This window comes from Struthio camelus, chromosome 27 (genome assembly GCF_040807025.1).
Source record: "Struthio camelus isolate bStrCam1 chromosome 27, bStrCam1.hap1, whole genome shotgun sequence".
Classification (NCBI taxonomy): Eukaryota; Metazoa; Chordata; class Aves; order Struthioniformes; family Struthionidae; genus Struthio; species Struthio camelus.
Genome location: NC_090968.1, coordinates 5,191,759 through 5,461,749, shown reverse-complemented (window position 1 = coordinate 5,461,749; position 269,991 = coordinate 5,191,759). Strand labels below are relative to the sequence as shown.

Below are 269,991 nucleotides of genomic sequence, written 5' to 3'. Positions count from 1 at the left end.
CCCAGCCTGGGGGCCGGCTAGGAGAGCATCCCTCTTGCCCTGGCTGAGGCGTCTTCTCCCCCGCAGCCAGTTGATCTGAAGTCTCAGAGGAGGACGGATGGGGAGGAGATCAGCATAACCGTTCAGATGACCAAGGTCCTGGAGCCCAGTTCGGACCTGTGCCTCCCATTTTACAATGTGGTTTTCAGGAGGTGAGGGAAGGCACAGGCCCCCTTCGAGCTCTGCTTTAGCCTTTCTCCCCTGGGAGCCCTGAAGTGATCCTGGTTTCTCTTTTCTAGAGTGATGAGAATTTTAGATATGAAACTTGTTGGGAGAAATTTTTTCGACCCTACCAGGGCTGCCGTGCTGCAGCATTACAGGTGGGTGCTGGAGACGATCGCCTCCTGCGTGCTTACGGTTGCTGCCGCTCAGGTGTGCCGATGCTGAGTGCGATGGGGAGGTGGCTGGCCTTCAGCGAGTCTGTCTAGGGCCAGGCTGCAAGGCCAGGGGTCTCCTGAGGAGCATCCCTGAGGCTTAGCTGCAGCAGGCGCAATAAATTTCTCTCTCGGGCCATGTGACAGAGCAGGGCTGTCCTGCGTGGCTCCTTGTTCGTGCGGACGGCTCTGTCGCCGTCGCAGCTCAGTCACTCGGGGCTGGAAACTCGGAAGTCTTTGCTTGGTTAGCTCTCGCCCTGCTGCTGGCCAGCTCTGGTTAGCATGACCTTAGAGTACCTATTTTCTGCAATGCAGTTCAGGGGTTATTAGCTGAAAGCTGGCAGCCAGCTGAGAAATAAGTTCTGTATGTTTTGAGTGCTCTCTGGCTAGCAGGACGGCTGCCCTGCTCGTCTGGCACAGCCGCGCAGACAGCTCTGGTGTTAACGTGAACTCTGTTGTGGTTCTTCCCCTTGGCGAAGGCTGCAGGTTTGGCCAGGGTACTCCGTCAGCATCCGGAAGAGGGACGGAGGACTCTTCCTCTCGGTAGATGTTATCCACAAAGTCATCCGGAGTGACTCTGTCCTGAATTTCATGTAAGAGGAGAAAAACCCGGACTGCAGGGCTCTGAGGACCAGGGCTGGTGCTTCGGGGAGCTGCCTTCCGGCGTCTGGGACCGGCTCTCAGCAAGGGCAGTGCTGCGTGCTTTCCCCGAGGCCTCCGGTGTCTCTGGGGGAATAGCCAGTGCTAGCGACTGTTGTGGCTTCTGCAATGAGACCGCTGGGTCGGAGGCCATCGGTTTGGGTAGCGAGAGCAGGGCTGTGAGCACCTCCTGTCCAAGGAGGAAGCTGAAATCCAGCTCGCCTTTCTCCCCGCCGCAGGCACGCGATCTACCAGCAGAACATAAGCAGCTTCCAGGATGAATGCACCAAGCAGCTGGTCGGCAGCGTGGTCATCACCCGCTACAACAACCACACGTACCAGATCGACGATATCGACTGGAGCAAGACCCCCAAGGATAGCTTCACCCTGGCCAGTGGCGAGGAGATCACCTTTGTGGACTACTACAGGTAGCATCACTGCTTCGTTAGCTTTGCGAATGACCTGACACCCAGCTCGGATGCTGAACAGCCTTTTCCGAGGCTGACGAGCTGCATGCTTTAGTGCAGGAGCAGGAAACCGACTTGTAGTTTCCTCTCCGTACGGTTTTTCCAGCAAAACCTATGGGATCACGGTCCGAGAGCTGGACCAGCCGCTGCTGATTCACAGGCCCAAGGAGAGGCTGACGCCGGAGGGGAAGGTGAGTGTCTGCTGCAGAGGAACTCCGACAGAGCCCTGTGCGTCCCGGCCCGTCTGTGATCTCTGCTCTAGGAGCCCAGCTCTGCCGAGGCTGAGACAGGAATGGGGCTGGCGGCTCCCCAGACCGGACGGGGAGGTCAAACCCGCGGTCTTTCCTCCCTCAGCTCCTCCAGCCCGCGTCTTACCCGTCCCTGGGAGAGCAGGGGCTTGCGGTGCCCTTTCCGCGCGCAGCAGCATGCTAACAGGGCCTGGCCTCTCGTTCCCTGCAGCATCAGCTCAACATGATACTGCTCGTGCCAGAGCTCTCTTTTATGACCGGGATTCCTGAGAAGATGAGGAAGGACAATCGAGCGATGAAGGTCAGAGCGTGCTTGTGTCAGACAATCCCCACGTGCGTGAGCCTGCATCCTGGGAGAGGGCCTGGTGCTTGGCAGGCCGTTTCCCAGGACAGGACTCTCGCCACGCCTGACTCTGCTGGGCTCTCCTAAACCTTGGCCCTCGTGTTCGCCTGGCGGGAGGTGCAGCCCAGCCAGCGGCTAGTTTGGAGAGCTGGGACCCAGCCAGCTGTTGCCTCCCCCTCCCGGGGAACCAGCACCGGAGATCTGACTGTGTTTTTACGCAGGTTTTTGGATGCGGTGCAGGGTGGGGGATACAGGGCTGTGGTTCCCAAACGTGTCTCCTCCCCCATGTGTCTGGCACAGGATCTGATGTACGAGATGTCGCACAGCCCCAAGCAGCACTACACGCGCCTGAGCAGCCTCCTGCACAGGATCGAGGAGAACCCGGACGCCTCGCAGGAGCTGATGCGCTGGGGCCTCCGCCTGGACAAGGACATCTGCAGGGTAAGGGCTGCTGCCCCAGCGCGGCAGCAGGGGCTATCGCTGGCGCTGAGCAGGCGCCGGGAGGTTGGGGCGCTGCTGCTGCCCTCCTCGGAGCCGATGTCTCTGCGTCGCTGAGCTGTGCCATCCCCGCTCGGCCTGTGCGCAGGGTGGAGAGGCCTTCAGCAGGAATCTCTCTTGCAGCAACACGAGTACGTGTGCTCGGGGATGGCGAAAGACCCCCTTGGACAGCTTCTGTGCCAGGCTGGAAACAGCAAAACCAGCATTAACAAAATGCTTATTTGGTGCCTCCTGTGCCCCGTCGAGCCCTTATCTATTAAATGATAACTTTCCCCCTGTCTCCTCGCCCGCGGTCCTGCTTGCAGCTCCTGGATTTTCAGTGCAAGAAAAAGGCATTCGGGCTCAGCAACTGTCTAAGCTGTGCTCAGATCACACAGCCCGGTGGCCGTCGGTTGCACGGTCTTACTGGGGGAGCGAAGGCGGCAGGTTCTTGCCCCCTTGCCTTGGCGCCAGCAGCTGGCCAGTGGGTTGCACCATCTAGACTTGGAGCGCGGGGCTCGTGGACTGGACAGCAGAGCTGAGGTGGCCGGGGGAGCGGCATTGCAGCCAGAATCACTTTCAGTTTCGGCTCTGTTCAGACCCAGGGCCGAATCCTGCCCATGGAAAGGATCAACTTGAGGCACAGCACCTTTTCACCCTCCGAAGACCTGAACTGGAACAAAGAAGTGATACGGGAAGTCTGCATCTCCACGGTGAGCTGTTGCTGCAGCAGAAGCTGCCTTTTGGAGCAGGCAGCGCTTTCAGCTCGGTTGTTAAAACAATATCGCTTTGTTTTGAAATTGGGATGGGTTTTCTTAGTGCTGGAATCCAGACTGCTCCATTCCTGTCTGGACACGGAGCTGTGTTTTAACTAAAACCCTCAATTTATTTACATTGGCCTTATGTTTTGTCCTGTCCTTCCTAAGGAGGTTAGAGGTACGTGGCCATGGTGTCTGCTTTTTCACCTCCTCCTGAAGTCGCTGTAGGTTGGCCTGAAGGAGCTGAATATTCCTGTATGGCCAGGTGGTTCCTTGGGTTGCTTTCCCTGTCCCAAATTTCCCTTCTCCGCTGCATGGAGAGAGGCAGGGCTGCTGGGCTGGGAGCTGAGTGCTGCGCGCGGGCATCCACGCGCTCCTCCTGTACCATGTGCCTGGGCCTCTGGCTTGCTCTTTGCTTCTGGGGGAGCCGCTTAGATGTCTCCATTTCTTTGTTTTCTTCTGTGTGAAATCGCGGTGTGAGGGCTGGGAGGCTGCAGGGTTGGGGAAAGGAGACAGTGCTGGGCACGCTGCCCCGTCCTCCCCAGCAGAACGTGGCTGCGGCTGGGTGCGACGGGCTCGTAGCGGGACCGCTTGCCGGGGAACGCAGCAGTTTGGGAGCCACGGTCCTAACACGAGGGCCTGTCCTCGCCTCCCTCCTAGATTGCCATGAATTACTGGGTGCTGGTTTACCCGAAGCGTGTGCAGGACCTAGCAAAAGAGCTGGTGAGCACGATGGAGAAGGTGTGCGGCCCGATTGGCATGCAGGTGAACTCGCCTGCCTGGGTGGAGCTGAAGGACGACCGGATCGAGACCTACGCCAAGACTATCAGATGCGTACTGGCTAGCGAGGTGATGGAGGGGCTCGGGCCCAAGTGGGTATCTGCAGGGGGGCTGCGCTTCAAACCCTGCGGGGGCCCTCGTCTCCGAAGGCCTTCAGCAATGAGAGGGGAAGAATTACCACTCTGCCTTAGATGAATAGCCTAACGCATGCCAGACTGGGGTTTCCCTGTGGCCCGAGGGACTTGCCTGGGCCAGCTTGTGTTGGTTATGGGTGGGACAGGCAGCCCCGCAGAGGCAGGGCAATGCGCTGCTGCCACAGGGTCTTGCAATAGGCAGGTCCTCGGTGCTCGTTATTGCCATTAAACGAGGCTAGCCCGTAACTGCACTCGCTAAGGCCCAGAGGCTGGATTGGGAGCCCAGCGAGGATGGAGGGGAGGCTTGCCAGGCTGCGGTTTGCGGGTCGTCTCGGGCTGGGGCTGGGTTGTCCCGTGGCCAGTGAGTGGGCTGTGCAAAGGCCAGCTCTGCATGTTTCCTCCTCCCCGGCTTCGCTTCCTTGCAGCAAAAGGTGCAGATGGTGCTCTGCATTACCACTGGTAACAGGGAGGACTTGTACGGAGCCATCAAGAAGCTGTGCTGTGTGCAGTCCCCAGTGCCGTCGCAGGTGAGCGCTGCGCTTTGCAAGGCCCTCCAAGCATGGAGCTCTCCCCTCCGAAAGCAGCAGCCTGCAAAGCAGGGGAGGGTGCAGGGAGGTCAAGTGCACTCCTCTGGCCTCGCTTTCCTCTTCTCCCATTACCGCAGGTCATCAACGCACAGACCCTCATGGGCCAGGCCAGCAAGATGAGGAGCGTAGCCCAGAAGGTCCTACTGCAGATGAACTGCAAGCTGGGCGGGGAGCTCTGGGGAATCGACATCCCCTTGGTAAGGCGTGCAAAACCTCCTGGCCGTGGGAGCCTCTGCATGCACGTGTGTTTGTGTGCACACGTGTGCAATGAGTTTGCAAGCCGTGGGCTGTAAACTGACTTTGCATTTCTCTCTCCTGCTTGGCACGCGCTTGCACAGACACTTGGTTGTTCCCTGACTCTGCTAGGGAAAAGCTTGCTGAATGAAAGGGGCATTCAGTCTCTCCCTGAAACCTCCCCTTCAGTCTCTGGCAGGGGAATGTCCCTGCTGTTCCCTTGCAGGGCTGTGAGCGCGAGGAAGGGAGGGTGCAGTGATTAGCATGCTAGCCAGGGTGTCGGGGGAACGTCCTGCTTCCCTGTAAGGCTGCTCTGTGCTGGCAGGGCTGAATCCAGTCGTTAAGCACTAGATTTTTCTGGTGGCTGCAAGAGCAGTTACTTGCCTTGAATGATGCAGTGTCATGATCACAGGCTTCCCTTGGGGAATGCAGATAAACCATCTGCAAAATTGGGGTATGGCAGCTCTGTTTTGTGCATGCAGCTAGAGAGAAGAGGGGCAGGGCAGGCCACAGGCCCTCAGACTTATTCCTCAAGTGTTCAGACATGGCTCGTGGCGAAACGGGGAGTTGTGTTTGTGCCTAACTCCATCTCTGTGTTCCCGCCTCCCTTGTGCCTTCGCAGAAACTTCTGATGGTCATCGGCATGGACGTGTACCACAACCACAGCAGGGCAACGCGCTCCGTGATCGGCTTCGTCGCCAGCACAAATCAGTACGTTGCTCCCATGGGGGAGCACCCTCCTTCTTCCGTGCCTCTGCCGCGTCCTGCCGGCTCTGCCCGGCCGCCAGCCTTTGCTGCCGCCCCGCCAGCCCCCGGGGTGCCGGGGGCAGTCGCGCAGCCTGGCTGCGCTCCCGCTGCGAGCACCCGCAGGCAGCTGAGCTCCAGCGTTTCGCGCGTCCCTGTTTGCGTTTCTTTTCCCCTGTGCTAATGCCGCCGCGTCCCTGCATGGTGCTGCCTCGCCTTTCCTAGAAAGGGGAGAAGCTAGCGACTTCCCCTTGACTGCTGCGCTCAGCAAGGTCTGCACACGTGCTTGTGTTTTTAGCCGTTAGCACCAAGTGTCGTCTTTGATGCACCCTTTGTGCCGTATTGCTGGGAAAGACGGCTGTAAAGGCTGAGCTGGAATTTATTTCAGTTTGCACAACTGCTCTGGACTTTGGTTCCTGAGTGCGGGTGCCTAACGTTCGGCTCTCTCTGCCTCGAGGATCCTCACAAAGTGGTACTCGAGGGTCGTGTTCCAGATGCCGCACCAGGAGATCGCCGACAGCCTGCGGCTCTGCCTGGCCGATGCCCTGCAGCGCTTCCACGAGGTGAGGCCGCGGGAGCAGGCAGCCGCAGAGCCCGGAGCGTGCCACGTGTTGGCTGTCCGAAAGCCCTCTGGGCTGAGGGGGTTCAGTAGTTCTTTTTAAAAAAAAAAAAAAAAAAAAAAAAGTAGTCAGCCTAAATTCATGCAAGTGAGTAAATAGACTCTGCAGACTTTGGACTGGATGCAAAATCTGAAATGACCCAAGCATGACCCAGGAGGCTCACTCTTATCTCAGGAACGTGCTAACCTGCCTTGAGGATTAGTTTGCACTGGGGCAAGTGCCACTTTACTCCTTTGCTCGTATTGCCACTTGAGCCACTAAGCCTTGTTCTGTTGTCCCACATCCCCAGCGTGAGAAAAGCAGTGCAAGGGTCTGTGCGACAGGGCAGGGGCCGTCGGCGTGCGGCTCGCGCCGGCCCGGCCGTTTATGCGGGACCCGTCAGCAGCAGGGCTCTGCTCGGCCTCCGCCCGCTCACAGACTCGGACACTTGCAATTTTCCCTATTCCTGTGCAAATGCTAGGGAAGTGCCCTGGAAAATGGAAGTTTGCTACGATTGTCCCCCATGGGCAGGATTAGAGCAAACACTTCTCTCTGTGCTGCCAAAGTCTCTGAAACCTGCTTTGAAATGTGTTTGTCGAGACTGAATATTGCCAGAAATGTTCGGCACCCCTGAGGCCAGCCGTTGTTTGCGATCCAGCAGTGATCAGGGCCCTGGCTGGGTTTGCATCCCAGGCAAAATACGCCAGAGTTGAGCCAGAAAGTGTTGGCGCAGCCGTTTCGTGCCCGCTCTGCCATTGCCAGCGCAATAGGGAGCGAATCTGTGCCCTGCCAGCCAGTCCTCTTGGGTGTGCAGAAAAACACCAGTGACCACCTCATGCTTGTGCTTCCCCAGATGAATCACTGCTTGCCCAGGAAGATAGTGATTTACAGAGACGGCGTGTCCGACACCCAGCTCGACACGGTGGTGAAGTACGAGATCCCGCAGCTGCAGAAGTGCTTCGAAACCTTCGAAAACTACAAGCCCAGCATGGTGGTCATCGTGGTGCAGAAGCAAATCGGCACCAACTTCTACTCGACCATGGCGGAGAATTTAGTGTCCCCTCCACCGGGGACGGTCATCGACCACACGGTCACCAGCTCGGAGTGGTGAGTGGGAATGCCGGGTGCTTTCGGGAGAGGCTGCGAGCTGCGCTCTCGGCCGGCTTGCGCCAACCTTTTCCTTTCATCCCTCTCAGGGAGGATTTCTTTTTGTTGGCCCATTGCTCCCGCCAGGGCTGCAGCCTCCCCACGCGCTACATCTGTGTGCTGAACACGGCCAACCTGAGCTCCGAGCACCTGCAGAGGTAAGAGCAGGCTTTCGCAGCATCCCACGCCAGCGGGGGGGTACCCAGCCCTCCCTGACGTTCTGCAGCGCCGCGGCCCTGAGGCTGAAGCCTGGTTTTATTGCAAAACGGTTCCCTAGAAAGCTAGCTGGGAGGGCAGCAGTTCCCATGCGAGTGCAAGGCTTTCTGCTGCTATTATGGGGTTAGCTTCAGCTGGGAGGACTTGACAGGAGATGAGAGAGAGGAGGTGGATTGCATCCCTCTTACTCATCCCTGGGCAAGAAATAGCTGCAAGTCTGGTAAACAAAAATCTGCATCACCCGGTGCTGGCCTGGCCTGGGTGTCACTGCAGGAGAGCTGCTGCGGGCGCAGGAGCGGCTCGGGCAGTGCCTGTGCGCTTGCTGCAGTCGGGCACCGTCAGCGCCCAGGCAGAACCCGAGATTTAACTCGTGCAATCGGGAAGAAAATACCCGTGCGAGCAGGTTTAGCCTGCAGGCTTTGCAGACCTTTCCCTGTGGCTGCTGGGGCCAGGCACGGGCAGAGCCAGCACCGACCTGTCGGCGCACGGCCTTGCCCTCGGGAGAAGGCAAGAGCCAAGAAGCGTTTTTGCCAGCTTTTAGACATGACAGCACGGGCGAGAGAGCGCGGCTCCCCCGCGGGGAGGTGGGAGCACTAACACCCTCTGCTTTTGCTGTTTCCAGGTTGACTTTCAAGCTCTGCCACTTGTACTGGAACTGGCCGGGCACGATCCGGTCGCCCGCACCGTGCAAGTACGCTCACAAGCTGGCCTTCCTCTCGGGGCAGGTCCTGCACCACGAGCCCGCCATCCAGCTCTGCGACAAGCTCTTCTTCCTATAGCCGGGAGGCGCTGGGGCCAGGCGCTCCTGCGAGCAGGCACGGCCAGGGGGCTGTCCTGGGCAGGGGGCACCCCGAGCCAGTCCTGTTAAGTCTCCTGCAAGGGGAATGTTTTTCCTTAAGTTTGTTTTTATGAATGTATACATATGGTTTCTTCAGTTCCCTTTCCCTGTTGCTTTAAAAGGGCACTCCGAAGTGCTAGCTGACTTGGAAAAAAGTTCTCAAGTGGCGCTCGGCTCGGGGCGGAGGGAGGTGCTTTGCCTCCTGCCTCTTGGTTCTTGTCTCTGCTCCATGCATGGAAACAAAAGCAGCCCCTGTACTCTGCAGCACGGTTCAAATCCACCTTCTCCGTTGCCAAATCCAACGCCCTGCCGGCAGCGCAAAGCGGACGCAGCAGCAGGAAGCTCTCTGCTGACCGCCGCTCTCCCGTCGCTGCTGGGGCCCCCGGGGTGCCCTCCCTGTCCCCCGCCGCGCGGCGGAGGACGTGTCACGGAGAAAGGGATGTTCCTGGAGGGGTCGCCAAGGGCAAACGTGGCCCCGGGGCTGTTCTGCTCGGAGATCTCTCTGGCACGTGCAGGCAGAAGCTGGCCGCCCCAGCAGCGTTGGCGGCGGCAGAGGGTCTCGGCGCCGTCGCTGCCCGCCCCGGGACGCGCGGGGCTGCCGGACTCCCTCAGCGCCTCTGCCTGGTACGGATTAACCCCCAATCACGCCGCGTGCGGACCGCGGGTCGCCATCCTCCGGGCGCCGAGCCACCTCCGAAGGCACCGTCCCCTGTGTCCTGTCCTCCCTGTGCTCCTCGAACTTCCCCGTACTGGTGCTGAACACAGAAACCAAACGTTTCCACGTTTCTCCCCAATCTCTTGCTTTGCCTTCAGGACAGCTGCAGGTTTCAGATTTTAGTTTGTTTTCTCCAGCTCCTGTTTTACAAAGCCAGGTCCGGCTTGGTTCTTCGTCACGTGCTTAAAAAGTGGCTAGTTCTGTAAGGAGAAGTCTCTTTCTTTTTTATTCTTTCAGCTGTCAGACTGCTAGGAGAGCACATAAACCTCCCAAGGGGAAAATCATCTCTCTGAATGTTTCAGCTCTTTTGCGTGCCGTTGCCTTGGTCTGGGGTAGGAGAGAAGTGTAAGAACTTGGAGTTTAAAACTGTCGGGGAGCAAACGTGAGCTGCTGGCTGAGGTGTGCTGCGAGCATCCCGAACCCGGCTGGCGCGCGGGCAGGGCTTAGGGGACAGCCGGGAGCCTGCCCCGCCGGCCCTGGTCTCGCAGCCTCGCCGCTCGCGTTTAGAGCAAAACGCTTGAGAAACACTTTTTTTTTTTTTTTTGGTGTAACCGCAGACGCTCGTTCACTTCAATAAACCAGTTCCCGGCAGCTTCTCGGTCTCTCCCTTCTCCGAGGCTGGTTTGGAGGCTCGGGGGCCAGGCTGGGAGACGGGGCCGTTCCCCATCCGCGGCAGGGTTAGCCCCGTACCGAGAGCGAGCCCTCTCCAAAGACCCGCAAGCGTTTGCGCAGCGGGCCGCGGCCGTGCCGGGCTGCGAGCGCGGCGCGGGGGGGGATTTCGGCGCTTCGCCCCTCGCACGCGGGGTTTTTTCCTCCCGGGTTAATCATTGCCCGCGTGCCAACGCTGCGCCCCGGGTCTGCCAGCGCCCGAGAGCCGCTTGGATTTCGTTGTATTTGCGAGCCTGACCGCGGCCCCCGTGGACTTTGGCAGCCCGCGCCGAGCCCGGTTAGGCGGAGGCGGCCGCAGCCCGGAGCTGAGCGCCCCCGGGGCTTTGCCGCGGTCGGGAACGGGCCGCGGCCGAGGGCAGAGCGAGCCCCCGGGCCGGCCGGACCCCCCCCCCCGGCTCCTTCCCGCGCCCGGCTGCACAAGCGCCTGTAATTATCCCGGCTCCCAAGGCTCCCGGCCTAATAACAGCCGGCTTTTTATAAAGCACCGTGACCGCTGCCGGGGGGAGGAGGGCCCGCTTGTCCTCCGCCGCTCCTTGGGAGCCCGCGGCGGTGGGAGCGGGCGATGCGGCGGGCTCGGGGCACGCCGGCCGAGACGCCCCCGCTGCTCCTGAGCGCGGGCCCGGCGGGTCGACCCCACGGCGCGGACGGCGGCCCCGCTCTGTAATTTGCCGCAGACGGGAATAATTGGGGCAGCGGGACGGGCGCTGCCTGGCGCCGCTCCGGCAGCTACAAAAGCCGCCGCCGAAGCCGGGCTCGGCACCGCGCGCCGGCCGAGGTGCCCGAGGTTTCGCCGCGTCTCCTCCAGGCTGGTGAGGGCCTGGGGTGCTCTGTGCCCCCGAGGGGTGTGGGGGCAGCAGTGCGGGGTCTGGGGGTGCCCCGTCCCCCGTCCGGTGCTTGGGGGGGTCAGTGTAGGGGCTGCGGATGCCCTGTCCCCCCGTCGGGTGCCTGGGGGGGGGACAGTGCGGGGTCTGGGGGTGTCCCGTCCCCCCCCCCGGGTGCCTGGGGGCTCAGTGCAGGGTCGGGAGGTGCCCCGTCCCCCCGTCAGGTGCCTGGGGACTCAGTGTGGGGTCCGTGGGGTGCCTGGGGGGGTCAGTGCGGGGTCTGGGAGTGCCCTGTCCCCCTCCGTCAGGTGCCTGGGGGCTCAGTGCAGGGTCTGGGGGTGTCCCGTTCCCCCGTCAGGTGCCTGGGGGCTCAGTGAGGGGTCTGGGGGTGCCCCGTCCCCCCCCATCAGTTGCCTGGGGGCTCAGTGCGGGGTCTGTGGGGTGCCTGGGGGGGTCAGTGCAGGGTCTGGGGGTGTCCCGTTCCCCCGTCAGGTGCCTGGGGGCTCAGTGCAGGGTCTGGGGGTGCCCTGTCCCCCCGTCAGGTGCCTGGGGGCTCAGTGAGGGGTCTGGGGGGTGCCTGGGGGGGTCAGTGTGGGGTCTGGGGGTGCCCCATCCCCCCCGTCAGGTGCCTGGGGGCTCCGTGTGGGGTCTGGGGGTGCCCCGTCCCCCCGTCAGGTGCCTGAGGGCTCAGTGCGGGGTCTGGGGGTGCCCCATCCCCCCGTCAGGTGCCTGGGGGCTCAGTGTGGGGTCCGTGGGGTGCCTGGGGGGCTCAGTGCGGGGTCTGGGGGTGCCCCGTCCCCCCGTCAGGTGCCTGGGGGCTCAGTGCGGGGTCTGGGGGTGTCCCATCCCCCCCGCCGGGTGCCTGGGGGGGCTCAGTGCGGGGTCCGTGGGGTGCCTGGGGGGCCCGGGGCTCCGTGCGGGGCCGGGGCTGGCCGGGCCCCGGGGGGGGGGGGGGGGGGGTTCGTGCCCGCCCGGCGCCACGTGCTCGGCGCCGCGTGCTCGGCGCTGCACAGCCCCGCGGGGGCGGGGCGGGGGCGGGGCGCGGCGGTGACGCGGACCAATGGGAGCGCGCTCCGTGCCGCCGGCGGAGCATGCGCGCTGGCGCGGCCGAGCGGCGGCGGGCGCAGGGCTGGGAGCGGCGGCGGCGGCGGCAGGTACGGCCCGGAGCGGGGCCCGGAGCCCGGAGCGGGGCCCCGAGCGGCGGCGGCGGCAGGTACGACCCGGAGCGGAGTGGGGCCGGGGTGCGGCGCGGGATGGAGGCAGCGGCCGTGGGGCCGCTCGCGGTAAAGGATGGAGGAGCCGGGCCCGCGCGTGGGGTCGGGAACTGGCGCGGGGCTGCGGCCGGGGGGCTGGCTATAGGGGACTGGCTGTGGAGCCTGGGACCGAGACTGGGGTGGGCTCTGGGACCCGCTATGGCATGGGCCATAGGGGCTGGGGCCAGCTGTGGGACTAACTATAGGGGCTGGGGCCAGCTATGGGATGGGCTATAAGGGCTGGGACTAGCTATAGGGGACTGGCTATGGAGCCTGGGACCAGCTGTGGGACTGAGTCTGAGATCAGGACGGGGATGGGCTCTGGGACCAGCTGAGGAGCTGGGATGGGCTCTGGGACGAGTGGTGGGACCGGGTCTGGGACCAGCTGAGGAGCTGGGATGGGCTCTGGGACGAGTGGTGGGACCGGGTCTGGGACCAGCTGAGGAGCTGGGATGGGCTCTGGGACGAGTGGTGGGACCGGGTCTGGGACCAGCTGAGGAGCTGGGATGGGGTCTGGGACCAGCTGTGGGGATGGGTCTGGGACCAGTTGTGGAGCTGGGATGGGGTCTGGGACGAGTGGTGGGACTGGCTCTGGGACCAGCTGTGGAGCTGGGATGGGGTCTGGGACCAGCTGTGGGGATGGGTCTGGGACCAGCTGAAGAGCTGGGATGGGCTCTGGGACGAGTGGTGGGACTGGGTCTGGGACCAGCTGTGGAGCTGGGATGGGGTCTGGGACCAGCTGTGGGGATGGGTCTGGGACCAGCTGTGGAGCTGGGATGGGGTCTGGGACCAGCTGTGGGGATGGGTCTGGGACCAGCTGTGGAGCTGGGATGGGGTCTGGGACCAGCTGTGGGGATGGGCCATGGGGTCTGGGCCCAGACGAGGCCCAGGTAGGGGCTGGCCTATGGGTTGGAGGACTCAGAGCATGGGTTGGGGGGCTGGTAGAGGCTTGGGGAGCAAACCAGGCTTCAGGCAGGGATGGGGGGTGGGCTCTGGGACCAGGCAGCGGGGCAGGTGGACTCTGGTATTGGGGAAGGATGGGCTTGGGGACGGGGACGTGGCGCTGGGACAGGGCTGCCCTAGGGCTCTGCCCAGCAGCAGCTGCCAGCTCCGGCTGCCAGCGGGGCTCGGGGCTTGGTGATGAGCCGTGGGGCCGGCTGTTGGGGTCGCTGTGAGGGGCACTGCGTCGTCCGCACCACGCAAAGCTATAGGTCTCCTGTGTTCTCTCCCCGGCTTCGCCAGCGGCCCCGCTTTGGGCTCGCTATCTGGGCGCTTCCCTCCGTAAAGCCGGGCCGGAGAGCCGTGGAGCAGAAGTTGGCAGGCAGGAGGGGCCGCCACGTGCTAGCAGGAGCGTTGCCGCTGCGCCGTGTCCTTTGGCTGCGCTCGGAGGCTTCCCGGCAGCCCGGGCTGGGGACCTGGTGCTGGGAAAGTGGCCGGCGGAGGGGCTGATTCCCCCCCGCCCCTGCTGCCGCGGGCAGAAACGCGGGTGCAGCCCGAGCAGGGTAAACGCCGGTGCCCGATCCCGCAGCGTCGGCCCCGTGCGCCGCGGCGTGGGGTTGGGACGTGCCGTTACGGGTGCGGGGAGCTCCTGGGCTGTGTGGTTTTTTTTTTTTTTTTTTTTTTTTTTTTTAACCGCTGTCAGCCCTGCGTTTCGTCTGCGGGTTGCTGGGAGATTTCCAGATGAAAATCGCTATACAAGGCAGTGGTCTGCTCGTCTCTGGCCTGGTCTTGCGAGGCTGCCAAGGAGAGGGGTAGCAATGCCACCAGCCATCAGTTTGGCTGTCTGGACACCTGCCTGCTAGGGACTGGACCAACGCCTGCTAGAGATTTTTAGGGAAAACTACAGGAAAAGAAACGTAACGTTGGCCAGATGACGCCTGGGGGAATAAAGAGGCGGTGGCAGCTGTTGGCTGAGCTGCGGCGCGAGCGTGGCACGCTGCCGCGGAGGAAGGGAGCGGACGTGCCGAGGGCATGGAAAACCTGCCCGCCGGCAGACAGGTCCGGGGCCATTCGCCGCTGGGGGGGCGGTTTTTCTGTCTCTGCTCCGGAAGGAGGCTGGGACCGCGAACAGCAAACAGCTTTGGCCAAAGAGGAGGGGAAGGGAACTGCAGGGCAGGCTCAGCCCAAGCTTTTCTGAGCTGCTGGTGGTGAAAGCAGCTGCAAACGGCCGCTCTGCCTGCGGGAGGAAACGTGGGGCAGGAGGAGGGATGCCGGACCAACCGTGTCCACCAGCTGACGGTAAGACGGGCAGCGATGGGGGGAAAGCACGCAATGCTTCTGGCACGGCAGGCCCTCGGCGCTGTGGTCTGCCCGGGCTCAAAGCAAACAACTCTCGGACCCGATGGGAATTGTTCCCTGACGTCATCGGCTCTTCCAGGTGTGAAGGCGCAGATTGCACATCTGGCCGCAGCTCCCACGCGCGCCGCTTCGCTGGCGATCCCGCTGTTGCGCAGCGGGGCATGAGAGCGTGCTGCTGGCGCCGCTGGCGCCGCTTCCCCCAGGGGCTCGTTGCCCCCCCCCCCCCCCCGGGTGTTGCACCATTTGCGACAGTGAGCGAGTTTTACGTGGGATTTCGGGAAGCGTCTGGTGAGGGAAGCGTCGGTTGCTGTGCTTATTTGCTGGTGTTTTTTCTTTGCACAAGTTGTTCCTGACATTCCCTTCCCGGTTGGGAGGGTTTTGCAATCGGAATCGATAGCTCTCGGGAAGCATGGGGGGGTGGGGGTGAAGTTAATTTAGGGAAATGAGCTGTGAATCCGTGACTGAGGCTCTGGCTCTTCCTCCTTTGCGCTTTCATCACCCTGCGTCTCCCTAGGGCATCGATCCCCCGCGTCCGACAGCAGCGAGGCCGAAGCGCGCTTGCGGGCTGCGAGGCGCTCCGGGGTGAGGGCAGGTTTTCTTTGCCCCGTCCCGCCGCTGCGGGGCCGCCGGGAAGGCGAGCGAGCGATAAAGTAGGTCAAACACCGAGCCGCACTCGGCAGCACTGCTCCCAGGTGCTGGGGTCCGGCCAAGCCAAGGGTGCCCGGAGCTGGTCCCGCCTGGGACGCGGGCGTCCTCCCTCCTCCTCCTCCTCTGTGGGCCCCCCAGCAAGTCAGGAAACGCTGCAGACTGCCTTTGAGCTGGAGCCGAGCGGGCTGCGGCGCTCTCGGAGAACCGGGCGAAGGGCCCTGCGACCCGTGCAGGCGGCGAGGGGACGCCCTTGAAGGTCAGACGCGGCGGGGAGCGGAGGGGATGCCGGCCAGCCCGGGGGGCTACGCCAGTTGGCAGTGGCGGCGAGAGATCGCGGCGAGGCCGCAGCAGGGTTTTGTCTCCCCGGCGCGTTGGCTAGCCTCCTCCGTGCCCCTCTCTGCTGCGCTCCTCCTTGGGAGGAAGCAGCCGGCGCTTGGATGCGCTTTACACCCTCCCTGCCTTGCCATGGCCTCCACCATGTTCGGGGGGGTCTGAGACTCCCAGCCCTGTCCGTGCCACCCCCCTTGCGCTCTCCTTCCTGAGGAGCGGCTCTTCCACCTCATCTCTTCTTCAAAATACAAGGGGCTGAGCCAGGAGTCGGTGAAACTGAAAATCCCTGCGGGACACTCCCTGCCTTTTGTTTGGCAGCTGGGTAAAAGTTGAAGTCCGGCTTTGCACCACGTATTCTGGATGTGCCCGTCTTGGGGGTGGTTTTGGGAGCAGGTTCGGTGACGTGGCCGGCGCTGGGGAGGGCTTTGCGGTGTGGGAACGCTGCGTGCTGTGGCGCTGGTGATAAGGCGGGCGCTCCGGGCGCGATTAGCTCCCACGGAGCGGGGAACCGTGCGCAGGTTGCTCGGAGGTGGCACGGGGCCGAGCGAGCCTCGGGGCGAGATGTGGAAAAAGCACTGCGTGTCCCGGCCCAGTGACGTTCAGCGCCGCGTCCCGAGGGCTCCTGACCTTGGTGCCTCTCAAGGCCTTGGAAAGGGAGGATTTGGCTTTACAGGGAGCCTGAAGGAGTTCTGGAGGCCGAGGAGGGTGTTTGGCTTTCACTGGGGCATGCGGCGGAGGCGGCAGAGGTTTCTCGGGTACCTGCGCAGAGCTGGTGGTCGCGGTCACCAAGGCGAGGGTGCAAGTCCAAGTGCACCAGGCTGGCCTGCACGTGCTGCCAGAGAGAGGAGCTTATTCCCCTCTTTTGGGAGGAGAGGGGTTAAGTCAAAGCATCTGGGCTAAGCCCTTGCGGGAGGAGGCTGAAACCTCCCAGGCTGGTGCTCTCCTAGAGAACAAAGCTCGCAAAGTGGCAGTAAGCTCTTAAAACCTGCGGGAATGTGGGCCCTTCCGAAGGGGCAGGCAGCGGTTGCTGCGGAGGGAGCCAGCCCCGGCCCGGAGGGGGTCGGGGCCGCCGCACGCCCGCGGCCCTGCTGCCGTGTGCGCGGGGCACGGAGGAGCCCTGCCGGGCTCGGCCTCGCCGCCTCGGGCAGGACTCTGCCTCCAACCAGCCAAGTCTATTTTCAGAACAATTGGTTGGCCGGCATTCAAAAATGTCTCGGGTCTGTTTTTGGAGGAGACCGAAATCTGCAACCCGTTAGCACAGGCCGCTTGTTAGCGCGGCGGGGTGCTGACGCGGCCGGCCGCAGGGCCGGAGCCCGGATTTACCCAGCGCCGGAGGCAGGGCTGGTCCCACGGAGCCGTGCAATCGGCACTGAACGCAGAGCACCCCCCCCCCGGGTATCCCCCACAAACCGCTTCCCCTGAGGAGCCCCCCGGGCCGCCGAGGGGAAGCCACAAGGCAGTGTGCGTCCTGGCACCCGCGTCCTTCGGTGGGGGGAAGCAGCGGGCCTGGAGCGTGGCCCAGCCGGTAACCCTTTGTGGTACCTGAGCATCCCTCCTCCTCCTCGGTGCTTTGACCCCTGCCACCGGTGAGGATCGGCCCGTTTTGTCTCCAAAGGCTCTGCCCCAGAGCGGAGGCTCGAACCCTGTCTCCTGCAGCCCGGGAAGCACTGTTTCAGCTCTGATTCCTCTGCAAGGAGGAAGAAGTCCTGGCCCCTGGGGACCGGTGTCTGGTTTGCTTGGGTGTTGCTTGCAGAAATGCCCCAGGGGTGGGAGGAGAGACGACTGGAGGCGCAAGATGTGCTGCCTCCCAGGTCAAAACTTACTTTGGACTCTGGCTAAACACATGCCCAAAGGGTGCAGCTGACCTTCCCAGGGAGATGGATACGTTTCCTGGCACGCTGGGTTTGCTCTGATAAGGCCTCGTAGCAATGTTTTCGCCAGACCAGAGCTGTAACCTTTCCCTCCTATGGAAAACCTCCAAGTCCACGGTGTCCAGGTGGTTTGCGAGCTGTGCTGCTGTCCTAGAACTCGTCACACGTCCAGTGCTTTGGTGGTGGCTTGCTCCATGCGCTGTGACCCCAGTGAGCAGCAGAGGGTTGGCGAGGATCCCGTCTGCCTGGGCAACGTGTATGCGGGGCGTTTTCCACCCCAGCCACGCCACGAGAGGCCTGTGCCCTCTCCGCTTGGCCGATGCTGTTCCTGCTCGTTGCAGCAGCGTGACGCGTGGGAGGTGTGCGGACCCCCAGGGCCTTCCGCCGGGAGCGCACCGCTGTTCCTCGGTGTCGGCTGGGAGCAGCCCCGCTGGCAGGCGCGCGGAGGCAGCGGGTTAGCCAAGTGCAGCTGCGGAGCGCGGAGGGCAGAGTTGTTTTTCTGCGCGGCAGGCGGTGTGTCCTTGTGAATCCCAAATCTGCTGTTCACCTTCCAGTAAAGTTTTTCCAGGAAGGCAAGGCTGGGCACAGCTCCAGTGTCTCGGGTGGACGTGTCGGACGTGTGCAGCCTCCTGTGTTTTCTCCCGGGGCCTTTCTTTGCACCCGGCGCGTTGGTGGGTGCACCCCGGCACTCACCCCAGAGCTCTGCTGCTTCACTTTTATTGATCTCCGGCATACATGAAAGGAGCAGAGAGGGCAAGGATTGATTCTAGACAAATATTATAAAGGCATCTACTGTCCCGCCCGGGAAGGACACGGTTCATTGTAATTAGCATAGTTAAAATATAACCTAATGAGCATGCCACCTCTGGCCTCTGGGCTCCTGCGTCCTCCACGCGGGTAGGCACATCTCTCCCTCTGCCTTCACGAGGGCCTGTGCCGAGGTGCGTGCGTCCCTGTCCAGCTGGCACAAGTGGTGCCCCGGCTGGGGTGTCTGTGCGTGACGTGGCCGGTTTGGTGGGCACCACCAGGACCCAGCTTGCAGAGGAGCTGCACTGCAGCTGGGTTGGTGCTCCTGGCATCGTACCTGCCTCACTGCTTGCTCCTGCCTGCTTTCCCACCGCCAGCCTCTCTCTTCCAGGGACTCTGACTTGCTGCGGCGCCGGAGAGCCCCCGGGAGCTGTGTCCGAGCAGCTCTCCACGCCTCGGCACGTGGCTGTGGTGAGTGCCCTGCGGCGAGGAAGGGGAGCAGGGGTGCTCGGGGAAGTGGTGCCTAGAGTTTGGCTTGGGCGGAAGAGAAGTGGTGGATATCTGTGGGCTGGCCAAGCTGCTCCCAGGGCTATGTCATGCTTTACATGTCTTTTCCAGCCAGCGCTGGTAGGCTATGGCTCCCGTTCGCTGCAGCAGCTGTGGCATCCAGCTTGAAAGTTGGTCTGGCCCTGTCTGCCCTGCTGGGATCAAAAGATGCAGCAGCACGCTCCTCTTGGAGAGGCTGATCTGAAGCATCTGGTGCCTTGTTCTTTCTCCGCAGGGTCAGAGCTGCCCCGGGGAGTGCACAGCTTTAGGCATGTCACGGTGCTCCTCTCGGCTGCCTTCCTCACTCTGCCCAGGGCGGCTGACACTCTCACCCCATTTGCTGCAGAGACCCTGCTTTCAGCTCGGTATCTGCCAGCCGACAACTTCCCTGCATCGAAGGCAGGCGAAGCAGCTCCTTTGGGCTTGACCCATCATGCAGAGCAAAAACCAGCTGTCCAGTCCCTCCTTGGGGCTGGGGTGCTTTGGGCCTTGACTGTGGGAAGCTTTCCCCTCTCTGGACTGGGGCTTCCTGGCAAAGAAATCTGCTGTCCTCTGCTGCCATCTCCTGATGGAGCCACAGGGCGGAAGAGCCCTGCCACCCTCCCTTCTGGGCGCATGGCCCTCAGCATTAGGAAACCCGTCCCGGGCAAGGGGAGAAGCACAGGGCCAGGGCTTTGCTGCAGGAGCCCTTAGATCGCGCAGTGATTGGAGCTGCTGAGGATGCTAAGGCTCACCGCAACACGTGTCTTCTCTTGCAGCATCCCTGAGACACCATGATGTCAAACACAGGCCTCCGGGGCTGCTGCCTGCTGGTGCTGCTCTGCCTCCTCCCGTCCCCACAGGTATGGGCTGGCAGGGATGCTGCAAGCCCACCAGCGCTCTCCGCAGCCTCCTTCCTGCAGGACCTCCTGCAGCGGTACGGCGAGAACGAAGCCCTAAGCCTGAAGCAGCTCAAGGCCCTGCTGAACCGCCTCGACGTGGGAGTGGGACATGCCAACGTCTCCCAGTTGCCACAGCAGCGTGCAAACCTCTCTCGGGTAAAGCTTGGTGGTAGCTTGTGGGCTGGTGCCGAGTGGCTGTCCTCTGCTGCCTGGGAATCTCAAGGCATGTGTCTCTTCCCTCTCCAGTGCTTCAGCTCCGTGGAGCTTTTTGCCATCCACAACCTGAGTGAGGGCTCCACAGTGGGGCACAGTGAGTTCAAGGAGTTTTGCCCCACCATCCTGCAGCAGCTGGAGTCGGGGGCGTGTGCCTCGGAGAACCTGGAAAACGAGGAGAACGAGCAGACAGAGGAGAGCAGGCCCAGCTCGGCTGAAGGTGAGTGGTGAGCTGGGGTGCGTGAGTGCTGCCCAGCTCTGGACATGCTGCTTAAGGATTTGAAATGCCGTGGGACCTGCAGGACATCTGGGCCCCATTCCAGGCGCTGGGGCACAGGCCAAGTCTGAAGGAGACGAGAGCTATTGAGGCTACTGCAAGAGGAGGGCAGCTTTCTGACAGCAGCTGGGAGTCCCTATGGGTTTCCCTCAGTTTATGTCACAGGCTCCAGCGAGGTGCTGTTGGCTCAGGACTTCTAGCTCTGGAGCTTGGTTTGTCCCCTGATTGCATATGCCCAAGGTCAGAGCTGTTCCTGTAGCACGGCTCGCTGGGATAGCTGCATATCAGGGGCTTACTGCAAGCCCTGCTGGATGGGCGGGGGTGGTTGGGCATGTTTTGGAGCCTGCTGGGCAAATTGGGCCCTATCCCACCAGCCTCTGGCCACCAGCTGATGCTAAATGAGCTTCCATGCGTCCAGGCAGGCCCTGATGCTGCCCAAGGTCTTGAATCAGCTGCCATGAGCATGGCATCTGCTTTTCCACCCCCTGAGGCTGGGGTGGGCTCAAGAAAGCCTTTTTCAAGCAACTCGGAGGCAGACAGCCTGTTCAGAGGACTTGTTTCCTCCCCTCTCCCCGCCCCTGCACCAAAAACGATGGTTTATGTCACAGTTGAAGCGTCCGGAGCAAAGGGAGAGATGCTCTGGTGCAGCGTGGCCAGCCCCGCGGTAGGGGCATAGTCCTGGAGTGAGCCTTTTCCGCCTGCCTGGATCCAGGGCAGGGCCGTGCCGGCGGTCTCCAGAGCGGCTGGTGCTGGGCCCTCCTGCCTTCCCCTCACCGAGAGCCTCGGTAATGTCTGGCCCTCGTTTCTTCTCGTTCCGCAGTGTGGGGCTTTGGTTTTCTCAGTGTGTCGATGATTAACGTAGCCTCCCTGCTCGGAGTCTTCATCGTACCGTGTACCGAGAAGGCCTTTTTCAGCCGGGTCCTCACGTTTTTCATCGCGCTGTCCATCGGCACGCTGCTCTCTAACGCACTCTTCCAGCTCATCCCAGAGGTGCGGTAGAACGTCCCTGCCTCTCTCCTGTCCCAAGGGCGGCTCTCCGGGCGCCTTCTCTGCCTCCACCCTGCCGAATTGAATCGCTCTCTCCGGGACCTGAGGCTGAGGGGATGTCTCTCTCCACGCTGGCTCCCTGCGCAGGGGCTCCACAGGGCTTTCGTGCCCCTCTGAGCACCAGGAAACGCTCTTGAGTGTGCAGGCAGCGCTGGAGAAGCCGTGCCATCCATCTCTCTCAGGGAGCAAAGGTGGCCCCAGGTAGCCACAAGGCTGCTGACAGGGTCCGAGGTGCGTGAAGGTGCTAGGAGAAGCTGTTAGCTCCCTCCCGTGGGCTGTGTCTGGTGGCCCTGCTTCAAAAAGGAGCTTCTCCCTTTCCCTGTCCTCCCTCCAAGGGATGTGTTATGCTCTGCTTCATGCAGAGAGCTGCCCAGCGCCTGGCCGCTGAGACGCAGTGGCGCTAGTGGTATGAACAGCGTGGAAAGGCCTATGTGAAAGAGGAAGAATCAGAGTGTAAAAGCACACAGAACATCCTGGAGAAACACCAGCTTCCTCCTGAATCAGCAGGCTTTTCTAAGATTTTTACTTGCTTTTTCAATTTTTTTTGCTGATTTGCAAGACTGATGTTCCCAGAAGGACTTGTGCTTACGTGAGGTTTCCTGGTGCTCTGATGGGTCTGACAGATACGTTGCAAATTAATTGTGTTGTAATTGTACAGTTCTGGAGTTGAATAAATATATCCACGTGCTCTCAGATTGGGTGCCTTAGAAATGCATGTGCTTCCCAGCCTCCGGTTCAGGTGGCCAAGCAGAGCCCTTTTGGCTCCTGTGGACAGAGGAGCTGACCGGATCCATGTTCCCGAGCAGCCAACCTCAAATCCGTGCGCGTAAGATGCAATCTTCACCTCTGAGCAGAGTGTCCTTCGCTGGGTTCTGCCCCGCTGCGTTACCTGCCACGAGCCTTGCTCTCGGGCAGAGCCTCTTGCCTCTTCTGGCCACCTGCCTGCCAGACAAGAGGATGTTTTTCAAGGCTCCTTTTCAACTCCAGAACTGCAACTTTTATTCACTGAGCATAAAAACCAAGTGCCTGTATTTCCTGGTCTGCCAGGAACTGAAATGACTCATGTACGCTCCACCCTGGTGACAAAATGCTTTGAACCGGAGTGCCCCGGCATGGCTCGCAGAGCCGCGTGGCCCAGTTGGCTCCGCATGGGCTGTCCATGGATTTCTCCTCCTCCGGGTTCTGCTGGGGGACGAGGATGGAGTGTGCAGGATGCTTGGGGGACCTTGGGGCTCTGTGGCACTGGAACAGCAACCCGATGCCCCTCAGGGCAGCTGCTGCTGGGGAGGTTGGGGGCTCGGGGAGCAGGGCCGGCATGCCAGCTTTGAAATGGCCTGGCTGCCAAAACTTGGCTCTGGACTGGGCGCTTAAAGAGAGTGTCTTGCTTAAAGGAAGAGCTCCCTCCCATTTGTTTGGTAGGAGCTAGACAGTGGGGTTTCCCCTCGGACCTTTCCCAAAGGGCTGAAGAGTTCGTTCCAGAGCCACTTTGCACCAGGTTCGCCCCTCTTGAACCAATTCCAGATGAATGAGCAATCACTAATGAATGTCCTCTTCTCTCTCCCCTCTCCCTCCCTCCTCTCTCTTTCCTTTTGGCATGGACACATTTCTTCCCCTCCCACCCCTTCCCTACATTGATCTTTTTTTTTTCCACTCTGACAACTTCCCTCGTCCGATTTCCCGGGGTGGGTTTGGCATGCACACCACAGTCTGGGGTTACGGTTTCCTCTGCGTGACCGTCATCTCCCTCTGCTCCCTGGTGGGGGCCAGCGTGGTGCCCTTCATGAAGAAGACCTTTTACAAGCGGCTGCTCCTCTACTTCATAGCTCTGGCGATTGGAACTCTCTACTCCAACGCCCTCTTCCAGCTCATTCCCGAGGTATGGTGAGGACCTTCGGGTCGGTCCTTTTCTCTCTCTGGGGCTGTTTCTCTCTCTGGGCCCCCGCTGGCTGGAGAAGGGGGAGCCAGTGGAGTCAGAGGGGAACTGCAAGCGAGAGTTGCGTGGAGAGTGAGGTACGGTGGCTGGAAGCCCCTCAGGACCGTGATCGGAGCTGGAATTTCGCAGCCCTTAAGCCCCACTTCCAAAGCGAATCACTCCCCTTGTGCCAGGGAGACCTCAGGTCTACTTCAAGCACAAAAGTCCTATTTTATTGCTGTGTCTAGCCCTGCAGGCAGGTAGCCTTTGTGTTAAGACAGTAGAGGCTTTTTAAGCCCGTTTTTAGCATCCCTGCCCTGTTACGGATCGATGGATCTGAGGCCTTGGGGCACAGGCTGCTTGCCTGGGAGAGTATGGAAGATTAGGTGCATGAAGGTACTTTCTGCACCTTCTCCTGAAGCAGCCGCTGCTTAGAGGGAGGTCAGAAAGCAGCAGCAGTATCGCCCCAGAGGTGCCACAGCAAAGGGAGATGAAGATGCTGCTGGAGTCCATTTCTCAAGCCTGTCACTTGGCCTCTTTGTCTGCAGGCCTTTGGATTCAACCCTCAAGAAGACTATTATGTTTCCAAATCTGCTGTGGTGTTTGGGGGTTTCTACCTGTTCTTTTTCACAGAGAAGATCCTGAAGATGCTCCTGAAACAGAAGGACCAGGTGAGGCTGAGGTTGCTTGGGCCACTGTATCAATGTCCTGCTCCGTTGTGCCGGGAACCAAGGTGGCAGTATGCAAAGATAGGTCTTTGCCTGCCGAGCAGCTTTTACTTAGATTTGGGAAGGGGTGGTCATGCTTTTTTAATAGCATGCTCTCATGTCCTGACTAGTGTGTTTCAGCCTAACTTAGTTAAATCAACGTGCCTTAGGCATGTGAGTGGGAAACTGCAATAACATGGCTGACCCTGTGAGCCCCCTGTCCCTGCAGCATCACCACGGGCACAGCCACTACAGCCCCGAGGCCCTGCCTTCCAAGAAGGACCAGGAGGAGGGCATCACCGAGAAGCTGCAGAACGGGGACTTGGACCACATGATCCCTCACATAACCGGCGAGCTAGAGTGCAAGACCCCCTCTGGGGACGAGAAGGTTGTCGTAGGCTCCCTGTCTGTCCAGGTTAGTGTGTAGCCCTGTGGGGTTGCGGGCGGGAGATCTCTGTGGCCACCCGCAGCCAAGCAAATGGAAAAAACTGCCCATGAGTGAGCAACAGTGATTTAAACTCTATTGCATCTGCCTGACAAACACCACCTCGGGCAGTGCAAATCATGTCCAGTTGGTTCAGCAAGACCCTCAGTTCAAGCCTAGCGCGGATTTAATCCAACAAGGCATATGTTTTCAGCAAAGGCGTGTGTCCAACAGCTCTCTGCTTCCTCATCCAGGTGCCCCAGGGCCTTGAAGCTTTTTGGCAGAGCTAGGGAGGACAGGTGAAGCCGTAGCTGTTCTGGGGTGGGTGCCGAGTGATGGTCCTCATTGGACTGGTTTGTTGCTGAGCTCCCATCGCCTGCGTGTCTGGGTGTCTTGGCAGGACTTGCAGGCCTCCCAAAGCGCGTGCTACTGGCTCAAGGAGGTGCGGTACTCTGACATCGGCACGCTGGCGTGGATGATCACCTTGAGCGATGGCCTCCACAACTTCATTGATGGACTGGCAATCGGGGCATCCTTCACCGTCTCTGTCTTCCAAGGGATCAGCACCTCCGTGGCCATCCTCTGTGAGGAGTTCCCTCATGAACTGGGTATGTGAGGCTTCAAGGTGCCCTTGGTGCTACGAGGGTTCTCAGTCCTACCCTTCTCAACACTAACTCTGCCGCTTTCCTTGTCTAACGGGGTATCAAAGGTTGACGCTTACCCGTTGTTTCTCGAGAGGAAGAGGAACGTGGGATGGAATAAACACAGTACTGGTGAGGGGAAGGCGAGGCAGTAAACTACACTGAGTAATCACAGCTCTAAAAATAACGAAGTAATATGATGTCTGAGATTTAAATTTAGATTGAGACATCTAAAAAAAAAATCTTGTCTGCTTGGGTGGGGGGAGGTGGGCGGTGGTCTGAGTTTGAATGCCAAGGGTGGTGCACAAGCACAGCCAGCAGTTTGCTGGCAGGCAGCAGTGCTCTTGGCGCGGTCAACGCTTGGCACTACTGGCCAGGTGACCCCGTGCTCAATGGCCTGTCATCTCCTCTGTGGATGAGCAGGGCTGGAGAACAGGGAATCCTCTTCCTTCCTTAGGACCCTAGATTTTTGAGGCAGGCTCTTTAAAACAAGAGCAGACATGCCAACCTTCTTAAAGTGCTTGCCAAGCTAAATGGGGAAGGTAGCACGTACAAGACAGGTTTCCAGGAAAACTCAGGGCAATTTGATCTCAGGCAGAAGCAAGTGCTGAATATGACCGCCTCAGTGCTGTCCTGAAGCGTCTGTCAGCATTTGCTGCCAACCCCCTGCATGCCTGGTGACTGTGCCCTCCTTCCTCATCTTCGCTGTCCTCTTCTCACCCGTGCAGGGGACTTTGTCATCCTGCTCAATGCTGGGATGACCATCCGCCAGGCACTCTTCTTCAACTTCATCTCGGCCTGCTGTTGCTACGTGGGGCTGGCCTTCGGGATTGTGGCCGGCAGCCACTTCTCTGCCAACTGGATCTTTGCTCTGGCTGGAGGAATGTTTCTGTACATTGCACTGGCTGATATGGTAAATGCCAAACGTGGGAGCTGCTGGGCGTGTGGTGAGGGCCTTGCCATATTGGTCTTTTGTGTCTTGAGGAAGGGCTGAACGGCCTCAGTGCTTTGCCTTCTGGACTGGGAGTGCAGTGATTTGGGGCTGAGAACCCTGGGCTAGTTGGTGGATGTCCACCTAGACTGTGGCACTAGGTGGGAAGCAGTGTGCAGGGGGTGGAAGCAGGCGGGAGGTTGGAGGCTGCTCCTGCCACTGAACCCTGCCATCACTCTCTTCCCCCAGTTCCCCGAAATGAATGAGGTCAGCCGGGAGGACGAGCAGAATGGCAGCACGTTGATCACCTTCGCCATCCAGAATGCAGGGCTGCTGACGGGGTTCACCATCATGGTACTGCTCACCATGTACTCTGGCCAGATCCAGATAGGGTAGGACCAGCCCATCTCGGAGACCTGTATCAGTTTTTCGTTTGGGGGGGAGGGAGGGAAGGGGGAATTTTCTTTTTTTCTTTTCCTGCTGCAAGCATACGACGGTACCTGTGCAGGCACTGACAGCACAAAGCACTACAGAAGAAGAGGCATTGCTTTTAAAACTATTCCATAGACTTCATATTATTTTGATTCAAGGGTGAGGGGAGGCTTAATCCCCTTTGCCCTAGGACCGAACTGACAAGAGGATCTCTTTCCAGTGTCATATCCTTTCCCTCCTCTCCTCACATCTCCTGGGAAGGATGGAGTTGGGATATAGGAGCTCCTCTAGCCATGTTGCTCTCCTTATTTTTGGAGTGGTCTGATGGGACATGATGTTCTCCCAGCCCCTTTGCAGAGGGTGAGGAGGACGAGGGCTGCGGGATACAGGGCTAGCGCTGGACGCGAGCTGCCTCTGCCTGCTCATCTACCAGGGAATGGATGCACGGGGCATGAAAAGTACCACTGCAAAGAAGGGGAATGGAGAGCCGCCGTGTTCCCAGGCATCGCACAGGGAGTTGGTGTTTCTCTCCTGCGTGGGGAGGTGGTAGCGTTCCTTCGGGAGCACAGAGACCAGGACAGGGTCTCCTTCCTCTCGGAGAGTTATGTACCAGCCAGGTCCTCAGAGCTCCGCTCAAAGAACAGATGGCCCAGGGCAAGAGGAGCCGACGGAGGCTCGGGGAAGATGGCTCGTGATTTGAGCATCATCCTTGCTGTCTTCAGAAACAAGTCTCCAGAGCTGCAGCAGTTACTGCCCTGGTTCTGCCCTGCTCTTTCCTGCCCTGGCAGCCTGGATGATACCCTGGGAGAACTGGGCCAAGAGTTTTTGAGCATGTTCTGGGTAGCAACGCTTGGAGCAGAGGAGACCAAACTGTATCCCATGCAGGTCGGACTGACGGATGCAGGCAGCCGCCAGGAGAAGGCTAGCAGGATGTTGTTACCTCCCTTGGGCTCCCTGCTGCTGTAAGGAAAAAAATCCTTCCTCTCCTTCTGCAGTGGGAAGCCGTGCAGCGATACTGCAGAGAAGAGAGCAGCGCTAGGCAAGGGCAGAGCTGGGACGGCGAGCCCTGGCCACAGGCTTCCTAGCTAGGGAAGCGGTCCTTACACTGTGACCAAGTTCACGATGAGACCTGTGATCAGACATCTGTTTTTAAACACTGATGCTGCTGAGTTGCAGAGGTTCAGGGTGGGGAGGGGGGTGGGGGGTTTTTTGTTTGTTTGTTTTAAAAAGAGACTGTGAACCTCTTTAGGTTGTGTGTTTCCAGCCTTAGGGAGTAGCTAGAGAAGGGTGTAACAGGCACTTCACAGTTCTGCTTCTGGGCTGGCTTCCCCCAGATTCACTAGGTGAATTGACTTATTATCATATTGATAATGTCCATCCCACCCGTGTCACTTGAGGTTCCCTTGCACCCCTTTGTCCCCTCTGCCTGTCCCAAACCCTATCCTGCATCCAGCAGTGGCGAGTTTGCGGCCGCGTTGACAAACAGGAGCTGATTTAGGCAGCTTAACCTAGTGGGTATAGCGCCAGATTAGGATGAAGGAATGGTGCTGGCCTTGCTTTGAAAAGCACTCTGAGCTCTGCAGATCAGAGCTACTGACGCGTCCAGAGTGGCTTGTCGCTGAGCGTCATCCTTCGTTTCCTGCCTGCGCAGGTGGCCGCGAGGTGCATGTGATGGGCTTACCGCTGTCCTGCCACCTCGGCTCTGCGCTGCCCTGCCCTGGGAGCAGGGGCTCAGGCCCTCCACACCTTCCTTTCCACCCTTGTTGGAAGGCAAAATGGAAGGTGTGCCAGTGTATCCGCAGAGCTTTCACTCCCCTTCCTACCCATCTAAAGAGATAAGCCACCTCAGCCTTTAGGGCTGCAGGCATATCAGCACCATCCAGCAGCATCATAAGGTAGTTTGATCACTGGCTGCTGGTGCCTGGTTGTAGTTCCCAATTTGCCTTAGGTAAAAGCTGGATTGTATTCCTCTTATGCTCCTAACAGTCGTCACTGAGTCCCTAGGTCGAAGTGTGGCACTACCAGTATCCTTGTAGTACCCTTGGAGTCCAGAGGGGATCAGCTGGAAAGAGGTGGCAGAGGATGCAGTTGGCCTGATTCCCTCCCCTTGCCCTCCCGTGGCTGCCGTGGCACCTTCGAGGAGAGATGCACTCTGCTTTATCCCATGCAGCAGTGCCTCTTGTTCAGGTGGACAGTTGTTGTAAGTCACTCTTCTCTCTGTGCGGCTGGTCCGCTTCAAAGCAGCGTGGTCTGTTCCGGCAGGGCACCCCGGCCACGTCTGCAGCACCTCGTGGTCATTGCCCACACTTTAGGTGGCTGCTGTGCTGTTTTCCTCAGTAGTCAGGAGGAAATCCTCTACCTTGGGCCCCTCCTGGGGTATCTTTGCTGTGTCCAGGCTCGAACCTAAATAATTGTGATCATTGTCTGATGGCGTCTCTTGAATGACTGCTAAGTATCTCGAGGTGTTGCAGGCCTGTGGTGCTCTGAGACATGCAGGCAAGGCAGCAATCAAGAAGAGCTGTGTCCTTTGCCACAGCTTCCCAGGACAAGTTCTGGGTTGAAGTTAAGAGATGACAAGCCTCCTATACTGGTGTTTGAAGGGAGAGCTGCTACCTTTCCCTGCTGAGAGCTACAGCCCTGTCTAAGTTGATGTGGAAAAATTAAATCCTTTGAAGGGTGGCATATGTGTTGCCTGTTCTCTCTCAAGGAAGTATTTGGAAAGCACCATATCATTGGCAGCTTTCCACAGGGCAGAGGGCAGCTTTAGCCCTGCCAGGGCTAAGTCATGCCTGGCAGGAGCAGTTCAGTGGTGTGCACAGATGGGAAGGCCTTTGCACTGGAGGCGAGGAGGGAAATCTTTTGACATTGTCCCCTGGGGACTACCTCACAGTTGCAGACTATGGCTGGGAGGTCATCTGTGTTTCAGAGAGCTGAAAACGTGGTAAGAACTGATGCCTAGCTTCCTCAGAGCTGGTACAGGCCCCTCGATACGCCATGGAGATCATGAGTCTGTGTTCTTCTCGTTTCAATTTTAACCCTGTTTCTTGCCAACTGAGTCAACTGTGAGAAGTTTGCAACCCAGAGATTCAGGAGGTGCAATGTCCCTTGGAGAAACAAGGCTCCTTGCCGAGAGGTACCTAAAAGCTCTCGGAAGGGATTCTCCCAGCTGCTAGGGGAGTTTTGTGGGACAGGGGACCCTTCTGCCACCGAAGGGCTGTGCGGGAGAAAGTGCCTGTCTCTAGCCTGGGCAGGCCAGTACCAACCCTTGGGGAAGGAATGGAGCAGGCGGGAGAATGAGAAGGGAAGGTGACAGCAATTGAGCTTGTATGGGGTTTTTATCTGTGTTTCCCTTTTCCATGTCTGGTTAGAAGCTCAAGTTCCATCTCAGTATTTTAATAACTCAGGTGTTGTAAGAAATACTTGTTGAAACAAAGAACATAACTTATGTCATGTGAGTTGTAAAGTTATTTGTAAAATTCCATAAATAAAATATATTCTGTAACGACCGAGGATTATAAGCGTGCTCTGTGTGCTATGCGATCTGAAAGGTGAGCGCGAACACGATAGCGGAGGAAAACATCCCTGTGGCAAGAGCTATTCCGGTTGCGGAGCAGCCTCCCTGGGGAAGGGGTGGCAGCTCTGTTATTTCAGATTTTTTCCAAGTCGACGGAGTGGAGTCGAGCCAATCCGGCTGGGGTGATGCAATAGGGCCTTTCCAGCGGCTCCGGGCGCGCTGTGCAGTGCGGCGCGCCGATCGGGAGATGGCACTGAGGCCCGCTGCCGCGTCCCTCCTGCCCGGCCGGGCGCCTTCGGCCCCGCCGCTCCTGCCCGCCTCACGGCCTGTGCTTCACGCGGCGGCCTTCAGAGTCGAAAAGCCCTTTTCCAAGCGTTATTGATGTATCGGGGCGGCCGCCCGCGATGGTTTCGGCGTGTGGGCTGCGGGCTGCGCGGTGTATTCCCCTCTCGCTCGCACGAGGGAGCCTGACTCGCAGCGGCTGCGTCCTCGCTTCCCCTTCATCCGAACAGAAGCACGGTTCGCCGCGGTCTGCTTCGCGCTCTCCCGGCCTTTTTATACGCTCAGCCCGAAGGCGCCCGATCCCAGCGGCAAATACGGTTTTAGGAAGCCTGTTTCCGCTAAAGCAAACGAGGCTTGAAATGCTGTGGTGGTTTCGAAAATGAATAGTGCCTGCCTCAGCAAGAAAAGTTACGGTATAAATGTGACCCCGTCCTGTTGGAGAGGGCTGTAAAGGGCTCTGGGCACGCTGTCGTGCAGGAGCTCTGGGTTCCCATCCTGCTCCCCTCTACTTCAGACGAGACAGGGCGTTTGTGCCGTGCTTTTTTTTGCTGCAAAATCCTCTTGTTTTTCATGAGCGTATGTGACCTTAACCTTTCTGCTGAGATGGGTAACTGAATCCCGCGATCGTGGCTTGTTTCTGACAAAACTTATCCCTTAGGCAAAGTGAGAGTTTTGTGCTATTTCAAGTATGCGCGTAGCGGTTTTTTTATTTAGTCGCACATATGCCGAGGAGCGTTGCAAGCTGTTAGGTGCAGCGGGGCCCGGCGCGCTCTGTACTCCGAGTACTTGATTTCCCAATCTGCGGTGCTTGAGGGGTGTGGTGGCGTTTTATTTTTACCCTCTGTTTCCTCCACCACCCCCAGCAGCGGGGACGCAGCCTTTAAATAGGCCGGGCGGCAGCGGGAGCTGGCGCTACCGTTTCCGCGGCCCTCGCCTCCAGGGCGCCGGGGGTTTGGGGGGCCAGCGCAGGCCACGTTGGCGAGGGGACCCCCTGCCTAGGGGTAGCCGCAGTCCTGCACCGCCTGGGGCTGTGTCCAAGCGAGGGCAGGGGCGGCTCGGGGAGTGAAGGGGGCATCGCTCCCCTCCATCCTCAGGCCTTTCCCCGGGGCTGCGGCCCCCGAGGCCTCCGGCCTGCAGGCCTGGCGCCCGTCGCCTAGCAACGGCGCCCCTTCCCCTTCCAAGATGGCGGCAGGAAAGGGGCGGGGACGGCGCCGCCGCTCGCCCACGTGACGGCGCGACGCCGGCGCCGGCGTTGCCACCGCCCGCTCCTTCCCGCGCACGCGCGGAGCCGCCCCGCCTCCCGCGGCTGGCGGAGCCCGGGAGGGAGGGGGGGGCGGCGCCGGGGCTAGGCGCGCAGGCGCGTGGGGAAGGGGCGGCGCGGGAGGGTGCGGCGCCTGCGCAGTAGCGCGCCGGGGGGGGGGGGGAGGAGGAGGAGGAGGAGGGCGGTGTGGCGGTGGGGGGCGGGGGGAGCCGCGGAGCCGCCGCCGCCGCCGTCACCGCCTGGGCACCGAGCGGGTCGCTCAGCCGCCGCCGGGGCCCGCTCAGCCGCCGGCAGCATCCCGGGGCGCCCCCTCCTTTCGTAGCGAGGGGAGGGGGGAGGCCGAGGCCGGCTCTTGTGGTGGGGTGGGGGGGGGACAGGCGGCACCACCACCACCACCACCACCATGTCCGGGCGCGGCCACAACAAGCTGCCGACCACCGAGCGCATCGTCAAGGGTGAGGGGCCGGGGCGCGGCGAGGGCGCCCCCTGTCTGCGCGGGGGGCGCGCAGCGCGGGAGGGGGGCGCCCGGGGGGGGGGGTCCTGCTCCGGAGGAGTATCGGGGAGGGGGCAGCCGGAGGGGGCACCCCGCTCCAGGGCGGGAAGCCCTGGGGATCACCCCTTGTGGGGAGGGGGAGCCGGTTTTGGGGGGGGGCATCGAGGGGCAGCCCTAGGGATCACCCTTGGGGGGGGCAGCCGGTTTTGGGGGGGCATCGAGGGGCAGCTGTGAGGATCACGCCTGGGGGGGGGCAGCCGGTTTTGGGGAGGGCATCGAGGGGCAGCCCTAGGGATCACCCCTGGGGGGGCAGCCTGTTTGTGGGGGGGCATTGAGGGGCAGCCGTGGGAACCACTCTTATAGGGGGCAGCCTGTTTTGGGGGGGCATCGAGGGGCAGCCCTAGGGATCATCCTTGGGGGGGGCAGCCTGTTTTGGGGGAGCATCGAGGGACAGCCGTGGGGATCACCCTTGTGAGGGGCAGCCTGTTTTAGGGGGGGGGAATCACCCTGAGGGAAGGCAGCTGTGGGGATCACCCCGGGGGGGGGCAACCTATTTTGGGGGGGGGGCATCGAGGGACAGCCCTTGGGACCGTCCCTGGGGGGGACACCACTGGCTAAGGTGGGTCTGATGTGTGTGTGGGGCACCCCCGGTCAGGGGGAGCCCGATGGGGGGGGGATATCTGTGTTTTGGGGGGGGGGGGTCTGGTGTGTGGGGGGGAACACCTCTGGTCTGGGGAAGCTGGGGGAGGAGCATTGTGGTCAGGGAGGAGCCTGATGTGGGGGGGGGGGGACACCTCTGGTCTGGGGGAGCCTGGTGGGGGGGGCATTGCTATTCTGGGGGGGGGTGCACCCTTGCTCTGGGGGAGGGGGAGATAAGCTATGCAGGGGGGAAGCTGGCGCCCAGATCCACCTCTGGTGCAGTGCGGGGGGCGGGGGGGTGCAGATCCCCTGCAGGGGCGATGTGTCAGGGACCCCCTGCCCCACGCGTGTGAGGTGGGGGGGACGGGACACCCCCTTCCCCGGGGGCTGCGCTCGACACGGGGGTGCGGGAGGTCCCCTCCTGGCGGGCGCCGGGGTGGGAAGCCAGCGAGGAGGGAGGTCGGGCTTCCCTGTCTCGCGGGAGGGTTGGGGGGGGCCTCACGCGGCGTTGGGGGGAGACCTGGGGAGGGGGCGAAGGGGAGCGACGCTGCCCCGGGGAGGGGGGGGGGTGTCCTCCCCGCGGGGTCTCGGGCAGGGAGGCCGAGGAAGGCGCGTGCCTCTCCGTGCGCGTGGGGTCCTGGCTCCCGGACGCGGAGTGCTGAGGCCCTGCTCCAGGGGGAGGCTTCGGACCGTGCCCCCCCCCCCCCCCCGCCCGGGAGGGGGAGGGGGAGGACCGGTCCTGCCCTAATTCTGGCAGCTCTGCGCCTGTTTGCTTGTGTCTTGCCTCCCCTGAAGCTGCATTAGCTGTTTTGATGCCCTGAGGTGGATGCCAGCTGGCCCCCTCTTCAGGACCGGTTATAGTAGGTACTATTTTTGAAAGAGCAGAAGACACCGAAGCAGTTAATGAGGAGAGAAGTATGTTAGCTGAGAAACTCCTGGATTAGGGGGAGGCTTGTATGATGTACATTTAGCTGCCCTAATTGATCTGGTGCCATCTATCATACCCACGCATTGGGGAACATCCACTATACACGTTCACTTGCTTAAACTTTTGCTCAGCACCCACCACTGTAGCCAAGAGGCACCCAGCTGTTAGAGTTATACAACTGCACAGTTACTAAGGCTGCTCGCTTGGACAGCTTGAATTGTTGCAGGCAGTCGCGCTGCCTTAAGCCTGCTGATTAAAGGAGCTGCTTCCCAAGAAGGGTTATGATATATGGGTACGGAGGTGTGCCCACCCGATAGATGTCATCTCTACCTTCTACTCTGAACTGGTCCAAGTGATTTTTTTAGCCTGTCATGTGGCTGGTCACATGTTTAGATGTTAATAACTGTGGCCTCAAATGAAGGGAAAGTGGAATAGGATGGCAGCCTGGACTTTGAGGCTCCCAGGGCTTGGTTAGCTCAGTGCTGCCTGGGGGCTTTTTCTGGGCTGGTTTAAGCTTGCTGCGAGAAATAAGGCTGAAATTCTGATATGTTTGCAGGATCTGGGGTCTCCTCCAGAGCTGTGTGTGGCTTTATGATTTATTGGTCTTCGGGCAGTCTGAGTGGCCAGTGCAAACTGTAAATCTCCTGCTAAATCCCAGGCAGCTGCGTGTGTTTAGGTTGGCCTCGTTCGGGGAAGGTAATGTCAATGCAGCCATTATGATTCAGCCGAGTCGCCTCTGCTGCCACGCTATCCCGGCACGCCTGGTAGTTGAGCTTTCAGATTCATTTCTGTGAAATCGTATGAACGACCGCGTGGACGGTGCCGAGGCTGCGCGCGTTCTGCACAGAGGGCCCGGCGGCCGCGCCGTACCCAGACGGCCCGAGCGAGCTGAGAGCGGCCTTCGCTAATTAGTCCGGAGCCAGGTGGGGTTGAGACGTGCAGCGTTCGCTGGGGCTTGCGTGGAGACAGCCTGCTCCGCTCGCTGGGCGCACAAATGCACGCTGGCAATCTCGCGCGGCACGGAGGCCGGCCGCGGCAGGCTGCCTCCGCCGCTGGCGGTGCCGCACGCGTGCCGTGCGAGCTTCTCAAGGAGAGCGCTTGATTTCCCCCAGGTACGCTTGGGACGCTAATTTGAGTGACTCTGGAAATCCGGGGAGGAATATCTTCTTCCTTAGCTGTGATTATTGTTTAGAGGTGGTGACATTGTTCCACAGTTGTTAATAATTTAAACCTGAAGGTAAAAGCTAATTTCATTCAATTGAAAATGCCTACAGTCAAGTAGGATGTAGAATTTTAACTATGTTTAACCTATATATTTACGTCTCCAGAGCCCTGCAGAAAAGTTAATTATAATTATGTTTAATCAGAAGAAATACAATGTTTCCATTTGCTCCAGTTTTATGCTTAAACTTGTACTCAGGTAACTTCATGTTCGTTGCTAAAATCTCTTAATTTTTGGATACGTCAAGAGTTGCTTTTAGATAGCCCAGTCTACTGGCAGACTGTTTGCTGTTGTTAATAGAGATCATTATTTTTCAAACTTGGTGTCCTGGTGAGAGCACTTGTGGTGGTTATGCTGGAAATTGGAGTGATTTTTTGCATAGCTAGGTCTACATTTGCATAGCTACTTACCTGAGTTGCCAAAAAGGCTTGACTTAGCATCCACAGCTGATGAAATGCTATACAAATTTGCAGGCAGGTGTGTGTGATGCTTTGGGCTGCCACAGAGGCCCTGAAGCGGAGCTTCGAGTGAAACCAGTGCTCGAGCAGTGCTCGGATGCTCGGATGGAGACTGGACACACCGTGGGGCAGGCTTCCTCTCTCACGCCCAGGCTGGGCTCTCGGGGTCAGGACTTGGCATGGTGGGGGACTTGGTAAACAGGGCCTTGTAAAAACAAGCTATCGGAGACTTTTCCTATAGTAATTCTGCTTTGTTCCACCTGCAGCGAATCATGCCGGCAACATGTAACTTTCACTGGGGAGTAATGGTGGTTGTAAGCGTAGCTGTCTGCTGCGATTCACTCTTCCAAAGATACGTGAGCGTGGCTGAAGTGTAGAAGGCAATCCAATTTACTGTGTTTGCAATTGCATTCATATGAAAAATGCTTTAAAAAACCAGGATATCGGTTATTCAGACATTTGGCCAAGTCAAAGCAAAGGATCTGGAGCACCTTCTAGATCTGTGAGTTCATAAGGTGTCTGTCACTGTAGCTAGTGAACGAGGAACAGCTCAAATCTGGTGCTCTCTTTTTGGCAGCCTTTGCCATTGCATGTTTCTCAGTAATCAGTATGACATGCCTAATGCATATACTGTTTCGTGCTTATGCTAATTTGCACCCTTTTATGAAGAAGTGTTGCATTATGGCTGTTCTGTAGAGGGGTGAAACTGAGCCATTGACAGTACTTTGACACTGAGGAGTTGTACCCAGTTGAGGTACAACTGGGACTGGTGCTGCACGGTTCCTGGGTTGCTGGAGGCCGTGTAGCTAAAGGGGTCCTGTAAAACAAGTGGCCTGCTACCTTTCCCAGTTTGCACTTTGCTCTCCTTTCGTAAGCACATTGGCTTTTCCAGGCTCCTTTCTGCATGTCTAGTTCAGGTCTAGATGTTCAGCTCAGGTGAAGCCACGCTTGAATAGAAAATGCATGAGGAACAGCTCATCTTGTTCTTTCTGCGTAGCATGTGCATGCCTTTGTAGTGTGATGGAGACGCTGTTAAAAGCACGGAGTTTAATCCCATAGCGTTCACTCGGGGAAGCTCTGGGTGAATTCAGAAAAGCTTTTCCTCTGGGGAGCCAAAAACCAGTGTCAAATCAATATATGCTGTCTTCTGGGCTTTGAAGAACTTCCCTCGAGTTGCTACCAAGTGGATAGAGTTCGGAGAATGTGCTAGTTTATCTTGCTGCCTGAAGACATTCACTTTATGAAAAATATTTAGCTCTCTTTCTACCTTGTTTTCGGTATAAACTGTCATTCCTGAAAGGCAGTTGAATGGTTAAGCGTTAGGCTTTCTACAGATGAGGAGGACTTGGGAGCTATACAGACTTTTGGAACAAAACACACTGACATAAAAGTCAAAGTAGCTTTGTAAATGCATGCGAAGCAAATAAAGGCTCAGGCAAGGCTTAAATATAAGGGAAATTGTGGTTATTGAGAAGAAGAAATATGTAGGATGATCACTGTAATGGCTGTTCATTTAATGTTTGTCTTCTGTAACGCCTTAATTGGTTTGTTTTGTCTAATGTAGCCATTTTATAGCTTATAAGCAGTACTTGGGAAAATAAGAGCTGCTAAATGGCTAAAAATGGAGATAAAGGCCAAGGTGCATGCTCTCAGGCCTTGGGCTCACCAGAGTAAAAGTGCGAATGCCAACTGAGTCAAGATGCAGTGGTGGGATCTCTAAAAAGGAAGCTATGTCATAGTATAGCAACTCGTCTGGGCAAAGCTCAAGAAGGTCTTGAGCGTAATTAGCCCTTAATAGCGTGAGCCCTGTAGGGATCTCTCAGAGTACTTCTTAATTGGGAATCCACTGTTTGGGGGTCTTTCTTGCATGAAAGATGCTTCATTTTTTAAAATGTGATGTGCTAGGGAAAGAAACAGTTTTCTGCCTGGGCTTAGACTGGCTGTTGCGGAATTAGTGCTGATCTCGTCAGATCATGTGGCACTTCATCCAAAAATGAATCAGAAGTCAAATACAGTGCAAAGTGGCACTTCCTCAAATATCACAGGGTAATGCAAGCGACTCAGCTATAATATGCTTCATGTATCTCTCTCCTATCTGCTCTGAACAAAGCCAGTGGTGCCATTGTCTCGTGTATGAAACTTCCCAGAGTTGGGTCTCTTTATAGCTTGTAATGTAAATGTTCAGTTGCTGTGCTAATTAACCGAAACGTCACCGCTGGTGACAAAACCTGAAGTCTAATGCTAGCCTTGGTTCGTGAAACTGCCTAGAAAACTTTGATAAGGCGTCAGGGAAATAAGATTGGGTTGTCTTTTCGTTTCTTCTGAGAACAATACCAGCTGTTTGAGCGTGGTGCTGGCGCTCGGGAAGGGGGATGAGGGAAGGTGCGTGCTCGTGTCTGCAGCGCTGTCGTTTTGCGAGCCCTCCGTGTGTAATATGGTTTTTCCGCCTTCCTGCTCTCTGGATATCAGCCTCTGAAAGGTTAATTCCATTCCCCACATTAAAGGCTGTGCCTGCTGCTCAGAGGCCCCGTCCAATAGCAATTAGAACAAATGAGCTCGGATTAGCTAGGTGTCGTGCCGAAATAGTATTTTTCATTTAATAAAAGAGGGCTGAGTGGAGAGGAATTTCTCTTCTGGCTGTAATTTCTGGTGTTTGGTTGTTTTTTCTGGGTAGGAGAGGAAGGCAGTCTGTTACTTAGGAATCGAGACTGTAGGAAGTAGGGCAGAGTGCTGGCTTAAAATAGTAATGAACGCTGGGCTGTTGGTGATGAACGGAGCTATTTAGGTAAATTCTGGGGTCCTGGTGAGGGCAGAGCCGAGTGCTAATCTAAAGACATTACTCGAGGCGCTATAGGCAGGATTCTTTGTGGCCTGTGTGGTTTTCCAGGTGTTCCCCACTCAATCCCGTGCACCTCTCTGAAGATGGCATTGGGATGCTGGGTGTATTTACTAGCTCTACAGTGTGTTAATGTCTTGGATGGTAATGGAATTAGACATCATTAAGCAGCGGGAGCGAGGAAACAGACTACGTAAAGGCATCAGCATTATCCTATAATGCAAGACTTGGCTCCGAACGGCCAGGCTGGTGCGGCTGTACAGAACAGCCTATGCGAGTGACACTTGAGACCCGCGTCAGGTGTGCTGTGAACACCCTTCGGGGCAAGGAGGGGCTCTTAGCTTGGTACCGGTGGTGGAGGAGAGGGCACAGCTCGGCCCGGAGAATGGTCTCTAGCTGGGGACTTCTCGGGTGGGTGCTGTGGACTGGAGGAGGAGGTTTGAGATGAAGGGTGGTAGGTGCACCTGAACGCAGAGGGTGCTCAAAAAAGGTAGGAAATTAAAATCTTGTTCTGCAGTTTTTAAAGGTTTCACTGGCAGGGAGGAGGATTGTTACGCTCTCTGGGCTGCGCTCTGACTCCAAACCTCCAGCCTCCAAAGCAAAATCTCACTGGTTTCTCTAACTGCAGCGTCTCCAGCTATGAAGCCATAATAGGATCTCGCTGTGTTTCCATTAGCAGCAGAGGTGGATGTGAGTGTATTGAGTAATGTGACCTCCTCCAGCTGGGAGCCTGGGTATGCTGCTTATATAGGGCTTGTTGGTTTTATCTATTTGGAAATCTAAATCAATCTCTTGACTTCTGAGTGCTTCTCCCCCTTCAGTAAATACCTTTGCGGTGGTGATGGCTTTAAGATGTAAATTTAAAGCACTTTACCCCAAGCCAAACATGGCGAGAGAGCACAGAGAGAGCACAGTGATCTCCCCTCGTGTAAGACAAGTGGTTCAGGATGAATTTCCTATAATCTTGAATATTCCCTTCTCCCAGCAGCAGGGAGAAATAATGTCGACAGTGCTCCCAGAGCAACTCCACTAAGAGTGCTCAGTTCCCTAGCCTGCTTTAGAAAACGTTCCCTCTTATAAGTTGATGAGAGATAGTGAGCATGGTAAAAATGGTTTTTCAAACAATATTATCCCAAAGTTGATGTAACACAAAGGTTTCCTGGAGGAAGGCCTTAGCAGAAGTGCAGAGAGGACTGTTTTCCAGTGCAGCAATAGCTGGGGGCTCAAGCCATTGAACTCTAACCCTGTTGCACAAAGGTCCACCGCAAAGATTGAATTTGTTTTTTGAGACTTTTTAAATGGCATAGGGCAGACTTTCACTTTAAAATGAATGGATTATGCATACGTTGGCCCAGGTCAGGTATAACCTCTGTGCAAGCGTTGCTAGGACTTGAAGAAGCCCATTCACCAGGCTACTTACACATTTATTTGCAAGAAAACTCCTGCTGATCTGCGATGTGGCCACTGGGAAGACTTTAATTAGCTCATAGCACCCTTCACGTAGGCCGCATCTCTGTATGGTGGTTACAAGGCGATGTGCAGGTATAAATGTCAAACATTGGAGCATGCACATCGCAAGGTATTTTAGAAATGCTTTAACCAGCACTGTTTCCAGTGTGAATGCAGCTCAGGTTGAAGCCTTAAAGCGTGAGGTGGGGAGAAAAGAGAAACCGAGACCCCAGTTGTGATTTTACTGTGTGTGAACTGGGTTTTTTTTCCCTGCAGTGGTGATTGCAAGTACTTGAATTCTTTCTTATTGATGATGTGGCCCCCTCTTACTGGATCCAGTGAAACAATCACTCCATCAAAGGCTGGGCTCTGCGCCTTCCCTCCCCATGGTTGGGCTCCAGCGTGAGTGTTTCTGGATGTTGCTTTGTTTAGTTTTCCATATGGAGCAGGCCATTTTATGCCACAACCTTGTCCTGAGTGAGATTTTGAAAGTACAAAACGCGCAAAATCATGTCCACCTAAAGTAGCTTTAAAATCGGCGCCAGCACCCACACCCCTCTTCTGCACACGGTTGGTAGGGTCAGATTTACATTTACCAGCAGGTGGGGAATTTGCCTTTGACACAAAGACCCTACTGTTCTTATATTAACGATCTATTAGTGGACTAGCTGTCAGCTTGCAAACCTTGTGAAAACAGGTGGTGAATTTCCCTGCCTGCTGACATCTAGGAATCCCCTCTCGTCTCCTTTGGTGAGCTCACTTTTTTAAGTAGCTGCAGCTGTTTACTGTGGACCTCGGTCTTTTTCTTTTTCTTTTTTTTTTTTTAATTCAAGCTTAGCAGTGACCCTCTCGAGTCAGCTGAGGAGAACGTCCCATCGATGGAACAGGTGAAGGGAAGATGACAGGTCTGCTGTGGGTTGGTGTGCTGCTGAGCGATCGTTTCATAGGCATACACGTTTTTGACTGCTGGAAAGTCTATGGACGTGGAGTATCTCAGAAGAGGTTTTTATTCAGGCTAGTCTTCAGGGCTTAGGTGCTCTCCTTCACGGTAGCTGATGAATTGACACTCAGCGGTGTAAGGAGCCTATGTCACCTGCATAGTACTTGGCTCTGGACAGGTTGTCTCAATGACAATCCCAGGCAAATCCGCATCAGCACCGGTCATTAAGAGATGGACCTATGCATAGCAGTGCAGACACTGTAAACTTAATGGGACCCTTGCAAGCAAGTACAATGTAGGTGTCTATCGTTCCTGAGGAGGCTGGGGAAAGAGGTTCGATGCCTGCCAAATGCGTTTTTGAGCCACCTTCCTTAAGCTGCAGTCAGAATGCTTTGGCGAGTATGAGACTGGCGTTGCTGGCCTTCCTGGAAGACGTGCAGTCTGAATCTGGGTCTCAGCTGCAGCTGAAGTTCAGCTTCGTTCGTGGGGAAATCCCAGCGGCAGGGGAAGAATCCATGCGTGAAGAGTTAATTTACATAGTGAAAGGTTTGTGGATGGCTCTCCTAGCTAAGAGCTGTGCGGCTGATGCGCAGTGACAGCCTTAAGTCGCCTCTGTTCTAATTAAATACTCCTGGTTTTAATCTCACCCAGCTCTTTGAGGAGGTCCATAGTGCACGAAGAAAGAGAGCACAGTGCCACGTCCCTGCGTGTACGCCCGGCTCCACCTAGCAATTCAGCAGCCTCTGAGAGCGAGCGGCCGTCTTCAGCTGTCTCCTGGCTTGCCTACCTTGGGAAATCTTGGCTCGCAGAGCCGTATCAGTAAAACCTCCTTGAGTAGCCTCGGTTTACTTTGGCAAAAGCGCCTCTTTTTCTTCTAGTCTGATAACACTATTTTACTGTCTGTGCTAGATGTTTTGCCAGCAGAAAAATAGTTTAAGGATAATTACACTCTATCCTGATTAAAGTTTTTAAAGAGTTCACGAGCCCAGTTCAGCGTAGTAGCTATTAGGTTTTAGAAGCTGTATGGCTTCCAGAATGCCCCCGTGGACTCAATTTAGGCATCTTTTATTATTTTCTAGCCTCTTGGCTTTACTCTTGGTAGTTCTGCAGGGCCAGAGGAGCTTTAAGCATGGTCTGGACTATGCTCTTTTGGCTCACGTTATGTTTATATTCAGGTTTTGATGCGGAGGACTGTCACTTGCTTTTTTTGGAATTAAATGCACCTGGCTTCTGAATGGACTGTGTGTGCCAGATTCTAGTAACTGAGAGGAAATGTGGCCTCAGAATTTGGGTGGTACTCCCTGAATTACCAAGAGGTAGCTGATAAGGTAAAGAGACTTGCTGATGGGATTGGCTCAATTGATTGGTCTTTCTCAGTTTCGAGTCTAGTATCGTGATAACTGTTACTGTGTCTCTCCCCCTTCGAAGAAATCATTCAGCTTGGAAGAATTCTAAGTACCTTACACAGTTTTGATTTTTTTTTTTTAGGGTTTATTGTGAGGAGATATTCTAGTTGTCCTACAAAAGAGGATCTGGCTCAAGGTGAGGAGCAGAGCGAGCTTTCTGAATCAATCAGTTGCATATGAAGAGGCTGGCCTCAGTTCCAGCAGCACAGCTCTGCCTAGTTTTGAATTGAACTGGGGAGCTGTGACCTCTTGCATTTAATGCTCCTGTATATTTGAAGTAGTTACCAATTAGTAGGAACTCAGACTTGCAAAATTGATGAGAAGGATACCCAAAGTCTTGTACTGGATGTTAATGAGGATAGAGGAAATGACAGTTTCAACGGGTGGTTGACACTGAACGCAGGAGGTGCGTGAAGGGCTGTGGCCCTCCAGGCTGCTGGAGCCCCCATAGCAAAGACTGTAGGTATAAAGTTGTTTCAAGGGTGGGATTTGTAAATGCTTAAAGCCTCCGAAATCCACAGTCTCTTATTCATAATGAAAAAGAAAAATTGCTGCCTTCAGAAGAGTAGAAGGAACATGCAAAAGTTTGGAGGAGGGCAAGCAGGAACTGTAATAATAATTGTTTCTGGCTCTTGCAGAATGTGTGCAAGGAAGGTGTTTGCTTTACTCGGTGACTCTTATGAGATATGAATATTATTTATTATATAGCTAGCACAATTCAGTGTCAAAGGGATAAGTTGCTTATTTTCTCAGGTGGTAGGAGGTTGGAGGAGCAATATATTTGCTCTACTTCATGATGATTTTGTTTCCACGTTGCTTCTGTAGCTGGAGAGCAATAGTACCCTGACATAGCAGTATCGGGACTTCTGTGCCAGCACTGCTTCAGACTGAAAAATGACACAGATTATTTGTCAGGGCTTGGTCCAGGCTTTGAAAAATCGGTATCAAGAACACATCTGTTTTTGCAGACGACTCTCGTGTAAACTTACCCTGAGGCACTCTAGGGGAGAGAAAACTTCATGCAAACGAGCACAGGGATTCTTAAAGCAAAGAGATCTTGGGGTTTTTATGACCAGAAACTTGTATGGATGTAATTTCAAGAAGTAAAGATTATTCCATGGAAAAATGGGTAGTTCCTAATAAATATTAGGACCAACAGCAAGTTTGAATTTGACAAGTTTGCTTTAGCTGCAGAGGTTCAACCCATAGTCTAAGTGTAAGAGCCTCTGCATCCTTTCCCGTTGCTTTGCTTGGCTTTCTGAATATTCCAGCAGGCCATTATGTGGCATTAGTGCTTGACATTTTGATCATAGTAAAAAGTTGATTGCTAGGACTTTTTCCCTTGAGGCTCTTCTTGAAGCGTGTTTTTTTTTTAAATTTTGTTTTGTTTTGCTTTGTTTTTTGCTCTCATCTCTTTAAATCTGTGTGGTGGACTCTGTCAGAACTTGTGCTTTAGTTAGGTTTCGTCACTGTTTGGACAGATGACCTTGGCGAGGCAGGGAAGGGCTGCCTGATTCGGAATAGCCTCAGAGCACTGGTGTGTTGTTACGGCCTCTGAGCTGCTGGAGCAGTTACTGGATGAAACGGGTTCCTGCAAAATTTTAACAGTGGCCCAAGGGGCCGGCCTGTTGCAGGAGGAGTGGTTGTGTTCTGCCTGCCTGCGAGGCTCCTCGTCTGAAATTGGAGGCGGTAGTCATTACGTATGCTTACTTCCCAGCTCACACATGTTCTTCATTGTAACCGTTTCCAAAGTATTCTGAGGTTAAAAGAGAAGTGCTGTAGGAGCTAGATCAATGGGTTCTGCATATTTGGGTGAGGGAGGCATGCCATGTGGTCTTGGACCATCGGAAGATGTTGTCATGGGACCCTGCAATAGAGAAATACTGGAGCAGATTGGCTAGTGCGTTGCTGTAGCTGTGATAAAGATGTCATCCATCACTTGCCTTCCAAGTGTTTGTTCCCTGTTAATTACTGTTACAGCTTTGCACTTTGCTGAAACTTAAGCCTTCTGTGAACACAAAATGGCATTGCTGTTACCTTTCATCACTGAACCAGGTGGACTTCTCCAGATTATTGCTTCTTAGTCAGTTGGCTCAGTTTGAGCCCTAATAGTCTTTGCTCAACTCTGAATAAAAGAATGTAGGTTACACGTGAATGGGAATAGAGAAGATGTCTGATAAAAATAACATTAGACTATTTGGAAATTGAAAAAAAAACCACTGAGCTGCCGCTCATGCTATCCATAGTTCAACACAGGAGGTAGTTTTTTCTTAGCCTTTCAAAGGTGATACAGATGCCTCCCATGCAGACTTTTTACTGTGGATGTTTCTGCCTTTGGCAGCTGGGTCTGACTTTCTCAACAGTTAGATCTCCACTGCGGCAGAGGGACATATGTCATCCCGAATTGTCAAATTTTTAGCGGAATGTCAGTCTAATATTTTAGATGCCTTCTAGCACGAGTGGAGAGGGTTCAGTAGTTGGAAGCTATTAGTACCTTACGTTGTGTTTCTGAGCATAGAAATGATGGCTTTGACTTTGCTTAGTTTTGCCTGAGCTGTACTGGCTGTTTCAGGACGCCTGAAATGTGCGCTAAAGGAGGCGATTGCATTAAACGCCCTTCAGGCGCACCCCCATATGGGTGTCGGGAATTGCAGTGCAATCTCTCTCGAGTTTGTTACAAAGCATTTTTAATCCTGGGTGACTTTTGTGGACTTCAAGCCCAACTCACCCCGGTGCGAGAGGACACCTCCTTTTCATTAGAAGCCCCAGCTGGTCAGGGTCCCAATTAAGCCTTGCTGTAGTTGTCACTTTAAGCAAATACTACTTGCTCCTTTTTCAGTAATGAACGCTGCTTGTTGCTTTGTACAGTCATCCAAGTGACTCTTAAATATATAAACATAATACGAGAATCACTTTGTTTTCTCTTCCGTAGCATTGGCCTCGTCTTTCTGGAGGTGTGGATCAGTCAGCCCTGTTTTTTCTGGGAAACTATCCTTGTTTAACCTCCACTGCTGCCACATTCTCCAGTGCGGGGATGATAGGATCCTTGTTTTGTTTTAAACCCCTCTGTTATGAAAATCAGTGATAGATTACGTGATTTGACCTTATCTGTGTTGGAAGAGCCATGATTAAGTTTAACGGGGGCACAGCTTAAACATGGACGTAACAGTATGGCACAGGCTTTCCTCCTGGAGGAATACAGTCTTTTGGCAGTGGCGGAGGGACAAATGAATGAGCTCGTTTGCCAATGGACTCTCAGCTCTGATTTTGCAGAATGCATGGCAGAAAAGCATCTTTTTGCCAAATTCTTCAGTCTTTAACTATCCATAGCCTCCTTTTTAGTTGGCAGGCTGAGAATATGCACATGCCCCTGGACTGGCAAATCTGCACTAATTTTTCTGCCAATCAATCTTCCACTGTAGTCTAGCAAAGATACTGCTATCCTTTCACTGCAGTCCTTGAGGCACGGCTGACCACATCCGTTTTACCCCTCGAAGTTCACTTGCAGTTGTGTTCTTTTGCTTGTGGTTTGGGGTGCAATGTACGTCCTACTAGCAGAGTGGGAACTGAGGTGTTTTCTCAGCCATCTATAGCCTGTATGTTGATGCCCTTGCAAAATCATAAGCCCCCGACCTAAAGATTTCATTATGTAAATTGGCCTGGGTACAACGTATGATGTTGTAAGCAAAGGGAAGATCGCGTGAGGATCACAGCAGTAGATGTTCACAAGAAGCTTAATGTTGTGAATGCTTTAAACTTCATTTTTGCTAACTTATTTGTGGGCAGTGCACGAAAGGAGCTGGCTGCGAGGATGAGTTCAACGCTCTGTCTCTTCATGGTGCTTTGGCAGTCTGTCAGTAGCCATGAAGTTTCTTTTTGTGAGATGAGGACATCTTTCCCCATTCTGCAGATGGGAACAGGAAGTGAACAGGACACGGCTCTCCCCTTGCCTCAGGGTGTGAGGTTTTAGCCCCTGGGCCAGGCGTCAATCTGATGGCTTAATCTTTTCCTCTAAGCACTGTGCCACCACTGCTTCCACTTTCTGCAAGCAAAGGCTAGCTCCAGTGAGGACAGTCTTCCTCTGCACCTTCTTACAGTATTGGTCACTTCAATGGCACTGAGTATTAACGAGGATAACGTTCAGATCTTTTAAAATATATATTAGTGTGTCAGATAACTGCTTGCACCGAGTTGATTAAAGCCTTTATACAAGTTATACCGGCTAACAGGATTACTTGCTTTGACAACCCTAATTACTTAAGTACTTGTCCTCCTCACTTGCTGCATGCAGGAAACATAATCATTGGTGGTTTTCGGTTTTGCTAATGCTTCAGCTCAAGTGCATAGTTTCGGATGACTTGCTGGTGTGCAAAGGACTTTTTCCTGCAGCCCTCACAAACTTGTGAAGAGCTTGGCAATTCTCTTGGTGTATCACAGCACAAATATCTGCTGTTGCAGTGCTGCACCGCTGGCTTGGGGAATCGAAAGCCCTTTCTTAGGGTGGGATAGCAGGAAGCATATCGAGTAGGAAATAGGCAATATGGAGTAATCCCTTGTCTACTAGGAGATCTTTGCTGTGTGCATATGTCCCCAGAACGATCCTCGTCTCTCTTGCTTCTCTGGAGCAGATTTCTCTCCGCGAATCTCGCAGCCACGCTCCACGTTCGCTGGAGTTTGGCTCACAGACTGGCAGAGCAGAGACAGAGCCGATTCCTTATCGTGCCCAGCTCCTTGTGGGAGTTGAGTTGTATGAAGCCAGCAGTGAAAACTTACATAAAAGTTCTTGGCTGCTCGCATCAGCATATCCTCATATTTTATCTTGCATAACTCTGCTCACTGGGGCTACCAAGAAAAGGCAAAGCAGACCATGCCAGCAGCTTTCCATGGATCTTTTTTGAATTGCGCGATGGGCATTACTGCTCCTGTGATCACGTACCATTCTCATTAAACTCTCTAGCCAAACTTCTGTGGGCTTTTTTCTTAGCTATCACTGTAAACTCAAGTTGGCTCCGGGTTTAGTGGCCATTTTTGACAGCCTGGAAGTGCAACGGTGTGCAATATTGTGCTGAAAAGTTCCTGCTTCTCTTGAATCTTCTTTTCTCTTCCTTACAAATTGTTTGACCTTCAAACGCTCTCTTGCTTCCTTTGGAGTCTGATGGCAAGTGCTAGGACAACTGCCCAGTTGTTTACCAGCCACTCACTGCAGTGTGTCCGAAGCCTGCTACCCGCAGTTGAGTCCTTTGCACGTTTGCACAGAAACCTTTCTGACTTTCATTGTTCCATTTGAACCCATTTATATGTCAGACCTGGAGCTTCTCTCTGCCTGTATCTGCAGTGCAAATGGTACTGTCATTACGCAAATCCAGAGAACGTGGAGAAAAAAATGTTGAATTCTGCAAAATGTAGAGTTTTTCATCGGTAACCAGAGAAGTCACCCTTTTTTCTTAGGCAATAGAGATGAGCAATACATGCAATAAAAAATACTGTGTCCAGCCTGTCTTGGTACACGCAGGGGTCTTGCTTAAACTTCTTTAATTGGAGGCTCCTTGGGGAAAGCACTGCATGTGTCCCGAACCATTTAAGGCAACGTTGGGCACTTAGCAAGTGCACAACCGGTAGAGCAAAACTTTCAAAGGGGTAGATGAAAGAGGGCCACCTTATTGCAGGTGCTGGGTCCCCTTTCATTATATCTGCTCTTGTTCTCCTCTGTCCTACATTTCGCGTTATTTGAAAATTGATGTTCAGCTGCAAAGAATCTCTTGAGCTGTCTTTCTCCTTTTCTCTCTGCCCCCTGGGTTTCTAAACTAAGTAGCTATGCTATTATTTGCATTTAAAAGAACTCGTTGCATTACTGTTAGTTACTGTATTATTGACCAGCACTGTTGCTATGCCTGTTAAATTCGACATGGTTTGGCACGCGGGGTGTCTTTCGTGGATGACTGCTAAGAACGTCAGCTTCATTTGCATATCAGTGATATTTTTCTCCTCTAGCTGGATTACAGTTAAGCGCAAATCTGTCTTTCACCGCACGGCACGATCATATCACAGAAGCGGGAGATGTGGAAGAGGTGGTACATTATCTAGTGAGTGGGTACAGTCACAGGCGGTGTGTGCTGGAGGTGCTGCGTCCTCAGCAGCAGGCTGGCAGGAGAATGATTAAAATGGCTGTAAAGCCCCCGATTTGCCTGCGCGATTCGGAGTAGCCTGGAGGTTGCCCAGCAAGGCTAGGGGGTCTGGCCCGCGGTCTCACGGGCCTTGCACCCAGGAGTCCTCTCCCAGCTGGATAAGAGGCTTTTCTCCTCGCTCTGTGTGCGGCAGCAGCGTGCGTTTCCCCAGGGAGGCCCGAGGAGCAACACCTACCCTAAAATCTCTTCCCCTTCCATGCACCCTGCAGAATTACTCCCTCAATAGAGCTTTGTCCTAATCTGTTTGGTTCTGCTGTGACGGGGATGTTGAAAGGGCTGAACTAGATGACTGAGGAGATACTGCTTATTTCAGTTGTTTTGAGAAGGAAATGGACTCCAGGACCTCAGATGATCTCTGTGCTGCATCTCAGTGATAAGATGCAAATTGCTGAGTGGTGCGATGGAGCTGCCATTAGCTGGAACAGTGCACTTTCGCATCTGCTTGATGGGATTTTACTTCCAGTTTTTCTCCTTGTTTCCCAAACATCCAGGCCTTCTTCCTGGAATGTATTTTGAATTAAGACACTGTGTAGCCTTTCAGTAATATGCAAGGGTCACATGTTTGTCTTTTTTTTTTTTTTTTTTTTTTTTGTTAATTAACCTGGCCTAGGAGAAGGTAGATGAGTAAGTCAGATGGTTCTGACTCGTAACTATTATTTCTATGTTATATATGGTTCCTTTCTGCTAGAGGTCACCTTCTCACAAATAAGAGTTACCTGGCATGAAAATAATAATGGTTTTTGACGTTGTTTTGTATCTAGATTTAAAAATTAGGTAATGTGTTGCAAATAGATGAGCGCTGTAGAAATGCTTGCCTTTAACATGGGATGACATCGAGATTAAACAATTACTAAGCTTGAGGTTAAGCTTTTTGAAGTCATACTGAAAATGGCCTGTACTGAGATGTGAGGTTGGTGTGTGGTGAAGGTAGCTTCTGCTTTACGAGTATGTGCAATTTCCTGATAAGCTAGAATTGTAAACGTTGGTCCTCCTACCTTAAATTGCTAGTTTCTGGGAAACAATACGTTTTTCTCCTTGCTTTTCCTGATATTTGCATGCAGTCCTGTTACAATGCAACATTATGATGGCAGCTAAGCTCACTGAATTCGGAGATAGCTTTATTGCCTGCGTTTTCTGTGGATGCATATGGCATTTTGTCTGCATACGACAGCTTCTTAAACATGCTGAGGGGTGTAGCTTCAGTTGCTCTGACAGCATAGCTTTTCTTCTTTTGGTATTTGAGAGCATAATTTTAGTGAAAGTGTATTTCTGAATGTATGCTCATCTTTAAGCTTGGAACGAACGTCTCCTGCTGAAAAGACTGTGATTCTTTCCTCCGAAAGAGACATGTTGCTAACTTCTTCACTTCCATTTCCAGCTGTCCCATTTCCTCCCACGCAGCGGCTCACTCTGAAGGAGGTGTTTGAGGATGGGAAGCCTCGGCTTGACGTCTTGAAGAGCCACTTGGTAAAGGAAGGGCGCCTGGAAGAGGATGCGGCGTTGAAGATAATCAATGATGGGGCTGCCATTCTTAGGCATGAGAAGACAATGATCGAAGTGGAGGCTCCAATCACAGGTCAGAGAGCTTTCTGCGGCTGCACTCCTAAATAAGGCCCATCTAGGAAACAATCTGCTACTTTGAGCAGCTTGCTTCTGCTGTGTTCCTTCCACTAGTGTTGAGGCAGTAAGGTTTTTAAATTGCCTTCACTCTCAGAAGAGAGGATTTTGCTAGTGTAGATTGAGTACATCTTTTCAGAAGCTGGATATAAAGCGGGGTGGCTTAGGTCAGAGCGAAGCCATACTATGCTCCCTGTTGCTGTCATGACCTTTCTTTTCTTGGCATGTAATTCTGTCCCTCTTTTGTGCTGTTCTTCCTCTCCTAGTGTGCGGTGACATTCATGGGCAGTTTTTTGACCTGATGAAGTTATTTGAAGTTGGAGGATCACCCAGTAACACCCGCTACCTCTTCCTGGGAGACTATGTGGACAGAGGCTACTTCAGTATAGAGGTGACAAATAAACTTGAGCCTGCTGATGATAATACTAGAAGTGTTGAAATAAACTAGCAAATACAGCTCTCTCTTATACTGGATTTTATCCTTTTGTATCCTTTTGCATATGATGAAAATCACATGGTAGGTAACTTACCTGCAGTACAATTATGGTGAAAAAGCGTTGCCCAAATGTGACATTAGTTACAGTTGAGAATTGTGTCCTCATACAGTGAGAGAGCTAAACAGCAGCAGTAGGGTTAATATCTGAACTCTGGCTTCTGAATTCTAGTTTTAATATTACTTGCAGCTGTCAGTCAGTGGAATAAGAGGGAGAGTTGACTGTGTATTACAGGCAACAGGATCCTGCAAGGCAGTGGGAAGCAAATGTTTAAAAACTTGCAGGATTCAGCTTAGTGGTGACAAGAAAGCACTACACTACTGAGTCATTGCTTCCCTACTGTCCCCCTGAAAGCATCAACCTTGCATTGCTGTAGACGGGGTCAGGAGAAAGGAGCACTGTATCACCTGGGATGTTGTGTATCTCACTGTGACCCACAAGCGTAGTGCTGAGGCCTTTAATTGTGTACCCAGCCATGCTGTGCCTATGTGACAATCTGCCTTGTCACAATAATGCTGTCACATTTCAGACATCCGTGGAACATCCGGCGTCGTGTTAGGATTTTGCAGCTCTGTGGGTTGCCGCTGACCGAGTACTGGGTAAGGCTGTGAGTTGTTGGCCTTAAAGGGCAAAGTAATCGATGGGTACCCATGGCTGCTTCTGACTCATTGAAGACTTGCAAGTGACAAAGCAAGCAGCATGGGAGAGCTATTAGCAAATGCCGCAGACCCCAAGGGATTGCAGTCTTTTCATTTCGCAGAGGCAGAGTTGAGTAGAAAAGGAATGCTTATTCCAGGTGAAGGCAAAGTGACAGGTGACATTTTAGAAACTGGGGGCATAAAAGATGGCAAAGCCAGGGATGGTGGGGCCTGGAAGTAACAAAATAAGTGTTAGGAAATCATTTCGGCTTCTCACTGGAATGGCACGTGCCACAGTTAAGGAACAGCTGCGCTGTTGGGTCTGCAAAGAAATTTTTCTGTACAGAAGTCAGTTAAATATTGGGGAGGAACTCTCAAGTCAAGTGAAGGAAGTTAGTGTGAGTGTTGCTTTGAAGGATTCTGCAGAGAATTTAGGAGGGCACCACATACAGCTTGTGCTTTAACAACTTTCTGGCTTATTTCCACCTTTATACTTCCAGTGTTCCTAAATATTGGCGGTAAGCCGAGGTGTGACAGTGAGCAGTTTCTGGGATAGTGGACACACTGATGCTCAAAGGTGGTGTTGTGTGTGGCTGTTGGATTTCTGGTGGTGCTGGCAGGAGTAACCCTGAAACCTCCCTGGGGCGGAAGGGGAAGAACAGGCATATGATTGTTTAAATTGTTTGGTTTGTGCAAAATGAGTTTGTGGTTTAAGTATATTTACCTGGAAAAGAGATTGTGCTATTGCATAGCAACTCTTTCTGAGATAGGAAGGTTTGGGGGAGGGTATTAACTAAAAAACTTTCAAATGCGATTGTTGTACCCTGGGTCTACACGTGAATTTTATGGATCCCGGGTGGTCAAGTGCTTTTCCCATCCTATGCTCTTACCCTGTGATTGTTCTAACTTGGGGATTTTACTGCTAGATCTTCAGAAGTGAGTGTCTACATTTGAGATCCGTGCCGTGGCCTCTGCATATTGTGATAGTATTGAAGAATTCCTAGATGATGGCTGAGCCTGTCTTGGAGAACAGAGTTGATGGGAAGAGGAGTTGTATTTGTTTTTTGTGTTCTTCCTCCTCAGGAGGAAGGCCTGAAAGCTGTAGTAAGTGAAATTCTTCACCATCAGGTCTTGGCTGAGGCCTGACACTCTAGCACAGGGGCCTGTACGGAGCAGCCCAGGGTTTTAGGGCTTGAGAGCCCTGGGGGTAGTTGGTCTTCGTGAGCTCTCAGCATGAAGCTTTTCATGCTGTTCTTGACCCTTCTCTTTCCCCTTTCCCCTTCAGTCTGCAGTAGGGGGGAGAAAGCCACCAACCACTCTCTTACCCCACAGAACTAGCATTGATCTTTCACGAATCAGGGTGGGCTTTGATTAGTACATGCGGGGGCTGATCCAAATGTCACTGATAAAGCAGAATCTAGAAGGCTTGATTCTTGATTCCCTTGTTCTTATTGATGTGTGCCTTTTCTTTCCTCCTACTGCAAAGTGCAGCCTATGTGTTTTAAGAGATTCCCACTTGGGTATGCAGCAACCTCAGCAGCGCTGGTTTCTATAGTGAAATGGCAGCAGTTTAGCAGCTGACTTGGAGGATAGCTATAAGCAAAGAGTTAAAAGCACCTAACGCGTGCCTGTGTTTTTTGGAAGACTTCTGGTTTATAAGATGCAAATGTTCCTGGCAGCTGTAGCAACTGGCCTCCTAATTGCAGAGATCAATATTTGAAATATTTTAGCTTTGCAGTTGTGACCACTTTATCACAGAGGTTCAGGTGACTGAAAGGCCTCCAGATTTGGCTGTGCTTTCACTGTAGCAAAGGTGAAGAACGGCAGCATCATCAGGCTTTCATGAGTCACAGCACAAACTTGTGCATCCATATGCTGGGGCTGGGTGGGGATATTACCGAGTGCCTGCCCAGAGCAGCTGATAATCATGACCTTTTAACTGAATGAAATAGGAGGTAATTGCATAATTGCATCCTGATGTGGGCAATCAGGAAACAAGATGCAAAACTGGGGGCCAAGGAGGTGTTAAGGCAAACTGGGTTGCTTGTTAACAGCCCACATAACCCTTGTAAGGTTTCCCTATTGCTGTGAATATTTGATTGTCAAGGTAAAAGCAGCAGTTTATAGTTCAGACAGAACCTTGAAAAAGCCCCAAAGCCTCTGTTCATCAGCTCAGCTGGATATCTTCAGTAAATTATTTCTGGGCCTCTGGCTTAGGGAAATTCTCATTTAAAAACATTCATTCCCAGTAAGTATAACGAGGCCACAAAGAGTGTTTTAAAAAAAAAAGAAAGAAAAAGTGGGGGAGAGGGAAGGGAAGCAACTGTGTGAAAGCTGAGACTGCTGATGCCTGATGGAAGAGGACTGTGCAAAGTGTTTGCTTTCAGTCCATGTTGCAAAGCCCACTGCAACAGCCGGGCTAACCGGCGTGCAAACGGCCCCAGTGGGAAAGGCCTGGACCGGATGGACGGAGAGGCAGAACTCGTTCCCCTCCCATGCACACATCTCTCTGTGCTTGCACCACAGTTTGTAAAGGAAGCTGGCAACATCGCTATGTCTCTTCTTGCACCTATTTGGGGGCCACGCAGAGGCATGGTGGGTCTCCCCACAGACTTGGTGGGAACATCTGCTTTTGCCCTTGCGTGCAGAGATAAGGGACTGTGCAAAGCCTTGCGGTTCTGTTCTGCAAGCTCTGACTCGTTTTCCTGGACTGGTCTGTTTTATATATGAAAAACTAAAAAAGAAATTGTTCCATGAACTGTGATATTAACGAAGCCAGGTAGGGTATGGATTATCCCTTTGCTGCTCTGCTGTCGTAACCACAGCCTCACTGGACAAGAGAGCTGTAGCTTGTCTGGAGTTAGGCATTTGCTCTTTTTCGTCAGTTGGTTTCTTCACCTGTCCCTCAGGGAAGACGTTTTCCTCTTTCTGCAATTCAGTTACTTCTTGTTGTTGTTCGTGGGGGTGTTTTGTTGTTTTTTTGTTTTTAACCAGATTTTTAATTGCTTTTGAGATAGTTGTCAAATTTGTTTGGACTTAGTCCGTGGACTCAAATGTTGTAGGAAAGGGACTGACAAGCAGCAAGGAAATCAGGCTAAACATCTCCATTTCGAGATGTTGATGAGACAGCATCCTCATGAAGGATTCTCTCATCAGTCTGCAAGAGGGAAAGATGCTTCCTGCAAAGCGCTTGCAAATACAAGCTTAATTAATGCACACCTCTTGACCCTTAACACAGGAGAGGTCTGTCCACATGTTACTCAGCGATGGACCCTTCTGATTGGTGATGCCAGGAACTGCCGTAATACAATGAATAAATGATTTAATTATAAAATGAAACAATTATTATAACCACAAGGAGAATCTATGGAAAGAGGATATTCATCAGTAAAGATAGAGCGATAATGGTGTACACCTTTGCCACACTAGTTTTTTGAATTCAATTACAATGGGACATATTATCATTGTCTAATTAGAGAATTAAACGTACAGTAATTTTGCCAGACTAGAATGTACTGTTTTATCTGGAATAATTAAATATTAAAAAAAGATCCAGTCAATGTTGTAAACCTAAAATTAGCCTCAGCTGCTTTGTTTGCCTTGTATGCGTGTGCAGAGACGCACACGTTTTCGGTGTTACTGAAAGGGAGCAGCAGAGAAACGCGAGGGAGGAATATCGCCCAGAAGGAGCACTGGGCTGTAGAGCGCGCAGTCCGTACAGCAAGCCCTGGCCTCTCCCTGCTGCAGATCTGTCTCTGGGAGGCAGATGTGCATTTCCAGTGGAAAGAGGAAATCCATCAAATACTGTCTTTTAGCTTGGTGTTGGGCTGTGCAAAGTGAGTTGGCTTCACTCTCCTTGCAGTTTCCATTTAGTGCCTTTAATATCATACTTTTCTGTAACAATCTTCAACTGTTGTGTCCCTTTGCAGCTCTCTGCCACGTCCAACTGAAAGGTAACTGCTAAGGTAGATTCCTGGCTGCACCCAGGACCCGGCTGCAGGAATTCTCGCATGCTGGTTCTTCTGTGCCTACTTCAAAGCGTGCTGGCAGGCTCAATGCTTATAACCTTCTCTCAAATGCTGGGTTTTATAAATTGTACGTGAGATTACATTGTGGCTTGTTGCAGGCAGGTTTGGCAGCAATCCCTCTTGCGTTTGCACTGGATCGCAGGTAGCAGTTCCTCTTGCAGTTCACCCTCTGCGACATGCTGAGCTTTCCTCTGGCCAGAGCCTTTTGAGTGAAAGTTGTATCAAGCAGGGGCACATGCCTGACTGCTTGGCCTTGGGCTTCAAGCTGATAGGCGGAATGAGAAGAGGAGTATTTAAGTCTAGTAATCCATAATTGTCTCAAGCTGCTACTGGGCTATTGTAAACATACAGTAATCAATTCCTGGGCACAGCGCCTTGAAAATCTGGGAAAAGGATCTGTACAAAGTACCAGGAAACATCTGATGCATGTGAATGTAGAAATCCGCTTTGTTTTTTGTTCCAGCCCCGCCAGAGCTAGCAAGGACTGTTGAATGTTCTTTACTCGTCACTAACCCACTGGTACCTTTCTGTCGGTCGGCCCCCGATTTTTGTAGTTGCTTATGAAATAGCTACAAACCATGTGGAACTCCAGCCTTGCAAAAGAAGTTTGCTCCAGACTGCAGCCTTGCAAAAGAAGTTTGCTCCAGACTGGTGTGGTTTGGCTGGTGTATTTCCAGGAAGAATTGTGGTGCTGAGTAACTCTGTTCCCTCCCGTTCCATTTTAAAATGCTTTTAATGTATTTTTAAATATCCCTTCTCCACCTTGCTAGCCTTCTAAATATCATTAATGCTAGAACAGCTTCAGATCCTAACATCCCCCTCTTTATTGAGGGCGTATCTTTACGTTGGTGCTTTGCTTTGAAACAGAGAAGCCAGGGTTGGTTGCTTTCCCCAGTCCTTAGCAAGTCCTTTGTTTTGTTTTTAGTGACTTTCATTGTGCAGTTCTCATGCTAGCCCAGCAACGTAGCACTTGGGATGCAAGTACAGCAGGTTAAAGCTTTAAAACACAGCATAATTATAAACGTTTTTGTTGGGAACGTTCCTCCTGTTAATAGATATAATAAAACATTGCTTTTGCTAGTCCTAACCACAGCTTAAATCACCCAACGCTATCTCTGGCCCTGCTTCTGTTCAATTTTAAAATTCTGTATTTGTAATCCAGTTTTTTCTCTGCAGTTTGAATTTTGAATTAGCTAGAAACGAGCGCTTCACAGCTCCTTGGGATTCAAGGGATCCTGCATGTAGCTAGAATGACTAATGTAAGGCTTACCTTAGAGGTTCAGTGTTCAAATACCGTGATATCTAAGGTATCTGTACTGGAAACTAGCTTGAGGTTGGTTTATTTTGGTCGCGGAGGCCGTTTCCATGCCACAGCAGCTGGTTCCTGGAGTTGTGTGCACCAGATCAGCAGTGTTTTTAAGTGTAAAACTGTTGACAGACTCCATAGTTCCCATTCTGAAAGAGTGTGCTGTTTCTGTAGCATGTCAGCCTAAAGGGTAAGCTCTTATTAGAAACTTTAATCCAGATCTTAAAGCTTGTTGTCGTTATGGGTTGTCCTTCCAGCGCTCGAAATCAACAAGGGGAATGTGGTAACGTTTCCCCACACTTTAGATATCAGCTGATTTAGCTGTCAGCTTGGCAACCCAGAGCGCAGAAAGGTAAGTGTGCTTGCTCCCCAGCACTCCCCTTCCTCCTTTCGCCTCTTCAGGAAAGCATCATGAAGTATTTCTGGGGCCCTGCTAAAATGATTGTTTCAATTTGACTTTGGTCTGTGCCTCATCAAAGATAATCTTTTTACAGGTGTTGCTGCTCAGATAGGGGATGTGGAAAGCCCTTTTCAAAGTCGGAAGGCTTTACTAAGCTCTTTTTCTGGCTAGGGTTTTCCTGTTTTGAACTTGAACTTCACATGACTATAGTGTAAGCAGAAAAACAGAAGGGGAGAAAAAAACTCGGTGAAGAAGATCAAGTTTAATCTTTCTGATGTTTAATGCACTTGATAAAATGGTTAGTAAGATAGTTAAGTCTGTTATGCTTGAGGGTCTCTGGTTCACATTGCAACAGGACATCTGGATTGCACATCTTACTGCGCATCTGGTTTTGCTTTGCTGCTCTGAAAATGGGTGCTTTTTTCTTTGGTTTCTGCTGGAAGGAAAAACTGCCCCCACCCAGCCCAGCCCAGAGTCAGTTTCAGTTGAATGCGATCTCATTTGTCACTTCTCCAACTCAGGCCTAATATAGAGAAATGCGCAGTGTGGCTTTCCCCCACTGGTGGAGTTGGCCAAGATAAGATCTACTGCCGATTATGGAGCTGGGTTTCTATCAGGGTTCCACTTCGAAATCAGCTTGTTGGGTGTCTTCCCAGAAACACTTAGTGAAGTCTGTGGATGATTAGTACCCTATAAAAGATTTTTATTACATGCCATCTTCTCCTTCCCTCTCTTGCAGTGTGTGCTGTATTTATGGAGTTTAAAGATAAATCATCCCAAAACACTGTTCCTCCTTCGAGGGAACCATGAATGCAGGCACCTCACAGAATACTTCACCTTTAAGCAGGAATGTAAGTATGTCCAGATCTCAGCAGTGTAAGTATTTAAATATGTTAACTTTGTTGTAGCCAGGCGAGGCTCTTAATTTTTGTGCCTGCCATGAGTGATGTTGGCTAGCTCTCAAAAATGGAGCTGTACCAACCTATTGTCTTTTTCCCTGCATGCATAGCTTTTCTCCTAGCAAGTTGCTTCAGCGCCCACTAAAAAAAAAAGCAACGTTAAGTCCTGTGAAGTACTGAGTGCATGTTGATGTGGCCTTCTGGTAGCAAAGAACGAATGTGGATGGCAGAAATGCGAGCACATCTCCTTGTCTTGCTGACAAGCCAGTTGCAGGCACCCCCCCCCCACTCCCCTCCCCCGACTTTCAGGCCCAGCAACATATAATTACTGCCAAATGACTTTCAGCTCCAGATTGTGCAGCTGGGATCAGTGATTACAATTGGAAGCAAATAAAGGATTTGTTCCTCAGTGTTTGCACTAGGGAGAATCATTACCTTTAAGATCGTTTTAGATTAGTTAAAGATAGTTTCATGCAGCATTTACATATTTCTAAACTGATGCTGATGAAGGTTGGAGAATGACCCCTCTCCCCTGAGAATGACAGACTTTCCTCCAAGCAATAAAAAAGGTATACACCAGCAACGTGCTGTTCTCTACTAGGGAATAGTTACTCAAGGACCTGACCTCAAGGAATAGTTATTGGCAAGGCACAAGTCCAGTCTTTAGCCCTTCAGCTCTGGATGCTGCTGGACAGGGTAAGGCTGATAAGTATTGAGATAATGGCATCTGTTTACTCAGAAATGGGTTGAAAAACATCAGCCAGCTCTCTGCTGGATACTGTAGTCATCAGATGGTGGTAGATGAGCTCCTGTTGAGCTGGACTGTTTGAACCAGAGAGCCATAGGTGATAGTTTTTCCTCATTGGAAAAACAGAAGATACTGCCTTTCCCCTTCCTGTGTGGTAGCATGTAGCTGAAGAAACCTTTTAGTATCTCTGAAATAAAGGTGGAAGAAAGGTGAACTTCCCATGCATGTGCTTTTTCTTACAAGCAGAGACATGTGTTTATAGTACTCACAAGGCTTTCTCAACGATCTGGTTATGATAACATCCTGCTGCCCTGTGCAGGGGTTGCAGAGACCTCGGGATGCACTTGAGGTGGAGTGATCTCGGATCCTGCTGTCTGTTTTAACAGGGAGCGCAGAGACGCATCCTGAACATACTTGGAGGCTTGTTGTAAAAGCTAAGCTGCTTTTGGGAAGGCCACGTTATCTGTTCAATTTATTGGAACATCTTCACCTCTGTTAAAATGAGGCGTCCAGCTGAGATTGTGATCGCTTGTAGCCCTGAAAGATCCTGTGTAAAGGTTCATTTAACTGTAGGCATCTTGGTCGAATTCTAGCCGACTCAAAGCACTTCTGTCCAGCTGAAAAGGCAATTCCTATCTTACATGATTGTGTAATATTGCTGTGCCAAATTAAACAGCTGCTGCATTTCCCAGTGTATAATCTGCATAGCAGCTGAGGTTGGTAAAATTCTGTGAATCTAAAGGTGCAGTATGAACGTAGAAAAGCGATACGATTTTATTTGTATCCCAAGGTTTTTGTTACAGTCGCAAGCGTTTAGCCTCTGTTCTGTGTTGATCTCAGTACAGGTGTACTAGAAAATAGCTTGGGGTGAGATTGATATTCCTGACAGCGTCAAGATTACTGTGAAACCTTTTTATCTTATGTCCAATAAGTGTTTTTAAGGCAGTATTTTCACTAATGCATAGGTGCAAAGTTCAACTTAGTAGGTCATAGGAATAGAATTTCCTTGTAACCTTAGGTGTTAGGATCCTGGAACTTACTTGTCGATGCTGCAGCTGGTCAAAGCTTTGCTTAATGGCTCTTATACCATGAGCGTTGGGATGCATGAATGACTCCTCCCCACCGCCCCCTAAAAAGAAATTTAAAAAAAAAAAAAGCTCTTTCAGAGCGAGCAGTCTTTGTTGTGTAAATGAATTCAGTTCTTCCTTCTCTTCCTTCCCCCATCCCTCACCTTTTCAGGTCGAATCAAGTATTCAGAGCGAGTGTATGATGCATGTATGGATACATTTGACTGTCTTCCTCTTGCTGCTCTCCTAAACCAGCAATTTCTGTGTGTTCATGGAGGACTGTCTCCAGAAATCACATGTCTAGATGACATTAGGAAAGTAAGTAATCTCTGTGGTCCTTTCACGCTTCAGGGTACGTGTGCAGTTGGTACTGGAATGCAGTTCCTTTGTGTACCTGCTTTGTCAGCCCTGGTTTGCAGATGCAGTAAAGCACTGGCTTTTCCTGGAGTAGTTAAGAGGGAGCATCGTTTACAATTAATAGCATAAACTAGTTAACGGCAACTGCCTAATAGCATTCCCCAGCTCCAAGTATGCCAAGTTGAGTAAATGCTTGGAGGAGAGGCACTTTTCCTGATTGATGCAGGGAGTTGCAGGTTGTGCCTCATGTGTTCTGCATGCCCACGCTGTGGGTCTCTTCTGAAGACTTGGAGAGTGAAGCAAAAAGGGAAGGGGAGAAGACTCCACTGTCATGATAGTGAGACTGGGAGGATTACTCCTTCTTGGGGAAAAATAACCACAGCTCTAATCTCCCATTTAAAATAGCCCATCTCCAAAATGTGGGGTTACAAGCTTATGTGTTACTAAGCCATTGCAGCTTTTACCAGCCTTGTCCTGATTTTGTGTACGTTTTTCAGTTAGACAGGTTTAAGGAGCCTCCAGCCTTTGGTCCAATGTGTGACCTACTCTGGTCTGATCCATCAGAGGATTATGGTAACGAGAAGACGCTGGAGCATTTCACCCACAACACTGTTCGAGGCTGCTCCTATTTCTACAGGTGCGCTTTGTTCTAGGGGGCTCCAAAGGACCGGAGCTTTATGTCTTGCCTTACCCTGAGGTGTGTGGGGAGACGAAGTGCTGATCAGATTGACCACTCTGTGGGACTTTACAGTGTGCCTATCTGTTCAGTAGTCTTCAGTTGGCTCAAATGCACAAAATCTTTTTTGTTTTCTTCTCCTATACTATTGATCTCTCTTTGGATATGTTGTTTTATGAAATTGTGATATTGGACAGCAGAGAGACTTCCGGTAGCTGGCAGAGTGCCTTTTGAGAGGTTTTTCAGGCATTGGACAATGCCAGGAGCTCTAGGAAACAATCTTTTCCTGTCCAAAAGAGAAGCATTTGTGCTGACAGACCACTTGTAGCCTGGCTGATAGGGAGGATTTGGCACCAGGGGTCTGGTTAACAGAATGCTTTGCAATTAATTTTTGAATGATGTAGTGCATACTGGCCTTGTTTAGGGATGCTGGACAGAAACCGAATGGATGCAGCAAGTTTCTGAAACCAAGACCATGGGTGCTAGCTGTTCTCTTTTGCTGCAAGCTAATGTATGTTTGATTTTTTTTTTTGTTTTTGTTTTCCAGTTATCCTGCAGTTTGTGAATTTTTGCAGAACAATAGTTTGTTATCTGTAATCCGAGCTCACGAAGCCCAGGATGCTGGGTAAGTGCTGCAGTCTGACAGCTGAGCAGGCTCCTTCTGCGTTCACGCTATCCTTAGCAAGACTAGTATGTTAATACTTGACCTGCTTTTCAGGTACCGAATGTACAGGAAGAGCCAGACAACAGGCTTTCCGTCATTAATCACAATCTTCTCTGCACCAAATTATCTAGATGTCTATAACAACAAGGGTAAGGCTGGCAAGGCCAGGTCTCTGCTGTTGTTTGGGTGTCAGTACTGTCTTGACGCTCTTAGGAAATCCCTCTGTTTTCCCTTGCCTTGCCCACCCTGCCCTCTCCTCTAGTTGCATTCTTATATAAAGCTCTTTTTCATTTCATGCATGCTAAACTGATAGCAGCTGGGGAGCTAGAAGTGACTGGGTTCTCTGACTCAAAGACTTAATGTATTACTGTTGCAATTAGCTGTCAAGTTATAAAGCCTAGAATAATGCTTTCATTTCCAGGCCACATGACAACTGAGCACTACTGATAAATGCTGCCATAAAAGAGAAGCTGTGTGCTCACGTGCACGCTCTCGCTCTCTTGCGCGCGCTCGCGCGCTCTCTCTCTCTCTCTCTCTTTTTTCTTCTCTCTTTTTTTTAAGCAAGCTTTTAACTTGACTCTGTCCCTTCACTCTGCCCCTAATGCCAAATGTGTACTATGAGGACCTTTCCTCAAATGTTTTCTTCCCTGCACTTTGGATCTTGGCTCTGTGTTCATCACTTCTGATTTGCACAGGTTTTAATAGCTTTGTTAAATTGACCTTCGTTGTTATGATGAGCTTTTGTGAAGCAATGTAATGGATAAACAGAAAAATTTTGCTTAAGCCGTCTAGTTTTGGAGAACTGGAAGTTTGATCCTACACGAGTGCGAACTTGTCGCTATCGATTAATGAAATTGCGTTAATGCAGGTTCGACTCCCTGGAATTGACAGTGCCCACGGACATGTGTTCTCTTTCCTTGTTCTCTCCTAGCTGCTGTACTGAAATATGAAAACAATGTCATGAACATCAGGCAGTTCAATTGTTCCCCTCATCCGTACTGGCTTCCAAACTTCATGGATGTCTTCACATGGTCTTTGCCTTTTGTAGGGGAAAAGGGTAAGAGATGTTTGGATTTTTATTTTGAGTTGCCCAGTGACTGGTCATAGTACACTGAGTGTTTAAAAACCTATCCCGCAGGCTATTAAATGTTTGTAAACCTAAAGTCTGGTGTTAGGAGACAGTGTTTTAACTCACTCATATCAAATAGCCCTGGAAAGCAGTTCAGATTCAAGGAGATCTGCTGCAAATTGCTGCAGAAAGTTCCTATGAAAATAACTGTTGATACTTGTTTTAGAAAGCGTTTATCTTTACCAGCAAAACTCCCTTTTTGCTACTTCTCCATCGCTCATGGAGCACACTTGGTAGCGTAGCCTCAGCTCAGAACTTGATGACACTTCCCTTGCTCCTGGTGTACAACAGAGAAATTAAAGTCTGATATTGGCTTGTAACCCATCAAAAAGAAAGCATTTGCTTCAATGTAGAGGCAGGCTTTGGTTTGAAGAAGGTGAGGCTGCTTAAAATACGATCAAGACTTTGCCTCAATTTTCAACAAAAGGGTTTTTACATCTCGTGGTGTGTTTTAAGTTGGATGTTTTGAAGATGGCTTGAAAGTCTAGAGGGCTTAGACGTTGTGGAAGCCAAGGTTGAATTCCCTACAGATTTGACATTCTTGAAGCCAGATGGCATGTTGTGCAGGTTTGGGGTGAGGAGGGTAGGACCTTCGGTGAGGCCAGGCTGTTCTGCAAGAATATTGGCACTCTGCTCCCCCCGTCTGTTTCATCTGCGATGTGCTTGGACAGCATCCACCTCCTTGGCAGAAGGTGTAAAGTATGTAGCCTGCTCTGGGTACTGCTGCGAGGTAGCAGCAGTGCACAGCTATAAAGTATCTTTGGGTTTCCACTTCCAGAGTATAAATGACCTTGAAATCGTTTGCCTGTCCAGCTCGTCCTCCAAATACCTCTGTTTGCCAAGCGTGCGCACCAGGCCTCTCTAATCTTCCTGTCTATACTTCTTGCAGTCACAGAAATGCTCGTTAACATCCTCAACATATGCTCCGATGATGAGTTGATTTCAGATGGTGATGAGACATTGGAAGGTAACGAATGCTATTACAACTGAGCTGGTAACAGCGGGGGCTGAAGGTGGGGAAAGGTGTATGATGCTAGTTCAAGAGTGAGCAGCCTCTGATTTATAGCTGGATGCCCAGCCAGGGTCACTAGTTCCTTTTTGGCTATCGCTCGTGTAGTTACGGGTAGGATATTATTTTTGTTTTCGTTTTTTTCCACCCTTGCTATTCAGTCACAGTGAAATTCAGTTATATTCACTGCGACAGCCGCTTCTTGCCGGCTGCTCTGGAGAATGGTTTCTTGCTACTTACAGAGACTGCTCCCCAAGTTGTTTTTTTTTCCCTGCTCAAAAATATTTGCACCAAAATGTTTACCCAGTCTTCTCTGTTGCTCTGCAGTGTTGAGCCTAAGCTGCAACATCTGAGCACTGAACTCCTCTGTTAGGTGGCTTCTCGTGTTGTCCTGAAAAATAGAATGCAATTTTTTGGCCCTGACTTGTAAGCTATGCATAAGGAGACAAAACGGTTATGATGTTGATCTGCAGCTCTGATACCAGAAGGGAATCGCTTGTGGTTGATTGACCCTCTGCCTGAATTGCCACTAGGTCAGCACCTTGCTTTTCAAGTGAGCATACTTTCAAAATGAGGTGGTGGCCTAGTGGCAGTTCAGGCACAGAAGTGGGGCTTGCAGCTTTAAGTGGGAATGTGAGCACGAGTGCGCAGGCACGGGGGGCATCACGGGGATCCTGGGGGAACTGCTGATACAGATCCTTATAGAATGGAGTAAAATATGTCCAACACAGAAGCAGAACACCGTTGTGGTATAACAAGGTGCCGCTTCGATCAACAGGTTGAGACTTTAACCCGCTTTTCCCATTGCATTTCGTTTTTTTTTTCCCCCCCTCCTTTCTCCCTCCCATGAAAATTAAATTTGTTTCTTCTATCTCTGTCTTCATCTACTTGTTTCTTGGTGTCTCCTCTCCCTGAAGATCACTACATTTCAAGCTATCAGAAAGGTACCCAGCTAGACTTTGCTACAAGCTTAATTTTCACTGCCTGTGCCACCAGATTCCTTGGAGTGGATTTGAATAGCTGACTAGTTGGGCAATCTCTTCATCCCCTTTCAGTTTTAACATAAGCGCCGTGTGTTTTTAACCCTTCTGCGTTCCTCCAGGAACTCGAGAAACGGGGTCACGTTTCTATCTGACTTCTGAATGCAGCCACCTAGTGCATGGCTGAGCCATCGGTGCATGTTAGACCTCCGGTTTGGCTTGTACTGTTCTAATGTGTAGTTGGGCCATCTGAAGAATCTCAGCTGAGAGGAGATGTATTTGTTACCTCTTTTACTTTATTTTGTTTGTTTTCAGTTACCCTCCATGCTTTTTGTTCAATTTGGTTTATATAGTAGAAGGGGAGTTCACGTGACTCACTATGTGTTTGTGTGGGGTCAAAGCAGAGTTGCAAGGCTCCAGCCAGCTGTTCACTGCGCGTGTTGGATGCCAAAGCTGATGCTTGTGTGACACTCTTCCCCGCGGCGAGCACAGCCCGGTGTTCTGCGGTGTTCATCAGCAGTCAGATTCGTCAGTGTTCTGCCTTGCAAAACTGTGTCTACATGGCTGAGTCATTTGTGTTACATCCTGTGTAGTGTGATCAAACCTGGTGAGCTTCAAACGAGAACTATCCGATCTGTTTCCTTTGGTGGTTCTACTCTCCTTAGACTTTTAAATCCGTGTGTCATCTTGTTGGTGTTGCCCTTCTCACTGCCATCCTGACCGTCATTCTCTCAGCACTGTTCTCTCAAGAGCGTAGCTGTGAATCTGTAAACCATGACTTCTTTCCTGGAGTCAGACAGGTGTTTCATACTGACATTACCTGTGCCTTGAAAGCATGACAGAAAACCTTTCACATGCTGGTATTTTTTTTTTTCTCCCTAAGGTGGGACAACAGTCCGTAAGGAGATCATCAGGAATAAGATTAGAGCCATTGGGAAGATGGCACGTGTCTTCTCAGTCCTTCGGTAAGGAAGCAGCTTGTGATTCGGTCCAGGTTTCGTTTGCGTTCTGGGTAACGGGACCTTTGTCAGCTGCTCTCATGGGCCTATGAAAGCACCAGGCAGGCAGCGTCATGCTGGAGAAATTCTTACGAGAGTGTTTCTTCCGAGTGGATGGTAAAGGCTTGAGGTAGTTATTTCTATGCAACGTGGCTCCATGTTGCAGGTGGTCTGGCTTGTTCTCTCCGAAACCTTTGTCTCTTCAGTGCTGGCACCTTTACCAGCAGAAACACTGCCGATATTTAGCCCTGAACCTTCTCTTTCCGGATTGGATGCATCTGCTGTGCCATAGCTCTGATGTGTGTTAGCTTAGCAAGTAGAGCTCCTGAATTTTTGAGGCAGGATTCTGCTTGGCATCCAACAGGTCAGAGGTGGATTATCTGTCCCAGAGCAGACTGCAGTTTTCATGCTACTCATCACTGGTAGTCTTGTAGGGACCTGTCTGAGCATTGCACTAATCTCACAGTAACTGAATGCATTGCCTCTCCTTTGCAGGGAGGAGAGCGAGAGTGTGCTGACTCTCAAAGGCCTGACTCCCACAGGTACACTGCCCCTGGGAGTGCTCTCAGGGGGGAGGCAGACCCTGCAGACTGGTGAGTATGAAAGATCCTCCTCTCTGCAGCACCCCTTTTGCAGTTTTATATCTGGCCCTCAGCTGCCCCCGTAAACCACTAGGTCAGTGCTGATAGGCCTGCTTCAAAGTGCCAGGGGACCTGAGAGAGAGGGTGCTGGCCCATGGGGAAGAAGGACTGAGAAGTAGAAAAGAGCAGAAAACCTAGGTGGGGATGTGGGGAGCGTCCCAAGATGTCCCTGTATGCCCTCCAAGAGGGGAATACAGGGAAGAACAGAGAATGGACAACACTCAGCCTAAAGCATGTGTATTGCTTTATTTTCTGTTTCTGTGATAATTTTTATGATTTATCTCCCTTCTAACCTTGCATCAGAGGATGCTCAGCTCTCTGCTGCTGTGGTGTGATAATGTATATACAAATGTAATAGTAAACATGCCTGTTTTTGTTTGTTCTTCATTAAACTAAATCCCTCTGATTTTGACCCTATGAAGTTGTGAATCCCAAACAGAGGAAGTCTAGATTTAGTTGAAGCAACAAGATTCTTCTTCCAGGCCTGTATGTTTCATGTTAAGGCTTCTGTAGGCCCCATGGTTTTGATCTATTTTTGAAGGTTTCTTCCCTGTGCTTTTTGGCAGATACTTTGCTCCCTCCTTCACCAGTCAACTGATCTGTCTTATTAGTGGGCTGAGAGCAGGACTGAGCTAGTGATCTGCGTGCTTCAAACTCACAGGGCAGGGAGATTGGCTGATGGTCAGGGAATGAGTTATCACAGTAACATGTGTCCCCAGAGGGAATCCTGTAATCTAGTGTTTTAATCCTTTCCTGCCGCCAGCCTTTGAATGCTGGCATCTGACCAGCCTGCTTCCCCTTCCTATCAGCGCTGGGTAATTTCCTGAGGGCTCAGAAGAGGGCTTGTTCTGGGATTGTCTCGCCTTGATTAAATAGTTCAGAAGTGAGAAATATGTAAATATTGTTAGGTGTTCCTGGGAGCGGGGTGGATGTGGTATCACTCCCAAACTCATAGGTTTCTTTGCCCGCAGAGGAGTATGGTTTTTTTTTTCTTTTTTTTTAAAATATAGCAGCCATGATGATTTCTCTTGCCCCAGTTCTGCTGCAGGCAGAGAACAGAGTCTGAGTGGGAAGCTGGGTGCTGCAGTTCGGCTCGAGGCACTGAGCTTGGTCTCAGCACCACAGCTTTGCTGCTTAGCTGTAGCGTAGGGAGCTGGTCGTGCTTTTGACACGCTCCTGCACCTTCCCCTCTCGGGGGATTCCTCAGCACCGTCTGAAAGGGTAGGAGGCAGCTTCACCTGAGGCAAAGGAAGCTGAGATTTGCGTGTCTCCCATAGACAGGACAAACAAGCCGGACCTTTGCTGCTTTACCAGATCCTGCCTCCCACCCACCCACCCACCCTCCCTCCTCCAGGGGCTGCAGACCTCCCAGCTCCCGCTGCTCCCGGCACCCAGTCCTCCCCTGTACAGCACCCTGCTTTTGTGCCCTTCTCACGCTCCTTTCCTGATCGTACCTCGTTCTCTCACCCTTCCCGTTTCGCACATCCCTTCACACCCCGCCGGGTGCTTGGAACAGCCTCCCGATTAACATACGTGCTCTCCTTCAGCAGCCGTGCTGCAAGCCCGTCTGTTCAGTGCCGCGCGCTCGGGAGGAGGGGGCTGCCCCTCTCTGCGGGCGTCCGTGCGAGGTTTGGAGAGGCAGAGCTCGCAGAGCGTCCGTGTGGAGGGACGGGGCCGCGTCAAGACCCCCTTCTCTCTCTGCCAACCTTTCGTAGCGCAGCTTGGCAAAATGAACTGAATAACGTTACCAAATCCGGAGCAAAGATGTTCACCCGCGACTCTCTTCTTCGCCCTCGTCCTCTCAGGGACCGCGCGGCCTTTGTGTGGTGCCCAAAGCAGAAACTGCGGCGTTCTGAGGCTAAAAGCGGGGGGACCGGTGCTTCTAGTGCCGGGCCTCCCTCAGAGAAGTGGCAGCGTCCAGATGTTGAGGCAGGGGCTCCCACAACTTCGACAGCCACTGCAGGAGTTTTAGAAAGGGGGATGCTGCTTAGCTTGTTGCTTGGTAACACTTTTAAGGGGCGGAGTGGAAGCCAAAGTGGATCTGAAGCATCAGCTTGTTTTTTGTTATAATTCAAGTCGTCAGGAGCGGAGCAGCCGGGTAGCTCTGTGTTCTCCCCTAGAGAACAAGCTGCCCCCTGTTTTCCCCTGCTCCAAAACGTCAGCCTGTCACTGGAGGTCTCTTTCTTTACGTGACCCTGGAAGTTGGCCGCAGGCAGGATTTTGCTCTGCGGTGCCCCCAGCAGTGAATTCCACATGATTTACCTTCGGAGACAGCCAGGCATCCCAGGGCCAGCAAACTGACGGCAGTGGGAGAGAGCGTGAAACGTGGGCTGTAAACACTGATGGAAACCCATCGCCCGTAGTTTAACACCTTCCTTGTCAGTGGACACGTGCGCACCCAGGCCCTCAAGCGCGTGCAGCGGAAGGCCAGCTCTGTGCTTTTGTGTTTCTTTCCATTGGATTTGTCTGTGTGACAAGTACAGCAAACCTGAAAGAAGGAGACTCTCCAGTGTTGGTGCTCAGCAGACACTCAAAACTGAGCGAGTCCCCTTTCAGCCTGTGTCTCAAGCTCCTGTCACCTTTTCCTCTGCCAGTCGGTTTTGATCGTAGTCCTCACTGGGGTTGGGAGGCTGCGGGCTCTGTGTTAGCAGCAATGATGTTAGATCACTCACTGTCACCCTTTTTTTTCTGTCTTCATTTTTGCATGCCACTGTTCTTCTGTATTACAGCCACAGTAGAAGCAGTAGAGGCACGGGAAGGTATGGCTAGAATCCTGCGAGAGACTCGAATCATCTCTGTGTGTGTGTGTGTGCGCGCGCGCGCTAATTTTAAAGAGCTTTATCAGCCTTATGGAAGCTTTTTACTCTTGCATCACCAGAAGTGGGGGAGGACGGGCCCCTGCTGGGAAGCAAAAAAATACACAGTGGGCTGATTCAAGCCTATTTTAGCCTTAATGTGAATGTGGGGGTGCCAGCTTGCAATAACTTTGTTTGGAGGCTGCCCTGCCTCCAGAGCAGTCTGTGTTCTGGTGTCTCGAGTCCTTAGAGTTCAGGTCCTGCGATCCGATCTTGGATGCCTCGTTGCTGAGTTCATCCCCTGCATAACTTGGTCCTGCGAAGGCTGCCGGAACACTTGAGTCAAAGTCATCTAGGAAACAGTTGACTCTGTCTCTGATGTAGTCTTTGCCTTCCCCGCAGGTGGGCCAAGATGGTCGCAGTACAGAGAAGCCGTGTTCTCCCTGCAGTTCATGTAGAAATACCAGAAATACCATAAAGTTACTGTCTGGGGAGTTTTTCTCCTGGATAACACCATTCAACTGCTGATGAATGGGACCATACATTTGCTTATAGAGATTTTTCGATTGCCAAAGGAAGTTTGTTCATAAAACAACCAAGTCCTTGTAAAAAGACTTGGAGCAAAACCTTTTTTCTTAAATTATCTGTAACACCAGAGTTAAACACTTGGCCCATGTTATCTCTGCAAGGACTTTGTACTCAGCCTCATAGCAATGAAACAGATGTACACGCCCTTGGTGGGATTTCATCGCTTGTGAAGCTTCCTGTGCATCTCCTGGTCATGCAAGATGAAGTTGCGTTTGTGATCCAAGGACTAGCTGTTTCTCTCTTGTGATGTTGCAGTGTGTGGCTTGTGTTGAAGTTAATGCCTTGTGGTGGTATCTTCACTGTTTTTTTGTTTTTTGTTTTTCTTTTAGTATCATGTTTTTCAGCTTTGAAAGTTTCCCAAGATTTCACTGTTTGGGGACGTTGAGCACTTGTCTGGCCTTCAAGTTCTTCCTACTTAATGGCATTAAAAGAGAAACCATTAGGGAGCAGAGCAAGTAATTGCTGACTCACTAGGGATGCTGGCGAACCAGTCTGGATCCTAGACGTTGCCGCTGTAAACTACCGCAGTTCAGCTTCCCAACTGCACTGTGATAGCCGCATAAGCTGGTGATGGCGAAAATCACCCGTGGACCCATCTCTTGGCTCCCTTAGCCAGACACGTGCTTTTTGTTGCCCTGACTTTGTTCTGTAAATGTCTGGCCTGTGCTAACGGGCTCCTGTTTGGGAGTCGGTGGCTCAGACTAACTCTTCTTTCTTGGCCCTTCTTTTTGTAGCCATTCGTGGATTTTCACCGCAGCACAAGATCCGCAGCTTCGAAGAAGCCAGAGGGCTAGACCGCATTAACGAACGCATGCCGCCACGCAAGGATTCAATGCACTCAGACGGGCCGGTAAACTTGGTAACCTCAACAAACTCTGCGGACAAGAATGGCACAGGGAAGAAAGCCCAGTAACGGTCCGCACGCCCAATCTGCACCACTAAAGGATCCAAAACTTAATGAATTTTATTTATTTATTATTGGGGTGGGGTGGGGGCAGGGGAGAAACCAACTTCACCTGGAGGCACGTTCATAATCCAGTTTGCATCCATTCTGTAAGAAAGGTGACCATTTTGTAATTTTTTATTTATGTTCAATATATAAAAAGTCCATCTTTTTTTAATTTAGAAACCAATCTAACTGCTAGTGCATATATGAAGTGTTGTGCTGTACAGCTGACCTCTCCTCCACGAGAGGCAAACCTCTGTGGGGGGATTAAAAGAAACGAAAACAGTCCCAGGCAACTTGGGTCGTTGACTTTGGTACAATTCTAAGTTAGCCTGTGCTTTCAAAAGCAGGTTCTTTCATTTTAAAATAGGGTTGGTTTTTTGTTTTTTTGTTTTTTTCCACAACTGTCCTCTTCCCAGAGTTTGCTGTTGTTTTCTTCAACTTCTTGCCTACCTGCATCTGCTGCTTTAGCAACTGATTCTATGGAAGGCGCGTTGCAAGGTGCAGCTGGCCCAGACCTCTACTTCAAAGGTGACATCAAAATGCACAGTTCTGGATTAGCTCTAAAGGACTCCAGTGTGTTATCCTAATCAGAGTAGCTTTTTCTTCAGTAAGTCAGTTTTAGTCCAGTGGAGCCAAAAAAAAAAAAAAAAAAAAAGCCCTCTTAAAAACGGAAAGGCAGGTGGGAAAGGCATTTTCCTTTGTTGCAACTCTTTCTAAAGCTTCAGTCTTTCAGAATCCGTGCAGCTGGCTGTACGCAGAACTTGGTCAGTCCAGGCTGCCCGTGCAGCAGAAATCCCTCTGGGAATCCCTCTGATTCACAGCAGAGGAATTATCTCTAGTCTCTAGTGATCAACTGATCTTTGGGAAATTTGCACGGCCTAAATTTAACAGGAAGGAGGAGGGGATTTATAGCTTGTGGGCCGAAAGCCCCCCTACGCTACCACCACCGCATACAGCAAGGCGCGCGTCCCTGTGCCGTGGCTCTCGAGTCAGCCCTCGCTGATCAGTGCGTGAGTGGCGGGCGTACGTCGTGGTCTCCCCTCGGCCAAGATCACATCCCAGTCACCCAGCGTGAGCCTTTCTTTTGGGCGTCCTTCACCTTCTGTCACTGGGGGCAACTTGGGCTTGGGGCATCCTGTTGGCAGCTACCTTGTTAGCCAGTGGCTATTCCTGTGACTCCGAAGGAGTGCTGGCATTTATCAGCCTTTCCCTGACAGCCGGAGGGGGCTTGGCAGGTTGTGCGATGCCAGCGTTTCTGCCCATGCTTGCGGCGCGTCTGCTGGGCAGGCTGCGGTTCCTTGGAGGAGCTGACAGATCTCCTGCATGCTTCCCTGGAGGGTTTGGGCTTTGCGGCCTGAGCTCTCTGCAAGTGGGTGCACTCCATGTTTACCTGCTTCGTTTTGCTGCGGCCAGGCAGGACTGTGGCCCGTCTGCTGTATCTGCTGGTAGCTCTTGCTCCCTGCTGGCGTGGGAGATAGGGGAAGAGATTTAGGCCAGTAAATCCCTGGTGCGGATGAGGCCTCTGCTCTGGAGGCAACAGTGCACTGAGGAGAGGCAGCAACAGCAGGAGTCGGTGGAAGTTAGGCCTCCTTTGGATGACGAGCAGCGCCACAACCCTTGGGAAGCGGTAGAGATGCGGGGAAGGATCGGTGACAGTGCTGCTCGTTTCTGGAGAGATGTGGCTTGTTGACTAATGGCCAGCGTCGAGACGGCTTTGCAAAAAGCCCCTGGTTTCGGGAGCGTTCCCTCCCTTGGCTGCAGTGGAGGGAGGATGTTTTTAGCGTAGGTGAGCAGGTGGAAGTACCCAGTGGATCTGGGTAGGTTTGGGAAGGCTGTTTGTGCAGCGCCGGTGAGGGAGGGGGAGCCTCTTGGTGGAAGGTGGGTTTCAGGAGAGTGTCCCCTTTGCATTGTAAAGGATTTTGAAGCTTGAAGCTGTACGCGGAGCCTCGTTCTTTCACTTAAACTTTGACCCGAAATGAGTGTTGGAAAAGGATTTTGTACGATTCCCGTTTGGTCGTTTCCTTTCCCTGCATGTCATTTGACTTTCATCCTCTTCTGCCTGTAATTGCGCTGAATCAAAGCAGCAGCTTTCGGAAGCAAATCCCTTGCCAGCTTTCACTTCTTTTCCAACTTAACTGTTACACTTTCCGTAAGCAAGGGCAGCAGGTGAGCAGGCTTAGCCTCTAATAAGGGACATTTGCCAACCCCTTCTCTGGATTTTGCTGTCTCCCTTTGTGCTCTGGCCCTAAGCTGCGACTCCAGCTGCAGAGGAAAACAGCAACTTTGCAGGAAGCTTTCAAATTGTCTTATAATCGTATGTCACTTAATTCCATGCCAGCTATTTAGGAAACTGTATCTGTGAGCAGACCACTGGGTTTTCACAAGAGACTTTGAGTGGCATGCCTCCACCTTTTTTTTTTTTTTTTTTAAAAAAAAAACACCCACTGCTTTGCAAAAAGTGCAAGATGTTTTGAGCAAGCTTCTCTAACCCCATATGAGGCATGGGGCCAATTGCCTTTGTCTGTGAGTATTTCTTCTGTTTTTTATGGCATCCTTTCTGAAACACAGTGAGCCGATGTGTGGTATCTTCCTCTGAGAGCGCAAACCGTGCAAAGGTGCTGCCCTTGCATGTTAGGGCATGTTGTTGTGACCCAGGCTGGGATCTCGCCCAAGCAGCAGTTTTGGTCAAGAGTTTTGGGACAGGTGCTGCAGGGAGGTAGGTGTTCCTCCCCACGCCGGACGGGCGGCGAGCGTGGGGCTCAGCAGGGATCGTCCCTTAGCAGAGGAGGACGCTGCTGTGATTTGCTCCGCACGCAGCTCGTCGCCCGTCGGGAACTGCGTGCCCAAAGCGGTTCCTGTCCCCCGTACCCTGCCCCAGGGAACGGCACTTCTGCTCGCGTACTTCGGGCCGCTGGCATTGGCTTTTCAGGAAAGAGAGGGCGCTTCGTGCTGAGACCTCTCCTCGTAAACGGGCCCTGGGGCCGGCTCGGCCCGAGCGAGCCGTGCTTTGGCCTTGCCGGCTCCCGCTGGAGTCTGCTCGGCCCCGGCGCTTCGCGGCTAGCGAGGGGGCTCGTCGCCCTGCCCCGAGCCCGGCTCCCCCCGTCGCTGGGGCTGCGCGCTGCCGAGCCTCCCGCGGGCTCCGCGCTCCTTCGGGAAGCCGCTTAGTTGTCGGGCGTTCGTTCCCGGGCTCCCGCGGCCGCCGGGGGGGCCAGCCCGGCCGCGGCCCCCGCCTTTCCCTGCCGGCGGCCGGCTCCCTGGGCCCCGAGCCGCCTTCTCGAGGGGCGAGGAGCAGCGCGGATCGGGGAGGGAGTTAGTTCCCCCCCGTGATTGACTAATGCTCATCCCTGTCACCCTCTCCGCACCGGCATCCCCGCTTCTCCCGCAGAGCGGAGCAGGCCTTTGCCCGCTGCGGTTGGCGAGGGCCCTCTTCCAGCGGAGCCGCGGGAGGGCAGGGCTTCCCCTCCCCGGCACCGAGCGCCGAAAGCCCCCGTCCTCGCCAGCTTTTGGGGAGGAGGGAGGCAACGGCGCGGAGCTCCGTGGGTCAGTCCCAGCGGAGCGCCGCTCCGCGCCCTGGTCCGGTCCCCTCTGGTATACCGGGAGGAGGCGCTGGCCTTCGGCAGTGCAGCCTCCGAGCAGCCCTGCTCGACAGGCCGGCTTGAAATATTCCCACCGAGGCAAAGCAAAAAAAAAAAAAAAATGCTAGGGAGACGCAATTTTTTTCCCCCCCCTCCTCTTCCTTTTCCCAGAGCGCCAGCACCTCGGAGCTATGCACATCGAAAGCCACCTCATCTCAGAGCTCCTGCCCGTCCCTTTCCCTCCCTGGTTGCCATCCAAAAGCTTGACAAACAAGACTTTGCAAAAAAAAATATATAAAAATTAAAAAATAAAAAAAAAAAGCAAATCCAAGCCAAGGAGTACGAGCGGTCAGTGGAAGTCCAGGCCGGGCAGGGCGGTGCGCGCCGCGCTCCTCCGCCGCCGGCTGGCCTCGCAGCCTGGGTTTTTTGCATGTTATAGCAAGGTGCATGTAACAAGGAGGGGAGTCAGCAATGGGTTGGGTGGTGGTTTTATTTCAAGCTTTGGGATCAAAGGTGCGTTCACCTTGTGTGGGGAGAACCTCTACTGTGATGCCATCCCCCCCCCCTCTTAGCGAGGGCCCGTCGCGGCGCTCGGACAAAACTCGACCTAGCTAGAGGCTGCGGCAGAGCAGCTCCGAGGCTGCCCTGCCGCCGACGGGGCACCGTACCGCCCCGCAGCGCGCGTGGTGGGGGCCGCGGTGGTGACTTTAGGTTCTCGGTGCTGAAGGATCATACGCCCGTTGCCTGGAGACTGCCTCCTCTTTTTTTTTTTTCTTGCTTTTTTTTTTTTTAGTTATGTTTAAAGAAAAAAAAAATGGTGAAAATGTTATTTATTGGCAGAAATTATTTAATATAATTTCTTTTTTTTTTGTGAACAAGGAATGAATTTGTTAGAACTGTCTTAATGTAAATTGGAAGTCATCTTTAAGGAGAAAAAAAAAAAAAAAAAGTTCAAAATTGCCACAGCGGCCTGGCTCCGGCGTGGTTTCTGGGTGGCGCGGCGGCGGGCGGGCAGGCGGGCGGTGATGCCGGCGGAGAAATCCCGCAGCCGCTGCTTGGCTTTCGCGAGGGCACGCGGAAAGTTCGGGAGCTGCGAGGCGGCCGGCCCCAGCATCCCCCTTCCGAGGATGAACCGGCCTCCTCCTGCCGCCCTCGCTGGTGCCGGGAGGAAGAGGAGGTCGCGTGCGAGCCGCAGGCTCTCGGCCCGTCCCCGCTCTTTGCTCTCGCAGGGGCAGCCTGCGCCCGAGGCGGAGAGCGGGGCCCCCGATGTGCCCCAACATCCGGCTCCCTCCTGGCCTCGCTGGCTCTCTCGCTGCAGCGCGGCAGGCCGGGAGCCGGGCTGCACCGCACCGCGCTGCACCCCGGCCGCCCTCAGCTGCCGCTGCCGAAAGCGCCCAGGCTGCAACCAGGCAAAGGAACTTCCCCAGCCCTTTCCTGGGCGTTTCCGAGGAGCGGGGCAGCTCCCCAGGGCCCTCCTTGCTCTCCCCCTTGCGCCCGCCGCCCCCTTTCCCGCGGCGGGCTCGGCCCGGGGCAGCGGCGGCCGCTTTGCAGCGAGGGGCCCGGGCAGCAGCCCGTCGCCCGGCCCTGGCCGCGGCCTCTGCCCGCTGCGAGGGCATCGCCGGCCGGCCGGCCGCGCGCTCCCGCCGGCATGGCCGCGCTGAGCAAACAGGAAACACTCGCCCTTTGTTAATTCTGTCCTCGGCTGCGCATTAAATATTTATCTGCGAGCGGAGGCTGGTGGCGGCAGCCCGGCGGCGGGAGGCCGGGCCGGGGACAGGGACGGTGCCGGGCGGCGGGGGCTGCGGCGGTGAGTCCGGCCAAGGGAGCCGGAGCCGCGTCGCGGTCGCCGGGGAGGGCGAGGGGCTGCTCTTGGGGGGCCGTGCCCTGTGCCCCTCGCCGGGGGCGCAGCGGGACGGGGCAGCGGGCGGCCGGCCTGCCCCGGCGCTTGGCGCCCGCGGAGGAGAGGCTGCCGGGGGGCTGGAGCGCGTGGCAGGGAGGAAGGGCCGGGGCCGCCCCGTTTCGGGGGGCGGCGGAGCCTGCAGGGGGAAGCGCCCCGTGGGCCAGCGCGGCCGAGGCTGGGGACGCGGGCGCTGGCCGGGGGACGAGTTGGAGGGACGAGGTGGGCGGGCGGCGACGGGGGTCCCCGGAGCCCGGCTCGCCTCCCGACGGCGCTCCGGCCCCGTGCCGAGCGCTTTCCTCTCCCTCCTTCCCCGAAAAGCAGCCCAGCGGGCGAAGTGGGGTGGGGCGGCCGGGGGGGCTCCCCAGGGCGCGGGGGGAGCGGCGGCAGGATGAGTTCAGCCTCTTGGCTCGGCTCCCTGGATCCCGGCCCTGGAAATGTCACTGGAAACTCTGAATGGGCCGGCCCCGCGCCGGGGGGGGGGGGGGCAAGGGCGCCCTGGGGGGGCACGGGCACGCCAGCACCCGCCAGGGACCACTGGCCTCGCCGCCGGCCGGGGATGCTGCTGGGGGGCGCGGGCAGGTGCTGGCACCGCCCGGGGGCCGCTGCCCGCCGCCCGCCGGCGGCCCCGGCGAGCCTCCCCGGGCCCGGCCGCCCTTCCCTTGCCAAAGTTTGCTCGTTTTCTCCTTGCTATTTTTTTTTTTCCCCTCTCTCTCTCTCCTCTTTCTCCACCCCGCTTGCATTTCCTTGCTCCCCCTGCAGCGCGCAGCCCGCCGCGTGCCGTGCCGAGCCGTGCCGGACCGGGGGGCTCGGCCGGGCCCCGCTTGCCAGCACCCCCGGGAGGTAAGAGCAGGCTCCCGCCAGGGGCCGGGGGGCTCTGCCGGCGCCGGGGGGCTCGGGAGCGTCGTGCCGCCTCGGGAGGGGACGCGGGGGCCGGAGGCGTTTCGCCACGGCAGCACTAAGGGCTGCGCAGGCATCGCTTTTCCCGGGAGCGGGCAGAGCCGGGGGGGTCCCCAGGCCGCTCCGCCCCGGGCACCGGGGCCCGCTCCGCTCGTTCGGCCGGGGGGCTGCGCGCTGCCGCGGCGGCGAGACCCTGCAGCGAGGGCTCCCGCCGGCGAACGGCACGCCGCGGCACCCGGGCCCGCGCCGGGGCCTGGGAGCTCCCGGGACGAGCGGGACCCCCGTGTCCCCAGCGCTGCAGCCGGCCGAGGATGCCGCTGCCACCGCTTCTGCCCCCGCCGCGAGCCGTCCCCCCTGGGCGCTTTGTCCCCACGGGAACGAGGGCAGCTCGCGGGGGCCGCGTCTCCCTGCTCCGGCCCCGCTGCAAGGAGACGGCTCCCGGAGGCTGCTGAGACCCGACACGCTCATGCCGCTGCAGAACAACAGCATCTCCCCACGCCACCGCCAAGGCGTCCCGCCCCGTTTCAGGCTGCCAGGAGGCGGCGGATCCAGGCGTCCTGAGCAGCCGGGAAGGGAGCCCGGAGCCGTGGCCGCCGCTCCGACCCCCCGGTGCCGGCCGGCGCTCCAGCACCGGCGCCCGCCGCCCCGCGCGGGGGCCCTGCCCGGCCCCGGGCCCGTTCCCGGCGGTGACTCAGCCGATTAACCTCTTCGCCGGGGAGCGTTTCCCTCCCCGGCAGGCTCGCGCTCTGCTCGGACACGCTGTTCCCGCTGCCTCCCGCCGGACCCGCCGCCTCTCGCCTCCTCCTCCTCCTCCTCCTCCCTGTTTGCACTGCAGGGCGTGGAAATACTTGAGCGTTTTTTGGCAGCCCCCGGCCTCGCTCCCGCCTGGCAGCTCTCCCGGCCGGGGCCGGGGCGGGTGGGCGAGCGGGGCCGGGGGCCGGCGGGCGCGCGGGAGCGAGAGGGGCCGCTCGGCCGCCGCTGTTCTCGCAGAACGGGCTGGCGGCGCTGCCCGCCTGGCCGGGATTTTCGGAGGGTTGGCCAAGCCCCCGGCAAAAGCTCGGCCAAGGCGCGCGGGGCTGCACGCAGGGCTTGGGAAGAGGGAGCGGCGGGACGGGGGGCTGTGTCCCTGCGGGCTCGCCAGGCCCCGTGCTGCGCGCTGGCTCCGGCCGCTCCGGGGTTAACGGCGCCCGGATAACGCGCGGGCTGGCAGCGGGTGCCCGGAGAGCCGCGTCTCTCTTGGCGGCGGCGCCTGGGAACGGCCGCTTCCCGCCCGACGTCGCCCGGCTCCCCGGGCAAGAGCGTGCCTGCCGGGCCGCCCGTGGCCCGCGCGCTCGCCCGCCGCCCCTTCTCCTGCCAAAAAACAGGAAACGCTCCGCGGCGGCGGCGGCGACAGGGCTGGGCCCGGCCGCCGGCTCCCCGGGGACCGCCGAGCCCGCCAGCAAACCCAGCTGGAGGAAGGCGCCCGGGGGAGCGATCCTCCGCCGGCGCAGACCCCGTCGTGAGCGCCGCCTCTCCCCCTCGGCAGGGCACGGGCAGCCCCCCGCCGCCGGAGCCCCCCGCCGGAGCCCCGTCCGTGGCCATGGAGGGCGGCTTCCCGGCCCCCGCCACCAGCCTGGCGCTCGGCTTGGAGGATGCTCCCTGCTTCCAGCCGGGGCCGTGGGAGCCCCCGCAGCACCCGGCGATGCGGGTGAGTGGGGCCGGGGTGCGAGGCAGGATGCTCCGGGGATGCACCGGGCAGCTGCTGGGTGCCCCCGGGCAGGATGCTCCGGGGATGCACCGGGCGGCTGCTGGGTGCCCCCGGGCAGGATGCTCCGGGGATGCACCGGGCGGCTGCTGGGTGCCCCCGGGCAGGATGCTCCGGGGATGCACCGGGCGGCTGCTGGGTGCCCCCGGGCAGGATGCTCCGGGGATGCACCGGGCGGCTGCTGGGTGCCCCCGGGCAGGATGCTCCAAGGATGCACCGGGCGGCTGCTGGGTGCCCCCGGATGCAGCCACCCGGGGAAGGGGGTCCCCTCTCCACCCCCTCTCCACATCCTTGTGCCACAGCTGCCTGTGATCCGCCACCGCGGCTCCAACACACTGAACTTTGACTTCCACGGGCCAGCGGCCCCCCGGAGCACAGGTACCGGCAGGTCCCTCAGGGTCACCATCCCGCTGGCCGGGCGGTGGGCTGCTCCGCGCAACGCCGCACGGAGCAGCGGGGGCAGCTCGGCCTCGGGTGCCGCAGCAGCCCCCGTCTGCCCCTCGCCCGCAGCCGGCGAGTGGTACCAGACCTGGCCGGCCAAGGAGGCGAAGGCACCCGCGGCGGCGGCAGGGTGCACGCGGGACCCCGGGTCGGCCGCCTGGAGCGAGGCCGGCACGCGGAAGGGGGAGAAGCGCTGGGTGAAGTACGACGGCATCGGGCCGGTGGACGAGACGGGCATGCCCATCGCCTCGCGGTCGGTGAGTCGGGGGCCGCGGGGCTGGGCGCCGACCCCCCCCGCCCAGCCGGCGCCCCGCTGAGCGCCCCGCTGTGCCCCCGGCAGAGCGTGGACCGGCCCCGCGACTGGTACCGCAGCATGTTCCAGCAGATCCACCGCAAGCTGCCGGGTGAGCCGGGTGCCCCGTGCCCGCCGGCGGCCCCGTCGCGGGGGCCCCGCTCACCCCGTCTCCTCCCCGCAGAGCCGCCGCTGGACTGGGACCTCCCGCGCCGCCCGGCCGGTGAGCGCTGCGCGGGGCGGCCGCGGGCACGGGGACCCCCCCCCCCGGCGCCCCTCGCCCACCCCTTTGCCTCCGTCTTCCCCCAGAGCCGCGGAGGAAAGGGCCGTCGTCGCCCGCCGGCCCCGGCGGCCTGCCCAACGGGCTGGACTGGTGAGCGGGGCCGGGGGCCGGCTGCCCCTGCCGAAGCTTTGCGCCGGCGAGGCGGCCGCCGGGGCCCTGGCCGGGGCTGAGCTGCTGCGGGCTCCCCGCAGGGCCGGCTGGGGTGCCGCCGGCGCCGAGCCCCGCAGCATTTTTGACTACGAGCCGGGGAAGTGCTCGGTGCTGGAGCGAGCCGGGCAGGTAGGGAGGCTCTGGAGGCCGCCCCGGGAGGACGCTCCCGCGGCCTGCGCCCCTCTCCCCGGCCGCCGCACGCGTCCCCCCAGCTTTGCGCCCCGCGCCGCCGAGGACGCCTCCGGAGGAGCAGCCCATTCCCTCCGGCCGCCCGCGCCCCTCCGTCCCCCTTGCGCCCCGTACTGCATCGCAGCCCCTCCAACCCCCCCCCCCGCCTGCTTGCCGCAGCCCCCCCGGACGCGTGGGCGCTCGGTGCCCGTCGCGTCCCTAACGTCCCCTCGCCCCCGCAGCCCCCGGAGCGCCCCGCAGCCGTGCCCCCGGCCCGGGCCCAGCCCATCGAGGTAAGCGCCGGGCACTGCCGGCTCCCTCGGCGGCCCGAGCCGCCAGCCCACGCTGCGATCGGCGTGCGGGCAGTGCCGGCCTCGCCGGGCGCCGGCACGAGCCGCCGGCCGCAGCCGCTCCTGCCGCGCAGGTGCTGCTGCAGAGGGAGCTGGAGCAGCTCGGCGAGGAGCTCGACAAGGACATGAAGGCCATGGAGAGCCGGCAGCACCCCCGCGAGGTACCCGGCTCTGCCCGCCCCGGCACTGCCGCCGGTGACACCCTGTCCTGTGTCCTGTGTCCTGTGTCCCTCCCCGGGGCTGAGCAGCCCCGAATGGGCGGCTGGATGTGTGAACAGCTGGGTGTGTGCACAGCTGAGTGTGTGCACGACTGGAAGCATGCAAGGCTGGATGTGACCCCGGCTGGATGTGACCCCGGCTGGATGTGTGCACAGCTGGATGTTGCCCTGGCTGGATGTGCACACAGCTGGATGTGCACACAGCTGGATGTGTGCACAGCTGGATGTGTGCACAGCTGGATGTGACTCTGGCTGCATGTGTGCAAGGCTGGATGTGTGCAAGACTGGATGTGCACACAGCTGGCTGTGTGCATGGCTGGATGTGACCCTGGCTGGATGCATGCAAGGCTGGATGCATGCATGGCGGGATGTGTGCATGGCTGGATGTGACCCTGGCTGGATGTGTGCAAGGCTGGATGTGACCCTGGCAGGATGTGTGCAAGGCTGGTTGTGACCCTGGCTGGCTGTGTGCACAGCTGCACGTCAGCGTGGCCGCATGCGAGCGTGGCCGGATTTGTGCCCGGCGGGATGCGCCTGCGGCGTGCCGTGCATGGCTGGACGCGTGCGTGGCAGGACGTGCGTGCCGCCAGATGTGCGTGCGGCCGGCGGCGCGCACAGCTGGACGCGAGCAGGGCGGGAGGCGGGCGCCGGCGGAGGAGCGCGCAGCCGGCTTGGCAAGCGTCGGCCCGCGGCGGGCGGCACGTGGCCGTGGCCGCGGCCCGGCGTGGCGGCGGCGCGGCCGTGGGACGCTAGGACCCTGCCTCGTCCCGTCCCGCCGTCCGGCTCTCCCGGCGGGCGGTTATTGGCTCTGCCTTGCCGGGAGCTGGACTCCCTCGCTTCCCGCCGAGGCTCGGCCTCTTGGATGATTAATTTTTCTCTTCCACCCGCCTCTCCCGCTCCTCCGGCGCGCTCGGCAGAGCCCGGCCGCTGCTCCCGCCGCCCGCTCCCCCGCTCCGGCCTCCCCGGCGGCCCGGTGAGTAGAGCCCGGCGGACGATCCCCGCGCCCCGAGCCACGGCGGGGGGCCCAGGCGTCCGGCCGCAGCCCTGGCCGGGGCCGGCAGCGGGCTGCGCCGGGGCTGCCCGCGGCCTGGGGCTCGGCCCCCTCGGCGCTGCCTTTGCAGCGCCGCTTCCGGCGGGATCGCTGCCGCCGGCGCCGGGAGCCCCCCCGGCCGCCCCCCCCCCCACCCCGAGCCGGGGCATTTTGGGTGCTTTCGGCACCGGCGGCCCCAGGGTTATCCATTAGCCGGACAGCCCTCCCGGCCGCCTCCGGCTGCTCCGCGCTTCCTACTCGGCGGCAGCAGGCGCCGGGAGAGCCAGCAAACTTTGGACCTGTGCCGCCTGGCTGCCCCCGAGCCGAGACCCCTGGGCGCGTGAAGCGGGCCCAGGCGTCCGGGCGCTCGCCCGCGCACCCCTGCTCCGCCAGGAGCGCCGCGGGGAGCGGCGGGGGGCGCAGGCTCTGTGCCCCGTACCCCGAGCCGCCGTCGCCCCGCAGGAGCCCGCTGTCGCCCCGCCGCCCGCCGAGCCCCGCCGCCCGCCCGCCCGCCGGCATGCAGCGAGCCGGCCCGCCGCTGGCCACCGACCGGAGCCGGGTGGCCACCGGCGGAGGTGAGGTGCCGCAGCGCAGGGTGCCCCGCGCGCCCCCCCACCGCCGCCTGACCCCCCCACCCCAACCCGGCTCTTTGCAGACACGCTCCGGCCGGGGACCCTGCCCAGCCTGCCGGACCTCGGGCAGCCGGCGGAGGCGGCGAGGAGGGAGGAGAAGAAGGTGAGGCCGGGGCTGCCGTCCCCCGCCAGGGGCGGCGGGGTCCCCCCTGACCGCTGCTCTCCCCCCCCCCTCCACCCCCAGATGAAAGCGGCTCGCCTCAAGTTTGACTTCCAAGCCGAGTCGCCCAAGTGAGTGACGGGCTGGCTGCTGGGGCGCCGTTCTCGGTCGGCGCCCACGGGTGCTGCTAGCTGCTGCCACCGCCGGCCGGCCCCGCTGGCAGGGGTCCCCGGCCGGCGCTGAGTGCCGCCGCTCGCAGGGAGCTGACGCTGCGCAAGGGAGACATCGTCTACATCCACAAGGAGGTGGACCGCAACTGGCTGGAGGGCGAGCACCACGGCCGCGTGGGCATCTTCCCCTCCAACTACGTGGAGGTAGGGACGGGGCGACGCGGGGGATGCCGGCTGGCCGCCGACGCGCTCTCCGGGCTCACCGGCCGCCCGGGCCGCCCGGCAGGTCCTGCCCCCCACCGAGGTGCCCAAGCCCATCAAGGCGCCCACCATCCAGGTGCTGGAGTACGGCGAGGCCCTGGCCCTCTACAACTTCCGCGGCGAGCTGCCCGTGGAGCTCTCCTTCCGCAAGGTACCGGCGGCGCGCCGCCGGGGACGGGTGCCACCGGCCGCCCGCCGCTCACCCGGCCTCTCCTCCGCCTCGGCAGGGCGAGCGCGTCTGCCTGGTGCGCCGGGTGGACGAGAACTGGTACGAGGGGCGCATCTCCGGCACCAGCCGGCAGGGCATCTTCCCGGCCACCTACGTGCAGGTGCTGAAGGAGCCGCGGGTGAAAGCCAGCGCCGAGGAGTTCCCGCCGTCGCCCGCCGCCTCCAGCCCCCGCCTCGGCTCGCCCTGCCCGCAGCTCCCCGCCGGGCTCCCCTCCTCGCCCCGCCGCCCCCTCGGCTCCCCCGAGCTGCCCCGCGCCGGCGCCCGGGCCCAGAGCCCCCCGCCGCTGGCCGCCGCGGCCGCCCGGCCCCGCCAGCCCCGGTGCCCGGCGCAGCCCCCCGAGCAGGTGAGTCGGCCCCCCGCCGCGGCCCCGGCACCGCCGCCGGCTGCCCCTCCTGCCCCGTAACGCCGCCCCGCTCCTCTCCCTCGCCAGCCCCCGGCCGCCCCCTCCCACAACGGCTCCGAAATCCAGTGGACCCCGTAAGTAGGGCTGGGAGGGCGCAGCGGAGGGGTGGGCCGCCCCGTGCAGCCGGGGTTTGGCCGGATGGCCCCCTCGCCGGGGCTCTCGGGGCACGCCGTGTCTGGCAGGTACCGCGCGCTGTACCAGTACCGGCCCCAAAACGCCGACGAGCTGGAGCTGCTGGAGGGCGACCGGGTGGACGTCATGCAGCAGTGCGACGACGGCTGGTTCGTGGGTGCGTAGCCGCCGGGGGCGGCGGGGGGGACGCCCGGCCCGGCCCCTCACCCCCGCCTCGCTTTGCCTTTCTCCCCTCCCAGGCGTGTCCAGGAGGACGCAGAAATTCGGCACTTTCCCCGGCAATTACGTGGCGCCGGTGTGACCCGCGCCGTTGCCAAGAGGAGCCCGGCGGGGAGGCGGCCCGGGCCCAGGGGCTCCCGCCGCGGCCCGGCGCTGGTGGCAGCCGGCCTCCGTCCTCGCCGCGTCCTCGCCAGCCCCAGGCCGGCCTCCCCCGGGGCAAAGGGCCCCCAGCTCCCGCCCGCCTCGGTGGGGCTGCCTCTAGCAGGGACCGATGCCCCCCGTGCCCGGGGCGTCCTCCAGCGCGGTGCCTGAATCCCACCCCCCCGTCTCCTCCGCCAGGTGCCTTATCGCCCGCCGTCCCGGCTGGCCCTGCCTGTCCTTGCCCGCTCCGGTGCCGGTGCCGGGCCGTGAGCGCCGCGACTCGAGACGCCGGTGCGGCGCCGTGCCACGCGCTCGGCCCTCCTCTTTGCTTCTTGTCCCTCATTAAAGCTCAGCCTCAGCCCCAGCCAAGGCCCTGCTGGTGGTACCGGGGACGGGGCGGGAGCGCTGGCTGCCCGGGCTCTCGGGGTGCCCTGCGCGGCCCCGGATGGGGCCGGGGGCCGCGAGACGTCGCGCGGGGCGGCGACGCTGCGTGGGGCGGCGGCGATGCTGCGGGAGCCCGCGGCGCCGCGCGGGGATGCGACGCTGCCCGGCGTGGGGGCCGCGACGGCGCGCGGGGCTGCACGGCCTGGTCCGCGCCCCGCGGACGGGACCCACGGGTGTCCGCTGGCCCCTGCGCGCCGGGCTCGGGGCCTCCTGCTGCCCGCAGCCGCCCTGCGGCCGCGCCGCGCCGTGCGCCCCGTCGGGGCCGGCGGTGCCCGCAGACGGCGCTGCGGAGCCGCCGCCCGGCCCGGCTCGGCTCGGCCCGGCCCCGCCGGGCTCCGCCGGCCCCTTCCGAGGGGGCGGCGCCGCCGCCGGGGCCGCGCTCGGCTCCGCCGCCCCGCGGGGCCGCCCGGCTCCGCCGCCCGCCGGTGAGTGCGCCCGCCGCCGCCGCCGCCGCCGCTCCCGGACGCCGGGGTCCCCCGAGGAAGGCAGGGCGGCGAGGGGGAGCGGCCGGACGCCTGGGTCCCCGGGCCGAGGGAGGGCGGCTGCGGGGGGCTCTCGCTTGCTCCGGGATGCTGCCGGGCGGAGGGAGGGCGGCCGTCGGGGGGATGCTTGCCTCGGGGGGCTGCCGGACGCCTGGGTCCCCGGGCGGAGGGAGGGCGGCCGTCGGGGGGATGCGTGCCCCGGGGGGCTGCCGGACGCCTGGGTCCCCGGGCGGAGGGAGGGCGGCCGTCGGGGGGATGCTTGCCCCGGGGGGCTGCCGGACGCCTGGGTCCCCGGGCGGAGGGAGGGCGGCCGTCGGGGGGATGCGTGCCCCGGGGGGCTGCCGGACGCCTGGGTCCCCGGGCGGAGGGAGGGCGGCCGTCGGGGGATGCGTGCCCCGGGGGGCTGCCGGACGCCTGGGTCCCCGGGCGGAGGGAGGGCGGTCGTCGGGGGGATGCTTGCCCCGGGGGGCTGCCGGACGCCTGGGTCCCCGGGCGAAGGGAGGGCAGCCGTCGGGGGGATGCTTGCCTCGGGGGGCTGCCGGACGCCTGGGTCCCCGGGCGGAGGGAGGGCGGCCGTCGGGGGGATGCTTGCCTCGGGGGGCTGCCGGACGCCTGGGTCCCCGGGCGGAGGGAGGGCGGCCGTCGGGGGGATGCTTGCCTCGGGGGGCTGCCGGACGCCTGGGTCCCCGGGCGGAGGGAGGGCGGCCGTCGGGGGGATGCTTGCCTCGGGGGGCTGCCGGACGCCTGGGTCCCCGGGCGGAGGGAGGGCGGCCGTCGGGGGGATGCGTGCCCCGGGGGGCTGCCGGACGCCTGGGTCCCCGGGCGGAGGGAGGGCGGCCGTCGGGGGGATGCTTGCCTCGGGGGGCTGCCGGACGCCTGGGTCCCCGGGCAGAGGGAGGGAGGCTGCAGGGGGCCGAGCCTCCTTGGGGCTGCCTGGCCAGGTGGGCTGCAGCAGCCGGGGCCCCAGGGAGGCTGCCGGCATCAGGGGGCCACAGGGAGCTGGGTCCGCAGGTGTGCGCCTCTGTCCCCCGCGTCCCCTCCGCCGCCTGGCATCGCCTGTCGCCCTGCTGTCACGCCTGTCCTCGGTGCCAAGAGCCGGCTGCCACAAAAGCATCGCTGTGCGGTGGCGCTGGGCGCAGGGGTGGACGTGGGGCACGACGGTGGCCCGATGCAGAGCACAGGGGGGCACTCAGGCGGGTGACGGTGCCCCCCCAGGCGGCGCTGGGCTCATGGGGGCAAAGCTCCCAGCACAGGGATGCTGCACTGGGCACCGGTGTGTGGGGAGGGGGCTACGGGTTTCCTCCTGGTGCTGCAAAGCCCAGCCCAGGAAATTCTTCCAGGCAGGCTCTCAAGCCCCTCTTTGTGCGCCTGGGATTTTTAAAATGCCTTCCCCGGCGGTTTCGGACCGGGTGCCCAGCTCCGGCGCTGGGCGGTGGCCCCGCGGCTGCCCGGGGCCGCGGGACGTGGCGGAGGCAGGGGCAGGACGGCTTCGCCCGCAGCTGGCGCAGGCAGCTGGGGCTGGGAACAGGGTCTGGAAGGAGCTCCCAGACCTGAAATTTAGGGGGCTCCCCATGCCCGTCGCAGCGGCATCCCATCCAAAGCCGAGGGCTGCGTTGCTTCCGAGGGGAGGGCTCCTCCGCCGTGCCACCCCTGGGATCTCAGCCGACGGGATTAGCATCCTTACCAGCATCTGCCGAACCGCAGGGCGAGGGACTGAGAGTGGCGGCGCTTGCAGACCTCGGCGCCCGGACCCCCCCGCCTCGGCCGGGTAAGAAGCAGGAGCCGCCGGGGCCGGGCTGCGGGCTGCCCTCGGAGCCGCTCCGCGCCGCGTCCTCCCCCGGAGCCCCGCCGCCTTGGCCCGGGCGTGCTGCGTTATAAGAGCCGGCCTCGCTGCCAATGCACCAATTTCCTGCATTGCAAAAGGCCCCTGGGGCGTGCGGAGGGGGCGGCTGCGCGGCAGCGCGACCTCGCCTGCCCCCAGTCGCACCAGTTGCCCCAGCAGGAGACTGGTACGGGCTCCCGCCCTAAGGGCTCAGCCGGCCGCGGGCAGGGGAGGAAGCCGCCAGCCCCGGTGCAGGGAGTGAGAGGAAGCCGCGGCTGCTCCCGGCACCCCGCGACGGCGCGAAGACGCGGCTGCCCTCCCCGGAAGGAAGGTGCTGCCGGCCGCCCGCCCGCCTCGCTGGGCCCTGCTGCAGGGCGGCCACGCCGGGGACCTCGGGGTGCGCCGGCCGGCGCGGGGCTGGGGGCAGCGGGGCCTCCCGCCGGGCGGTTTTCCGGGTGCTGCCTGGCGGAGGCAGGGGAGGGCTCGGCTCTGCCTCGTGCTCGCGGCCGAGCTTTCCTGATGCGGCGGCTCGCTGCCCGCGCAGAGCCGCCCGCTGCCATGTCGGTGACGGTGACCCTGGCCGGACCGGCGCCCTGGGGCTTCCGCATCACCGGCGGAAGGGACTTTGGGAAGCCCATCACCGTGTCCAAGGTAGGAGCCCTGCCGCGCGCCCCCCTCGCCCCGGGGTCCCTGGCCGTGCCCGCCGCGTCCCTGCCTGGCTCGCAGGGCCGCCGGGGCTGGGGGGGACACGCGCCCGGAGCCTCCTCCTCGCCGGCGGGCGCCCTGCCAGGCCGAGCCGAGGAGCGGATCCTGTTTACTGTCCTTGAGGACTCCTGCGCCGTGGGAACGGGCTCGGGGGCCCCGCGGCGGACAAAGGCGCCGGGGCCTCGTGCCGCCCCGGGGCTGGGCAGGGCTCGGCTGCGGCGGCGGAGGAGTTTCCCGTGGCCTTGGTCCCCCTCTCCGGCTCGGCTTTGCCAGGACCCCGGCGGGTCGGAGCATCCTGGCCGGGGGGTGGATGCGGGGAGCGCCTCCGCGCCGCGGTGCCCTCGGGACCGAGCGGCGCCAGGGCTGCGCCCCTGCGGCACGGCGAGCCCGCGGGCATGCTGCAATTAGCGGCTGCCTTCGTTTGGTGCGAGCGGGCTTGAGCGAGCGCAGCTTCCCCCGGCAGCCCGAAGCGGGGGGAGCTGGGCGGGGGGAACCGCTCCGGGATGACGCCGGGGCGTCCCCTTCTCTGCGGAGGTGGCGGAGCGTGGGAAGGCGGCCGCGGGCGACCTGCGGCCCGGCGACGTCATCGTCTCCATCAACGGCGAGAGCGCGGCCGAGATGCTCAACGTGGAGGCGCAGAACAAGATCAAGCAGAGCCCCGGGCAGCTCCAGCTGCAGGTGGAAAGGTGGGTGCTGCGGGACCCGGGCACCCGCGGGACGGGCGGCCGGCCGCCCGGACACCTGGGCCCTCACCTTGGGGAGCGTCGTCCCCACGCTGTGCCTCAGTTTCCCAGCTGGGGTGGGCTGGTGCTCCCCAGCCCCGTGTGTCGGGTTGTTTTTCCCCTCCGGCTGCCCTTGGGGCCGTGCCGCCCCCTCGGGAGCCTTCCCCGGCTCTGTAATTAGAGCGTCACGCAGCAACGAGGCCGGTGGCCCTGGCAGCCGTTACCTGGCCGCCAGGTCCGACCGGTTGCAGCGGGAGATGTTGGTGGGTGGTGGGTCCTGGTGGGGGGGTCCCGGTCCGGCTGCAGCCTGGGGACGGGGCCCTTGGGGTGCCCCCTGCCCCGCGGCCGCGGGTCGGAGGTGCTCAGGGCGCAGCGGCGGCCGGGGGGGACGAGGCTTGCCGGGATCCGGCGGGCTCTCGGAGCCGCGCTGAGTCAGGACGTGCCTCGGAGGCTTTCAGGAAACTCCCGGCGCTGCCTCTCGCCTCCTCCCGGGACCTCCGGCACCTGCGCTGCCGGCCGGCCCTCCTCGCCCTGCCCTCGGCCCCTGGCCGCCCCGCGCAGGGTGGGACGCGCCGCCGGCTTTGGAAGCGGCCCAAAGGCCACAAGCCCGGCGGCATTCCTCCCATACCGCCTGGCTCGGCCTCGCCGGCCGGTCCCTCGGGGCGGCCGCGGCGCGATGCCGCAGCCGGGTCGGCGGCGCCGTGGCCCGAGCACCCGGCGGCGCAGGGGTTAAGCCCCTCCGCGGCACGCTCCCGCCGGCCGGCCAGACCCCAGCGCGCTCCCTTCCCCGCTCCGTCCCCCTTAATGAATCCCAGCTCCCGGCGACATCAAAGCCCCAGCTGGGTTTCTCCGAGGAAGCCGAGGCCGGACAGAAACCAGCGCTGCATCCTCACTGCCAGCCCGGGGCCCGGCCATGTGCGGAGCAGCCGGGGCCGGCGGGCGGCTCGTGCGGGTCCGGCGATGCCGTGGGGCCCCGGGACCCCCTCACTCTCGTCCTGCCCTCCAGGTCCCCGGCGCCATCTCCCGGCCACACCAACGGGGAGAGCTCTCCGGAGAGGCTGGCTGCCCGCTTCCAGGTGAGCCCGGGCAGGGATGCTCCCGGCCCCCCGCGCGCCTCGGCCCCTGACGGCCTCTCCCTTTCCCTCCGCAGGACGTGGTGAGGACGCGGGAGGAGAGCCGGGGCCCCCTGAGATCCTCCTGCTCCAGCCCGGCCTCCCTCAGCCCGCGGCCCGGCAGCCCCGGCTCCCCCGGCCCCGGGGCCGCTAACGGCCGGGGGGAGCCGGTAAGGTAAGGCAGGACCCGGCGGCGCGCGGGCACCCTGGGGCCGGCGGGGTCTCTCCTGACGGCTCCGTGCTCTCCCCCCAGCTCCCTGCCCGGTGCTCCTGAGGATCTCTCCGGCCTCGGCCCCCCCCAGGTGAGCGGGAAGGCGGCTGGACCCGCACCCGTGCACCCCACGCTTTGCAGCCCCGCTGCTGCATTGGTGTCCCCGGGCCGAACCCCTGCAGACCGCGGGCGCCGGCGCGCCCGGGCAGCGATGTTTTGCTGCCTCCTTCCTGGCACCTCTTGGCAACGGCTCCGGGCTGGGGAGGCCAAACCAGTTTGGGGAGACCGAGCCTGGCAGGGCAGGCTCCGGCGCCCACAGCCCCCTCGGAGCCCCCGGCAGCGCCCGCCTGCCCCCGTTGCAGCGGCCGCCCGGGGGGCAGGATGCAGCCAGGCTCCCCCAGCACTCGGACCGGTCCCCAGCCCTCCCTGCCGCGGTTTTGGGAGGCTCTGGCTGCTCTCCCTCGCCGGGCAGCCGCTGGCTCCGGGACCCGGCCTCTCCCACTTCCCCTCCCTCTTCTCGCTCTTCCCGGGGCCGGGGATGTTTTTCAAGCCCAAATTGGGAAGCGCAGTGGCCCCGAGCGCGACCCGTTCCAGCTGCATTTGGCCCCGGCCCCGGCCGACCCTTGGCTTCTGCAGCCCGGCTGCTCCTTCTCTCCTCCCCAGCATGTTATTTGCTTTGGTGTTGGCCCCGGCGCGTCCCTCCCTGCCCCGGAGCCGGGGGCTGCGCGGTGGCCGGGGAGATGCCGTCCCCCCACCGTGCCGGGGGCTGCCCCACTCCTGCGGCTCCCCTGCCCCAAGCAACAGAGAGGGGAAAAACTGCCCTTGAACTGCGCTTTTCATTGCACCCCGGGCCGGAGTTGGTGCCAGGCTCCGGGGACGAGGCCAAGGCGCCCAGCTCCACTCGTGCCTTCGGCGTGACGTCGCTGCTGAATTTTAGCTTGACCCATGCCTGCTCGAGGTGCCATGGGTGCCCTCTCTGCTGGGTGCCCAGCGCCCCGTCTGCGGGAGCAGGGTCGGGTGCACCCTGATGTGTGCGTGGGCTCCCCGGCCCCGGGCTGAGCTGCCCGGCGCTCGGCTCCTGCTGGGGTTTCCATCCGCCTCCCGGCTGCTCCCGGGAACATCAGCTTCCACTTATCCGAGGTTTCGCCTTTCCTGCCTCGCTGGGACTGCTAAGCAGGAGCAGATGCCGCAGGAGGGAACAATGCAGGCATAGGGTTACTGGCACGGGAGAGCCAGGGGATGCGGTCCCCAGCCTGGTGCCTCAGCTACGGCCAGCGTGGCTCTGGGGAGCAACACGGAGCATCCTCCGTCTGTCCTGGGGAGCAGCGCGGAGCATCCTCCGTCTGTCCTGGGGAGCAGCGCGGAGCATCCTCTGTCTGTCCTGGGGAGCAGCGCGGAGCATCCTCTGTCCTGGGGAGAAGCATGGAGCATCCTCTGTCTGTCCTGGGGAGAAGCACAGAGCATCCTCTGTCCTGGGGAGAAGCACAGAGCATCCTCTGTCCTGGGGAGAAGCATGGAGCATCCTCTGTCTGTCCTGGGGAGAAGCACGGAGCATCCTCCATCCCTCCCAGCAGGCAGCATGGAGCATCCTCCATCCCTCCCAGGAAGCAGTGCAGAGCATCCCCGCTCCAGGGAGCAGCTCCCAGCCCTGTCCCCATGCCAGGCCCCAGGGTGCCCTGTGCCGATCACAGCCCCCAGGCCAGGCTCAAGGTCCCTTGGGGTGCCCGGGTGGAGAGGGACGGTCCGTAGGCGCCCTCTCGTGCGCTCTGCCCGTGGTGCAGCGGAAAGGGCCGTGCTCAGCCCTGGCTGTGGGCACGCGGGTCCCGGTGCCCGGCGAGCCTCCCCCAGCCCCTCTTTTTCCTTCGGCAGGAGCGAGGCAGCCAGAGCCGCCGGAGCAGCTTGCCGGGGCTGGTCCTGCCTCCTTCCAACCGCCCGCCGTCACCGGGGCTCTGGGCCCCCCCGAGCCCCTGGACGATGCCTGGCCGGGCTTCACCCTCTCGGGGCCACCGCGACAGGTAGGGACGCGGCTCGGGGCGCGCCAGCCCCGCGCGCCCGGCACGGGGGCCCTGCAAGGAGTTAACTCCCCTGCGGGGCAGGTAGGCGCGTGGGAGGGCCGGGCAGGCTGGGACAGGGCAGGCGCAGCGCGGGGAGGGGACCCAGGCGTCCTGGCGCGGGGTGCTCTGCCCGGGGTGCCGTCCCGCAGCCTGGGCTCGGAGCCGGCCATGCGGCGCTTCGAGGAGGACTCGGAGGTGTACAAGATGCTGCAGGAGAACCGGGAGCTGCGGGCCGCCCCGCGGCAGTCCAACACCTTCCGCCTGCTGCAGGAGGCCCTGGAGGAGGGCGGCGCAGGTGAGGGGGGCGCGGGGGGCCGGGGCCGGGCCGGCGCGGGGGCCGCGGCGGCAGCAGCCTGACGGCCACCCCGTCTCCCGGCAGAAGGTCCCGCCGCCCCCTTCCCCAGCCGGCTCTCGCCCAGCGCCCGCAAGCCCGCCGCCGGCGCCGCGGCCGGGCTGCCGAAGCTGCACGCCTGCGAGAAGTGCGGCAGCCCCATCGCGTGAGTGGGGCTCCCCGGGCAGGGTGCGGGGAGCCGGGGGTGCCCGCGGGGTCGGCCCGGGGACCCCCCCACCCCCGGCCGCTGACGGCATCCCCTCGCCTCCCCGCAGCACGCAGGCGGTGAGGATCCAGGACGGCCGCTACCGGCACCCGTCCTGCTACGCCTGCTCCGACTGCGGCCTCAACCTGAAGATGCGGGGCCACTTCTGGGTGGGCGACGAGCTGTACTGCGAGAAGCACGCCCGCCTGCGCTACCGCGGCCCCCCGGCGGGGCCCGCCGCCCCGCCGTCCCCCCCGTCCTGAGCCGCCGGGCAGCGGGGCAGGGGGCGGCTCGCTGGGGGGGCCGAGGGCACCCCGCCGGGGGTCGGGAAGAGCTCGGCTGGGAGCCCAGATGCAGCGCCTCGCCTTCGCTCTCTCCGAGCTGGCTGGTGCGATGAGCTGGGTCGGTCCTCAGCCTCGGCAGCATCATGGTCACTGCCAGCAGCCGCATGCACCCGGGGGCGTGGGGGGGGGGGGGACACAGGGACGCTTGAGCACTTAGGTACCGGAGAGGGGGGGCTGGCACCGCTTAGTACACTGCCTTCAAAGGGCTTCTCCGAGGTATTAAACCAGATCTCTATATAAATATAATATATATTTGCTCCACAGCCGTGCGTGGTCTGTAAGAGAGGCGGGGGGGAGCAGCGTGCGGCTCCGGCCACGCGCGCGGTCGGCACCGCCTGGCCTTGCCCCGCTGCCGGGGGAGGTCAGGGCTCCCCCCGGGTGCTCTGGGCGACGCTGGGAGGTGTCGCGCTTTATTGCGGGCTGTTAGCCGGGGCCTTTGTCCTGCGGAGGCCCAGGTGGGCTCCTTATCGCCGCTCTCCGCCCCCCGTGCCGGGGTGCACGGAGCCGGGCTGCGCGGGGGCTTTGCTCTTAGCAAAAGACGTGGCTCCCCTGGGCTCAGCTGAGCTCTCACCTTTTAGGCACTTAATTACTGCTGCCCACCCCAGGAAGGATTAGCCCAGGGCCCGTTGTCATCCCTGCGGTCCCCTGCCAGCAGGGACATGCCGTGCACGTGCATGCGCGGAGGGGACCCGCGTGCAGGGCTGTCCCCGGGTCCGGCTGTCCCGGCCCAAAGGGAGCGGGGAAGGCAGCTCCGGCAGGGCGAACCCGGGTGGTCCGGCCTCGCTGTCCTTGTCCTCGCTCAACCCCAGCCTGGCCGCCCGGGTCCCGCGCAGGTGGGGACGGCCGCCGGCTCCTGGGAGCAGCCTGGCCGTGCCCTGCCGCCTCTTCCCCGCGCCCGTCCCAGGCCTGCAGCGCGTGGTGCTGTTGCAGCGCGCCGGCTTTAATTAAGCTTCCCCGGGACTGCCCCGGCAAGGCAAAGGAAAAAGACGTTGCTGCTCGTCTTTCCTGTCCTCGCCTGGCGGCTCATCCTGCCAGGCAGCGTTAGCAGGGCCTTTGCGTGCAAGGGGGAGGAAAAAAAACCAAGCATCAAACGCTTCTGCCTTGGCTCCGACTGAAACACCGGGCGGTGGGGAGCAGCAGCCAGCTCTCGCCGGGAGGCAGTGGCAGGACGCCGCCTGCCCCCGGCCGTATCGGAGCAGGGGGGCTCCAGGAGGATGGTTTCCCCGTGGGGGCCCCCAGACCCCTGCCTGCTCCAGCTGCCTTGGGGGGGCCAGGAGGTGTGAGTCTCCCCTGGATGCGCTGGCAGCCTGGAGCAGGGACCTGCCCGGCAGCCCCCCGCCTTTGAAGGCACCTGGAAACATCTGGCCACGGTGTAGGAGAAAGGGTTCCTCACCGGTGCAACGAGCTGCGCCCAGCCTCAGGGTGCTGCGGGGGCAACGGGGGCTGTGTCCCTGGAGAAAAGGGATTTCTCATTACTGCAATGAGCTGCACCCAGCCTCAGGCGCTGCGGGGGCAGCGGGGGCCGTGTCCCCGGAGAAAAGGGGTTCCTCACTGCTGCAACGAGTTGCACCCAGCCTCAGGGCGCTGCAGGGGCTGCGGGGGCCTCATCCCCGGTCGGAGGGCCGGCGCAGCCCTCCCAGGTAACCCCCGCCGCAGGCGGCCGCCCGGGCCGGGCTGCCCGGGAGGGGGCTGCCCCCGCCCCGCCCCGGGGCCGAGCCGGCCCGCAGCCCTCCCCATAAAGCGGCGGGGCGGTGCGGGGGCTGCTCCCGGTCCCGATCCTGCTCCCGGTCCCGGTGGTGTCCGCAGCGCCCTGCCCGGGGATGCTGCGCCGCCGCGGAGCCTTCAGCGTGGAGCCGGTGCGCGGCCGCGGTGAGTCGGGGGTGCCCGGGCCCCGGGGTGGGGGGAGCCCGGCCCGGCCCCCAGGTCCCGCAGCAGCCGCTGCTGGGGGGGGATCCCGGCGGTCTGGGCTGGGGGAGGCTTCCCCGGGGTCCCTCATCTCTGGGGCTTGGGCAGGAGGAGGGTCCCCAAGTCCTGCTGAAGGAGGGTCCCAGCAGGTCCCTGGTGCCCCCCTCCCCCGGGGGTTGTGCTGGCCCTATGGGATGGGGGCCCCAGGGTGCTGGGTGCTCACACCTTCATGCATGCGTGCCTTGGGCTGGAGGAACAGCACCTGCACGGGGGTCGAGCCCCCCGGGACTGTGCATGCTGCAAGCGGGGCCGGCAGCACGGGGGGGCTAGCCTGTCTCTGCATGCCTCCCCCGCTTGGGCTGTGCGGGGGGCTTGAGGGCAGCCCCGGGGGGGGCTGCAGCTCCCCGCTGGGGGCAGTCAGTGCAGGGAGACCCCCGCATCGCGCTGCACCCCTCCACCTCGGTGAGGATCCAAACCCTTTGGGCACACGGCGTGCCTCCCGTGGCGCGGGAGGGAAGGTGCTGGGCGCCGGGGCTGGGAAGGAGGAAGGAAGGAGCCCTTGAGCGCGGGGGGCTGTTGCATGCGGCGCCGCTGAGCACCGCGGGCGCTTGGTGCTGGGAGAAAGGCTGCTCTCCCAGCCGGCGCTGGCTCGCGTGCCGGGGGCGGAGGTGGCCGCCCCGCCGGATTGCTGGGATTCATGCGGCTGCGCGAGGCCCTTCGGGGGCTGCTGAATCGCGGGATTGTCCGAATCGGCGGCTGGCTGCGAGCCCCACCGCCGTCCCCTCGTCGCCCGCCCGTTCCACGTGCCGGCTGCGTATCGGCCGCTCTTGCCCGGGACCCGTCCGCGGCCGGGGGATCGCGGGGCCGAGGCAGAGCGGGAGCCTGGCGGGGCTTCCCTCAAGCACCTGGTGCCGACGGAGCCGGCCGTGGGATTCGCCCGGCACCGGGGAGTCTGCCTGCAGCCTTGGGTGCCCGAATAACCATCCTGCCTGCGATGGGAACGGAGCCCTTAGCCACCGGCCCAACCAGTATCGTCTATCCTTAAATGCTAAGGAAAACCAGTTGGGAACCAGTCCGGCAATGAGATGCCTCTGGATACGGCGCCGGCTGCGGTGGCATAAAAAAGGGAGTGCTGGGACGCGCGCCCGGCAGTCGGATTCGGCTTTGGGCGATGTGGGGTGGCTCCCGCGCCCTCTGGAAGAGGAGGGGAGCGACCGGCGGCTGTGAGTGACGGGGCGCGGGTCCCGTCCCGCCGGCCGGGGCCGCAGCACCGAGCCCCCGGCGCAGCCTCGCGGGAGACGCGGGATTCGGGGCGGACGGCTGCGGGGCCCCGCGCCCCGGTTCGGCCACCCTGATTCAGAAGCGGCGCTCCCCCAGCCCGCGGCCGTGCCTGCGGCCCCTCCGAATCGGAGCTGAGCGCGAGGGGCCGCCCCGGCTGAGGCCGGCGCTGAGCTGGGAGCGGGGCGATGCGGCCAGAGCGGCAGTTTCGGCCGCGCAGCCGGGTCGGCGCCGAGGAAGGCGGCTCGGCCCCGGTGCCAGCAGCCGGGAGCCGCTGCCGAGGCACCGCAGCGACGCGGCTCAGGAAGACGGAGGCGCCGGGCCCGGGGGCATGTTTTTGGGGAGCTGTGACACGACGCTGCTGTTGCGCTGATCTCCCCGATGCCTTGGAGAGGCCGGTGGGACCCCTCCGGAGGGGTCCCCCAGGGCAGGGGGCTGCACAGTGGGCTGTGCTCGGCGGCACCCTGCAAGGGGGCAGCGGGCGGGAGGCTGCTCCCAGCCGCTGGGGCCGGGCCGGACCGGCGTGGAGGTGCTGAGCAACCTGCCCTCGTCCCCGGAGCATGCCGGGGGGGTGGGAGCAGGTCCGCGCCAGTGCCGGGGAGGGAGGGAAGAGCTCTGCTGGGCCTCGTCCTGTCCGATGCCGTCCGACGGGGGCCCCCCTCGCTCTGCAGATGGCTCCTGGGAGACGGCGGAGAGCTGCGTGGTGCGGACGGCCGCCAGCGTGTACCGCAGGCTGCAGGAGAGCCCCGAGGCGCGGGGGCCGCCGGAGCCCGGCTCCCCCGGCAGCCCCCCGGCGAGCGGGCGGCTCCTCAAGTCAGAGTCGGAGGACTCCGGGGTGGAGATGGCCAGCAGCGAGAACTCGCCCTCCACCCCGCTGGGCTCCGAGAGCAGCTTCTCCCTCGACGGCGCCCTGGAGAAGAGCCGCCTCGGCCCGGAGCCGGCGCCCCGCCAGCGGCCTCCCCGCGGCCTCTCGGCCAGCAAGAAGCTAGCCCAGGGCACGCAGCGCTGGCGGAGGCCGCGGGCGCCTGGGGGCTCCCCGCGGCCGCTGGACCGGCGCAGCGCCAGCGCGGCTGACCTGCAGGCGCTGGCTCGGCGGGGGGCAGAGCCCGGGGGCGACCCCGTCCCGTCCTGGGAGCTGCGGGAGCTGAGCGTGGAGCCCCCCGAGGGTGATGTGAGTGTGGACGGGGTGGTGGGGGGGGGTCTGGTGGGCCCCGAGGGGGGTTTGGGTGGTGGTGGTGGGGGGTGGGTGCCCCCCAACTGCTTGCGATGGCCGGGGTAGGGCACCGGCGCTGCCGCCCGCTCCCGGCAGGGCCGGTCGGCGAGGCCGTGAGCCGCCGTGCCCCTCGCCCCCAGGGCCGGCCCGACGCCTGGCCGCCCGCGCCGGGCCGGGGGCTGCGCTACTTGGAGCACGTCTGCCAGCGGCTGGAGAGGATCGCCCGGCTGCAGCAGGCCCGCCGGCAGCGCCGCCGACCGCCTCCTGGCCCCCAGCCCGCCCGGGAGGAGCGGCGGAGGAGCGAGGCCTTGCGGGCCCGCTCGTCCTCGGAGAGCCGGGCCGCGGCGGAGATGGCGCCCAGCCCAGGTGGGTGGCGAGGGGCGGGTGGGGGGGGGTGTCGGTGCAGGCCGAGGCTGAGGGCCGCCGCTCTCTGCCCGCAGCGCCGCCCCGCAGAGCGCCGGGGCGCTCGGCCAGCTCGCCCAGCCTGCTGGAGGAGCCGCCGCCGCCGCCGCCGTCCGAGGAGGCCGAGGGGCGCTGGGGCCGCGTCAGGGCGCTGGTGGCGCGCGTCGCCCGCTGCGGGGCCGCGCCGGGGGGGCGCCCAGCGCCCTCCGGCCCCCGCGCTGGAGCCGCCTGAGCCGCCGCTGCTTCCTTCCCCCCCCCCCCCCCCCCCACGGTGGAGAATAAATGGGTGTTTGACACGGGTGTTGGTGTGTTCGGCCGTGACGTCACGGCCGCCGCGGTGACGCCATTGGCGGCGCGCCGCCGGGCCGCGCGTCGCGTCGGGCTGCTGCGCGTCACTTCCGGCGGGGCGCGGCGCCCTCAGCGGCCCGGGCGGCGGCACGTGCGCGCGGCGGGTTCCGGGCCGCGCCCCCCCCCCCAGCCCCCCCGCCGCCGCCCCCGCCGTGTCCGCGCCATGGCCCAGTTCAAGCGGCAGCCGCCGCCGCCGCGGGCCGCCGCCGCCTTCCCAGGTCGGCCCGGCGGGGGGGGGGGGTCACAGCGTCCGGTACCGTCGGGTCGGGGGGGGGGGGACTACAGTCCGGTACCGGCGGTCTTTGGGGGGGAGGGGGGTGGAGTCCCCGGTACCGGCAGGGCTGGGGGCGGGGGGGTAGGTAGAGCCTCTGATAACGGCAGTCTTTGGGGGGGGGTTACAGTTCCCCGGTCCCACCGGTACCGGGGTGGGGGTAGAGCCTCCGGTACCGGCAGGGCCGGGTGGGGGGGTGTGTGGGTCACAGCCCCCGGTACCGGCAGGGCCGGGGTGGGGGGGTGTGGGTCACAGCCCCCGGTACCGGCAGGGCCGGGGTGGGGGGGTGTGGGTCACAGCCCCCGGTACCGGCAGGGCCGGGGTGGGGGGGTGTGGGTCACAGCCCCCGGTACCGGCAGGGCCGGGGTGGGGGGGTGTGGGTCACAGCCCCCGGTACCGGCAGGGCCGGGGTGGGGGGGTGTGGGTCACAGCCCCCGGTACCGGCAGGGCCGGGGTGGGGGGGTGTGGGTCACAGCCCCCGGTACCGGCAGGGCCGGGGTGGGGGGGTGTGGGTCACAGCCCCCGGTACCGGCAGGGCCGGGGGGGGTGTGTGGGTCACAGCCCCCGGTACCGGCAGGGCTGGGGGGGGGGGGGAATGTCACAGCCCCCGGTACCGGCAGGGCCAGGGGGGGGATGTCACAGCCCCCGGTACCGGCAGGGCCGGGAGGTCACAGCCCCTGGCCCCGGCGCTGCTGGGGGAACCGGCTCCCGGTAGCAGCAGTGCCCGGGGGGGTCCCGGCCCCGGTGCCGGCGCTGCCCCACGCGCCGGTCGCCGGCCCCGGCGCAGCCCCGACTGCCCTCCGCCGGAGGAGCGCGGCCGGCGGCCGTTCGGAGGGCGCCTTTGGCCTCTTGGCGGTGGTGGGTTCCCCCCCCCCCCAGGGATTCAGACTTGTCCCCCTTCCCTTCCAGGGACGCCCCAGACCTCGCTGCTGGGACCCCCGCCCGGCTTGTTGAACCCTCCGGTCTCGGCGGAGCTTCTCCAGACGGCGCGGCACCTGCAGGTACGCGGGGGCGATGGCTCCGGGGAGGCGAGGCGGCTGCTCGGGGCTGTTCCCAGGCTCTCCGGGGAGAAGCCTCCTCGCCGGTTAAGCCTGTGGCTGGCGGAGCACTTCCTTCTGAGGTTCTGCCAGGGCTCCCGCAAGAGCCGGCTCCTTTTTGAGCTGGAGCAAAGAGCGCCTGGGGCGGAAGCGCAGGGCAGCTGGGAAGCAGCTCACCCCTCACCCCTTTGCTTTGCAGGTGGGCGAGAAGCAACGAGTCTTCACAGGCATCGTCACCAGCCTTCACGATTACTTCGGGGTGGTGGACGAGGAGGTCTTTTTCCAGCTCAGGTGAGGAGAGGGCTGCCGTGTGGGTGCGGGGCGCCGCGTGCATCCCAGAGAGGTGAAGCTCCGACAGAGCCGAGGCCCTGGACCCGCCGCTGCGCTCTGGAAGGGGCCTACGCTGGACTGGGAACGCTAACGGAGGGCCCCCGTTGTTGTGTGTTTCGGGTCAGCGTTGTGAAGGGCCGGATACCGCAGATCGGGGAGAAGGTGCTGGTGAAAGCTGTCTACAACCCAAGCCAGGCGGTACCCTGGAACGCGCTGAAAGTCCAGACGCTCTCCAACCAGGTACTGAGCCCCCGTGAAGACTGCCTCGGGCACGTTCTTATCTCCTCTGTCCTCGCCCTTCCCCTCCACCCAGCCTGCTTCCCGGCTGAGAGCTAGCCTGGCAGGCTGGGAAATGATTTACTGCCTTGACTTCCTCCGTGCCTTTATTCTGCAGCCTCTCCTGAAGGCCCCAGCACCTCTTCTGCACATGGCGTCCCTGGGACAGAAACAGGGAATCCTTGGCGCCCAGCCTCAGCTGCTGTTCCAGCCTCACCGCATCCCGCCGCTCTTTCCCCAGAAACGTGAGTACTCACAGTTGACGTGGGAGACGGCTTTGGGGGGGCCCTGTGTACTGAAGTGCTGCAGGCAGTCTCTGGCAATAGATTCTTGACTCCTGGTGGTGAAAATAGTGATGTTTCCCTTAGAAATGACCCCCAAGAAGGCAGGCTGGCTGGCTGCGAGCACAGACTGTCAGCGTGAGGGGGGATGCTGTAGGTGTTCAGGTTTTCCGGGGCAGAATCGGAGTCAGGCAGTACCGGTCGGTCTTATTATTCTTGTTTTCTCCAGCAGTGAACCTCTTCCCATCTCCCCCATCCATTCACCTGGGACACCTGGGGAGATACCCAGGGCGAGGACCAAAGGGCCGGAACGACCCAGGCAGATGGTAAGGACTGGGGTGCTTGTCCCGTGTGGGGTGGGCAGCCCCCTTCCCTTGGTATCCTGCACTTTGTCCTGTGGCCTTTGGACATGGGGCCATTCCCTACTTAGAGCTCTGGCCTTTTAGTGGTTTCTGGGAGATCCGTGGTGAGGAGGGATCCTCCTCATTTCTGAGAGTCGCAGCACTGCCAGGTTTGTGCTCCCGCCCAGCAGTGCTGTGTGCAGTGAGCCACGCGCACGGTGCTTTCGGGTGCTTGGCGAGTTCGTATTGGCGTTCCTTCAACACGTGCTGTGTTGGTCACAGGGACGATTTTGAGTCGAAGAAGCGGAAACAGAAAGGTGGTGAGCTGTGGGGAGCGAAAAAGCCTCGCCACGACCTGCCTCAGTATCGGGTTCACTTTGCCCGCTACGCTGTGGACAGGTGAGTGTGCCTGCTTCCCTAGCAGCGGAGAGCACCTTAGCTCGCCTCCATCCAGGGCGTCTTTCTGTGCAGGCCCAGGGCTTTGTGCTCAGCCGAACGGATGTCTTAGCCTGGATCCCTGGCTGGATCAGGGCTACCAAAAGGTTAACAGAAAAACAGCAAACAGAAATCCCTTAGTTAGGCTCCCAGAGCAGTTGGTAGTGGAAGGGATGCTCAGTAGCTCAGCAGAGGGCTGCAGGGACTTGGCCGTTATTTACCCAGAGCTCAGATTAACATGTAAGTCTGAAAAGCGCTACAGAAACGTTGCCCTGTCCCCAGTTGTCTTCTATGCGCTGGGCTCTGTGCAGAGTAGCCCTACAGGCTGCCAAGGGGCGTCAAAGCCAGGGAAGGGGTCCCAGTTCAGGCCTCCAACTTAGACTGAGGTATCTGAGACTTCCTACGAGCGGGAGGAGCCTCCATGCTAGAGACTGCTGCTTTGTGTTTGACTGATCCCCATCTGTGTGCTCAGCCTTGGAGACCTGTCTCTCTGGAGCCACACAGAGTAGCATTGCCCTCTTGTTATGGCACTGTGGCAGGTGAAATAAGTTTGTTGGGTCTCTTTCCACTTATGGCTACCTCGGGAGAGGAGTCGGAGTCTGAGGGCTGGGCAGGGGGTGCTGCTGTGGTGGAGACGCTCTGCGGGGAGAGGGCTGGGAGGGAGGAAGCATACGCGGGGTTTTCTGTGCGGGGCTGTGCTCCTGGCAGCCATACGAGGGAACTCAGATGCCCGAGCAGCTTTTGAGACTGTTTCTGGGCACGGAGAGTTTTGATGTCCCCTCTCTCTGCCTCCAGCCCCTTCTGTGACGCCATGGAGATCCTGCGGCGCTACTGCAGCATCCAGCTGCCCCGGGGCTTCTACGACGTCCGCCTGTGCTGGCTGGACACGTTCCCCCTCACCCAGCCCCTGAGCCTGAGGCACCCCAGCCGCATCCTGGTGGCTGACCCGGAGGAGGTACCAGAGCCGGAGGAGGAGGCTGAGCCAGACACCGCTCCAGGTGACGTGGATTCCGCTTTCAGCGCCAAGGTGAGGCTGGTTTACAGCTGGCGTGCGCACCCAAGAGGAGGGATATGCTGTTGGCCTTGGCTCAGGCGGCTTTGGCTCCCTCATCCAGCTCTGGCTTACGAGATGATGGCCTTGTGCCCTCCCTGCCTTCCTGATGGATGAGGCATTGCCTCTGCCAGTCTGACCAGGCAGCATGCTCTGCCCTCAGGTGCTGCTGCTGTCCTCTCCGGGCCTCGAGGAGTTTTATCGTACCTGTTTGTTATACATCGATGATTCCAGTGAGCAAAGGGAGGCTCCTGAGCACCCCACAAAGCAAATGAAGGTGAGGACATCGAGAACAGCGCTGAGAGTGTGTGGTGTATGCAGAACTCTGTGGCTTTGCTTAATTCCCCCTGTTTTGGGGGAAAGTGCTCAGGAGAGGAGGTTTGGCTGCATGTTGCCACCTGCATTTATTGCTGGAATGACTCTGGAGTGGCATCTGCCAAACGCAGCCGTGTCTCTGGGGGACCGTGTCCCCTGAGGAGGAAGGGGGCTTTGGGGACGCAGGGAGAGACAGTCAGGATGCTGTGATGTGACCAGGCTCGCCGCCTGTCTCTCCCTAGTTTCTGCTGGGGAGGAAAGAGGATGAGGCTGTGCTGATCGGCGGGGAATGGTCCCCATCTCTGGACGGCCCTGATCCTGATGCGGACCCGATGGTCCTGGTTCGCACAGCCATTCGCTGCACCAAGGCACAGGCCGGGCTGGACCTGAGCAACTGCACAAAGTGGTGAGTGGCGTGGGCTGGCGTGGGCATCTCGGAGCGGTAGCGCCCCTGCCTGACCAGGAAAGCGTCCACCTCGGGATGTCAGAGTGCTGTGAAGCACTTCATTTAATAGTGTTTTACTGTTAGCAGAAATTGAGGGCAAGAGAGAGCAACACATTGTAGAGTTAATTTTCCCTTTCTGCGAGCGCTGCGTATTAACGCTGGGATCTTGTGGGTGGTGCGAGAAACCAGTAATTATCCACTTTTACTATGCAAAATGGAGCCCTCCCCGGCTTGGTGCACAGAGCGTGTAGCCACGGAGAACACGCAGCATCACTGTGTGTATCCCCGCAGGTGTGCAAGCCCAGCCCTGGCAAATGGCTGCTGGCAGGTTTGCTCTTTATTTAGGAGCAGGTTTCCTGTGTGTGGCCAGACAAGACCAGAATTTCCACTGCCAGGAACAGTCAGATTTAGTTTCCTTCAGGTTAAGTCTCTCTCTTAAGCAAAGGGACAGCAGGAGGAGCTGATGGCACAGACAAGGGACTGATCTTTGCGAGGCAGCTGCAGGGCACAGAGACTGGTGGCTGCCCTGCCAGGCCTGGATAGACGAGAGGTGCGTCGCTGGGGATTAGGTGACAAGGGAGGGCTGGCAGCCTCGCACGTTGTGAGATAGTGCTGTAGAAGAGGGGCCATGGGGGCAGGAAGACCAGAAGTAAGGAGGGTTTTAGGAACTGGAAGAGCCCAGGTGGCTTTTGATCTGCAGGTGGTGAGGAGCGCAGCACCTCCAGGCTTGCCTGCGCTCGTGCCGCGGAGCGGCAGGCTGAGAAGCAGCAGTGGGCTACTGCCTGCTTGGGGCACTTGAGAGCACCCTTAGGGGGCTGTCAGGAACCTTTGCTCATGCCGGAGTCCATGCAGGGCCTGCTTGGGATCATCTCCCAAACCGTCACCCATAGGAAAGCACGGCCCTCACTTGGGTGCATTGACTCGGCTCATTACATCGTAGTTATATATAGCATTCCTGCTCTGGGTAACCGTGGCAACTGATTTTATTTTGCTTAAACCTGGCCCGGCATGTGATGCGGTTGGGAAGGAACAGCTGAGGGGAGATGGAAGTTCTCGGCGTTCAGTGCTGGGGGAGGAGGTTTGGCTCAATCCCAGCAGTAATTGTAAGAGATCTGGGTTGGAAGCATGGTACAGGCTGGGCTGGGACTGCTCTAGGACCTGGGCCTTGCTCTTGCATCCCTGTGAACAGCCTCATCGCAGCCATTCTGGGAACAGGGACCAACCTTTGTGTGACCTCCTGTCACAGCTCTGGGCCTGTCTTTGTGGCCTGCCTGCCAGCAGCACGAAGGGTTTTACAGGGTGGCTCCTGCTGAGAAAGGCAGCCTCTCGATTCTGAGCAGCCGCCTGTTTCTGCTGAGCATCCGCGGGGACGAGCAGGCCGGGGGTGGGGGGGCCTCGGTGTCTCTGACTGCTGCTCCCCTCGGTGCTGCAGGGTCCGATTTGCCGAGTTCAGGTACCTGCGCGAGGGAGACCCGTCCCAGAGGGAGGTGGTGGTGGTTTTCTTGCCGGACGTCTGGGGCTGCATGCCGTCCCTGGAGGAGTGGGAAGCCTCGTGCCAGCCGAAGGCAGAGAAGGTGCCCTCGCCACCTCCATCGCCAGGGGACAAGGCTGCGATGGTGAGGCTGGACTTCGCCCCGGGGCAGGGAGCCGAGGGCTGTGCGCGGTGATGCTGGAGGCCTGCAGGAGCGGCTCTGGCTGTCGGCGGGCAGGGACAGGGCTTAGCCAGGGCCGTGCTAGTTCAGAAGTCCCGAGAGGTGGTTTCATTTCTGTGGGTGGTCAGACCAGGCTGTGTTTTGGAGGAGGCGAGATGCTGGTCTGGGCACCAGCCTTGGGGTTGGACTGCCGCTGTTGCAGCTCCCAGCACCCTCTCTTTCTGCTCCCACCTAAACAGGGCGTTTCTAAGCAGGAGATGGAGGCCCCCAAGCCAGCCTCTGAGCAGGATGCTGCTGCGGACGCCACCGAACTAGCTTTGGAGCCCGCTCCCAAACCAGCGGCCCCCGAATCCGAAGCCCCTGCTGCCCCCATGGAGCCAGCTGTTGTGGCCCACCCCCACCCAGGCGGGCAGGACGGGCAGGCGGCCTGCTCCAACATCTCCCTCTACACCCTGCTGGAGTACAGGAGACGGAGAGAGAAGCTCTCCTTCGAGGTAGGCTCTGCAGGGCCAGGCCGCTCCCCTGCTCGCGTGCATGGGCTCTCTGGGAGCTGCGTGGGCAGGTCTCTCCATGCCTCTCTCCTATCCCAAGGTGGCTGTGGTGGCTGAGCTCTTCCAGGAGATGCTGCAGCGAGATTTTGGCTACAAGCTGTACAAGGCGCTGTTGGCCTTGCCAGAGAAGGAAGAGCCGCTGGAGGCCAAGAACCCGGAGCCGGAAAGGGCTCCTGAGCCTGCAAAGGAGGTGCCTCCGGAGGCTGCTGGGGCCGAGGAGGAGGCTGAGCAGGTGGGTTCCCCGCTGACCCCTCGTGGCCCAATGCCCTATCCCCTTCGCAGCCCCAGCTCTGACCATATCCCACCCCTGCTCAGCCTCCTCCCAAAGCTGAGCCTGGGAACACAGAGGCAGAGAGGCCGGCAGGCAGCGTGGCAGCCACGGCAGGCGGAGAGCAGGAGAGGACTAAAAGTGAGTGCAAAGCAGATCCCAAAGACTCTCCTGATGAACTGTGCGTGCTCAGCTTGGAGGACGGCCTGCTGCTGCTCCGGGAGGAGGAAGAGGAGGAGTTCGGTATGTTGCTGGTGCAGAGAGGAGAGCACAGCCCTTCTCCGGGGGCTGCTGGTTCAGGAGCTGAGCACAGGGGCCTTACTCCTGACTATCCCTCAGGTACCAAGCTGGAAGATGCTGAAGTGAGATCTATTGCGTCCAACCAGTCGGAGACGGAGTTCTCCTCCCTCCATGACGTGGTGAGCATGCCATGCCCCCAGCCGCGGGAGCCTGGAGGTCCCCTTTCGCCCTCCAGCTTAGCCAAGTGCTTAAGTTACGGAGCGGATAAATGCAGCTGGCGGCTCTGGTGGCCGTCTGGCTCGTGGTACCTCTGAACGGGGATCCCAGGGGAGGAGCCTGAGTCACTGGTTCAATCCCACTCGTCCTGGGCTCTGTTTTAGTAAACCGGCAACAGCCCACATCCCGCTCTGCAATGCAGAACACGCCCTGGACATGGCGCAGAGGAGAGAAAAGTGCAAGCCGAGGCACCTGCCACCTCCCAGTGCTGTGCAGGTGCTGCAGACAGGCTGGCACTTCTGGGGATTGCAGCTTCTCCCATCACTAAGGCATGTCTGTGTTTTAGCAGCCCAAGGAGCTGGATCCGAGTGCTGTGCTACCGCTGGATGCTCTCCTAGCCTTCGTGTACTTCGATTTGAATTTCTGTGGCTACCTACACCGAAGGGACCTGGAGAAGATCCTCCTGACGCTGGGGCTGCATCTCTGCAAAGAGCAGGTGAGAGCTTGGGGGCTGCCCCTCTGATCCGAGCAGTGGTGCTGGCTCGTGGCTGTCTCGGGCCCTGACCTGTGCACGCTGTGTTGTGGTGGCAGGTGAAGTGCCTGGTGAATCGGGTCGTGACTCAGTACGTGTGCCAGTATCGAAACCTTCAGTACAGCCGGCAGGAGGGCTCGGAGCCAGGCAGCGCTGACCGCATCCCAGAGGAGGAGCTCTTTGGTAGGTGCAGGGAGGACAGGGGTATTCCTTCAGGCTCTGCCAGGGAGGGATTCTCTCTCAGACCAGGCTCAGCAGTCCCACGAATCCTGCTTCACCTGGTGTTGTTAGAGGTCTCATGGTGGGTGACTGGTTGTTCTTGTTCCAGGCAACCTTCCTCTGCTGCCTCCTGCCCGGCCCCCAGCCGAGGTCTCCCTGCCGCCTAAGGCGGGTACGGAGCAGGGAGGCCTGGTCTCCCACAACGGCACGGTGCTCAACGTGGGGAAGCTGCTGGAGAAGGCGGAGCAGACGGAGAGCAGCCGGCTCTACCTGGAGAGCAAAATCCACGCGCTGGAGGTCAAGCTGGGTAAGCTGGTGCAAGGGGCAGGGAGGTGGGCTGGTTCCCTTTCCAGTTTGTCCGAGACATGGGTTCCCTGTCCCTGAGTTGCTTGTGCTCCTCTGGCAAAGCTGCCCTCGGCCCTGCTCTGTCCTGCATGGGCTGGTTTGCAATGGAGGGAGGGGGCCGACCAGCTTTCTGCTTACAGAGGAGAGCCAGACCCGGGTTTCGGGAATGGAGTCGACCAACAGAACGCTCACAGCCGAGCTGCGGGAGCTCCAGAGGCGCCTGGCCGAGGTGGAAGAGCAGGCAAAGGCGGCCGAGAGGCAGAAACTGCAATTCCAGCGACTCTTGCAGGAGAACAGAAAGCGCCTGGCCCCCGTACAGCTGGAGATTCAGACCATCATTGAGAAGGTGCTGGGGAGGGAGCCATAGTTCTTGCCAGCTCTGTGGCAGTGGATGGGTGGGAGGTCGCTTAGGCTGTCCTCACTTGCTGCCTCTCTCCTCTTCTAGACTAATAACTGCTTAGAAAAGGAACCAGCCTCCTCCAACTGATGTCTGCTGCCCTTGCTGATGCAGTCTACCAGGAGGGAGTGAAGTCTGCACCCGTCTGGACTTCACGCGCTAGGGTTGTGGATCGTGGGCAAGATCCTCATGACCTTTTGCTGTCTGGACCTTCTCACTGCAGAGACAGGCTGGAGCTGGTTCCCATCCCAGGCTTGTGGAGCCAGAGGAGCCATAGGGATGCGCAGGATTTGCTCTGACCACTCATTCTCGTTTAATGGAAACCTCTTAGGTAGGAAATCTTGCAGCCTAGTGTGTACGTGTGTGTAATGGAGACAGGGCTTGGGCTGTCTTGATGCTCTATAGTTGGCCTCATGACTGGGGACAGAGACAGGCTTGTTTTAATAGGACAGAGGACCTGAATGAGACTCTCTGGGGCTGGCTCTTTCTGTGTCGCAGGCCACCCAGCAGCTCTTGGTTACGGTCTCTGTTGATGCCGCAATGCCCTTAGAGGGTTTGTTGAGTGCAGCGGGTCTCAGCTCCGCACATCACGCAAGCCATGTAACTAGCTTTCTACAGGCTGGCCAACCCGGCTGCTCCCTCGGTGGCCTTGGCTGGCCGGCCTGGGGAGCGCAGGGCGGTGCGGGAGGCCCCACCGCTGCGGCTCCCTCGGAGGTTAGGCGAGGGATTGAGCAGCGGTGGAGTGTCCGTGGACGTAGGACCACCGTTGGTCTGCTGGAGGCAAGGGACAGCTAGGCCCGCGCAGAGCAGCGCCTTTAGGGTGGAGGGCAGCAGCGAGGGCTCCGTGCAGCTTCTCCACCCCGTCCGTACGCTGAAGAAGGGCACCAGTGGTGTAAAGACAAGGCCGCCAGCTCGGGCTAGTTCTAATTTGTTGTTTTAGACTGTAAAAGTGGTAACACCTTGTATTTAACTGAAGACATCTTTTCAAATCTCTTCAGTTCTGTGGCTGTTCTGGTCCCTGCTTTCTTTTCCCCACCCTCTCCACAAAGATCAGCTCTGGTCAGGCCTTGTATACCTTTCTTAAAAATACAACTCGAAATAAATAGTCGTGTGCTATGGGGGAGGTGGGGGGGTTTGGGCAGTGCTAGCACCCCTCTGGCCGATGAGGCGCCCTGCGAGCCTGGGGGCTCACCCCTGCTCTTCAGGACGTCTCCTTGGTGTCCCTGTCCCCGTCCCTGCGTGGGGCACCCCGGGGTGCCGGAGAGCGGCAGTAGCTGGCTGGCGGCGGCAGAGGGCGGCAGCGCCTTGGCTTTGGCGCTCGACGCGCGGCACCGCGTGCCACCGCTCAACACAAACCCCCGACCCGGCGCTTGCTCTGGGAAAAAACTTTTATTGGAACGAAACGGCCTGGTCTTCGCCCGCTGCGTTACAGCGGCGTGCAGCGAGGCCAGCGGGGATAGGCTTCCCCTCCCAAAGGCACGGGCATCCCTACGGGCTACAGAGCCAGCGAGGGGCTCGCTCTAATCCCGACTGGCCCCGCCGCACGGTGCCCCTTTTCCCTGGCTTTGCTCCTACCTGCTTCTCACTATGAGCTCGAATTTCCTTTTTACAGCCCTGGGCGTACTCGGCACCCCTTCCTTGGGCCGCGCTCTCAGCTCACCCATCCCGGCTCGGGGGGACCGCCTCCCCCTCTCCCCCGTCCGGCGTGGGCCACCACGGGCCTCCCCACGTGTAGGGCAAACCTCTAAGGTTAGCAGGCCCGGAGAGGAGGGATTCCAGCCTGGGGCGGCCGTTCTGGTCTGCTCGTCCTCTTTAAGAACGGTTGGAGCTGGGCCCCTCCTAGCCGAGGCCTTGACAGAGGCGCTTTGTCCCGTTTCTGCTTGAAACGGGTCTGCAAAGAGCGCGGCATCTTTCGATGCTCTGTGCGGGAAGCGCAGCCCTTTAACGGCCCTTTCTCGCCACCTCCAAACTGCATCACGCAGAGGAAGTTGAATGCTTTTACCCTCCCTGCTGTTGTTACTGGACTCCGAAGGCACAAAACAAAGCGCGTAGTCGGCAGTGACCCCTTTCTCCTGCCAGAAAGGGCCGGAGGCCGGGCCGGCTCCCGGGCCGCGGGCCAGCGGCAGCGTGCGAAGGTGCTACGCGCAGGGCGCAGCCGCTGCCTTTCCTCCGCTGGGCTGCACGGCTTGTTTCCCTGCTCCGCAACACGCTGCTGTAAAGAAACTGCAGCATGTAGAAAAGCAGGGAGGGCAGAACAGGCTGAAGTGGGATCGGGAAACTGCTTTTATGAGATGGCCAGCCGTTTCCCGAAGAGCTGCGCCCCGGCGGCGCAGGGAAAGGAGAAAGCAGCAAGAGGTTAAAAACCCAGAGGCGGTCCGGGCGTCCCGGGAGGGAGCCGGCAGGAAGCGGCGGGCGGCGGGGAGAAGGGGATTTCCAGCCCCTGCCTCGTCACCGTCTCCCGCCCCCGGCGGTCAGTCGTCGGCCACGATGGACAAGGCCCGCAGCTCGCTCAGCTTGGCTTCGTTCTCCCGCTCCCGCTGCTCGTCGCTCAGGCCCGGCTCGTCAATCTGCGCCGTCAAGTCGCCGAAGATCTTGTGCATCTCCGTGTAGTAGACGACCTGGCGGGAGAGAGCGGGGTGGAGGGCGGCTGCTGGCGCGCTCCCCGCCTCGACCCTCCGGCCGGGGCCGCCGTGCTCCCGCCCTGCCGCGGGAGCCGAGAGGTGCAGCGCTGCCCGAGAGAGCCCGGCGGCTTAACGTTTCTGTTTCGAAAATAGCTTCCTCCCATGTGTTAATACCACCCCCTTAGATTATTACAACTCAACACGTTTTAATAACACGCTGCCCTTCCCTGCTCGCTCCCATCTGGGCGCTGCGAGCGCGGCGTTGCCCAGCGGGCCCTGCAGCGCCGTGCCGCCGGCCCCGCGTTGCAGCTGGGCTGTCCCCTACCTGGCCGAGGTGGCACCGGAGCCGGGCAGAGGCGCCTTGCCCACGCAACCCCGCTCGGTAACAGGTCTCTGCTCCGCGGCGGCGGGCACGGGAACATCACGAGCATCTCACATTGCAATGTGATACCGCGCGAGAGGCAGGGGGAGGGGTGCCTTAATAATGTGCTAATTAGCACAACCAATTAACTTAGCCAGCGTGCAGCGCTTGCACGAGTCGGAGCCCGTGGGTCAGCGCAGGCAGATGGCCCTGGGCAGCCTGCTCAGGCGCGGGCCCTCGCCGAGGGAGAGCCGCGGGTCCCGCCGGTGAACGGGGCCGGCGGCAGCGCCCGGCGCCGCGGGGAGGCCAGCAGCAGGGCAGAAGAGGGGCGCGCGTCGGCCCTGCCCGCGCACGCGCTGTGGCTCGCACGGCTGCCGCAAACACGGCAGGAGGATGCGCTGGCTGCCAGCGGGCAGAGCAGCTGGGAGAGGGCTCTGCGTTGGCCCGGGCATCACCCAATTAACACCAGCAGGCTGGCTTTACTGGGAGGATGGGGTGGGAGGGAGCGGTAAAACCCACCATTAAAAAAAAAAACACCCTACCATCGTCTCCATCACCTGCCCGGACCTTGGCAGAGACGGGCCGGGCTTCCTCGGCTCTGCGGCTCGCGGGCGAGAGCAGCGTGCCGCACAGAGCCCGGCTTCGCCCCGTCCCCCCCGGGAGCCTCGCGGGGCCGCCGAGCTCCTGCGCGGCTCGGCGGCGGGTGCAAACGCCGGCTAATCCTCTCGGCACCCCGCCGGGCCGCTCTCCTTAGCCCCGTTTGCGAGGCGGGCGCAGGCCCGGCTCGGTGGGTGCGCGGGGCTCGGCGCCGCGGCCCCCGGCAGCTCCCGGCACGGCGCGGGGCTCCGGTGCGGATACCCGCGTGGTCTCCATGGAGACCGTCTCCCCGCCGCCAAAGCGATGCTTATTTTGGGCAGGGACGAGGGGAGCTGCTGGGGACGCGCACGTCTCTGCCAACCATCCCGAGCCCCCTCCCCTGGTGCCGCGGTGAGCCGGGGGCACGGGGCCGGTGCCGCGTCGGGTGATTCAGCAGCAATGCTCGTTTACACAGTGACTAATGAAAGCAGCTCTGCCGCGGCAGGGCCAAGCGGGCAGAGCCGGAGGCTGCCTGGGACGAGCCCCGCTGGGATGCAGGGAGCCGCACGGCTCCTCCTCCTCCTCCCCGGCGGAGTAAAAGCATCCTCGGGTCTCGCGGAGTAAAAGCATCCTCGGGTCTCGCCCGCTCTGGAGCAATCCCGCGGGAGCAAGGTGCATCGGTGGCGTCCGTCCGCAAGCAGCACGGCAAGGAGATGGGTGCCCGCAGGGCATCGCTGCCTCGGGCGAGAGGCCACCGCTGCTCAGCGCCCCTCCTCGTCTTGGGGTGCGCACAGAGACGCGCCGAGCAGCCGACCGGCATCGAGCCGAAGCTCTTTCCAGCAGTTTCCATGATGCCTTTTGGCCAGGCGCCGATTACACTTTTCGCGCTCACGCAAGAGGCCGCCGGCCTCGGGCAGCGCCCGCGCCGCCGCCGGTCCTCGGTGCCAGCCCGGGCTGCCCGCGCCGGCCGGCTCTGCCGCGCGGCATGTTTTGCAAGGGGCAGAGCGGTGCCCTAATTGCGCTGTGGCTCCTGACGGCCACCTCTCCCCGCCCCGGCGGGGCTGGCACAGCTCCGAGCGCCCTAACGCCGCGGGTCCCGCGGTCCGGGTCGGGCCCGCGCCGCCTTAGGGTGCAAGCGGCGGCAGGGGCAGCGCTGCCTCTGCACCCCGGGGTGCCCACCCAGAGCGCCGCTCCGGGGCCAAGAGCCGCCGCGCTGGGCTCTCCGGGGGCCGGGGCCGCTAGAGGGTGCCAGGCCCTTGGGAGAGCGGGGCGACTGCCCGCCGGGGGCTACAGCCGCGCTGCAATAAACCCGGCTGCGCTGCAATAAACCCAGCTGCGGCTCAGCGAGCGTCCCCGCCGCCGGTTTGCTCCCATCCTCCCTCCTCGCGGGCTGTAACTCACGCTGCCCCGCGGCTCCTGCTCGGCCCGCCGGCGGGGGGAACGGCCGCTGGGCAGCCCCTCTCCCAGGAGGCAGCCGGGTCCCCGGGACCCCCGCTCTCCGGCGAGCCGCAGGCGGCGGGGGCAGTGATGCTCTTCCACCTGCCATGGTAGGAGCCAGGGCGTTAGCTCGCGTCGCCATCCCCACCGTCTCCCGTGCTTTATCAGCGAGAGCCCAGAGACGCGTTTATCCCCTCCCGCTGCTTTTTTTTTTTTTTTTTTCCCTTGTTGAAATATGGGTGAAAACTGTCACTGCCAAATGGCAGTTTGGGAAGCGAGGGAGAGGAATTCCCAGCTGGTTCGGGGAGGGACGGGAGCTGCCTGCTTAGGAGCCCTCGTTTGGGGGCCTTCAAAGCCTTCCTCCTAAAGGGGTCCCCGGCAAGGGGGGGGGGGGGCGGTGCCCAAGGCAGCCCGCGCTGAAGGCGGCGGCGCTGGGCGCCAGCCGGGACCGTGCCGGCGGGTACGGGATGCGCAGCCCCGACGCCGTTTGGCTTTAGCATCCGTCGCGCACGAGTAAGGGCCGCCTGGCCCCCCCGCTCCCGCCGCAGCCCGCGGCCCCGGCCAGGTGCTGCTCGCTCCGGCAGCCGGCGCGTAACCCGCCGGCACCTGCGGCCGCCAGCGCGGTGTTTTTCCAGCTATGGATACCATATGCTCTGTCGCTACCCCGTCGAAGCCTATCTCCAGCTAACGTTTGAGCCCGAGCCAAAGGCCCCCCAGTCCACCTGTCTTGAACTAATTCTGTTTCAGGACACCGCGTTCTCCCGATTTTCTATAGATCGTAGTTATAATGCCGCAGCCGAGCAGCGGCTCCTATTTACGCAAGTCCTGCACCGCTCAGACGTTTTGGGGGGGGGGTCCTGCCGCTGGCCGGCCTGCGGTGGTAACCCAGACCCGTAATGCTGACCCACAGACAAGCCTGCCTTAAAAGCCCCGTTTAATTTCCAACTTCAGTATAAACCCAGAAGAGTATCATGTTTTCTAGCTGGAAAATAAAGTACAAGGGAAGGAAGTGTTCACAAGCTCCCACTAACAATGAAGCATAAACTCTCCCCCTTTCATCTTAATGTGGCCACTTCAAAGTGCCCAGCCAGGGAAATATTTGTCTCCATTGGCTTAGCCCGGGCATGTGGGTGGAGAGAAATATTTGGTGCGAGAATGTTACGGCCTCTGTTCACTCGGGGCATGTCACGCTGTCAGCAGACACCCGGCACCGCGGCCCGAGTCCAAGCTGTGCCATGGGAACCCAAATGCCTGGCACGAAGGCCTGAGAGGGTCTAGTTAGGTCACAACCATAAAGCCACTTTTCTGGAGCTGTTTTGAAGCTCGGGTCCGTCCCCGGCCCATGGCGTGGCTTGTTCCAACGGAGGCTTAGCGGCAAGTCCCTGTTTACAGCTTATTGTCATCTGCCCTGCCACTTGTCACCGGCTTAGCTAACTTTAGACCCTTTTTCTCCGGGGCCAAAAAAAAGGAAAACCGCGCCGTTTTACGCCGCAGGTTGCCTTCGAGCGGCAGGTTCGACTCGGGGCCGAGGGCTCCCGGCGTGACGGAGCCGACCCGCGCGCGCAGCCCAGGCCACGTCCCGCCGGGGCTCTCCGGCTCGCCCCCGACGCCGAGTCCCCGGCCGCCCCTTTCCTTGAGCGAGGCCCCGGTCCCCGGCTGGGCGGCCCCGGGGGGGGGGGGGGGCCGCGCTCCCTCGAACGATCGCTACTAGAGATACATGTAGATGAGGCTGAAAATAGAAATTCCACTGAGTAACGCGAAACCCCCGAGAAGCTAAATAAGCTCAATGAGGCATGGAGGGAGAGATAACCCGGAAAGCGCGGCGGCGGCGGCGGGATGAATGGGCCAGCCGGGGGCGGCGGCACAGCCCGCCACCATTCACATGCCGCCCAGCGCCGGCTCGCACCCATTCAGCCGGGCCACGGGGCCGTTCCTGCCGCGGGCCGGGAGCGGAGCCGTCAGCCCCGGAGCCCCCCGGCTGCCTCCCCCTGCCCGGGGGTCCCCGCAGGTGAGCAGTCACCGCGGTGAGTCAGGACTCCTGGGTGCTATTCCTGGCTCGCCACTGACTCATTAAGTTACCTTGGGCAAGTCACTTCCCTTTTTCTTGCTTGTCTTTTTTTTCTTTTTTTCTGAGCCATCTGCAGAAGGGGAAACGCCGTGCAGCCCCCCCCCTCCCCAGGCATGCAGGCAAGCGCTCCGAACGGGGCTGGGGGGGGGGGCACGAGCAGGGCCGAGCCTCAGCACAAATGGTCGGTCGCGGGGCCGAGTCACTAGTGGAGGGCTGCCTCAGCCAGAGAGGTTGCAGCGGGGCCGCGGGCAGCTCCCGCCGTCCGCCCCCCGCTCCCGGCGCCGCCTGGTCCTCTGCAGCCCTGCCGCGGGGTGGAGGGATGCAGCCCGCTTACCTTCCCGTGCAGGAGGGAGAGCGGGTGACATGCTTTAGTATTCACCGGGGACTAGCTTGAGTCTAGCCTACGGGAGATGCATCGGCTTCGTTACGGCACTGCCTCTTGGGGCTTAAACGAGAGATCTCTCTCCTTTCCCAAGAAGGATCCTCACCTGAAGAGAGACCGAGCAGGTGACTGCGTGTGGCCAGGAAGCAAAGCGGAGGATCCCCAAGGAAATCAGAGGGTTTGAAGGGGGGAGTGCTGCAAAGGGCACTGGCAACAGGCAAGCCGCAGTGACCCGGCAGGGACCAGCCCCGTGTCGGGAGCAGCGAAACTACTGCAGCGGGCCCTTCCAGCTGCCTGCCCGCGCTGCAAACGCTGCGGCGCCCCGCTCCCGTCTCCCGAAGGGAAGGAACAGCCCGCTCCGTGCTTGCGGCCGAGGGACCCCCGGCGCCCGTGCGCTGCCTCCCGCCGAGCGGCTGGCTGGCACCCGGCACGCCAGCGGGAAGGGAGATTTTGGCCAAGGGCAGAGGGGCAAGGCCACTCGCCAAGGAAACTGCCAGCGGATCACAAATGCCCAGATAGGGCAGACAGACAGCATTCGGGTTTCAAGGTCCCATCCAAAAGACCCACCCACAGCCAGCGGCCGGAGCCTGTTTGTGTAGCTTGGAAGGGGGAAGGGCCAGCGAAACTTTGCCATGGCTCCAGGGAGTCTAGTTATTTCAGCTGCGATGGCTGGAACACAGAGCCCTGCGCTCCCGATTGCTAAGGGAACAGCCAGAACAGCATCCCCAGCATCTAACCAGGCGGCGGCAGGGTGAATCGACACCATCTGGTAGGTGAATCAGCCTGCAGACAACTCGCTGGCAGCTCTGCAGAGAGGCCCCAAGTCGGAGGTGAGATGAAACACGTGCTCGCTGCACCTCCTTGCAGCCATCCTGCTGCACCTGTGTCACTGCAGCAGCTCCCTTAAAAATACCGTGCGAAGACGCCCACGCAAACAGCAACACGCGGTTTCGTCCCCCTCCTGCGCTTGACCCACCGGCTGCACCCAGCGATCCAGGGCACAACACTTGCCTGGGACGCCAGAAGTTCAGATCTTCAGAAAGCAACTGCAGCTGAGGAAAAGGGGCTAAAAGGGCCCCAAATCCCGCTGGTGTGGATGAGATTCTGCTCTGTGCTAAGGAGAGCTGGATTAGCTCACGATAATGTTCCTCTCCAGCCTTAACAATTTAAGGGAGAGAGGAGAGGAAGGAGCAGCAGCAGCAAATCACAGAAGGAAGTTGGAAGATGGAAATTAAAGCAGGCTGTGTTTTACTTAAGCCACCCCTTCCTGCAAAGCCTTGGTGTGTAGACGGCACAGCAGCCTCCTCTGTCTTTGTCAGCATATCCCAGCCCTGGTTATCCATATCCAGAAACAGTCCAGCCCTGAGCACCTCATAATCTTAAACGAGATCCAATTCTGACCTCAGGACTGCAAATGCAAAGGGAGAACATATTCAAATGAATAAGCCACCAAATTCCGGTGTTTAATTTATAACCAGGGCTCGAACTGCATTATGCAAACAAGCCTTGTGGCACAGGACGTTACACTTGTACCAGGAATGTCCCTGATATGAGGCAGACCTAGGCCGAGGTGTACAATGCAGTGAAAGGTCACTTCCTGCTGCCCTTTCTCTCTGGCATCCGGCCAGCACCACATCACTACAGGTACCAGCAGAAGCCAGCCTGATCTTCTGCCAGGAAGCAGAAGCAGTTGAGCAGTTATCATCTGCCCGGTGTCCCACCCGCCTCTACACCTGGATCAACACTGCTCCCTTCACCCTTGCTCAGACACCACAGCTTGGCAGCAAAATTGCTGAAGGTATGGCTTTTTGGCCGAGCAGTCAAAGAGGAATGCTACGTATTCCTCTGTGAATTACATCCATCTCAAGACGGTGCCTCGTTCCAAGAGCAATGCAAACCCTAGCGGCGCCTCAGATGCTCCACAGTGAGGAAGGCAGGAGAAACACCACCAGCAAGGACATTCAAGCGCATCTCACCTGTGCACGGACCAGCGACTCAAAGCTGGGTTTGAAGTAATCAATGCGGCTGCTATAGAACTTGGGCATTTCCTCCAGGAGCTGCTTGTTTTTGGCTTCAAAGTCCTCCTTCACTGGCCTTAGCTCTTCCCGGGCCTGGGAAACGAGACAGGAGGAGGAATCAGATGCCTGGGAAATCCCCTTCCCAGAGCAGCCCTGCAGGAGGATGGCCAGGGGCTGCCCCAGGCCCATGGACCACTATGCTTTGACCTGAGGACAACCAGTGACTGCCTAACAGGGTAGCTCCGGCCTTGGGCGACGGAGAAGGCCGCAGGATGCCTAGAGACGCCGCTGCAGAGGAGATCCTGAACCAGCTGGGTTTTCCCCTTTAGAAGAACAGGGACAAAACTGACCCAGAGCTCAGCCAGGCTGGAGAACATCCCCAGTGGGGCTGGCCGTGCGGGTGCTGAGCCTCCGCGGTCCTCGGGACCGTGCCCCTTCCCCAGGCCCTGCGATTCCCAAGAATATCACCAGGGGAGTCTGCCCCCACCTTCAGCGCTGCCTGTGACCTTCAGCTTAGCGAGTCCAACTGGCTTCTTTAAACAGAAGCGTGGGGAGAAAGGGAAATGTCTCTGAGATGGTGTGGAAAAGGGCAGGAGGGGGTGGGCTGTGAAATATTAGACAGGTTCAAGTCTGCCACTTAATCCTGGTGCAATTCCAACGGGCGGGGGGGGGCCGCGGGCCAGCGCCGGGAGGGGAGAAAGCCTGCGAGCCGCCCCGCGCTGAGCGCAGCCGTCGAGCCTCGCTCTCGGGGCGCGCGCCGGAGGGATGGCACAGACACAGCTCCGCGCCTGGAAAGCCTGAAATCATCTCAGGCTTAAGTAGGACTGAGAGGAAAATGAGCAAATTCATTGTCTGACACAAAACAAGCTACTCCGAGCTGGAGAGCGTTTAAACTCACGGGGTGGAGTTAATGTGGGACGCGTCCAGCAACGAACAGCAGAAGACTTTGAGCAAACAGCTCTAAAGGGAAAATACATATTTACAGTTCGATAGAAATACCTTGATGAGATTACACTATTTCCCATCAAATAGGTGGACCTCTCAGATTTCCCAGGTTCAGGATTTCTTAAGAGCAGCTCTGGCTCTAGCAAGTGTTTAAGCTCACATTTTGGTTAGTTAAGATCTTTGTTAGAGGCGGGGGGAAGAATTAGATCACACTGAAGTTCATTAGGGGAAAAAAAATAAATAACTAAAACCTGCTTAATCACCAGGACAAAAGAATTCACATTTTCCAGCCACAGCTTTAGTCACTGAGGCTAAGCAAAGTAAGCTGCTTACTATTAAATCTGAATTCTCTTTTGTTAACGCTGATAGTGCTATTCTTTAACACAATACTTAATTCTGTGAAGACAGTGATCAGAAAATACATGTTCTTTGACTCTGAGGAAGTCAACTGCTCCTTCGAGGATCAAGCAAACATTCTGCAGGAGCGACAGATTTTGGGAGGAATGCTAGTGAGGATTTAATTAAAAAAGTAATCATGATTTTGTTAAAATTTTGGAAAGAAAAAAGAATTTGGCAAAGCTTCCTGTTAACCAATTACTGCAATTTTCCAAGACTAATTTTTGTAACAGGTGGCAAATATAAAGAATTGAAATGCTCTGATCTTTTTCTTTTTATACACAGCTGTTTGGTCAGACGCTGAGGTCAAGGGGAATTCCACACTCGCTGACTTCAGAGCTAGCAGCTCTTACAGGGGTTTTCAGTTCCTGGGGGCTTTATTTTGGAAAGCAAAAGTTCAGCTTGCTTCTGTCCCTCTGCTGAGTGCTGCAATTTAACTTCATTTTTATCGAGCCCTGTACGTGTTAATTTTATATCGAAAAACGCACCCTTTCACAAGGTCAAGCGTGCCAACTAGGATTTCACGGGGTCTCAGCGCAGATACCAAACACGGGAGGACAAAAGCTCTTCCCGGGTACGGCCCGCAGGAGCGCAGGCCGCCGCTGGGCACTGCCAGCACATCCCCCTTGCTCCGCTGAAACGCCCCAAGCCCTGGCACACGCTTCCAGGATTTCGTTTGTGGCCCCTTCGGGGAATTTCCCCGTGTTTTCAGTCCCTGCAACAGCTCTGTACCTGGTGTAGCTTAGCGAGGACAGGGCCGGTTTTCTCCTTCTCTTCGTACTTCTCCACTTTGGACTGCAGGCGTTTGTAGTCTTGCAGAGTCTGCTCGCGTCTCTTCACCGCCATGTTCAGGCTGGGGAACACACTGCTAAATCTGCCGGGGTTGAAAGCACAGAAGGGCCTTGAGCAGGACAGCCCGGCCGGATGCAACGTTAAAGACGCGCCTGCTTGGGCAATGCCCTGCCTGAAAGCTCAATAATGCGGAAAGGTGATGGGCAGAGCCTCACGGCACCTCCTGGAGCAGAGCTTGGTAGAGCTGCTGCTACCGCTACAGGACAGTCAGAGCTGGGGAAAAGTGCCACCGTCCCAGCGCAGGTGCCACTGGATTTGAAGCGCGTCAGGCGCCATCGAGCCTACGTTACAAGGCACTACAGGGCTCCTGCAGCCTCTGACAGCTGCGCCGCGCGCTTGCACGCGCAACCGCCAAGGGCCAGGCGATGCAAACAGAGAGAGGAGCGCGGGGAGATGCTGGGCGCAGCCGGTGGCGCAGGAGGAGCCCCAGCGTCGCAAAAGCGATCCCCCCCACCCCGACCCTTTCCGAACGCGCCAGGGCTGCTGTGCCGCTCCCTCGCGTGGGCACCCCAGGTCTCACCTCCACCGCGTCCGGCCCCGCGCCGGCGGGTGATGCAAGCCCTGCTCTGCTCTCCGCCTCCCACCCCCGGGCCCTTTCCCGGGGCGAGCGCTGGCTCCACCGCCCTGTCCCCGCTTCCCTTTCGGAGAGGCACAAGTCAGCTCCGCGTAGGGCCAGAATTCAGAACATGATTAATAAAATCACCCAGGGGTTTAAGCGAAAGCTATTCCAACCACAAACGCTTTCATTACATTCTTCCAGGACGCTGGAAGAAGGGATTAAGTGATACTTGTAAGATGCCTTAAGTCCTAGCCAAGGTACAGTGTTTGAAAGGAGAGCTAGAAGTACAGGCTTGGATTTTTTTCTTAAGGTCAATTCATGTGTTTAAGGGTGTGTTTTTAAATAAAAAAATTTTAAAAAGTACTTAAAATCTAGGCAATTTTGCAACATCTGGTAAAAGTACTTTGAAGGTCTCAACCTGCTTTGAGCTCTCCTGCCAACCCGTCTGGTTTTACAATTAGCTTTTTATTTTTAACAGTTTTCCCCTTGTCTTCCAGCTGCTGTATTAAAGATTCACATACGAACGTGGAAAGCTGCCTTATCTGGACCGGGGACGGAAGCTGCCCTGGAGAACAATGCTATTAACTTGACTGAGTAAGCAAACTGAAGAGAGAAAAAAAGTGCACTTTCCCCCCCATCTCCTTGTCCATATATAGTTATCTAAAGCGATTTTTTACTAATACCTTGCTTCAAAAGGAAATGTGCAGGCACAGGAGTTTTCAATAAATGGGCGCCCTTTGCACGCTTTCCTGTGCTCGGCTGCAGAGCCATGCAAGCGAGTGCCTTGGCACTTCGCGGTGACAAAGCGAAAGTGCCTTGCTATGAACTCAGCTGGTTTCACTGCCTCCTCCTCAGGAGATGTGAAATGCAAGGAAACAGCATCACTGTCAGGAAGGAAATTGGACAGCAAGTGTTTTCCTGGACTAAAAGTCCACCAGCGCTATCACTCAGAGCCGGTATTTCTGCACTGCCGTGCCGTTTCCCTGCCCTGTGTCTCCTCACCGCTGGGTCCCAGTTTGTATCCGGAGCTCCGGGGCCGGCAGGCCAACGCAATGCCCTGCCGCCGCTCCCGGGCAGGGAGCCCCGAGCCGCACGACCCTGGCTTTCCTTTGGGCAGCTGGAGGCGCAGCGTCCGCGAACCGCGGTGCTGGAGAGGGCTCTGCTCAACCGGAGCTGCCTTTTCCTACCCAGATGCTGACGTCTCAACCTTTCTCTAACCCGCTTGCTTCGGCCGTGTTGTTCCCTCTGGCCAGACCAAGCCCCTGGGCGCATCTCTGCTACCTTGCAGGGCAAATTCATGCTTTTGTCTGCAGGAGGTCCCTGCCAATGGCTCTGACCTCTTCTTCTGCTAGCCTTCTTCCACCTCCGGTTTGCTACCGACGCCAGCACCAACGCGGACCCTGAAACCTCCTCTCGCGTCCAGCTCATCCCCTCCTCCAAGCTCCCCCTTCTGCTGGCACGCTCGCCCAAACCCCCTCTTCCGTGCCATTTAAATCCCCGCGCGCGCGCCGATGCCTGCCCCTAGTTCTGCCCGCCGGCTCCCGAAGCCGCGCGGTCTAATATCGCCGACCCCAGCTCAGCTCCTTCCCCGCAGGGCTGGGAGTCCGCTCCGCGGCTCGGAGGAGCCCTGGGGCATCTCCTTCCTCCTGCCGCTGTCACCGGGGGCAGCAGGAAGGTGCCCCAGCACCTGGGCGCAGAGCCGTGGCTCTCTCCCCTGCGAGCCCAAGCGCCAAAAATCCCACTCACGCGATGAGAAACAAAAGCAAACACCTGCACATGTGACGACGGGGCTTTGCGCTTCCCCTGAGCTTTGTAAAGCCACCCCAAGGTGAAGAGCACTATATAAATATTAACTACAATAACTGCCGGTCCCGTTTCCCCGCTCCGGCAATCTCTGCTCTCCATAATCTCCAGCCCAAGTCTCCCATACCGTAAGTCTGGCAAACAGCACAGCTGAAGAAGAGCTCTGTACCCCAAACAGAAGGATTAACAGCAGCCAACAATTACCCAGGCTTATGGGGAGATTCATATTATTAAAATGTGTTACACATTGAGGAAACATGAACATCTGACTGCGAAGACAAGAGAGAATATTTTTGAATGTGACAGAAGAGACAGCCAGCTAACCCAGGAGAGTGAGGAAAAGCAGCAATGGGGCACGTTAGTTCTGTCTACAGAGCTAAAACGCAACGTGTGGTGAAAACCATACCGCTGTGGACAGCTCTGGTTCCTGTGTCTGGCCGCCTGCTAGGCGATGGGTTCGTATGGCACGGGTCACTCTACCTCCGGACTCGCTTATTTGAGCTCCATAAACCATACGGTCACTTCAAGAGGCCCAAATCAGGAGCCTTTCATGAAAATATGTCTAAACAGCCTTGCAACAATTTTTATTTCTGAAGGGCAAGCGGAGGCAAACAGGTTTCTGCTCTCCTTAAAGCGAATCCAGACCGAGGAGCACATCAGCAAGCAGCAAAACACAAATCCCACCCTGTGACTGTAATTTGCTTTAGATGTAATCAGATGCATGGTTAATGCAGGGACATTTTGATTCAAACAAAACCACGGGCTTTTGCAGCACCGCGCAGCAAGTCCAACGCATATTAATACTTCATTTTCCTACGCTGTGCTCACGCCGAAGGGTGCTAATGTGCCGTACCGTCGAGCACGGAGACGAAGCCTTTATCCCAAAGCCCTAACCGTTTACAGAGGGCAAGCGCCAGAAGAGTGGGGGAAGGGGAAACGTTAGTGTTTAATCACGCCTCGTTTAGAGGGCGAAATAGAGATATGTTCTTGCAGTCCTGATCACGGAGGATAACTGGGCCGGTCAGTGCCCGGAGAGCGAGTCTTTCACATGTTACGATGTGCTCCCTTGATAATATCCTCACTCCGACCAAGGCTCTTGCAAAGCGCCGTCACCGTGGAGCTGCTATTCTACCGCTCACAAATACCCATGATATCACCACCAACTCCCTGTACCATCAGGACAACAATTAATCAGGGCAACAGTCTCCAGAGACCACCCAGAAGGACAGATCCCTGTCCTGGAGCTGCAAACACCATGAACAACTGCGCCTTCTATGTCTGACCCTTTGGCTCCACCAACCCTTTCCATCATTATGGGGACGCAGCTGGGGCCACAGCGCTAAGAGCTTAATATTGCCCTGCGCAACCTGAAAAAGTCATCAGGGAGCACACTTTCCGAGCGTCACCCTGCCATCCAGCTGGCCGCGCGCGTATCAGATGCTGCTACCCTGACATTGCTTTTTATGGTATGTTTCTCACACACGCTTGCCATTATATTTAAATGCCGCGGCAGCTAGCAGTGACTCCCACTGGTCCTGGCTGCGCAGGACTCCCGAAAACAGATTCACCATCTTACGGGCTACGGGGCTACTAATAAAATACGTCCTCCCTCTACACATGTCCAAAAATACGCCATGAAAGGGCTAGGGAAACAGCAGCATGGATAGGCAGTAAAAGACCCCCCAGAAGAAGGCAGTGGGGTGCGCAAGCTTAGAGGTCTACACGGTATAAAAGGACACACACATTCTTTGCCAACAGCACGAATTAACGTCAGCAGCTTGCTCTTGCAACTTCTGCAGAAATCTCCCACAAATATTAAAGAGCTCGGGACAAAAATGAATAATACAATCAGTTCAGCAGCCCTTTAATTTTCTATCGCAGTCCTGATGGGGGGAGGCTTGGTAGCAGGGCACCGAACCTCTCATCTCGGGCGGCCTCTGCAAAACGAGCTGAGCAGAGCCCCAACGACGCCGACCACAGTGCCGCGCCAGGGAAACGTCGGAGGCCACGGCGGGACGGGACGGGCCCGGGGGGGAAACGCTCCCTTTGCTGGCTTGCAGGACGGCAGTGCACCAAACACCGAGCAGGGGCTGCGATCGCCGGGGCTGTCAAGCTACATCTTGCCTTGGATGTGGCTGCCGTTGCCTTCAGACCCTCAGCGCCCTGAAATGCCCATCCTGGCCCGGGATATCTGAGCGCTGGCGTGGTGTAAATACCACTGCTGATCTGGGTAGCATCTGTCTCTCAATTTTTCATCCACAAACTACCTCGCAGCCTCGAATCTGGAAAGTGCATAGCAGGAAGATGCCTTGAAAATGCAAGCACTATGTCAGTGCTACATGCTAGCTTTTAAATAGCCTTTTTCTGATAGCCCATCTTTGGAGCACTTTCTCTAGCACAGTCTATCATACTTGGTACTTCCACAGCGCTCGTGCATTAACAGAGCCCCCGAGAACACCAGAGAATTAGCACGTAGCCATTTGCATCCTACAAACTCGCTACCGCAGGGGGAAGAGAGAACCCTTTAGCTCAGAAATGCAGCAAGACTGCAGCAGAGGATCGGCGACATAGTTTCCATTCACTTTGAAGTCAAACCTGGTTTTCAAACAAAAAGGCTTCACGTTTTTCCCTTTCTGTTCTTAGTACGAACTCGGCGTGATTTCGCAGCCCATAATGGAAGGACACTGTACTCCGGCAGTGCTTTAAAAAAAAAATAGCTACAGTGCTGAATCTGAAGAGGCTGTTACTGTGTAGGCACAGCAACTACCGTCTCACAAGGACTTTTAATGCATAGATTATACGCTGCATTTCAGCGCGAGGGGGGGAGGCTCAGCTCCGCAAGCTGCCATTAACACAACGCACCGTGCCAGCTCCCAGCCTCTGCCGACGAGCTGCAGCCTGGAGCGCCCCAAGCCGGAGCGCGGCGCTCCGCGTCCCCGCGGCGCGGGCGGCTCGGCTGTCCAAGGCACGGCCGCTCGCGCGCCGGCGCTCCTCGATGCCCCAGCCCGGCGCTGGAAACCTCAGCCTTAACTCTCGGGGTGCCGAGGGATGCGTGCGAGGCTCCCACAACTATACAGCCAGTTCGTTAAAGGCTGCGAGCCTCCGACCGCGGAGCAACAAAGTTGAAACCCGCTTAGAGAAAGACTTGAGGGTGGTTTTTTTTTTTTCCCTACCAGCGCGTGCGCAGTCACCGCCAAACACATGAGCGGAATGGGGATTTCCGTAATTCGCTTTAAATCACTGCGTGGCAGCTAAGCCTGTCTCAGTGAGGTGTTCCTTCACAGCTGGCATGAGCAGGAGAAGACTGGGCCATCCTCGGCTTCTCCAGGCACCACCAGCTTGCAGAAATAGCTCTTTCTGTGCTGAAGATCCTCGCAGGAGGTTAGTGAGTCACCTGGTTTAATTTTCATGCAGGAATAGAGCAGCTCAAGCAGGGAAGCATGTTCCTTCATGGGATTGATCTGGATTGAGCTGAGGGTATGTTTCTGCCTCTGGCTCTTGAAGGAATTACTCCGTGTGAATTCTTTATTAACCAAGGAGCTCTGAACATTTCCCTCAAGTTCAGAGAGAAGTAGGTTTCTTCCCCATTTAGAAAGGGAAAGAAATCTTTCACATGAGGGAGCTGTGTACAGAAATACGATCTCAAGCCAAGTGCCATGGGTGGTAAACACAAGTGAAGGGTGATAGGAAGATACGGCTCCCACAACTGCCAAGTTATTCTGATGACTTAATAAATTGCTGCATTTCACATGTCACACAAGTGTCTTCACAAACATCTCGTGCATGTTATTTACAAACGCTCCTAGTGGAAAGTCTGGCACCAAGGCTGTCTGCAGAGCCTCCAAAAGCTTCTTCCATCTTCAAACACACCTCAGGCCTGTAGCTAGCGCTGTCCCCCAGGGGTCAATACTGGGCCCAATGTTCAACTTATTCATCAGTGACCTGGAGGAAGGGACAGAGTGCACCCTCAGCAAGTTTGCTGATGATACTAAACTAGGAGGAATGGCTGATACCCCAGAGGGCTGTGGTGCCATTCAGAGGGACCTGGACAGGCTGGAGAGCTGGGCGGAGAGGAACCTCATGAAGTTCAACAAAGGCAAGGGCAGAGTCCAGCACCTAGGGAGGAATAACCCCATGCACCAGGACAGGTTGGGGGTTGACCTGCTAGTGAGCAGCTCTGCGGAGAAGGACCTGGGGGTCCTGGTGGACAAGTTGACCATGAGCCAGCAATGTGCCCTTGTGGCCAAGAAGGCCAAGGGGATCCTGGGGTGCATTAGGCAGAGTGTGGCCAGCAGGTCGAGGGAGGTGATCCTGCCCCTCTCCTCAGCCCTGGGGAGGCCTCACCTGGAGTACTGTGTCCAGTTCTGGGCTCCCCAGGACAAGAGAGACATGGCACTACTGGAGAGAGTCCAGCAGAGGGCTACAAAGATGATGAGGGGACTGGAGCATCTCTCCTATGAAGAAAGACTGCAAGAGCTGGGCCTGTTCAGCCCGGAGAAGAGAAGACTGAGAGGCGATCTCATCAACGTGTTCAAGTATCTGAAGGGGGGGGGGGTGTCAAGAGGATGGGGCCAGACTCTTCTTCGTGGTGCCCAGTGACAGGACAAGAAGCAACGGGCACAAACTGAACCACAGGAAGTTCTGCTTCTTCACTGTGAGGGTGACAGAGTGCTGGAACAGGTTGCCCAGAGAGGTTGTGGAGTCTCCTTCCTTGGAGAAGCCATCTGGACATAATCCTGGGCAACAGGCCCCAGGTGACCCTGCTTGAGCAGGGAGGTTGGACAAGATGATCTCCAGAGGTCCCTGCCAACCTCAACCGATCTGTAAGTCTGTATTTATTGATAAACCCAACACCACCCCGCTCTGCGTACTCCTCCCCGAACGTGCTTTCGTATGGGAAGAGCGGCTCTGGCAGCCGCAAACACTCACGGTTTCCAAGGACCGCAATGTGTTACTCGATACTTTCTTGTTAATACAGAGCAAAGAAAATTGAAGCTGACTTAAAGAAAATTTGACGGGTAACGTGCTAAAAACAAGGAGCCGGAGCAAAGGTAAACCTGTAGCACAGGGCATTAGAGCCGCTGCCACGAAAGCGGCTTGCAGAATAAGCTGCCGTTGTTCCCTGTCACTTTTTAGGCAACACTGCTGAGAGGGGATTACAGCACAGGCAGCTTAAAAGGAGCAGGTGAGGGGAGGTACACGGGGATAACTCAAAGAAAACACAAATTACTGTCTCCTCACCGCTGGGGGGAGAGAGGGGAAACGTACCGATGAACTCCTCTTAGGATGACATTTTAGCCTTGGGAAAAAAAAAAAAAATCACTCTCCCCCCGACTTTAGAAGAATCTCTGAATTATAAATAATGTTGCCACTTCGTTTCCACTCTAGCCTCCCTTCACTTCCCGTAATTAAAGGGCGGGGATTGAGAGACACTGCCATAGAAGATAAAAGCGCCATCAGGATTCCCATCGCTGCCGGATTCATTAGCTAGTCAACCCAGCTGACAAGTCTGCTACTTGGAAATTGAAAACTTCTCCCCATCTCTGGCGTGACACGGAGCCTGCCAGAGAGCCGTGTCAGCGCCGGGACCGCGCCGTGCCGGGGCCCCGTGCCCCAGCGCCGCTCGTGCAGCCCCGCGGGAAGCGGCGGCGGACGGCCCGTCCCGGCGCTGGGGACGGATCCAGCGGAGAGGGAAGAAAAAGGGTGTTTCTAGTGTCCCCCCCCGACTGGCTCAGGGGTTTTTTGGCAAGCGGGCTCCCCCCGTGCTGGTTTCCCCTGGATTAACCCCCTTTACGGAGCTTTACGAATGCAAAGCAGGTGCTAGATCTTTAGGTGCAGGAAAGCAAAACGACAAAACCTTTTTCCTCCTTATTCAGCAAATCTCTCAAGCACTCTTCCCGCATTGCTCTGCTCTCCGGCAACGCGGCCACCCCCCAAAGGCGTTGAAGCGACCCTCCACGTGAGGGTCTCCGCCGTATCCCTGTTCCCTGCGCGTGGGCAAACCCAGGTGCAGCTGGGCGCCTGTCTCAGGTCTTCAAGGAGCGCAAACGGGGCTGCCTGGCTGCTGCGATAAAGGCATCCAGCATCCCCCGGCGCAGCAGCACTCGGCCCACGGGACCACAGGGGCACCCAGGCGCGCTCCTCCGGCCAAGGGATGGGAACGTGAAAGCAAAAGCAAACGGGGAAGGCTTTACGGCAGGCACCGGGGTAAGGAGAAAAGGTACCAACAGAGCTACTGCGCGTGAAAGCAAAAGACAGAGAAGGAGGACGAGACGAGGAGGAAGCCTGGACCGGCACAAGGATGGCTCAGAGCTGGGCCAAAGCAGCTGGGCTATGCTCGAGGATGCCTGCCATTCCCCAGCCGTGCCCACACGTCCGTCGTGGGCCCGTCCACCCACCAGGAAGGGGAAATTAAAACCAGCCCTTCCGACTAGAGCAAAAAGCAGCAGAAAAAGAAGACGACAGTACAAAAAGAAGCGAGCTGGGGATTAGGCTCAGAGCCCCGAGACGAGGGAGGGGGGGTCAGGCAGCCATGTGGCTAGCTTTGCGCATGAAATCCTCATTAGAGGCCTGTAAGGACATGAAAGCGGCTTTCCCAGCTTCCGGTCCCCAGCACCCCTGGGGAGCCTTACGGCTGGTTATCTGCTTGTGCTGTCAGAGGAGGAAGTGCAAACTGAGGATTCATGTTAATGACACGGTTTCGGGGCGGGGTGGGGGGGGGGGGAAGCTCTAATTGAACGTATGCATCAATCGGCGGCGAGGGGCTTCTGGAGACCCCCTCCGGGAACTGCCCCCCGCGCGGACACGGAGCGGGCGGGCAGCTGCCTTTGCGGCGGCCCCGCTCCCGGCCGGAGGAGCGGGCCGACCCGCTGCACCGGGGGGCCGGTGCCGCGCCAGGGCTGCGGGCTCCGCGGCAGCCTGATAAGCCGGGAGGCTGCGAGCGCGATGGCTGGCGAAAGCAAGAGCCGACGGGAATGGAAATCAGCTCCAAACGTGAAAGGCATTAAAGCCCATGAATCTCCAAACCACCTGGCTCCTTTAAACTGCTTCCTTCCTTAAATGCTGACACACAATATGTAATACTAAGATGACAGTACACAGTCTATCACCAATCCCAGATCCAGCCAATACACCTCGCTCCTTGCTCGAGCCAGAATGAACAACTGGAAACTAGAAAGTGAAGTAAAAAGCAGCTGTTTTTCTTCCCCCTTGCCCCCAATCCACGGCTCTGGTGTGAATTTATGCAGGCATCTCCCCGAGAGGAGAGCAGACCCCTCCTGACCTTCCTCAGCCACCCATATTCTTGCCCAACCCACACACTCAAATATGTAATAGTCTCACTAGAGCTTTGCTCATTCAGTGAAATTAAGTGAGCGATTTCCAGCCAAGTGCTCGTTGGGGCTCAAAAAGCAAACTTCTGAGTAACCCTATGTCCCCAGAAGCAGAGAGATTTACACAGTACGAGCCTCCACCCCCCTTTAAATCTACTAATGCTTTCTTCTACTTGGTTTCTTTTGACAAATTCTCCAGTACTCCTCTGAAATCCACTATCCCTGGACAACTGAATGGAGATTTTACTGCACATGTGCCTCTGATTACAATATATTACCACTAATGATAATTGCCTGGATTATACTTATCTGTGTCTTTGGCTAATAAACTATAAAAAGACCACCAGTGAAGATGTAATAAAGTGCAGCTGTTGAAGCAAAGCCTGTTTCTAGGTCAAAGCAAGTTTGGGAGAGGCTGGGGAGAGCTGTCTCTGAGAGGGGAAGCAATACCTAACTGGAAATAAGAAGAGATCCTCAAGGCAGCTTTCATTAATCTGAAACTTTTATCCTAGAAACATTACTGGGGTTTATCTGCCAGCAGGACAAGGGGAGGTGCAAGCTTTGCATTTCTCTCCTGCATCTCATTAGCCTCAAAATGGACCCTTGGGCTCTGCAGAAATGTTCCTGGCTGTACGACACATCCATGCACGTACCTATGCTCATGGAGAGTCAGGGAGAGGGAACGAAAGGAACATTTTTTGTTCAGCATTGAGATGCAGCCTCTTCAAGCATGAAACATAAGCTGTTTAAGAGCACGCAGCAACTGTTTGCAGGTGCCAAAGGGCAGGAAGGGGAAAAAATACCATATTCAAGTCCAGTGGAAATTTAGGAAGTTAGAGAGAATTGCCAAGGCTGGAAAGGAGCCAGGACACTGAAGTAAACACCCTTACGCTTCCCTGAAGAACTTGGCTGATAAATGGCGAGTTGAGCGTTACACCTTGTGAGATGAAAGCTCCCACCGAAAGAGCGCTCCTGGGCACCGGGCTTGGGCTGAAGGGGGAACACAGCCCACTGGCCTCCCGTTTCCTGCAGGACTCCAGCATTTCCCCAACAGTTCCTCACAGCAGGAACAACATGACTTGATCTTGCATAGCTGCTTCTAAACCCAAAGTGACAGCAAAGGGGTCTTTTCCCCTTCTGCATCGTTTATGCTACTGCAACACCTAGCATACCATTCCTGAGCTAAACACTGCACAAACGCAGAGTAAGAGGAGAGTGATGCAGCAATGGGCATGATTATCTCGAATCAGAGACCCAATAAACTGACCAGGGTTTAATACGCGCAGCAAGGTTTGCAGGGAGAGGTATTATCTTTCATTATGCCAACTAACACAAAGTGAGAAAAAAAAAAAAAAAGAAGACTTCAGACATACAAGTACTTCTTTCAGTTTTAACAGAATGCTGGAAGAAAAAAGTTAATGTATCTTTCATGAGGACAATCTAGATAATAAGCAACACAATTCCACAGCACAAGCCAGTGATTTTTTTTTTCTTTCTTCCCTCTTCCCTTTTTTTTTTTTTAAATAATCAAGAATTTCTTGTCGTTGATAGACGACCAAAGTAAAACTTGAGTCACCAAACATCCCCCGGATAGAAACACAGTGTAACCTCATGTGCTAAGTGGTACATGAGATTTTACTTTCAGATTTGGGCAGAAACAACAACTTAAAAAAAAAAACCACCCTGTGTCAAACCTAAGCTAAAATTGTTATTCAGCAATTTGCAACACTTACTGTCATATTAAAGTCATTTTATTTTATTTTCGCTCTCTTGCTCTGTTCTCGTAACGAAATAGCAAATCTCAGGATTTCAGAAGACATTTGGCATAACAACTGAAACGCTCCTTAAATGTTTAGGGGGTACAGTCTGTGACACCTGTAATGGCTGCTAACGCCAGTGGAAACTGTGCAGACAGAGGTGAATTGCACCAGATGAGACCGAGGTGACAAAATTGCCGTGGTGCTGAGGCATGACTGAGTTCTGACGCACCGCGAGGCACCAGTTAACGTCGAACGTCGGGAAGGAACGGCGGGGGGGGAACATGGAAATCTGCTCCGGGAACAGTATCGCCACAACAACTTCGGTTCTCGCTCCCTGCTAAGGGAGTAGTATTTCCGAGCTACGTGGCCTGCGCACAGGCAGCGCTGTGCACGGGTGTGAGAGCGCGCCAGCCCTTTCCTCCCGGGAAAAGGGTCTCGACGGGACGCTGCAGGTGGCTTCCCTGCGCGCGGTCCCATGGGAGACCTCTGCCTTTGAGCAGCCACCACAGGCGCTTGGTCTGCAGCGCTTTCGAGACTCAGGCAGAGCTTGGCGGGATGCTTTTCCCAGGTCTTAAGATATTCTGTCCCTTTATCAATGCTATCAGCCCGGGATACGGCGTGCCAGGTGTTTCAGCGTCCTTATTTCCCACCTGCTCATCGCCTAGCTACGACGACACTATAAGGTCTGTTTGCTTCCTGTGTGAGCGTGGGATTTATAAACATGGAAGCCTTTACCGAAAAGCAATAAAAATATTTCTGTACTTTCTCTTTTTTTATTTAGTAAACTTCCAAAGGAAACAAACTTCTGCGCAAACAAACACGCATCACCAGGAGCCCTGGGGGCACAGCACTGTGTTGGATTGCGCTGTTCTCTCTTAAAGACCAAGGGCTGAACGCGCCTAGTGCCCAGAGAGGGACCGACTAGTGATTTTCCTTCTTCAGCTGGAGCAAAACGCTGGAAGCAGCCAAACGCATAAACAAAGAGAAGCTGGATGTTTTAACGCAGTCAATATTGCTCATCTCAGGTGTTCTCTAAGGCACAGATAAATACATTTGGCAGACGAAGACCCTAGAGGTCTTTGCCCTTGCCACAGACTAACCGCGGGGACTTAGCTAAACCGTACCGTCTCTCCACGCCTCAGTTCTGCTGTAAAACAAGGAGGATACCGTTTTGTTACAGGGATGGGAACGATTACCTCTTTATGAGGGACTGATTTCTAAACCTGACAACATCTCTTCCAATGACACATGTCCCTGAAGAACACGGTTATGACAAACGCTTGATATGGCTCATACGACAGTGTTGGTACTTACTTTTTCAAAGGCTCTATGACTGTCTTCTGGATCTGATTCACCTGTGGAAAGCAAAACGGATGATTATATGCCAGGCGCGTTGAAAACGCCTGTTCGAACAACGTTACATGTTTGCACAGCGCCCACAACGTGGGCTTCCAAGCACTACCGTAACGCCCCTTAACCAAAAACCAACCACCTTCTCCCATGTGCTTGGGACAAGCTGCAATCCCCAGCATGACCAACAGCACGAGGGCGCAGAAGGGACCTCCTGTCCCGCGGCTGGCACGCCGGGCCGCTTTGCTCTAGGTGCTTGGCACGGCGCGATGTGCCAGGGAAAAGAGAGCCCAGGACCGGCTGCCAGCGCTCTGCCACTCCCCGGCTGGCCGTGACGGCGCACGTCACGCAGGAAACACGGGCAGGAGAGAGAGGAGAGAACAAACCTCGGAGTTTTCTGCAGAAACCTTAACATCTGAGCAAGCCCAGCGCCAGACAGTCACAGGAGGAACCCCTGCCCTTGACAGCAGAAAGGTTGCAAAAGCTCATGGAGAACTTAATGTGGAAAGCATCTTGATCATGACAAAAAGGGAAGGAGGACCTGTTTGGAGGGGAGAGCGCCGCAGCACACCCTGGTCTCCCTCGCTTCAGCCCTGACCCATATTCACCTTCTCCTGGTTGAAAGAGTCCATCCTCTTCATCGCTGTGTCAAAAGCCGTGACCATCTCCAGGAAGACGGGATCCTGTTCACAAAGGGGGTTAGACAGCAGGTCCGAAGAGATTTTGACAGCTGACTTTGACATGGCTGCGTGCAACGGGATCAGTAAGCATGCAAAGGAAAGCAGAGAGGGTCACGTCTCAGCGACGGCCTTGCAGGACAGTCGCGCAACAGTTTGCTCCCAGGGAACCTCTGCAGGCGCCCTGCATCTGCAAAGGGGCATCGTGGACAAAATCTGGAACATCAGCCGCTCAGGAGAGTTCAGCTCAACTTTCCAGGAGGATGTTTGCCGGTAGTTGAGAGAAAACAATGGAAGAACCACCAATTCATTCGTGTAAACACCCGGAGAACTGTTTTTATATAAGTTAAGTCTGGATCACTTAGATGTAAAGCTTGTGATGTTGCCAGAAATAATACCAGACTAACAAAAGCACTGTTTTCTTTAAAAAAGTAATTTTTTTTAAATATATCTTTTCTCGACAGACTATTAAGTATCACTCTCAGTCTCGCTACAGCTCTTCCACAATGAGGAAAATCACAGTCCATTAAGTCTTTCAAAGAGCTTTACAAAAATATATATTTGAAGAGGATTTAGTGCTGGTGGAAAAGGACCATAGTGACAGGCCTGGAACATGAGGTTTCTCTTTTACTCTCAAAACAGGCATTACACAAGCACCAGAGAAACAAGCTAGCTAAGCACTTTCCCTCAATGAGCTTAAATTTTCTGCCCATGGAAACCACCTCCAAAAGCAAGAGGAAAGTACAATGGCTAAAGTCTCTGCAGGCCCAGAGACTGCCACCAAGAAACCCCGAAACCCCGCTTCGCAGCCTGCTGGGCTGCAGTTCCTATCTTGCTGGGCACTTCTGCTTGCTTTCCATCAGACACACCTCTCTTCCTAGCCACACGCTTGGTCTTCAAAAGGAAAATTAAATCCCTATAACTGGACCACTACATGAGAACAATGAAATAACTACGGTATAGAATGGAAAAATGAATAAAAAAAAAAAGCAAGCATCAATATATAAGGGAACAAAAAGAGCAAAAAGGCATTGGTACTAAAAAAAAAAAAACGTTCTTTTTTGTCAGCACTGTTGCTGGAAGTTATTCCAGCTTAAGATCAGAAAGCCAGATGCTTGAGCGGTGCTACAGATGAGCTTTGGAAAGACTCCTACTGTACGAACTCAGATATTGAAAGTTAAAGTCATCTGAATAATGGAGCTTAAGATCATAAATCAAGGGGTTAAACATTCTGATTTAAAGGTTACACACAATTATACAGAGAGCTCAGAAGCTAAATAGCTGGGAAGCTCAATGAGACGCTCACTACAGAATAACAAAGCTACCGTATCCATCTATTATCCAAACATTAAGGGTTTAGACATTTAAACCTTTAAACAGATGGGATATAATCCATATGTGTGACCACATCTGAGGAAGGATTTGTGCCAAAATGGGACCGAGTTAAGAATGGCAGAACTCATTCAGCTGGAAGAAAAATTACAGTTTCCCTTCAAAAGAAGAGAACTGAAACTGTACAAAGTAGGGGAGATGGGGACAGCAGGACGGGGCTACGCTGGAGGCCGGGAAACAAGACTCCCCAGCCCTGCTCTGCTCTGTGACTTCGGGCAAGGCATTTCCCCTGCATCACTGGCCTCACCTTCGCAGCTGCAAAGAGCTACCTGCCTGCCGCTGCTCCCAAGGCAGCTTTGCCGACGCCGGCCCACGCTCTGTCCCCGGCCGCGCACGGGGACGCAGGGACCGGAGGGCGTCCCCCACTCGCAGCGGCGAAGGCGGTCTCAAAACGCCACGCGCCTCTCCCTGAGCTGCGAGAGGAGAGCAGAGCAGAGCAGAGGAGGAGAGCATCACCTGCCTCCCGGCGTGGGCTCGAGGGGGATCAGCTCAGCTCTCCGCAAAGCAAGCGTGCGGGATTGGATTCCAACGAAAGAAAGTTGACTTTAGGGAATCGCTGCTTATTTGAATCAAGATAAAAGTAGCGGAGAGCAGCCCTGCACGTTCCAGAGAGCAAAGCTCAACACGCTGATCCAGTGGAGCACTTGCATTTTGTTTTGAAAGGAGAGCTCTCGCCTCAAATTAAAGAACATCCTCCTGCTCCTTAATACCAGTTTTTTGTTTGGAAAGAGGGCGGGGAAGGGGGTTAGTGATCTCTGTCAGCCACAGTACAGAGAGTGCTGCTAATAACCCATACCCTTTTCCCAGCCATGCTGCTGCAGCTGGCAGGGCAGCAGCTGAGTCTCTCAGGAAAACTTCTGCACAGGAGGAGGAATCGGTCTTGTTCTGAGCTGAGTCTATTTTGGCAGAAGGTGGAGACTCAGCCACCAGGTCCAATTTGCAGGGAATGTTTGCAGGCAGAGTGAATAATCAACCCCCTCAATGCAGAGGTACAATGGAAGAAATAAGACACTCAGGAGAACACAACAAGCTGGTGCGCTGCCACACTCAGCAGACACGGGGGCTAAACGTCAGCGAAGCAAGAAGCAAGCCTGGCTATCTCCTCTTGGTTACGGGCACTGCCAGGCGAGGAGAGCAGTCCTCACTGCTTGGTCAGATTTATCTCCCCTTCCTTCACAGGACCACATTCAAATTCTCCCCTTATACTCATGATTTCATGCCTTTAAATGAGAAATCAGATCTTACTGGATCTGGCCAAGGCTCATTTGTGACTCTGCCATGTAGCAGAACGGAAAAAGAAAGTCCTCCCACAGCTCCTCTGGGACTTGAAATGCTCCATATAAACAACGCCCACTGCAAGGGAGGGGAGGGGAATCCTTAACAAGGAAAAACTTAGCAAGGATCCCTGACAATGACCAGGGTCCCACGAAAGGGCAGTTTTCCCCTTGGAAAGGATTCTTTCCGGCAGCGCTGGTTACTGGTGCTTTTCCCACTGTCCTCCCTGAGCAAGCATGCGTGTGCACCAGCACCGTGCTTGGAAGGGTGGCAGAGTGCACGCAAGAGCGGGCAGGACCTGTGTTTCTCTGGCAATACCTGAGCACGCACACGCATCCATACACAGAGGTGAGAACCTGTACCATGGGAAGCCCCACGTTCACCAGCCCTCCTGCTGGCAAACAGCCTGGTGGGGCTCCTTCCCACCCCTCTGTGAACCACGCTCCCCCGAGATGCATGCTGGACCAGTCCAGCCCACACCTGCTTGCGCTGGTGCATCTGCCTTGGCTCTGGAGCTGTGGGGGCCCAGGACGAATAGGGACTGCTCCAAACCACATGCTGAGAAAAGCCATCTGTGTTTAAAACAGTTCCTTGCTGCATGTTTCAGCAGGCTGCCCTGCTTGGTTCAATAATCGGCATCCACTTAATTCCACTTCTCCCAGCTCCCCTCCTTCAGACGGTTTAGTCTCTCCCATGTCTGTTTAAACCCCGCGCCATGTGGTGCGGTCACTCTGGTTTCCTACTGGAGAAGCTATTCAGTGAGCGGGCAGGGGCTGATGTGCATGGGGACGGGACACCTGCAGGGCAGATGTCACTCTCTGCACACGCGGCAGCCAGCAGCTGTGGCAGTACACGCAGAGATGACTTGTTTATTGCTTCCTACATCGCCCACTGCAACGAGGTCAAGCCAAACGAAGCAGCCATTAAGAGAACTAGGAGGGTTATTCCTGAATGGGAACCACCACGTCAGCAGTTCGTAGACATGAAATACAGGCATCCAGTGCCAACGTGGTGCTCTACAGACCCCCAAATGCTCATCCCACTTTCTGGCTTCAGATAGCATAAACTGTCCTCAACTGAAGCACGTGAGCATGCACTGCTTAGCACAATAGTCTCAGCTGGAGACTCCTGCTGCTTGTCTAATATGAGAACTGGAATAATCACTCCTATTTTTCAGTTATAGAAAGTGAGACAAAGACAGGATAGTGACTCGTCCAAGGCCACACAACAAACAAGTCAGCTCAAGAGATACGGACGAAGCCCATAACATACTTTCTGTTCCCTTGGTTGAGCTACCGCTCAGCAAGCAGCCCTCGTGCAGATGGCCTTGTAACTAAGAAAACTGAGTGGGACTGAGAGATCTAGATTTGTTTTCCAGACTTGTCACAGATTACTCATGTGATCTTGAGAAAGTCACTTCATCTCTTTGTGGCCAAGTTCACAGTCTATGTATCCTACAGTCACATACCCAAGTCTGCATCTGTGCTTTTCTTCATGTCCTTCTGAAGTTTTTTGGTCTGATCTTCCAATCTGAAAGATGGAAGAACAAGGCAAACTCTGAATCTTGTAAAGAAACAAATCAAAATGTATTAGATATGTAACAATTCATGTATGTGCTGCTGTGAGTTAAAAACATCCATAAAGTTCAGTGCTGCCTAACCTTTTCAGGAGGTTCTCAGATGTTTTTCAACCTTTTCAGGTTGGTGACCTCTTATTCAAAGTCACATGTTTTCTTAAATCCTTTTACTTACTACAAATGGTAAACCCATATGCTTCCAGATGATAACTATGAGCAGACATGACACAGTCAGTATGGTAAAACCAGTATTTGTCCTCGGAAAAGTCGAACCATTGGGTAACCCACTGCATTCTGTGAATTTTGCATTCTTTACTTTACAGCTGTCATAATTTGCAACCCTCAAACCCCTTGCAAATACTTTTTAGGACACCTTTGAACACCCACCAACGAAAGAAACCCTGAACAATTAGAAATTATACAGCAGCAAATGGTTTGCTAGAAAGAGCGTAACTGGACAAAATTTCCGGGGAAGATGGCACAACAGATAGGTACACTACTATTCTTGTCTCACCAGTATGGTTAACACTTACTGCTGAAGCTTTCCATATTCCCTTTCAAAGTCTCTCTCCACCTGTGGAAAGAAGAGATTCACATCAGCTCAAAGACACTGCAGTGCAGTACGGAGTGGCAGCTACCCGACCGTTCCAGACCCTGCGCAGCAAAACCTGTCCTCAGGAAATGCCTGCATGAACCCAGAGAAGCATAAGCTAGAGCTGTAATAGGAAGTAAAAGTTTCAAAAGTAAATGAAATCTTTTTTTTTTTCTTTTTCCAGGCTATCTTAGAGCAAAAGTCACTGCCACCAACTGCACCAGCTCATTCCAAGGATGTGCTCCAGCACACGAGCGGGAAGCTGACAAAGTGAACGGGAAGGCCCTAAAAGCACAGAAACCGCAGCTTAACACACACTGACACGGGAGCTCGGTTACTGCAGTGTCTGTTCTGCCCAGCGCAGCTCAGTGCTCGCAGGAGACGAGCCTCTCTTCTCTCCTGGAGGCATGATCACCCCAGAAGCAGAGAGTACGTCCTTCTCCTCTGATACCATGCTGTACAGGATCACCTAAGCCCACTTCATAGCGTATGAAGAATTGCCCGCATACCACCGCTTTCTGCACCCGTGACTGACATCAGCTCTGTTTCTTCCGGCTTCTGGTATTCCGGCTTTGCCGTCCTTCCCCCGTCGGAGCCTCTGCAACAGCTCAGAGGACGCCACCCACTCCACATGCTGCTGCACAGGCTGGGACCCGCAGGAGAACCTGGACTACTCCAAACCCAAAGCCTCAACCCGGATTTGAAACAGTCCAGGCCTCCTTAGAGAGCGCATCCCTGACTGTCCAGCACTGCTGGACAACACCTCCACCCCTCCCAATACCCCGCACGCCATCACTGAGCCCTCCAGTCTCCAAAACCATGCCATATCATTTGCCCCCATGTACACTCCTACAATACAGTCCACCATATAACTACAACTCCCTCAGGTCACATATTTCTAGCAGAGCACCAGTCCACCTGGACTGCAGCACCTTGCACAAGGAAGAGAAACCTGCGCTTGCAAGGAGCACGCAAGCTGAAGAGCTCATCCTTCTCCCGATGTTACATCAATGACTACTTCCTCCTACTTGCTATCTGGCAGCAAGTCTCCAGTGATATAAGATATTTTAAGGAACTTTCCTTCCATGCTGACTGTTTTAACACACACTTAAACATTCATTCCACACCTCGTCGAGCAAATAAGCAAATGGTTTTCAATTGACCAGCCCAGAGTAAATACATGCGCTTTTGTTGTCATAGGATCAAAACTGGGTTCATTTGTGTTGTCAAGCTACCACGTTATTAAGGAAATGCTAAAATGTTATAAGCAGCCAGGACTAGAAGGATCCAAAGGTTTGTTCCAAATCTGCATGCTGTCCTCGGCATTTCAATCCCAGGCTCAATGCAACAACACTATGTGAAGCAAGAACACTTAATACTGACATGTGCTTTTCAGTCAAAATTGCTATTAAAATACCAACATTCTAAGATGGAGCCCAGTATCTCAGTTTTCTTGAAACCTCCTTTCCTAAATACCTTTTGATCTGCCCTTTCAGACACATGTACACCGTGCAGCGACTCTATCAGCCCAATCTAAAGGCAGCCAGTGGCCTGGGAAGTGAGCGTGCTGAGTTTCAGCCCAATTCCCAGTGGACAGCTGTCCACACCATCAGATCCCACCATCCTAGGGATGCATGCTGGCTCTCCCTGCTGATGAAAAAGCTCCACGGAGCTCAAACTCCCTTTCTTGCTGCTAAAAATGGTCGCTGGAGAACAGGCATGGATCAGTGTGGGGGCAGCTCACACGACTACTGCCTGGTTCACAGTTCTGCAAAAATCCGCAGCAGCTGGTGCCTGGAGGTCAGGTAACCAGCACATAGTAAAAAATCACCCCATATTTCTATGGCTGTTCCGGCTGCAAAAATAACCACAGAGTATTGCATTCTATTTATATGTCTTATGTGTGAATTGTTTTGGTTGCAAACCACAGAGGGTCGGGCATGACTCAGAAATATGTCCTTTGAAGGCTGGTGGGATCCTTCCCCTGACATGGAGCTCCAGCCCTCTCCAAGTTCAGGAGGCTCGGCAATCAGTTCCACAGAGGACCAGAGGTTTCGGTCATGAAACGAAACTACCTGCAAAGATTCTTGATATCTGCCCAGTCCCTTTTTTTGTTCAGGTCTCCCTTTACTGTGCAATGCCTGCAGATGAGAGAAAGGCACCGTTGCCTAATGGATGTGAAGATATTACTTTCACACCCTGTGACTCTCTAGATGACATGCCCTCAAGACTCTTCCAGGACTTCCAAGATTCCCTGAAACACTGCACCTGGTTTTCTTGTGTGCTTTCTATATATGAGCGAGGTGAACCTACCAGGCAGCGCTTCAGCTGCCTGGCCTGACTCACATCTCCAGTGCCATCTATGCAGAGACAGCTGCCCAAGGATTGCTCTTATTTTTCACGCCCACAATAGCAACTGGCTACCAGTCATCACAGTCTGCACACTGATGTAGCCCTACCAGTCATTACTGCTCTCATTTGCATTGCAGGGGCCCAGATACACGATACAAACGGCCAGAAGCAGGGCCCCTGATGCACGATATAGGTAAGACCTGCTCTCAGTGGCTCACGCAATGCAGATATAAGGAAGGCAACAACCGGTGTATCAAAGGCACGTGGAGCATGCAAGGACTAGTTGAGAGCAAGCCAAGCACATTTTGCAGGGTACACTAATTCCCACTCCCAGTAGCTATCATCAACGGCCACACATATCCGACACTTACGGCAAAAGGCTATGGATAGGATTATCACGTTAAGAATGACGAGAGCAAGAAGTACAGGCAAGAAAATTACAATATCCTTAAGGGACGTTTCCGTAATATTAAAATAATCCCACTTCTCTGCAGCCTCTTTCTGAAAACTGAAAATCAAAACGTGTTTCTGTATTGAACGCTTTTTCTTCTAGGCATATGGGTTAGTTAATGTAGGATTGCTCTTCTACAGCTTTTTATTTAAATCTACATAAGAACGATGATTTTTAACGAGCACTGAAATAAAATCATGATCCTCTTTTTCACCTACTTATTTTTGTTTGCAAACACTGGGCCTTCCACCTGTGATAACACCCTACCTTCTTTAAGGGCAATATAATAAACACCATGGTTACAAGGCAATGAAGCAAGACCAAAGCCAACACTACAAAGAGATGGAAATAAGGAACTGTGATGAACCTTCTTATCCCCCCTGAGGTTAATTTCTTTTCCTGGAGGAGGAGGACTAGCTCATTTCTACATGTTCCAGTGGTCTCAGCCTCTTCATGGGTCTTGGGAAAAAGAGGGAAGAAGCAGACGCTTTCTCCTCCCTCCTCTCCAAAAAATGAACCCAAATAATTAGGCCAGAAATTCTGTTATAACCTGGAACTTCTGCTGGGCTGTAGCCATCTCATTCAACCGGAGGAGATGCAAGGCAGAATTTCTGTGAGTAACCTGGGCGAAGGGCAACAGCAGCAGTAGACACGACAGTCTCTGTGTCCGACAGCAAAGTCTTGAGCCAAAGCGGCGCTGCAGACCGACTACAAACATATCTAGGATTTTGTGGGCTTCACCAACCGGCAGGCCCCAAAAGCCCACCCTCTAGCAAGCTGGAGGAGGTGCACAGTGCTTTCAAGAAGGGCTGCTTAGATGGTAGGCTATGAAGGGAAAAAGCGTGTACCTCCACACCGCGGAGATCGGTCACGCCCTGCTGAAGATTTAATGAAAAGAGGGAAAAGGAGCAGAAGTATTTAATTCGTGTCGTTTAATTTCGCCCCACCTTTTCTGTGACATATACGCCGTTATTTAGAGACTTCCAGTGGTCTCGTCGAGCGCAGTGGAAACGCAGGCTGACGGGAGGCAGCTGCAGTGGAAGCGTGATCCTCACGGAGCTCCTTTGTCCAGGGGCCGGGGGGAACGCAAAGCTGTGGGGATGAGTCAAGGAAGGGAGGTTTGGCAGGCCGGCAGGCCCCCAGCTCAGGGCTCTGCTCCCTGCCAAGCTGACTCACCCAAGGTTACCCAGCGGAGGGAGGCTGCGCATCTGAGTCAGCGCAGACCGGAGCACCGAGCGGGGAGAGAGGGGTAAAACCGGCTGCTTGCACCCCACGGGACCCCACCAAGGGACTATGCTCCGCGTTCCCACCTTTCCAGAGGGAAGAGGAGCCAGCTGGCTCCCCTAGCTTCGCCGGGCAGCGGGCGGGAGGCGGCGGGCCCGGCTCTGGGCCCCGCGGGCACCGTGGGGACACGCGGCCAGCTCTTCTCCCCAGCCACCTGCCGGCTCGGATAACCCAGGCCCCAGTGAAGAGCAGGGCACAACCTCGGGCTGACACAGCTGAACTTCAGTTAGCTGGAGCCGCAAGAGAGCTCGGGAGACGACCGCGATTCTGGTTCCAGCATAAACCTCCGCTTAGACCGGAGTTGTCCTGGGGGAGGGAAGAACATCCCTGCCATAAGAGGCTTCATCTGTGCATCGGATTTGAACAATAAACATTCTGCAGAGAGATATAATTCTAACAGGTTTAACTCCTATCACTGGGCATTAGTTTAATTGGGCTGTGTTACTATGTCCTCTGCAGCTCCGCTGACAGCAGGTCCTCACTGCGCATTAGGTCCTCCCACCGGGCTCCTCGCCTCTGTACAAGCCCGGTGACAGCTGCTCTTTTCAGGGGAGAGGAGGGGAGAGATTATGTTGTCTGGAATTGGATTTGCCCAGGTTAAGGTGGAAACAAAGCAGTGGCATGTCTGGGGGGCGGGAGATCACTTCAGTTCACCAGCCGATGTTTTCTACAGGGGTTTCCTTCTACCTGAAGAGCTAAACCGTGGCTGACACCATGCCCTTCTTCAAAGGATCAGGAGCGAGTGGGCACAAGGAGTCATGACTAATTCCTTCTGCAGCCCAGACAAATTGCCTTTTGGTATTACTACCGGCCTAGATTTGACACCAACACCAGCATCATTTAATCAAAAAAGAAAAAAGGCACACTGGCGAGCTAAGTCTCTCTTGGCAAAGTGATTCTCCCTCTTCTGTGCTTGAATTAGCATGCTTCAAGGAGAGCCAAGTAAGCTACATTCTGACAAATGCTTTTCTTCTTTTCCTTTTTTGTGGTCCAATCTCTGTGAGTGGGAGATCCTCTACCCGCAACCACTTCCCTTCTGATCAGCTTGGGATGCAGCCCTGGAGATGCCACACCTTCCCACTTCCTGCAGCAGGCTCCAGAGGCCAACATCTGGAATATCACAGGCAGCAAAACCAGACTGTCGGCTGCTACCGCTGTTCACAAAAGCCCGCACAGATGGAAGGCCTCAGCCTGCAACTGGGAGGTAGTAAACTTGGGGGCCTCGAGTTCACTCAAGCTACAAAGCAGCCCAGCACTTCCACACTGCGAAACTGAGGCGAGGGCAAGTCTCAGCTTCTTGTTCCCAGGGGAGATTGGTGGTTTCCTGCCATTTGTTCTTCTTTGAGGAGCTGCACTTTACACTTACTGTGAGGTTACAAGGCTTTGGGCTTCCTGTTTTCTGCTTTCCACCTATCTGCTGCCTGGAGAATATCATCATAATCAATAAATGGCAAGTGGAAGCCATTTAAAAATTGGCAACCGGCTCCGAGTTACCAAGTCGTCGACACAAAAACTTGTTGTTCTTCTTCAGGGCGTTGAGGAAGAGGGGGAAGGAAGGAAGGAAAGGGAAAAGGCCTGGAACTGCTAACGCTACTGAATGAGCCTCTGCCTGCCGGATATTCTGAGCTGTTCTATTTAATACACACACACACACACACACACACACATATATATAAAGCAATCCCTGCCAACAACTGCCTCGGAACAGAACACACCAGCCGCTCAGGGGGAAGAAAGCCCTCAAAGGTGCAACCACTCGTTTACAGGGAGCCCGGTTCCTGCCGCAGCTCAGGGAAGGCTGATTTCAGCAGCAAGCGTGCACGGCCCGCCAAGCGCAGGCTGCATGCCGAGAGCCAGGCTACCTCGCCGGGGAGAGGGTCTTTCAGGCAAACGTTTCACAACAGCAAACGGCAGCAGTAGCAAAGGGAAATGAGCAGGCACTGGCAGAAGAAAGAATATAGTGAATTTGGATGTGAGAACTGGTGGGATGGAGACGTCCAAGAAAGCTGTTCAAGACACCCAGAGTTGCAGAGCAGGTGGTTCTTGCAACAGCCTGAAAGGACAGCAGTGTTAGAAAGCACGGGAAAGCGGATGAGAGGCAAAATCTTGGAGGTCGCTAGAACAAGGTAACGTGGGGGCTCCTGAACGAACAGGGATCGGTGGAATCGCCTGAGGCTGCTGGGTTGCATCGCTTCCCGTTTGAGGGATCGCTGAGAGTGCCACTTCCACCTGTTGGTCTCCAGCCCCTGGAAAAAGGGCAGCTGAAGAGACGCAAAAACGATTGAGCGATTTCATCGGTACTTGACTTCATCGCGTGCCTGGCGTAAATTTTGTACTGACAGTTTGGAGCTGTTACAGAAAATTGCTGCTCTACAGCAGCACACAACTACCAAATCCTTTAAAATAAAACATGACAATCAAGCCATGAAGGGAGTGGCAGAGCTAGCCCGCTGCCTCCAGGGGAAAATGTCATGTCCCAAGGAGAAACTGCCCCGTAAACACGAGTGCCCACGCATCCTGAGGAATTAGCTGCGATGAGCGTCCCAGAGAGGAAGGATCAGAGATGTTAGTCTGTTCAAGGGATTAGGTCACCAATGCCGTTATAAAGACAAGGTCTCCACCGCGCTTGCTGTCAGGGTACTTATTTTAGAGCAGGTGTACAGGTTAGTTTTCAGGGACAGCTACTGCGAGGACCCATAGCGTTTTTGCATGGGACAAAGACAAAGACCATCTGCTTAAAAAGGGAAAATACCACAGCCAGCTGCAAGTAACAGCACTTAGGATAGGAGTCTCAAATACATGAGAATACAAAATGCTTTTTTAATTTGCTTTTAAAGCAAATGCTGTGCAGCACAAATTAATTCACGCCCGAGCACTAAGCATCTCAGCTTATAAGCCTTTCTTTGGAAACAGTTATATTCAGCGATCTGAACCACTCCTCCTCCTCCATCTGCTCAGAAAGGATGAACAAACAAGCCATTGCTGAAAGAAGGAAGGAAGGAAGGAAGCCCGTGCAGCCATCTCCTAGGAAAACTGTGCCAGACCAAAGGAGCTCTCCCCCCTCCAAGGAACAGATCCCAAACCAAAACACTCGCTCTGGTTGGGACTCCCCCTCGCTCCCAGCACGAGGAACCGAGCGGTGGTCAAACGCAGCAACAGGTTCTGCTCACTCACCTCTCCCTCCCACGCGCGCACACACACACGCGGGCGCGCGCACACACGCGGGCGCGCGCGCACACTCACAAAGTGGGACGAGTCAAAGTGCTGGCTTGACTCATCAGCCACATGATCAAAGGCTGGATCTAAAAAGGGGGAACGGGTTTACTCACTGTCTTGGGTACAATCTGTTTCTTGGGCTGCCCAATCTTGAACGGTATCCTGGAAAAGAGAGAAGGGAGAGAGGAGGAAACACGTAAGCGAGCGGAGCTGGCCGCAGAGGCGACGTCGCGCCCCAGCCCGAGCTCCGCAGGACCCGTCCGCGGCGAAGGCTGTCGGGGGAGCTGGGCTGCCGTCCCCGGCGCAGAAACGCCCCGGACCCCGTTTCGAGAGCCCTTCTCCCTCTTCCCGAGGTTAGCGCTTCGATCGCCGGCCGCAGCGCTCCTTTCTCCCCATGCCGTCGCCGTCCCAGTCATGCAAATAACAGCAGTGCATGCTTCAGGCGCTCCTCGGCAAAATAAACCGCTGAAGAACACGCTACGTTTAAAAACAAATCTGAAGGGGAGGAAAAAAATAACAAACCCTGTAAATATTTAGAAAGAGGATATTAAAAAAAAGGAACAACCCGAGTGTCTGGAGCTGTGAGCTGCTTCAAAGGACTTCTCTGATACAACAGCTGTAGAAACGGCTCACCTGCCAGCAGAACAGCCTTCACTCTGCAAATCTTTAATATGGTTGCTAGTGAAATCTGGGTTACCTAAATTATTTTCCCCGCGCGAGCTAGCTCAAAGGTGAAGAGTACTCACAATAAATTACACAACGTATGTAAGCTTGGCTCGGTCAGGCTGTTACAGCCACGCAGCCTTCCTGAAAATAATTGGATTTCTTTCACTTCTCAGTATAATAAAAATCCTCAGCTGCTGTTTTCAATGTATTCAATTAAGTCAGAGAGGTGCTGCGTGGTTAAAATATCTCATCCAAAATCGCGCAACGTAAACCGTTTCCTGCATTATACTGGTTTAACTAAAAAGTAAAATTTTGGCCCATAATAAACTGCAAGCACCTCTTCTCAGGCATGTCTAAACCAGAGCGCGCCCAAGCTCCTCTGCGACGGCACCCTGTCCCGAATGCGCACGAGGCGCTTCCCGGCACGGGGCCAGAGCCTCCTCTCGGACCTCACCGAATCCTCATGCTGCTCCCCAAAGTTTAAGCTACTAAAATGCATTTTAAGGCTCTAAGTTGGCCGACGGTCGTATTGTCTCATCAGCTTGCTTTTCTCACTGCTGGACAGCAACGCAGAGGAGTTGGTTTTCCAGTGGTTTCTAATCAGCTTTACTTACGCGTTCCCGTGCGCCGACGCTGCTAACACTGTTCAATCAGACAACAGGGAACGCTTTCTACCGACTATTTTGAACCCCTGAAAATATCTTTATTAGCCGAGCATTTTGTAAAATCCAGCTATGAGCAGTGCCACGCTCCACAAACGCCACGCTATGGAGGAAAAGCCATACGTGAACGGAGGGGAGCGAAAGCAAAAACAACGTTATCCAACGACCTGATCCTTCCTCGCTTCCTTTCAGCCAATCTTTGTCATTGTTTTGCCACCAATGGTATAATTAGCCACCAATAATAAACCTGGACTGTAACCCAGGCCTCCTGAGCGGCTCACGGAGCACCAGCCAACCTTAGTCACAATGTTTAAATTTAAAATTTCTGGAGAACTTCCTGTTTATTGTGCTCCGGGTTCAACTGATATAATTTTAGGTTGTTAACCCTTTCCAGCTCCTGTGGCAGGCCCAGCAGCCGTGAATCACGCTTCTTTTATAAACAACCACTCGGCTGGCATATAATTACGCCGTCAATAACTGGGTGTGTGGTGCCTTACAGGAAAGAAAGCAAAAAACTAAGGATTTGTCTTCCTTTATGTTTTCCTACGTGGGTCAAATATAAACTCAAATGAGGTCACTCCTGTATTCTTCCAGGCGCAGGCCACCCTGGTACGTTATATGGCATCAGGTGCTGTCACTAGAAGCCTTCAGAGGCGACGGCAGAAACCCGTCTCAGTGGAAGGAGGAAGAGCCCGTATCCGTAGCTGGTTTGGGTTAGGGCTTGGGAGAAAGCCAGAAAAAGGAAGCTGCGGGTTGCAAGAGGCTCAAACGCAGCCCTCGGCGTAAAGGGACGCAACGCAGTCGCCAAACCGGGGCTGCTGCCTCCACCCAAACAGCAGCCGCGAGGCTCCGCCGCCGGTCGGTCCGCGACCAACGAGCGCCCACGGAGGGGTTCAACTCTTTCAAATTTCCCACGGGGCAGGCAACCAGCCGAGCTGCTCCCGGCTTTGCACCACCTTGCCCAGACGTCCCAAGGAAGAGCTCAAAAAGCGCCCCGTTAAATAGCAGCGCTCCTTCCTTCCCACGTTCCCAGGAGGGGGGGGGCGAGGTGCCGATGGGGAAAGGCAGGCACAAAGCGGAGAAGCGCCGCGACAGCGGTCTCAAGAGCTGCTCCCCGGCAAAGATAAAGCCAATGCCCTTGAGCCCTTCTTATCCGTGCCCCGCGCAAGGGGCCGGGGCGAGGTCCTGCACGCTGGGAGTATCTGGACGACTGCTGAGCATCCACGGCTGGATGCAAAACGAATGGTAAATTAGCGGGGGGGAAGGAAAAAAAAAAAAAAACCACGCTCTTTACCCAGGAGAATGAATTGACTTGGGCAAAAAAAGAGTTAACGCGATGTACAAATAGAGATCACCGTTTCTCCATTGTCAATGGTTAATCTCAGCTAACACAGGGATAAGCAGGGGTTCGAGTAAGAGCTCTCTACAGCGGCGCTCGAGCATCGTCAGCCGGAGGGAACCAGGCAGACGGAGCTGCCCCGGGCAAATCAATCCGGAACGGAAAGCGTGTCCGGCCAGGAAGCGGGGGGATCGGGGAAGGCAAGGCAAGGCAAGGCCAGCCCCGCGCTGGCCAGGTCGGGAAGCGCCGAGGGGTAGCACGAGGCAGGGCTGCCAAGCTGAGACCACACGTGCCTGCTCCTCGCGGGGACAGCGCTATTAAAACGACGATTAAAGCATTATCTAAACGGAGCCGGCCGCCAACCCCTGCTCTGCCAAAGCAGGGGAAGAGGCTATTTAGAGAAGCCTGTTGAAAAGCAGGGCCAAATCGAGGCAAATCTCGTACTGAAAGAGGCCTGGGAACCGACCGAGCAAAACCACGAATCGGCCTCAATTCGGGTTCCCACCCAACCGCACCAGCCGCTCGAGGCCAAGGAGCTGCCGCTTTATACAACGGCCAGCGGAAAAAGGGAGGGAGAAGCCTTGCCCCGGCCTCGGGAGGGCATCAGGCCTCCTGCAGCGCCCGCGCCGGCCAAACGGCACCGCTCCTGCCCGCGAGCGCTAACCCGCGCCGGCACGGGACCGAACACGAGAAGCGCGGCTCGAGCGGTGCCCGCGCCACCAGCCCGGCCGCCCCCGGTGCCTCCCTCTTCCTCGCGCTTCGCCTTACGCTGGCGCAACGGAGGGCGCGCTGGGTCCGCTTCGGCTGCCGGCGGGCTGGGACCCTGGGACCGGCTCCTCTATCTGGCAGAGGGAGGGGAGGGGGAAAACAAAACAAAACAAACAAAAAAAAATCTCAGCTACTTTCTTCCAGAACAAAAGAAAGTCAATAGAGCGCTTAACAAAGCTACAAATACACTCTGAAACAGTAAATATCTCTATTAGCATCGTGATGCCGGTTGGCTAATTATGTCTGTCTCAGTAAAACCTCTAAAAAAAATAACCCTGTGCAACTACTGTCTATTCACCAATTTTTTTTTATTGCTATTTTACAATTGGAGATAATCTTCCTGGTTTCTGAATCTTTGCCTTTTAGTATGGTTCTGCGAAGAAAAAAAAACGCATAAGCAGGAACAAAAGCACTAAAGAAGAAGAAGAAGAAAGAGAGGTACAGATCTTATCTGAGGTTTTACAATAAATGGATACACCCAGAGCTTTGAAACGCAACTGCAAGATGCTGCTGGCATCAAGAATTTTTGCTCCTCTGTGACTCAGCGTCCCCCCCATAACATGGGGATGACAATACGTACGGGACACGGTAACGTCACAGAAATTCATGGTACCGTAACGTTTAAAAACTTAAAAGCCCTCAGGGATATTACTCTGTTTAGAAATCACATCATGGGCATCTTGGAAAGAAATTCGGGAGAGAGGGTTTGGTATCTTTTACCACCGTGGGTTACAGGTGTGTCATACACCACCACAGCCCTAAAAGTTACCTTGAAAGCTGAGCAGGGGTCTGCACATGCTGCAGGAAAAAACAGAACTGGCGCTTTTTAGATCTCTTGTTTCTGCTGAGCGAGAGAAAGCTGGGGTTGTGTTTGGGGTGTGAAATCCCTTGAAATCATGTTCCTAAACAGCGTGAGCAAGCTGAGTCACAGCCGGAGCGCTCCCAGCCCGGCCAGGCAGAGCCCCTCGTGCCGGGGAAGCCCCCGGCCCCGCGGCGCATCGCCAGCCCCTCGGCCGCGGGCAGGCGGTGGAGATCAGATGGGAGGGAGGAGGGCGAAGCACCGAAGGGAGGGGGTGGGAATAGCTTAAAGTAGGAAAAAAAGTGTGGGTGGAGAGAATCCTGCGAGCTTCTACTCAGGGATGTTCAGGAACCCCAGGGAGGGGAAGGTGGGAGAAGCTGTGGCTAATTTTCTCTGAAGTTTCCCCAGCAATGTCATATATTTACTTGGCTTTTCCATGTGCAAACCCAGGGCCACACACCAAAGACGCTAGCTCTCCTCCGGATGCACAGGGGAGTTGCAAACAAACCTCGCGGGCAGGGGGGGAGCGCAGCTCAATGAGGTCTGCAGGGAGCTCGAGCTTAAAGCACGCGGCTCCCCCTCCCACTCGCCGCCGGTCCCCTGAAACGAAGCCACGCAGGAATTGCCAGAGTGAATCAGACTGAAGCATTTCTAATTTAGGGAGGCGGCCGTCCTTTTGCGACGCTCTGCCGAGCGGGACGTCGAGCCCTGGGCCGAGCCCGGGCGTCTCCGGCGGTCCCGAAGCGGGCAGGGAGCGGGGAACCCGGGCAGCGGGCGCCAGGGAGACATCATCAGCGGGCGGGCGGGGGGGAAAAAACCCAACCCGCGACAGCACCTTTCATCCGAACATCTCGGGATGCGTTGCAACCCCTAATCAGGCCTCAGAAGACCCCTCTCAGATCAGCAAGGGATAAGCAGGCATCGTTTTCACCCGCAGCCGATAAGCCGCGGCCCCTGGGGACAGCGAGCGGAGCCGGCAGCTGGCTCACAGCAGGTCGAGGAAGCAAGGGAGGAAGGAAAAAACCCGCGTGCAATCGAAAGGGCAGGGAGAGCTGATAGGGAGGGACACGTTCACTTACGAGAGCTCCGGACAGGACGTCAAGGTCAATCTCCCAGATGCTCACAAAAAGCGACACGAGCTCGCTGATGGCTGCGAGTCGTCCGAGCGAGGGCGAGATGAAACGTTTCCGAAAGGAGCGGTATGTGCCAGCACGCCACGCGGCGAGCCGGGCCCGTAGGTCTCAACGCTGAGGGTGGGGTTAACCAGCGGCACCAGCTGTTTTATACATCATCAACTAAATTAATATTTTGTGAAAAGTGCCCACTTTCCATGGAAAGTTTCAGGTTTGGGGTTTTTTTTTTTTTCATCAGAAGAAAAAAAAAAAAAACCCAAGTGCCAGAAAGCCAGTATAGCCTGGATTTCAGCCAGAACTTTTCACTGTTTGAATTTCCACCAAAAATATCAATTCTTTCGCAGGAAAGAAACCTCATATTCTAACTGCAGCCAGAACCATGACATTAAGTCTCCTGTACTGCATGACGGGGATCCCAGGCAGCTGCGGGCCCCCGAGTTTGGCCCACACAAATGGCTGCTCTCTCCAAAGGTTTTGGCACACTGCGGGGCCGAGAACTTCAAAAAAGCCTGGCCGTTTACGTTTGATCCTCAGAGGAAGGCGAGCCCTCCTGAAAACTGGCCCTCAGCCATCCCGGAGAGTCCCCCCTCCGCGACAGTCCGGGGCCTTTCTTCCAGACCCCGAGCCAACTTGTTCTGCTCGGTGGCGAGACCTTCCCTTCTCCCAGGCTGTGCCAAACACATGCTTTGCAGAGGACTCCGCTTGATTTCTAATTAAAGCCAGGAGACCAGCGTGTTAGCAGGACCAGACACTATCCAGGTCAGATCAAAGCGTTCCTGCAAACATCAGCAGGAAGGTCGTGAACATCAGAAGAATGAGGTAAACTTCTAGGTAACGACTTTCGCTTTCTAATTGCTGCTAAGTCGTATTATCACATGTGTCACAGCTGAATTTGAGTCAACGTCCAAACGGCCAGAGGGAGCTTTACCTCCAGAGCCCTTCTCCGCTCAGGAAAACAGTAGCACGAGAAGGCCGTACTAGGAAACTACCTTTGCAATCGCAAGAAATTTGTCCTAGAAATTTGATTTTGCAGAACTCACGAGCGCCAGCGGGACCACGGGAACACACTGAGCCCGTCAGACGTGGCCCAGGGGTCAGATACTCGACACCTACTGTCCTCCAGGCTGCTTCGCTGTCCCGTGGCCACAGCGAAAGCGCTGGGATAGCTCAGCCAACTAACGGAAAAGGAATGAGACGACACTGGCAGGAAGGACGTTGCCAGCCACCCTTGCGTGACCCCATCCTAAGCAGCTCCAGGGTGAGTCACGTCGCCTTTGCGACGCAAGAGCAGATGGGTGGGCGAGGAGGAGTCAGACGACTAGGGATTTCTCCCAACGCAACGACAAGCCCAGCGGTGGCCGTCTGCGCTCTCCCCGGAAGGCCTCGGGAGGCACAACGGGGCTGGCGCCGGGAGCGACCCGGCGGAGCGCCGACCGCGGGCGCGTCCCGCTCCCAGCCCCCTCGAGCATCGACCGCGCTTGCCAAACCACCGCTTACGTCCTCCCGGCGGACACCGACAGAGCACCTGCGTTACGGGCCGCGGAGGTGGAAGCACCAGCGCAGGGCTGAGGTGTTGTTTTCACCACGGCATCGTTTCCTTCGTCCACCAAAGGCTCTTTCCATGATGTCTCATGGGAAAACCAGGGTGCCCTGAAGGCCTGGAGGTTCAAGAGCAGCTGCAACCACCACCAATAGCTGCTGGGACAGGAGTAACAGTTTTACTAGGGCTCTTGAGCCCTAACAAGAAGCGCTCGACATAGCCTAGGACCAGACCCGAGGAGAGGCAACACGAGGAAGGTTGGCAGCGTGCGCGGCGCTGTACAAAGATGAACCGAAAACATTCATCCCCGACACCTGAGCCACGCATCTCGAGACCTCGGCCTTCTTCAGGCTGGTGAAAACACAACAAAACACGCAGATTTACGGCACTAACCACTGCCCCAGAGCGTGCCCGAGAGCAAGGGAATTCCAGCCCCAGCTTGCACAGGTGAGAAAGGCATAAACACGGACGCAGTCGGAATTAATCCATCGCATCGCTCTGGATGCCGTGCTGCACTACACGGTGTCCATGGAAACCGCATGCACCGTCCCACCCCGCTCCCCCTGCCTTATAAGAACTCATAGCAACCGCTCCAAACAGAACACTAATGCAAAAGGAAAAAATTATTCAAATGGATCACAAACAGCTTATGTTAGGAGAGACTCTGCGCCAAATTCTGGCTTGATTCTCTCCGGCGAAGCCTAGAGGGGAGGTCACTGGGATGGCGAGCAGAGCGAGTGATTTGGGTTTAAGGCACTGGAGCCCTCCGAAACTAGCGTCTTCAGGGCACGCGCACCTGCATCGCAACTCCATCTCACGGCAAACGTGCAGGCAACAAGCCAACAAATGGATGTCAGGGTGAGCCCCTGCAGCAGAGAGAGAGAGGGGGGGGAAAAAAAAAAAAGAAGATGTAAACATGCATTTTATGCTGTTTTAGATCAGCCCTGGGAAACGAGGCACCCACGTTCAGCCCTTCCTGCATCCCTCAACTTCAGCAGCAGCGAGATGGGCCCTCAGACTGCGAGCGCTTCAGAACAGGGGCTGTTCATAGCTTCACATCTTGCACGGAGCCAAGCGCCGTGTCAGTGGTAAGCAAATCAAAAATAATGTCAGAATCGACTCTCCCACCCATTCCAAGATGAGCATGAAAAAAATAATGATATTTTACTCACCCATCAAAAGAAAATTACTCACGCCAGGCGCGTGGGCGAGCAGAATTCTGCAAGGCTGTTTTAGGCCCTGACTATGCTACAAAAATATCCATTTTAAGCATGGTTGTGAAACAAGGTTGTGGCTCAACTATAACATTGTTTTTTAGCTACCTGTACGAAGAACATGGGGGGGGGGGAAATAATAATTAAGAAATAACCATGTGATAATTCACCCAAAGCATCGGGATCGCTCTCCCGCTGCTCCTGCGGCTAAGAGGGATGCCTCGCTCTGCTCCCGCGAGCTGCTCCAGCCCCGGACTCGCGCGACGCCGCAGGGACCCGAGGCGCCTGCGCCAGCCAGTTTGCAGGGGGCCAGCACACAGCGTTTGGGTCTCGCTGCTGTGTTTTCTTGGGGACGTTTCGGCAACGCGCAGGGCGTCTTGGACGGGGTACTACGCAGGCTGCAGTATCCCCCAGCTAGCGTCTGGGCAGACATCAGCCACGGGTACCTCGCTCACCGCTTTGGCATCCGGTTGCCTCATCCAGTCTAATGTTATCCAATCTCCAGATCCCGGTTTCGTTGAAACCTGGACAGAAGGGAGAGCGTTGCCACTGACCACAAGCAGACTGTGATTTGGGCTGGGGAAAAATAACAATATTGATTCACCGGAAAAAAACCCGCGCCTCGGTCTGTGTTTGCATAGCACCTACCCAACGTGGCCACAGCGCAGCTCCAAAGCGCAGAAAATGAAATTAATAACAACCTACTCTTGCGCTACAACCCAAATAGGCCTGCCACCTCCCAGCTGTTCCCAACACCCATCCTCCCAAGACCTTCTCTAAGGCGATTTCAGCCCTCTGTAACAGTCCACAGATCCACAGCAAACGGTCCTTTCTGGGACTGCTAGCTAAACTCCGGCCTTCTCTTCCCACCCCCGCCAGCCCCAAATATCTTGGAAACCCGTTTACATCAACGGTCTGCCTGAATCTCAGCTGATAAAGGTCTGGGGAGCTCAGTATCACAGAGCCGCTCCTGACTTGAAACGAATGCCAGCTCTTCGGTGCACTCAGTAAGAGCTCCCTGCCAACCGGCACATGGTTTAGCAGTCCGGCAGTGGCAACCCCCCGTGCAGACCAAGAATACGCTGCCCTGCCACAAGAAAACACGTGCTTCGCAGTGGCTCACTATCAACATTTGCTTAACATATTTTTTCTCCCAGTAAATACCAGCTGTTGCAGCGGTGCCGAGACGCAGCACTGAGATATCTATCCGTCACGCTACTAAAACCCCCTCCCCTTCGGCAAAATCACCTGCCAGAGCAGGAGAACCGAAAGAGGAGGCATTCAGAAGTCTGCTCATGAGCTCCAATAGCATTTGGCTTTATGCAGTTCCAAGAACCTTAAAAACCCTTCAGAGTGTCACAAATTAGACGCTCGCAAGCAATTGAGGATGATGACACAGTAAAAGCCCTCGCTTTGGTTCTCTTCGTCTTTTTAAAAGAAACGATGGCTAGGGTAACCGCTGGGGTGTTTTCCTCTCCTCCAAAACACATCACCTCACCGGAGGACAGCCTCGCACCTTGTCAGCCCTGAGGAAGAGGGGGATGCGGATGGAGACAGGGACTGGGAGCGGAGGTCGCCCGGCACGAAGGACTAAAGCCGGGTACCACTTGGGTTACCTTTAGCAAACCGTGCTCCGCCAGAAAAGCTGCCGAAACCACGGAAAAGCTGTGTTTAAAGAAACCAAGGCGATGACAGAGCCACTAAGTCCCCGGTGCGCAAGCAACGTTCACACCAAACAGCCTACCCGTCGCAGACAGGTTGGCACAGCTTCCAAACCTGCCAACCACCAACTTCTTGACCCTGCAGCTTTTCACTTAAGAGACTATAACCCAAGGCACAAAGCCTTAAGGAAGCCACTCTTCTTCACAAAGATTCAGAAAACATGGCATCTGTTCGTAAAAGGCTGTTTCCCAAAACAAGCCTACTTGTGCTCTAAATAAAGCTTAGCCTAGAAGTCAAGAGAGACAGCACTGCCTAAATCAGGAAATTGGGGTTTTATTCTAGCCGTTGTCACTAGATGGTCATGTAGCCACGGGCTTAACTCACACGCTCTCTTGATCCAAGCTCCCCCCCGGTCTGTATAATGGGAATTATACCGTTGCCATTTCTGACGTGGTGCAGAGAGCCCCGCCGGTCAAGTTTGGAAAGAATTAGAAAAAGTAAAGGATGACCACCACACAGTTCAAAACGCATCTACCATCCAGCTTGCAAACAACCTCTTTGCTCTTTAATCTCTGGGGATCCTAAAGAGTTTTGCAAAAATTAATCAGGCCTGGAGAGGTAACAAGCGCTCCAGTCGTAGAGAAGCAAAAACGGAAGCAGAGCTCTTACAAGCCACTTTCTCCAGCCTGCATTACGGGACAGAGCCGACAATAAAACTTCAGAGCCCTGATGCTCTCGGTCCCTTTGACTAATCGCTGCAGCAAAGACCCCGGTGACCCTTGCAAAAAGGGGCTTTGAGCCTGCTGACAGGGGTCTAACGATACGCTTTGTTGGAGAGAGGCACACGCTCAAGCCAAACAAATAGCAGTAGATCCGCCGCACAAAGAAAACTTCAGTCCTGGAGGCGTGCAACAGGGCTCACCCGCTGCGCCAGCATCTCAAAGGCGCCGAAGCGGTATCAACCGCTGGACGTTTTTCACTCTGACGTCCGGGGAGCGGGGCAAAACCCCCGGGACAATGGTTTCCCTCGGACAGGCAGGACGCGCCGCTCGCTCGGGGTCGGGGAAAGGGGCGCGCGTCAATCGGCCGATTCATTCGGAGGCGCGCGGCGGCACCCCGGCGCGGCCCTCGCCTGCGTGAATTAAGCAACTATTGTAGTTGGCGTGGCCGGGCCCGGCCTCGAGAGCGAACTGAGAGCGATTGTGTCCTTCGGGCGCGGAGGAAACCCCCCGCCGGGTCGGAGACCCCTGGGCGTAAGCGGAGCTGCTGCCCCCGGGGCGAAGGGGGGGGGGGGGTTGCTGCAGAGGAAGAAAGAGGAGCCTCAAGATTTCGACCGAGTTAACGAGTCCCCGTCCCCCCCCCAACACTTCTGACCTTTTATTCCTCCCGGAAAAGAAAAAAAAAAAAAAAACCCCAAAACCCTGATCTCTCACCAAAAGCGGCCGCAGGCTAAAGCTCGGAGTCACCCACGTGCCTCTGACCCCCCCCCCCAAAGTTCAGGCAAGAGCCGCGTTTAGAAAGCGGCTCCCAGGCCCTGGTGCCTCACGTCGCGGCGCCAAGAAGCCGGTTTTAAGCAGGGCCCCCACCACGGGGCCGGTAGGTGGCCAGCGGCCGTCGACGCTCGCCCCCCCCCCCCCCCCGACGGGGGTCCCGGGCCCTGAGGGCCCGCACGCCCGCGGCGGGCCGAGCCGGACCGGGCGGAGGTCAGCCCCGAACCCGCGGCCCCCCGGCGGCGGGAGGGGAGGGGGGGGCGGGGCGCGAGGGGGCGGGGCGAGGGGGCGGGGCGGGGCCGCGGGGGGCCCCCGGGCTCGCCCGCACTCACCAGCTCATGGTCCCCCGCCGGCCCCGGCGCCGCTCTCCCGGAAGCGTCCGTGCTTCGGCCCCGCCCCTTCCGGGCCGCCGCCATGACGACACGCGGGGCGGGGCGGGGCGGGGAGGCGAGGCTTAACCCTCGGCGTGCCGTGACGTCAGGGGCCGCGCCGTGACGTCATATGGCAGCACAGGCGGGCGCGGGGGAAGGGTGGCGGCGGCGGAGCCCCGTGAACGACGGACGGGAGCGGAGGGGGGGGGGGAGAAAAAAGGAAGAAAAAGACAAAAAAAAAACCAACCAAAAAAAAAATATATATATATATACGGTGTTTCGGCTGGCGCTGGGGACGGCAGCTATGGCCGGGTCTGGCTGGCAGCAAACGAACCCGTGAGGTGACGCGCGGAGGGTCTGGGGTCTCTTTCGGCCCGAGCTCATCCCCGGGCTCCCATTATCCCCGCTCCGTCGGGGGCGGAGAACCGGCCGGAGGGGGCGTCCGAGCCCGGCCGGGGCCGGCGGAGAGCGCGGCGCGAGGCGCAACGGCATGGCTGCGCCCAGCAAATCCAAATGAGCGGGGTGGGGGGGGGTTGGGGGGGAGAGCAAGTGGGAGGAAATTATAGTTTGGGAGTTATTTTCAGAAAGGAAACTGCCAACGAAAAAGGAAAAAAAAAAAAAAAGGTATCTTCAGTTTCAATACAAAACATGGGAAATTCAGGAAAATAACTTTCAGCAGGTTTCGGGAGGGGGGGAGAGGCGGGACGGGGAAATTGTCTCGTCTCTGCCCCCCTCTCCGTGGTAAAGGGAGGGGAACCAAAAAAAAAAAAAAGCCAAAACAACATGTAAACCGGCAAATATCCCGCTAAAGAAAGGGACGTGCGAGCGCCTGCGAGCCCCCCCCCCGCCCCCCAGGCCAGGCGCCCATCACCGCCGCCTCCGGCCAAAAACGAGCAAAACACGACACGGGAGCGAGCGAGGGCTTTACCGCTTAGGCGGCCGGAGGCGCAGGTGCACGGGGCGGTAATCGCAGCCGAGAGGATGATGCTAAACCGGGAAGGTGTTACCAGCACCGGCGAGGACAGGGGATTAGCGCGCGGGGATCGAGGGAGGTGAGGTCCCCCCCCTGCCCCGGGGCGCGAGGATGCCGGAGCAGCCACCCGCCGGGGCAGCCTGGGCAGCAGCTTCCCCGCTGGGCGGAGGTGGAGCGGATCACAGCGGGATCCGCGGCGCCAAGAGCTGCCAGCTGCCACCCAGGAGCTCCCGGGTGCGGGTCCTCGTGGCGGCCGGCTCCCTGCAGCCCCGGGAAGGGCCCTCAGCTCTTGGTGCTCCTCCTCGGAAACAAGCCCTGTCCCAAGGAGGGCTCGTAGGGTCGAGCAACACTTTGCAAAGCCCTGAAGACCCTCAGCAAGGGTGAGGAGCAAGGTGTTGGTGGCCTCCTCAGAAAACCAGAGAGGTGGTTGAGAAAGCAAAGGCGGCAACTTGTGTTGAGATGGTGCGTGACTGGCAAGCCCTTCCCTCCTCCCCAGAACACAGATAGCCCAGAATGGGGATGGAAAGTGCCGTGTTTCCGTAGCAACCAACATTTTCGTGCAAGGTGCTGCACGCACTCAACACGTTCCGCCACCCAAGGGTGCTCCTCACCTTGCCGCTCCGCGCGGCGCGCCAAGGGGGAGGCCGGGTCCCGTGCATCCCTCCGGGAGCGGGGCCGCCGGGGCTCCCCGGGGAGGAACCGCGGCCCCGGCCGGGCCCCGAGCCGGCGGCTTCGGCTGGGCGAGGCGGGGTGCCCGGCGCGGCGGCACACCCCGGAGCCCCACCGCGCCGGATGCCTTCCTCCTCCTCCCTGCTCCACCTAATCCTTTGGGAGGGGGGCAGAAAGCCCGGGAGCGACCGCGGTGACTCCTCGCTGTGGCACGGAGGAGGCAGCGCCGTGCCACCCCGGACCGGCCTCCTTCCCGCGCCGCCTGGCTCCGGCTTCACCGATTCCCAGCGCAAGCCATTGCACCTACGGAAAAACCCCGCAGCCCTTCGGGGGCCGGCGCGACCCGTTGGGACGCGGAGGTTTCGGGTCCACCTGGCTCCTACCTAGGCTTCGTGCCGGTCCCGCTCGGGACCCGGCGGTCCTCGCCCCGGCCCCCTAAGCTCCCGGCGCCCTCAGCCGCTCGCCCCTCGGCTTAGCGGTCACCGAAGGCTAAACCGCTCGGGCATCAACCCCGAGGCGAGGCGGGCCGCCCCGAGCTGCCGTCCCCGCCGGAAAGGCCGGGAATCACCCCGATTCCCTTCGGCAGAGCCGCCCCGGCTCCCCGAAATTAGAGCCTGCCCCGGCGAGAGCCGTAGCGAAACTCCAGCAACGGGAACGTCTGCTTTGGCCTGGCAGGAGCAACCCCGGCTCCGGGGGCCCGTCTGCGGATGCAAATCCGGAGACGGGAAACGCGGGGCCGGGGACGCTCGCCCGCGCCCCACGCCGGGCAGCGGAGGCAGAGCCGCCCCCCCCCCTCCACCCCGTCGCTCCCTAGGGAGACGGCCAGCGCGCGGGACGCCCGCCCGTCCCCACGGCGCTCCTACCGGCGCGGCCGGCAGCACCGCAACGCCGAGCCGAGCGCACGGCCCCCGCCGACCGACACCTTCCCGCCGTCCCGCGCCAGCCGGGCAGGGGGGTCCTGAGCAACCCCAACCTCGCCGCGCCGGCACCAGTATACATATGATATATATATATATACCTATATGCACATGCACATATATTGCCCCTCGGCAACGCCCTCGGGCGAGGGCCTCGCGGGAAGGGGTCTCTTGCAGGCCACGGAGGAGTTAAACGTCACGGCTGCTGCCCGCTCCGCTCCCTCGGGGCCGGGGGCCGGCTGCCAGCCGACGTGCGCCCGCTCGCAGAACCACCGAGCGCCTCATCCTCTTCCCGCTCCCACCCGGCCACTTCCCCTCCTGCCCTTCCAAGTGCCGTCTCGGGGATATTTTTGAGCCGGGTGCCTCGTCCCAAGGGACCGCGCCAGCTCCCGGCGTGGCACAGTCCCCCCCCCCGCCGCCGTGCTCTCTGTACCTGCAGCGATTTGGCTTGCGAAAAGAGACGGCGCATTAAGAGCTGAACCAACGAGATCCTCTTTCCCCCGCCATTATCCAACAGGCGGGACACGTCCTGGCCGCCCGCAACTTAAAGCCGGCGGTGAAATGGTGACGGGGCGAAGGCAAGGGCGAGCGGGGCCGGTGGAAACGCCCGCCGAAGAAATCCAGAGCGGCGAGCCGGTGCCCAGGAGCGGAAAAGCAGCCGGGGCCCCGGGCAAGCGTTGGCCAAGGAGGACCCAGCGGCTTCGGCGGGCTGCGGAGGGCGCCGGGGCCGGCCCCGTCTCCCGTTCCCGCGCCCTGCCGGGGAGGGGGCGGCGAGGGCCGGGCGGCCGGCGGGGTCACCCGGCCTCGACGCGCCCCGCGCGCCGCTGCCCTGGCCGCGCTGTCCTGCGAACAGAACTGAAGGAGAGGGGACTGAGAAAAGGTTGGGTTATTTTTAAAAATCATACCAAAAAAATAATAAAATACAACACTAGAAAATGTACAAACAGATTTCAAAGTCATCTGTAAAGAGGCACAACGCCTACCATCCTACACATTTCAAGCAAGCCATTTTAACATTCTCCTTACATATTAGAGACTTTTTTTTTTTTTCCTCCAAACCAATATAGATATTTTTTAAGCAAGGTAAAATAAAGATATTTACTACAGAATTTGATTGTCAGCAAACACAATATATTTACTGCATTAGCATTTGCTCACAGTGCAAATGGTACAACAATACATCAGTTCAATAATTCTGATTTTTCCCTTAAAAATGCTGTATGCATTAACTATCATATTTGCATTACAACATGACAAATGAGCAAATGAAATGTGTGTGAAAATTATCACCTTTTCACAATATCAAGCATAATTTTTTTAACCTTAGTATAAGGTACTATAAATCCAAGAAATAAAAACATCCACAAAATATATTACATCTGGTATGATTTTTTTTCTCTAAGTACTCAACTTTATACAAAAGTCTTTCAAAAAATATCATTCCCTTAGGTTTGTGTGGTTAAACCTGATTGTGTTTTTTTTGTTCCTTTCAGTTCACATAAATTAGACTGCATTCTTTCTCTTCTCTTTATTTTTTGTATGTTTTTAATTTTTTTTTTCACATGCAGACATCAAACCTGGATAGCACGACCTTTTGGCAACAAAGATTTTTTAAGTCATTATTATTTTTGCTTAGTTTAGCTTAAATGTCTGAGCACAGTTTTATTAAAACAAAAGAAGAAAAAAATCAGAGCAGTCATGCAATGACATGCACATACCAGAAGGAGAAAGAAAAAAAAATAAAATAGAGGACTAATTGATTTTTCTCCTCCGTAGTTGTTTTTTGTTTTAAAGTGACCAAATAAAATAAAATAAAAATATCTCACATTATAAAAAGTATTCAGCAAAATACTGTTTTTTTTCTGCATTTCTGTAAAGAATTTCCCTTCTGCTGAAAAAAAGCTGATGCCGGAACACCTTTCCCTCCCGCCCCCCCAACACCTCAATATCAACCCAGATGAAGTTTAGAAGTACCTGGAAACTCAGCCCCCACGTCCCTTCCAGCCTGCTTTTGGGGAGCTCGAGCCCCAGTCCGCTTACCTCCACCACGGAAAAAAAATGGTGCTCGGGGAGGAAAAACTAAACGCAGAGGGAGGAGGAGGCAGAGACCCATAAAGTGACTTGCAGCCCGGCGGCGGCGGGGCGGCCACGGGCCCGGCGGGTCCCGGCGCCGCGCTGCGCTGGGCGCGCTGCGGACCGACGGCAGCCGGGGCCGGGCCGGGGAGCCGGGCAAGGGCCGAGGGAGCCGGGTCCGGACCGAGGGCAGCCGGGGCAGAGCGGAGGGAGCCGGGTCCGGACCGACGGCAGCCGGGTCCGGACCGAGGGCAGCCGGGGCAGAGCGGAGGGAGCCAGGTCCGGACCGACGGCAGCCGGGTCCGGACCGAGGGCAGCCGGGGCAGAGCGGAGGGAGCCGGGTCCGGACCGAGGGCAGCCGGGTCCGGGCAGCCGGGTCCGGACCGAGGGCAGCCGGGGCTGAGCAGAGGAAGCCGGGTCCGGACCGAGGGCAGCCGGGTCCGGGCAGCCGGGTCCGGACTGAGGGCAGCCGGGTCCGGGCAGCCGGGGCAGGGCCGTGCAGGGCGAAGGGAGACGGATCCCCGCAAGCCAGGGCCAGGGAGCCGGGACGGGGCGAGCGCAGCCCTGGGCAGCGGGCGGGCACCGGCGGAGGGGGGCGGCCCGGCCGACGGGGCGGCGGCGCCCCCGGTACCGCGGGGTGCCCGGGTGCCCGTCGCGGTGGCCTCAGGCGCACGTGGTGACGGCGGGGGCGAGGGCGACGGGGGGCGAGGTGGCGGCGACGGCGGCGGCGGGGGGCGCGGAGGGGGGCGGCCCGGCCGAGCCCTTCTCGGCCTTCTTCTCCTTCTGCTTGAGGTGGATCTTGGCGTGCCGCTTGCGCTCGTCGGAGCGGGCGAACTTGCGGCCGCAGAACTCGCAGGCGAAGGGCTTCTCGCCGGTGTGGGTGCGGATGTGGGTGGTGAGGTGGTCGCTGCGGCTGAAGCTCCGCATGCAGATGCGGCACTGGAAGGGCTTGTGGCCCGTGTGGATGCGGAGGTGGCGGGTGAGCTCGTCGGAGCGGGAGAAGCGGCGGTCGCAGCCCTCGGCCGGGCAGGCGTGGGGCCGCTCGTGGAGCGGCGTCTTGCTGGGCCGGTTGGGGTACTTGCGGGGCCGGATGGGCTTGAGGGTGAGCGGCGGCTGCGGCAGCCCCCCGAAGCCCGGGTGGATCTGCTTGTCCTTGAAGGCCTTGATGGTCTCCAGCGGGGTGATGGGGGGCGGGTTGACGCGGATGGGGTCCAAGCTCTGGAAGGGTTTGTGCTCCGTGATGGTGCCCATGTCGTTGGGGTGGTGGTAGAGGTTATAGTCTGGGATCATGGGGAAGAGGTTGCTGTCCAAGGCGGGCTTGGCTGCCTGGTAATCCTGGGGGGAGTAGGTGAGGCCGGGGTTGCTCTGGGGGTCGTGGAAGGAGACGGGCTCCGGGTAGAGGTCACTGCAGGAGGAGTAGGGCGGCAGCGCGGGGTACATCTGGTCCACGTCGCCCTGCGGCGGCCCCATGCTGCCCGCGGAGCTCTGCGTGCTGGTGAGCGCGCCCGAGGAGGGGGGCACCCCCAGGATCCCCGCGCTCATCAGGCTGATGATGTTGTCCTGGCACCAGTTGGAGGGCGAGTCGAAAGCGAATTTCCCCAGGTAGGTCACAGTCTTGTTGCCCGGGGCGGGCTGAAAAGTACCCGAATAGGACGACAGTTCCTGGCTGGCCTTTTCGTTCGCTAATCCAATGTCCATAACATTATCTGCAAAGTGGGAGAGAAGCGGGGCGAGATGAGTGAGGAGGGCAGCGGTGCCGGGGCCTGGGGGGCGGCCGGGGCCGGGGCAGCGCCTGCTCGGCCCCCCCGCGGCGAGACCGATCTCCCCCCCCCCAACACTTTCCTATTCCTTTCTATTTTTTCCCCCTCTCCCGGGCAACCAGCGGGAAAACAAGGCAGAGGCTCGGCGGCGGCGTTGCTCCGCGTTCACTGCGGCGCTGGCTGCGCAGCGTCCCGGCGAGCGGGGCCGGGCGGGCGGCCAGGGGCTTCGCGCGTGGGACACCGCGCCGCGGCCGCCCCCGCGCGGCCGCCGCCCCCGCGCGGGGAGCGGGGCCCCCGGCGCCGCCGGGCTGCGTGGGGCCGCGCTGCCCGTGCCGCCGCCCACGCGCGCCGGGGCCGCGGCCCCGCAGGTGGGGCCGGGGGAAGGAGGTACCTGCGGCTACAGGTAGGCTTCCTCCCCGAGAGCCGCCTCGCGTCCACCCCACCGGCAGAGCTGGGCACTCCACGGACCCGCGTCCGGCCACCGGCGCCGTTACCAACTTGCCGTGTTCCCTACGCCGAGACCCGGCAAGGAGAAACACAAGGGAGTTTTAGCCCCGGCGGCTCGGCTCGGCTCCGGTTCGCGGCGGGCGGCGGGGCAGAACCGGCCGGACCCCCTCTGCTCGTCCCCTCCCGCGGGCCGCGGCGGGAGCGGGGGGCCGCGGGGGCGCCCCCGCCGTCGGGCTCACCTGTGCCCCCGGCTCTCCCCCCCCGCCGTCCCCCCGCCTCAGCTCCGGCAAAGTCGGCGCCGCGGCCGCGGGGAGCGCTCACCGCCGGCCCCCGGGGCGGCCGCCGCCACGGCCACGCGCGGCCGCGGCGCCTCCGCAGCCGCGCACATCCCGGCGCGGGCGAGCGGCCGCTGCGGGAGCGGGACCGGGTGGCCCCTCCGCGGCGGGGCCCGGCCCCAGCCCCGGCCCCGGCTCCCCAGGGACCGGCCGCTGTCCCCGTACCTGCCGCCGCTCCGCCCGCCGCCGCGGCTCCCCGGCAGCGCCCCGCGGAGCGGCGCGGAGCCCTGCCGCAAGGGAGGCAGCGATCGCATGGAAACACGGCGAGGAAGGGGGTGGGTGGGTGCGGGGGGGGGAAGCTTCCCAGCCCCAGCGCTTCCCTTCCCTCCGAGGCTCCATGACACCCTACACAGCGTCCTCCTCCTCGCCCCACCGGCTCCCCCCTCCCCATTTTCCTTCCCCCTTACCTGCAGCCATCTGGTTATAGTGAGCCACTGACTCGCTGCTGCTGGAGAAGATATTCAAAGAGTTGGGGATCTCCTCTGGGTACAGATTGTCAGGCAATTGGTTCATCAAAGTGTTCATGGTCCCCGGCAGCTTCTCCAGTAGTTTGCCTGTCATAGCACTGGAGGAAAAGGCTGGTTCAACGTGGCTCCGAGCTCAGCTCCCGATGAAACAACATCCGAGTGGCAAATCCGTGCAAGGGAAATCATGCAAGAGAAAAGTTGGGGTGGGGGAGGGGGGCTGGGGGGAGGGCGGAGGGGGGCTGGGGGTGGCTGCGGAGGAGGGGGTGCGGGGGGAGGGGGGGTACAATCCTCCGTGGGTCCCTGGTGGTGTTTCCTCGAGGGGGAGGGGGCGATCTGGCTTGCAGATGTGGTTGTAGAAGCTGGTGGGAGTATTTAACCCCTCCTCTTTTTTTCTCTCTCTCCTTCTCTCTCTTCTCTCCCTCCCTCTCTCCGCTCGCTCGCTCGCTCGCTCTCCCTCGCTCGCTAGCAGGTTCACTCACTGCTGCCCAAATGCTCAGCTAGGGAAATCCACCAGCCTATTTATGTGAGCGACGGGAAAGCTCCGTGACGTAGCTGCCCATATATGGACAGACAAAGCCGAGCCGAGGCCGAGACGTCACAATGGAAGCTCCGCACAATGGAACATTAGAAAGCAGGAAGCGGGGCCGGCGCGCGGCGGAGCGGGCCCGGGTCCCGGCCCCGGTCCCTGTCCCGGTCCCGGCTGGGGGGCTCCGCGCCCCGCCGGGGTCCCCGCGCCGCGCCGCCCTGCACCGGGCCGCCCCCTTGGAGACACCTGCGCGCCCCCGGGGGGGGGGGGGCTGCTAGCAGACCCCCCCCCCCACACACACACACACCCCTGCACCGGGCTCTGCGGCGCGGAGGCGAAACTTTCTCCCGGCGGCGCCGGGCAGGTCGCCGCTGCACGGCCGGCTCCAGCCCTGCGCGCCGGGAGCGCTCCCCCGGAGGCGGCGAGGGTGCGCGGCTGCAACCGGCTCCTGCCGGGCCTTTCCCTTTCGTGCACAGCCGCGTCCTCCGCTGGGGATGCTCAGGACAGGCTCCCCTACCTGGAGATTTGGGAACCTTTTATCCTCTCGCCACCCCCATAGTCAGGGAAAGCTAGAGGAGAGAAAAACGGCCTTAAATTCATCCCGCGGCCAGAAGGAACCGAGACATGAGAGATTTGCAGAGCAACCACTGCGCAGCGTTAGGCAGAGCTTGGAGTTAGGTGGGAAAGGGAGGCTAAACCTGGCCGGTGGTGGATCTGCAGAAGCCAGGGCAGCCTAAAATTTCCTCCCTAGCTAATCGGGAGAGAGGAGAAGATATGGATTTGCACCGAGCTCCCCTCTCCCCATCCTCCCTGGGTATCATGTAGAACAGTACTTTGAATACTTTAAAACAGGTAACACTTGTTGGTCGCCTGTGATTTTAACCTCACCTCCCCCTTTAAAAGTTTGGCACTTCCAAGGCGTCAGTAATTAGGTGGTTTCGTGCTAAGTGTGCCAACTGATGCTATCTTTAAAACCCTCCGAGTTATATAGCAAATGTATGGAAAAATGCTGTGTTGCAATAGCTCCACTTACCCAATTCCTGCAGGGCCGGCTTTGCAATGGGAATGAAATCCATGCTACGGGAGTGCTGCAGCTGGAGGGGGGGCCGGGCACGCACTCCCAGCTGCAATGTTTCACGGCGCGGGGTGGGGGGGGGGAAGGGCTGGGAAGGAGGGTGCCAGAGCTGCTGGGGGCAGACTTTCACCCTGGGGTGCGAACAGCCTTGTGGTTTGGGGTGTGAGGGGGGCGAGGGGGTGCTGCTGCGAGCAGTGGGGGGGAACCACGTACCAGGAATGGGGGACGGCGAGCCCACAGTGGGCTTTTTCTCGGGAGGGGGGGGCTTGTGCCCCATCCTTTGCAGGGCTCCCCCTCGGAAGGCCCCCTCCCATCGTTTGCAGGACCACCCCACTGGCAGCTCCCCCATTCTTTGCAAGACCCCTCCCCATCCATTGCGGGACCCCTCCCATCCTTTGCAACCCCCCCATTGCACCCCCTTACCTATTGCAACTCCCTCAGCTACACCCCCACCCATTGCAACCCCTCAGGTGCACCCCCCCCCCTCCACTGCACGCCCCGCCCGTGGCCCGGCGCGGCCCGGGGGAGCGAGGCGGCGGCGGCGGGCGGGCGGGCGGCCGAGGGGAAGCGCCATACAAGGCCTGGATCCGGCCCCGCCTCCGCTGCCTTCTTTGGCGGCCGGTTCCGGCGCCCCCGGGGCGGCGCGGCGCTGGGGCGGTGCGGAGCGGAGCGGCGCGGAGCAGCCCCCGGGCCCTGCCGCCGCCGTCGCCGGCCGGGGCGGGGGTCTCCCCTTGCCATCCCCGCGCCCCTCCCCAGGGGGGGGTCTCCCAACCCAGCGCCCCCCCCCCCCAAATCCAGCCGCCCCTCCTCGACCGCCCAGCGCGTGCAGCAGCAGCAGCACCACCAACCAGCTCGAGTTACTCCAGACTTTATAGCGGAGGGGGTGAGGGTTTCTGCTCTGCTTTATTGGCAGGCACCGGCGAGACTTTCCTTTGTAATTACTGTGCCGGAGCAAGCATGCACTGGCCCGGCTCTCCTCGCCCCGTGAGCTGGAGGAGCCCTGCATCCAAGCGCCTGCCAGGCAGCCCAGCCCCAGGCTTGGCTCGGCGCCACGTGGTACCAACCAACGTGGATATCTGCCTGCGGAGATGATGACTACGCCGTGGGCGGAGGGGCAACGGATCAGCGAGTGTGTGAACACAATCCGCGTTGCGAGCTACGCCCCTTACCTCAAGAGTCCCCCGCCACCTGCTCCGCGCGGCGAGCGGAGCCGTTCCCCGCTCCTAATCCAGCCATCTGGGATTGCGGGTTTTATTGATAAAGCCCCTTACCCCTCGCTGCAGGATTTAAGCCTAGTTCAAAGCCTACTGAGTCACAAAGGCCTCGTTTACACAAGATGCTGGGCTAGGAATAAGGTGTGCACCTAAACCCATTCTGTGAGAACGGCCTAACCCTGTATGGACGCTATTTCAGTTACTAATAGTGCTTTAACATCAATTGATGGGGCACAGCCTTTAGCCTAACTAAACCAAGGTGCTCCTAGACTGGCATGAAAATGGCCATGTGGGGGGTTGTACTGGCTTACTTACGGCTTTACATAATGGGTGCAAGCACCCGAGTAGTCTAGTTTACCTGCAGGGAGCAAAAAATTCTCACCTTCGAAGTTCTGACTGGTTTTAATCTCTGGCTCAGCCTGGATGGAGTCTGTGCAGATGAAAGCTTCATTAATTCTGTCCACCCGCAAGGCAGGGGCTGGCTCTTAGCTGTTCGGGCAATGCCTGGCCAGGCAAACCCCATCGCGGTCGGGATGCCTCAGCACCGCTGTAACGTGAATAGTCCTCATTGCCATCAGTAATTTCATAGCACACATGCGTATGCCTGAAATCTTGCTCGAAGACAACGCTGTTCAGTGTCCGCCACTGTTATTTCCCTTGCATTTAGAAAGCCCATCGCATTCAAGCATAGAAAACAGAGCTGGCTGAGCCTCCAGCTTGGCCGCTGGAGCTGGCTGCCTCCTTCACCCCAGCGATATGGGGAGAAATGATGCCCTGAGGCCACGTTGTGCAGGGGAGCAGGGCAGCGGGGTGCTGGCAAGCTGCCCTGCTCCAGCTGAGCAACTTGCACCTGGGACCTGCTTCCTACACCTTCGCTTTCCCCATGTGTGTGTACAGAAGTTGGGACAAGGCCCAGCATTATTCAATAGTGCCCAAGCACCTCCTTGCCCTGCCCGGTCCAGCCCCCACCATACCCATGCCAGAAAGGCACTTCGGCAAGGAGGAAACGGAGGCAGCAATACAGCACAGCCATCCGTACACGGACGGAGGACGAACGTCTCGTGTGAATTCCCAGGCCCCTGCGCCACCCTCTCCGGTCTGTGCGATGCTGAGAGGAACCAGGCTGGAGATAAGCACCGACCTCCGCGCACGCTGGGCTAAAAAGGCCGCGGCGCTCAGCTGGAGCGGCCGTGGCGTGCCCCACGTGCCGGCCCCGCTGTCAGCTGACTCGCGAGCTCTCCCCGCTCCTCTCGGTCTTGTGACCGGGACCTGCCGCTCGCCCCGCAGATTTAGCAGAAGTTGCTGTGCGCAGGGGACGCGGATGATTCATGTGCTGCCGCTTCTGCTGAAACCCCTGCAGGTGCACTGGGGCTGCACCTCGGTGAGAGGGAGAGGCCATACTGTGGACAGGTCTCCAGGGACCGCTGGGGCTTTTAAAAGGGGAACTATTCAGGTTTTTTCACCTGATTAATGACAGCACAAATGTACCTATAGTGAGGATAACATGATGCTGACTTTCATGCCTCGTGGCAAGACAAATGAGCCACTCATTCCCATTGACATCCGTGCCAAAACCCCTCTGGAGATCTAGAGCACAGAGCTGAGCTTGGACAGAGCTGAGTCTCCCAGGCCTAGAGGCAGGAAGAGGTCCCCCTCATTGTCCCTTTGCGCAATTTAATTTCTCAGGGAATCTGGCCTCCGGTTTGCAGCAGGAGCTGGGCGGCTCTGCACAGCGTTCAGTGCATGGCTGGCGGCTTCCCGCTCTCGAGACCTGCACTAGCAGTGCCTCCGGCCCTGGGTTGTAGAGGATGCTCGGACACAAAGCTGGAGGCTCTTGCATTGCCAGGAGACAAGGCTTTTCTCCCCAGCTCCTCGGGGCTGCTCTAGATGTAGATCTAGGACTGCTAAGGTCACAGAGTCATAAACAATGTGGCTGGTGGGGCCCCAAAAGGTCACCTACTCCACTCCTACCCCCAGGCATGACTGTACTGGGGCCATATGTGTAGGTGGCTGCTTGGATGGCCGACAACACAAGCTCTTCTCAAGCAGCTTGGAGAAGGTGGAGAAGAGGAACAAATAAACCCAGAGCCTTGAAGCCACCCGAACCGCGAGGTGGGTGTAGCGGAGGTGTCTGATGCGGCTGCCTCAGTTTCTCAGGGCTGCAAGTGTTTTGTTTGCAAGCAGTGAGGTTGCACCGGCAGGACAAGAGCGGTCCAGGGGAGGCAGCCAGATAGCATCTGTGCCTTCCTGAGCTTCGACGAGCCACCCTGGCTGCTGCAGCCGCTGCGGCGATGGCTGTTTGCAGCGGGGGGGAGCGGCAATGCCTCCGACTCACCGGCGCAGCGATGCCAGCTCTTTGCCCTTGCTTGCACCAAGCAAGTCTCTGCCAGTTGCCAGCTGCCACCGTGCCCGTCGTGAGCAGACATCTCCCCCGGGTGCTGCTCGGGGAGCGGCGGCAGGAGCCCGTGCAGCAGCTAGTCCTCTGCGTAACCCTGGGCCCGCAAGCAAAGGACACTCCAGGCCTGCAGGGTTGGGATTCAGGGTAATTTCATCGCTGCTGTAATTTCAGGATGAGGAGAGATTTTTCTTTGGGGGGGGCTCAAATTCTCGTTGCAGGCTGAACGCTCGCCTGGAGAATTGCAGCTGGGAGAAACCGCGCTGGGCAGCTGCTCCCGGACCAACACCTCTCGGCACGGTCTGTCCTCCACGAGGCAGTGTCCCAGCTTACCTCGGTTCTCCTGATTCGCCTGTGAAAACTACACACTCGCCTCCTCCGGAAATATCCCCAAAGGGTCACGCTAAGATGTGCATGGCAAGAAGCCATACCTCTCCCTCCTCACTCCACTTTTTGGGGGAGGGGGGGTGAAGGGACGTGGGGGCAGCACTTACCTCCCCGGGACACCGCTGCCTGCCTTCCAGGCAGCTCAGCCCATGGTCAGTCCCTGTGGATTCGTCTCTGCGGTCCTGCTTGCTCGGCTCCCAGCCGCGCTCCGAGCGCTGGAGCCAGCCGGCTGGCGGGGACACGGGGCCAGGGGACCGGGAGGGCATGGGTGAGACACTGCGGCTGCACCGGCAGAAGGCAGTGCTCTGTGGGTGGGTGCGGGGGGCTTTTCCTGCCTCAGTTTCCCAGTGGCAAAAGGGGGAAATCAGCGCAGCCTCGCCCCGTGCAGCAGCGGTATTGCAAACGCTCGGTCCTGCGGTGAAGAGCTGCAAACCCATGCGGTCGAGCCAGCGGCCCAGCTGCGGGCACCCCGTGCAGCCCTGGACACCCTGCGTGGGCAGATGGGTGCTGGGTGGCCGGGGCCAGTCCCTGAAGGTGGCAGCACTGGGAGCCGGCTGGAGGCGAGAGGAGCAGCGCCGGCTGCGGGGCAGCGGGAATCTCGCCGCCGCAGGGACGCGGTGCAGCATGTGAGCCCGGAGCTCTTTCCTGTTATTATCCAGCGGGGGAACAATAGCGGCAGCGGTCAGCGCGGTGTGACCCAGAGATAAGAAGACAGTGTGATTAGCAGGAAAGCAAAAAAGTAGGTCCAGAGCAAAAAGCAGTCCCGCGGGAGCAGCACCGCTGGGAGTGATGGATTTTCAAGCCAAAGGACATCTGACAGTGCAGTAGGGATGGGGGTCACGTGCGGAGCTGGGCAGCGAAGCCAGGGCTTGTCACACTGACATGATGGGGAAAGCTTGAGTTTCGAATCTGGAGCCACGGCCAGGGTCCTGGAGCCACCGAGCAGTGCCTGAGCACTGCTGCTGCCCCAGACAGGAGCCTGAAGAGAGATACTGGTTTTTCATAACCTGAAACAAAGAAGCAAAAGAGGAAATCGATGCTTGCGTTAGGTCTGAGAACTGTGCCATGACACAAAACTTTGGAGACGTTATAGTTCCCTAAGCAGAGCAAGCTGGTGGCACACACAGCGTCCGAGCGCAGGGGAAACGCTCTGAGCGCGTCTGACGGTGCTGCCGGAGAAGGCACCTAACGTGGTGCAAACTGAGCAAACGGGCAGGAGGACCCGGGCACGGGTGCAGATGTCGAATCCAGCATCTAACATCCAGGAAGCCATAGGCTGGGCAGAGCCAAACGCAAGGGATGGGGGGGAGAGGAACCTGCCCGAGGTCTCCGCACCGCAGCCGTTGCTGGGCCGGCAGCTGCCTCGGCTGGATGCAAAGGGGTCCCTGAGCAGGCAGGAGGAGCGTGGCCCAAATCTGGCAGCCTAAAAAGGAGCTGCTCAGAGGCGTGAGGACAAAGGCAGGCTGCTGAGAAGAAACCGCCACCGAAGGAGGTCGCTGTCTGGAGGCTGGTGCACGAGGGGCTCGTTCGCTGCTGGGCAGCAGGGCAGGGTGGGTTAATCCTGGGATGCCGTGCCGGGAGACGGACGTTTCTGCGGCTGGCTAAAGCTGGAAAGCTGCACAGCCTGGGAAACTGCCGCGCCGGAGAGCTGCGCTGGCTTTGGTCTAGCCACCGAAGGAGAAACTGGTCGGAGGCCAAAGGCGAGGTAACTTCACATGCATTGAAACTAGCCCAGGGGGAATTAGCCATTTCCTAGCAATGAGGAAATATCGGGTTAGCTGAGGACCTGCAGGGATGCGAAGCCGTCGCAGAGGGAGTGTGAAAAGCGAGTTGCTAGCAACAAGTAAGGGCAGGCCGGCTGGTCGGCGCGGGCTGAAGCTGCCCTTTGCTTGCGGTGGAGGCCTGGGCGCTGGCGCAGGGAGCCGGGCGAGCCACGCAGCCGGGCGGCAGCTCCCACCGCGCTTCTCGGCCGCGGCGCTGGGTGCACCTGCCTCACCCCAGGGACCGGCGGGCGCGAGCAGGGCAGCGCCAGCACCGGGATGTGCCAGGGCTCCCGGGGTCGGTGGAAAGGAGGCGATCCCAGGCTGCCCCCCGGCCGGGGAGGTGCAGGCTGCACCGTGACGTTGGCCGGGCAGGATGAGGTCTCAGAGCCGTCATTTCAGAGGGTCGGATGGGCTCTTTGCTGGTGGGAGAGCTCAGCTGTCTTCGGTCTCGGATCGAATTGAAGAGCAGAGCTGATGGGTTCGAGGCTGCCCAGGCCACCGCGCCAGGAACCCGTCATTTCTCTCCAGGAGCGTTTGGGGCAAACCGTGCTGGAATAAGTTAATGCTCCAGGCCGGGGTGTGTGAGTTTTGGGCCAGAGCAGCGGGGCTGCGAGCCGCCCCCTGCTCCCGCCGCGGTGCATCCACGCGCAGCCCAAAGCAGCCCCAAGGCCGCCCGCCCCGGCAGCCAGCTGAAAGAGGAAACAAAACCCCGAGGCAGCTTGTCTCTGCTGAGCATCCTTTGAATTGGGTGTCTCAGGAAGTCTTGGGGCAGCTTTTCTGAGCAGACCGAAACAGGCGCCGTGGCTTGCCCTCTAATAGCAGCTGCCAGAGGATCCCAGGGCGCTGCGAGACCCGGGGCCGGGCGGTCGCCAGCTGCAGGGCGCGAGGCCGGGGCGTCCGAGCCGAGCTGCCACCCGCCGGCTCCCTCCTGGGGACGCAGCCCCACGCCCACGGCCCTTTCCCTATTACTTCAGGAGCCCTAAATTCCTGCCGCGGCCTTTCCCAGGGCCCGCCCCGGCTCGTGGGGCACCCGGCATGAAGCAGCGGCGAGGAATCTGCGGTATCCGGCACCTCCTGGCCACGGGCGAAGCCGAGCAGCCGGCTCCGGGCAGCTCCGCTCCGCCGCGCGCAGCTGCACCCGCACGGCGGTGGTGGCAGCGGCGGCGCGGCGGGTTCCTGCGGGGCTGGGGCTGCGCTTATTCTCTGTAATAAAATCAAGAAAACGAAGGTCTGGCCGCCTGTGCGGCGGGCGGGGGGGGACGGGGAACCTGCTCGCCCCGAGCGGGCTGCTCTCCCGTTATGGGATCCATCCGGCCGGCCGCTCGCGCCAGGGGATGAATGAATCTGAAATCAAAGCTGATTTGGTCCCTGCAGACCAGGAAAGTTTGATCCTGCTGCATCCCACACTGCAAAGAGGAGAGATGTTGGCAGAGGGCAACCCGAGGGCTGAGCCACTTGCACGTGCCCCCAGATCTGCCCCAACACCTCCTCTGTTCCCGCGCAGGGAAAGCTTTCACTTTGCAAGGCCCCTGCTGTTTGATGTGGGAGCCTTTACTGCCCTGCTTTCCCCAGCAGCATTCCTTACGGTGAATTATTTCAATAAAAATTAGGTTTTTGTGTTATGTGTTTAAGAAAATAAATAAGAAAAGGCTCAGGGGATAATTTGCTCCTTTGCAGAGGAGTGCTGCAATAGAGTCGTCCCCAACATGACGTTAGTCCTCTCCTCGTTTCGCCAGCCCGGGGAATGGCTGCGGTCCAGCTCCCTGCGCTCCCAGGCAGCGTCCGAGCGCCGCGCAGAGCCCCGGCTCTCCGAGCACCCAGCATCGTGGTCCCCGTCGCTGCAGCCCGGCTGCTCTGGCGGCGGCCGCCTTGCCCGATGCCCATGCTGGTGCTCAGCGCTTCTGGAAAACCTCTTGCGTTGGCACCCAAAATAGACAGCTTTGTTTATCGCTGTGTCCTGCCTCAGCTTCCCCACCGGCGACTGGGGATTAACACTCCTGACCTATTTCCCGCCGGGTGCAGCAGGGCTTAATTCACTGAATTAAGCAGGAGTGCATAAGATCCGCAGATAGAGGCATTATGAGGTGAGATATCATTAATTAATTCATAGGTTGATATAGTTATGTGCTTAGATCATCATCAGCTCATCCTGCTAATCCCTTCTTGTGCAAGTAGCTCCGACACGGGCCGCGCTGCCGGCCGGCGCGAGCTTGCTCCCGGGCAGCCGGGTCATTGCAAGGCCGGACACGGGCGCCACGAGACGCAGCACCCCTCGCCCAGCACCTCCCGCGTCCGCCCGGCGCCCTGGGCACGGGGGCCGTGCCGGCCGCGCCGCCCCGGGGCCCCGGCCGCAGCGCCGTCACAGCCGGGCGCTCGCGGGAAAGAGGAGCCCGCGCCTGCTCTCCGCCGGGGGAAGGCGGCCTCCCCGGGAGCCATTTGTTGAGATTTTTCATTACAGTAATTATTTCAATAATCATTAAAAATAGGTAATTATTACCCTGCTGACTTAGGAATTGCGTTTAGCCCAGGCTTCCTCTGGACTCTAGCCCAGTTTTGGAAAGAAACATCCCCCCCCGCATGTGCTGCTGGGAGCTGCCGTCGGTTGCATGAGGAGCCTTCTTTTTCTCCAAGCTCGCTGCTACTATATATATACATATATATGCATATGATATTTAAACCCCAGGTACCCCCCCTTTTTTGGTGCGCGCCCTGCACGGCGGTCTCGCCGCGAGGCTCTGGGGCGAGCGCCCCGTGGGCTGGAGGGGCCGGAGAGACGCCGGAGGGGCCGGGGCGCAGCGCTTCTGGGAAGGCCCCGCTTGTTTTTCTCTTTTTTTTTTTTCCTTTTTTTCTTTTGTTTTTTGTTTTTACTGCCGAGAAGCTCTGAGTTACCAGCAGCCGGCAGAGCCCCACGGCGCAGAGGCGACCGCTTGTAAACCAGGCAGCGAAACCACTTCCTCGCCCCGGGGAAAGGCGAGGGGAGCCGGCTCGTGCTCTGCTCCGCGGGATGTGGTCCCCGGGCCCCGGGCGGACCCCTCGCCCCGCGCCGCTGACAGCGGCCTCGGACGGCGCCGGAGCCCCCCGAAATCGCCGGCAGCTCGCGCCCCCGCCGGGAGCCGCGACCGGCCGCTCCCGCACACCTCGCCGCTCACCTTAGCTTCCCCCATCTATTTTTTCATCCCCCCCCTGCCTGGACCTTCAGAAGAAGAAAGCCACGACAGTGGAAAGTCGGGCTAACAAATACAAATAAAACTTCCTCTGGATGCTAAAAATGACACACGTAGACAGAGAAAAAAAAATTATATCGGTGACAATAACACGGTGCGGAGCTATTTCAGTGCCGGGCTGTTCCATTGCAGCACTCGGCGCTGAGGTTGTGGCTGTTGAAAACCAGCCACTTCCCCAGGGACGTGACGTATTTCCTTTCCATCACAAACTGATTTAGAAGCAAAACTTTCTACATTTAGGCAGTGAGAGGCTCAGCTTCTCTTTTCTCTCTCACACCGATCGTGAGCGAATGGAAGGAGAGATAAAGGGGGTGGGACCAGCACGCAGTGACTGTACATCGCTTCCTTTTCTCTTTTTTCTTTCTAAATAATCAAAAAGTAACAAAAAAAAAACCACAATTAATATTTTCCACGCCGTGAAGGCCTTGCAAACATCAAAGTGAGAGTTTGCGGTTCTGCGCTGGCTAACGCTACGCGCGGCGTTCGACGAGGTGCGTTTTGGTGCAGTTTGCTCCTTAACGCCGAGGCCGCCTCTTTGCAACCCCAGCCACGAAATCCCGAGCCGGCGGGAGGCTCCCGGCTCCGGCGGCGCCCGCTGCGGCCGCCCCACTCGCGCCCCGGCCCCGCCGCTCTGCCCAGCCCGGGCGCCGCGGGGCGCATAACGCCCCGATGCCGCGGCCCGGCTCTCGCCGACCCAGGCGGGCCGAAACTCCCGGCGGCGGGAACACTCCGCTCATCCTCGCCTCGCGTTGAAAACCAGAAAGGATGGTGATAATTTCCTAGAAGGATAAACATCCGATTGCCTTTTCTCTCCCGTTCTACCCAAAAATAAACACAGCGGCCACAAGGAGTGGAAGGCAGGGAGGAAAGGATGACTACGGTTTGACTGCAGGATGTCAACACAGCGTGACCTCTCATTTGCACCGGGCCCGCTGCATTAGCCTAACAAGCCAATTACACCCTCAGCAGAGGGTAAATATAAAAAAGAGAAGGAGAAATCCAACTTTAGCAGACTTCCATGACATGTCTAACTGTCATTTCCTCTGCTGCTAATTTTAGCTCCGATTGCAAACCGGGTAGTGTGTTTTGTATTTTTTTCCTGGGCTGTGGTATGTCACCCGGCTTCCTTTTTTTGCTTCTCTCCTTCCCGCCGAGTCCTGCCGTCGCATGGAGCGGCGCCGCCGCGGACTGCTGCGCGGAGGGCTCGCCGCGGAGCCAACGCAAGCCTCGGGTAAAACCGAGCCTTACCTGAAACCCTAATGAAAGAGGTAATTAAAGGGGAGGCCCAGCTAAGCGGCCGGCAGGCAGAGCGCTGCTGATTTACGGCTTTCACGTCGGTTTTGCTTTCCAAGAGAAGCCGGCTGAGGCGGCAGGCGAGGGCAAAGGCAGGGCAGAGCCGGGGCCGGCCGGGCCGCGGCGGTTCCCACGCTGCCACCCCGCGGGCCGAGGAAGACCCCTCGGGGCCGAGGGCCGGGACCCCTTACATCCCCGCCGAGCGCCTCCTGGCTGCACGCGGGGCTGCGCCGGGGCTGCCCGGCGCGCCGGCCCCGTGCAGCGCCGTCCGTGCGGGACCCGGCACGGGTCTTGCCCTGTCCGGCTGCAAACGCTTCGGGGGTAGCTCAGCCCTGCAGATGCTCCTCCGGCTGCAAGGGGGCTCTGCCCCGTCCCGCCTGGCCGGCTCTGAGCCCAGCGCGGGCACGGCGGCGGGGTGCCGGGCGGCGTGGGAAGCCCCGGCCGCCTTACCTGGCGCGGCCGCGATGCCCGAGCAGGGCCCGGGGGACCGGGCAGCCCCTTCCTCTGGATGCTCCACCTCCATCGGTTTGCCGCCTCCGCTGAAGAAGAGCTTGGAAAGAAAACCACGTCCTGTGGCTTCTGGGGGACCAAAGCGATGACGTTTGCGACCGCACAGAAAAACAGCGTCGCACCGACACCAAACCTCCGAGCCCCGCTCGCCGGCCGCCCGGCCACGGGGCTGCCCGGCGGCGCCCGGAGACCCCCGGGGAGCAGCCCCCCTCGCCAGCCCGCCTGAGCATTCAAGCCCACCGTGCTCCATGCATGTTTTATTCTGCGAGCTGCAGGCCTCGCCGCTAAAGACACCCACGGCGCAGGCGGGACGGGACGGGGGTTTCCTGGGAGCAGCACGGCGGGAGGAGACGAGGGTTTCTGCCTCCGGCTTTCGGGAGAGGGGAGCTGAGATTTCTGGCTGTAAAGATGAGGGCTGGCATAGCAGAGCCCCCCCAGCAGGTCCCCGGGCGTGCCGGGGGCACGGGCTCGGCGGGGGCCCGGCGGTGCGGGGAAACGGGCCGGTTCGGCAGAGCTTGCGGCTGCAAAAGGGACCGGCGCAGGGCCGAGCACGCGGGGCCGGGGCGAGCCGCCGGCTTTGGCCGCCCCGTCTAATCGCCGTCGTGTTTCGTCAGGAACTGGGTGGAGGCCACGGGGGAGCCGAGCCGAAACCGCTCCACGAAGCGCTCCATGGACCAGGCACCTGGGGAGAGACGGAGAGAGGGCAAGCGGTGAGGCCGGCGGCGGCGGCGGGAGCCCCGCGGTCCTGCCGGGAGCCCCGCTAGCCTTTCCGGGCTGCAAAGCTGCACGGTTTCTGCAGCCCCCAAGGGGTCTGCAGGAGCCCGGGGCTCCCCGACGCCTGCCGGGCCGCGCCGGGTGGCGAACGCCGTGGCTAGCCGCATGGGGCAGCCCCGGCCCGGCGGGGAGCTCGGCTCTGCAAGCCGCCTGCAATTTGTTGACTATCTTCTGCCTGCGGCATTACAGACCACATCCTGCAACGCCAGCGGCAGCGGGCGCCGCGCCTCCGCCTGCCCGGGGACACCGGCGCCCGCTGCCCGGCGGCGCGGGGCGGCCGCGGAGAGCCCCGCGCCCCTGGCACCCCGCCGCCGGCCGGCCGGCCGGGCGTGCACGCGGCTCGCTGCTCCGGGGCCTCCCCCTCCGCCCTCCGTTTGCTTCCTGCCGACCTTTGGCGCGGACCGTCCCACACTTTCCTCCAAGCCCACCCTGAGCCGCCTGGAAATCCCCAGCCGCCGAGCCGCTCCGCCGTGCTGGATTTCCCCCGGCTCCCCTCGCCTTCGCACGCCAAGCCGGGGCTCCGCCATGTATCGGAAGCAGGGATATTTTCATCCCTGCTGCTGCAGCCCGCTCGGAGCCCCTCGGCCGCGCGCCGGCTGCACCGCGCTGCCTCCGCCATCCCGGCGCCCGCCGCGGGAAAAACCCCGGCGGCGCTCCTGCCGGCGGCGGGCCGGAGGGAGCAGAGGGGCGCAGACCCCTGCGGAGCCCTCGTCCTTCGGCAGAAATAAGAAGTGAAACAGCCTTCGAGCCTCGTTGCCCCAGGCGACGGGGCCATCCCGGGCGGGAAGCGAGAGCGCCCTGCCGGGAAACGGCAGGATCTGCCGGGCCACCGGCGAGGGTGGCAGGAGCGCGGGGGCACGCGGGGCGGCCTCGCTCTTGGCTGCAGCCCGCGTCAGATTTTCCCGCGCGGGAGGCGGCAGGGAAACCCTCGCCCGGGGCTGGGGGCAGGTGGGATTCCCTCGTGCCTAGCCCGGGGTGCCCAAAATCCCCCTCCGCGGAGCGAGGGTTTGCAATGAGCACGCATCTGGCTTGCAGCCAGAGCATCCCCCTCCGCAGCCGGAGAGAGCAGGGGCCGCGCTCTGCCTGCAGAGAGGTGCAGGGATGTGTCCTGCGGCTCCCGCCGCCCCGTCCCTGCGCTGCCGGGCAAGCGCCTGCTGTACGGAGCCGACGCGCCAGCCGGTGTCCTGAGGGATGCAAACCTCGCTCCCGCGTCCCGCAGAGAGCCGGAGTCCGGCAGGCGGGCAGGCGCGAGGCTCCCGGACCCGGGCACCGCTCGCCGCCCCGAGACGCTCGCCGGGCCGGGACCCACTTCGGGGCCGTACAGCAAACGGGGGACACGTCCTTCCACCATGTTGGCCCGCCATCCCTTTCCCGGCAGTGCCGCAAGGCCGTGGGGACGATGGGGCCGGGCTCCGGCCGTGCCTCGCCGGCACGGGCAATGCTACGGCACGGCGCCCCGGGGCGGCGGGTGCGCGCTCCCGGCTCGCTCGGGAACCCGCCGCGTGGCGGGCGACGCCGGCCGCAGCCTCTTGTTTATCCGAAACCCGTCCCTCCTCTCCTCTCCCCTCCCCGATGCTGCTCTTTAATGTCACGGCGCAGCCCGGCAGGCTTATCTGACTGCAAATCACAGCGTGAACTAGAGCACCCCGGCCCCGTCGCTCTTGCAAAAGCGCTGAGCAAAACCACAACTCGCTCCTTCATCTGCCCGCTGCCGCGCCGGGGCCAGAAAGCCCCGCTGGGCTCGACAGGGTCCCTTCTGCCTCCCTGCCACGGCCGGCTCGGCAGAAGAGCCGCTTCCCGCGGCGATGCCGAAACGCCGGCTGCCGGGCTGCGCGCGGCCCCGGAGCGCGGGGCTGCCCCGCTGCGGCGTGCAAATAACTCCCGGCCGCAGCCAGCGCCCGGCCGGTTCGGGGCAGGCGAGGTGCCCCCGCGCAGCAGCCCGGGGCAGCTCTTGCTTTGCAGGCAGCCGCCGCAGAGCTGCTAAAGGGAGCTCGCGCAAGCCGCAGCGCCTTTTGCAGAGCTGGGAGCCGCCAGGCCGCCGTGCACGGCCCGGACGCGTCCGTCCCCCCGCCACACGTCACCTCGAAAGGTGCCCGCTCGCCCTCGCTTGGCCCCGGCTCCTTTCGCGGGAGCGATTTCAAAGCGCGCGCAAAGCCCAGGTGGGAGCCGCCCCGCGGGAGCGGGACACGGCCGCCTCGCCGTCCCCCGGGGCGCCGGGGGCTGCCGCCAGCCTCGCTGCCCCTCCGGGGAGGCGCGGACCAAAGGAGCCGGGACGCGGCGGCGCTGCCGCCGGCTGCGGGCACCGGCCGGCGAGCGCGGCCCGAGGGTTTTTCCTGACCTACTTTGCTACCTGCGAGCGCGCCGGCCGCGCTCGCCCCCGGGGGCAGCCCGCTCTGGCCTCCAGGAAAGCCCCGGGCGCAGCGAGGGGGGAGATGCATGCCACCGGCCGCGGAAAGCAGCCCCGCACCATCCCTCTGCTGCGGGACGTCGTCCCCCAGGGCGAAGCGCAGGTGCCGGGCGCCCGGCTGCACCCGCAGAGCTCGGCCGCGTCCCCGAGCCCGGCTGCCCGGGGCAGGAGCCGTCCCGTCCCGGTGCGGCCGCCCCCGTCCCCTCCTGGCCGCACCGCTGCAGGCAGCGAGATGTGCAAATATCTGCCCATCCCGGAGTCGGGCCGCTGCCCCGGCACCCCCCGGGCTGCTTCCCTCGCGCCCGGCGCCGCGGCGCGGGCAGGCCCGGAGGGGACGGGAGGGAGGTGGCAGGGCCCCGTCCCCTCCCCGCCGGAACAACGAGACATTTCATGCTCGGCTTGGGCCGCTTTCAAGCTCATTTCCTGGAGGATTAAATCATAGGGTCTTGCCCTTAGCCGCCCGCCTGCCCGCCCGGGCCGGCGCCCCCGCGCTGCGGAGGGGGAAACTGAGGCACGGGAGAGCCGAGAGCTGCGGCCGCCCGCCGCGGCCTTCCCCTCGCCGCCGCCCCGGCTCCTCCGAGGGCACTTTGCCGCCTGTAATTTATCTGCCTCATCAGCGGGGCTGCTCGCCGTGATGGCAGCCCTGATGCTTTTCTGCCAAGATTAATGATGTCCCCGCGGAGGTGGGCGGGAGGCCTTTCTCGCTGGGCTTTTGGTCTTTTTCCCCCCCCCGTTAAACGACATCCGGACGCTTCGACCCTGCAGCCAGCCCTGGCACCCAGGCGGCGCGCGGACCGGGCTGGGACGGAGGCAGAGGGCAAAGGTGGGGAGCGGGTGGAGATGGAGCCCTGCAGCGGCGGCGCTCTCCGCAGCTCCGGGCTTCTCCCCTTCCTTTGCCAAAGCTGCAAAATCTCTTGTCTGCAAAAGCCTCGAACCCGGAGACGGTGGCGTTCAGCATCCCGGCCCCGGAGCGCAGGAGAGCAGCCTCGGGCCTCCTCAGGGGGCTGCTCGGAGGAGTCCCAGGGGATGGAGCCCCGGCCGGCGCCGGCGGGAAGGTGGCGCTGAGCCGCGCTGACAGCGCTGGCAGCGAAAGCGGCCGCTCACCCGCCTGCGGAGCCGCGCGCTGGCTTTGCTGCCTCGGCCCGGCGCCGAATCTCTCCGTTTCCCCCCCCCCGACCCCGCACACGGGAGTTTCCCCGGCTCGGTGCCGCGGCCGGCGCGGAGACCCAGCAGCAATTCAGGGCTAGAACCGAGCGTTAACGCCTCTGGATTTGATGAGCTTGGGGTTTGACATTTTGCAGACCACAAGCTATTATCTTCCATCTAGCAAAAAATGCAAACAGGGCTGTAACCGTCCGGGTTCGGCAGGGAAGGGGAGCGAGCCCCGCGCCGAGCCGGGCCGGTCCCGCTCCTCGGCCCCGGCGCCGCTGCCCAGCGGTGGCAGAGCAGAGAAGTGGCCTCCTCTGGAAGCGGCTCCAGCAGGGAAACCGAGGCACCAAGAGGGCTCAGTTACGTCCTTGAAGCTGCACAGCAAGAGAGCGAGAGATCGATCCCAAGCAGTCGCAGAGAAGGACCCGGTTTTTTGGGTGGTTTTTTTTTTTTTTTTGGATGAAACAAGTCTTTTTACTGGAGAGCCACCCGGGAGAACCACCTCTCCTGGCAGCACCGCGCCGGCCCGGGGCGCGCAGAGCCCGGGGCTCGCCGCGCGTCGCCGGCCCCGTCCTGCCCCGGCTCGCACGCGCGGGCAGAGGAAAGGAGGCGCGCGCGCGCCCGCCTTTGTTCTTAGCGTTTTGCTATTCCCCCTCGCTCTGCCGTTTCCCACGGATCCGAACGACGAACAAACATTTTCGAGAAAAAGAAATCCATCTGCGCGTCTGGGTCAGGGTTTAGTGCCCTCTTCTGGAGGCTTCGGCCCCTGGGCGCCCGCGCGGAGCGGCTCGCCCCCGGCGAGTTTGGCCGCGCCGGGCCGGTCCGGGTGCCGCGATGCGCGCCCGGCGGTGCCCGCGCGGGGCAGGACCTGCGCTCCGAGAGAAACCCCGCAACGCTTCTCTGCCCCGACCGCAGCGGGACGGGCTGCCCTACGCGCGCCCGCTACGGCCCTTCCTCTTCCCGCGCGAGGCCGAAGGCGTCCGCGCTTCGCCCCGCGCCGAGCCCAGCCTTCGGCCTCGCCGGGCCGGGGAGGGCGCTGGGGAAACGGCGCTCGCCCCATCGCGGCGGCTCTTACCCGGCGAGACCAGCTCCTCGGCGCCCAGGGCCACGGCCTCGTGCGCCGGCTGCTCGTACAGCAGGAACTGGTAGCGGTGGTACCCGCTCCGGGACGGCGGCGCGGGGCGGACGTACTCTGCGGGGACAGGAGGGGCCGCGGCTGAGCCGGCTGCGGGGACGGGCTGCCGCCGCGTGCACGGCCCCGGCCCCGGGCGGCCCTCGGCCGGGGTGCTCTCCCCGCTGCGCCGGCCGTGAGCCGAAGCTGGCCTGTTTGGCACCGAAAGGCTTTGTTCGTGTCACGTCACAGTCGTCGGGATGCCTTTTGCTTTTTTCTTTCGTGTCCCCCCCCCGCCCCCCGTACCCCTTTTTAAACCGCTTTGGAGCTCTTCCAGCAGCTGGGTGTTTTGCCAACCACTTTTGCCTCTCCAAAAAAAGAAACCCCCCCCCCCCCCGGCATTTCCAGCAGCGGCCGGCAGCCTCGGCCGCGCCGCGCGGCTCCCTCCTGTCCGGAGGGAAGGGGCGATGCCCCGGCCCCGGGGCTGCCGCGCTCCGGCCGGAGGGACGGGCCGGACCCGCGCCGGGACGCAGGCTGCGGGAGAGCAGCCGGGGCGGCGCTTGCGAGCCGGACTCCCCGCCGCAGGCTGCCGCTCTTTCCTCCGCAGCGGCGTCCCAGCCCGAAATCCCGGGGCCTCCGCTCTGCCCGCCGCTCCGGAGCCGTCACGAGTTTCCGCGGCGGGCAGTGCTCAGCCCGCCCGCAGGGCCCGAAGCCGGCGGAGGTGGAGGGGGGGCCGCGCTCACCTGTCAGCACGTGCCCTCGGGGGTTGCCGGCCCTCAGATCGGCGCCCTGAAACGACAGAGAGCGGGAGGTGAGCTGCTGCCGGGCCGCCCCCCACCCCCGGACCCTCTTCCCGGCGGCCCCCACCTCCCGCCACCGCTCGCAAACCCTCCTCTCCCTGCAGCCGCCGCTGCGTCCTGGCCCCGCGCCCGCCTCCGCCCGGGCACCTCCGTCCTGACCTGCCCTGGCAGCTGTTAGCCGGGAAGCGATGCCGCAGACAACGGCGAGCGAAGCGCGAGCGGGGAGCGCGGCCCGCTCCCCGGCCCGCCGCCAGCAAAGCTTCGCCCTTCTCCGGAAGGAAAGAAACCTGCTTTCCACCGAGCCACGGGTGGTAACAGCCTCCCCGGAGACGCGTGCGGCACGGCGGAGTTCACCCGAAAGCCAAGCGCCCGCGAGATCCCCGGCGATCGGCTCGGCGAGGCGCTCTCGCCGTTTTTGCAGCCGGAGCCAAAAATATCCCGATGACAGAGACCTGATGACTAAGATTGTCAGCGCTGACTAGCAGCTTCTCAGCCCTTGTTTTTCGGCCGGGGGGGGGGGGGAGCCGCCAGGGGTGAAGCACCCCAGGTGCGCCTTGGGGACAAGGACACAGTGCATCGCTGAGCACAGTCCTGGCCCGCCAAGGAGCGGTGCACCTCGGGCCAGATGTGAACACCCACTCCATCCAGCTGGGCACGCCTAGCCCGTCCAGATGTGCAGGCCCTCCCAACCAGATGTGCCTGCCTGCTCCATCCAAACAGGACCAGGTGATCCATCTGGCTGGGGCAACCTGCTCCATCCAGATGTGCCTGCCTGCTCCATCCGGATGGGACCACCTGCTCCATCTGGATGTGCCTGCCTGCTCCATCCAGATGTGCCTGCCTGCTCCATCCAGATGTGCATGCCAATTCCATCTAGATGGGACCACCTGCTCCATCCAAATGGGACTGCCTGCTCCATCCGGATGGGACCACCTGCTCCATCCGGATGTGCCTGCCTGCTCCATCCAGATGTGCCTGCCTGCTCCATCCAGATGGGACCACCTGCTTCATCCAGATGGGCCTGCCTGCTCCATCTAGATGGGACCACCTGCTCCATCCAGATGGGACCACCTGCTCCATCTGGATGTGCCTGCCTGCTCCATCCAGATGTGCCTGCCTGCTCCATCCGGATGGGACCACCTGCTTCATCCAAATGGGACTGCCTGCTCCATCCGGATGTGCCTGCCTGCTCCATCCAGATGTGCCTGCCTGCTCCATCCAGGTGGGACCACCTGCTTCATTCAGATGGGCCTGCCTGCTCCATCCGGATGTGCCTGCCTGCTCCATCCGGATGTGCATGTCAATTCCATCCAGATTAGCCTCCCCATCATATCCAGACGTGCCCACTTGCTCCATCCAGATGTGCCCTGAATGAAGGGGCGAGCGGGGCCAGGACCCGCTGCCGGGCTCAGCTGCCCCGGGAAGCTCGCTGCGCCCATGGCTCCAAGCACGCCCCAGCCCCAGCCTCTCCTGGCCCCGTGGCCCAGCCGGGCCGGCTGCCAGCCACCTTTACTCCGGGCTACGGCTTCAAAGGCAGGGACTGCGGGTTTCTCTGCTCCGGGGAGGGCTGTTCCCGCACAGGGAGCCCGCGACCTCTTTCTATTCTTGGCTTCGCCATGGGCTTATCGGGAGAGGCTGGGCCTCCTCCCTATTTTCCTACCTGCTAATGTAGGTTGCCAGCTAGCCCCGAGATGCAGTGGGTTCTCGCTAGCCCCGGGGATGGGAGAGTCAAAGGATAAAGCTCCTTTTAAGAGGAGAGAACAGGAAGAGGGCGGGAGGGAGAAAGTAGGGACACGTACTCCAAACCATGCCTCTTTTTACAATAAACAGATATTGTAAAGGCAAGGCAGCAAACTCTGCTCTCAATTGGCACGGGCCGCCGCGCCGGGGGGAGAAGCTGGGCTGGGACGTGCGCGATGCCGGAGCAGCATCTGGCCGGGGCAGGAGCTGGGCAGCCGGGCCAGCGGCTCCCCGGGGCGAAGGGGGACCTGCACCCGGCTCTGCCAGGGGTTGCCGGCAGGTTTTCCTAGTGCAGGAGAAATGATTTATCAGGAGGGATGATTCCCCGCTGCGCTGTTGCCCCTTTGCCGCGATGCACCCCGACGGCTAGTCGCCGAGAGGTGGCGGGAGCTCCGCTCCCACAGGCAGGAGGATGAGCAAAAGAGGCGAATTTTTCCAAAAAGCGGAAGGGGTGCGCGCCCCGCCGGTCGCCCCGGGAAGGAGGTCTGGGCCGGCCGGTTTGCCTGGAGCAGGGGGGGCGGGGGCGATGCAGGAGCCTCCTGCAACAGCCCCGTCCCCGACCGGCCGTCGGCCGCGACCGCCCCAGCATCCCCACCACGAGCCCAGTTAATGGATGCTGATGAGCCGCCGCGTTTATTAATACCCTTTTATGAGAGCGTTAATAGTTCCTAATGACACCGTTTGTATTCATTTTTTCCTTTCCCCTGCCGGGGAGACGGGCTAGGATGTGGAGGGAGACATTTCCACCCTCCGGAGCGCGGGGACGGGGGGAAAGGCCTGCCGGGCTCGGTGCGCCGGTGGCCCAGCCGAGCAGGGGCCGGGCCGAGGGATCGCGGCGCCGGCTCGGCCGCATCGCGCCGGGCCGGGTTTGCAGCCTCGCGGATGTGCAGGAGCCCAGGGAAAGGGCAGCCTGGCGGCAAGGCCGGGTGTTGCCTGCTCCACATCGAAGCATTGGGGAGGGGGGGGGAATAAACAAATAAAAATAAGAAGGGAGTGAGTCACATTTTGTTTCCTTCTTGATCTTTTTTTTTTTTCCCCCCTCTTCTTTCTTCTTCTTTTGGGGAACGTGTCTGATCCCATCCGGGCCGAGGGGAGGGCGCGCGAGGCGAAGGGCTGGGTAGCAAGCGAGCCGGAGATTCGCCCGGGCAGCGGGCGCAGGAACTGGCGCAGCAGCTGGACGGACGGACGGACGGACGGACGGGACCGCGAGGACGCCCGGGGCTGGCGCGCTCCCCGCCGCCGCGGTCCTCCCCCTCCCTCTCCCCGGCAGCAGGCTGATATGATCAGAGAACAATTAGCGAATTGGGAAGTTAATCCCCAAACAAACAGGGCGCCTCCCGCGCCGCTCGCTCGCTCGCTTGCGGCACGCTGGCTGCACGGCGGAAGGCGGCTTCAAAGCCGGCGCAGCCAGGAGCCCAGATTTGTTCTTCTCGCGCGCGCTCTCTTTTCTCTGTGATCTTTTTAATGAGGTCGGGATTTATGAATTGGCTCGCAGGAGCGCGGAGGGGAAAAGCTAGGGAAGGGCGGACCAGCCCGGATGGGAATCAGCCTCCTGCAAACAAACCGGGGGCTCAAACAGCCGCGGTTAAGGATAAAAAGGGTAGTCGCGGCTGGATGGGGCTCAGCGTCCTGGCGCCCGGCCCGGCGGCCCCGGCAGGACACGCACCCCCCGGGGGGACCCCGCTTTCCCCCTGCTCCAAACTTCCCGACCCCTCTGCTGCATAAGGCGGTCTCTGCAGGTAGCGGCGCGGGCGGTAATTTTGAGGGCAAAGCTGCCCTTTCGTTGATTTTCCGATCACCGTCAGCTGGCTTTCTGTGCCTGGAGGAGACTGTCAGACCATACCATGCTAATTGTTTTTTGTTATAAACGTCACATCCGATTATGCCAGCATCGTTCTGCCACTGAATTAAACCTTGGCATGTCCACGTCTTGTTCTCTCCAGCAAAAAAGGGAAAGGGTAGAAATTGAAAAATACAGAGAGAGACAACAGGGTGTGGAAAAATTGCTATTCCGACAGATTAAATAGACTTTTCACCCAGGAAGAGAAGAGGAGGAGACGTGGGAAAGGCCTGTGGGACCCCGACAGCGCAAGGGAGCTGCAAGCAGGATCCCGGGGAAGGACTCGAACCCCAGTAACCCTCCCGGTACCCGGCGAGTGTCTTGCCCCAATAATTATTTCAGTGCTGTGTTCCCAGGGCAAGGGATGACTTAACGCAAGCGATGATGGAAAGGGTTTGGCCCTGTGTATTCACAGCAGCTGCGATTTGGAAAGAGCTCATGCACGCACGCAACATGGCGTGCAACAGCGCCGAGCACCCGGCCAGCACCTCCGTGCCGCGCTGGGACGTACTGCGATCCGCGTGCGATCTTTAAGGTGTATATACCAAAAAGCACGCACACCTGTGCATGCACGTTAGGAGTTTTGTGCCCACGGCGCAGCTCCGGCACCTCCGCTTTTACTAAAAGCGACTTTCACATCTCAAAGAAGCTGAGAAACGCGATACCCCGGCAGCAAACGCCTGCAAACCTCAGCCTAACTTCCCGCCTGCCGCTTAATAGCTCGGCCGCTTTGCTGCATCTTCAGCAAATCGGGGTTAACGAACGCAAGCGACAGCGGATTAACCCGCTGTTGCAGCGCCTCCTGCTCTGGGCTGCAGCCCCGCGGCCCGCCGCCTCTCCCGCCGCGTGCACCGGAGCCGGCAGCCGGCCTGCCTTGCGCAGACCCATCGTTCTGAGCTGCTTGCAGCGTCCTCGGAGTTTGGCCGTTCTGGGCAACGTGCGGCTTGTCCGCCGCCGAACGCTGTGCGTGTGAAAGTTTAATAAACCATGGTGCCCTGGACAATGTCCCCCCGCGGCTTTTAGTACTACTAGGGAGCAGCTACGTTTTCTTTGAGCAGCCCTGCCTTTTTTCTAGATTGTATAAATGCGGAAGGCTACCATAAAAGTATATTAAAAAATAAATATCGGGCACAGTTGTAATTTAAATTAATGTTTGTCTGATACGCCCTAATGCCCCAGGGAAGGACATGCTGTAGGGTTATTAACTAAGCAAAATAAACATAAATCACCTCGGTGCTTGGCGCTTTGCAAAATTTTTAATCTAGGAGCGTGAAAGCAGCAGAGACAAAATGCTGCACTTAGTAACCTAAACTGTTCAGATCTGCGCGCTGCAAAGAGGAGCGATCACAGCCACTTTCACCGGGCTCCTCTGCTTCTCCCGAAAGACAAAGGCTGGCATTTCGAGAGCCAAAACATCCCGTTTCAAAAGAGGGAGGCGCTGCTGGGTGGATTTCCAGCGAACGACAGATACCTGCCCGGCTTAGGCGTTTCTGACAGTCCCACAATTTGCCTATCTGCATCTTTCCTTAACTATCTAGGTTAGGGGTCCGCGCCAGCGGGCGGAGGCTGTTGTGACACCTCCACGGTTTTGAAACTTTTGCCAAAACATCTCTGTTGAAAAAGGAAAGGGTTTTAAAATAGCCATGCTGCTATACAGGCAGGTTAGCAAAGCGCGGACGCAGGACGGCTCTGCTCCAGCCCCAGGCTTGCAGCCGCCGGCACGCGAGATGCAGCTTTGCCAGGATGCGTTCGGCAGGGGTATAAGCGATATATTTAGGAGCCGAGGTATGCTGCGGGCCCCGCTGCTCCGCAGTGATGGAGCACGGCTGGAGTAGCTGCTCCGAAACCCACGCAGCTCCTGCAAACCAGCAGTCTGGCCATGGGCGCAGGCTGCTTTAACTCCCCACACCTTCCTCCTAGCTCTCCTGCTGCGCTCTTTCCTCCTGGGTGCCTTGCAGGTGAGTGTCAGGGCTCACTTAAGCAAGCAAATTGCACCAGTTCAATAAAAGGATGATTTAGACCTGACTAATTGGCACATGGAAGCTGCCGTACATGCCCTCATTGCAGTTTGCACCAGCTCTGCTCTGGTCTTGTTTACACTGGCTGGGAACGAAGCACGCACCGGGAGCAGGGCGCGCACCGGCACTCGCAGTGGGGCAACCGAAATCCCGCGCCGCGTGCCTGGGCGCACCCAAAAGACCCTTCGGACGGCGTTGCAATCGCTCCTTGTGCGGCTACACCCCATTTCCAAGCCTGTGGGCCTCTGTTGTAAAGCAGGATGATAAATGATGAATGCAATCACTAATAACAATAAGGATGTTGATAGCAACCTTAGGGGTGTGTTAGGAAGCCGAGTGGATGCTGGGCTCCGCGGCTGCCGGGGTTTTATATCCGCGCGGTGTTGCAATGAGACGGAGCTGGATTGCCGATGAGTCACCCTGACCCGCTGGCCCGGTGCTGCCCCGGGAGCGAAGGACCGCCGGCGGGGAGGACAGGCGCCGGCTTCGCCCCGACCCGCTCGCCGGCAGCCCCCCGGCAGTGCGCCGGGCGCCCCGCAGGCGCCCCGTCTCACCCTGAGCCAGGGCTGCTCGCCGACGGCGCATTTGGCTATTGTGTTTGAGGATGTCTCAGGAGGAGGAGGAGGAGGAGGAGGAGGAGGAAGAGGCCTTTGGGCGCTTGGCCCCTGAGCTGGCCACACTTCAGGGACCATAAAATAACGGCCGGGAGTCCCCTCGGAGGCCGGCAGAAGTGCCGCGGGGCCACGATGCCTGCAAAGCACTCCTCCGAGCGAAAAACCTGGAGAAAGGCACAATGCGATGAGGAAGGAGAGAGTTAAGACACGAGCAAAGCCCCCAACACTTCAGTGCGGGGAACAAGCTCGAACTGCTCAAAAAGGGCTGGGTAGGACCAAAAAGGGCTTTTCCATCCCCAGTTTCTACACTTCTCGCAGGGGAAAACTTGTTTGCTCGGCATGCGTGTAGCTTTAAGATTAGCTTGCTTTTCCAGCAGCAGATTTCCGGAGGATTCTTGGAGAAACACCAATTTTTGGCTAATTCAGGCATTTAAAGGACCGTAGCCTCATTCTGTGCACAGCAGAGCGGAGCCCGAACCCAGCGTCGCCCGGGGGGATCCGCACAGGGGAGCCGTGCGGATGCGCCCGCGGGGAGAGCGCGGGGCCTGCCTGGCTTTGGGGAAGGGGATGTACCTGCTTCAGCGTTTGCAAAGCACCAGCTCATTCCCAGCGCTGCCACGCTCCAAATAATAGCAAACAATAATAAACAGGACCGTGGGGCGCGTGCGCCCCGCGCTTGCGTTTGCAAAGAGGTGAAGATGCCCAGCTTTGGCCCCACGACGTGCCGCGCGCCACTCAGCGGTTTTGGAAGCGCCGCACCAAGATGCGCAGGAAACTGCAGCGTTTGCCCCCCAGCAGCCTGCCTGCCCCCAAGAGGTGTCCCCTCCACCTCCTGCCCTGCGGCCGCCCCGGCAAGCTGCGCCGCCGCGGCAGGAGCAGGGGCAGGCGGCCGCGGCCCCGCGTGCGTGCGTGCGTGCGCGCCGCGATGCTGCGCCGGGAGAGCGGCAGATCTGCAAATCCTGCTCCCTGGGGTGCCTGCTGCGGAGCCCAGCCACCTTGCCGGCGTGGGGGCGGATCAAAGGGCGCGCGTGCCAGCTCGGCTGCCGCTCTGGGCCAACCGGGCTGTTGTGGCTTCGCTAATCTGATGGGAGCACTGGGGAACCAGTGGGGTTTTTTTTCCTCCCCTTTTCCTCCTTCCGTTGCCCCAAAAGTCTCCCTTGTGCACCCGACGCGGAAAGCCCACCCCGGCCCCTGCCGTCCCTCCGGAGCCGCGTCCGGAGAGCAGGACCTGGCAACGCGCAAGGGGAGGCTCTGCAGCTGCCTCTGGGGCGCTGCCACTTCCAGCAGGAAACGTCTCTCCTTGGAGTACCACGAGCTCCCCCCTCGTTTTTGGGGGTGGCCGGGGGATATAGGAAGGATGAGAGCTCCGGGAGGCCAACGAGCCCTGCGCTTCGGGCTGCGCGATGAGAAAAAGCTGCGTTCGGCTTCCCGCCGCGCTTGCCGTCCGCGGGAGCCGGCCGGGCGCCGTGTCCTGCGGAAGAGGGGTTAAACGCAGCCGCGCCGCTGCTGCCGCACCATCCTCCGCCTGGCGGGCGCTCAACGGCAGCTCCTGCCAAGGCTGCTCCGACAATGCCATGCACTTCCCTTTTTTCCATAAAAGTCAACCGGAACAGGGCTCCCGCGGGGCTCGGGGCTTTCTCTTTTGGCGCGCATAGGCGGCCCGGGGCCGGCGGCCGTGCGGGAAGGGGGCCAAGCTGCCCTGCCGGGGCGGATGCCGGGGGCCACGAAACGCCCGCGGAGGCGGAGGGAGGGGGGAAAGGGCTCGTCCGGCCGGAGCATCCCGCCAGCCCGCGCCGGACCCCGGCAGCTCCCCTCGCGCCTGGCCCTGCTACGACTCACGGCGCCGGCCAGGGAAAGTCGTTTTTCACCTCTCTGAGGGGGTGGCCAAAAAAAAGGATTTGCAGGGTGGACGCGTGGGGACGGGGAGAAGGTGCCCGAGCCGGCGCCGGGCGCCGCGGCCGGGGTGTTTCTCTGGGCAGCGGCAAGCGCCTGCTTTTCGCCGGGTTTCGTCACCGCTGAAGCAGCCGAGCGGTGACTCAGGCGCGGGGCTGTCGTCCGGGTGCACAGGGGCTGCCGCCGCCGCAGCCACCCGGGGGGCTCGCGGGGAGAGGAGCAGCGGCCGGGCCCGCCTGCGCCGGGACGGCACCGGCCGCTTTTCTCCTTTTCCTGCTTATTTTGGGTCATGCAGACGCACTGGCCAAGCATCTCCTTTCCAGACCTCCTTTTGGGCAAAGCGGGTCCGAAACCCGGCCCTGCCGGGGACCCGGCGGCGGCACAAGCACCGGCCCGAGGCGCAGGCGAGGGGCGCAGGCTGCGAGCAGCCCTAGGGCTCTCGGGCACAAACCCTCTCTCCGCCAGCCCAGACCCAGCTCCGCAGCGCGGTGCACGGAGCCCAGGGGCTGCCCGCGGCCGTGCTCGCCGGGGCCGGGCTCCCTCCGGGCTCCCGCCGCTTCCCAGCGGCTGGCCCAGGCGCCTGCTCTTGCCGAGCCGGCGGGGGGAGGAATCCGTCGGCGCGGGGCGAGCGCTGCTATCGCTTACAGCCAGACGAGATGTCATCACACCGCGAGGCTGGGGCTTGCATCACCCGCGTCTTGCAACCGCGAAAGCCAAATTTTTACATCGGCGGCGCGCACGCTGGCTCTCCCTCTCTCTCTCACACACACACACACACATGCAGTAATTAACTTAATAGGTTTCTTGCAGAATGCCCCGTGAGTGATGCTCAACATATTCAAGTGTTGACAAGACGGCGCTGAGCTCGCCGCCCACGCGCCGGGCCAGCCGGGCACACCTTCCTCGGCTGCAGCGGGGCTGCAGAGCGGCGGTGGCGCTGCGGCCCGGGGGGAGCGCCCGCCGGAGACCCTTTCCCCGGGCCCCTGCGCATCCCGGCTGCGTACGTGCCCGGTGCTGGCGGGTCGCGCACCAAGAGGGAAAAAATGCATTTATAAACAGAGGGAGCGGGGCTAGCGGCGACTGCAGATGTCTAAGCACGTCAGAGCCACGCTGAGCGCGTGCTGCGGGCGGCCGCTAGCCCAGCGGGGCTATTAGCTGAGAACCGGCCCAGCGGGCCCTAAAATAAGCGATCAGCTTTTCATTTATCAGTGATGGCATTAACCACTTGCCCACTTGCGGCACAGGCAGGGGCCGTCAGCACGGCTCTCGGCGCTTGCTCCAGCTCCCTTTGGAAATCATTTGGGCCATTAACGTTAAAAAAGAGCCCGCTGGCCCCGGGCACCGGGTGGCATCGTCAGGACGTTTCATCTCAGCCGGACTCGGCGGCTGACAGCAGCTCAGCGCGGAGAAGATGCTCACCCCGCCGGGAAAGCCCTGCCCGCCGAGGACGAGGTCGCTCTTGGAGAAGCCCTGCCTAAGCCGAGGGCGGATGCGCCGGGGTGGCCTGCGCCCCCGGCAAGGCTCGGCTTTAGCTCTGCCCAGGAGCGGCAGCCACGGAGGAGGCGGGGGGCGCCGGTCCCGGCACCGCGTGGGGACGAGGTCTTTGGAGGGGTTGCAAGCGCAGGACAGGGCGGCGGAGGGTCCGAGCAGCAGCTCCCGCGCCGCCCGGCAGGTCCCACCCCGGCAGCAGCACGAGGCCCCGGCGCTGCCTGGTCAAACAGGTCGCGGGAAGGAAAAGAGAAAAAAAAAAAAAATCTCCGAATGTTGGAAGAGGGATTCGTGGGGAAACCTGTTTGCAAGGAGATGTTTTGCAAGAGGGGGCAGGGATCCGTGACTCGGGATGGCACCTTGAGTCAGGAGAGTTGCTTAAGAAAGGGTGGTCTTCGGTGCAGGTTTCGCCAGGTTGGGCAAGCGCGCTCCCAGCAGCTGGGGCCCGCGCGGCACCAGGCGTGGAGCAACAGCGAGCACTGTCATCATCACGCTAATGAGCTCCCAAGCCCGGCAGCGCGCGCGCGCGGCTTCGCTGCAGACGGCCCCGCGCCGGCGAGGCCGCGGCTCCAGCCGCCCGCCTCCCCTCGCGCGCCGGGAGCGTCTCCAGCAGGCTCCGGGGAAAGTCTTTCAGCGGATGCTGGCGACGCTTCCCAGCCTCGCAGCACCCGCCGGAGCGGGCGGTGGGCCCGTCCCAACGCGTCACAGCAGCTGGAAGCGTTTCAGCCCTTTCAAGTGTGTCCATAGGGAAAAAGAGAGGGCTGGCCGGGAGCGGTGACCCCCGGGCCCCGCGTCGCCGCTGCCGTCCTCCCTCTTCCACGGAGGTGCAGAAGGAGCTGCAGAGATTTTAATCGACTGAGCCAGAGGAGCAGAATGAGCTCCGGGTTTTTGCTTAGGCGGCCGGCCGCGTTGGACCGCAGACGGCGGCCGGTGCCTGGCCCGAGCGGGAGGGCGGCAGCGGGCAGCGCGGCGTTCGCAGGGCCGCGGCGCGCGGGAACCAGGGCCTGAGCTGGGAGGGAGCTCGGCGCCGCCGGGCGGTTAAAGGTTGGCCCGCGCGGCTTAGGGGAGCTTTGCACACGCAGTAGGTTTACAGAAGTTTCGACACGGTTTGGCGCAGCCTGCCAAGCGGGGCGGTGCGGGCACGCAGCCGGGAACGGCGGGGCGAGCGGGGGCCCCGCTTCGCCCCCGTGTCCCCGGGGACTCCCGTAGCGCACTCGGCTGTGCCCGGAGCCCGGCTGCACGCGAGCTCAGTGCAGGGGTGAATATCTCCTGTCCGGAGACGTGTGAGCAGGCAGCAGTGGGAAATAACCCCTAATGCTACAACGTGCCTGCCTGGGGCTCTTGCAGAGCGTGATGCAACCCTGAAACGAGCTCGGGCTCCCCCGTGTAATTCAAAGATTGATTCTGCACTCGGCGTCGAAGGAGTCTGCACTCAAGCCTCTTTTCTCACCCCAGCTAGCCCCTCTCCTGCCGGACCGAAAGCACAAGGCACCTCCGAGGCCCGAACGGGGCAGAGGGAGGCGTGGGAAAGCGGCTGCGTCCCTCTGCCCGGCACGCAGCTGCAGAAAGCACCAATGCCGCCCTGGCCGGGGCAGCGCAGCGGTCCCTTTCGCGCACAGCAGGGACCCGCGCAGCAGCAGCGCTTTCGGCAGCACTTTGCAATACAAAGGCGCAAAACAGGCGGAAGGCGCCCCAAACCCCTGCGCCGAGCAGGGGAATCGGGGCCGAGCCGGCTGCGCTCAGGCCCGCTCTGGGCTGCCCTTCGGGTATTGCAGGCGGTCGCAGCGCCTTGCACGCCGTGCAGGGGGGCCGGAGCGCGGTGCGGCGCCGGCCTGGGAACGCAGAGCTCCTTCCCGCAGCCCGGCGCGAGGACGATCCCCGGCGGCACTGCCCCGGGCGGCCGAGGGACCGAGCCGGTGCAGCCACGGCACCCGCTCGGGGCCGTCCGGACAGACAGGTCGAGCCGGCTGCAGGGCTGCCCGGCCGAGCCTGCCCGCAGCTCGGTTCCCACGATCCAGCCTCCGCCGGGTTCACGTCGATGCCCAGAGGCGGAAGAGGACAAGAGCTGCTCCCCTGAAAGCGCAGCCACAAAGCCCCGCTGCCCTCCTTGCCGCGGAGGGCTCGGCCGCGGGGCCGCCGCCTCAAGCCAACGGGACCCTCTAGAGAATATAAAAAAATCAATTTAGACTGAGAAATAAAGGCTCGACCTGCTAGATCTCTCCCTCCTCTTTGGAGGGACGGCTGCTGCCTTGCGCAAAGGGCCCGTGCCAGGCGCCCGCCGCCGGCCCCCTCCCTGCCCGGGCTCGGAGCCTGGCTGGGTGCTCCCCGCTCCTTCGGTACCGAGAGGTGCAAAATAGGTTGTTGTTCATGCCAGCGATGGTGATTATTAATAATAACTCGGCTGGTTCGTGCTCCAGTTTCCTCAGCGCTCTGGCACGGTGCCACCTGGGCCCAGTGATTTAGTGCAACTTAATTATTCCTGGCGTTTCATCACCTCTTGTTTTTGATGTCTGTGTCTCTGCCAGTGCCTCACCTTCGTGACTAAGGCGGCCAGGGAAGCTGTTGGAAAGGGGAGAGAAAGGGGGAAAAACCCCAGTCCGGAGGGTGTGGAGCTGCTGGGTTGGGAGCCAGGTGGGGCGGCGCAGGAGGGCGTCCTGCGGGGCCGTTCGGCGCAGCCGTGCCACGGTGCCCGCGGGGCTGTGCACGGGGGATCGTGCACAGGGGGCTGTGCATGGGAGGCAATGCACAGGGGCAGTGCGTGGGGGCCACTGCACGGGGGGCTGTGCATGGGAGGCAATGCACAGGGGCAATGCATGGGGGTCACTGCATGGGGGGCTGTGCACGGGGGGCTGAGCCCGGGGACAATGCACAGGGGCAATGCATGGGGGCCACTGCACGGGGGGCTGTGCGTGGGGGGCTGAGCCCGGGGGCAATGCACGGGGAGGTGACCGCGGAGCACTGGCTGCAGAGCGGCTCCGGGCTGCCAAGCGCGGCCAGGGTGCCAGTGACCTCTCGGAGATGACCAGGACTCCTGCGCACCCTAACCACGAATGCACCCGCCCTGGACGCAAAACCAGGCCACTCACAGCCCTAAACGTGTCTCCGACTCTTCCCTTTCCCTTTTTTTTTTTCACGTTGAAAAAGACAAGGACGCACTGCAAAAATTCCCAAGATTAAAGGGATCATTTTGTGTGTTTTTTTTTTCCTTGCTTGAATAATTTGCCCCTCACAGCAAATATTCTGCATTTTTGACCTCCTCTTTTTTTTGTTCACAGGCTTGCTCCCATGATCTGGAAGCCAAATCTGCTGTTTCTCTGCCCAAGGTGCGCTGCGGGCCCGTCTAGCCCTGCGCCGGCGGGGGAAAGCCCTGCCAGCCGAGGCAGCCTGCACGTCGGTGACAGCCGGATCTGCTTATCGGTGGTGATAAAGTGAGCGTCGTAGCTAACTTAAGTAGCTTTTTACTGAGTAAAACCACTATGTTAAGCTAAGCTCTGTTTTAAATAGTAATACTTAGTTTTCCTATAGTATTTTCCAGCCATTCATTTTGAAGCATGTTAGAAAAGTGGGTGGGTGTCAGTAACCACATTTTATAGGTGCAGAAAAGCTCGTTCAGCATGTTCAGTCACTAAACAGGAGTCAGTCCTGGGATTAAACCCTGAACCTCCTGCTTTGGGGCCCGGCAGCCTCCCCAGCTGCGGGTGCAGATGCCGGCGCTGGCAGACGCCCGGATCTGGCCGCATTTCGGCAGCCCCGGAGCCCGGCACAGCGCCGTCCCCGCTCCCTCCCGCGTGAATATCCTTAAGCGCAGTGAGGTTTTTGTGGCTGCAGCACATTCCCTGCGAGCGGCTCAGCCGGCTCCTTAGGAAGCGGCATTTCCAGCCACGATTTCTGAGCATTCAGGGAGCACGGCGGTTTCACGCTTCCGAAAGGGAACGGCGCCGTGCGGCTCGGCAGCGGAGAGGGATGCAGTGCGTGTCGCCATCCCCTCGGGAGCGCGCCTGCGGCACGCGGGCAGAGATGCGCGGCCAAGGGGCGCACCAGGGTGCGGAGCCGGGACGTGGCACTGGGATACGGGGCTGGGATCTGGCATTGGGATACAGGGCAGGGATGCAGGGCCAGGATGTAGTAGCAGGACACAGGGAAAGGCTATAGGGCTGGGATGTGGAGCTGGGATGCAGGGGAGGGATGCAGGGCTGGGATGCAGGGTAGGAATGCAGCATGAGGACACAGGGCAGGGATGTGGGAGGAGGATCCAGGACCAAGATGAAGGACTGGGATGCAGGGCTGAGATGCAGGACAGTGATTCAGGGCAGGGATGTAGGACCAGGATGCAGGGCTGCGGTGCAGGGTAGGAATGCAGTACGAGGACACAGGGCTGGGATGTGGGACTAGAATCCAGGACTAGGATAAAGGCTGGGATGAAGGGTAGGGATGCAGGACCAGGACACAAGGTCGGGATGCAGGACCAGGAAGAAGGGCTGGGATGCAGGACCAGGATGCAGGAGCAGGATACAAGGTTGGGATGCAGGACCAGGATGCAGGACCAGGATGCAGGGCCAGGATGCAGGGTTGGGGTGCAGAGAGCCTGGGGGGGCCGCGCGGAGGCTCGGCAGTGCCCCTGCCAGAGCAGCGGGCGCTCCTGGGGCCAGCCCAGCTCAGCGGCAGCTTGGCAGGAGCGAGGGGAGCGGAGCAGGGCTGGCTGGGCCCGCCTGGAAGCGCGCCCCGGCGGCAGGGAAACCCAGCCTCCCCTCCCTCCTCTCTTCTCCGCAGGCCACGCCAAACTCCGCAGAGAGCCAGCAAACTGCGGTGTGGGCACGACGGAGCCATGAATTTTCATTAAAAGGAGAGGGGGGGGAAGCATTTCCAGTATTTCCCTGTGTGTCTTTGGCCTGGCGCAGCCCTTCTGCTCACTGCTCTGTTTATACATGATAGACAACTAATTAACATCCAAGCCTCTTGAAAGGTCTTTTCAGAGGTAATGTACTGACAGAGGATGTCAGTAAGGAGCAGTGATTTGTCTAAGCAGTGATCACATTGTTTCAGACTGAATGAGGTGAATATTAAACTGCTTTAAATGCACTCTTCATAAAGCACTAATTACATACTCCCGGGGGAGTACGGGCAAGGAATACTAAACAGCAGAAAAGTCAACAGAGTTCTTTTTATAGTATGTTGCTGGGTTCTGTGTTTTTCTGTCTTTCTTTCTCTTGTGCACTCTCTCTCGCACTCTCTCTCTCTCTCTCTCTCTTTTACAGTAAAATCACAGCACGCTGAAGAATACACATTTATAGCACAATGGTTCACATCTAATTATATGGCAATCATTAGTTTTAACCTGGGTGTATTATATTTTCTTTGATATATTGTGCCCCCCGGCATCTCTTTGCATAGAATACTTCCAATGGCATTTTCTTCCCTGCCTTCAAAAAAACGTGCTTTTTTCCATCGTTAGCATTTGCTTTTTTTTTTTTTTCCCTTCATTCCCTAAACAAAAATCTTAAATTGGCAGGAATAAAAGGGGCAAGGAGGGGAGGAGGAGAAATCCGTTTAATCAAAATAAGAATCTGTTCCCTCCCTCCTGGAACGGTGCACTTTATTATTACCTAGGTAACTCCACTGGGTTTTTGAAGAGAAAAGGAAACGCAGAATGGGCCATTAATGAATTCCTGCCGATCCTGCCCAACTCCCGGCCTGGTTTGTCCTGACTTCCCGACGGGGGGGGGGGGGAACAACCGTACTCCGTGCATTACGGATTTCTTCACCGCCCGGCGCAGGGAGGGGGGAACCGGAGGCCCCGCAGGCCGAGTCCTCCCCGCGGGGCCGAGCGCGGCGCGGGGCTGCGCGATCCGACGAGCAAGAGCGCTGCCGGCAGCCGCGCGGGAAAGGCCGGCCGCGTGCCCTCCGCCGGCGCCCTCGGCCGGCGCTGCCTTCCGGCGCGAGGTGCAAACTTCCTCCGAAAGAAAGGCAGAGTCACGCAGCCCTTAGATTTTTTTATTTTTTTCCCTCCCTTTTAAAAGAACATGAAAGAATCTGATAATTACTTCTATCTACCACCCAACTGTACTAATTACCAACCTATTTCTTCACAGTATGACAGACACAGGCTCTCCAAAACACATAGAGATAAATTAGCACTAATTGGTTTTCCTCTGGCTGTTTGAATTAGTATTTAAAGCTCCAATTACAAAGCAGAATAATTACTATTAATGTCCTGTCGCAGTACAAAAGGCAGATATCTCGCGAACAAGTCCAGGTGTATTATTACACTGATTACAGAATATTTAACCTGGCTCGTTAAGACAAAGACGCCGGGAAACTTTAAAAAAAAAAAAAAACAAGAAAAAGGGGGGGGAAAACCCCCAGACAGCTGCAGGTCGCTGCCGGGAAGGGCAGGGGGGTCTCGGCAGCCTGGGACCGAGCCGGAGAAGGAGCGAGCGAGGAAGAGCCGAAAGGGAAGGGAGGGAGAGAGCGGGAGCAGGGGGAAAAAATGCAAAAGGAGCAGTTCTGCTGGAAAACAGAAGAGCGTTTTGGGTGGGGGGAGAAGAAGGGGAGCTGCAGCCCGGCTGCGGACGTCTCCCCGCGCTCCCTCCCCGCCGGCCGCGTCCCCGGCTCCTGCTCTCCTGGCGTTCGGCTGGCGCGGACTCGAGCGACCTGGGGGAGCCCCGGCTCGCTGCCTCCTCTCCATCCTTCTCCTCCTCCTCCTCCTCCTCCTCCTCCTCGGCCCGGGAGGTGCCAGTGGCCAGAGAGGAGCCGGGAGGGATGGGCTGAACCTACCCGGGCTTTCTTCCGCCCAGGAAGGCTTCGCCGCGCGCTGGCATGCTTGCAAGCGTTCACGCTGGCTGCTGCCAGCTGCCCTGCTGCCTGGCACCGACCCGGCTTCGGCCAGCGGCTGCGTTTGCAAACCGGCCCTTCGGAGGCAACAGCCTGGCCGCGGGCTTTGCAGGGACGCGAAACGCCCGAGGGTTTGCGGAAGCATGATACAGAAAGGAGAATACGGACAGGGAGGGAGAAGTGGTACCTGCTGCCGCAACTGTGGCCCCGTCATTTCTCAGGTGACTTGGCTGCCACCACCCCGGCGAGCCCAGGGGCCACCACGGAGGAGAAGGTGCTGGGCTGTGCCGGGCAGGGCTCCCTGCATCCGTCCTTGAATGGGACTCAGCATCCCTCCCACCAAGCCCTCCAGCGAATACTTCTCCGTTTCCGCCCCGGTACCGAGTCATCTGCCCCAAGCCCAGCCAGCAGCGGGCTTCCAAGGAACGTCAACCAGCTGGGACACCGCCACAGCCCGTGTACCTGTCCCGGCGGAAGCACGAGGAGCGTGTGCGGACGAGGCTGGGATTTGCTACGGTTTCACCCCGGCGCGTGCCAGCGCAGGGGGAGCATTACGCCAATGCTTCTGGCTCCGGCCCACGTCTGCGGTGGCCCCGTGGACAGCAGGATGCCGGCCAGGATGCACCTCATCTCCCCACATCCTTCTTCTCCTGCCCCGGCCCTGCAGCTGCTCTCCATCCCCTTAGCTACAGCAAGCCCCAGGGGCTGAGCAGAAGCTCCTGGGTGCAAACCCTGAGGGTTGGGTACGATCTCCCCGACGCCAGCCCCGAGCACCGGGCATGAAGCCCCTGATGCAAACCTGAGGGTTGGGTACGATCTCCCCGACACCAGCCCTGAGCACCAGGCATGAAGCCCCTGATGCAAACCTGAGGGTTGGGTACGATCTGCCCGATGCCAGCCCTGAGCACCGGGCATGAAGCCCCTGATGCAAACCTGAGGGTTGGGTGTGATCTCCCCAGCGCCAGCCCCGAGCACCAGGCATGAAGCCCCTGATGCAAACCTGAGGGCTGCGTACGATCTGCCAGACACCAGCCCCGAGCACCGGGCACAAACTCACTGATGCAAGCTCCCAGCACCGGGCACGACGCCCCGACGGGAGCCCCGAGGGCCGGGCGATGCTCCGCGCGGAGGCGTCGCGCGGCGCGGGCTGGCACTGCCCTCTGCCGTCCCCGGGGCCAGGCCCGGGCAGCCGCGGGGGCGCTGCGACCCCGGCAGCCGCCCGACGGCAGCGTGCAGCCGCCGGGGCGAGGAGCTGCCCGCTGCTCCCTCGGGCGAACCGGACGAGCCCGCCTGCCGGCCGCGTCCCCGGGCAGCGGCGTCCCCCCCGGCGGGCTGCGCGCCCGCGGGCCCGGGGGGCGGCGCGCGGGGGGAGCCCGGCCAGGGAGCGCTTTGTAAGCGATCAGGTGGGTGGCGTGCGGGGATGCCAGCTGGCGATGGGCTGTATTTCTACTGACAAGGCTTTACCCCGTAGGTGTGAGGAATTCCAATTAAATATTCAGCCTATTTGTCTGTGTGTGGGAGAGGGTTTGCTGTGCAGGAGGAAAGCCTCGCGTTCAGCTCCGTAGCGAACCATTAAGAAAGAAATTAGCTCAGTTCATCAAGGGAAGCCAGCGGAGGGTTTTCCTCGCTCCGCCACCTCGTTTCCGCCCGGCGCAGGCATCGTGGTTTCACGGTGGGAGAGGCGGGGAAGCTGCCCCGGGGGCTTTCGGGCACGAGCCGAGGCCGTCTTGCGCGCGAGCAGCCCCGCTTTGGGGACGGGGCATCGCCGGTACCCAGCGGCGCCATCCCCGACGACAGGAAGAGCCTTTCCGAGGGACGGCGGGCCGACGAGTGCTTCGTTAGCCGCGTGCCCTGCCAGCGCCCCGGCGTCCCTCTCCGGCGCTGCGGGGGGATCGATGCCACGGGACGGGGTCGGGGAGGGGGGCAGCGGGCTGCACACCGTTAATTGCTCTTGCGCTTGCCAGCGCGCTCCTGGCCGAATCGTTTGCAACGTATTAATTAACCGGCTGCCGCCCAAGGCCGTCACGTTGGGATGATCTTTTCAAGCCCGGCGGCGGCGGTGCCCTGCGGTTGTTGGAGCTGCATCGATTTAAGCGCTCTCCCGGCCGGGCGGCGCTGGCACTGGCTGAGCGGATCGATGGGCCTCGGAGAGGCAGCGGCTGCTCGGGGTGACGGCTCGCCGCCGCTCCGGGGCCTCGCTGCGGAAAAGGCATCTTTGGTGCCAGGTCTGCCCGTTCACGCGACCGCAAAACCGGGGCGGATCGGAGAGACGGGGCCGAATCCTGCCGGAAGAGGCCACGTTAACCTAAATGCTCCCATCGCGGCTTGTTTTGGGGTTGGGGCCGGGGGGGAGTTTTGTTTCCCAAGCAAACCAAGAGGAGAAAGTTCCAGCAGGGAAGAAACAGCCCGTTTCAGCCTTCACGCCTCGTTTGCCCTTTTGAAATAACTCTCCGTTTTATAGTACTCAAATTTTTCATAGAACCCAGAGCAACCATTAAAAAAAAAAAAAAGGCACTTTTTCACAAAACGGCAAACGATACCCCGTTTCCCTCATGCGCAGCGTCTCTGTGTGGCGGGAGAGAAGTCGTTCCTGATGGGGACAAAGCCATAATTTCAATCTCCTTAACGAAAGCGAACTCCCCGGCTCCCCCCAGGTGATGGGCCACGCTCTGGAAATAAATCTCAGCTCGTTCAGACACTCGAGCCCGGGTACCACGCTGGGAAAAAAGCTCTAGTCGAGAGCGCCCGGGTCTCGTTTGCTCAGCGTTAAAATAATAAGGTTTGTCTCAGGCTCTGGGTACCGTAACTCCGTTATATTACCATCATCCTAACGAGGGGCAGCAGGGCGAGAAGCTGCTGCAGGCCGGCGCCGTTTCGCCCCGTTTTCGGGAGCAGGGGAGGGGGGAGGTCCCTTCCCCTCCACCGACTTTCCCCACCCGCACAGGGCACCAAATCCCTGCATTTTCCCAGTGCTTTTTCCAGTGAAACCATCTGCAGGAGGGTTCCCCCCCCCCCTTTCTTTCTTTCTTTGAAAACCCGAAGCCAGACGCTCCATAGCAACCTGCGGCTGCCGGGCTCGGACCGCGGCGCGCCGCTGCCGCTGCCTTTGCGGCTGTCCCGCCGGAGGTGCGAGGAGCGCCGGTGCGGGGGACAGGCGCTGCCGGGGAGGGGGGAAGCCTCGGCTCCGCCGCGGTGACTAATCGCGCAGACACCGCTCGGCGGTGGCACCCCGGGGAGGGCAGCGAGAGGGTTTTCCTCCGCCCGGCGGCTGCCTCTGCATTCCCTTTTTTGGGAGAGCTGCAGCTCCCTGCCGGGCTTCGGGGGCTTCCAGGAGGAAGCTGGAAAAATCCCCAGCCGCTCCCGGGCGCGGCGAGATGCTCGCGCAGCCCCCGCCGCCGCGACCCCCTTGCCACGGCCCCGGTGACCCTTTCCAGCGAGAAACCACGCTTCGGAGTTTCGCGAGGGCCTGGCGAAGCCCGTTTGGGACGCAGGGCTGTGCGCGGCGCCCGCTTGGCCGCCGAGCAGCGTTCGGCGCTGCCGCCACGCGCGCGCTTTTGCAAACCCCCCTTCGCATGAGCGTCGCTAAACTCGGTTGCCAAAACCCCTCTGCAAATCCGGCCCTGAGCGACCTGCCGGCGCTCACGGGGGCTGTCGGGGCCGCGACGGCAACCGCGCGAGCGCCGCGGATCCCGCAGAGCTCCCTACGAGCTCCCGCGCGTCCCGGGGGAGCCGGAGAGCCGCTCGCTGGCTGCCCGCGCGGCAGCCCGCAGCCGGCGGGGACGGAGGTCCTGCAAGACCCCAACCAAGCGCTGGCCCCGGGCGTAGCAACGCAAATGCAAAGCCGGCCTTTAGCCCAGGCTCGGGGGGAGCGGGAGGGCTGGCATCTCCCTGCAGCCCTTTTCTGGGCTGCGAAACCCAGCAGCGTCGCGGCGAGGATGAGACGAAAGCAGCGCAGCGGCGGGGGAAACCGGCCATCGGAAACGCCGCGCGGGGCAACCCCGGCGTCGCCAACCTCGCCGCCCTGCAAGCCGGCTCGCAGCAACGCCCGGCCGGCGCCGGAGAGCCGGGGGAGCAGCGCGGCAGCCCGCACCGTGGCCGCGCCGCCTGCCCCACGCGCCGGAGCGGGGGGCCCCTCGGCGCTGCGCCCCGGCTCCGCGGGCAGGGCGAGGGGGCTGCGGCGGCGGCGGGCGGCAGGATGCGCTGTCCCTCCCCTGCACTTCCCAGCGCGCTTTACATAACTTCGGCTGCTTAGTCACAGCTTTGACTCGATTTTTTTTATTTTTTTTATTTTTTCCCCCTCCTTTTGGAGCGATTTTCTCAGCCGCATCAGAGCGCGAGTCATTTCGGCAAAGGGAAGTCCCTTCCTTTCTTCCGTTCCCTTGGCAACGCAGCGAATTTGCCTTTCAAATGATTCATGACCGGGGTGCTGTAGGAGTTCCCTCCTCCAACACAGATCTCTCCCACACACCACACATGCCCCATTAATCACTGATTAGAGGCTCTTCCGCAAGGTAGACCCGGGAAGCGACCGGCCTCCGCCGCCTCCGGCTCCCCGCGGCCCCGGGACGCAGCTCGGGCGGCCGCGACTTACGAGCAAGCAAATCGGTGCCGGCATCGAGCCGAGCGGCCCGGCTCGCCCGGATGCCTGCCATCGGCCCGACCTGCCTCCAGCTTACCAGCCGCAGCGACGGTCGCGCGGTTTGCTTCTTGACCTACTTCCCCCCCACACACACCCCCCGTCTTAGCCAAAACAACCGGCAAGTTGAGTTTGGAGGGGAGCCGGCGGCGCTGCCAGGGGCTCCCCTGGCCCCGGGGCGACGCCAGCGGAGCAGCGCCAGGAAGCGGGAAGCGCTGGGAAAGTCCTGCGGGAGCCGAGGTGCAGCGGGGCCGGCCCCGACCCCTCCCTGCGCCCCCGCACCGGCCAGCAAAACTCATCTGCAAAATACCTCCGTGCCGTTTCGGTGCTTTTTATCTGATTTATTCTCTCCTCGTTAAGAGGAGCTAATTAACAAACCATCGTTTAAATAAACAGCAGCAAGAGTGTTTGTAACCTCCGCTTTATTGAATTGTGACAAATTATTAGCCTCCGCGGGTTAAATGAAACAGAAGCAGCTAGGAAAAAAAACCTTAAAGCCAATCTGCATAAAGATGATAGCTGCTGCGGAAACGAAGGCAGAGGGCCCGAGCCGGCGTCTTCCGCCAGGAGCGCGTCTTGCACGCGCGGCTCGCCCAAGAAAACAGCCCCGATAACCCTGCAATCACGCGGCTTTGCAGACGGGCGGTTCGTTTGCCGAGCGCTCCAGCACGGCGCTGTCGCCGGGAGCGGACGGTGCCCCCGAGCCCCCGTGCCGCCGCGCAGCGACCCGTCTGCTTCGTGCTGAATGCAAAGTGCAAAACCGGCCACGGGGTTTTGCCTGCGCGCGGGGTTCGGCAGAGAGGCGACGCCAGCTCCGCCGCGCGGAGCAGAAAAGGGGCAACGCTTTTGGGGTGAGCTCGGCTCGGGGTGCCCAGGCCCTCTGGCACACGCGTCCTACGCTTCCTCTTCTCCTCTCGGTCAGCAAAAAAGCTGCGGAGACCGAAGTGCTCTCGTTTCAGCGCCCTGGCTGCCGCTGCAGAAAGCCTGGTCTGCGTGCAAGCCTGTTTTGCTTTTCCACATGGAAGAAAGGGATTATTTCCAAGCGCTAAATTCAGCCCCACCAAAGGAAAGGATGCTAACAGAGCACGGCCAGAGCCGAGCCCCGCCGCGGCGCGGCTGAGCGCGGCTGCAGGACGGGGCCGGGCCGTGCCGGGCAGGTGACGGCTGAGCGGAAAAAACAGCGAGAAAACTAGCTGCCTGCAGCCCCTGGTTACAAGAACCTCTTTGTAGCAGTCGCAATCATCTCCCTCGTCATGGATCCTTGGCAATATAATGATAATAATCATAAAACGCACGTCTGCGCAGAGCCTGTCCTCCGGAGCGCGGCCCCGAGCGCTCTGCTGAGCATCGCGGAGGGAGCAGGCACGCGGCGGCGGGGGCTGGAGGCGGCGCGGGGGCCGCAGCACCGGCCGCCTGCGGACAAGGCGCAAAAGGAGGACGCCAGGGACGGAGCGGGGGGAGCCGGCCTCGGCCCACCCCTCTGCCCCCGTGGCCCTCGCGTGTCGGGGAAAAGCGACGACGGCCGTGGCCTCTCACGCCTGGCGCGCGCGCTCGCCGCCTCCTTTCTGCCGCACGCTGCCCGGAGGCTGCCCGCCTTCCCGCGGCACCCCATCCCGCCTCCCCGCCGATGGGCATCTTCCCGGCAGCCCCTTTCGGTCCCTTGCTTGCTGGCTTTGGGGGCAGAAGAGAGCTGGGAAGAGCCCGGAGCTGAGCCCACCGTCTCCCCGGGAGCCACCCTCGCTGGCTGCAGCCCTCGGCGCGGAGCAACGCGCTTTTCCCCCTTCCCTCCCCAAAACTGGAGGCGGCCCAGGCTTGCGCCTTCCCCGCTCGTGAGGACGTGCTCGTCCCCGCACGCCCCGTTCCCGAGCGGAGCCAGGGCACGTCCCCCCACGTGGCTCCTCCTCGCTTGCTGTTTGCCAGGGGGATTTGTTTTCGGGGAAGCTGGGGAGGGTAATTACCTGAGGGCATTAATTACAAAGCAGGAGAGAATAAGCCCTAAGGGCAGCTCAGTAAGTGTCCACCATCCCTTCGCTCTGCTCTCCATCCAGAACAGCCAACGGCCCGGCCTTTGCGAGAAATCTGCTGTGGCTTTAACCCCTTGATACGCCGCTGGTGGTTTGCAGGCTTCATTTCCACCGGGCTGAGCACGGGAGGGAGGCAGGGAAGGGATGGAGCATCCCGAGCAGGGAAGGGATGGAGCATCCCGGGAAAGGAAAGGATGGAGCATCCCAAGAAGGGAAGGGATGAAACACCCCCAGACTGATGGCTTTGAAGAGGCTGGACAGCGGGAGCGGCGGCCCCAGGAGAGGAGCAAGCGGGCTGCAAAATCAAGGACGTGGCTCTGCCCGAACTGCAGCGCTGGGGCAAGCGAAGAGGTTTGCACGCCATGCGCGGAAGCTGAGCTGTTGCATGAAGCATCAAAAATGAAACGCAGGGAGGGGTTTTCCCTGCAGACAACCACGCCGGCGGCGGGCGGCCGAAGCGGGTACGAGGGGGCTGCGCCGTGCCCGGGCAAACGCAGGCGCTGGTGGCCGCCGGCGAGCCCCGCGCAGCCCTGGCCCTGCACCGCAACCACCGGCCTCCCCATGGCTCGCTTTGGCCTCGCTGCAGCGACGTGAAGGCAGCACTTTGCCCTAATGGTGCCCGAGAAATTACAAAGATTAGCGGCTCCGTTCTCCCACGGTTTTGGCCAATCGCGTTTTGGTGTTGTTTTTCCAACAGGAATAAGTTACTGCTGTCATATTGTTCTGGCGTCGCAGGCCCTAGGGTGGCATTGTATCGTACAGTCACTCACCGATCCTAATGCTGTTGACTAAAGACTATATTTAAAGGTAATATAAACAGTTTGATCTTTAAAATACATTTGATCTATAATTTCTATACGTAGTTTCTGAACTTTTATTTTAAAACAATTAGCCAAAAAGCCCTTTTCACATGATATTTGCAGAGAGCCTGACAGTAGCAGCAATTAAACCCCATCTGTTTGCAGAGCATGAATAATAGCGGTTGACACTCAACTTCTAAAACCGTTTGGAGGAAACCTGTTAAACGCAGAGCCTTGTCGCGGGAATACGTGCCCCGAGGGCCGGCCGGGCTCTTTGCAGACGCTGCTGCCGGCGGCGTTTTCTGGAGCCCGCGCGGCACGGTCCTGCCAACCGGGCTGGGACGCGCCACCCCGGCCAGGACGGGCAACGGGGATCGTCTGAACGGGAAAACCGATCCCGGATTTGGGGCGGGCGGCGCAGGGAACCGGCCTCGCTGTGCCCCTCCAAAGGCCCCAAGAAGCCTAAAGTGCAAATGATGGAGCAAAGATTACTGCATCCTGACAGCAACCTCCTTGGCTTGCTTTTTTAATTATTTTTTTAATTTTTATTAGTAAAGGTTTCATTAAAAAGCAGCGACAGAAACCCACACTGGGGATCTGAATATTGCAAGGAACCAAGTCATCAGTTAAAGCACCATTTCTCTCTGTTTCCTCCCTTTCAAACGCTCAGCTTAATAACCAAAAAGTAGACTACAAGGGGCCCCAGCGAGCCGGAACAATGTCGCGGCGCTAACTATTGCATCCGCGGCGTTCCCACAAAGAGCGGCGGGGATGCGGGCTCAAACGGCACTCGCCAGCGCCGAGCCGACCCCGCGGCTGGTGGCCGCTCCGCGGTCGGGGCCCCGGGGCCGGCGCCAGAGCGGGTGCACGGGTGCGGAGCGGGGGGCTCGTTTCTCCTAAATCCCCAGGGACCCGAGGGTGGAAGTCAGCCGCGGTGCGGGAGCAGCATCCCGCCGACCGCAGGGACCGGGCGACGCCAATGGAAGCAAGTATTATTAACGGAAGCGATCTATTATTATTTTTAATAAATGGCACACGGCATGGTAGCGGAGGAACATTTTGGTTGAGCTGAGCCCCCGCTCCATGCCGGGTGCTGTATGAACGCCGTTTCGCCACAAAAGTTTGCTTTGGACCAGTGGCTTCGGCTCTGCTCTGGGACGCAGCTGCGCCCGCAGGGGGACGAGCCACCAGAAGGGCAGATGAGCATCCCGCACCGGACCCTGCCAGAAGGGCAGACGAGCATCCTGCATCCCGCGGGAAGGGCAGATGAGCATCCTGCACCGGACCCTGCCAGAAAGGCAGACGAGCATCCTGCATCCCGTGGGAAGGGCAGATGAGCATCCCGCACCGGACCCTGCCAGAAGGGCAGACGAGCATCCTGCATCCCGCGGGAAGGGCAGATGAGCATCCCGCACCGGACCCTGCCAGAAAGGCAGACGAGCATCCCGCATCCCGCGGGAAGGGCAGATGAGCATCCCGCACCGGACCCTGCCAGAAGGGCGGACGAGCATCCTGCATCCCGTGGGAAGGGCAGATGAGCATCCCGCACTGGACCCTGCCAGAAGGGCGGACGAGCATCCTGCATCCCGCGGGAAGGGCAGATGAGCATCCCACACCGGACCCTGCTAGAAGGGCGGACGAGCATCCCTCACTGGACCCCACGGGAAGGGCGGATGAGCATCCCGCATCGGACCCCACCAGAAGGGCCGATGAGCATCCCACACCGGACCCTGCCAGAAGGGCGGATGAGCATCCCGCATTGGACCCCACCAGAAGGGCCGATGAGCATCCCATGCCGGACCCCGCGGGAAGGCCGGCCGGCATTCCCACCCCGGCGGCCCCCACCACTGCCTCTCCAGCCTCTCGCCGTGCGAACATGCCATAACTTTTAAGGTTAATAAAGCCCTTGTTTGCTTAAGATAGCACCTGTTTCTATGGTGACACTTGCAACCCAGAACCTGTTTATGAACCAGCGCGAGGGAACAGGCGGGCGAGCGCGGCCGCAGGAGCGGGGACCGCTCGCGAGCATCCTCGCCGGGGACGTGCTGCCCGCCCGCCCGCCCGGGGACCCCCGCGGCCGCCAGCTGGCGGAAGGTCTGGGGTTATTTCTCCAGCGCCACAAAGCCGCTGAGACGGGGCGCTCGGAGACGGGGCGGGCGGGCAGCAGGACTCCTGGGCCCCGCCGCGGAGAGCAAAGTGGCGGCGTGGGTCGGGCGAGGGGCCGGGAACGGCCACCGTTCCCGGTGCGCTGGGGCAGGCTGCCCCTACGGGACCCGGCCGTGCCGCTGAGCGGCTCCGGCTCTGCCCGGACCCCCCGGAGCGGGCGGGCGCAGGCGAGGCGAGCGGCGCCGGGGCCGGAGCGACCCGGCTCGGTCCTTGTCGCCTTGCAGCCGCAGGCAGGAATCCTCCTGGCTGGCAAAACCCGTTTCCATAACGACTTTCTGTTACAAACATATTTTGATAAAAATAAAGTTAAAGCAGCACGGCTTGAGCGGAGCACAAATTTGCTGCTCGCGCTCCCCCCTCCCCGTCCTCCTCCCCACGGAGGGCGGAATAAAGACGGAGGGCTTTCCCTCTGAAGGGCCAAATTTCTGTTTTCTCCCTTCTTTTTCTCTCCCCCCCCCACCCAAAAGCAAAGTGAAAAGCCTTGTTTACTGCATTGCTCTGTAAACCACTTCCGACTCTGCCTAGCTACCTGATGCTCTACAGTACATACAGGATAATGCGATAAATTCATTTCCAATTCACTGCATTATCCTTTGAATATTTTAATGACTCATTGAATGGAGTTAAAAAAAAGGGGGAAAAAAAAGCTATTTCAAATGAACAATTATGCTGCATTAGAGTAAAGGCTGATTATATTTAAACACTGCTCGCATGGATAACGGGACATATCGACCTCCGCCTATAAGAGCTAATTTGGCTCTTATCTCTAAATAATTTTACACTGCAAATTACCACGAAAACCTAAAGGGCTTTAAAAACATTCATCAAAAGATATTATTCCACTTTGTAGCAACATTTTTATTTAAATTATTTTGAACGGGAGTGAAAGCATCCTTGGCGGCTGCCGATCGGAGGAGCGGCGCACGGCGCCGATAAGGGGAAGGGGCCGGCGAGGCTCTGCCGCCCGGAGGCTCCGGACCACAGCCCCCCTCCGAGCAGGGATCCGGAGCAAATGCCGGCGCGTGGCGGGGTCCGAGGCACGTCTCTCCCTGCCGGCTCGAGGGCTTTGCTCACCCTGAGGAATCGGGATTTTCCCGCGGGTCGGCTTGGTCCCCGAGTCGCAGCCAGGAAAACCATTGGAAATCCAACCCTGGCTGAAATTGGGGGTCCGCGGGGGATGCTGGGGTGCAGCCGGCTTTGCAGGAGCCCCAGAGCCGCGGCGCTCCGGAAAGCCTGGCCGAGCCAGGCCTTGCCGAGCGGAGCCGGCGCCGGCAGCGGGAAGGCGCCTCCGGAGCGCGGAGGTTTCGCTGCTCCGGCAGCTCCCGCTTCCCAGCGCCGGAAGGAAGTTTCTGACCCCGGCCCTTCCAGGAGGGAATCAGCTGGGAAAAACCTCCTGGCATTTGCACTGGAAAACCGTCTTTAATCCTGCATGTCCCTCTTTTGCTTAAAAGAGCTTTTACTTAAAAAAAAAAGAGAGAGCGAGAGAGAGAGAAAAGAGGAACGCAATAATTAGCAATAGCGGATGCCTCAGAAGGATCTGTGTACAGAGGGGAAAACAAGAGCCTGGGCTTCTTCGCATTTAGTAAATATTAAAATTAATGAGAGACTTTCAGGACCCTGTTGTTAGAAATGCAGAAGGGTTTCTGTAAAGGATTTAAAAAAAAAAGAAAGAAAAAGAAAAGAAAGCCCTGTACACAAATCTCTGCAATTATTCTGAATGCTTTATATTTTTTTGCCAATTAGGAAATTCATGGAAAGTATTAATATCCGATTTTAATTTGCTCAATATTCCCATTAACAATAAAAAGTCTAATTAAGGTATCTGTACAAAAAGCCCTTAGCAGTAATTTCAGAGAATAATAGAGGAGAACGACCAGATATTTCGTGTTAAATGCACGCTGCAAATTAATTGATATCTTAATTAGACTTTAGCGCTCAGATTATTAGTTAGATTGATTCAGAGCTGAAACACCTAATCTTTTAAAACATAAAAGCAAGCAAGAGAGGAACAAGCTGATTTCTGATTTTCTAAGTAAAGCAGAAATACAACGGGCGAGCTCGGGGCCAACGCGAGAGCTTTAGCGCGGGAACAGCGAGGACGGCTCCGCCGGGCGGCCCGTGTCCCGGGGGCGCAGGAAATATTTGGGAATATTTGGGAGCGGCGGGGCAGCAGCGCGGCCGAGGACGCAGCGGGGCCCCCGCGCGCCCGGGGCCAGCCCGGACCCAGCTTCTCCCGTTTGTGCCCCCGACCCATCCGCGCCGAGCGAATCCCGTCTCCCCAGCGGGGAGGCTCCCGCCGGAAGCATGTTTCTCATGAAAAACAGGCGGTTGGTAAACCCAAGCGGAAAATCCGGCACCGACAAAATTGTCACCAAAACTAGATTTTACAATTAAAAACAAACAAAAAAAAACCCCCAAGAGCAACAGATCTTTGCAACGACGAGTTTTCTGTGTCGATAAACACATTGGTGGGGAATTTCCAAAGCAATTTTTTTCAATGTTTCAGGCGGGGGGAAAAAAACCCAATGTTTTTGGACCAGCTTTACCCTCGACAGTGCCAGCAAGCGCTCCCCTAGCTACGCGCGGGGCACGGTTCGCATCGCCCTCGCAAGCGCTCGTCCTTCGGGAGTTCGACTGGCTACAGCAGGAGGAGAGCCGGCGAGGCAAAGCCACGGCAGCTGGGAAAACCCCCTTTTCCGGGGCTGCTCCCACTGATGAACCTGTCCCAGCTCCCAGGACTTGCAGATGCAGCAAGCAACATACGAACACATATAGCAAGCGGCATATGAACGCATATAGCAAGCGACATATGAACGCATATAGCAAGTGACATATGAATGCCTATAGCAAGCAACGCTTCCCCAGGCCCGCCACTGCCACCGCGGCAGGCAGGAGGTTTAGGGCAAAAAGGCGCTGGGGCACTCACTCTGATGTCAGTGACGAGCCAGTGTCTCCAGAAGCGGTTCCTCGGATCCGCTCGGCTGGGAGCGTCCGGGTCCACCATGACCAACACGTACTTCTTGCTCTGCAAGAGAGGAGGAGAGCACGATGGGCACGGTGCCCGCGCGCGGGGGTCCGCCGAGCGCCCCGGCCCCGCGGCTGGGAGCCACGCCATCCAGGAGTCTTATCGGCCCTAAAACCCAGCGTTTTCTCTCCGACACAGGCACGCACGCTCTAACCATGGTGTTTGTGCAAAACGCTCAGACGAGGCCATCAGCAACCACGCGCCATGGGGAAACCCCAGACCCAGAAGCCCTCTCCGGGTATTTTGTTTCTTGTGATCTAAATGTCTTCCAAGCGCTTGCAGAGAGAGAACAGGGTTTTGTATTTTGTCCAAAGAAAAGGCCCCGAGGAGAGTTTCCTCCTCCTTGCGGCCGATCTCCAACCACATCCTACAGCAGCGCGGCGCGAGAGGCGCGCTGCGGCGCACGGGGCTTTCCGCGAAGGTTTGCCTTCCTGTCCAGGGGCAGCAGGATAGAGCTGAAAATCAAAGCTAGTCCTTGTTGCTGCTGGGCCACTGAATAAAACCCCGACCGAAGGGCTGCGAGGACGCTCGGGGCAGCCACGCTGCGGCCGGGCAGGAGTTACCGGCACCGACACTGTTGAGCCGGGATGACGACACACCCCGGAGATGTTCCAAGGAGGCAAAGCCTCTCCCCTGTCGCGCACCTGGCGAATTGGGCAACACCATCCCAAGGGTAAAAGCCCTTCCCAGCCCTTCCAGGGCAGGTGTTGCAACCGGCCCGGCCCTGCCGGCGTGCCCGGGTGACGGCAAACGGCTCCGGGAGCGAGCGCGGGTGCAATCCCTGCCGGCGTGCCCGGGTGACGGCAAACGGCTCCGGGAGCGAGCGCGGGTGCAATCCCCGCCGGCGTGCCCGGGTGACGGCAAACGGCTCCGGGAGCGAGCGCGGGTGCAATCCCCGCCGGCGTGCCCGGGTGACGGCAAACGGCTCTGGGAGCGAGCGCGGGTGCAATCCCCTCCTGGGCACGGTGGCCGTGCCGGGAGAGCAGGGACACGCGGACCGCGAGGGAGGCCACCGACCCTGCTCGCGCCCCGGTGCTCCGGGACAGTGTCGCTATTTTGGTCCCCGCAGAGCGCAGCTGGGTTCCAAGTGACCTCTTGAGGCTGCGGAAAGGAAACCGGCAGGTCTGGGGGGATTTGGCAGGACCTCAGCACCGGATTATCCTGCAAGCCCCTAGATTAAGGGATCTATATCCTAACAAGACCTCAAGGTGCATCTGTCAGCTGGCCAGCAGTGCCGCGCAGCTCCGGCGTGCCCGAGGGGCGCGATTTCCTAACCCACTCGGGGATTTAGCCATGCAATTCCCATTGAAACGCGCCGGGGCTCTGCAGCTAAATCCCCTTGTCACTTGGGAAACCAGGCAGCGATTTTCACGGAAAGATTATTGGGCCCGAGAGAGCCTTTTTGCTCTCTTTCACAACCTCTGGATGGGGTGAATGGGAGAGAAGCGAGTCCTCCTGGGCGGAGGCACGGGACTCGGCAGCAAGGAGCCTCCTTCCCCTCGGCACTCGCGGGCACCACCGGTTGCATCGTCCAGAATCCCGGAAAAAGGGAAACATTTGCTGCTGGCGCCGAGATGGGAGTTTAGTAGGAAGCAGGAGGGAAGAGAGGGGGGGGAAAAGCCCGACGGCCCAAAAACCCAGCGCCGCAAGTGTGAAGGAATTTAAGCTCGGGCTTTGGGGAGGGTGCGCGCCGAGCGCGGCGTTTCTGCATCTCGCGTTCCTGCCTGGGAGCCCAGCTGGTGGGAACAGAACGTGTAGTCATGGGACTGTCATCGTGTGCTGTCCAGGTTAACATGTAGCATTTCTATTACTATTAACAGACTTTCTGCTCCTCACTCCATCTGTTCTTCGAAATAATTGCAGTTGTACAGACCATGCCTTCGCTACAGGCAGGCTCTGGGGAGAGGATAGTGCTTTTATGCAAAAAAAAAAAAAAAGAGGAAAAAAAAGTGTTAAAAAATAACAGCAAACACGAGAATAGAGTGCAAGTGAAGTTAACAGCAGGCTCGCAATTTGGTGCAGATTGCGGCCTGGAAAGGTGGCGGCACACGCGGCTCCGGGTCGGCCCGGCCGGACCCCTGCGGCGGGGTCAGGGAGCCGCGGTCGGCTCCGGCTCCCTCCGCGGATGCGCCGGAGCGGGGGCCCGGGCGGGTTTTCCCCGAGAGCCGGGGTGACGCCACGTCCCGGGAACAGGGCGCTCCCCGGCGGCGGCGGCGGCGGCTGCAAACAGCACGGATCCCACCGGGCGCCCGCGGCACGACCTGCGGAGATGCAATCCCTCGCCTCACACCTAAAGATAGCAAAGCCCCCGCGGCCGCAGCAATCCGCTCAGCGCTTTCGCGCCCGGGCGCCGGCCGAGGACACGCTCGCGCCCCGGCAATGCAGAGGGAACCAGGGGCCCGCTTTGCCCGCTCCTTTATTTTTTCTAAAATCCCTCCTTGACAGCAGCTAACAGCATTAGCTGCTGCCGGGGCTGCGGGCGGGAGCCAGCGCCGAGCGATGCTGGAGCCGCTCGGCTTTACCGGGCAGCTGCGGAGAGCAGGGAAACGGGCTTAGATCACAAAATTCCCCAGTCCTCGAGTCCCTAAAGTGCACGCATTATTCCTTTTTGTTTTTCCCCTTCCTTTCTTTGCAGAGAGACAAGCGAGGCGCGGGGAGAGGAGAGAAAGAGCCCTCGCAGGGCCGAAAGCGCAACGAAGCCCCCGGGAGGCCGGCGCGCCCGGCCCCGCCGCGTGCCGCCTTTCCGCTGCCGACCGTTTCGAGGCGGAAAGCGGCAGCAAAGGGTATCGGAGCGCGCTCGGCTCGTCCGCGGGTCGGGAGCAGGCGGGGAGTTTTGCAGAGCCGGGCGGGGAGGGAAGGGGTTGGCGCGGCCGGCTCAGCGGATCCGGGGCTGCGCGGGAACCAAAGCCGGAGCCAAACGCAAGCCCAGAGGATGCTCAGCGGCACGCGCGCGCGGAGCGGGCGGTTTCCTAGGCAACGCGCGGGCAGGGGACCGCGTTCGCGCGGCAGGAGAAAAGCCCGAGCCGGGAGGGCAGGGTCCCGACCCCGCTTTGCTCCCCACCCCCAAAAACAGGGCGCAAAGGAGTTTGGCTGCTTGGGGGAGCGGGGCCGGGATGGGGGCGCAGGCGAAGGGCTGCAGCCGGCGCCCAGCCGCCCTCCTCGCCGGGGCGCGCGGGAAGCCCCCGGCGGGACCGGCGAAGGGGCAGGGCGCCGCGGCGGCCCCCCAGCCCGCGGGCGAGAGCCGAAGCGCGACGTCTCCTCCTTCGGGGCGGGAGCGCCGCGAGCGCCAGCTGAGATCTCGGAGTCAATCTGGGCTTTTTTCTTGGCTCGGCCCCAGTACTGCAAAGTTTCTATAACGGGCGCCGGCGTTAGCGATGCTGCTGCTGCTGCTGACGCTGCGCCAAGGAGCGCTTCGAGCTCCTTCTTCCCCGGCGGACGGCAAGGGGGGCGGCGGCGGCGAGGCCAAGAAACCGCTTGCAACCAAGCAGCGGCTTGGGGAAACAGAGCGCCAGAGCGCGGGAGGGTTTTTGAGAGAGGTTTCTACCTCGCTGTCGGAAACCATAACCTCAGCAGTTCCCCCTGCAAAATAGGTCAGCAGCGTTCACCCTGTCGCGCAGGACTCGCCCGAGGGGACAAGCGGCAGGAGCCGGCGCTGCAGCCCCGGGGGGCCCCCGCGCCTCTGCTCTCCTCGCCTCCCCGGCCGCATGTTTACGCAGCCCTAATGGTCTAATTGATTAACCCGGGGATCGTTAAGGCAAGAGTCTCAATTTGCTAGAAAGTCTGTTCCCCGGCCGAGGCGATTTGCTAGGAGAGGAGAGCAGCGGCGTCTTCCGAGGGGTGCACGCCGCTGGAAACGCCGAGCGCGAGGCCCTGCAAGCGCTCGCTTCTCATTAGCCCCCGAGGGGAAAAAGCAGGGTCCGGCGGCGCCGGCGGGGACGGCTGCAGCCCTCCTCGCCGCTTGCGCAGGAAAGCAACAGGACCCGCAAAGGCGAAGCCGGCCAAGGCACCCACCGAAAGCCAGACCAGCGAGACGGCAGAGGAAACGGCGCCGGGAAGCGAGCCGTTTCAGACGCATCGCTTTCCCCAGTGCAAAAAAAAAAAGGCGCCGGGTGTCCCCGGGGAGGGGACGGCTGCACCCGGACGCCTTCCCCGCCGCCGCGGCGCTGCGCCCGCCGTCCTGCCCCGCTCCCGCGCTTGCTGCTCCATCGCCGCTTCCCGAGTTACCGACGGGCGGCTTGGCGTCCCCGCGGAGGCGCGGGAGCCCGGGGACGGCCGCGGGAGAAGCGACACGTTCGTGAACCGGCGGGCGAGGAGGCGGCGGCGAGCGGCCCCTGCGACGGAGCGCTGCCTTCCGAGCCAATTACTATCACACGGGGCGACATATGGATTGGTGACATCTGACATCTCCTGAAAAAATATTTTGATGCGGAGTGGCACCTCAGTCACAAATTATTTTCCCGAATCTTGGCTTGGGTTTGGGTGGGTTTTTTTTTTTATTATTTTTTTGTTTCTGTGTGCGTTTTTTTTTTTTTTTAAGGGGAGGAAAAAAAAAAATAAAAGATCTCGCAGGGTGACATTTGAAAACGAGCAAAGAAAAGGCCCATCGCTTCCTGGCCGTGGTCGCGGGCCAGCCGGCACCCTCGGTCCCCGCGCCGCTCGTGCGCGCTGTCCGGGGCCGGGACGGTGATTCGGCGACGTTTTGCACCAGCTAATTCCCCCCTGCCTAATTACACCCGTGTGAAAAATGGATTTTTTAAAAAAAATCTGGTCTCTCCTTTGCCCGTTTCCCTGTTTCGGAGCTGGGCGATGGGGAAGAGGGTCCGGCGGTGCGGCAGGGGTTACCGGCAGCGGGTGTCGCCGAACTCCCTGCTACCAGACACCTCGGAAAAGCTGAAATGACTTTAAATGCCTAAACATTTTAAAACAAACCCTGGAACAATTCAGCTTCGAGCTCCTCGCCTGCTCTCGCTCGCTCGCTCTCTCTCTCCTATTTTTACGGTTTCCAGAGCTGTTTTACGCCTCATTACCTGCACACTGTGAGTGATGTCTGTCGGTCCTAGAGCTGTAAATACCTTAAATCATGCTTCATTAAGAATATCTATGGTGCTATTAAAGAGCTATAATAGACAACGAGTTAACAGATGATTAAATACGAACTCCATTTGTGTCAGTCACCGGCTTGCAGGAAGAGGCTTTAAGTTTTTTAAACTCGCTCTCATTATCCGGCGGAGCAGCTGGCGCCGGCGCTGCCGGGAAGGGGGATGCTCGGAGCGGGCAGCGCGCCCAGGAGCTGCTCCTGCTCCCCTCTCCGGGCGCCCCGGCGGCAGGACCCCGGCCGGCCGGGGGCATCAAAACCGATCATCATAAGCAAGGAGGAGGAGGAGGAGGAGGAGGAGGAGGAGGAGGAGGGGGGATGCTACGCGGAGCGGGACGGGACAGGCTGAGCGAGGGGCGATGGAGACGGGGAAGGTCGGCCGGGCGCACCCCGACGGAGAGCTGAGCGAGCTGCGCAGTCAAAAAAAGCAGCACAAACGAATTGAAAAAGTTTTCATGAAATAATTATTGATGCTATCCAAATCCCATAAAGGCATAAAATACTGGGGGAAAACTGAATAGCGAGCGATGTCTTATTCTTCCAGGTTTGATTTTCTTATATAGAAACAAAGAGCACAGCGCAACGGGCAACCTCAGGGGAAAGACATTAGTCCCCCTAATCCAATCCCGCCCCCCCGGGCGGCCTTGGGGCAGCCAAGCGCCCGACGCCTGGACCCCGGCGCCCGAGGCTGCAGCGGGGCTTTCCCGGGAGCGAGGGAGCGCGGCGCTGGAGGAAGGCCAGCCGAGCGGGTCGCCGTCCTCGTCCCCGGCCAGCAAAGCCACGGGGACGGGGGGGGTCATCCCGCGCCGGGGCACGCGGGGACACGAGATCCCTTGGGCACCCTTCGCCAGAGCGTCTCCCGCCCCCTCCGCCTCCGGGGCCGGCACGGGAAGCCGCCCTTCGCCCTGCCTCGGTTTCCCCAGCTGCGCGGCGGCGCCGCCGCCGAGATCCCCATCGTTCCTTGCAGAATAAGGTGCCGTCCCTGCCGGCACCCCGCAAGCCTGCTGCTCTTCATTCCTGCTGACCACCCCCGGCTGCGGATGGCCCCCGCGGCGGCCGGGGAGGGCGAAGGGCTCGGGCCGGGCTCCCCGGGGAGCCGCTCCGCGCAGCCGGCCGGATGGGGGATGCCGGCACGTCGCTCCCCCGGGGCAGCCTCGCCGGGGACGGTAATTGAATCTCGAGCGCTTGCATCCAGTCTCGGCTCCCGCGCCGTGATTAAGTTAACTGGAAATGCCATTTTGCGCCTCGTTCGAACCCCGGGCGCCGACGCTCCTTATCATTCCCGGCCGGTCCCCTGCGCTCGCTCCGGCTGCCCTCGCCTGCCCTCCGGCATCGGGGTCGGGCTGCGCCGGCCCCCAGGGTCAAGGAAAGAAATTAATCTCGGAGGCCCTCGGGAGCACGCGCTCGCAGGGGACGGCGAGCTCGCCGCCTTTTCCATTTCCTGCTTCGGAGCGGCGAGCATCCGAAAGCGCGGCCAGGCCACCCGGTGCCCCATCACCACCTCTCGCCCCAAACCCAGAGACCGCCTCGGCCAAGAGAGTTTGATGCAGACAAGAAATAGCCCTTCCCACCCCACCGACCGTTCCTGCCAGGAACAGGAGGGAAAAGATGCTCAGCTCAGAACTTCCCTCCTTAGTACAATATTTAATAATAAACTAAGGAGACAAGCCAACTGCCTCCCTTGGATGTGGCTTGCGTTTGGAAGTTAGTAGGATTTTTATTCTCATCCAAAATCTTTCTTTTTTTTTTTTTTCCCCTCTAATGTATGTTTTGTTCTAATATATCCATCTTGTCATCTCAAATGAAACACAAACCGCGGCGACACGGCCCCACCGAGCACAGCGAACGCGTGCGTCACAATTAATTTGTCTCTAGCGCAGCCCCGCGAGTGACCGTCTCCCAAAGCGATCCGACCCCCGATCGCTTTGTTAATCAATACGGCTCGAGCGCTTTAAATAATAATCTTAAATATGCAAAGTGATAAGACGTCCATGTTAATGTGTTAATTCCTACGATGCCTCGTTTCTTTGAAATCTGTGAAAAATGCGAAGCTCAAATGAGTCCTATGAAAAGGAACAGTGCATCATTAGCACAGCCAGATCCATATCACAGGCTGCAGCAATTACCATGCAGCGAAACACGGCAAGCTGTGAAGAGCTTTCATTACCAGGGGTTCTGCAGGTCATTCACCTCTGCCCAATCTCACGCTAAAACAAGCATTTTCTGCGCCGCGGATTCCAGCTTCATTTAAATCCCTAATTGCTCGGATTTCGGTACATACGGAGCAAGGGGACTTCATGCCTGCGAATGCGATCAGGCAATAAGTTTGCGACTTGCCGGGACCTCCGGCGGCGCGGCCCAGGCGGGTGACGGACGGCAGGCGCCCCGGGGGGCCGGCGGCTGCAGTCAGCGGGTCAGACCGCGGCACGCCGCCGCACCGGCCCCCCCCTCGCTTAATAGCGCTGCTCAGGTTTGCGGCGAACGTTTGACGGGTTTTCATTATCCCCGAGGGCGGGAGGAGCGTGCTCGGCGCGGGTTTTGGCACGGGGATGCTCACGCGCGAAGCAGGCATGATCGCCCACCACCACTCGCCCCGAAATCGCCGTTTCCCCCCCTCTTGCGACTCCCCCGAATCGATGAACCCTTCAGGGAGGTGCAGGCAAGCTGGAAACGTCTTTTTGTGGGATTTTTTTTCCGTTCGCGCTCCAAGGGGCCGCGGCACGCGATGTGAGGGGCTCCTCTCCCTCCCTCCCTCCTTCTTTTTTAAACAAAGTGTATGTGTTGTAAGCGGGCACGTTCCCCACACGTGCGTTTGAAACCCCCCAGTTTCGGCGCTGCGCTTTGCACCGTCCCGGCGAGCTGCGTACGCCGGGGTTGGGTATCGCGCCGCGGCCGCTGGCGGAAATGCAAAACAATAGTCTATTCTCCTCCGTATCGGTTCTTCCGCAGCCCTTGCATCCGAGTGCCTTCCAGGAGTGCATTAAGTGATGCGATTAACATCTGTCACGTGCGGCTCGCTCTCTCTTTCAGTCTCTCCCGGGGGAAGGAACTGCACGTGCCGAGGAAGGGTTTGTTTTGGTGGCTTTGAGCTATTTTTTTAAGTGCACGGCACAGGGTGAGATTCGTCCCTCGAGTGCAAAGCGCCCAGCGCTCGCAGCCCGGCTTGTGCGTTCGCGCGGCTGGGTGCTAACGCCTTGCCCCTGTCCTCCGGAGCGCCGCACCGGCAAAAAAGCCCGTTTCTGGGCAAAAGAGGGGTTAAGCCACCGGGGAGGACGCGGCGGCAGAGCACGCCGGCAGCGGCGCTTGCACAGGCTGCAGCTCCCGCGGCGGGAGCTGCCTCGTCCGGGCACACCCGAAACGCCTTTCCGCACGCGGCGGGGCTCCGATCCTGCTTTAAATGACGCGCGTTTCCATGCGCTTCCGGCAGCGCTGCATAAACTCGGAGGGAGGGAGAAAAAGGGAAAAGCGGAGCCCCGCCGTGCCCGGGGAGGAGGGAGCGCGGCGCCCGGCGTGCCCCCGCCGCGGCCGGGCTCCGCCGCCTGACCGCGGTGCTCCGTTAATTGATTTCTCCTGGTTTACTCTCGCCTCGCTTTAATTACCGTGCAAACGTTTGCCGATGCAATTATCGGGCGCGTGCAATAAAGCCGTTAGAGGGTGTCATTATGTCATATTTCTTCATTTATCTCAGGGTGCGTGAGAGAAAGGGTAGCAGTGTGTTTCCTGCACAGATTTTGGGTGATAAAACGGAATTACAAGCTGGGTTTCATTGTGGGCTTTCTTTTTCGGTTCAAAATACCAAAAGGAAAAAAAATTGGCCTTAAAGCAGCTCATCTGGGGGTGAAATAATCCACTCGACGTTCAGACTATCAGCTCGCGCGCATTTGCATGAGAATAGAGTCAAGGAGCTCCGGCGACGGACCGGGATCCCTCGGCGTCGAGGCAGCCCTGGCGCAAACCTGAGGAGCCCTTTAGCTGTGAAACGTCCCAATCGAGCAGAAAGGAAGAGGTTTCGAGGCAGATCCCCCACCTCGCCGCCGGGGCGGCTCGGCCCGCCTGGAAAGCTCCAGTCGCTCTGCCCCGGGATGCTGCCGCGAGGCCGGCGGCGCCCCGGCCGTCCCCGAGCTTTGCACCGCCGGCGTGCGCCGCCCCGGGGAAGCGGAGCGGCGGTGAAGCTGCCGGCATTCAGCTGCAAGCCTGGGGAAAAGCCGGATTTGGGGAAGGAGCGGACAAAAGCTCGCACCGCGAGGAACCCGCGACGGCACGGGAATGGGGTGAACCGCACCGAAACCTTCCCAGTTGTCACTCTCCTGGGTGCAGCCAGAGGCCGAGGCGCGCCGGCGCGGCTTGCAAACCCCACGAGAGGCGGCCACGAGTCGCGCATCCCTGCGGGAGCCTCGTCTCCCGCATCCCGCATCCCGCATCCCGCATCCCGCATCCCGCGCAGCGGCAGCAGGACCGCTCCTCCGCCGCCGCGGCTGTCAACACGAAGCTGTCGCCGCAGCGGCCTCCGCGGAGCCTCGTTAAAAACGCGGCTGTCCCCGCAGGCGACGCGGCAACACGTGGCCGAGTTAATGAGGATGCGGCAGGGCTCACGGGTCGGAGGAGGCTCCTTCCCCCCCGCCGCCGCCGCTCAGCGCGCACCTGAAAAGTGACGGAGAAGAAGGGGAGCCGAGGCGGAGGGACGGCACGGGTTTTTGGGAGCGCGCGCGCTCACCAAAAGAGCAATCCTGTACTTGTCACGATTAATCAGGCACGCGTGAGACGAGCGGAAAGTGCTCTGCCCCTCCGGGAAGAGAACCGAACGCAAACCCTCCCTGCCTCCCTCCTCGCCCGCGCGCCGTGCGGCCGGCCTCCCCGCGCTCCCCCCGGGCACCGCGCAAACACGGTTGTCAAAACTCTCCTACTTAATTCCCTGATTTGAAAATAAATAAATAGAGGAGTTTTGCGGGGTGTTTTTTTTTTTTTTCCCTCCCCCCTCCTTTGACCCAAAAGCAACCCGCTCAACGACGGGCGAGCCCGGCTCGGCGAGGGGCATCGTCCCGTCCGCGGCACGGGCCCAGGAAAACGCGCGGCTCCTCCGCTGCCGGCCCAAATTCCTGCAAGCCGCCCCCAGCCGGCGAGGCAGCGGCTCGGTTTGCCCCCCGCCGCGCGCTAGCCGTGCCCGGCAGCGCTGGCGAAATCGGAAGAGCCCTCGGAGAGCTGCTCCTTTGAGGGCAGCTCCACGCGCTCAAACCCTTAAAACTAAAATAAGCCGGAAACAATGCTGAACCAAACCCTCGAGCCCAAACAGCGACGAGTTTTGGGACCCGTGCCAAGCTCTGCAGCTTAGGCCCATCTCCAAATATCTCCAAACAAGTTTATTTATGGAAAATAAAATCAGTCCAAGACTTTCACAGCTCAGGAATATTTAATGCTATTTGGTGAGGGAGCGAGGCGGAGAGCGCGCCGCTGTGCCGAGTCCCGGGCGCCGCGCGGCAGCACCGCCGGCGCCGAGCGAGGCCGGACGGTCCGGGCGCCTCGCTTCGACCCTGCTCGTACCACCGCCGCGTCGTTAATTAGACCCGGAGGCATAACGATGGGCTGGCTGCTAACGGGAGGGGTGGAAAGGCCAGGGACGAGGCCAGGGCTGCCCCGGGCTCCGAGCGCCTGCGGCCGCAGGGGGAGCGTCCCGGCGCCGGCCGCGGGGACGGTTGGTGCCGAGCGCGGCGGTAAGAGACGTCGTTTCCAGGCAATCTTTAATTAAAAAAAAAAAAAAAAAAAGGACTGCGTCCCTAAGGAGGAGAAAACAGCAAAACCGGCGGCTCGGCGCCGGGCGCCACGATGCGCTTCCCCGGCGCGCAGCTGAGGCCGGGCGCGCTCGGGCCACGCGCGGACCGGCCCCCGAAGCGCCGGCGCTGCCGGGGGTCACGGCAGAGCCCCCGGCCCGCCGGGGTCGAGCCGAGCGCCGCGGCGCTGCCCGGCCCGGCCGCCCCGAGCCCGGGGCAGGTCAGAGGCAGCGGGGACACGAGCCGCTTTAACAGACGCCTGCCACCTGATGGGGAGCTTTAATGCCCAAACGAGCATCGCCCGGCTAGCGAGACGGGGCGGCCGGCCCGCGTCACCGGCGCCGCTGCAGGACGTGCTGTCGCCTCGCCAGCGGGAAGCGCGAAAGCCGGAGAGCGGCGGGGAGAGAGAGAGACGGGGCAAGGCCTGGCTTTTACAAACAGCTCTAATATCCCTGGTAGACGTCTCCGAGGCATGCACCGGCTTGGAAATGTCTCCCGTTATAATTATGACTCATTCGTGACTCAGTGACATTTCTGAAATTAAAAAGCATTCGCTCATCCAGCCCTTTGCTGCCCCACTTGGCGGCCAAGCAAGCGCTAAACAACTTATTTTTAATGCCGTTTTCCCAGACAAACAACCCGCCCCGGGGCCGTCGGCACCGGCCCCGCGGCCGGAGGAGCAGCGAGCGCGGGGCGAAGCCTGGAAACGCGCGGAGCCGACGCGCCGGGCGGAGAGCGGGGCGATGCCACCGGCCGCCCCGGGAAGGGCGCGCGGCCGCCGGACCGTGGAATCGGGACCGGGGCCGCCGGAGGAATCGGGGCGCCCGAGCGCGCGCTGCCGACGCCAGGACGCAGCAGAGCAGAGAGACCCGGAGTCGCCCGCTCCTCGCCGCCCCCCCCCCCTTTTTTTTTTTTTTTCTTTAAACTATTATGTTTGAGAAGCGCCGTCTCTCATTTTTCACGATGATTTAATCGCTCGGCGACGAGGGCTGCCTGGCTGGGATACAAGGGAGCTCTGGGCATCGCCCAAAGAAAGGAGGGATGTGCAAAGAGGAAGGTGCATCGGCGGCGGCGACGCTGATTGACAGCGAATGAAACGAAGCGCCCAGATTTCGCCGGCGCGGGGCTTGCAGCCCCGGGACGACGCGGAGAGCTGACGGATCCTTCCCTAGGGTTTTGCCAGCGCCGGCGTTTGCCTCTCATCCTCGTTTAATTCACTGCCGCGAGGCGGCCGCCTTTTCGCGCGCGCGCACTCCAGCCAGAAGAAACGCGGCGAGAGCCGCGGCGCGCTCGGCCCCGTTAGCCCGGGAAGGCTCCCGGGCGGCGCGAGCGGGTGGCGGACGCCGGGTGGCCAAGGCAGGCGTGGGAAAAAACCCCCCCGCTCCAAGGGAAAAGCAGCCGGTCCCGCTCGAAGCCTCGGGAACGGCCCGCGGGAGCGGCGCGCCGTCGGCACGGCACGGCACGGCTCGGCACGCAGCTGCCGCCCCCTCCAGCCTCCTCCCACTCGCCAAATATTTGTTTAATGAGGGAATTCCCGCCGCACGCCCGCGGGCTACGGCTCCGCCGACAGCGGGGCCCGTCCTCGCCGGCACGAAGCGCCCGGCCCCGATCCGCCGCTGCTCTGAGCCGCTAGTTAATTCCTTCCTCCGATTCGTTTCTAAACTGCCTTGCACAGAGATGCTGGGATCAAATGATTAGTTAAGAGACCGGCAGGCGAGGAAAACACGAAAGGAAGGCCCGAGTGCTGTTTAAAGGCGTTAACCCTGCAGATCCCGCGCCGGGAGGAGCGGCGGCGCCCGGGGCCAGGGTGCTGCGGCAGCGCCGCACGCTCCCTCCGCGGGAAAAACGCCCGCCGGCAGGATTGCGCCTGCTGAGGCCGTACGATTTCATCGCCTGCCAGAGGGAGAGGCGACCTGGCACGCGAGTCCGAGCACGGGGCGAGGTGGGGAGAAACGCGTCGATTTGATGAAAGAGGCCTAAAGGGGCGATCGCCGCCGCGGGCGCCCCGGCCAAGCACGGCGCCGCACCGCGCTCGCCCCACCAGCGGCAAAAACAGCGTGCGAGCTTCATCGCCAGAGATAGGGACTTGGCGAGAGGAGAAATCTGGTACCCAAAATAAAGGGAAAAGGCAGGTGCAGAAAATTATTATTTCAATTACAATGAAAATGTATTTTATTAGAAAACACGGAATCGTCCTTGACACTCAGTACCAAGAAAAGCAATATCCAGAATATAATACCCCGTCTCCATGTAGGGGGAATGAGTTATTAAATCAGATGAATGGTTTGCTGCACAGTTAACAGCACCAGTTAAAAGAAAAATAGTTATAAACTTGCTCTTTGCCCCAAGACGCATCCCTCCCCTCCAGCGGGGCTCGCTAATGCACTGCCTTTCTGTGGCTCATAGAAATTCAGGAGGGAAATTTTAATACAAGCAAAAAGGCAAATTTAGAGCGTTTTTTTCCCCCCTTCCCCCACTTAAAAGAAAACATATAAGGAATAAAAATAACCTCGTTGCACACAGTTCGATTGTTGCAAAGTGGTGAGGATGGAAATGAAGGTGCATTCTTATGTATAACAGTGTCTCCATCAGCCCCGTGGCAGGGGCGAATAGCTCAGCACCTCTGTTCTGCATGAATAAATATGTATAAAAACATAACGCCGCAAAGAACTAAAAATCCGATAACTGAGATAGCGTTTGGCAGAGGCTGGGAGCAACACCAGCCACCAGCTTTTCCTATTCTCCAGCGCTTAGGCGAAGAGCCATTGAGATGGCAATGCGCCTTCCTGCCCCCGTCCCGCCGTCGAGCCTTCGGGGGGCTGTTGGCGGCGCCGGGCTCCTCCGGCGCCGGCGGGCCAAGGAGCGGGACGCGGCCGGCGGCGCCGGGCAGAGGCGCTGCCTGGCGTTACACAACCCGGCTCGGGAGATCCTACGTGGGCAGACGTGGGCTTTCCTCCGAATCGGCGGCAGCTCAGCAGAACATGAGCAGCTTACATAAACAGCGCGCGCGGCGTCGCCGGCGCGGGGGAGCGGGAGGCAGGGCCGCTCGGCTCGCTTTTTTCCTTTCCTTTTTTTTTTCTTTCTTTTTTTTTGAAAAAAAAAAAAAATCCCTAAACTGAGCTGCTTCTCCTTGTGGGGGAAAGGCAGGCAGAGAGAGAAATGACTCAAGTGTTTTGTAACTTGTCACATCCGAAGCTGCAATTTGGAGGCAGGAAGGAGCGCTCCAAAATAGGCTTCGCGGCTCCGGCTTGTATAACGGCGCTCCCCCGCCGCCGGCGAGCGGGGGGTTTCGGCAGGAAGAGCCCCCGGAGCCGGGGGGGATTACTCATCCAGGCAAAAGGCTCCCGCGCGGTGGCGAGGCACCGGTGGGAAAAATGCAGCCGGTTTTCCCGCGCCTCCCAGCCCCGCGCAGCTCCCAAACCGCCGAGGCGGCGCGGAGGAAGGAAGGGTTTTTCCACCTATAGGTGCTAGTAGCCTGCCAGCCGGGACCGACATCACGTTAAATCAAGGGGGAGCTGCCCAGCAGCCACAGTCAGAGCCGAGATCGGGCCCTGGTTAAACACGCCTGATTAGAGGGCCCGCAAACGAGGGCGATTTTGGGGAGCGGGAGGGGCCGAAGGAGGCTGCCGCCCGGCGCTTCTGCGAGAGTCGAGGCAGGTCCTCCGGATGGCGGGAGATGCAATAAAAGTGACACTTCTCCTTGGGGCGCATCGATCTGCCATCGACTGTATCGTCGAGGCCGCCTTAAACCCCAGATGGGTTTTGGCACGCGGCTCCCGAGCGGCGGTTTGTGGGGGCCGCGCAGGCTCCCCACGCCAGTGCCTGCTGCTGCACCCGCAGGAAACCCCAAACGCCGCCTGGCAAAGCAATTAGGCTGCTTATTTTAAATAGGTTCATTCGATGCTCCAGCTCGGCCTTGCAGCCTACAACAACAAAAAAAACCCTCTGCTTAGGTGCGACCGACCCGCCTGACCGGCATCGCTGCAGCTTTCGGATTAACGGGTTGCAAGCGAAGCGGTGCCAAGGTGCTTTGCAAAGGCAGGGGCTCGCCAAACAGAGGGAAAACATCCGATTTTCGGCTCTGCGGGCGGTCGCTACCCCGCACGCTCGGGCTCCTGCACGGCCCCGGCGCGCTCCAGCCCCGCGCGCACGCTCCGACAGCAGCGCAAAACCCCGTGATTCAACCCCAGCTATACGTCTGCAGAAGCAACACAATTATCTCTCGGAGTTACGCGTTGATGGATAGAAGTTTTAATTACCAAACCTTTTCATCCTCCCCCACACGCAAAAAGTATGTTTTCTGGCATGTTTATTTAATAATAAAATATGATAAAATTATACGTTAGTGAGAATAAGTGCACGGTGCATGGAAAGCACAAGATGAGACGAAGTCTGTTTTGTCACCGGAGCTGGAAACATTTGCTCCTTTGATCTTTTACACTCAGCGCAAAGTTTCGGCGCTTGCAGAAAGCGAGCGGCCGGCGGGGCCGGAGTAGACCACACGCAGCATGTTGCGGAGGGTTTTAAGTCTAAGAAAGCAAGCTTAAAACAAACAGAAAACAAACAAAATGCAATCGGTAAAAGGATATTTGTTCTCTCCCCTCCCAGTTCAAAGTCCAACAGGTTCCTCTGAGGACTGGGTGCAAACTTTGGCACCAGCATCACGCACGGCCTCAGCTACGAACCTGCCCAGAAAACAGCCGGCTTGGCACCACCTCGGAGGGGATTTCTGCGGCCGGGAAAGCCTCGGAGCGAGGCACCGGCCGCCCCGGGAGCCGGGGTCGGGAGAAGGACCCCCGGCCGCGTGGGACGAACGCAGAGCCGCGCACGCAACCCTGCTCCCTGGCCCTTTCCTCCGAAGCGAGGGAGATTGACAGCCTCCACTCCCGCGCACGTCCCCGGCTCTCGATTCACCCGAAGAGAAGAGCAAGCGCGAGCCAGCTGCCTTAATTGCCATGGACAGGGCTAAAGGGTGCCCCTGTCACCCATCAGTATCGTTTAGGGCTCGGGCAGCGCCCAGCTCCCGGGGGGGGGGGGGGGGGGGAGCGCCCACCCGGCCTCCGCGCTCGCGCCAGCCCCCGTTTCCCGCGGGGCCGTACGGGAACGGCATCCGAGCCCGCCGCTTGCCCGAGCGCAGCCCACGCGCCTCCGCGCCAAAACCGGGGCGCGCAGCCGGGCACGGCGGCCGTCCCGGCGGGACGCAGGTGGCTCGCGCCCCGCTGCGCAGGGACGCGGGGGATTGGGGTTTTCCCCCCCCTTGCGCGCACGCCCTTTGCGTTGCAGCCTGCAAATCTCCAGCAGGAATTTCCCCCCCCCCCCCGCCCTTGGAAATTCACAGCCAACCTGCTAATGAGTCTCTGTGAACCTTGTGCCTTCCTACCTCTAATTTTGCAGCCTGTTGGGATTTGAGCTCTGTGGACAGCCTCACATTTGGTTGCGAATTATAGGCTGAGTGGCTGTTCTCTCCTATTATTGTGCTGTCAATCTCGTATTAGCACATTATAATATGGTACACTGAATGCATCTGTTCTGTATATCACAAGTCCTAATTGTCATTTGTTGAATCACTTTGTCCTATATGATTGTTAAGCAATTATTTCATCCAAAGCAGCTTAAACTTTGATTACTGTATAGCGTTTACGGGGATCAAAGTAAAATCATCAGCTACTTCAAACAGTTTGCAGCCGACACAGGCACCAGCGTCTGTCCTCCATCCGCGCGGATGCCAGTGCAGCAGCAAGGAGGAAAGCAGACGTGACCTATACGTTTTTCCCATCTCTGAAGCCTGTCCCTCTGCCCGCAGGGAAACGCTGTTTGTCCAGGATGGTTACACGTCCAGCAAAAGTGTCGGCAATGAGACAGATGCAAAGTGACGTTTCTGCCAAGACTGCTCACGGAAAGATGCTCTTATCGCATGCGGCACCAGCCATCTCATGGCTCCCCCGGGGCCGGGCGAGGGCCCGCGGAGGAGTAACACCCCGCGCGCCGCTCCGGCCCCTCGGCGGGGAGGACGGGTCCCAAGCGGCGGCCGGGCGCTTCCCGCTGCTCCGCGGGGCTGCAAAGCGGCGGCTCTCCCAGCCTCGCCGGCCCGGCCGGGCAGGACGGGACAGGGCTCCCGCAGCGCGGCAGAGCCCGCGGCACGCAGCTTTCCCCCCGGCTTTGACTGCTCCCAGCCCGCTGCGCTCAGAAGTCGCTGCAAAGCCGGGATCGCCCGGGAGCTGCAGTGGGGATAGCGGGATGCCAAGCGATGCGGGCCGACGGCAGGGGGAAGGAATTTGTCCGTTGTTTTAAGGAGCACAGGCAGGATCGGGAGAGAGATGCTGGTGGCTCCTTAACCCTAGACAGCGCTGCACGCCAGCGAGGATACGCAAATTGTCAAGAACATTCTTAAAAACCATCTTTAACGAGACCCGAGATTAACCTGAGCACCGCTCAGAAACCCTCCTCTTCTGGCCAGCTGCAAATCACTGCACGACACAATTAGAGCACGTCCCAATTAGGAAATCGGGCAGACATTGGTCTCCTCTTGTAAGGGCTAATGAATTTGTTTGTACAAATAATTTTTCAAATGGATGCTCCGGGGCCCCAGGACACAGAGCCCTTTGTAAGGCCGGACGGTCCCCGGAGCGGCCGCAAGCGGAGCAGAGCCGGGGCCGCGTCGGCAGCACAGCCAGCAGCCGGGCTTCGCCGAGGGCTCCGGGCGCGGGAGAGGGTCCCCGCTCCCCAGCCCTCTCCCGGGGGGCTGCAGGAGGCCATTGCCACGGCTCTCAGCCCCAAAAGCCTCTCCAAGGGCCTGAAAACCCCCCCAAAAGCCAGAGCTGCTCATAGCAACGGTCTGCCCGCCCGGCGGCTGCCTCCCCAAGCAGGACCCCGCTAAAAACCTCCGCAGCCCCAACGGCACCGAGGGGCGCGACTCCCCAGCGGGACGAAGCCGCCGAGCCGGGGGGCGGGCTGCGCGGCGTTATCTACCCGGAGAAACCTCTAAGGAAGTCGTCAAACGCTGCGATGGGAACCGAAGGCTGGAAGAGCAGGTAACAGGTAACGCCGTAAACGGCAGCTTAAGAACAGCGCTACGGGCAAATTGCTTTTTAACAAGCAGACAAGTCCTATCAATAGCATCTACCGTATGTTTTTATAAAGTGCAGAAATATGTTTTTAAAAGGCCAGTAAATAAAGTTCCTATTGATTTGATCTCGAGCGTAATCTGTTTTTCTGTCTGCCACCAACAGTGGTAATAAAACAGAATCATGTAATACAGCGTTTCGGCTAATGCGACTATACATCATGGCCGGGACTGCGCGCTCGCCGGCGATCTATCATTTTCTATTGGGATTGCTTAGCTGCAGAATTTATAAACTTGCCCCCAAATTGATGCAATGTCCAATTTTCTTTTCCAATTTATTTTTGGTTGAGCAAAGCAATATTGAGGCGTCTGCAGGACAAGGAGGGAGCGTTTCCCGTCTATCCAGATGTTCCCCACTTAGCTCCAGCGAAGTTAAAGGTTTTCCAACACATCCAGGCTATTAGCTGTTGGTCTTCCCCTGCCTGGCGGCACGTTCGCTATCCCTTCGCCCCCTCCTGAGCAATGCTGCCTAGAGATAGCAGCCAAACCCAACGGCCTTCCTGAACAGCGTTGCACAAAGGAAGTCAAAAGGAGGAGTGCCTCTGGGGAAATTAAAGTCATGTTTGATCAAGGGTCTTTGGGAACACCTGGGAACCCTCTTTCCCTTGGCAGGGCACTTACTCGGCCAGAAACGCACGTTCAGACCAGCGCTGGCATTGAGGACGGCGTCAAGGGACAACTGAATTTGCCGGCTGCGAGCAGAGACCTTAACCGCACACGGCCTCTGCCAGACCCGTTGCAGCTGCCTGGCGCAAGGATGGGAAATATTCCCTCCCCTCCCCCAGAGCAGAAAACTGATAAATATTTCCAAAGATTAAAAACAAACACTCCGCATTTGGCTTGTTTTTTGTGGTTGTTTTTCTTGAGGAGACAAAGTGTTCCACAGAAAGCAGACACTTCCTACACAAGTGTTCGTACTCAAAACCCTAGTTTTCTGCCACTGATTTTGACAGAAAGTGCTTAGCTAGCCCTTTACGCAGTCCATTGCTCACCGCTTCCTCCAAGAGATCCCAAAGCATCAGCAGGGAAGTTGAGGCTGAGCCGCGGCACACGGAAGCGCGGAGCGAGGCACGGCCCCTTCCCGCGCCGGCGGCGATCCCCGCGGCGGACGGGGCAGCGTGCCACCGGCCGCACAGCCCCGAGCCGGCTCAGGCACCTCGCCTGCGGGCGGTCCTAGTCGGGCAATTCCCCCCCCAAACACCTCCAACTTTGGAAAGCATCTTACCCGGCTCAGGAGTTAAAAGCGATGAATAAGCTATATGCCTATAGGGAAAACCGGAGGGGGCAATTCAGAGTCAGCTCACAACCGACGCGAGGCTGCCCAGCCTCTCGTGGGAAAACAAACGCTGGTTTTCCCACCGCGAGGCTGGGGGCAGAGGCGACCCGCGGCGGCGTTCCCGCGGCTTTGAGGCCGCCCGGACGGACGCCACAAGAGAAGGCCAGAAAATAAAACCGAGCCAAGGGAAGAAGCTGGGCCGGTGTCCTCAGATGCCACCTGCGCAGCGCGATGCGCTGAAGTCTGTCTCCGCGGGAAACGATGCCAAATTCGCCACCTGTGTCAGTGGCCAGCTATGAGCACGGCGGGAGCCGTCGCTCCCGGGCTCCCCAGAGGCTCGTCCCGCTCGCCAGCACCACCACAGCTGGCCGCTCATTCAGCCCCCCCAAATAAACCTACGCGCACATAACCAGCCCCAACTGCACATCTCTGCGCCAAGCCGGAGCAGGTTCACCAGCCTGCTCTCGTTTTCAAGTTCCCAAAACGCAGAGAGCCCAGTCGCCTCCCCGGGGCGGCCGAGCGAGGATGGGGCCTCACCGACTCCCCAGGCGAGGCGGCACGCTCTCCCCGGCAGAGCGGCGGTCTGCAAGCCAGGATGCCAGGATGCCAGTTTGCCGGCTGCGCTGCCGCAGGCCAGCTGCTTCGCTTCCGCGCCTTGGGAAAAAACAAAAAGGAAAGAAAAGGGAAGTTACTGCCTACAGCTGAGTTTTCAGCTACTGATGGAAAGCAATGCTCAAGTGATAGATGGTTTTATCTATGACATCCTTTGCCAAGGAGTTTTTTTTGGTGGTGGTTTTAAAAACAACAAAACAGGCATCTTTAAGCAAAAGTTATACTTCAAGACATGTGATCCACAGGGTGAAGAGACTTTCTAGACGGCAACGAGGCAGCCAGAAAACACGATTCCTAACACTTCAGGGTAAAGCCAAGATGAGCAAGAGGCGAGGCAGGTTTCTCCGGTACCCGTTACGGCCAGAGCAGCGGCCGCGGCCACGCTCGGAGCCAAGGAAGGTCCCTGGGCTGGCGGTGTCTCACCAGCAGCGCAGGCGAGGACTCCCTGCAAGCTGGGGACGCGCAACTGGGTCTCATCCCCAAGGCAAAGGCACCCACCGATACTGCACCGTGGGCTTTTTCCTCCTTTGCCTGCCCAGGGCGCCGGGCAGCCCTGGCCCCTCTGCTGCAAAGCCCAGTGCTCCCAGTTCCTCCGGTCCCGGCATCGCTGGGCTAGTGAAGTTCAATGGTGCCATCTCGTGGCACTGCACAAACACAGCCAACCGCACGGCGCCCGGCGGAGACGCCAAGGCATCAGCTCCCCTTTTCGCACCCCGCGCCGCAGGCGAGCGCTTGGCCGGGCCCTTGTTCCTGCACTGGCCCTGCCGCTTCGACGGTCACTTTGCATGGGTTGAAGTGGCAGCACTGAGGTTTCCCCGTCGAGACCTCCCTGTGCCACGGCCAGGAAGGGTTTGTTTGCACGTGCAACCATCACTCAGCGCCTGGTGGCAAACGGGAGAGTGTGCAACGGCCTCTGCAAAGCGCCCCGGGAAGGGCTGGGCGATGCTGCTGGTTACCTGCAGGCTCCGGTGCCGGCCAAATGCCTCCCCCCATCCCCGGCAGCAGGAGCGCCGAGCTAAGCACGTTTGCCCGCAGTATCATCACCCCGCGGGACAGCTACTAATAACTCTTCTTCTAGCTGCTGAGATCATGCAATCTCAGCTCTCCCACTTCCTTGGGGGAAGGAAACAAAAAACAAACAAAAAAGAAAACCCTTCTTCTGCCATCTTCCAACAGTAATAATCATACACAGGGTGTTGCCTCCACAGCCTGGGCCTGGCACTTTCTCTGCTGGGGACACACAGTCTGCAGCGACTAAAGCGCTATGGTCTGAGCTCGCCCTGGGCGAACGCCTTGGAGCTCACCAGCACGCAGGAGATTCCTCGAGTCCAGGCTGACATTGGCGCTTGCGCCAGCGTAAATGCCCCCAGGTTTGCTCAAAGCAGCGACGGGAGCAGGACACAAGTGGAGGAGCCAGTCTGCCCAGGGTCGGGTGGGCAGCAGCGAGCACTGCTTGCACAGGGTGACACAAAGCCAGGCAGGACCTGCCACCCCGGCACATGCAGGATGCACACCTCTTCCATGCAGCCCCCGAGAAGGCAAAGATTAGACAGGGAGCGCGACTTTGTGCTAGTCACCAGGTGCATACAGCTACCAGAAGTCTGCAGTCACCCCCTCCCCATTGCATTAACCCCCCCCCCCACTGTCACGTGCATTTTACATTGTCTCCTCAGCCTGATACTGCATCCACTTCATTAGCCAGGGTTTTACCAGGTAGACACAAGTCACACGGATGATGGGAGACACCAGCAAGTAATGCAAATGCAAGTCAAAGCATGCATGTGCATGCCTGTGTTAAGCTTTACAAGAGACTACAAAACCACCCAAACTCTGTTAGCATGTTTTCTGATACAGTTTTATAAAATAGCATAAAGAGCCGGCTCACTGCTTAGCATAAACCAAAATCCTGAAGCACTGGGAAAGCAGGCAGAGAAAAAAATATTCAAGAGTCACTCTGATTTCAGGCAAAAGCAGGATGCAGCAGTAAGATGAGTGTAACCACAGTGCCACGGGGCTTTCCCGGCAGTGCAAACAGCCACGGAGCAGCGGCGCAAAACCACACACGCCAAAGCAAACCGCGTCCACACGCCGCGCCAGCGGCCGGAGGCCAGGTGCGGGAGCCGCCGACACCGCCGCGCGCTAGCCACTGGGTGTCTCTGCCCGGCGCCGGTTTCCAGCACGCATCTCCGTGATGCTTTTCCAGCGAGCGGCTCGCGAGGCGGGTTCGGTTGCATCCGCAGCACGGCGCGGCCTTACCTTGTCAGCCTGCGGGTACCGGACCTTCGGGCTGCTCCACTCCCGGCTGAGGCGGTGCCTGTACTGGCGGCATGCGGGGATGTAGGTGCAGCCCACGTCGCCCAGCTCAGGGTAGACCACTTCCAAATCCCCTCTGGAAAGACAGGGAAAGAGTGGATGCCCTCTTCCCGCTTGCGATACCAAAGCGGGGTCGAGCATCCTAGGCGCTGGGGGTCCTGGCCAGCGGTTAGGGGTCGGGTAGCTCCCCGGCTCAGACTCCCGCATGGAGCATTTTCTCCTTCTGTGTGATCCAACATAAGGGAGCAACTCATGAGTTATGGGAGGAAACTGCGGCCAGGAAGAAACCTTCCAGCAGCCAGCAAAGCTAAGTCTCTGCTTGTCTTAGAGGCTTATTTTAAGTTATTTGCATTCAGAGAGCATTTTGGTTAACTAAAGTAGCAGAAAGGATATTTTAAATGCAGAAGCTCCTACTAATACTGCACATTAAGGAAACCCCCCCCCCACCCCCAAAGCAAGCAGCACGTGCTTGCAGCCTTTCTCTTGCCCTGGCCTCCTGGCTGTTCCCCTCCATCTAGCAGCCCACCAAAGCCTACAAAAGCTTAAACCAGGGACCTTCAGCATTTGATAAAAGGGTGCATTTGCTGGCTGCTCGCTGCGGCAGCTTTTCGGCCTGCAATGGAGCAGCAGCATCAAGCCCGGGAGCAAGGGCTGCCCGTTTTGCAGTGCTGGGAAAACGGCCTCCCCGTGTCTCCTCCTCTCCCCGTGCCCTTGCTTCATAGAGCAAGGTCTCCTTTCTGCTGCCGTCCCACGTGTCGAGCTTTGGGATCCGTGGAACGTCCTGTTCTAGCACTGCCTTTCCCCAAAACTAGCCTCCTTCTGCTGAAGTTTGCTGCGGGAAACATTTGTTATCTCCATCAGCTTGGACTGTGCAAGGCCTTTTATCAGACGCTGCAACACGGACCAGAGACTGCAGGATCCCAGCTTGCATAAAGCCGGGCAGCACCGCGGGCACCGCTTTACCGGGCTCCTTTGCTGCTTCCCAGCAAAAGGGGGAAGCCATCGGCGTTTACAGCCCCGGCAGAGGGGATATGGGAATTAGCTGTCCCAGGAGCTGGCGCGCCAGGCTCACGAGGGCAGCCCGAGACTGGGCGAGCCTTACCCCGTTGCACGCGCTGGGGCTTGCACCAGGCGTTTCTGCAAGGCCCCGGTGTAGCATAGAAAGGAAAGTGGGAGCCGCTCACCTGCAGAACTTGTTGTCCAGGCTGCTCAACAGCTCGAAGAAGCAGGTCTGGGGGTGCCCGTCCCCCCACAGCGTCTCCTTGGCCCAGACGAGGGTGCCGAGCAAGGCAGCGGCCAGCAGCGCGACGCCCAGCAGCTTCATCCCGCCCTGCCGGAGACCACGCGACAGGGTCAGTCCTGCCTGGGCAGCAGGACCGCGCGCTCCCCCCGCCTCCCGCAGCCCCTCCGGGGGACCCCTCCCTGCACATCGGTTTCTGCTTCGGCCCGTCCCACAGCGCGGATCCCAGTTACGCCTTTGTGACCGATGCCGCAGAGCGCTCGGAGCCCGGCGGGGACGGGCAGAGCCCTCGCCTCCCCGCGACGGCCCTCCTGCTCTTCCCAAGGGGCTGTAACGCGATGGAAAAGACGGAAAGGCTGCACCGAGCTCGATCACAGTCCACCAGCCAGCGACACCAGGGTCCCGCCAGCACGGCCCCAGCCCTCGGCCAGGAGGGCAGCGCAGGGATTTAGAGCATCTGCACCAGAGTGACTGGAAGCCAGTCGGTGCCCTGCAGAGCCGGGTGCTGCGAGGCACCTACCCGGCGGGAGCCCAGCGCCGGGAGCCGCTTCCACGTTGCCACGGAGATGGTTTCCCGGAGGGAGAAAGGGGCTGGAACCGGGAGCCGGGGCGCGGGAACCGAGGTGCGGCCGGGGGAAAGGGCAGCTCCCGTCCCCGGGCTCCTGCCCAGCCAGCCCTGCGATAACCCTTTCCAAGTCACCCACCCGCTCTGGGTCCCCGCCTGGCTCCAATGTTACACGCGCTGACAACTTCCCAGCTCACTAGAAAGGATGCGGCCCCAAACATTCATTTGGGCTGGGCAAGGAAGACGACAGGCTAATCAGTTCTCGATGAGGCATACACAAAAAAAAGAAAAAAAAAAAAGAAAACACACATGCTGTCAGTTGGGAATCAGTACTACAACACATACTGTATCATTATATAATGAAGCACCGGCACGCAGAGCGAACACGAGTAAGTACTAGCAGCACTGTCATTGCAGTGAGAAAAAAGGCATCAGGCTTAACTAATTAGAAACATTAATGTAATGGGAATTATCTTGAGGCTTAGGGGCTAATGGGCTCCCTGTTCCCATGCTCCGAGATGGACAAACCCCATAATTAGAGCCCTGATCCTGCAAACACTAACTCGCGTGAGTAACTCCCTTCCCATCGGAGCCGAGGGCACCGGCCTGCATGACTCAGGATCGCCGAAACGGGCTTCGCCCGCTGTTGTGGTCGGGGCTAGATCCCGGCATGGCATCCCTGGGCATCACAGCTGGGTTTTTAGGGAAGCAGGACTTCCTCTGGAAACGTGACAGCCCAGCCAAACCCGGCAGGAGGGAAGGCGGCTGGGGCAGAGCTCCTCTCCGGCTTTGCTGGGACAGATGCCAGGTGCAGAGATGGGCAAACAAATCTTTCTCCCCAAGCAACTCATGCCACAGTAAGCTGATGCAATCAGATTTTGCCCTTTCTTTAAGCATCAGGAGGACACGTTTGGCACGAGGGCTTGCACTGCCGCAGCCCTGGCGGCTCGGGTACCGGGGACGGGGCGCGGGGCAGCGGCAGCATCGGTACCGCGCTGCACGCCCATGGACCTCTCCTCCAGAAGCAGGGCTGCGTTAGCCACCCCAGGACGACCCGTTCCCATCTATGCAGGATGGGAATCGCCTCCCCTCGCAGCACGCAAACCCACAGGTAGCTCCCGCGTTGCGGCAGAAGCCAGGGACACAACGAGGCCTGTGAACGGGCCAACCAGGGGATCTTTAAGTCTGAAGAGCAGAGCGAAGCCCTTCAAGCAGAGGCAATGTCAGCCGCTTCCACCAGGAGACCTCGGGAGAGGATCGTTATGAAACAGCACCAGAGCGAGAGGGTCTGGTGCCAGGCCAGGTACAGCCAGCGCCTCCCCGGGGACACGCGGGAAGGAAAAACCCCGTGGGAGCGACGCTCTCCTGCGTAAGACGAGCTGCGGCTTTCTCCTTGAAAGCTATTTGCAGAGTAATTACAAAGATCCTGTTACTCCTCCTCAGAAGGGGAGTCGCAGAGACGGTGAGAAGCCCGTGCCCACCCGCAGAGCGAGCCGGAGCCTTCCCCTCCGGCAGCCCGGCACTTTGCATGGAGCAGCCTCCTCTCCGGAAAACCATCTTCCCATGCAAAACCAAAGAGCTGTCAGTGTCACGCCGGACACCGAGCGCGAGCTCACCGCTGCCGCCCCAGGCGTATCTGCACCTCGTCCTTCCTGACGAAGCAGTCAGGGCCGAGGAATCCCCTCTCCCAGCCCGCAGCGCGTTGCTAGGGCTGCGCGGCTCGCAAGCAGAGCTGGGGGAAATATTTTGATCGAGGATTTCTCCTCGCTCAAGAGAGAGCCCTTCCCCTCCGCTTACAGACAAGTGGATGGTTCTCAGGCTTATCTTTTTTTGCAAAGCCATTATTAAGAGCACCACCACAAAACCCCTCCTGTTTCTCAGAAAGGGGAAGAGCTTAGTAAAACTATGTGCAAAACATTTCTCACCACAGAGCAAACCCAGCCTTTTCCTTCTAGTGGCACTGCTGGCAAGGAGACGGATAGGAAAAGTCAACTCTTTCTGTGGTTACGTTTCAAAGAGGAGGGTTACAGCGATGGTGACAGCAAGGGCGGAAATCCCCAGCGCTCCCCAAGACACTGGGCTCGGTGCAGACCGCAAGAAGGATTTTTTTTGTTTTTGCGGTAGCTCCTCGTCCCCAGCTTTTTGCAGCACATCAATGGCAGGGCAGGTCACGAGACCTCGCAGAGACAAACAGCGGGGCAGCAGCGAGCGCGCACACGTGCTTGCCTTGCCGGGCAGGCAAACAGGATGCCGCGGCGCCACAGTCGCACACCGCAACCCTGCAGGGCGGGCGCTGCTTCCTCGAGGGGACCGGCCACGCTCCGAGGCCCCGGTGCCGGCACGAAGGGGTGCTCCAAAGTGCCAGAACCGGAGGATTTTACCAGCGATCGCACCTCTGCGGCTCGGGCTGTGACCAGGCTCCTGGGACAGCAGGGGAGCCTTTGGCTCAGCTGAACTCACTCATGCACAGTGACTTCCAGCAAGAGCTAATATTTGGGAAGACAAAGCTTTTAAGGGAGCTGCCCTCCCCCCAAGGCATCAGGTCCAGCTGGCAGGTTTGGCATGGGTGTGTTTAACCCTTTGAAAGGGGCAGTGATTTGAAGCCCAGAGAAGGGGGTGCTGCCTGCTCCCTGCGCCTGCAGCAATCTCCCCATCAGTTCAGTCCAGGATGAGCAGATGACAAATGTTAACGTATTTTCAGCATGCCAAGTCAGATTTGTCTTCTAAGCCTTTCGCACCCAGCAAAGCGAAGATATGGGCAAAGAAACCTCTGTTTTCTATTACTATTGGAGATGAAAGGGGTCTTATTAAGAAGGAAGCTACCTTAAAGGGAGGAAGGGAGAGTGCTGCGGCTTGCTTTAAAAACCGCAGCAGGGCACACAGGAAAGCTGAAGTACTGCACGCAGAGCGGAGTCGAACGCATCGGCCGAGCGGCAGGACCACGAGACGCGCGCTTCCCGAGGAAGGGGGAAGGCAGCTTCCCAAAGCCCTTGCCAAGCCCCGCGAGGCCGAGCCGTTATCCGGGTCCCACGGTACGCGCCGGGGCGCAGCGAGCGCCAGGACACAGCTGTTCAACTCCACCGCAGAACTGGTGCCAAAAAATCAGAGCAGACCAAGGAACCGCAGAGATGTTGACTTAATCTGGCCAGTTTTGAAAGATAGCGCATGCACGTGAAAGCTCCCCCCCAACCCGTTACCCTTTGTTTACTTAAGGTTGGGGCTTCATTAAGGCCAAACAACCGCTTCCAAATCAGAATTTCACCATAATCTGTTTGTAAAAGACTGGCTTTTCGTTCTGAAGTGGCCAAAGACACATTGTTTGTGAGCTTTGGAACTTCCCACCCCAACTCAGGCGGCTTCCTGTTGATGTTAGTTTAAGATTAACCAGTTCTGTTTAAAATCCACCATAAGGTTTCTTCTCTGACTTCACCCAGCAACAAATAGGTGTGTACAGAACCTATTTTATTCCATGGAATATAAATCTACCTCCATTAAATTATTAAGTAACCTCAGTGCTCACAAAAGGTTAATTGCCTGTGGGTGGAAAGTAGTGGTGTGCTTGAATTTCTCTGGCCCTGTGACACAGGAAGCCCAGCACAGTGTTTTTTTCCCTTCCAGTGTTTTATGCTGCAGGGAAGTTGCATATCTCACCACAAAAGTTCATTAGAAACTTTATACCCTGCTTGCTGCAGAGATGAGGAAGACTATTGTTTTGCTCCCACACTCACGAGCATGAAGGCTTTTTGCACTGCACAATGAGCAAAGCTGTTTCTGGGCAATAACATGCTCCTCCTGCTGCTACCAGCTGTGCAACTCCCCAAAAAGTTTGCGCAGTCCAAGCACTGCACAAAGACCTGAGCTCCTTTCAAGGTCTTGCATCAGTTTTGTCCGCTTTGGGCACCTCTCTACCTCACTTCCCCCATGTAGGTCACTGATAACGCTTGTCTCTTGTCCCAGGTGGTTTTGAGGGCTGCAAAGCACCCAAGAAATTCATACGAATTCCTGCAGTCCCGTTCTGCGTAACGACTGAGGAAAGCGTTTGTGCTATCGATCCCCATAGGCGCAACCGCAGGGAGCGCAGGACTTGGCAGAGCCACGGCCAGGGGAATTCCCTTAGCCTTGGGGCCGCAGGAAGCCCAGCTTTCTGATGGCTTTTACATGGCAACTGGCAAAGGAAACAAAAAACCACATCCTGCCTCCCCGCTCACGCTGCTGCGCCTCCAGCCGTAACCTCACCGCGTGGCTCTGAGCTCCCCCACTCGCTGGCTATTCCCCAGTTTCCCTCCTTGCATGGCTCACAATTCCACTTCCAACTTCAAGTGCTATTTAGCATGGACCACAAGCTCATCTTCATCTTGAGCAAGCCAACCCACAGGACAAGAGTGCTTTGAATTAAAAGCATTTGGCCATAAATCCACACTAACTGGCAAGGCTAGCACTCCTCAGGCAATTTTAAGGCTCTGGGAAGAGTTAGACAGACGAAGGAGGCACAACTGCGCTGTTTGGCTTGGGAGCTGCCTGGCTTTCCTGGATGGACCTGTCTGCTGCCACACAAGGTCCAGGGGTTATCGCAGAGTTGGGTTGTCACTGCTGTGAGAGCCACTACAGAAATCAAAAATAGCCCTTGGCCAAGAGTTGAAGTTCAGTGTTTGCAAAATCTAGACCTCAAAGTGTGTTATCAAGAGCTTAGTTTTGTACCAATCGGCACTTTCAATGCCCCATTGATAAGGAGTCTTCTCCTCTGAAGAGTCAGAAGAGAGGCACATTAAAAAGCGCTTCAGTTACAGAACAGGAGTATTTGATAGCACCAGAAAGCATCTCGCTAACAGAAATGAGGTCAGCTAGTCCCTATCCAGAGGCAGCATGAGCCCTTTCATGTTTTACTGCAATAAGATGAAGCTGAACCTGCTCAGGGGGAGCCAGATTATACTGCTAGCTCCAACGCAAGTGCAGAGAGTTCATTAGCTGAACCTATATTTGGGTCTTTGCAACGTTTGTCAGCTGCTTAGGCAAGATGCAGAGCAATCTGCTCACATACATCCCCCAAAAAACCCAAGCACCCCCTAAACAGACACCTATGAGGCTGGATCACCCTCCGCATAAAGCACTTACTGACAGGGGCTGCCAGGGCAGCGCTTGGTGCGTGCCTGCGAAATGCCGTGGGCAGCTCCTGCGGAGCAGATCCGCGGCAGGAGCAGGCAGCCAGCCTCGGAGATTAACAGAAAGGATTTCTGTTTTCCTTTTTTTACCAGCCAAAGCCTGAAGCCTGAACTCTCACTGCTGTCTGCCCCATTTTCCAGCAGGCAGCTGGGTTCGGTCTCGCTGGATTAAGTGCGGCCACGAACAGCAGCAAAGTCCCAAACGACCACAGGGGAAGGTACGGCCAGAGCCACTAAAGGGGTTTTTGAGCTCTGGCACCCGTCTCCTCCTCCAATCCCTCTGCACTGCCCTCTAAACCTGCCGCCAGAGCAAACGGAGCAGGAGTCGTCATAAGACCACGGAGGGGACAGATGATGCTTTTAGCTCTTTGAAGTTGCTAAGGCTTTGCCAGGCTTCAGGAAGGCTCCTGCCTCTGATCCCGTCAGGATTTAAGCTCCAGATGCCAGCAAGCAAGCCCGGTGCCCAGCTGCTGGAGGCGAGGCAGGGAGGCGTTATCAGCAGCCAGCACTCGGGGAGCTCAGGCACGTCACCCTGGGGAGACGCTGGCTCCAGCGGCCCCCTGCAGCCGGCAGGCTCGGGCGATGCAGCGCAGCCCGAGCGCCAGCCTGCAGCCCCGGGCGCTGCTTCACGGCAGAGAGGCCGCTGGGCACGGTGCCTTTCCCAGGCCCCTCTCCCATAGCCGGGCATCACGCCCAGCAATACAGGAGCCCTCAGGAGGAGGAGGAATATTCAATATTTGCAAGGCAGTAAACACATAGCTGGGTGCAGTCCCCGACGCTGGCAGCAGCCCACAGAGCCGCCCCTGCGTTGCATCGCGGTGCACGGAGAGCGCTCCCGCGAGCCTATCCCCTTTGCAAAGCTGCAGCACCGCTTGGTAGCGCAGTACAAGCGAGGAGCGTGTTTTACCCCCAGGCAGCACTTAACGCAACCCTGAGCCCAGCCCAGCTCCTTCGGCACCAGCGCTTGTCTTCGCACGAGACAAGCCAGCTCCCTCGCTACGGTTTTGCACGCAAGCAGCGCTGCCGCCAGCCCCGCACCCCGGCGCAGCACGCGGCCGCTCGCCCCATCCACAAACTCCTCTCCGGGAGCTGGCCGGCACGTTTTGGGGAGGGCGACACGACCGCTCCAGCACGCACAGCGGGTCCCGGAGCGAGGCTTACGGGAGGTGACCTTGGAGTCGGGAGCGGCGCCGGGTCCCTCGGCGGCCGTTACGTAAAGGCACCTGCCGGAGCCCCCGGCCGCGGCAGGCGCCTTGTGACTGCTCCCGCCGGGGGACGGTCTTCTATTTTGGGAATAATGTTTTCATTCGACCTATATTAAGAGCGTTCGTTTTGCAGTCACAAGGCAGGCGCAGAGCCGCGCAGGAGCCCCGCTCCCCCCGGCGCCAGCAGCTCTGCAGCTTGGCGCAGCTTTCGGATGGCAGCGGCGCTGGCGAGCGCGCAGCTGAGCCGAGCCGAGCCGCCTGCCAAGGCGCTACCCAGCCACTTCCACACTCGCTCGGGCACGAGGGGGCCAGCTCCTCCTTCCCGGGCAGGCTTAAACGCTGCAGGCATTAAGGATCCTTCCCGGGGCCCAGAGGCAGGGAAAGGCGCTTGGCATCGCTCGTTAGAGCGGCGCAACGGCCCCGGCTGCTGCCCCGAGACACGACGGTGGCGCTGAGATGACAGCAAAGGGGTACTGAGATTACAGCCGGTTAGTGACCGCTGCCGAGAAGGAAGGGAGGAGGGAAAAACACCTCCACACACACATACACCCATTACTGGTCCCTGACATGTCCCCAGGCAGGGCTGGATGCCACCGTGGGAAAGCCCTGAGGCTGCCAGGTGATGAGGAGGAGCTGGGGGGTGAGGAAGGCCACATCCTCGCGCTGACTCAGGCAAGGCTGAGCCCAGCCACATGCCTGGCCCTGCCAGGGCTCGGGGGGCCACCGCAACCCCTGCTCCCCACCAGAGCAGGGCAGGGAGCAAACAGGAATTTAGGCTGGCTGAGTGGGGACATCTGAACAGCGCCGTATCAGATTCAGCCCTGGTGTTAGAGCCTGCAGATGGGGCGGGGGGGAGGCAAGACAGATAAGCTGGCCCAAACCTGGAGCGTAGATGCACTTGCACCAGATTAGGTGCTCTGGTAATTGAGGCAATGGTTAAACTGGCTTAGCCCTTCCTTAAATGGGTTTAACTGGTGTGCAGCAGGGGGTCATACAGGTTTAATGAGCTCAGGGAGTCCTGGGAAGCCCCCACCAGGGCACTCCAGACCTCCCCAGAGCCAGTCGGGGGCATCCATCCTGGGCTGCTCAGCCTGGCCTCACCAGCAGCACGTGGGTCCCCAGCACCCAAAGACCCCAGCACCCCTTCCCCCTCGGCACAGGGCCCTGACAGCTCTTTGCAAGCTGCATCACAGGCTGAGCCTGGACCCCTGGCACCCACCACCCTCCTTGCCCAGGGCCTGCAGTTACCCCCACAGCATGGACCAGGCACACAGCACCCTCAGCCCTGCAGCGAGACCCCAGGAAGCCAGCTGCAAAACAAGAGGGGGCAGCTTGCATTAGCAAGGACCAGCCCCCAGCCAGGCAGCCCCTTGCCGCTGGGTCAGGAGCTAGCGGTGCAGCACAGAGCCCAGCATTTTGCAGGTTGCTCAGAGATGCACAGAGCTGGCAGCCACCAGCCAACATCGCTCTGGGCAGGGAGCGGCCTCCCTTGCACCCTGACCCAGCAAAACAGGGTCCTTCTCTGCACACACCACAGAGCCAAGCTGAAACCTCCCATCGCTCCCCTTTCCTGCTTAGCTCCACTGGGGCCTGAGCAAAGCACGCTGCCACCCGTGGGAACATACCGCACTCATGACTAAGCACCAGCCACACACACCAGCACAGAGGCACAACAGCATCCCAATTAGGAGGTGAGGCAACAGCTGCACTAGCAGAAAACACCATGCATGCGATGAGCAGCACGTGCCTCCTTGGTGCCTGTAAAAGCAGTACCTGCATGCAGCACTCCTCCACATAAAGCACTTCAGTCCCCTCCAGCAAAGCAGCCCAAACCACACTGGCCCAGGCCCCTGGGGCCACCGCCTGTCTCCTATTAATCCCACGGCCGCCCGCTCCTCCTTAGCCCATTAGCACCCTCCTTTCCCACTGACTCACCGCAGGCCCACGGAGTCATCTCCTCTCCTTCGCCGAGGCCCGCCGTCGTTTCCCCGGCCGGCGGTTCCCATTGACTCACCCCGGCTCCTCGGGGTCCTCCTCCCCTTTCCATTCCCCGCCGGCTGGTCACCTCCATCCCTCCCGGCCCTCGCTCCTCCTCTGCGCCCGGCTCGCCTGGCAGGTAACGCGGGAGCCGCAGGAGCAGCCCCTTGAGGGGTGGGCAGGCCTCCAAACCGTGCCGCCAGGCTTTGGCAGGAGGGCCGCTGTCAAGCCCAGAGGCTGCGGTGAGAGTCGCTCCTTTTGGAGTAAAGCTTTCCACTTTGTTTCTTATCCTGGGTGGTCCCTTCTGCTGCGGTTTCTTCCACAAGCTGCAGGAGAAATAGCATTTATGTGCAGAATTTAAATCTTACTGAACGGCTTTAACATATACTTTCACACTTCCTTTCCATCCAACTATCCATGTGCGCTTTCTCCAGCTGTAAAATGGGAATTATTCAAGAGTGTTTAAAGATCTACTAATAAAATGAGTCTAAAAGAGGTGGCATCGTTGCAGAAGCGTAGCGCAATGCGTTTTGCGTCCCCCCGCTCCGCTTTTTGCCCCCGCGGGCCGGGGAGCGGAGGGCGCAGGCCCGGGGAGCGCGCCGCCGGCACGCGCACAGCCCGGCTCGGTTGCTCCGAGTGGAAAATTCCTTTCTGCTGAGTCCGGATTGTGGTTCAACAGGTTTTAGTCCCGGCCCCTTGACTTGTGTCAGTGCAAAAACTCATCCCTAGGGCATTTGTTTGGATCACATGGGCAAACGTATAAAAACAGATCCTACCTTTCCAGGCTAGTCGCCACCTGGAGCAACCGCGAGCGCCCGTCCCTGGCGCCCGGGACGCCGGAGAGCAGCGGGAAGGTGCAGCCCAGGGGCTCGGCCGCGAGTCCCCCCCGGCCCAGGTAACCTTTGCAGCCCCCAGCGCAGCCCCTTGGGTGCAGGCGGCGCCCTCGGCCCCTGTTTGCTGCCCCCTTGCCGCCCTCGAGGGCCGGGGCAACGGGCGCATCGGGGTAAAACGCGCTTTAACGTAGGCCCTGCAGCTGGAGGGGGCAGAGCGAAGAGGCGTTCCCGCGTGCGGGAAAGCAGGCGGCTCCCGGGGGGGGGGGGAAGACCCAAATGGCCCGAGAAACGCTAGGCTTTCCGCAAGGGGATGAAGCCAGCGAGTGCATCGAAGAAATTCAGATGCCGCCCACGGTTTCTGCAGCTTTTTTCGGACGGCGATCGCTTGGGCGCAGCGCCCCGCGGTCGGGAGGCGTCCGCCTTCCCACCGAGCGGCAGAGCCGCCTGCAAGTCGGGGCCCGGAAAGCTGCAGGGACCGGGTTGGAGCGAGCCTCCTGGGGGCACCGGCGCCCCACAGGAGCTTTTTAGCAGCGGGGCTCCCTATCTCGCCCCAGTTGTCCCCCCTCCTGTGGTCTCCATCCCTCCTGGAGACAGTTGCTTGGAAACAGCTTCTTGGCTCCTGGATGTGTAGTTATTTTCCGAACGCGGCGCCGTGCGGGCTCCGGGGCCCCGGCCCGGCTAGCTGGGCTTCGGCCGCCTCGCCGCCTGCTTTTGCCCCGCTCTCCCCCAGCAAGAGAGCCAGGAGCGGAGGCGAAGGCAGAAGCCAGAGGATGCGCTCTTATTAGGGGAGCTTGCCCCAAATAGCAGCTTGGCACGGTTTCTCGCGAGGCGTCCGCAGCCCCGCACGCGCGCGGAGCCGGGGCTGGGGGCGGCCGGCCACGCGCCGGGACTGCCGCCGGCCGCGTCGCTAAACCCGACGGGTCCCCGTATCAGGTGGCAGCGGTGCAGCCCTGGGAGAGGGATGCGTGCGTGCAGCCGGGTCACACCACGTGTGCGAGCGGTGCAGGGAACTGCCAGGGAGCCCCCGGCCCGGCGGAGCCCCCCCCAGCCTCCTCTCCCTGAGACGGGTCCTGCTGCATTGCGGGACAGAGGAGGAATGGTGGAGAAACGCTCCTTTCACGAGCTCCCCGGCGCCCGCAGCGAAGCGGGAGGCTGTCGGCGCGAGCCGGAGCCGGGCTGCCGCGCGAAGGGAAGCACGTCGGTGCGCGCGTATGCTTGCACGTGTCCCCTCCTGGACCGCTTTGGGTGTCGCCGGTGGGGGCACGGGGAGAACAGAGCCGGCAGTAAGGCGTAAGGACAGGCAGGGCAGTGCCGGCAGAGCCCCCTGCGGCCCCCCAGCCCGCCCAGGCCACGGCGCGGCGCTTCCCTGCCCCGAGGCTTCCTGCGCTCCGGGGCCTCGAGGGCTCGAGGGGCCGGCGCCTGGAGGAAGCCAGCCCCGGTTCGGGACCCTCGCACGGAGCCCTTCCGTCCTCTCCTTTCAGAACCTGCTACGGGAAAGAGATGGAAACCCCAGAGAAAGGTCGCCGCGGCGTGAAGATGGCAGCAATGGCGCGCAGCCTGTAAGTACCCGGCTCGGGGGGCGCCCGGCCCCTCCGGCGCGGTCGCGTCCCGCGCTCAGGCGGTTTTCGCCGGGCGCTTTCTCCCGGCCCCTTTGCTCTTTGACGCCCCGTTTAACCCCGAGCAGAGCGACGCATCCGCTCTGCAGCCAGGCCAATCCCGGGATTGGCAGGGCGGACGCGGCGGCTGCCTCGGCCGCCTCCAGCCTTGCCTCGAGCTGGGGGAAACCGTCCGGCGGTGCCGGCGCGCAGGCGGTGGGACGGGCCTCCGGCTGCCGAACCCGGCCGCGTGCTCTGCAGCCGGCGAAGACGGGGCTCGCGGTCCTCGCCGCGCCTCCGGCCCCGCTGCTCCTTGGGGCGGTGGGAAGCGGCAGGCGCTTTGCTCCTGCCTCGCCAGCCGGCCGGTGCCCCCCGCCGCAGCGGCCGCTCGCGGCGTCGGGGCCGCGCGCCCCCTGCCCGCCGCAGCCCCCGGCCGCCCCGCTCTCCTCCCCGCGGGGGACCCGAGCAGCTGCAGGCTCGTCCCTGCTTCCGCTGCGCAGGAGCCCGGGCGCTTTCACCGAAAGTCACAATTGTGCTTTTGTTTGGCACAAAAGCGGGGGAGATGGGGGGGGGGGGGGTCATTCGGGAATTCGGCTGACCATGAAGCTGCCAGGAACTTTTTATGCCACAATCAAACACCTGCTACGACAGAGCAAATAAGCCAAATCATGCGGCTGGCAAACCAGCTCGGCGTGTTCCTTCCCCGTGACCCACTCGAGCTGCAGCTCGGCGGCTCGCAGCCTCTGCTCCAGCCCCACGCAGGGAAACAAATAGCGTTGGCGCGAACGCCGGCAGCTCCCTCGCCGGCTCGCGGTCCCCGCCGGCGCCGCGGAGCAGCCCGTGCCCGGCCGCAGGGCCCCCCCTCCCCAGCCCCGGCTGAGCGGCTCCGTCTCCCGCTGCGGAGAGAGATGGCCGTCCTGCGGGTGAGGTGAGGCTGGGCTGGGCCGAGGGGGCCGCGGCCGGCGGGCAGCGGCCGGGCTGGAGGCCCCGCCGTGGGCCGCCGGCGCCCGCGGGCTGCCAGGCGCGAGGGGAGGCGAGCGGCCAGGGTTTTGCAGCGGGCCGACGCCGCGGCGCATCAGCGCCGGCCCCGCGAGCCCGGCCGAGCGAGCGCCGCGGGAGCGGGGGGCCGAGCTTAGCCCGGGCAGGCGCAGGCGACGGCGGGCAAGGAGCCGGCGGAAGCCTTGCGGGAGGGCGGCCAGGCATCACATGATGCGGATACGCGGGGTCAGGGCCGCGGGGCCGGCGGCGAGCCGGCCGCCCTGCGAAGATGACTCGGAGTTTTCAGGCTCCGAGTGGGCGCGGGAAAGGGGGGATGCCAGGAGCCCTGCGGGGTCTGCGCTCCCCCAGCCCCACGGCACGGGGCCGCTCTCCCCCCCGTGACGTAGGCCGGGGCAAGGAACAGCCCCAAGCCGGGGTGGCGGGGGCCTGCGCCCCACCGCCAGCACCCCTTCTCCCGGCACGGCGGCGAGGGGCTCTCTAAAAGCCAGCCACAGCCTTAAGACCGTGCCCCATGGGGCAGCTGGGGGTGGGGGGTGGACAGCACCTCGCCCGGACCCCCGCCTGCATCCCTCTTTCGCACTGGGTACCCGCTAGCCCAGCTCCGGGGGACCCCCGTGCCCCTGGGTGCCGGCTGCTAGCGCCGCAGCAGGGCGTCCTGCCCCCGGGGCAGGGGGCTGCGGGGCAGCAGGGAGGTGCTGGGGCAGCCAGCGGGCAGGGCGGGGGGCCAAGGGGGGCAGCCTGGGGGTCCCACGCGGGGGGGCAGCCTGGGGGTCCCACGCAGGGGAGGATGGCGGCAGCCTGGGGGTCCCACGTGGGGGGGCAGCCTGGGGGTCCCACGCAGGGGAGGATGGCGGCAGCCTGGGGGGTCCCACGCGGGGGGGGAGGGCAGGAAGGGGGTCCCACGCAGGGGCAGGTGCGCTCGGACCCCGCAGCACCCGGCTGCGCCCCCGCCCCCCGCTCCAGTCCCTCGCAGCCAATGGGCGGCGGTGGCGGGGGGGGCGGGGCCTTTCCCAGCCGCTTGTTTTTTGTGAATGAAAGGCGGGGCGGGCGCGGCGCGGCCCGGACTGCAGCGCGCCGCTCCGCGCAGCGCAGCGCAGCGCTCGGCGCACGGCTCCGCGCAGCGCACGGCTCCGCGCAAGGCGCAGCGCAGCGGGCCGCGGATGCGCAGCGCGCCGCCGCCGCACCGCCGGTATGGGCCCCCGCGCCCCAGGCCCTGAGGCGCGCAGCGCGGCGCCGGGGCGCGCAGAGCCGAGCCGCGCAGCCCGCACCGTGGCCATGTCCGGCGGGGCGAGCCCAGCCCCGGCCCCTGGGAGCCGCCGCTTCGTCTGTGTTGGTGTAAGTACCGCGGGGCGCTCGCCCGGCCTCCCCCTGCTCCGCCTCCGCGCATCCTGCCGCGCGGCCCCCCCCCCCTTTGCAATGCCGCCCCGGCCCCCCCCTTTGCAATGCCGCCCCGGCCCCCCCCCCCTTTGCAATGCCACCCCGGCCCCCTGGCAGTGCCCCGCACCGCGGCCCCGGCCTCCTTGCAACGCCCGGTACCCTGGCCTGGGTGCTCCGAGCACATCCGGCCCCGTTGCGATGCCCCGCAGCCGGCCCCGGTGCTCGCCGGCCCCTCGCCTGCCCCCCCGGTGCGGCCCTGCGCCGCCTCCCGCCCCGGGCCCCGCGCGGCCCCGGCCCCTCCGCGGAGCCGCCCGGCCCCGTCTCTCCCCCGCCCCCGCTGCTGTCAGGGGAGTCCGGGAGGTGCCGCGTTATTTTTGTGCCTTCCTGCCGCTTCAGAGCCCTTTTGGGGGCTCTCCTCCCTTCGCGAGAGATGCGGGATGGAGGATTTTTAGCCTCGGAGTTGCTAGGAGACGGCTCCCGGGGTGATTGTGCAGTTGCCTTGGCAACCGGAGACTGGGCAGCCTGGAAAGAGCAATTTTGGGTTCTCCTGGGTGGTGGTGGGGGACTTGGGTGCTCGTGGTTTGGGGGAGCTGCCGGGGCCAGGGAAGGGCTGGCAGGGGGCCTGCAGGAGGGGGATGCCAGGCCCGGCAGCTCGCAGCTCCAGCTCTTGCTGCCTCCCAGCCCTGGCAGGAATCGGAGCCATCCCTGGGACGGGGGCTGCGCTGGGGAAGCTGGGGTGGCGAAGAGGGGCAGCAGCGGAGGTGTTGGATGATGCTGCTGAGATTGTCCCTCTGGAGAGGTTCAGCCCCCCCCAGGGCCATGCCTGGTGGAGGGCAGGCTGCACGCCACCCCCCCACCACCGGACTTCCCCAACGTACTTCTGCTTTATTTGGAGCCTGTGTTTTGTGTGTGCTTTTCCCCCTTCTCCCTCCTTCCTCTCCTTGTCGCAGGCACTCTGATCCTATTAGGATTTAGCTCTTAATTCCCTCATGGCACCGGACTTTCTGAGCAGGCTCCCCGGTCCCCCGTGCCGAGGTGGCTGGGCGCAGGCCGAACTGGCTGCGCAGGGCGGATGTCCGAGATGTGGGCGCCGTTGTCTGCTCTGTGTGCCTTCACCCCGCTGGCTGAATGAACTCATCCGAATTGGGAGCACAGCTTGCCCTAAAAATAACCACGGCAAAGCTATCCCAGCGATCCTCCAGCCTTGCAGAGCAAAGCAGCTCCCCAGGGTGCAGGGAGGAGCTGGGGAGGGGAGACAGCAGGCTGGCGGCGAAGGCAGCGGGGTGCTTGAGACGGGAATGGACCTCTGAGGGCTATTGGGGAAGGAAACAACCTATTCCGGCTCCCTCTTGCTGCGCCAGCCAGGCCAGGGCCGGAGGAGATTGATAAACCTCCCCGCTGTTTTGCAATGCCCTCAGCAGGCAGCATCCCCCTTTCCAAAGGTGACAGAGGACAGGGCTTGTGGGCACAGCTATTCGGAGAACTTCTGCCTTGGGGCTGGCCAACGTCTAAGCGCCGGCACCCAGAGCAACCCGGGCTTACGCCACACACCTTTGCCTTTGCTTGCCTGCAGGCCTCGTGGCCCGATCCTGCGCGATGCTGAGCCCTCTCACGTGCCAGGTCCCCCAGCTCGTGGAGCCAGGTGTGCTCAGAGAGCTTGCGCACGGGAGGGAGGTGCTAACATTGGAAAGTCCTTGCCACGCTTCTCGTGCAGGGAGCTGCAGCCGTGGTCCCCGCGTGCAGGTCTCGGTTGCCATCGTTACTGGATATTTTAGCTCACTGAGCCTTTGCGCTGGTGGTTTATTATAGCAGCTCGGGAGGCCTGTGCCAGGAGGGGGTGACAAGGGGGGAAGCGATCTGCTGCTTTGGGAAGTTCAGAGCAAATGGACTGGGTTTTTTAATTCCTTTCCCCTTCCCACAATCTCCTCCCTCCTCTTCCTCCTGGAAATCTCATAAATCCCTGGCTTAATGCTACGAGGAGTTAATTCAGGCTGTTTTAGACTCCGGCTTGCCATGCATCTCTGGGGCTCTGAGCAGGCAAAGCGTGATGCTCCCGGGGGCCGCCAGGCAGGCGCTCAGGGTCTGCCGGGGGGCTCAGCGCACCCTGGGCCCGCGTGAGCGTGGGGCGCGACACCCGGCCGGAGAGGCCGGCGGTGCCTGTGGGGGGGGGGGGGGGGATCTGGAAGCTTCGCTTGTACATGCTGGAGGGGAGGAAAGGGGAAGGAGGAGGCAAGCGAGCCTCATCTCACATGAACAAGCATGAGCCAGGGCCGGAGAGACGGGAGAGGGAGGGGGGGTCGAATCAGACAGGGCATGTGTCTGCCAGGCAGAGCAACCCATGTTTCCCCCAGAACATTACGTTTTAAAGGGAGCCTGCCTGGCGTGCGTGCCAGGAAGGGGTGGGGAGCGGCAACGCGCCCGGTGCCGGCGCTGCGGAGCTCCCCGGGGCGCCCCGAGCGCCCTGAGCATCCACCCGCGGTCCCTTGGGGACCCTGGGGGAGGGAAGGGCTGATCAGCTGCAGCAGCCCTGGCTGGACTCCCGGCTCAGCTCGACCTCCCGGCATCCCGTCCCATCCCGAACGGCCTCCCGGCTCGTGCCTGGCCTCCGCTCCTGACCCCCTTCTCCCTCCGCAGGTCCCAATTAATGGATTCTGACATGGATTATGAGAGGCCAAACGTAGAAACTATCAAGTGCGTCGTGGTCGGGGACAACGCAGTGGGCAAAACCCGGCTCATCTGTGCCCGCGCCTGCAATGCCACGTTGACCCAGTACCAGCTCCTCGCCACTCACGTGCCCACGGTCTGGGCCATCGACCAGTACCGCGTTTGCCAGGAGGTAAGGGACACGCCAGAGCAGGGATGCCAGCAGCAAAGAGGCACCGGACGCTTGGCATGGGGAAGGATGCAGGAACGGCTCTGTTCACTAATCTCCCCTGGGGACCTCGGGGCGGTGGAGTTAGAGCCCCCCTGCCCAAAACCAGGGCAAGGTGCAGGACACAGCTCCTCCCAGCTCTGCTGCCAGGAGAGTTATAAATCGCCCTCCATGCCCAAGCCCAGAGCAAGGTGGGAGAGCAACCAGAGCTGCCTGGAAGTCCCAGTCTCGCAGAGCTGGGCCTGTGCGACCAGACTCAAGGATTGGGTGGCGTTTCTGTTCCTGCAGGTGCTGGAGCGCTCCCGGGATGTGGTAGACGATGTTAGCGTGTCCCTGCGGCTCTGGGACACCTTTGGAGACCACCACAAGGACAGGCGCTTCGCTTATGGGAGGTAGGGAAGAGGCAGAGCCTCGCGCTGCCACGAGGAGGAGGAAGGAAGGCGATGGAGGAGCTCGCTGGGGGACAGCCCATCGCTGAGCCGGGCCTCGCCTCTCCTTTCCTCTCAGGTCGGATGTTGTGGTTTTGTGCTTCTCCATCGCCAACCCAAACTCCCTGCACCATGTGAAGACCATGTGGTACCCAGAGATCAAGCACTTCTGTCCCCGCGCTCCCGTCATCCTGGTAGGCTGCCAGCTCGACCTGCGCTACGCCGACCTGGAGGCTGTGAACCGGGCACGGCGGCCCTTGGCCAGGTAGAGACGCGGCGCCCGGGGCCGAGCTGGAGCGAGGGTTAGCCCTGTCCTCGAGGAAGTGGATGGGGGAAGAGGGAGCCGGCGCTGGCTGCGGGGGCCGATGTGGCAGCAGTGTACGGGAGTAGGGGGACCAGCAGAGATCAACTGCCTGCAGGGAGGCTTGGCAAGGGAGGGATTTGGGGGGAAATGTGGGCACCGCAGGGAGGAGGCAAGAAATAGCAGGGGATTTGGGGAAGGAGACTTATGATGCCTGTTGCGCACCAGAGGTGCGCAGCCTGCTCAAGACTTTCTCCTTCCTGTGCCCTGGAAGAAGTCTCTTCACTGCCTCATGAGGTCTCATCATTCATAGAGGTCTCCTTCTCTTTTTCAGGCCAATCAAACCTAATGAGATCCTTCCCCCAGAGAAGGGGAGGGAGGTGGCCAAGGAGCTGGGGATCCCCTATTATGAGACGAGTGTGGTGGCCCAGTTTGGCATCAAGGATGTCTTTGACAATGCCATCCGCGCTGCCCTCATCTCCCGCCGGCACCTGCAGTTCTGGAAGTCCCATCTCCGCAACGTGCAGCGGCCCCTGCTGCAAGCCCCCTTCCTGCCTCCTAAGCCTCCTCCACCCATCATCATCGTCCCAGACCCTCCTTCCAACAACGAGGAGCGCCCGGCCCACCTCCTGGAGGACCCCCTGTGCGCAGACGTCATCCTGGTGCTGCAAGAGAAGATCAAAATCTACGCACACAAGATCTACCTCTCCACCTCCTCCTCCAAATTTTACGACCTGTTCCTCATGGACCTGAGTGAGGAGGACCAGCAGAGTATGGCAGGGCACAGCTTCGGGGGTGCCACCACTACAGCTGCTGAGCGGACGCTGCACCAAGAGGAGAGGCACCATGCACGGGATTTCCTCCTCCGGGCTGCTAGTTTTGACATCTGTGAGAACACTGAGGAGGCCGGCTCTGGCCAGCGAAAACCGTGCCTTAGAGCCTCCACCAGTGATGGGATCCTGCGGGGCAACAGGTATGAGAATGGGGAGCGTGGGCTGCGGCGGGGAAGGGATCTCTCCTCTTGGAGTCGGGCCTTCATCAGCATCCAGGAGGAGATGGCAGAAGACCCCCTGACCTACAAGTCTAAGCTCATGGTGGTGGTGAAGATGGACGCTTCCATCCAGCCAGGTCCTTTCCGGGCCGTGCTCAAGTACTTGTACACGGGGGAGCTGGACGAGAATGAGCGGGACCTCATGCACATTGCTCACATTGCTGAGCTGCTGGAGGTGTTTGACCTCAGAATGATGGTGGCCAACATCCTCAACAACGAGGCGTTCATGAACCAGGAGATCACCAAAGCCTTCCACGTCCGCAGGACCAACCGGGTGAAGGAATGCCTGGCCAAGGGGACTTTCTCTGGTACGCCTGGGCTGACAGGGAGCAGCCTGAGGGGAAAGTGTTGCTCAGATGGTGGAGCCCGTGCCCCTCGAGGGAGGGATGCTGGGGTCCTATCTCAAGAGCCGGCATGAGTCGGGGCGTCTCTGTCGCTCCAGCCTCGCGTGGACAGCTTGGTGCCCTTTGGGGCACTGTCCCACACCGGGGAGCTTTATCACCTCGGCATCCTGCGGTCATTAGGTGGCTCGTGTCTGACGGAGATGACTCATCTTAGCGTGGGCCCGATGACGGTGCTGACTCCTTCCTGGCCCTCTTGGGACCTGACCCCAGGGGGTTCAGGGCCCCGAGCTCCCGGCGGAATCTGCTAGCAGAATTTTTACAGCTTTTTTTTTTTATTATTTTTCCCAGAAAGCATGGCTGTAATGCCCCATTCCCTAGGGCTTCCTGCTCTCCAGCCTGTTTGACAGCTGTGTTTATTTATGTGAGGCCAGAAAAGACGACTTCATTTCCTCCTGGGGACAGATATTTGCAGGGTTGTCTGATTTATGAGGAGAAATGCAGAGTTTGTAGGACTTCCCTGGCCCTGGGTTTCCGCAGAGAGCTCCCGGCCCCGCAGTGCTGCCCGCCGGGTCGGGCCGCGATGCTCTGGGGCAGCGTCCCAGCGGGATGTAGATGTCTTGGCATCCCTCTGGCTGAATCCCTTTCACGAGCATGGGCCTTGATGTGTTCAAGGAGAAACCTTGCAGGGGAGAAAGCCTGGTTTGGGGGCAGAGAGCAGCCTAGCGGGGTGGGAGGTCCCCGTCTGCTCTCCCGGGGCTCCTTGTGCAAAGCAAAGGTGTTTGATAGCTTGGTTTCCCCTTTGCTTTAAAATACATCATGGCACGTGCTCCTTGGGAAAATCCTCCTGAAAAACGGTGCCTATGGCGCCTGGCTGTAGGGAAGGAGCCCTTCCCTCGGGGCCGACGAAGCGGGCTGGAGGAAAGCAATCTTTGGGACAAATGGTAGAAGGTGCCACCAGACTTGGACCTTCCCTCTGCTGGGCGGGGGGGGTGGGTGTTTGGCAGCGGGGGTGGCCAAGCACCCACTAGCTGTGCCTGTGCTGTCCCCAGATGTCACCTTTGTGCTGGATGACGGTGCTATCAGTGCCCACAAGCCCCTGCTCATCTCCAGCTGCGACTGGATGGCAGCAATGTTCGGCGGTCCCTTCGTGGAGAGCTCCACCAACGAGGTGAGAGGGTCGCGCGGGCGTCCCCGGCAGGGACGCGCGGGTCGATGTGGCCGCGGGGTGACGGCCGGTGCCCGTCTTGCAGGTGGCGCTCCCTCACACCAGCAAGAGCTGCATGCGGGCCGTGCTGGAGTACCTGTACACGGGGCAGTTCAGCTCCAGCCCGGACCTCGACGACATGAAGCTCATCATCCTGGCGAACCGCCTTTGCCTGCCGCACCTGGTGGCCCTCACCGGTGAGTCGAGGCGGGGACGGGGGAGGTGGTCCTGGCAGCAGGGATGCTGGCAGGGGAGGACATGCACCCCACAAGGATGCTGCTGGGAGAAAAAGAGTCCAAAAGCGCCAAAAGAGGTCTTCGCCCGACCCCAAGCGCTCTGTTTGCCCTTGGCCAGAGCTCGGCGCTCCCGTGGCCGCAGACGTGACGGGTGCCACGTGCCCTCAGGGCTGTGGCAGGAGCGCTGCGGGGTGGCCCGAGATGGGTCCACAGCGCCACGCCGGGACCCTAACCCGTGTGCGTGCGTGTGTGTCACAGAGCAGTACACGGTCACGGGGCTGATGGAGGCGGCGCAGATGATGGTGGACATCGACGGGGACGTGCTGGTGTTCCTGGAGCTGGCTCAGGTAGGGCCGGCGGCGGGGGCTGCGGTGGGGGCCACCTCGGGGAGCGCCGCGCCATGCCGGCTCTGACGCGGCGCCGCCGGGCTCCATCTCTTCCAGTTCCACTGCGCCTACCAGCTCGCCGACTGGTGCCTCCACCACATCTGCACCAACTACAACAACGTCTGCCGCAAGTTCCCCCGGGACATGAAGGCCATGTCGGGAGGTGAGCGCCGGCGTCCCCGCCGCAGGGTGGGGGTCCCCTGCTCCCGGCTCTGCCCTCACCCACCCTTGCCTCCCCCCGCAGAGAACCAGGAGTACTTCGAGAAGCATCGCTGGCCGCCGGTCTGGTACCTGAAGGAGGAGGACCACTACCAGCGGGCGAGGAAGGAGCGGGAGAAGGAAGACTACCTCCACCTGAAGCGCCAGCCCAAGAGGCGGTGGCTCTTCTGGAACGCCTCCTCCTCCCCGTCCGCCTCGCCTTCTGCCGCGGCGGCCACAACCTCCTCCTCCTCTTCATCCTCCTCCTCCTCCTCGGCCGTGGTTTGAAGCCCCACCTCGCCCTTGCTCCGGCGGCGGGGAGGCGTCGAAGGACCTGGCCCGCCGAGCGCGGAGCGGACACCAGCAGCTCCCCCTCGAGGAGCTCCCCGCGCCCGGCCCTCGCCGCGCCGGAGGCGGCGCGGGGCTGCCGGCGCGCTGCAGGATCGGCAGGGACGGAGCGGCAGGAGAAAGTCCCGTTTACAGGAGCACGAGGGAGGTTTTGCTTGCTTGCTTTTTTTTTTTTTTTTTTCCTTTTTTTTCTTAAACGCTAACAGCGTGAGGAAGAAGAAACCCGTTCTGGTTCCACTCTAAGTTTAAAGCAGATGCTGCAGGATTTGTCTCGTTTTGTCTGACAGCAGCTCACCCCTTCCCCTCGCTTGCGAGCGCGGCCGCTTTCCCGTGCTGGTTCTGCCGGCCCCGGGCGCCCCGACGGCTCCAGGCTCCGCACCTGGACTAAGGCTGGATGCCGCTTTCCTGCGAGCGGGAGCCGAGCACCGGAGCTGTTTCCCGGCATGGGCACGTCTCCTCCGGGAACGTGGGTGGATGCTGCTTTCCCCCTTCCCACGGAGACTTGGGCTGCGCCGCTTCTGCAGCAGTGGGAAATCCCAGAGTGCAACCTCTGCAGCATCCTTTTTTTTTTTTTTTAAGAAAACTTAAAAGCAAAAAACAAACAAACAAACCAACCAACCACCCTACTCCACACACCAGAAACCAAGCCCCAAGCCCCCAGCTTGGGTGTTTCAGCCTGGAAGGCTCCATTGTAATAAATGGTATTTTAAAAGCCCAGTGTGGTCCCTGTGTGTTTCGGAGGAAGCAGGTGGCCCCAGGGCCATGGGGCAGCTTTGCGGTGCCCCTGCCTTGTGCCCCGATGCCCACCTGAGCTCAGGGCAATGCCAGCGCCTCCCAGATATGCTCCAGGGATGGAAAAGGGTAGCAAAAAAACATCCTGCTAAGGGCGAGAGGTGGCTTTACCATCAGACTAACTTTGCATGTTCCACCTGTGTCATTGTAGGTGCACAAAAATTGTATCACGCAGCAGGTGCCCGGTGGGAGACAACAGCAGAGCTGGGGCTCCGCGGGACCCCGAGCCCAGGGCAGGAGAACAGGAGGGCTGTGACCCCCCTGTTAACCAGAGAAGCAAGCGAGCACGTAAAGACAGTTCTAGGCAGCCCTGCTGCTCTTGGCCCTGCTCCCTCCCTGCTTTTCTCATCGCTGAGCCTGGCCTTGGCAGAGCACTTTGAAGTCACTCACTTTGCACTTAGAAGCGTCAGCGAGCAGGTAGGACAGCAAGGGTTTCGGTGGTTTTTCCTTTTCAAGGCTGAGACACCCAGGGGTAGGAGCCAAGCCGCTGGTTTCCCCGCTCTTGGCCTCGCTCCTTCGTGCGCACGTTCTTGCGGGCGCAGCACCAGGGCGCTCTCGGGCAGGAAATGCCTTACTGCCTTTGCATGCAGAGGCATGTTTGGGCTGTCTGGGACAGGACCGCTTGCTGCAGCGCTGAGCAAAGCCTCCAGCAGGCCATTTGGCTTTTGCTGTCCTCTTTGTGGTAGGGTCCCTCTCAAGGGCTCCCAGAGCTGCACTCAGGTGCAGAAAGGGAGAGTGTGAGCAGGCAGGGCAGCTCCCTTCTCACAGGTTAGGGAAAGCCCTGTTTGTGAAGTTACCACACATACAGACCAATTTGATTCTGCTAGCACCACGTCCACAGCAAGGGGGGTCAGGGCTGGCTCTTCCAGAGCTGGCAGGGGGCTCGAGGGGGCATCCTGGGGCAAGCAGAGGCCGTTTCTCACTAAACACTGCATGGATTTCTAATGCAGATATAAGACAGAGCCCTGGTTCACTGCAGCAAAGCCAAGGAGCACCAGCTGTGCCTGGGCAGCAGCTCCATTAGAGGCTCACCACATACCTTGGCCAAGGGGCTTTGGGAAGCCCCTCAAAACCTCAGGCCTCTGCAAGCCCTGGCTCAGGGGACCTGGATTTCAGCCTACTACTGCAGGCAACTAACATGGATGGGACTCACAGGGTAGGTGATAAAGGCAGAATCCTGGTTTGCTGCTGAGGATTTTTACTCACACAAGCATCACCAGTGGTTAGAGATAAGGACCCCTCCCAGCAGGCAGCACAAAGTCTCTGAAAGGATGCCAGGGTTATAAAGCACCCAGTGGGTCAGGTCTGCGGCTGGTGCAAAGCCAAAGGCCTAGTCCTACTCATTTGGTATCCACTGAAACTCAGAAAAGACCATTGTCATCATCATGGCAAAGTAAGGGGGAGGGGGGGAAAAAAAGGAGTTGAGAAATCAGGAGGATTTTTAAAAGTTTATTCTTCCTTCATAAAAAGATATAAAAAGGGGAAGCTGGCAGCGCCAGACTTCCATATAAAAACATACAATCATGCATAGTAAAAAACAATCCTATTTTTATATTAACTTTTAAGTTAATGTATGTACATGTTTACAATTACTAAATAAATACATAAATATAAACCACTTGCTTGTGTTTTATATTCAGCATTTAAAAAAAATGCTGACAGAAGTTGATGGGGAGGGAGGAGAAGGGATGAAAGCAGGAGGGACAGGCGGCTTGTGTGTATGCTGAGCAGACCTGTGCACAGCAAGGGTGAGCCCTAGCAGCCAGAGAGGAGCTGGCAGATGCCCCTCTAACTTTCTTAATACATGGGGGAAATCCTCATGGGCTGGGCTGTACCACTCAACACATTTAGCCAGTTCAAGTAATGGCGTTTCACAGCCAAGAGAAGTTGTCCCTGAGCTTTGTGCAAGAGAGCGAGGACCAGTGCTTGAAGGCAGCAATCCATCTAGGTGGAAGATGGATGGAAGGTACCCCCAGCTGCACTCAGACCTCAGTGCATTTACTCTTCCTTGCCATCTGGAAACAGTGACAGTAAAGCCACTTTATGGCTGGGGGAACAGGAATTAACCAACTTGACCAAGGTCAGAAAGGAGATGTGGGAGGTTTCTGACACAGTGCTGGTTTGCTGCCCACGCTCTTGACAAATAGTTCCCTTTCTCCCTTTTCCTAGACAACTCCAGGGATCACAGAGCAAGTAAGTCATTCCCACCCTCTCCTCAAACTACAGTTTCAGAATTATTCCTAAAAGCAAGCAGAACCACTACCAATGCAAGTCAGGCAATAGCTTTTAGAAAGTAACCCAAGAACCCTATTAATGCTTGCCTGCCAAACATACAGCATTAAGTTAGCTGGCCAGCTTAGAGATGTTCTACAAGCAGAAGCCATTACATGAGGCCAAGAACCCTGAGAAAAGGGTTATCCAGTTAAAAAAAAAATCACAGTAGACTCACACATCATGTAAAGATCCTCTCTATGCTAGTGCTGAAGATGTCTGTACAGTACCAGTGCTTCCAAGAGAGACAATTGCACAGGCTCCTTGGAATAGTTTAGGCTCTTTGCATTGTCCCAGTGAAATCAAAGAATCAGCTTGGATTTCATAAGAAAGCACCTGATATTGAGCCTGTAGCTTCAGCAGAGAGGGCCACAAGGCTTGTACTTTGGCAAGAGAATTAACTCCTCCAGGCTTGGCTGAACTGTTCAATGGTTTCATGAGAACAAAGCTAGCATATCTATGAAAAGATGAAACTCAAGTATTTAGAAGTATTTATGGCTTCAGCTTGAAGTAGGAAGATGCAGTGCCTGTCCTGCTCCTCAGCTTACTTCTTCATACTGGTAAAAGCCCTGCTGAATGAGCCGGAAGGAGATGTCCCCTGCAACACCTCCAAGATCGATCCGGTCCAGGGTCTCCAGCAGCATGTTGACAGAGGCCTTCATCCCTTGTCTGTTCTGCCAAGTGTTGAGCATCTGGAAAAAGGGCTCCAGCGAATACTTGTCATTCATCTCTGCAAGAGCAATGTCGTTCTCCAGCAGATCAAGGGCTCGGCCAAACCTCTTCCAGTCCTTGTAGGGTACTTCTCTGGCAAAGATGTCAAAAGAGCGTCGCAAAACTAGAGCAAGAAGGGAAAAGCTCTGAGAACAAGGTAGACCATGATCTGCACCAAAAAAAGGCTTTTCCCCAGAAAACCTGCAGGTTCATCCCACTCCCTGGCCTCCTGCACATCCCTCAGGGCCCCCAGCACCTCTGAACACATTGTGCCCAACACTTACGAATAAAAGAGTCTTCTCCTTGCACTGGAACTAGTTTCTTCCTCACATTCACACTGGGACATGAGATTGTTGGCACCACCTCCTGGAAAGACACCACCATATAGTACCCATGGCAAGCACCTGGCACAAACACCCAGGCAGTACACAGTTTAAGTGTAACCACCTTTCAGAGGCACAAACTTCAACTACTGCAGCTCCAGAAGCATATCTAGCCTGGAAATGGAGGCACTGAGCCAAGAACAGCTGCAGGCAGCCAGTGAGCCTGATGCTGTCCCTACGTGCCATCAAAAGGGAGTCTGGAGACTCTCCCTCTCTCCAAGGGCTGTTGGGGAGGCAGGATTAGACCTGGAAGGGGTGTACCCTCTACAGGAGGCCACCACACACCAACCCAACGCTCATCATTTTATAGCACTGGGATCACAGCACACCACAAGATGGTGAGAGCTTGCTCATGGATGCCAAGCATGGAGAGAAGAGCTCAATTTTAGAAAATAACCCAAGCTCAGCTCAATATTGGCTTAATATCAGTTGTTAAATCTGCAGAGGACATCTGGCAGCCAGCAGCAATACTCCACAAGAAACAGGAGATTTTGCAGTTCTGACTACTACTATTTCTGATAAAGAACAAAAAAACAGCTGGACCCAGAACAAGGCTTAGGGAGCCTTACCTAAGACCCCTCACCCTTCTCAGCGTGGAAAGCTTGATTCAACCCCAGAGGCCCACCAGCTTGGACAAAGCAGAGGCAGGACAGTAAAACATCAGGCCTAGACTAAGCATAAAGAAGCAGAGAGGCATGCTCACATACCTCTAGTGCTGGAGCACTGGGAGCAACCAAACCCGACGCTGTAGAAAGCAACTCCTGCTGCTGATCCCGAACGACCTGCTCATTGCGAATGTTGTCCTGCGTCCCCAGACCCCTCCAAGCACACCTCCTCAGCTGCAACATGATGTAGTCCTGGAGTGGGAGAGGGAGAGAAACAAGCCAACTGAGTCTTACAGTCTCAACTCCTGGGAGGGCAGGGCTCACAGCAGCCCCTTAAAGGCTGCTGCTAACGGACTGCTTTCAGGGCTCCCATTTACTTTGGTACCATCTACCTCACCAGGGTTTTGAGGATTTGAAAATATCAGCCAAGAGGCTGGATCTGAAAGGCTTGTTCAGATCTGTCCTAGCTCTGTGAAAACTCAACAGCAGTCACTGTCCCAGAGCTTCCTCTCGGGAGGGAAAGTGGCCCTGGCCCACAGCTGAGGGAACGAGGTGGCTTCCTCATCTCCCTTCAGCTGAAATTGCAGGAGATGGGCTTGCAGGTGGTCAGAGTCATCTCCATTATAGCACAGGCCTCCCCTTTTACCTGAGATTCCCAGCCAAGCTCTTTCAGATGGCTGGGCATGTTTGTGCTTGCACTTCCATCGGGGTAGCAGTAACAGCACTGGGGAGGGCGCTGCAAATGCTCTGCACATTGCAGGACACTGAGACCCTGCTCCACTGGACCCTGCTCCAGCTCTACCAGATTGCTGCAGAGGCAACATAGAGGCCTGTCCCCACACTCCTACAGCCTTTCTGGGAGTTACAGGCAAAGTGGAGAGCAGAAGGTGTGAGGGATCTCGCTCCAGCCCTGCAAGTGGGGTTGCCATCCCCCCAGGGCACAGCAGAATAACTCACCACCACATTGGAAGATTTCCTCCTCAAGTCTCTCCCATCGCCTGGAAGGGAAAACACCACTGTGATCCCTCTTCCCTCAAGGCAGATCCCTCTCCCACCCATCCCCTCTAGCCACCCACCATACACACACAGACTTCACAGCCTGCACAGCAGGGCTAGCGCTCAGCCTTGCCAGGCTATTACATGGCTAGAGCTAGCTCTTTGGGGCTCCCCCACACTGTTGCTCCATGCATGCAAGTGCCCACACACCCAGCACTCACCTCCATGTGAGCGGTGTCTGCAGCAGCACTTCCAGAGGTAGATGATCAGACAGACAGCCACAATTAACCCAATCACAGTGATCACGATCGTGGTCTCTAAAGCAGATAAAACAAGGTGTGGGGGGGGCTGCTCCTTGTTTCTTTAACAGCAGCAATGCCTATCTCCTACCCTCACCCCATCTTTCCTCCCCCAGCAGTCTGGCACTTACTCTGGGAGCTGGGGAAGGCATCTGTGGGAGGACCACACTGGAGGTCGCTGTGTGGTGTGCAGGGAGCCCTCTCCACCTCACCCTCGGGGCACCTGGAAAAGGGTCAGATAGACACAGCTCAGGAACCGGGGCTCCTCAGACAGCCTCGTCCCTCCCAGCATGGCTCCTGGCCATTGCCCAGGAGGGACCCACCACGTCCCCCAGCGCCAGTACCACACCACCTGGCTCACCTGGCCTGGCACTTTTGGCACATCTCACAGGGGTGGTCTGGGGAGCAGAAGGTGCCGTTCTTGCAGATACACTGTGTATTCTTGGTGGCCTTGCAGGGACTCAGCTGAACTTGATCTGTGGATGACAGGAGAGCCAGCTCGACCTCAGCACCTCCACTTCACCTGGGGTGGCACCTCCACCTCACCCTGTGGCCAGTGGCTCCAGCCTCATAGGAAACTCACTCCTTGTGCTGACCGACCCCCTTCCTTTGTAATGGGGTTAACCACCTAAGCTGGCCTACAAGCCTGGGGAAGACCAAGTCACTCTGGTATAATGATTTAACCAGAGGTTTCCTTCTTACCCTCTCCTACCCCATGCAGCAGGCAGATGCTGCCCCACACCCCACAGTGTCCACGGGCAGAAGAGAAAAGCACTGCTTGCATGAAAGCTCCACCAGCAGCTGATCGTAGAGAACGGCCTACAAACACTGCTGGAGCAGAGCTACTCCACGAGCCCACATCCTAGCACCCCTTGCTGGAGGTCACAGGCTCAAGCGTTGGACAATGACCCATTGGGCCAGGGGACGCTGAGTTGACTAGACATGCAGCTCTGGCTTAAGTAGCTGCATCAATTCAAGACCTCACAGGCTCCCTGCATCCTGACCACCCACAACATAAGCCACTTTTTGGAGATGCTGCAGGCAACTGGGCTCTTAAATAGAGGTCTCTGGTCAGCTGAACCTAGGCCCATGCTATCAGCCAGCATCAGCTCCTGGAGGGCACGACACTTAATCTCTCCTAGAAACACAGCCCAGCTTCATACCTTCCCTACATGTCCAACAGCCAAGGCACTTGGAAAAGTCATTAGGATATTCGACATATTCATCTTCTTTACATGGCAAACACTTGCTGGAGCCATTTTGCTCTTTACAGTGCTCTGCAACATAGGTACCTGCAAGAAGATGGGGTTGAAGGAGGAGAAAGAAGGGCATATCAATGAACAGAGCATAAGATTGAGATGTCTTTGCAGAAAGGAAGCCGATTCTGTTGTCAGCAAAGCCAAAAGGTAAAATTAGAACCATCAAAGGGAAACTTTCACATAACGAGTCCTTAGGTCACAGGATTCAATCACTGAGCTTGAGATCTCCACTTTGGAGCGTCCATTACAAGGGTTAGCAAAAAGACACCCTCAACAAGTGTAATTTAGAAAAGGTGCAAAAAAGGGATAAGTTGCATGTTTCAGAACTCCAGCTAGTCTTGAGCTGCAGAAGACCCTCTCATCCTGAGGAGGAGGTCTCCTCCTCAAGCCACACTGCATTGCACAGGCTCTCAGCCTGGTGCATTACAGCTAAAATACAGGACTAGAGGACCAAGAAGTTGGCCCAGTCTGGCAAGGATTTTGTAGCTGCTTCCCTGAAAGAGCAGAACAGAGACGACTGAGGGACGAGCAGGGACTCATGCTGTTGGGAGCTGCTTCGCACACCCACCTTCTGTCAGGCAACCAACAGTTCCTGGTCAACCCTTCAGGCACTGGAAGCTGCCAGACCAACAGCTGTTGCATAAAGGTGCTCACATCCTTCAGTGCACAAAACAGGAGTGTGAAGCCAGCAGAGGATGAGAGCAACAGCCTTCTCCTTCCCCCCCCCCCCTTCCCTGTATTCTGGGTGCAAGCAGAGCAGAGGAGAGCTGTAGAACAGACTTACTCCTCAAGCAGCAAAGACAGACTCTGCAAGCAGAAATGAGAAGAGGCCGCATACAGTGTGAAGTTTGAGAACATCTTACCTGCTGGACACTTCTTGCAATAACGATCTCCATCTTGGACCTGGTAAAAGTCTTCCCTTCCCCTACTTAAGTCCAAGTGATCCAGTGCTACTGCAACAGTTCCCAGAAAAGCTTCCTGTTAAAAGTGCAGAAAAGCCTGGGTTAACAAAAATCCACAAAAGACACAGCTGTGCTACAATCTATGTGCAGCTATCGCTAGACCAGGTAAGAGACAGATGGGTGAACAAGAAGCTCAGGAGAGGACATTTGCAGCATGGTCCCACACTGTCTGCACAGCCTGGAGCAATCTACTTATTGCTTTAGCACCTCAGAGCCAAGGCAGTACTGGACAGGCAGACTGGGGCAGGAGCCAACAGCATCTCACTAGCAGATAACGAAGCACAGGCGAGGGGACCCAGCCACCCTGTCTTGGATGCAAGGGCCAGAAGGGCTCTGAAAGGAAGCAAAGGGATGGTCAGGACAGCCGGCTAAGTGCCACGGGACTGTAAGAGCCAAGAGATGTGTGCAACAGCCAAAGAAGATTGGACAGCACAGTCAGGAATTTTAGATGGGCAGGTGGATAGATACCACATATCAGATGCAAGCAGAGGCAAGCAGTAAGATTTGGACAGCTTGCCTACTCAAATCCAGCAGGCACTGAGTCCACAGGGCAAAGGAGGAGGGCAATAGATGTTTTGCCCAGCATGTTCAGGCAAAGGAGGGAGCAGAGCACCCAGGCAAGCTCCAGAGCTGCTAGCCATGCTGAGCTCAGCCTGGCTGCTAAACATCCCCTTGACAGAGGTTAAGGGTACTTCCAACCCCTTAGGAAAGGTGGTTGTTTCCTGGCAAAACAGCAGGAGGAGGTTTGTATAGCTGCTTGCATATGGCTGTATGGATTCCTGTATGCCAGGGTTATCAGCAAGGCAAAGGCTTACTAACATTTCCTTAGGATAACATCAGGACCCCCTTCCTTCCCCAATTTCTGGGCACATGAACCAACCGTACCAAAGAAGACTGAATGTTACCGAGTGGGGAGGGAAGAGGAACAGAAAGGGTGTTTTTGGGGAGGAAGGCAGCCATACGTCAAGGCTGGTGCTTGGCTCGTCGCAGCCCCGCTGTTTCTTGTGGGCACTTCTGCCTCGTGGTCTTCCAGAGGACAGTGCAGCCTTGAGCATTTCCGTATTGTCCCCTGTATCTCGCTGAGGATCAGGAAGCCCATGGCCCCATTTCCTCCAGCTCACTGCACACCTTTCTGCTGGCTCAGCTCTTTCTGCATCTGCTCGATCACTCAAGCCGTGGAGGGACAAGGCTGGACAGGAACGGCCACTCTCTCCATCACGGTTTTGGGTGCACCCTGACTTCTGGCTGTGACCACCACCCCTGTGCCAGCATGGGAAAGGACCACTCAGCATCACACCCAGCACTTTTCAGCACTGGGCACAAGTTAGCACTGTGTCAGGAGGCCAAATGGACACAAACCAGCCTCTGTCCCTTTGCAAAGCCAGGTAGAAGGACAGAAGCCTGAGCCGAGAGGGGCAGTCCCCTCCCATGCCATGCATGGGGCAGCACAGCAGCGACTGTGTGGCAATAGCCATTTCCCTTTCTAGTTCTATACTCCAAGCCAGCCCGAAACCTGCCTCCTGAAACAAATATTTCTTCTATGAGTCAGAAGCTGCCTCGAAAGAACGGTGGAGACAATAGAAGCACAAGCAGTACACTGTCTGAGTCAGCCGCACCACCTCCCGAGCCACATCCCCTCCTCCTCCGGCAGCCAGCGCGCTGCGAGGAAGGGTGTGAGCGCAAAGCCAGCCGCAGCAGGCTTGAGGGTCTCAGCACAGCACCCACAAAAAAAAGGTTCCTCAGACCAGCCTGCCCACAAGCCACGATTCCCCTCCATTACCTCCAGGAGCACTGGCCAGAGATGGTCCCTCTCGCCCCGCATGCCGCAACATGGGGAGCCAGAGAGGCACAAACCCCCCAGCCATGGCCAGCCTGGGCATATGGCCATCTCCAGACCCTGGCTTGGAGTAATCCAACTCAGAGCCCTGCAACGGTTCCTCCACCTCCTTCAGACTGCATTAGTGTTACCCGAGCTTTAGATAACACAGTTCATCGGGAACTTGAACTTCCCACCTCCCCTGGGGTGTCACAGCTGCTTAAAGAGCTCTGGGTAGCTACACGGTTAAAGGCAGGAAGCAAGAAGAGGAAGCTGGACCTCAGCGCAGGACTGGGATCCTAGAGCTGGCACGCTGCTAATCCAGACAGCGCAGAAAAAAAGCAAAGAAACTCAGGCCTCATGCAGACAAATATCCCAACCGTAAGAAAGAGCACGAACACAACTACCAGCTCTATAGCATTTGGGGTTTTGCAAAGTACAGGTGCAGATCTCCTGCTGGCTGCCTCCCAGAGTTTATTATAAAGTTATTATAAACTCCTTTTGCATCCAACTTAGGAGACAACTCAGCTTTTACCTTCCAGTCACAAGTTGTTTTACCCTCTGCAGTTCTCAGGGCTTTACCCATTCTGGCCTTGAAAGCCCCCGAGAACAGAGACTGCACAACCTCCCTGGGCAACCTGTCCCACTGCCTGACTGCCCTCATGGGCAAGAAAGTTTTCCTGCCAAGCCGTGAAGGCAACCACAGCAACAACATCTGTTGTTTCAGAGGGCCCCTCAGGCACAGGATTTCAGTGCTCTCCCTGAGCTTGCACAAGTGCATGATAAGGTTATCAGCCCACACCACCTTCAAGAGCAAATGCAGTTCAAGTACATCGTCCTGACAGAGCCCTTTGCAGGTAGGAATCTAACCTATCAGTTTTGCAAAGCACTGAGATAAGCCAGCCTAGGAGCCACAGGCAAAAGGTGGCCTCAGTTTTACAGTCCAGGAAACGGGCAAAAAGGGGTTCAGAGAGTCGCTGCATGCCCATAGCAGAGCCTGGACCCTTCTGCTCCAAGCGTGTGTCCTATGATGCTTTCCGCCAGCTCTTACCCTTGCCTGCTCCAAAATACTGATAACCAGAGGCCAGACACCACCACAACATACCTTGGCCCTGGAGAAACCCAGTCCAACACCCACTGCAAGGTGCTAACAGGACACTTGCAACCAGCACTAACTTCACCCTAGGATTATGATAACCTCTAGACCTGGCCCTCCCTGCTGGCAAGTCACTGTGGCAATCCAGGGGCAAACCTCCATCTTCCTTGGGCCGGGTGGCCTCACCTTCAGCCTTTAATTGCACAGCTAACTTGCCAGGAGACGGAGGAACTCACCAAAAAACAGCAAAACAATCCAAAAAAATCTTTAACTTAAAAACAGAGGGAAGGACCCTGCCTAGATCACAGAAGAGGTTTTAAAAAAAAGCCTAGGGAGAAAGAAATACAGCCACACTTCAGCTTGTCCCAGCATCAGAAGACTTGCCTGATCAATTCCAGCACAGGCAGCTATTTTATCACTGCAAAAGCCAGTTTTAAAGCAAGTTGCATAGGGAGGTCAAGTTCAACGCAAGCAATGGTATTCAAGAGTACTTTTCACCCGTAGCAAACATCCAAAGAAAGTAATGCTGCCCCAAAGCTGAAGAATGATCAGTCATAGTAATTTCCAATATCCTCATCGACCATGAATTTAAACCCCTCTTTCTATTCGGTCTGGATGATCAGACCTGGAGAAGACTTTTTGGGAAGTGCCGATCTTTGAACCTTCTCTCCTCTACCACCGATTTCTGGTTTCCTCCTGAAGTGATCCCAAGGAAGGAATCAAACCATTATGGCAGCAGATAGCCCACAAACTGAACTCCTGACCACCACAAAGCATCTAGACAGTATTAATAACCATGTCAACCCTTGATGTAGGGAGTGAGGCTCTTAATCCCAGAGCACCAACAGTGTTAAGGAACAAGGAGTGAGAGAGAGACTTCACAGACAACTGACACGCCTCTGCTCCAAGGGAATAAGTTTGCTGAACTTGGGGTTTCCCTGCAGACCTTATGTGGATGGAATTCGAGCTCCCGCAAATACAGAAATTCGGAGGATTTCTTCTTCACGAGCCTGTGGCCCGTGTCCAGGCATGATGCAACAAGCCATGGTGTGCAGAGGAAGCAACTTGCAGCCATAATATCGTATGATTATCACGTGGGCCAACATCAGTCCTGATCAGTTCTCCCTCCCTTTTTATTTTTATTTTTTATAAAAGAAAACAAGTCCAGTAAGAGCAGGCCTGTAGGTGATGGGGTCGGTAAGGCTATTGCCTATACAGGCAAGTCTAAGCAAAGAGCAGGGAGACTCAAGAAGGGATCACCTAACCTGTGCAACTCACAGAAACAGCACGGGAAGGGACCGGAGAAGATGAGGCACTTAAAAACCTGTTACAGGCAGCGCCGATTTCAGCGGCAGCAATTCCAGCAGGCAAACAGCAACCACGCGTCCCAGAGCCGCTCCTGCGCCACGGCAGGAATCGGGGCCAGTCCCGGGATCCTCGGGACAGGGTTCCCACTGACTGCAGGCGACACGAGACTTTGGGCACCTCTCCGAGCTATAGCCACCTCCAACCCAAGAAATACAGTATGGGCGGGTGGGAGTTTCTATCCTAAAAGTCACCAACGCTAAGGAGTCAGACTGCCGTTGGGGAAGTCTAAAATCACATATCCCCACACGAGACGGCACAGAAGGGCCCGCAGCAGAGCCCGGACACTTCCGAACGTCCCGCTGCGTTCACGTGGCGCGAACGTCCGCACGGACTCGGTGTCGCCGCAAGATCCCGACCCGGAACGGCAAACAATGCCGTTGGAAGCGAGGAAGTGGAAATCCCCTCCAGTCCTCCGGCCGCCCCACGCGCGGGCGCACGTGCCCATTCCCCGCGCCCCGGCGGGCTGGGAACGCGCTCCCGCCTCCGCCCTGCCCCACGTGTCCCTGCTCCCCTACGAGCCTCCTGCGGAGCCCCCTGCAGCCCCCCCCCAAGCTCTCCAGGGGAGCCCCCATAGCCCCTGGGCCAGGGAAACCCCCATGCCTTTCCCATAGCCCACACACCAGGGGAGCCCCCTCCTCATAGAGGTGAGCCCCCCATGGCCCCTGCTCCCCATAACCCCCAGGAGCCTCCCCATAGCCTCTTGGAGCCTCCCCCCCATACAGGTGAGCCCCCCCCACAGCCCCTAGGAGCCCCCCATAACCCCCTAGGAGCCTCCTCCCCCCATACAGGTGAGCCCCCCATAACCCCCTAGGAGCCTCCCCCTCAAACAGGTGAGCCCCCCCCACAGCCCCTGGGAGCCTCCCCCCGTACAGGTGAGCCCCCCCATAACCCCCCGGGAGCCTCCCCCCGTACAGGTGAGCCCCCCCATAACCCCCCGGGAGCCTCCCCCCGTACAGGTGAGCCCCCCCATAACCCCCCAAGAGTCCCCCACACGGCCCCTGGGAGCCCCCCCCATACAGGTGAGCCCCCCCCAGCCCCTGCCCCCCCGTACAGGTGAGCCCCCCCCGCTGCCCCCGGGAGCCCCCTCCCTTAGCCCCTACGACCCCCCCTCCGCCCACTGCTCCCCCTCCAGCCCCTACGACCCCCCTCCGCCCGCTGCCCCCCCCCAGCCACCCTCTGCGCCCCCCCCCAGTAACTCCCGTGAAGGGGGAGCCGCCAACCCCTTGCCGGGCCCCGACGGCGCAGCAAGCCCGGACATGCCGCGGCGGCGCCCGGCGCCCCCCCCCCCCCCCGGACCCCACACACCGGCGGCGGCAGCAGCAGGAGGAGGAAGAGGAGGAGGCGGAGGAGGCGGCAGCGCCGTCGGGGCGCGCCGCGCATCGTGCGCGGGAGCGGGGCCGGCTCCGGGTCGGGGCGGCTCGGCTGAGCTCCGGGTCGGCTCCGGGTCGCCCCCGGTGCGCTCACTCTCCCGCAACGCGGCCGGCGGCCGGCTTAAATACGCGATGTGGGCCGGGCCGGGAGGAGGAGGAGGAGGAGGAAGGGGGCCGGCCGGCTGGCTGGCCCGTGCTGCCCCCCCCTCCATCCCGCGCACGCTTGGCCCCGCCGCCGCCGCCGCCGCCGCTCGGAAGCCGCACGGAGGTTTCAGCACGGCTTTTGTTAACAGCTTCACTGGCCGGGCCGAAAACTGAACCCGCCCGGCTTGCCGCGGAACTTTCATTTTTTAGCGCTTTCGTGTTGGTGGGTGGATGGGTGGGGGGGGGGGGTGTGTCGGGGAAAATAGTTACGGCTGGTTTTCAAGCCTCCAGATCAGACAAGCGCCCTCACGAATGCTTCTGCGAGGGGCTTTTCATTGACACCTTTTGCTTTCTCAGCTTGTTCCCCCCCCCCATCATAGCAGCGTCTAAACCTCAAGTGAGCAAGAATATATGTTTTACGGGGAAAATGGAGTTACATAAATATCCCCTCCTGCTTCCAAGAAATCCCAGCGAGGAGCACGGAGTTTACAGGAAGACGCAAAAGGCTCCTGGAGGGGCCGGTGGCCGGGCACGAGGTGCAAAGCCGCCCTGTGGGCTGTGGTGCGGCTCAGCAAAAACCCTCACCCCTCCTTCAAAACCCCTCCTCCCTAACTTTTGCCTCTGAGCTGGAAAGTGGGGAAATTCCACGCGGTTTTCTGCAGGCTTGAGCCCAAAGAAAAAAAAAATAAGAAAGGAAAACCTTTGGACTTTGTGCCATTACACCGCTAGCCCTTCTGCAGTGAGCTCATTTGGATAGCGAGTGGGACAAACTACTCCACCGAAACAAAGCCGAGATGGAGAGATGGAGGAGCTGTGACCTGTTAATCTTTTCCTAGACTCCGTACCAGACTTGAACTTAGGGCTCGGTTTGTGTTAGCTGCATTCAATAGCCCAGGGCTTTGGAAAATGCTCCCTCCCTGAGAAATGCTGTTACAGCCCTAGCCGGGATGCATGTGGGGATGTGACTCACCGGAGGCTGGGCATGTAGTTGCCCCAGCAGTAACTCTTGAGTGACTGATCCTTTTTCAAGTCCAGGCCCAGGAAGAGCAACTGTGGGTGAGAGCCTGCAACTGGGTGACAAGGCTCAGAGGAGGTTGGCCGCTCCGCAGGAAAAGCTGCTCTTCATGGAAGTGGCTCAGTGCACTGAAAATTTGGATGAAAACAGGGCTGCTGACCAGTTCAGTGGCATCTTCAGCATCTCCAGAGCTTTGCAGGGAGGCAGCCTGCAAGGAAGGCTCCTTGGATCCAAGCAGACCAGCAGTGTCCACGCTCGGGCCACGGATATTTGGGAAGCATCTCCCCTTTGGGCACTGAACTCTTGAGAGAGTGAGCGTTTCTGCAACCAGCTGTGCCATGCCATGGAAACCTAGTTTTCTCCTTGCAGAAGTTAGGGCCTGTCTACACAGAAAATAATTAAGCTGAAGTATGATTTAAAGTAGATCAGGAATTCCTGGTTGT

At 59.0% G+C, this 269,991-nt stretch overlaps 12 protein-coding genes and 2 long non-coding RNA genes across 78 annotated transcripts in view; 10 read left to right on the top strand and 4 right to left on the bottom strand.

Moving 5' to 3' along the window:
• The window catches only part of PIWIL2 (piwi like RNA-mediated gene silencing 2), a 12,595-nt gene extending 2,663 nt beyond the window's left edge, over positions 1–9,932 (top strand). Inside the window, exons 6-21 of the mRNA XM_068920530.1 lie at positions 67–191; positions 279–359; positions 893–1,006; positions 1,292–1,480; positions 1,626–1,710; positions 1,979–2,068; positions 2,411–2,551; positions 3,187–3,300; positions 4,006–4,194; positions 4,685–4,786; positions 4,924–5,043; positions 5,703–5,791; positions 6,282–6,387; positions 7,277–7,530; positions 7,620–7,727; positions 8,408–9,932. Coding sequence (XP_068776631.1) covers positions 67–191; positions 279–359; positions 893–1,006; positions 1,292–1,480; positions 1,626–1,710; positions 1,979–2,068; positions 2,411–2,551; positions 3,187–3,300; positions 4,006–4,194; positions 4,685–4,786; positions 4,924–5,043; positions 5,703–5,791; positions 6,282–6,387; positions 7,277–7,530; positions 7,620–7,727; positions 8,408–8,564 — 2,064 coding nt within the window. The 3' untranslated portion in view covers positions 8,565–9,932. The remainder of the gene's footprint in view (positions 1–66; positions 192–278; positions 360–892; positions 1,007–1,291; positions 1,481–1,625; positions 1,711–1,978; positions 2,069–2,410; positions 2,552–3,186; positions 3,301–4,005; positions 4,195–4,684; positions 4,787–4,923; positions 5,044–5,702; positions 5,792–6,281; positions 6,388–7,276; positions 7,531–7,619; positions 7,728–8,407) is intronic.
• Positions 9,933–10,797: 865 nt separating this feature from the next.
• Positions 10,798–29,492, top strand: SLC39A14 (solute carrier family 39 member 14). 7 transcript variants are annotated; one of them, XM_068920630.1, is made up of 10 exons: positions 10,798–10,816; positions 18,367–18,446; positions 19,280–19,558; positions 19,649–19,835; positions 22,646–22,815; positions 23,400–23,522; positions 23,788–23,973; positions 24,383–24,590; positions 25,352–25,536; positions 25,804–29,492. In XM_068920630.1, exons 3-10 carry the CDS (start codon positions 19,295–19,297, stop codon positions 25,948–25,950), a joined length of 1,470 nt encoding a protein of 489 aa, XP_068776731.1. In that variant the 5' UTR covers positions 10,798–10,816; positions 18,367–18,446; positions 19,280–19,294; the 3' UTR covers positions 25,951–29,492. The 7 variants fall into 7 exon arrangements, with proteins under 7 accessions (XP_068776731.1, XP_068776725.1, XP_068776726.1 ...); XM_068920624.1 differs by lacking the exon at positions 10,798–10,816 and adding an exon at positions 11,941–12,041; XM_068920625.1 differs by lacking the exons at positions 10,798–10,816; positions 22,646–22,815 and adding exons at positions 11,941–12,041; positions 20,713–20,882.
• A 1,719-nt stretch (positions 29,493–31,211) lies between these two features.
• PPP3CC (protein phosphatase 3 catalytic subunit gamma) lies at positions 31,212–74,118 on the top strand. Of its 2 annotated transcripts, XM_068920611.1 has the most exons (14): positions 31,232–31,498; positions 48,978–49,175; positions 49,483–49,607; positions 56,822–56,933; positions 58,969–59,114; positions 59,651–59,790; positions 60,377–60,454; positions 60,548–60,642; positions 61,425–61,550; positions 62,512–62,589; positions 64,495–64,576; positions 65,105–65,202; positions 67,980–68,009; positions 69,368–74,118. In XM_068920611.1, the coding sequence occupies exons 1-14, from the start codon at positions 31,447–31,449 to the stop codon at positions 69,544–69,546; spliced, it is 1,539 nt and encodes a 512-aa protein (XP_068776712.1). In that variant the 5' UTR covers positions 31,232–31,446; the 3' UTR covers positions 69,547–74,118. The 2 variants fall into 2 exon arrangements, with proteins under 2 accessions (XP_068776713.1, XP_068776712.1); XM_068920612.1 differs by lacking the exon at positions 67,980–68,009 and having other exon boundaries at positions 31,212–31,498.
• A 2,740-nt stretch (positions 74,119–76,858) lies between these two features.
• Positions 76,859–83,388, top strand: SORBS3 (sorbin and SH3 domain containing 3). The gene is given in 17 exon segments (XM_068920832.1): positions 76,859–78,076; positions 78,209–78,396; positions 78,480–78,543; positions 78,616–78,654; positions 78,741–78,804; positions 78,906–78,984; positions 79,275–79,325; positions 79,457–79,543; positions 80,518–80,577; positions 81,076–81,205; positions 81,286–81,365; positions 81,447–81,493; positions 81,622–81,736; positions 81,819–81,944; positions 82,021–82,499; positions 82,608–82,714; positions 82,797–83,388. Coding segments are annotated over 17 exon segments (2,175 nt in total). The 5' UTR covers positions 76,859–77,679; the 3' UTR covers positions 82,859–83,388.
• A 347-nt stretch (positions 83,389–83,735) lies between these two features.
• PDLIM2 (PDZ and LIM domain 2) lies at positions 83,736–91,501 on the top strand. 8 transcript variants are annotated; one of them, XM_068920831.1, is made up of 11 exons: positions 83,736–83,786; positions 85,428–85,611; positions 86,210–86,316; positions 86,905–87,056; positions 88,099–88,168; positions 88,243–88,379; positions 88,458–88,506; positions 90,285–90,430; positions 90,619–90,764; positions 90,849–90,966; positions 91,076–91,400. In XM_068920831.1, the coding sequence occupies exons 3-11, from the start codon at positions 86,224–86,226 to the stop codon at positions 91,266–91,268; spliced, it is 1,104 nt and encodes a 367-aa protein (XP_068776932.1). In that variant the 5' UTR covers positions 83,736–83,786; positions 85,428–85,611; positions 86,210–86,223; the 3' UTR covers positions 91,269–91,400. The 8 variants fall into 8 exon arrangements, with proteins under 8 accessions (XP_068776932.1, XP_068776927.1, XP_068776931.1 ...); XM_068920826.1 differs by having other exon boundaries at positions 83,745–83,786; positions 85,548–85,611; positions 91,076–91,401; XM_068920830.1 differs by lacking the exon at positions 83,736–83,786 and adding an exon at positions 83,828–83,846.
• A 1,628-nt stretch (positions 91,502–93,129) lies between these two features.
• C27H8orf58 (chromosome 27 C8orf58 homolog) lies at positions 93,130–96,379 on the top strand. The gene is made up of 4 exons (XM_068920528.1): positions 93,130–93,218; positions 95,204–95,703; positions 95,886–96,111; positions 96,186–96,379. Exons 1-4 carry the CDS (start codon positions 93,170–93,172, stop codon positions 96,377–96,379), a joined length of 969 nt encoding a protein of 322 aa, XP_068776629.1. The 5' UTR covers positions 93,130–93,169.
• A 196-nt stretch (positions 96,380–96,575) lies between these two features.
• CCAR2 (cell cycle and apoptosis regulator 2) lies at positions 96,576–106,694 on the top strand. Of its 7 annotated transcripts, none has more exons than XM_068920449.1 (20): positions 96,576–96,713; positions 97,676–97,767; positions 98,003–98,094; positions 98,259–98,373; positions 98,528–98,654; positions 98,920–99,016; positions 99,314–99,430; positions 100,262–100,493; positions 100,681–100,794; positions 101,075–101,238; positions 102,710–102,893; positions 103,169–103,423; positions 103,521–103,712; positions 103,796–103,991; positions 104,088–104,167; positions 104,554–104,700; positions 104,796–104,919; positions 105,065–105,262; positions 105,441–105,646; positions 105,746–106,694. In XM_068920449.1, exons 1-20 carry the CDS (start codon positions 96,659–96,661, stop codon positions 105,785–105,787), a joined length of 2,829 nt encoding a protein of 942 aa, XP_068776550.1. In that variant the 5' UTR covers positions 96,576–96,658; the 3' UTR covers positions 105,788–106,694. The 7 variants fall into 7 exon arrangements, with proteins under 7 accessions (XP_068776550.1, XP_068776551.1, XP_068776554.1 ...); XM_068920450.1 differs by having other exon boundaries at positions 96,579–96,713; positions 98,923–99,016; positions 104,551–104,700; XM_068920453.1 differs by having other exon boundaries at positions 96,591–96,713; positions 103,184–103,423.
• Positions 106,695–107,067: 373 nt separating this feature from the next.
• On the bottom strand, positions 107,068–154,664 carry BIN3 (bridging integrator 3). Of its 12 annotated transcripts, XM_068920455.1 has the most exons (13): positions 154,577–154,652; positions 153,677–154,052; positions 151,548–151,616; positions 150,675–150,744; positions 143,085–143,133; positions 139,419–139,563; positions 135,610–135,650; positions 134,969–135,030; positions 130,765–130,901; positions 130,121–130,161; positions 117,234–117,375; positions 115,119–115,253; positions 107,068–108,315 (listed from the first exon to the last, which is right to left on the bottom strand). In XM_068920455.1, the coding sequence occupies exons 2-13, from the start codon at positions 153,689–153,691 to the stop codon at positions 108,169–108,171; spliced, it is 1,053 nt and encodes a 350-aa protein (XP_068776556.1). In that variant the 5' UTR covers positions 153,692–154,052; positions 154,577–154,652; the 3' UTR covers positions 107,068–108,168. The 12 variants fall into 12 exon arrangements, with proteins under 12 accessions (XP_068776556.1, XP_068776558.1, XP_068776564.1 ...); XM_068920457.1 differs by lacking the exon at positions 153,677–154,052 and having other exon boundaries at positions 154,577–154,603; XM_068920463.1 differs by lacking the exons at positions 139,419–139,563; positions 153,677–154,052 and having other exon boundaries at positions 154,577–154,638.
• Positions 154,665–158,283: 3,619 nt separating this feature from the next.
• EGR3 (early growth response 3) lies at positions 158,284–162,768 on the bottom strand. 2 transcript variants are annotated; one of them, XM_068920447.1, is made up of 3 exons: positions 162,197–162,334; positions 161,399–161,517; positions 158,284–160,953 (listed from the first exon to the last, which is right to left on the bottom strand). In XM_068920447.1, exon 3 carries the CDS (start codon positions 160,943–160,945, stop codon positions 159,911–159,913), a length of 1,035 nt encoding a protein of 344 aa, XP_068776548.1. In that variant the 5' UTR covers positions 160,946–160,953; positions 161,399–161,517; positions 162,197–162,334; the 3' UTR covers positions 158,284–159,910. The 2 variants fall into 2 exon arrangements, with proteins under 2 accessions (XP_068776548.1, XP_068776547.1); XM_068920446.1 differs by lacking the exon at positions 161,399–161,517 and having other exon boundaries at positions 162,197–162,768.
• A 1,978-nt stretch (positions 162,769–164,746) lies between these two features.
• Positions 164,747–247,331, bottom strand: PEBP4 (phosphatidylethanolamine binding protein 4). Of its 30 annotated transcripts, none has more exons than XM_068920593.1 (7): positions 247,253–247,331; positions 233,328–233,473; positions 232,087–232,219; positions 209,861–209,959; positions 180,828–180,873; positions 180,049–180,165; positions 174,584–175,325 (listed from the first exon to the last, which is right to left on the bottom strand). In XM_068920593.1, the coding sequence occupies exons 2-7, from the start codon at positions 233,465–233,467 to the stop codon at positions 175,234–175,236; spliced, it is 627 nt and encodes a 208-aa protein (XP_068776694.1). In that variant the 5' UTR covers positions 233,468–233,473; positions 247,253–247,331; the 3' UTR covers positions 174,584–175,233. The 30 variants fall into 30 exon arrangements, 29 of the variants coding, with proteins under 29 accessions (XP_068776673.1, XP_068776671.1, XP_068776672.1 ...); XM_068920592.1 differs by lacking the exon at positions 247,253–247,331 and adding an exon at positions 242,248–242,927; XM_068920587.1 differs by lacking the exon at positions 247,253–247,331 and adding an exon at positions 240,279–240,506.
• Positions 173,549–183,325, top strand: LOC138062445 (uncharacterized). Its single transcript, XR_011136454.1, has 4 exons — positions 173,549–174,108; positions 175,258–175,353; positions 180,692–180,895; positions 180,989–183,325. It is a non-coding gene; the product is annotated as an uncharacterized lncRNA (long non-coding RNA).
• Positions 193,594–195,574, top strand: LOC104147535 (uncharacterized). Its single transcript, XR_694911.2, has 3 exons — positions 193,594–193,666; positions 193,753–193,905; positions 195,248–195,574. It is a non-coding gene; the product is annotated as an uncharacterized lncRNA (long non-coding RNA).
• RHOBTB2 (Rho related BTB domain containing 2) lies at positions 243,077–255,178 on the top strand. 3 transcript variants are annotated; one of them, XM_068920569.1, is made up of 11 exons: positions 243,077–243,184; positions 244,604–244,681; positions 249,728–249,929; positions 250,254–250,357; positions 250,473–250,658; positions 251,029–252,053; positions 253,139–253,257; positions 253,340–253,490; positions 253,788–253,876; positions 253,973–254,078; positions 254,160–255,178. In XM_068920569.1, the coding sequence occupies exons 2-11, from the start codon at positions 244,623–244,625 to the stop codon at positions 254,399–254,401; spliced, it is 2,283 nt and encodes a 760-aa protein (XP_068776670.1). In that variant the 5' UTR covers positions 243,077–243,184; positions 244,604–244,622; the 3' UTR covers positions 254,402–255,178. The 3 variants fall into 3 exon arrangements, with proteins under 3 accessions (XP_068776670.1, XP_068776668.1, XP_068776669.1); XM_068920567.1 differs by lacking the exons at positions 243,077–243,184; positions 244,604–244,681 and adding an exon at positions 245,484–245,645; XM_068920568.1 differs by lacking the exons at positions 243,077–243,184; positions 244,604–244,681 and adding an exon at positions 246,909–247,051.
• A 1,511-nt stretch (positions 255,179–256,689) lies between these two features.
• LOC104147536 (tumor necrosis factor receptor superfamily member 10A-like) lies at positions 256,690–268,530 on the bottom strand. Of its 2 annotated transcripts, none has more exons than XM_068920602.1 (10): positions 268,325–268,530; positions 262,641–262,755; positions 261,682–261,810; positions 260,880–260,994; positions 260,650–260,741; positions 260,441–260,536; positions 260,181–260,221; positions 259,326–259,475; positions 258,520–258,601; positions 256,690–258,359 (listed from the first exon to the last, which is right to left on the bottom strand). In XM_068920602.1, exons 1-10 carry the CDS (start codon positions 268,397–268,399, stop codon positions 258,064–258,066), a joined length of 1,191 nt encoding a protein of 396 aa, XP_068776703.1. In that variant the 5' UTR covers positions 268,400–268,530; the 3' UTR covers positions 256,690–258,063. The 2 variants fall into 2 exon arrangements, with proteins under 2 accessions (XP_068776703.1, XP_068776702.1); XM_068920601.1 differs by lacking the exon at positions 268,325–268,530 and adding an exon at positions 263,702–267,524.
• Between the last annotated feature and the right edge of the window lie 1,461 nt (positions 268,531–269,991).

Excerpts from the sequence above, each read along its gene's own strand:
- SLC39A14 (XM_068920630.1), top strand. The coding sequence starts at position 19,295 with ATGATGTCAAACACAGGCCTCCGGGGCTGCTGCCTGCTGGTGCTGCTC. Across the intron at positions 23,523-23,787 it reads TCCTGAAACAGAAGGACCAG|CATCACCACGGGCACAGCCA; the intron begins GTGAGGCTGAGG and ends CTGTCCCTGCAG. Across the intron at positions 23,974-24,382 it reads TAGGCTCCCTGTCTGTCCAG|GACTTGCAGGCCTCCCAAAG; the intron begins GTTAGTGTGTAG and ends GTGTCTTGGCAG.
- PPP3CC (XM_068920611.1), top strand. The coding sequence starts at position 31,447 with ATGTCCGGGCGCGGCCACAACAAGCTGCCGACCACCGAGCGCATCGTC. Across the intron at positions 49,176-49,482 it reads AGTGGAGGCTCCAATCACAG|TGTGCGGTGACATTCATGGG; the intron begins GTCAGAGAGCTT and ends TTCCTCTCCTAG. Across the intron at positions 49,608-56,821 it reads GAGGCTACTTCAGTATAGAG|TGTGTGCTGTATTTATGGAG; the intron begins GTGACAAATAAA and ends CCTCTCTTGCAG.
- PDLIM2 (XM_068920824.1), top strand. The coding sequence starts at position 86,185 with ATGCGGCGGCTCGCTGCCCGCGCAGAGCCGCCCGCTGCCATGTCGGTG. Across the intron at positions 87,057-88,098 it reads CTCCAGCTGCAGGTGGAAAG|GTCCCCGGCGCCATCTCCCG; the intron begins GTGGGTGCTGCG and ends CCTGCCCTCCAG. Across the intron at positions 88,507-90,284 it reads CCGGCCTCGGCCCCCCCCAG|GAGCGAGGCAGCCAGAGCCG; the intron begins GTGAGCGGGAAG and ends TTCCTTCGGCAG.
- C27H8orf58 (XM_068920528.1), top strand. The coding sequence starts at position 93,170 with ATGCTGCGCCGCCGCGGAGCCTTCAGCGTGGAGCCGGTGCGCGGCCGC. Across the intron at positions 93,219-95,203 it reads GGAGCCGGTGCGCGGCCGCG|ATGGCTCCTGGGAGACGGCG; the intron begins GTGAGTCGGGGG and ends CTCGCTCTGCAG. Across the intron at positions 96,112-96,185 it reads GGAGATGGCGCCCAGCCCAG|CGCCGCCCCGCAGAGCGCCG; the intron begins GTGGGTGGCGAG and ends CTCTGCCCGCAG.
- CCAR2 (XM_068920448.1), top strand. The coding sequence starts at position 96,659 with ATGGCCCAGTTCAAGCGGCAGCCGCCGCCGCCGCGGGCCGCCGCCGCC. Across the intron at positions 97,768-98,002 it reads AGACGGCGCGGCACCTGCAG|GTGGGCGAGAAGCAACGAGT; the intron begins GTACGCGGGGGC and ends TTTGCTTTGCAG. Across the intron at positions 101,239-102,709 it reads CTGAGCAACTGCACAAAGTG|GGTCCGATTTGCCGAGTTCA; the intron begins GTGAGTGGCGTG and ends TCGGTGCTGCAG.
- BIN3 (XM_068920455.1), bottom strand. Across the intron at positions 139,564-143,084 it reads AACAGATTGTACCCAAGACA|CTTTGCGTTCCCCCCGGCCC; the intron begins GTGAGTAAACCC and ends TCATCCCCACAG. Across the intron at positions 108,316-115,118 it reads AGTCGCTGGTCCGTGCACAG|GTCGTCTACTACACGGAGAT; the intron begins GTGAGATGCGCT and ends CTCTCCCGCCAG.
- EGR3 (XM_068920446.1), bottom strand. The coding sequence starts at position 162,350 with ATGACAGGCAAACTACTGGAGAAGCTGCCGGGGACCATGAACACTTTG. Across the intron at positions 160,954-162,196 it reads CTATAACCAGATGGCTGCAG|ATAATGTTATGGACATTGGA; the intron begins GTAAGGGGGAAG and ends CCCACTTTGCAG.
- PEBP4 (XM_068920570.1), bottom strand. The coding sequence starts at position 176,192 with ATGGCCCCGTCGCCTGGGGCAACGAGGCTCGAAGGCTGTTTCACTTCT. Across the intron at positions 175,326-175,806 it reads TGGGACGGTCCGCGCCAAAG|GTGCCTGGTCCATGGAGCGC; the intron begins GTCGGCAGGAAG and ends GTCTCTCCCCAG.
- RHOBTB2 (XM_068920569.1), top strand. The coding sequence starts at position 244,623 with ATGGAAACCCCAGAGAAAGGTCGCCGCGGCGTGAAGATGGCAGCAATG. Across the intron at positions 250,659-251,028 it reads GCACGGCGGCCCTTGGCCAG|GCCAATCAAACCTAATGAGA; the intron begins GTAGAGACGCGG and ends TCTCTTTTTCAG. Across the intron at positions 253,258-253,339 it reads TGGAGAGCTCCACCAACGAG|GTGGCGCTCCCTCACACCAG; the intron begins GTGAGAGGGTCG and ends CCCGTCTTGCAG.
- LOC104147536 (XM_068920601.1), bottom strand. The coding sequence starts at position 264,031 with ATGCTGAGTGGTCCTTTCCCATGCTGGCACAGGGGTGGTGGTCACAGC. Across the intron at positions 261,811-262,640 it reads TTGCAAGAAGTGTCCAGCAG|GTACCTATGTTGCAGAGCAC; the intron begins GTAAGATGTTCT and ends ATCTTCTTGCAG. Across the intron at positions 258,360-258,519 it reads AGGAGAAGACTCTTTTATTC|TTTTGCGACGCTCTTTTGAC; the intron begins GTAAGTGTTGGG and ends TTCTTGCTCTAG.